This window comes from Heterocephalus glaber, unplaced genomic scaffold, assembly GCF_053883595.1.
Source record: "Heterocephalus glaber isolate CG9 unplaced genomic scaffold, H.glaber_assembly_v1.0 deba00001724, whole genome shotgun sequence".
NCBI lineage: Eukaryota > Metazoa > Chordata > Mammalia > Rodentia > Bathyergidae > Heterocephalus > Heterocephalus glaber.
Window position 1 is genome coordinate 10,301,360 of NW_028258435.1, and position 286,479 is coordinate 10,587,838.

At 39.5% G+C, this 286,479-nt stretch overlaps 4 protein-coding genes and 3 pseudogenes across 7 annotated transcripts; 3 read left to right on the forward strand and 4 right to left on the reverse strand.

The window, feature by feature from the left end:
- Positions 1-7,103: 7,103 nt before the first annotated feature.
- On the reverse strand, positions 7,104-27,678 carry LOC101700904 (uncharacterized). Its single transcript, XM_087199609.1, has 4 exons — positions 27,528-27,678; positions 14,076-14,202; positions 13,817-13,877; positions 7,104-12,066 (listed from the first exon to the last, which is right to left on the reverse strand). Exons 1-4 carry the CDS (start codon positions 27,528-27,530, stop codon positions 10,350-10,352), a joined length of 1,908 nt encoding a protein of 635 aa, XP_087055735.1. The 5' UTR covers positions 27,531-27,678; the 3' UTR covers positions 7,104-10,349.
- On the forward strand, positions 18,794-19,786 carry LOC101700541 (diphosphoinositol polyphosphate phosphohydrolase NUDT4B pseudogene; annotated as a pseudogene).
- A 37,961-nt stretch (positions 27,679-65,639) lies between the features above and the next one.
- Positions 65,640-80,245, reverse strand: LOC101701000 (ribonucleoside-diphosphate reductase subunit M2 pseudogene; annotated as a pseudogene).
- Positions 80,246-88,540: 8,295 nt separating this feature from the next.
- On the forward strand, positions 88,541-168,550 carry LOC101699555 (uncharacterized). 3 transcript variants are annotated; one of them, XM_087199611.1, is made up of 4 exons: positions 88,541-88,663; positions 163,088-163,214; positions 163,540-163,600; positions 165,622-168,550. In XM_087199611.1, the coding sequence occupies exons 1-4, from the start codon at positions 88,661-88,663 to the stop codon at positions 167,162-167,164; spliced, it is 1,734 nt and encodes a 577-aa protein (XP_087055737.1). In that variant the 5' UTR covers positions 88,541-88,660; the 3' UTR covers positions 167,165-168,550. The 3 variants fall into 3 exon arrangements, with proteins under 3 accessions (XP_087055737.1, XP_021102909.2, XP_021102907.2); XM_021247248.2 differs by lacking the exon at positions 88,541-88,663 and adding an exon at positions 153,181-153,336; XM_021247250.2 differs by lacking the exons at positions 88,541-88,663; positions 163,088-163,214 and adding an exon at positions 153,180-153,336.
- On the reverse strand, positions 100,154-101,486 carry LOC101700168 (telomeric repeat-binding factor 2-interacting protein 1 pseudogene; annotated as a pseudogene).
- A 1,984-nt stretch (positions 168,551-170,534) lies between the features above and the next one.
- Positions 170,535-235,652, reverse strand: LOC101697846 (zinc finger protein 124-like). Of its 2 annotated transcripts, XM_087199608.1 has the most exons (5): positions 225,444-228,641; positions 221,814-221,894; positions 190,751-190,877; positions 190,493-190,553; positions 170,535-178,874 (listed from the first exon to the last, which is right to left on the reverse strand). In XM_087199608.1, the coding sequence occupies exons 1-5, from the start codon at positions 225,498-225,500 to the stop codon at positions 178,871-178,873; spliced, it is 330 nt and encodes a 109-aa protein (XP_087055734.1). In that variant the 5' UTR covers positions 225,501-228,641; the 3' UTR covers positions 170,535-178,870. The 2 variants fall into 2 exon arrangements, with proteins under 2 accessions (XP_087055734.1, XP_021102904.2); XM_021247245.2 differs by lacking the exons at positions 170,535-178,874; positions 221,814-221,894; positions 225,444-228,641 and adding exons at positions 178,889-189,121; positions 235,466-235,652.
- Positions 235,653-260,078: 24,426 nt separating this feature from the next.
- LOC101698220 (uncharacterized) lies at positions 260,079-276,912 on the forward strand. The gene is made up of 4 exons (XM_087199610.1): positions 260,079-260,210; positions 271,021-271,147; positions 271,339-271,399; positions 273,271-276,912. The coding sequence occupies exons 1-4, from the start codon at positions 260,208-260,210 to the stop codon at positions 274,832-274,834; spliced, it is 1,755 nt and encodes a 584-aa protein (XP_087055736.1). The 5' UTR covers positions 260,079-260,207; the 3' UTR covers positions 274,835-276,912.
- The last annotated feature ends 9,567 nt before the right edge of the window (positions 276,913-286,479 follow it).

Sequence of the window (286,479 nt, forward strand, 5' to 3'; positions counted from 1 at the left end):
AGCTCAAATAAATAACCTATTGTTGGGCCAGGGATTTAGCTCAGTAGTTTCGCTGTCTGGTGTGCAAGCGCAAGGACCTGAGTTCAATCCCCAGTACCAAAAAGTAAATAAATAAATAAATAGCCTATTGTCAAACCTCAAGCTTCTAGAAAAACAGTACCAAGTTAAACCCAAAGTGCATACAAGGAAAGATCAGAAAGATCAGAGCAGAAATTAATGCAACTGAGATGAAGACAACAATATAAAGAATCAACAAACTGAAGAGGTAGTTCTTTGAAAAATTAAATAAAATACACAAACCCTTACCCAATCTCATTAGAAAAAGGAAAGAATACAACCAAATCCATTCAATTAAGAAGAAAAAGTGTGAAATCACAGTGGATCCTGCAGAAATTCAGATCTTCAACATCTACTTTGAGAACCTGTACTCAAATAAGATTGGAAAAAACTCAGAAAAAATGGATAGATTCCTAGATACACATGAATTACCAAAGCTGAACCAAGAAGATATAAAAAATTTGGGGCCAGGGATTTAGCTCTTGGCACCGCACCTGGTTGGCAAGCACAAGTTCCTGAGTTCGATCCCCACTACCAAAAAAAAAAAAAAATTAAACAGCCTACTAATCAATGAAACTGAAGAAGTAATTTAAAAACTACCACCATAAACAGCAAAAAAGTCAAGGTCATGATGAATTCACTGCTGAATTCTGCAAGAGCTATAGAGAAGATCTAATGCCACTAGTCCTCAAACTGTTTAATGTAATTGAAAAGGGAAGCAATACTTTCAAATTCTTTCTTGGAAGTCAGCATTACCCTGATACCAAAACCAGAGAAGGGTCCAATCAAAACACAGAACTACAGGCCAATCTTCTTAATGAACAGAGATGCAAAAATCCTCAATAAGATGCTCACAAACAGAATGCACCAAATCATCAAGAAGACTATACAACATAAGCAAGTTGGTTTACCCCAGGGGTGCAGGGATGGTTCAACCTATGCAAATCAATAAATGTAATTCACCACATCAACAGAACCAAGGACCAAAACCACATTATCATCTGAATAGATGCAGAAAAAGAATTTGACAAAGTCCAGCACCCATTCATGATAAAAAAAAATCCTACAGAAAACTGTAATAGAAGGTGTTCATGTCAATTTGATAAAAGGCATCGATGACAAGCCAACTGCCAACATCATATTAAATGATCAAAAACTAAAAGCTTTAACTCTACAATCAGGAACAGGACAAGAATACCCACTATCACAACTCCTATTCAATATAGTTATGGAAACATTAGCCAGACCAATAAGACGAGAAAAAAACAAAAGTAATATGGATAGGACAGAAGTTAAATTATCATTATTTGCTGATGACATGATACTGTACATAGAAGACCTTCAAAACTCCACCAGATTCTAGAATTAATAACCAAATTCATGAGCGTAGCAAGATACAAATTCAACACTTGAAAAAAATCAATAGCATTCCTATACATGCATAACAAAGTCACACAGAGAGAAATTGGGGAAACCACCACACCTTTCACAATAGCATCAAAGAAAAAAAATGGGGGGGGATTATACTACAAAGCTACCATGATAAAAACAACATGGTACCGGGGGGAAAAATAAGAAAAAACAAAACAGATTTGATGATCAATGGAACAGAATAGAAGATGCAGAAACAATTCCAAGCATGATCAGCTACCTTATCTTTGAAAAAGAGGCCAAACACCTTCCCTGGAAGAAAGATAGCTTCTTTAATAAATAGTGTTGGTAAAACTGACTTCCCACATGTCAAAGATTAAACCTACACCCACATCTCTCAGCATGTATTAAACTATAATTGAAATGGATCAAACATCTAAATATCAGAACAGAAACACTAAATCTATTGGAAGGTAAAATAGATAAAACTCTTGAATCCATAGAGGTAGACAAAGACTTTATGAACACAACCCCAATTGCACAGGAAATACTACAAAAATCAATAACTGGGATCTCATTATATTAAAAAGCTTTTGCACAGCAAAAGAAACTACCAACAGAGGGAAGAGACAACCCGCAAAATGGGAAAAAATTTGACTAGCTATTCCTCAGACAGATTCTTCATATCTAGAATATATAAAAAAGTAAAAAAAAAAATCACACCCCCAAAGTTAAAGACCCAATCCAAAAATAGGCATCTGAAAAGAATAGATACTTGTCAGATGATGAAGTAGAAACAGCAAGTAAATACATGAAAAATGCGCAACAACACTGGTCATTTGAGAACTGCTAATTAAAACACTGAGATTTCAGGTCACTCCAGAAAAAACAGCTATCATGAAGAAATCAACTGATAACAAATGTTGGTGATGCTGTGGGAAGAAAGAACACTTCTCCACTGTTGGTGGGAGTGTAAATTGCTACAACCAATATGGAAATCAGTATGGAGCTTTCTCAAAAAACTAAAACTAGAAGTTCCATTTGACCCAGCTATTCCCCTTCTTGGTATCTTCTGAAAAGACTTAAAAGCATCATACCACAGTGATATATGTACATTCATGTTTATAGCACCACAATTTGTAATAGCCAAATCTTGAGAACAGTACAGATGTCTATCAAAAGATGAATAGATAAAGAAAATATAGCTTTTATATACAAAGCAATACTTTTCTCCTATAAAGAGGGATAAACTTCAGACATTTTTAGGTAAATGGATGCACCATAAGACCATACTTCTACGTGAAATAACTCAGACACATATGTTTGAATATTGCATTGTTTATCTTGTGTAGGAAACCAAAAACAAATACAGACCAAAAGAGATGATAGATATTGAGAAGAAAAAAAATGTTCAAATGGGAAGGGGAACAAGGGGAAGTGGGGAGGGAAGGAAGGGAAAAGGAAAAAAAAGATAATGGAAAAAATAGAAACAAAAGTTTTGTAAATGGGTCAGGGAGGAGAAGTTGAAGGTTGGGGAGGGGAAAGCAGAAAAAAGAAATAAGATATGTTATGTACAGGTATAGATTCCCTATGAGGAATAAGATCAATATATATGATAAATATGTACTAATGAAAAGAAAATTTTAAAAAACTTTTTAAAAAGTTGAATAAGTAATAGAGGAAGGCCAAAGCCATCCTTGCTGTGATCAACTATGCCCATGGCATGAAGAGAAACTAAAGAGTGATAGAGCTAAGTTAGAGTACTTCAAATGCAAGTGACTGTGAGACTGGGTGAAGGAGTGCCTTCCAAAGCCATCTAGTCTTTTTGTGCCCAGTGTTCCTGTGAGAACAACATCTTCTTAGTCTTTGGCACTGGAAGTACTTCCTTATTCTGGGAGAAGGAAGAGGCCATCCATCACCATGGTGGCCAGAGAAGAAAGCTCAGGCAACAAACGATGGTGCCCGAGGTGGTCTATGTGACTGCCATAGAAGCATATTCCCAGCACCTTACTGGAGTCACAGGTGACACTAAAAGAATGGGGTGAAACAAAGTATATTTCTCTGCAATACTGAGGTGACTTATCACATTATTTCTTACTGAGGTGACCTTCATCCTGTTTTAAATTTGTTCTGCTCCTTAAAGCAGTAAACTGGGCAGCTATTCCTGTCCATGCCTGGTTCCTCAAATTGAGGCACCTGGCACAATTCTGGGTGATATTTTTTCAAACTCATGGTCTATCTGCTGGTTATTTGGGAGAAGGGTGAGTGGGCATCAAACAGTACAAGACTGAAGAAAGACATCTGGGTTCTCAATAGAATAGCTTGATATTTAGTAACACTTTCTCCAGTCATCCATAAATGTCCCTTGAGTTCTAACAGAGCCTTAAACTTGTGTGAGTTCAGAACTAAGAGCATTTGTCCCTAGCTTATTATAGAACCTTCCCTAAGAGTCCCAAAGTGGCTGTTGCTCACAAGCAGCTACGCCAGCCTCATGTAATCGCTTGGAAAAGTAGACCACTGATCAGTTTTCCAGGCCCAGACGCTGAGTCACACTCCCAAAACTACTCCCTAGAAACTACTCAGCCAGAGAGAAAAAAGTTCAGTCAAGTCTTCAAATCCTAATGCTGGGGCCTGAGGCTTTTTGAGTAGCTTCTGTCCATTTTAAGGGTTTAGGTTCCAGGCCTTGAGTTGCCTCGTATAGAGGTTTATTACGCCAAAATAAGGTATCCATATGTGGCAGAAGACTGCCAGTCCTAAGAAAGCCCTCATCTGCTGTTTAGATTCTAGAGGACTCTGATAGCAAACCTGGCTCTTTTTCTTTGGGACACTTGTATTCGTCCTGGAGTTAAAATATATCCCAGATATGTCCCTTTTTGTTGAGAAATCTGTACCTTATTTTGGGATACCTTGTAACCTCTTTTTTGCTAGGAAAGTGAATTTTAATTTTGTCAGATAATACCTTAGTGGGATTACAAATGAGTTTAACTATGTACCATAATAGGCCTCCCTTTTAGAACTTGAAATTTCTCAGGTCTTGATCTAAAGCCTGTGCAGACAAGTGGTGCCAGTTTTTATGTCCACTCACCCTTCTCCCAAATAACCAACAGATGGACTATAAGATTGCAAAAACATCACCCAGAATTGTGCCAGGTGCCTCAATTTGAGGGACTGGACTTGGACAGGAATAGCTGGCACATGATTCATGGTGACAGCTTTTTCATAAAGGATGGCATTAGCCAGGCAAGATAAACCATGGTCATCCCTACCCAGGTCACTGAAGCAAGAAGATCCCCCCCTAGGACGTCTGCCTGAAAGACAGGACATATCACCCCCACTTGGGCTCTCCAACTTGCCCAGGGCAAGACAGTAAATATATACATTGACTCCAAATTTTCCTTTCTGGTCATAATGTACATGCAGCCATGTGGAAAAAAGAAAGATTTTAACTAGTCACCAGTCTCTAAAATACATGGACTAGAGATGTTCAATCTCCTTTACACAGTAAATATTCCAAGTGAGGTAGCAGTTGTCCATTGGTGGGGATATTAAACCTCCTTGGGCCCATTATCCCATAAAACTTCTAAGGCACATTTCATTGCTAAATTGCTACTTTCTGAAATAATTCTGTCCCATCAATACCTTTCCCCCTGGTCTCATTCCAGGTCTTAGGTTAGAGACAAGATATTCTATAGAAAAGCTTCAAGCTATTCATAATGAGGGAGTAGTTCAAAAAGTCAATGTTGGTATGTGGGACCTTGACTGTTGTCTTGACAAGTGCAGTGTGAAATCATCAAGTGCCTACATGATGCCTTCCTCTATTGGCTGAATTCTATAACATTGTAAACTAGGTCTTAAAGACATATCCTGTCTGTGCCCTCTGTAATAGCCAGACTTATCCTTCCCCATTGCCTGAACCAGTACAAAGGCATGAGTTTCCCTGGGAAAGACTGCAAATAGACTTCACCCATATGCCTACATGTAAAGGGTATACCAACTTCCTGGAATTCATTGACACCTTTATTGGGTGTACAGAAGCCTTTCCTACCAGGTCACAATGGGCCTTGGGAGTGATAAAAATTCTCCTTAAAAAAGGAATACCTAGTTTCAGACTGCCTAGGCCTTTCCAGAGTGATGATGGACCCTACTTCACATCTCAAGTCACCCAAGGGGTCACCAAAGCACCAGGGATTGTGTACCATCACCACACTGTGTGGAAACCCTGGTCATCAACATCTTCAATATTTTCATTACAAGAGACAATAAAAATTTGTGATGATTTCAGTAGAAAATAAATGAGGGCAAGATGCCATAGAAATATAAAAGGGATATGAAAAAGGGATCATGGTACAATGCTAGGCCCTAGGGCACTAGGATTAAGGGTGTGAGTGCTACCCATGCTAAATAGTCTGAATAAGATAAACAGGGCAGAAAGGTACTGTTAAGGTCTCTCGTTGCTTTGCTACTATCTGCCATGAACTGTTGCTCCTCTGCCACCTGACCTTGAAGCCACTCAATTATGGACTGAAATCTCTGCCAAATGTAAGTCAAATAAATCTTTCCTCCTTTAACTTTGGGTGTTGGGTATTTTACCTCTGCAATGAGAGAAAATTAACTAGCTTATAGACTGCTGGAAGATACACGAAGCCTCATGCAGCCCATTGCACTGCTCAACATACAATATAACCTCTTATAATGGTTTCTGTGTTCTGAATGTCATTAACCCAAAATACATGTTTTAGATCCTAATTCCGAAGGTGATGGTATGAGATGGGGTCTCTGGAAATTATTTGTGTCATCAGTTAAGAACCGTCAATAATGACATAATAAATGTAAAAAAGCCAGACACCCACCTCATCTTTGACATAGGAGCCAACCACCCTCGTTGGAGGAAAGATAGCCTATTTAATAAATGGTGTTGGAAAACTGGATTTCAACCTGTCAGAGATTAAAACTAGACCCATATCTATTACCATGCACTAAATTAAGATCGAAGTGGATTAAAGATCTAAATATTAAGACAGAAACACTAAACTTGCTGGAAGGTAAGTTAGGTAGAACTCTTGAAGATATTGGCATAGGAAAAGACTTTATGAACAAAACCTCAGTAGCACAAGAACTAGCAGAAAGAATCAACAACTGGGATTTCATCTTATTAAAAAGCTTCTGCACTGCAAGAGAAACTACCAACAGAGCTAACAGACATCCTACAACGTGGGAAAAAAATTTTAGCAGCTGTAACTCAGACAAAGGGCTACTATCTAGACTATGTAAAGAACTGAAAAAAATCAGACCCCCCAAATTCAAAGACCCAATTCAAAAATGGGCATCTGAAATGAACAGACATTTCTCAAAGAAGTAAAAGCAGCAAGTAAACATATGAAAAAATGTTCAACATCTCTGGTCATTCGAGAGATGCAGATGAAAACAACACTGAGATTCCACCTCACCCCAGAAAGAATGGCTGCTATCAAGAAATCAACCAATAACAAATGCTGGCGGGGGTGTGGAGAGAAAGGAACCCTTCTCCATTGTTGGTGGGAGTGTAGACTGGTGCAGCCACTGGGGAAATCAGTATGGAGATACCTCAAAGAACTAGGGCTAGAGGTCCCATTTGACCCAGCTATTCCCCTGATGGGTATCTTCCCCAAAGAATTAAAAGAATCATACCACAGAGATATATGTGTACCCATGTTTATTGCAGCACTGTTTGTAATAGCTAAAGCTTGGAAACAGCCCAAGTCCCCATCAACTGGAAACTGGATAAAGATGTGGGCTTTTTGGTAAAATGGAGTACTACTCAGCCATAAAGAATGAGAAACTAGAGTCATTTATAGCTAAATGGATGCATATTGAGGCCATACTCTTAAGTGAAATAAATAAGACACACATGTAAATACCAAAGTTTCTCTAGTGTGAGAAATTGAGAGTGTAAATAAGGATTAAAAGGATTAATAACTAATAATTGATACTTTGAAATAGGAAAAGGTCCAAAGGGGTAGGGGTAGTGGAAGAAGATGGGGAGAGAATGGAAAGGAAAAATTATGAGAAAAGAAAAAAAAATGGAAATGAAGTATGTAAATAGGGAAGGGTTTAGGGGTGAAGGGCACATAGGTAATGGGGAAAAAATAAGAACCAAGATACATCATGTACAGGTATGAGGACCCAGTGATAAATGTAAATGTACTGTATAACTAAAATGTACCAATAAAAGAATTTAAACAAACAAACAAAAAAGCTGGACACCTTGGACACCTTCCTGCCTTGTGAGAACTTGGTTAAAAGTCGCATGTAAACAATGTTTCATTAGGATGCTGGATTTCCTAGGCTTCACAACTCTAAATAAATAAATATTTCATAAAGTGAATGACCCTAAGGTATTTTAATTAGGCCCACTACAATGCACTAAGACAGGATCTATAAATATATTTTGGTGAATGGTATGGTATACCAACAACCATGGTGGGATCCAGATACCCAAAAATACGTATTTCCATTTCCTAATGTAACCTGACAGATGCACATGTGCTGCTGCATGTGTATGCCTACTTCCTCTCACTCAAAATCACATAATCACTGTCATGGCTAACCAGTGGGAGCAGATGCAATGGATTCCTCCTTAAATGAGTTAGTGTCGATATTTATTCGGAGATTATGACAAAGATGAATGTTTTTGTGGAATTCAAAACTAAAGAAACATGCAACATGAAAGTTGGTTCCCAGAGACCCAAAGGCATTTTTACATACTATTTTCAATACATCTACTGATAAATCCTTAGGAAGCAGAAAAATGTATGAAATATCTCTAAATATTCAAGTATTTAAACATTAAGCTTTTTAATTAATACATACCTGAAGTATATGTTCATATTAATCTTAGGGAGCAGGAATATGTGTTTAACATTTTGATTCTTATGATTTCCCTTCTCTTTCTCACTCTCTACCCTCCCTCTGGCTCTAGTTCCCCTTTCCCTTTTTCATCATCATCATTGGTATTATTATCACTATTTAGGTCATGTTTGCGACATACACATTGCATTCATTGTGGGGAGTGGTATGTGCTATCGAATCTTTTTACATCTCCTTCTTCCCATCCTTGGTCTCCTGATCCCCTGTCATTTGCCAAAGAGCTATCTGTTTGTGTCCTCAAATATGTTCACTAACAGATGAAGAAAATATTGTATCTCTACTTAATGGTATATTACTATAAAGGATAAATTCAAGACCTTTATAGGAAAATGGAAATACCTTGAAAACATGTTAAGTGAATTAAATCAAACAAGCTTAAGTGCTTTTAAAATGGAGAAATTTTCTGAAAACATATATAACAACTTTGTCAAAATGGGATGAAATGAGCTTGTGACAATGTCAATTGATTCCAAATTATATCAAACATTTTACATTTCCAAAGAAACAAGTATATATTTCAATAAATACTGAATACTTCTAGTTTAACAATATCCTACAACCTTTGGACCAAGTAATACTGAATATTTTAAGAAATAAATATAGTACCAATTAAATTACATTTGTAAAAATTGAAGGAGAGATTCTGGGCATTTATCACGAAACCACAGTGATGTTAATTTTGCTAAATTTGCATTCATTAAACAGAAAAAATAACAAAATCATGTACTGAGAGTATAGAGCACAATTTGGTGCTTTTTATATTGTGAAATTACATTTTTCCTTGGTAGCATTTGCATCATCTAACATAATTACCTTTTGGTTATATGGAGAAAACACTAAAAGCAACTTTTAGCAAACTGTTTTCCTATGTAGCACTGTATTAATTACTGTAGTCACCAAGGAATCTACACCATTTTGTACTCTTACAAAGAAATTGTGCTTTCTCATTAACATCTCTCAGCTTCCCCACCCACACACGTTAGAACCATCACTAAATTCTCTGCTTCTGCAAAACTGTCAATTTAAGATGTTAATAACAAATATGAAGCCAGACATGGTGGCACATGTCTATAATCCCAACACTCAGGAAGCTGAGCCAGGAGGTTTGGCACAAGTTCTGGGCCAGCCTGGGCTATACAGTGAGTTCATGGTCAGCCTGAACTACAGAGCAAAACTCTATCTCAAAAACAAAACAAAAAAATCAGGTTTTAATTTGTCTATGTGTGGCATATTTCACATAATGACCTCTTGGTTAATCTACATTGTCACAAATGAAGTGTTTTAAGACTCAATAAAATCTGATTATACGAACTTCACTTTACCCATACAAATAAGGTGATGGTTTGCAGGTAAAATGTCCCTTAAAGGCCATGTATTAAAAACTTAGATGCAAGATGACTGGTTATTCTGAATTAACATTATTATGCATTTTCCAACCACGTCGGCGATTCAGTCTATAGATATACTGGAGGGAGACGGTCTCTGCTCCAGTGGTTTGAAACAGTGTATCTCATTCCTAACATATCTGTCACTCTGATTCTTATATTTGGTATTTACACTAAATGTAATTTTGAATTTGTGCATGTTTTCTCATGCTATGCGAGACATAAAAATTTCACATATTATTTACATAGGCTTTCATTTCAATGGGAGTTCTTTTATGTTTTTCAAGCTACCTAGAAAAACGGAAGTTTCCCACATTTATTGCACACACATATGGCTTCCCTTTCATGTGGGAATTCTTTCCTGAAGTTGAGTGCACTGAGAAAAATAAAACATTTCCCACATAGTTCAGATTCTCTGTTCTATGAATTCTTTCAGGTATGTAATAATACATGTATACTGAATGATTTTTTATATTACATACAAAGAAAGGGCTTCTCTGCACTGTATTTCCATGTCAGTAAAGCCACGTTATATATTCAAAGTTAATTTCCTCTCAAATTTTTTAATGTCTATGTTGAGTACTGGAGTAACTGAAAGGCTTTTCCATGTTGCTTACACACATAGGGTTTCTACACTGTGTGATACCTTCCATGCCTTTGACAATTCCTGTGCGTGCTGAAAGTTTTGCCACATTGCTTGCATGCATAGAGTTTCTCCACAGTGTGAGTCCTTTCGTGATTTTGACAATTATCGCGTGTGGTAAAAGCTTTCCCACATTGCTTACATACATAGGGTTTCTCCCCAGTGTGAGTCCTTTCATGTTTTTGACAATTATTGCGTGCACTAAAAGCTTTCCCACATTGCTTACATACATAGGGTTTCTCCCCAGTGTGAGTCTTCTCATGTACTTTACAATAACTCAGTGCTGTGAAAGCTTTCCCACATTGCTTACATACATAAGGTTTCTCCCCAGTGTGAATCCTTTCATGTATTTTGCAAGATATGTGTGTCCTGAAAGATTTCCCACATTGCTTACAAACATAGGGTTTTTCCACAGTGTGAGTCCTTTCATGTATCTTACAATAACCCTGAGTCTTGAAAGCTTTTCCACATTGGTTACATACATAGGGTTTCTCCCCACTGTGTGTTCTTTCATGTATTTTACACTGACTGTGCCTGATGAAAGCTTTCCCACAATGCTTACATACATATGGTTTCTCCCCAGTGTGGGTCCTTTCATGTCTTTGATAATCACTCTGTGTTGTGAAAGCTTTCCCACATTGCTTACATACATAGGGTCTCTCCCCAGTGTGTGTCCTTTCATGTATTTTACACTGACTGTGCCTGATGAAAGCTTTCACACAATACTTACATACATAGGGTTTCTCCCCAGTGTGAGTCCTTTCATGCATTTTACATTGACTCTGCCTGATGAAAGCTTTGCCACATTGGTTACATACATAGGGTTTCTCCCCAGTGTGAGTCCTTTCATGTATTTTACACTGACTCTGCCTGATGAAAGCTTTCCCACATTGCTTACATACATAGGGTTTCTCCCCAGTGTGAGTCCTTTCATGTATTTTACATTGATTGTGCCTAGTGAAAGCTTTCCCACATTGCTTACATACATAGGGTTTCTCCCCAGTGTGGGTCCTTTCATGCATTTTACAATAATTCTGTGCCCTGAAAGCCTTCCCACACTGCTTACATACATAAGGTTTCTCCCCAGTGTGAGTCCTTTCATGTATTTTATAATTATTCTGTGCCGTGAAAGCTTTCCCACATTGCTTACATACATAGAGTTTTCTCCCAGTGTGAAGTCTTTCAGGATTAGTAAGTGAAGTGTCATTATTTAAGGATTTCAAACAGTGTTTATTTGCATAGGATTCTGTCCCATTGTGAGTTCTTTTATGTTTCTGAGTATCACGGTGAGAATTCAAACCTTTTCCACGTTGTATACATATATAGGTATTCATCCTTCTGTGATTTCTTTTTAGGGTTTGTACATAGTTGGGTGTACTCAAGGGCCTCACATCTTGCTTATATCCAGTGGGTTTTTCTTCAGGATTTGTCTTTGCGTGTTTCTCCAAATACTGAAAGTGAGTGGAGGTTTTCCCATGTCTGTCACAGTTAGACAGCTTCTGTTCCAATCCATGGAGCTCATATGATTGGAGTCTAGTGTTATTTATGATGGGCACAGTTGGTGATGAATGACCAATCAGAGGCTTTCCACATGCAGGGCTTTCACTTGGTTTTATACCAGGAAGTTTCATGTGCACATCTGTATCAGGAGTCACAAAAACCATTTTTCCATGTTGATACCATAAGTTAACTACCTCTGCATTTCTGTCAAAGAAAAAAACAAGAAAAGAACCAGTCACATTTAAGGTGTTTTTATATTAATGGTTGACCAAGAGGATATCTAATTTGATGCCCCATAAGCATATTTGATCATAAATTTACTGTACACTCTGGATGACGTCTTGGAAACAGTTTTACCAAAATAGCATTCACTTGGGAGTTTGGAATTGATATGTTTGCAATATATACTCGTTGCTTTCATTTTAAATAATTTGTACATATGTATACCATGTTGATTATTTTTCATACACTTTTCATGCATCACTCTACCCCTTCCCCTTAGCATCTTCACCCTCTCCAAAATGTCTGCTTTTCTCTTTTCTGTCATCTCTCCTTTATTTTATTTAATTCATATTATTCATTTCTCCTGCAAAATACAACACATGACATTGAACTTTCTGTGTTTTTCTTATTTAAGATAATGTAGGTCCAAGAACCATCCATGTTTTGGCAAATGGTATCATTTCATTCTCATTTATGGCTGAATACCACTCCATTATATATACACACACATTATTTTCAGTGCTGGAGAGTGAACCCAGGGTTTTACTACTGAGTTGCATTCTCAGAGTTCTTTATCTTTATTACGAGACTGAGTCTCATCAATCATTAAGTTGCCCAGGCTGATCATGAATGTGACTCAGCTTCCCAGTATGCTGCATCCTGCCCAGGCTATCCCAGTTTTCCCTTCTACTCATCTTTGAGTGTATATCTAGGCTGTTTCCAAAGCTTCACTTTTGTAAGTTTTACTGCTACAACATGTATATGCATGTATCAGTGTAATATGATTACTTTAACTTTGGGGGAGCACACCCAGTAGAATACCTGGAAAAAATGGAAATTCTATTTTATATTTTTGAAGAACTTCTATACACATTTCCACAGATGTCATACTACAATGACATTCCCACCAACATTTTGGGAAGGTGCATTCTAATAGCTGTATTTCGGAACATAAATAGACCGATTGCTTGAAAAGACCTATTATGAAAACAGGATTATGGATTTTTAATAGTTCCTCAAGGTTAGCAATGTTGCAAATATTGCATCACATTTAAATAAATACAGCATTACTTATATAACTTGTTCGATAAGCAAGCAGTCTTTGGAAAACATGCCTATATGTAATTGGATACGCTGCACTTGGCTTAAAAAAACACAAAAATTTCATATAAACTTATAATCAATGCTTAAATATAATTTCAGACAACAGTTCTCTTTTTTTTTGGTACTGAGAATCGAACTTGGGTCCTTGTGCTTGTGAGGCAGACAGCGGAACCACTAAGCTAAATCTTTGGCCCTCAGACAATAGTTCTATAATCTTGAATATAGACAATAATTTCTTTATTATTATGCTTTAGATAATGTCACTTGTGGCATAATGCCAATAATCCTTACATTTCAGATATTGAGATATTTCAAATAATCATTTGTCAGATTCTAGATACTAAACACATATGCATCTTTGGAGAAATTTTGTGCAATTAAAAAAATTTGAACATGGCCTGGCCTCATTTTGATTGTTTGTTTCATTTTTGAGAGGACTCCCTACATAGTTCATGCTGGCCTCAAACTTCTGGCAATCCTCCTGCCTCATTCGCCCAAGTGTTGGGATTACAGGCACATGTCACCATACCTGGCTCTTTGTATTTTTTTTAACATGACCTCCTATGTGTAGTTTGCTTGGTTTCAATATTTCTGACCTTCAAGGAACATTCTTTTAAGTGTATATTACCTTAGATTCTCCCAGTAATTTTTGTACTCATCTTCAATTTGCTGGTTATCCCAATTTCTTCCTAATGTGTAGAAAAAGTAATATAATGAGTTACCATATTATACACAAAATTATTAGCTTCCAGTTAGACTCATAGTATAATGTGGCCATGCCTGGAAAATTCATGAAAATATTTCCATATTCCAATAAATTAAATCGTGCTGATGAGGAATAACCAATGCCCCCTGATTGCATAAATGAGAACAGACATCTTCCTTACCTATAGAGGCCACATTCCTAAAGTTTTCCCACATCACATCTCTGTAGAGCTTTTTCTGGGATGGATCCAACAAAGCCCACTCCTCCATGGTGAAGTTCACAGCCACATCCTCAAAGGTCACTGCCTTCTAAATCATCAGAAATATATTTCCAGGAAGAAGAATAAGACTCACAACATGAAGTATCTCAAATCTACCCATAAAAAGCTGAAATAAGGCTAAGCCCCCCAAATGGTTACTTCATGCCTTGGTCATCAAGCACTTACTCTTTATCTACATGCACTTGACATGGGGGAATTTTGATACTAGATGGGAATTCACTGCTAAAGAAACAGAAGAACAGGAATACTGGTTCTCTTGTTGATTAATCACACTTTTATTTCTACACTGTCTGTAAAGCATGGTTCATTGAGAGCCTATTAGATCAGATGTGGGGTAAAAAGAACTGGGGCAGATGAATATCTAATGACTTGCTCTGACAGAAAACTGAAAATGTATCTATTTTCATATTATTTTCTAGGAAATAGACCATCTCCTCCTCTGATTGTATTACACAGCATTGTGAAACTTGAAACTGGTTTCATAGACAAAACTGTAAATAAACACAAAGTAAAATTCTGAATGGTAATTTAAAACTCGAATAAAAAGTATTATAGTATTCACTGAAGAATATCTAACAATGAAATTATATTAAGGAAGACATATTATATTATAGCTCAATGTCATGAAATGCTTACCTGTCACAGAGATACAAAAATTTCTAAGGTGTAATAGAAAGGGAAATGTGGGGATGGACCAATCAACTGAAGGCCAGGCCCCTAGTCACATGCTAGGGCTATGCACCCATTTCAGGGAGCATGACGAGGATGTGTGTCCCTTCCCACTCATGCACTGTGGCCCATATGCCCTGCCTGGGGAGAGTCCCAGGAGTCACCAGTCAGTGTGGAATTGAGGACAAACGGTAAATTATGCAGAAGTACTCAAAGAGACCACAGGAAAAGAGGACCATCCAGCAGCTAATAACACTAGGCTAATTGGAATAGAGAAAACCAGAAGGTAACACAGATGGAATTATTAATATGTTCACAGAAATCATAAAGAATATCCTTGTTATACTGCCATATATCCAAAAAGAACAACAAAAATTAATGCAGAGAAAAAAATTTTAAAATCACCTATAAAGGTAAACCAATTATAATTACAACAACCTTTTTTGTGTGTGTGACAGGGTCTCACTATACAGTTCAGGTTGGCCTGGAATTCACTATGCAGGCCACGCTAGCCTTGAACTCAGGGGATCCTCCTGCTTCAGCTTCCAGAGTGCTATAGAAGAGACTTCTTAATACAAACCTAAAAACGACAAGGGCTTGCAAAAATGTATTTCAAGCCCTAAGAGTGAATAACTTCCAACCTAGTTTAACTTACCCAGTAACCTCACTTTCAAAATAGAGGGAGAATTAAGGACATTTCATGAAAAAGACCACCTCAAGAGGCATATGAATGCTAAACCAGCACTTCAGAAAATACTCAAGAATATCCTAGACAGAAACACTGTAGCCAATATATTCTTCACTGTAGTGATTGTTTGCACTTAAAACTGAGGCAAGTTGTTTCAGACTTATGACCCACCACTCAGACTTGTGCCTCATATTTTTTTCCGTACAGTGCTGCCCATATTGATAGAGCTGCAGTGTCTTTCTGTGTATAGTACACCTTGCTTATGGAGTACTCTAATTTTTACTGATTGTACTGTATTTTTATGTGGTTATGTATTACAGTACTGCATGTAAGGGTTATGCAAATAAAAGCAAAGACACCAAGTTGGAGTTTCCTTATTGTAATGTACATACTGTACAGAATTCCTCATTTGGCACCCCATTCATTTAGTGACTGAATCACAGGAACAGGCATCAGGCATGAAATGAAGAATGCATGTAGCCTACTGTATTTTAGGCACATTCACTAAGCATGCTGTGCAAATAAGCACAGTATTCATGAGAAGATGAATGTCTTCAAACTATGTATTATTTCTATAATGTCTAATACTGTTGGTGAATAAAGTACCTTATATATTCTGTATATTGAGACAACAAAGTAACCTCAAAAAATATGTAGTTTCCCTATTTTGATCCAGAAGGGAGTGATTTGGACCATGGTTTTCTGACACCTGTCGATCACATAAAATACAGGCAGAACAGCTATGTCAAAGGACCAGAAACATTTCTCAGTGCACTCTTTCTGTTGGGCTCACTTCCAAGGACTATGTGCTTCCAACAGTTCTTGAAGGGATAACAAAACTGATTCCTTTGGAGTTAAATTCTCAGATACAGACATACTCTTTAGAAGTGATGTCATGTTTCAAATTTTTGGTACGTAGAAATGTCTCATATCAGATGGGTGCACATATTTTCTCAAGGGTTATATATACACTTGTACACCACAGGAAACAACTGAACAATTAATTATCATGGTTATTCTTGGCTCTACAATGGTTTTGCATGTTTAGTTTTTGTCTTATACCCCTGACTAGTAAAATCTTTTACTACATACTTTCTATCCTCCAAGGTGTCTACTGCAGGGGTGGACAGAGCAGTAATGTAATTTACAAGATATCACAGAATTATAAACCTGCTTGACTCTGTAAAACTCACCATAAAAGGCAAATATCCTTGCCAGTGAAACTGGCACTAATGGAGCTACTTGTTTAATGGCTGTTTAGACTTATGACTGAGACACACAGTTAAGACTTACAACTCACTGCTCAAACTTATGACCTGTCTTTTCTTTTGTACAGTTCTATACATTTTTTGATGGAACCTTGATGTCTTTATTTTGTATAGTATGACTTATAAAACATTGTAATTTTTGCTGATTGTACTTTACAGTACAGTTCTATAGTTTTATGTTCTGTGATACATTACAGTATTGCAAATAAAAGCAAAGTCAAGTTACAGTTTCCTTTGACCAGTTCTTTGTTCTGAATATTGTAAGGTACATAGTCTATATAATTCCTCATGTAGCATTGGTCCCTAGCATATGTGATGCTACAGGTGCAATGTGAAGTACTACATACACACCAGCACACACACACTCACAAACTCAGAGAGACACAAAATTATAACTAAGTGATGTTTGTATATTTTATCAAGAATTAGGATAGTTTAGCATCAAAAATGCAAATCAACAAAGAAAAACTTCATGTGATTATTTGAATCTTGGCATAAACATGTTTTCTAAATCTTAATTTCTATTAGTTATTTATTAAAGGTTTCTACGAAAAAGCCAAAAGTTATTAACAACTAGATAAACCACATATACCAGAAAACTAACACATGGAACTCTTAATGGAGACACTCTACATGAACTCTTTTAGGATTAGAAATGAATCAAGGACATTCACTATCTCCACTATTCTGTCACATGACACCAAAATTCATGTATCATGTTATAATGCACAGAAATCAGTGACATAAAGATTGAAATGGAAGAGGCAAAATCATTATTCACAGATGATGAAAACTATCAAGATGTAACATCTGAGAACAACAAGAGATCTATCTTCTCAGCGATCAACTGAAAAATATTATGACGATCCTCTTTCTCATAGTTTCAATACTCACTAAAACTATATGAATACAAAAAGCCAAGGGATTCCCAATCAGAAAATATAGTATAAAGGAACAACTCTCAAGAAAATATTTGAATCATGGTCAGTATCACATAATAACTAGAGAGAAAGAAATGGCCTTTGGATTAGGTTTGTTTAAGGATGGGTTTCTGACATGCTACAAGTTTAAAAAAATGATTTGTTATAATAGAATCCAAAGTGCAAGAAGTGCACTTTTTGTTCATGTGAATATCATGAACATCGTAGGGAAGAAACTATATATATACTTTTTTTTTTTTGGTACCCAGGATCGAACCCAGGTCCTTGAGCTTGTGGGATAGGCAGTGGAACCACTGAGCTAAATCTCTGGCCCAGAAACTATATTTTTATTTTTTATTTTTTTTAATTTTTTAAATTTTTTTATTTTTGGTACCGGGGATAGAACTCAGGTCCTTGCGCTTGCGCAGCAGGCAGCGAAACCACTGATCTAAATCCCCAGCCTCAGAAACTATATTTTCAAAAACACATTTTATTAGAAGATTGAACTTTTATCAATTTTTGTGTAAATTTCTAACATCCGCCTTAAAAGGAGTTACGAGACGGACCATTCTGCTACTTGTCTCAATTTGTGCCAATATTTTTTTATACAAGAAAATCTTCCTCATAAATCGCTATAAAGGAAAGACTTTATCAACAATGAGAAATAGTCACACACCTCCAAGCATTTATGGATCCAACTTTATAAAACCTTACCAACAAATTCTTTAAAAATCTGCAACACAGTCACAGAGAGCAATACTATGCACAGATAAAATGTGACAGCCAGGCATGGTGGACATGCCTCTAATCCCAGCAGGTGGGAGGGATGAGGCAGAAGAAAACCACAAATTCTTTTTCAGGGTTTTGTTTTGAGACAGGGTCTCACTATGTAGTTCAGGCTGGTGTTGAACTCACTACGTAGCCCAGCCTGGCCTCCAACTTCTGGCGATCCTCCCACCTGGCCTCCCAAGTGTTGGCATTTCAGCAGGCACCACCACGTCCAGCTACAACACAAGTTCTTGTTTGGCTTGGCCTAGAGTTCAAGGTCATCTGAACAACAGAGGGAATCCAGATCTCAACAAACCAAAAGAAGGTCGTTGTGCCCCCGCTCAAGTTGGCCTGGTGTCATGCAAGTGTAGCCTCCCCGCGAAGGCTTGGGGGAGGCCAGGAGCCTTGCTCTTTCTCTGGCACTGAGGTGGCAGCAAAATCAGGGAGATGAGGCAAGTGGCGGGGGATCCATGACAGCTGCAGTCCCAGGAGCAGCAGTGCGCTTCCCTCCAGGCACCCAGGCTCCAGTGCCCCGTCCTGCACCGAGTCAGAGGGGCCATGGCCCGGGCTGACCAGTCACCCCGCCCGCCCCTCGCTGCCTGGTAGGGTGACAGTGGCCACAGGCGCCCACCTCTATGAAGAAGTTCAAGCACAACCAGACCTGGACCTTCAACCCAGAAAATCAAGAAGTGGGTGGGGTGCCTGAGCTTCCGCAGTGAGCACGAGGTGCTACCCTGAGGAGCAGTAGGTGTCCAGACCAGGGGGTCCTCCCAGGAGGAGGATGGAGACTGAGGCGGAGCCAGGAGGGACAGCCCCAAGGGAAGTTCGTGAGGAGGCAGGAGGCAGAGGAAAATCGGGCTGGCTCCTGGGAATACGTGAGCAGAACCAAGACCGAAAGCACAGAACACAGATACATGCTCCTACAGTACTGGCTATTAGAAGTCTGGGAAGATTCTGTTCATATCAAAAGGAAGAGACCATGGTTCAAAGTACAAGATGCAATCGAAGTTCTCCAGTGTCATAGCCCGCACACGCAGAGGATCTGGAAAAACTAACGCTGGTTGTTCCCCAACCAGTGGAAATTCCATGGTCCCCTCCCTTCCAGATAACGAAGCCTCGTTCCTGACCTCCGCACAGAGCCCTGGGCTGCCTCAGTGTGAGACAGGCAGAATCGAGAGGACCTCCCCTACCATGCCCCTTCTGCACTCCATCTTTGTCTGGGTGAGAGGCATCTGCACTGGCCTTGGCAAACACCTGAAAGATGCTCACAACTCTGAATTTGCCACACAGGGATTTTAAACAATCTGCATGTTTTTCAATGCTTTCAAATCTTTTTTTAAAATAGTAGTGTAAAGGCTGGGGATTTAGCTCAGTGGTTTTGCTGCCTGCTGCTCAAGTGCAAGGACCCAAGTTCCATTCCCGGATCCAAAAAATAAAAATAAAAAATAAAATAAAATAGTAGTGTAAAATATTTTAATAAGCCACAGCCACGTGGAATTTTTTTAGATGCCTTAACTGTGCCCCCCTCTCCCACTATTATTTTGGTTGTCAATTTTTTTCCACAGCATTTTCAGGGTTTTTTGTCCATATAAAGTGTTGCTTATTTTGTCAGAGATAAAATAACCTAATGGGCATACTCCCCCTACATTGTTTTCTCACTTACAGCATTAACTTAGTAACAAATCTATGGTTGGAATTATTTAAAATATTTTTGATATTGAAACCTATCCATCCCAGAACTTATTTCATGGGGTCAGGATTTTAATTCATTAATTGCAGATTCATTCAGGCTATTTCATTATACTCTGCTGCTTTGACAAAGAACTTTTCATTTGCTATTCTAGGAATTTGTCAGCTCACTTTGTCAACATCAGGTAAGTTTAGTTCCCCTAAAACTCAATAGCAGTTTAAAAATGTAATACAAAAATGCAATGTTTAGGGAAATATTGTTAGCAAAATGCATGTAGTACATTGTCATGAACTTATATTTCAAGGAATTTATTTAGCATGCTCAGCTGCCAATTCTTTTATCTATATATGGCGAAGCCCAACCGACCTCCAAGGCTGCTTGACAAAGTTCCAGCTTGGGGAAAAGAAGGGTGGAACACATCCTACCCTCATGTTTTATTTTTTTTCTTGCCATAATGTTTATAATTGTTACTCTGGTCACAGGAGTCATTGTGTTTGTGACTAACAACAAACTCTCCATAAGGCAAATTGGCAATGATGTATTGAAATCTGATCTGGCTCAAAAGTCCCAAAATTCCAGTTTCTCTTAGTTCTACTGCCACATCCACTTCTAAAGAAACCTCTCCTGAAACCCCCTCTGTTTCCCACTACTATAACTCCCCCCTCTTATTGCTGACCTTCTTATTACTAAAGGGGTCTTATGAAGAGATTGAAAGGACAGACTTTAGATGTAAGAAAGAGTGGAAAATGGGAAAAAGAAAGTTAAGACAGGTAAATGCATTAAGGAGGCAAGTTATTCAATATTTTTCACAGTGCTGAAAATATCTCCTGCTCATGAACTATGAACCCGAATGACAGTTATTTAAGATAAATAGAGGTATAGAGAGGTAGAGAGCTAATAGCAAACTATATTAACTGTTGTGCAGTTTCTCAAGGGCTAGCTGGTGACCACAAGTTTGACATTTAATTAATTAAATCTTGCTTGTACCCCCGCTGCTATAGAGATTTTAATTAAGTTACCCTCTGGAGATTTTGATTAAGTTACATTTTGTTCTACTTAGGTTTGGGAAAATAAGGGGACAATTGTGATTTTTAAGAAATGTATTTGTGATGTTCAATGAAATGAATCAGTTTAGAAAAATATACTGTTTAGTAAAAATAACCTTTACCTCACTAGATGTTGCTAAGGCAACCTAAAATGTAAACATGTTCTGCCCAATGCTCCCTAGCTAGTGCTTAGAGATATAAAAATAAATCAGACCCTGAGACTTCTCAGAGGGAACCTGCACATTGCTTGCGACGGTTCTTTTCTCACTCGCCGGCCCGAGACCTCTCCCCTTCCTACCCTGCATCGACTGCAGCTGGTCTGCGGCATATATATCTGCTCACATAGAATACCTTAGAATCTTATTACCTACAGTTTAAATTGCTCTTAAAACAGTTTCGGTTTAACTTAGTGACACCGCTTCAGTTAAACTTCTTGTTTACCAAAAACCACACAGGACTAGTGTCTAACCTTCAGTGCAGGTCAGTGATGGCTGTGTCCCAGTCGAGGCCAATGGCCTTCTGACTATTCAGCTGTTACAGGCTAAGGGTGTTAGACACCTTTAAATGTCTCATCTTTCCTAGGCTGTCAGTACTCTGTCACATAGCCTTTGGGCCACTAGAACATGATTAAGAATTATCTTGTCTTGCATTTGTCTTGGTACTTAGAATCAGGCATCCCACCTAAAGTGTGTACATACATACCCCATCTGAAACTCCCACACTTCCCCACTGAAGTCAGAGACTAGGGAGGAGGAAAAGCCTTTAAAATGTGGGGTTGGGAGAGTGAAGGAATTTTTTTATATAGACATTAGTCTTCTGTAACTAGTACAGCTGATGGGTACAATGTAAAATTTAAAACATTTGCTCTGTAAATTGTTGATATTTAGAGATACAATTGCTGCTAAAAATAGGGTCCTTACACTTAAGGAAAATTGGTGCTATTTTGAAAATGGGATCTTGTGTCATAAAGGCAGCTGAATTAAATATAAATGCTAGTGCAAAATTAATGCTGTCAAAGGAATGAGTAGAGAAACTCAACCAGTGACATTCTATTCTAAATTATGTAGTCTGATCAAACATGGCCACCCAAAATTTTTATGTTTCTTTGGACAGAGTTTATGTATTCTGGGTGTTTGTTTGTTTCTTTTTAAGGAAATATTTTAAATTCCCCAAAGCAACATTTTCTAACAATCACAAATGGACTGTTTTTTTCAGTAACCTCTGAAATTTCCTTAAATCATATATTTAACAGAGAAACTCAATTGTTTTTGTATATAAGGCTGCTTTCACCTGAAATGCTATCACAAGAACTTAATTTTAGCAGTTGGGTGGGTTGAGGCAGAAGAAAAACAAGTTCTTGCCAAGCCTGGGCTACATAACGAGTTCCAGGTCACTTGAACTACACAGGAAATCCCTGTCTCAAAAAACCAAAGGAAGAATAAATTGGAGATGATGATCTGAATATACAGAAAATAATGTAGACTTAGCTTTGATCATGTGATACGCTAAAAAATGTTCAAATTATATTACTAATACAAGTATATTTATAATACCACTGAACTATAATACCACTGCAACTATGAATGTGACAAAAATCTTCCACAATCCCTTCAGAAAAACAAAGGACAGCACTCTATTTTTCAAATCTCAAAAAAGTAGAGAAATTTCCCTTCCCATTTTTTAGTACATACTGTAGAGTTATATTCATTTAAGTCTGAATATGAGATAACATTTAGACACACTAAATTTGTAAGAGATATTAAATACTTTTGCTTTATTCTAAAGTGAGATTAGATATAGTTGGGAGCACAAATCAAGAGGAACAAGTGATTGATCATACATTTACGGTGGTAAATTGTATATTTTGTGGGCCAAGTAAACCTAATTTTTTTCATTACAAACATTCAAAGGGATACTCCATGCAGATATAAGGCAAAGATGTGAATTATTTTTAGAAACTGTAAAACACAGAAGAAGTTATCAGAAAATCACTTATTCATGTGGTAGGACTGGAAAGATATTCAGATATAAGTTTGTAAAGGCACAAATGTTAAGGTGACCATAAAAAGACAAAAAAAGAGTATCATGATTTCTGTTCAGTAAAGAATATTCTTGATAAGGGCCAGGGATTTAGCTTAGTGGTTCCACCGCCTGCCTCACAAGTGCAAGGTCCCGAGTTCGATCCCCAGTACCAAAAAAAAAAAAAAAAAAAGAAAGAATATCTTGATAAAATTAACATGCAGATTAAAAATTATTCAAAGTATTTTCATTCTCTACAAGTGATGTCACTAGAAGATAAAATAATTTAAAAATTATCCAACACAAATATGAGGGGTTTTTTTGTTTTTTTTTTTTTTTTTTGGGTCCTTGAGCTTGTGAGGCAGGCGATAGAACCACTGAGCTAAATTCCTGGCCCTATCCAACACAAGTATGAACTCATAAGCAAATAGATTACAGAAGAGCTTACTTAGGAAAAGGAAAAAAGGGAATAAAAGACAAGAAAAATGGAAAGGAATATCAATTCAAATCAGTAAAATTAATTACATTTGAAAACATCTGGAGTTTGTCAGGAAGACAAATAGGAATTATTGCCCCCTGGTGGTGGTAGTGTGGATGGTGTGTATTAGACTTTAAATTGCTACACACTTTGTGCACTAGCAAGTGTGCTCCTGCGCATCAATGACATTTCCTCTACTCTGTTTCTAGGGCAGCAAGAAAGCAAAAAAAGTAGCCAGGCTGGCCTTGAACTCACAACAATCTTTTGGACTCAGTCTCCCCTGTGCTGGGATTACAGGCATGCGCCACCATGACAGGTGCTTTTTCACTTTTCTACCCCCTCACTGCCTTTCAGGTTCTACTGGCGCTAAAACCCACAAAGGTCACTACAGCCTTTTTTTTTTTTTTTTGGTTCCAGGGATCGAACTCGGGACCTTGGGCTTGCAGTGCAGGCAGCGGAACCACTGAGCTAAATCCCTGGCCCTACAGCTTGTGCTATGACAACACAAACTGGGGGTGTAGACGCCAGACTAAGGGGTGAGTGAACTGAAGCTCTGCTTTATCTCAGTTGTGCCTTTCTCCAGAGGATATTCCCATGGACTTCTGCAGGATACCAACATAAGAGAGTTGTCCAAAGACTGTGGGGAATTCAGCACTCAGGTGGGGGGGTTCAAGGACTGCAGACCTCAGCCACATATGAAACACAGAAGAAATGCTCATAGTCATCTCTTTCCCTACAGTGATATAAATCACTGCAAAGCAAAAAGAGCCCAAGTCTGAAGGTGACAATTCTAGGCAGATATGAGTTCAGGCCATTATGGCAAGGAAGAAGCAGAGGGAAAACAGAAAAGGGTAGAGTAGAAAGCCAAATACTTTCTAAAGGACTGAGGCAGAAAGAATGGTTCCCATAATCAGCACAAAATTGAACCAGGAATGGAAGTGTTCTCAATTCAGTATTGTCCATGCTTGGTGTGGAGGTCAAAATGATCGGCTCTGTGTCTGACCACTGACAATTTCTATCCCCTTTCCTCATGAAACAAGTATGACCGGAGTGCTCTACCTCTCTATAGTAATAAAAAAAGCAAATTAACATATAAATCAAACCAAACCAAACCAATCAAAAACCAGAAAACAAAAAGCACAGCACTGCTTTTTTTTTTTAATCAAAACACTATTTGTAATGTATCCCAGTTCAGTTCCCTGAAAGAACTTGATTAATACAGAACTCAACACAGGATGTTATCTGATAAATTTCATATTCTACAGAGAATGAATCTACACATTTTGCTTGAGTTACAAAATATCTTGATCAACCCATAGGCAGTTCAAAATGTAATGTATTGAAAATGCACTGACTATATATAATCTAGCAAACACTGCTAAGCCCTGGCTCCTTTAAAACTGATACACACATACATTAACCTGTATCTGAGAAAATGTATGTGACACACAGCTTATTTCATGATAAAATACTAAATATCCCATGTAATTTATTGGATGTGCTGCATTGTAAATCACGAAATTTGTTTCCTTGGTGAGCAGGGACTCACTGCTGCTGCCTAGCATCTGGAGCAAGTATTATAGCACAGACCACAGCATAAAATTCCAAATCAAAGTAAATTTTCCACTGAATACTTATCACTTTTTCCTTTATGGTTCAGTACTGGACTGAATTCAGGGCCTTGCACATGTTACACAAGTTACTTTAGATTGGAGACACTACCCACTGATTTTTACTTTATGTTGATCTAGGTCTTGCTCCATTGTCCAGCCTGGACTTGCTATTGCAATAATCCTGCCTCAAAGCCCCAAGTGGCTGAGATGAAGGGTGGGCAGCACCATGCCCCACTGAAGTTTCATTAACCAAACACAGTGACCCTGGATAATAGTGGTGGTAGAAAACTCCCATCTTAGCCAGGCATGTGGCACATGCCTGTCATTGCAGCACTCCAAGATGCTGAAACAAGATAAAAAAAGATCATTTACTGCAGCCTGGGCAACACAGTGAGATCTGGTCTCAAAATATTAAAAATATTAAAAGGTGGAGAATGTATTCCAGACAAAAAGTCCCAGGTTCAATCATCTGTACAATAAAAACAACAACCACACCTAAAATTCGTTGTTTCCTGGAGAAATCCCTTTCCAGCACACTTAGATGATAGCCACCAATTTTTAAGACAGACAAGGTGGGCAGTTTCCTAATTTCTGTTTCTTCCTGAAAAACAATTAGGGACAAGTATGCTGGCAGACACCACTAGTCTCAGTACTCAGGAGGCTGAGTCAAAAGAATAGCCACAAGTTGGAGGAAAACCTAGGCTAAATAGCAAGTTGAAGGCCAGTTTGAAATAGGTAGCAGAACTCTTTCTCAAAAAACAAAGAAATTTATTCATTTACCTGATTAATAGCAACAGAAGACAAATTTATTTAAATTTTACTAAGTCTTCTCCTTTCTTAATGCCTGTGATGTTTGACCACTCTCAGATTGAGCTAGCATACAACTCCTTTACCGTCATAGTAGAAAAATATTTGACCTCAAGGGAAGTGCCCCTCTGTTGTAGATGTGGATTTTACCATCCTCTTCCCATTCTCTTCCACTTTTTCCTATTGCCTCCTCCCTGCACAGAAAATTCCTTTATCACTAACCACTCATATGGCTGCAGAGTTCACATTTCAGGCTTTACTCCTACTAGAATGTTCCTTTGATATAAAGTCCACCTCAATCAGCATTTCAATTCTTTAGACAGTGTCTACAGTTCAAGGTCTACAGCAATTATCTGAGGTGCTGCCCCTTTGCTTTTTAATCCTACCAAATCAAACGTGCGTGTAGATGCTGGAGTTTAATGGCTCTCACACTGAATATTTAACTAGCAGTTCCTTCTGGATCTTTCTCCTGCCCTTGCTAACACATTAACATTCCCTTTATTTCTCTCAGTATTCTAAACACTATGGGAAGGCCTCACATACATAGTCTCTCTCTTTGTAGAAGCTCCACGTCAATCATTAAGATGATAATTGTTTTTGTATTGCTGCGTATGTAACACAGGAGTTCATTGCATGCTTAGCAAGCACTCTACCACTGACTCACATAGCCAGCAATTTTTTTTCTTCTGTATTTTTGGATTTTGTTTCTTTTGTCTTATTTATTTACTGAAAGTCTATGTAGTTCAGGCTGGACATGCTCTCACTTGGTAGCCCAGGGTACACTCAAACTCGCAGAGAACTTGCTGCCTCAGCCTCCTGAATGCTGGGGCTACAAGCGTGAACCACCAAGCCTGCTGATCCTTTCTTTCAATTTTCATGGCATTACTCATCACTTATCCTGAGTGTGGTAATGTGCGCACATACTGGAATTTTGACAATTTACTCTCATCACAGAGCAGCGTTGGCCTGAGGAGCTCAGTTGTGGCTTTCAGATCTTTTATCACAGATATTTATTAAATTCAAGTCCACCAGGTCAGCTGGAGGGACGAATGAGACCAGGTATCCCAAACACCACAGCTCCCCCAGCTTGACTCCCCACCGGAAGCAAGATCTTCCCACAATTCCCTCTCTGCGCACAGGTGGAGACGCAGCTGCGGCTGCCCAACACTGCACTCCAGGCTGTGGACAGACAGGGTGCTGGGCACACAGTGTAGACCTGCCTGAGGCCTGGCGGGAGGAACATTGTCCAAGGCGCGGAGACCAGGAGGAGCTCTGATCCGAGCAGCAGCGAAGAGGCGCCGGCGCCATTGCTGTTCCCACCGCTTACACCCAGGGCTCACCCCTTCCCGTCCCGTCCTGAGTCAGGGCACCCGTCCCACAACCTCACCATTGTCGCTGGAGGGTCTCCCCAGGTGCTTCCCGCCGCCTGCAGCCAGAAGAAATCCTAAAGCAGGACGGCCTAGCCAGCTGGGGCGGCTCTCAGCGCTGTGATCTGGATCTGAGCATTGATGTCAGGAAACAGAGCCCGCCTTCCTTGCCACCTGATTGGACAGTTCATACGGCCCGCCCCTCAACACTGATTGGCTTCTGCTCCACTGCCTGCCCTCTGAGCTAAGAGTGACAACAGAAGCCAATCCTTACCAGTGTGAGTGCGACTCAGATGGAAGGTTGTGTAACCCAGACACTTCGTGACCTGTTTGTCTCCCAGGATGCTGACCTGTCCTAGCCTGCATTTCAGAAGAGTCTACTCCTGGCTTCGCAGAGCTGTTTCTGTCCTTTTTTGTTTTGTTTTGTTTTTATGACACGTCTTGCTGTGTAATTTAGTCTGTTCTTGAACTCACTGTGTAGCTCAGGCTGGTTTTGAGCTTGCTGTGATCCTCCCGCTCCAGTCTCTCCAGTGCTGATTTTATGGTGATGCAGCACCATGCCAGGTTGCTCCAGTCTTCTTACTGGACTCAGTGGGATCTTCCTGCGTGTTGCTCTTCCGAATGGAGTCACCAGTCTGTTAAGCCAGTTCCAGAGTTAATTCACCATGGAGAAATCACTGAGAGAGCGTCTCTAGTCCAGGGAAGACCAGGACACAACGCTGTTGTGAGAGGAGTGAGATTAGAAATAAGGTTTATGGCTTCATAGACAAGATTTCTCATGCGGTATCTCTTGATTTACTCATTCTAAGCAAATAAATTAATATATATACATACACACACACACACACACACACACACACACACACACATATATATGCCAAAGAAAGGGATATGATTGCTGAATAAACACACTCTCTGGTGTTGAGTCAGGGAAACCTAAGGACTTCAGACTGTAAGCTCCCTGTGCCCTGCAGTTCCCTCCTCAAAAGTTGCAACTCTGTCTTTCTGCAAAGTAATATTGCTAGAAGGAAAATATTACCCGGAGTCATGTGACACTCACCCAAATAACTCACCAGCCACTGCAGTCCATAGTGTTCACTGCTTCATTCCATTGGCATGTTTCTCCATGCAGGCCTTGGGTCACCAGTAGTCAGGGTGCATCTGCAGGTTCGAGCTGCTCCTTCTACACAGTGAGTCAGGGCTCAGGGGGAAAGTGCCGCTTGCCACCTCCTTCTTCACTGAAGTCTCTCTTTGCTCTCCCCAAGTGCTTCAATTCTCAATTCAGATCCTTCCTGGGTCCCAGGGACTCATGTCCCTCCTTATTTTCTTCCTCACCTTGCTATATTCCAGAGTCTGGACATCAAATCTTGAGAGGCTGTTTCTCTGCTGTTCACCACTTTCCCATACTTCCCAGAAGTCTCTCATGGTTTACTACTTATGAGGGAATCCAGAGGCTTAGGGAAATGTGAGTGGTGGAATGAACTTTTCAAGTCAATCCTAATCTGCTACATCATTGTGGCCCTACAGTAGGAGGAGGGGCCTATGAATTTCATGTGATCAATGGAGTTTTAGCAGAGGTCCAACTCGCTCTTTGTTGGTCCACTAAGTCCTCAAATTCATCCTATAGTTATATCCATGGTTCCAGAATGGGCAGTTGGGATAGATATAATTAGTACTTGGTAGAACACTTACTTTGGCTCAGAAATCTGTAGCACGAGGGCTATTATAAATGAAAAAGCCAAATGGAAGCCATTAGAGTTGCCTTTGTTGGGCAAATTATTAAATAAAAACAGTATCACTCTTGGAGAGATTACAGAGACTGTTGCCGTTATCAAGGACTTGAAGGATACAGGGTTAGTTGTTCCCAATGCATCTCCATTTAATTCTTTGATTTGGCTTGTGCAGAAGATGGATGGACCTGGAGAATGGTGGTACATGACCACAAAGTGAATCAAGTTGTTACTCCAATTGAAGCTGCTTTACTAGATATGATATCCTTGCTTGAGAAGATTAACACATCTCCTGTTACTTGGCATGCAGCTATTGACTTGGCAAATGCCTTCCTTCTCTATACCTATCCATAAGACTCATCAGAAACAATTTATTTTCAGCGAGCAAGGCCAGCAATACACTTTCATTGTCCTACCTCAAAGTTATATTAGCTCTCCAGCCCTGTGTCACAACTTAGTTTGCAGGGATCTTGATCACCTTTCTCTTCCACAAGGCCTAACACTGGTCCATTACATTGATAATGTTAGGCTGACAAGACCAAGTCAGCAGGAGGTACCAACCACTCTGGTCTTGTTAGTAAAGAATTTGAAGGGCTGAGGATTTAGTTTAGTGGCACCACAGCTGTCTTGCAAGCACAAAGTCCTGAGTTTGAACCCCAGTACCACAAAAAAAAAATTTGAGAAGCAGAGGACGGGAAATAACTTCCACTAAAATTACAGGTCCTTCTTCCTCAATGAAATTTCTAGGAGTCAAGTAGTGTAGGCCATGTAGCAATTTTGCTTCTAAGATAAAAGATAAGTTGTTGATCAGGCTTCTCCTACAACAAAAAAAAGAGGGACAATGCCTCATGGGCCTATTTGAATATTGGAGGCAACACATTCCTTATTTAGGTATTTAACTCCAGCCCGTGTACTCAGTGACTCAGAAAGCTGCTAGGTTTTTTGGTTTTGTTTTGTTTTGTTGGTACTGGGGATCGAACTCAGGACCTTGTGCTTGCGAGACAGGCAGCGGAATCACTGAGCTAAATCCGCAGCCCAAAAAGTTGCTAGTTTTGAGTGTGACCCTGAACAAGAAAAGGCTCTAACAGGTCCAGGCTTCCATGCAAGCTTCTCTGATAATGGGGTCATATGATCCAGCAGATCCAGTGGTATTTCAAGTGTTGGTGGCAGGTAAGGAAGTTGTTTGTAGTCTCTGGCAGGTCCTTCTAGGTAAATTGCTACAGAGATCATCAGGATTTTGGAGCAAGACTCTGCCATCATCCGCAGACAACTACTCTCCTTTTGAAAAATAGACCTTGGCCTACTACTGAGCCTTAGTGGAACTGAATGCTTGACCATGGGCCAGAAGGTAACCATCCAACCTGAGCTGCCTGTCATGAGCTTGATATTATCTGATCGACTGAGTCAATAGTTGGACATGCACAGCAACAGCCTATCACTAAATGGAAATTGTATATACATGATTGAGACAGAGCAGGTCCAGAGGATACAAGTAAGTTACAGGAGGAAGTTCCTCAGATGCCCATGGCTCCTACTACTGACATATCACCTTCTGTTTCCCAACATGCACCTATAGCCTCATGGGGTCTAGCATATGATCAGGTGTTAGAGGGGAAAAAAAAGGTTAGCCACTGTTTAGGGATGGTTCTGCATGTTATGCAAGCACCACCAGCAAGTGGACAGGTGCGGTATTACAACCCCTTTCTAGGACATCCCCAGTGGTGAAGGAAAATCTTAACAGTGGGCAGAACTTTGGGCAGTGCACGTGGTAGTACATTTTCCCTGGGAGGAAAAATGACCAGATATACAACCGTATACTGATTCATGGGCTGTAGCCAATGGCCTGGTTGGGTGTTCAGGAACTTGGAGGAACATAACTGGAAAATTGGTGATAAAGTTGTTTGGGGAGGAGGTACGTGGATAGACCTATCTATATGCAAAAGATGTAAAACTATTTGAAATTTTCTTTTGTTTGTTTTGTTTGTTTGCTTTGGTACTGGGGATTGAACTCAGGACCTTGCACTTGCAAGGCAGGCGCAACACCACTGACCTAAATCCCTGGCCCTGTAAATATATTTGTATCCCCTGTAAATGCTCACCAAAAAGTGACCTCAGCAGAAGAAGACTTTAACAATCAAGTAGATAAGATGACCCATTCTGTAGACAGTCGTCAACTTCTCTCTTCAGCCACCCCTGTCATTGCTCAATAGGCTCATGAACAGAGTGGCCATGTTGGCAGGGATGGCTTTTATGCAAACTCATAAACATGGACTCCCACACACCAAGGCTTATCTAGCTATAGCCACTGCTGAATGCCCAATATGCCAGTAGCAGATACCAGCACTGATTTCCCAATATGGCACCATTCCCTGGGGTGATCAGCCTTTGACCTGGTGGCAGGTTGATTATATTGGACCACTTTCATCATGGAAAGGAGTGTGCATTATCCTTACAGGCAAAAATACCTATTCTGTAAATGGATTTGCCTTTCCTGCATGTAATGCTTCTACCAAACTCCCATCCATGGAATCATATAATGCCTTATCCAATATCGTGGAATTCCACACAGCATTGGCTCTGACTCCAAGGAACACATACGATGTCCAAAGAAATGAGGCAATGGGCTCCTGGTCATGGAATTCACTGGTCTTACCACGTTCCTCACTATCTGGAAGCATGTAGATTGACAGAAAAGTGGAATGGTCTTTTGAAGACATAGTTACAGCACCAGTTAGGTGACAATAGCTTGCAGGGCTGAGGCAAGGTTCTTCTAAAGGCTGTATATGCTTTGAGTTAGCATCTACTATGTAGTACTGTGTCTCCCTAGCCAGGATTCATGGGTGCAGCAATAAAGGGGTGGAGGTAAGAGTGATACCAGTCACTGTTAGCTATAGTGATCTACTAGCAAAATTTTTGTACCCTGTTATCATGACTTTATGCTTTGCTGGCTTAGAAAGAAGTCTTAATTCCAGAGGGTGAAGACCTGTAACAGGAAGCGCAACAATGACACCATTGAACTGGAACCAAAGACTTCCCCCTGGTGATTTTGGCCTCCTTATGACTCTGAGGAAACTAGCTAAAAAGGGTGTTACTAGTTTAAAAGGGTGATGAGAGGGGTGACTGACACAGACTGTTAAGGGAATATTGGAATATTACTCCACAATGGAGAAAAGAAAGAATATACTTCTCATGCAGGTGATTCCTTAGGGGACCTACTGGTATTAACCTGCCATATTATAAAAGTCAAAGGGAAACTATAACAATCCAATCCAAACACAATGTCATATGGCCCAGATCCTTCAGGAATGAAAGTATGGGTCACCATCTCAGGGAAAGAACCAATACTTGCTGATGTACTTACTGAAGGCCAAGGAAATACAGAATGAGTAGTACAAGGTAGTTCTAAATATCAGCTATGCCCCCATGATCTGCTACAGAAATGAGGATTGTAACTGTAATACTTCTTTCCTAATATGCTTCCAATGTAATATAATGTTGATAGACTTAATATTGGTTAAGGTTTGTTAAACCTATGTTTGAGTGAAATGTAAGTAAGCATCACCCAAAGAAATGTGAGTAAGCATCACTCAAAGAAATCTTCCCTTCTATTCTGGGGAAGGAATTAGTGTGTTTCCATTTGTGTGCAGGACACTTATAACACGTTAGGTATATTTATAAACTTGTGTTTGGATCTGGAGACTATGTTTTAAAGAAATGTGTCTGGTTTTGAAGTTGTCAAGGGTGGATTGTGATAATTAACTCATTGTGTTAACTTGAGTGCTACATGTCCAACTAAATTTGCACAGCAAAGTTATGGGTATGGAAGACCCACCCTAGATTCTTGCCAGAATGTTATAAAAGAGAAACAAAACTGTTAGCATTCTACCATGACTGTATGGCTCTTCCCTCCTTTCTTTTAGGACAGGAAGCAACCCTGGGACTGTTCTGTTGTTCTGCTGTCAGAGTTAAAGCCAGAACCTCTCTAAACAAAATGGTGCCCCCGGTTACCCATTGCTGATCCATGTAGGCTGTTCAACCTCACTCACCAACTGTTGTCGCTTGGAGACGTTCCAGGAACATTGTCTTGCACTCTCACCACTTCCTTCAACTGTACAAGACTCTCAGCTCAGGTCTGGTCTCTGTTTCACAGTGAGCAGCAAAGTTGTTTATGCTGCCTCTCCACCAGGGAGCACAGCCCTTCTCCTGAACCGTGTGTTTTCCTGTCTGCAGCAGTGAGCTATTTTTTCTGTAGCAATGGATCCTATTTTCTTTTCTATCGGGCCCCTCTGGTTCTTGTGTGCCCTCTACACTCTGTTTTGGTTTCTGGGCTGTTGATTTCCAGACTTTGGGCACTTTGTCTTGGGGAAACTGTGCCGCTGGAGTTCACTGCTCTGGTGGGAGTGTAAATTGGTAAAACCACTATGGAGATCAGTATGGAAATTCCTCAAAAACTAAAAATGGAAATTCCATTTGATCCAGCTATTCCTTTTCTAGATATCTTCCTGAAAGTTAAAGACATCATATCATAGTGCCATTCTGGGGCCAATTACCACAGAGGTTGTAGTTTAGCTTCCTGGATTGATTGCTACAGATATTGCAGCTAAGAGTTACCTTTACAGATGGTTTGGCCATTGTCTGCTTGTATATTCAGTATCTCACTAGAATGTTCCCATCAGCTTTTCACCAATAACTTCAAGCTAGGAACTACCCAAATGCTCATCATTATTGTGATGCATAAATAAATGGAATATATGAAATGCATAATGAAATATTATATAGCAATGTGAATAACTATAATTATTCTCAACAATGTGGTTGAATCTCACAAAAAAAGATTGCATACAATAGGATTGTGTTTATATGAGGCACACAGAGCCAGCCTAATCCATAACACTAAAAGTCAGGATGGTGATGCCCTTATGAGAAGTAGTATAAGTACTTGATAGGAGTAAAAGGGAGTGTTCTGTGAAGCAGGTCATAACTGTTTCTTTTCTTTCTTTTTTTTTCTTTTTTTTGGTACCGGGGATAGAACTCAGGACCTTGAGCTTGCAAGGCGGGCGGCAGCACCACTGAGCTAAATCCCCAGCCCTAATAACTGTTTCTTGATCTGCAATGTTGGTTACATGGTGTGTGTAGTGAAAATTTATTTGGATTTGCAACTATGATATGAAAACCTGTATGTATATTGGTTTCCAATAAAAAGTTTAAAATAAACAAATAAAAAAACCAAAGAAACAAAAAAAGAAGGCTTGCTTCTGTTTCTGTGAAGGAGCTCCAGTATTCATCATCATCTTTGAAGTCATCTCCTGGCTTCCAGCACAGACTCTTCGACCTTCCAGTGTAGACTCTTTAGCCTCAGGCTCAGGCCATTCAGTCTTCTGGCACAGATCCTATATCCTTATATAGAATCACACAAGACACTACAGTGGCTCCAGGCCTTCAACTGGATCCTTTGGATCTCTGGTGCACAGACAGACCTTTTGCACTCCTCCACATGTGATTGTGTGGGCAGGCACCGTAAGCCAATCTTGTAAGTTATTATATATTTATATATCTCACATTAAAACTGTTTCTCTAGTAAGTATTGACTGATACACTACTATAATTCCTGATATCACTTTACAGACAAGGCATGATCCGTCTGACCTGTCACAATCAGAAACTCACAGCAGTATGATTTAATTTTTTATACAAGTGATGGTAAAATTACCACAAATTTAAAAGTTATAAAAATATAAGCATGAAAAGTAAAATTTTGATAGGAAAAAATTTTATATAAATCATAATATTGACACCAACATGAAAGCGAAATATCCAAAATTATGTACTTGATATAATTATGTTGGGATATATGCAGGTATCTTGTTAGAATATGAAAAACAAAACATTTGCTAATCTACAAGTTGTGTGAGAACAAGCTTTGTCAAAACACATGTTCATAAGTCACTAAATATACATATATATATAAAACATCAAATTTAAAATTATCTTTTACACAGAATATGAAGTATATACACTAAGAAAATTAAAATCAAAGTTAGTGAGAAGTCCCATCAATTAAAAAGCAATTAATAAAATTTATTTTAGTGGCCTATACTCCTAATAGTAAAAACAAAACAAAATCAAACTATGTAAATATTAAACTTACTTTGAAGTGAGAAATTCAGTTCAATTCACTTTTAATTGGAAGATATAATAAGTTCAAAGACTATGACATACACAAAAATATATTATGTCAATATTTTTTATAATAAATACATGTTCTTTTTTTTTTTTTTTTGGTACCGGGGATCGAACTCAGACTTTGCGCTTGCGAGGCAGGCGGGGGAACCACTGAGCTAAATTCCCAGCCCAGTGTTTTTTATAATAAAGACTACAGATACACAGTTTAGGTATTTATAAGTGATTTATTGAAAAACACAGAAGGAATACATTCTAGGATATCTCCATTTGGGAGTGTATTTTCTGGAAACTTTATGAAGAAATATTGACATTAAATTTTTGTTTAATTTGTCTCCACCACATAATGAATTTTCATAGGTTTTTCAAAACAGGCATATATATATATATATATATATATATATATATATATATATATATATATATATATATATATATAGTTTCTCCCTAGTGTGACTTTCATGTAGTTGATAAAAACTGTGTTCACTGAATGCTTTCCCTACATTACTTATATAGGGTTCATCCCCAGTGTGAGATCTTCTGTGTCTGTAAAATGAACTCATTAGCAGATCTTTCTCCACATGGCTTACAGGCATAGTTTCTCACCTGTGTTTTTCATGTGCTTGACAATATTTGTGTGCAGTGAATGCCTTCCCACGTTGCTTGCACACATAAGGTTTCTCTCCTGTGTGACTTTTATCATGTCTCTTGTAAGAACTCTTTGTAGTGAATGCTTTTCTACACTGCTTGCACACATAATGTTTCTCCCCAGTGTGAGTTCTTTCACGTCTGTGACAAGATTTGTGTATAGTAAATGTCTTCCCACAGTGCTTACGTATGTACAGTTTCTCCCCAGTGTGAATTCTTTCAGGGCTTTGACAGGAACTGTGTGTGGTGAATGCTTTCCCACTTTGCTTACATACATAGGGTTTCTCACCCATGTGGGTTTGTTTATGTCTACAAAATGTAGTTACCAGAAAATCCTTTTCCACATTGATTACACACACAGGGCTTCTCACCTGTGTGAATTCTTTTTTGATATTTGATAATAAATGTGTTTTGTGAATGCTTTCCCACATTGCTTGCACATGTTTCTCATGTGACTTCTTTCATGTATTTGAAAATAACTGTGCCTACTGAATGCTCTTCCACATTGTTTACATAAATATGGTTTCTTCACAATGTGAATTCATTCATGGCTTTGACAGTTACTGTGTGTACTAAATGCTTTCCTACATTGCTTATATAGATAGGGTTTCTCTCCAGTGTGAATTATTTCATGTATTTGACAGTGACTGTGTCTCTTGAATGCTTTCCCACATTGCTTACATGCATAGGGTTTCTCATTAGAGTGGGTTTGTATATGTCTACAAAATGCAGATTTATCAGCAAATCCTTTTCCAAATTGCTTACATACATATGGTTTCTGCCCCGTGTGACTTCTTTCACGAACTGTACAAGAACTGTGTCTACTGAATGCTTTCCCACATTGCCTACATGCATAGGGTTTCTCCCCGTTGTGAATTCTTTCATGTATTTGACACTGTGTCTGCTAAATGCTTTCCCACAATGCTTACATACATATGGTTTCTCCTCCAGGTGAAAGCTTTCATGAATTTTACAACTTTGAGTATTGAAGATTATCCCACATTGCTTGCATACATATGGTTTATTCCCAGTGTGAATACTTTCATGAATTTGAACACCAATAGGGGTGCTGGAGACTTTCACACTTTTCTTTCCTACAAAGGTCCTCTATCCAGGGTGAGGTCTTTCACTAAGTTCAGAGTAGGTTTTCCCATATTGGTCATAATGATAGAGTTTCTCTCCAGTCTTTGTCCTTCCATGTTTCTGAAAGGACTGGAAATCACTGCAAGTTTTTCCATGTTCATTACAATTTTTCAGCTTGTCATCAAATCCCAAATACTCATGTGGCTTCAGTCCAGTATGAGGTAAAATGAGCACATTTAGTGATAAATGTTCAATCGGGCTTTCTACAAGCATGGCTTTCAGCTGGCATTAAAGCAGCTTGTCTGTCCATATTACCATCTGGAATCCAAAGGAATATTTTTTCATGTTGATTCCAGCTTTATATTGATAACATTTTCCTACCTCTTCACTTTGGTAAAGAAAAAAAGAACAAAAATATCAGTCACAATAAAAAGATCTCCATTTCAGTAATTTACTAGGATAAGTTCTGTCTTGATGCCCATTAAGAAATTTTGAGAATGAATACGCTGAATGACCTGGAGGAGGCCTCCAAAACAGCCATTCCCCAAAGGATGGTATTCATTTGAGCATTTCAAATGGTATACATTCGCAATACATAAGGTCTAGTTTCATTTAGGTCATTGATACATATGTATATCATATATTCATCATTTTGACACCTCTTCCCTCAGCACTCTCCCCTTCTCTCCTTACCCTGGTCATCTTTCCCATCTCCAACAAGTCAGCTTTTATGTTTTCTCTATCACGTCTCCTTAATTTGACTCCCTAATTTATGTTTTGGTTTCTCATATAAAAGAAAACACCAGTAATTTCTTTTCTATGTCTGACTTTTTTTCAGTTAACATGAAATGGAGTCCCATCTATTTTGGTGTTCGCTTGTTTTGTTTTGTTTTTGGCAAAAGATATGATGTTATTCTTCTTTAAGGCTGAATATATAGTATTTTTTCAGTGCCGAGAATTAAACAAAGGTCTTGGCACTAAATTACACCTCTAGTTTTTTAATTTCTTATTTTGACAGTTTCTCATTGATCATTAATTTGCTTAGGCTGAACTTCAGGTTGTCCTCCTTCTAACTCAGCTTCCCAGAGTGCTAGGATTATAAGAAGGCACCACCATGTTAAGCATACCCCACATTGTCCTTATCCATGCATACAATGAGGGGCATCGAGGCTGTTACAGAGCATGGGTATTGGGAATTATTTCCAGAACTTAGTTATTGTGAATATCCATGCATATTGTGCTTTGAGCACGGGTATGCTTGTATCCGTAAGATATGATAATTTTAAATCCTTTCAGAAAATACATAGGGAGATTTGCCTGGCTCAAATGCAAACTACTATTTTTATTTTTGAGACATTTATATGTTATCAAAATGGTTCTACTTTATATTCCTACTAACAATGTATGAACGTGCCTTCCAAGAATTTTAAAACATGAATGCACCCAATTCTCTGGAGGATGCTTTCAAAATATCTATTATGATACTAGCATTCATTTGCATTTTGAATATTGCTTCCAGGTTAGCAATATTTTAGATAATGTATAACTCATATTTATATATACTTGAAGATGAGTTCCAGTCAAAGTTCAAAATGTATTCTTTTCATATATGCCTTTACACAATACATAAATGCAATTACATACATTTTCATGATGTTGATCATGGAAAACTTCTTTTATACAGACATATGAGATGGTGTCTCTTGTTACATAATATTATTACTAACTTGGTTTTCTATAAGGGAATATTTTTGTACTCAATTGTCAGTTTATACAAAATCAAACTCTTTGCATATCTGGGGAATTTTTGTGAGATTAAATAAGTTTGAACATGGCCTCATTTGTAGAATTTCCTTGGTTGTCATATTTCTGGTCACACAGAAACTCTTGGGGAGTATTCCTTTTTCTTGTGAATGCAAATTACCTTAGATTTCTTGAGCAATTTTTACATTCTCTTTCAATTTGTGGTTTGTCTCAGGTCCTTCCTGAATTGTACCCTTAAAATATAAAAAGTCACCATATCATTACATAAAAATTAGCAGACAGCAGTTAGATTCATGGTATAATATAAACAGGCCTGAGATATTCTTCAAAATGTTTTCACATTCTATTTAATGACTCTGTACCAATGAGCAAGAACCAATGCTCTGTCATTGTACAAATGAGAAAATGATGTCATCCTTACCTATAGCATTCATATTCATAAGTGTTTCCCACATCACATCTCTGTAGAGCTTCCTTTGGAATGGATTCAGCACAGCCCACTCCTCCATGGTGAAGTTCACAGCTATATCCTCCAAAGTCACTGCCTCCTAAAAAATCACATATATACTCCCTGAAAGAAGGTTAGATTCACACCATGAGGTCTCTGAATTTCTCTTATGAAAGCTGAAATGGGCCAAGGGTTTAGCTCAGTGGTTCTGCTGCTTGCCTTGCAAGTGCAAGCTCCCGAGTTCAATCCCTGGTACCAAAAGAAAAAAAAAAGAAAAAATTCCAAAGCTGAAGTGAGGTTGATTCCTTAAAATATTAACTCCACGTCTTGGTCACCAAACCAATGTGTATGCATATATTTTCACACAGCAATTCTGATACTAGATTGCAACTCACTGCTACAGCAAAAGCAGAATAGTAGCACTGGTTTCCCAGCAAGGTCATAGGGATTGTACTTGTGCACTGTTTCAAAAGCAGACCTCATAGAGGGAGCCTGAAAATAAATCACCATGTACAAAACACAGGGGCAGATAAATATATAATGAATGGTTCTGATAGACATAGATTATACCTCTTTTCAAATCTGATTATTCATAGAATTAAGTCATTCTTTCTTTGATTGTATTCAGGCAACATTTTGAAATTTGAATCTGGTTTAATAGAAAGAAAAAGAATAGAAGGAAAAAATGGAAACATTTTTTGTAAATAGAGAGAAGAGCAGCAGAAGGAAGGGAGGGGAATGGGAAAGAAAGAAGCAAGATATCCCATGTGCAAGTACAAATACACTATGATGAATGTTATCCCTATGTATATCTAAAATGTACCAATTAAAAAAAGAAAATTAGGCCAGGGATTTAGCTCAGTGGTTCTGGTGCCTGCCTCGAAAATGCAAGGTCCAGGGTTTGATCCCTGGGTCCAATAAATAAATAAGTAAATAAGTAAATAAATAAAATGTTAATTAAAAAACACTATTATTTGAGCAAGGCCATGGACAATGAAAAGAGGGGAATGGTGGCATATTATCTTATAGCTCAGAGACACCAAATGTTCACCCTGCACTCAGATATAAGAAATTCTAGGATTGTGTAAGGGAGATTAATGGGGGGAAGTATACGAACAAAATACATTAAATGCATTAAAAATGAAGATATCACAAAGAAATTAGACACTAATTAGAAAAGGAAAACTTCAGCCAGGTATGGTGGTTCATGGCTGTAATCTCAGCACTTGGGAAGCTGATGTGGGAGGATGGCTATGAGTAATGCCCGAAGTCCAAAGTCCACCCCAGCTATGTAATAACTTCAAAGCCCATCAAGATTACAAAGTGAGACCCCGTGTAAAACTACACCCCAAAAGGAAAACTTAAACAAAATATTGTGTCACTTACAAATCACTCCTTCAATTTGTTAAAAAAAATTATAGCTGTGCAGTATAATAAAAGACAGATTACATTCAACATCTTGTGAGCAAGGTGATAGCTTGCATCATTTACACAAAACACGTTCATATTCCACCTTTCATGACAATGTATGCTTAGTAGAGAGAATGACAAATCAATCTCCGGAAAAAAAGACACATGTAAATAGAATACTGATTCATGATGCACCTGATGTTAAACATTTCTGGAAGATATCACGGTATGTTTCATTTATGCTCAGGGAGAAACAGGTATGTACTTGGCAATCTGGATTGTATTCTCTTCCCTTCTATGTAGATAAATTACACAATGAAATGGGAAAGATAAACTTAAATGCCTTGGGATTTTATAGTGGAATATTGTTTAGATATGAAAAAAGTTTCCTCAGAAGAAAATCAAGTAGCCATCAGCATTAGAAGGTGGAATTGAAGTCTATCAAAACCATGGGAAAGAAATAAGACAAAAATAAGATAATTGGGCCGGGGATTTAGCTCAGTGGTTCTGGCACCTGCCTCGCAAGTGCAAGGTCCCAAGTTCGATCCCTGGTACCAAATAATAATAATAATAATAATAATTGTCATTTACACAACAGATTTTGCATAGAGAATAAAGATCAAAGAACACAAATCCAAAAAGTAACTACAACATATCTGACATAAGAGGAACACTGACTATAAAACAAGATTCAAATCTTGTTTAAGAAAATCACCAAAGAAAATTGAGGTGCGGAAGAACACAATAAGATTTAGGCAAGGATGGAGAACTGATGCACTCCACACTCATCTCCTTTCCTTTGGAGTTTACCAAAATTGACAGACCAGTGACTTTTCCTAGGTCCAGAGACTACATGGTGCTATCATTCTTTTTTTTTTTTTTTTTTGGTGCTATTATTCTTGTAGACGTGATTCTTGCCAAGTAAACTTGAAAAGTCTTGAACTTGATTACCAATGGAATCGATGAGAAAGTACTTTTCCTTTGATTAAGATATCAGCATTTGTAAAGAATAATGAGACCTATGGGTCAGGCGTTTAGCTCAGTGGTTCTGCCACCTGCCTCACAAGCACAAGGTTCCAAATTCGATCCCCAGTACCAAAAAAAAAAAAAAAAAAACCAAAAACTTCACCAAATATTTCTCTGTGCAATTTCTATAATACCTATTGAAAACTCCAAGGAGAAAAATAAAAAGAACACAACTCATGGAAAATCACACCTGGCAAACTTTGGAAAAGTTGCCAAAGGAGTAGAGTGGTCATCAATAAGGCAAGAAAAGTTTGAGTCAGGTAGGGTGTTTATCACCTGTGTACTCTTATCTTGATAGGGAAAAGTTTTAGATAACTTAATAGATTGAATATTAAGGTAGTTGTAGAAGCAAAATAAGTAATATGTTCTTTTAAGATTTGCTTTTCCCATAACTCCTTGTTTAAGGTGACAATTATCTGACTCTAACAGGTAACTTCATTAACCTAACAAAGTTACCATGCCAGGGTGAATTTACAATGTATTCGTGCCTATCTTGTGTCTGTGACTTGTAAATGGGAATTGGAATTGTGTTGACATATCAGAGACCACTAGGGATGAGATAATGGCTAAAAAGAATATAAAAAGAGAAACGCTGAACAAAGGGGGCGGATATTGACCAGACCGGTTTTTGGCGTTCCCTCCCGCTCGCAAGAAGAAATTTTATTATTTTATCCAAATTCTGTGTCTCCATGTATTTCTTTCTGAGATTTCTGCAACAATCCATTGCCCAAGACTCAGCGATGAAATGTTCTGAATATACCCAGGACAGTTATATTGTTAGTATCATTAAATGTCACTGAAAATTTTTGAGAATAAAATTTGTTATAAAATATTTAAATAGCAAGTTATGAAAAACAAAGTTCAGATTCATTACGTCTATTTGTCTGCCTTCAAACATAAAAAGATGAGGCAAAACTGACAAATGAAGCAGCAAGTGGCATGTATAGTTGCAAATGTGAGCTCTACAGATTCTCTGTAAGCAGTTCAAACTCTATGCTGGCCACCAGGAGAACAGGTCAGACTATCAGAAAAAGAGGTATCACAGCTGACCTATGTCTAGACACCTAGGTTGTGCAGCAAATCCTATGACTACCTGGACAGGAGTGGTTATTATGTGGTGACTGACAAAGATACATTCAACAGGAAGCATTGCAAAAAGACACTAGTCTAGGCAATAATTCAATAAAATCTGCTGAAAGTATATTAATTTGACAGTATTCAATTTGTACCTCAAATAAAGTAATGCTTACAGTGATCAGATGATAAAAAAGGCAATTCTCTAAAAATAGCTAACAATTTTTAATACACATTTCAACTAAACACTATGTCAAACCACATAAAGCAAAAACATGGATGTGAAGGCAAAAATCATTTATTTATAATTATGTCTCAAGACTTCAAAACAACTCCATCAGTAACTGACAGCTGAAAAAGGCAGAAAAATCTGTAATGTAACAATTAAAATCACCACATTTTTCAAAGAGATTTACAGGATATTAAATAATGTTTTATCACAATAACTGCAAGGTACACAATCTTCTCAAAACAAGAACTATTTGCCCTCATAGACCATTTTCACAGCAACAACAAAGAATATAACATCTTGAAAGGAATAGAATTCATACAAATCAAGGTCATACACAATATTTGAATAAAATTACAAAGGAATCACAAAAACAAATTTAGAATACTCCTAAGAACTAGATATTAAATTACAAATTTTTAAATGACATCCTTCAAATAAAAAGCTTGATTAGATATTAAGGATTTCATAACATATGAAAGTGAATGTATATCTTATAATTGATTTGGAGACCCACAAATAAGTGCTTCAAACACATTAAGAACAATGAATGTACACATTAGTAAAAAACAAAGACATCAAATTCAGAAAATTAGATAAAACAGCAGAAACACATAAGTAAAGATAACTCCACAGATAATAGGTCATGTCTGAAAGGGTCGCTGAAGAAGGGGGGCACACACGGACGTTCAAGCAAGCTTTATTGGGGCGGCAGTCTGCAGCCTGCCGGGCTGACTCACAGAATGGAAACCAGCAACTGCATGGGCTGAGCTGGAAGCGTATATAGGGATCTTGCAGGTGGGAGAGGACTAGTCCATTGGTGGGGGTGGGGGATTGGGGCTGGGGTATGTAGCAACAGGTTTCGGTCAGGGGGGATTGAGTCACCGCTTTCGGGAAGCCCCTATCTCACTGGAACATCTGACCATGAAACCGGTGGGGCAGAAAGACCTTAACTAGGCAGGGAATCACTAACAAAGGGAGGTCAGGCCTTAGCTATGCAGAAGTGCCCTGTTCCCTGTGGCCTTAGTGGGGCAAAGGGAAAGGAGAGGAAGGGGCTTGCTCTGTGGGGGCTCTGAAATACCTAACAATGTCATTGCTCAATATTCATGGAGATAATGACTGACAATACAGAAGAAACTATTACAAGTATCAAAGGCATTATTGAAAAATTAATCTAATCTATTGCAATAAAATCTAGAGGATAAAAACACTAAAATTATATCAGTGGATAGGCAAAACACAAGAAAGAAGAAAAAACAATAGGCAGAGATTAAGATGGAATACACAAAATGATCTTCACTTGTATATAACATCAAAAAGTATATGTTGGAAAAATTAAAGTGCCAACAAGGAATTAATAAGAAACTGTACCACAGAGTACATTTGCAGCAAAAAAAATACAGAAAATTTCCATGTAAATATGCACCGGGTATAAACAAGGGAATTGGAAACTGTAAACATTGCATCATATGAAACCCACACTGATATATTTTCAAAAAATTTTAAATCACATATGAAAGAATTGCAATAAGCACAATATAAAACCATAAAAATATATTAAATTGACAACTATAAATAAATTAAACTATTCCACATATTGGCAAAACACAATAAAGCACACATATTTAAAGGATTATATGAAAAATTCATATTTAAACATTTGTATAAATTTTCTATTTTTTATCATCTGCAGATGAATATTTTTTCTTATACAATTAAAAATTTTAATTCATTATCATTTGCAGAAAATATCAATGGTAACATCTTTAATCACATGAAAGATAAAAAATAAAAACCAACTTGAAATAACATAAGCCCAGAGGTAATGGAGGAGTGAAGTGGCTGAAATATGAACTTCCCCACAATGCTATGGCCACTGGGTTGTCCAACAGAAACCTCAAATAATCTTTTCATCATAAGCATAATGATATATTAACTCACTCCAATTCCTAAGAGTTGAAACCAAATAACATTTTGCTTGATGAGATTGTTAAGGGCCAAAGAGTTTCCCAAGATCCATCCTGTGGCCACACTGTGGATAGTTATTTTAAATTGGGAAATGTAGTAGAGGTAATCACAGCTGATTTCCTCACCTCCTTCATCATTTTATGGATCTTTACACATATTTATGATAAATACAAAAAATAGTACTGCATCGAAATATTTCTTTGCTTCTTCAGATGTAATCAATTGTCCACTGTTTAAAAGTAAGAAATTCACACTCTTATGATGAAATCTTGAAAAGCAATTCTGAAGTTCTTGAGGTAACTTGTATTTTATACAAGTAACTTGCTGCAGAAAAGCAAAAAAAAAAAAAAAAGCTGGTTAGAAAAAACCCTAGTTCACTGGAGTTCACAAGGGAACCCACACTCAAAAGGTTAAACATATTCCCAAGGTTACACAAAATTCCCGGTGCAGGCCACCATAGCTCAATCACAGATAAGACAGGGAGATATGACAAGCCAAGAAATATAAATCTGGGGCTTCTTGAGAATCACAGCCATCATCAGAGTGAAATTGCTGTTTTTTAAAACATTAATTTTATTGGTACAGTTTAGGTATACAATATAATGACATTCATCATTAGAGATTTGTACCTTTATATAATATATCTTGGTTCTTATTTTTTCCCCCATTCCCCTCCCCTCCCTTCAACCCCTCCACCCCTCACTATTTACAAACACATTATTTCCATTTTTTCCTTTTCTAGTATTAATTTCATTCCCTTCTTTCCTTTTCCCTAACCCTCTCACTTCCCCTTCCCTTTTGCATCTTTTCTGCCTATTTCACATTATCTATTATACCTTTTAATCCTTATTTACACTTTCAATTTCTGACATTAGAGAAATTATTCAGTATTTACACGTGTGTCCTATTTATTTCATTAAGAGTATCACCTTAATGTGCATCCATTTAGCTATGTCTCTAATTTCTCATTCTTTATGGCTGAGTAGTACTCCATTTTATTAAAACAAAAAACAAAAACATTTTCTTAATCCAGTCTCCAGTTGATAGGCACTTGGGCTGTTTCCAAGTTTTAGCTATTACAAACTGTGCTGCTATGAACATGGGTGCACATATATCACTGTGGTATGACTCTTTTAATTCTTTTGGGAAGATAACCAGCAGGGGAATAGCTGGGTCAAATGGGACTTCCAATCCTAGTTCTTTGAGGTATCTCCATACTGATTTCCACAGTGGTTGCACCAGTCTACATTCCCACCAGCAGTGGAGCAGTGTTCCTCTTTCCCCACAGCCCTGCCAGCATTTGTTATTGGTTGACTTCATGATAGCAGCCATTCTTTCTGGGGTGAGGTGGAATCTCAGCATTGTTTTCATCTGCATCTCTCAAATGACCAGTGATGTGGCACATTTTTTCAAATGTTTATTTGCTATTTTTACTTCTTTGTCTGAGAAATATCTGTTGGTTTCAGATATATTTCTTGCTCATGTTGTATGTTATGATTTCAACAAAAAAAGTTGAAACACATTCATGTGTTTTCTGATGTGCACAATCAGCAGTGCCCAAAACCCACTTACTTAGCAGGTGCAGTGGACAAATAAACTGCTAAATAACAAGGTACCCAGTATGAGCAACCAAAACCCACAAGAGCTGGCAAATCTCTAGCTCTGTACCCCAAACCCAAGGTCAGTGACTCTCCCCAGAGTACTCTCTCTGTGTATTTGCATACTCCCTCTCTGTCCTTACTACTTGTACTACAATTCAGATATCACTAGTGTGAAGAGACAGTACAACCTCCAAAACTTTATGCTCTATGATGATATCCACAGAGACATGTAGAGGCCAGGCTGAAAGGTGCCATGAAAAAAAGCTCTGTGCTTTATCTGAATTGTGCCCTTCACCATAGGCCATTCCCATTGGCTTCTCCAGGATATCAACATGGAAGGTCTGTCCTCAGAGAGTGGGGAACCCAAGGGACACAGGGATTTCAGGAAATGCAGTTCCTTGTCATATACAGAATACAGAACAAAGGCTCAAGGTCATCTCTTTCCTCAGAGAGATATCAATCATTGCAAAGGGGAGTTTTAGAAGTTACAGTGTGCACACACCTGCCTTTACCCCACTAAGTTCATGGAAGAGGAAGTGAGGTTACGGGTATGAGAAACCAAGTGTAGAAAGGCAAATGATGAACTAAGGTTACAACAGTGAGAAGGGTTACCATAATAAGCATAAATTAAAACTGGGAATGGAAATGCCTTCTCTTCAGCCTTGCACATGCTTGTATCTTCTGTTCAAAATATTCAGCCCTATCTCTGTCAATTGAAAATTTCCATCCTATCTCCTTGTTCTGGTAATGTAAACCAAACAGTATGGCTGAAGTAGTGCACCTCTGCATAAAACACACGTGCGCACCCGCACACTCCCAAAGTAGTGTTCCTTTTCCAAACAGTAAAAGACTGTTCTCCTGATTAGTTTGTTCATGAAAACCTAGTTAATACAGCATTGGAAACAGGAAATATGCTGGTCATGGTGACACACACCTGCATTTGGGAGCCTGAGGCAGGAGGATCTCTTGAGTTCATTCCTCAGTGTGGATTCAGCCTCAGCCATTCAGGAAGCTGTCCTTAGCAGGAACACTTTGCCCTCCCTTGCTAATACATTAACATCCCCTCCATCTTTCTCAGCATTCTAAACTCTAGGGAAACCCTCAATTAAAGTCTAAATCTAAAGAATAACTTATTTAGTTAGCTTACAAATGAAGCACCTAGCTAGGGAAGGGCCTGAGATAGGGTTGGGAAGGTAGCCATTTTGAGAAGAATTAAAATGAAAATAAAAAATTGCCAGGAACTTCAGACCAAGAGTGAACTTTCTGCACAAGGACTACAGCCCCCTCCCTACCAGAAGGTGATGCACTCACTCCCTACTGAACTCTTGAGTGCCCAGGAATTTAAAATACAAAATAACCAGTTTTTCTCTAAAATCTCAGTTTCTGTGAAACCCTGCATGCTGACAAAATACCTTAGAGAGCCCAAGTTCAAAGTGGTTATTTTAAATCCAAAGAGACATCTGTGATAGGTGACCACTAAAAAACTGAGCATTTATTGTGCTCTGCTTATCTATAATTGGCTCTGGATTGAGGGGCCACATGGTAGCCACTCAGGACTACCTGGAAATCTGGTAGCTCTTATTATTTCCAATAAAATGTCTCCTAACATCCTCCTTTTGGTTCAGGACCTCATTTCTCAATATCATGAAATCATGAGCACTATTCCTGCAGTAACACCACGTAAATAAGTAAAGGGATAATTGTCTTCGTTGCTGAGTACAGAACCCAGGATTTCTCCAAAGCACCTGCTCTCAGACTGTTGGAGGTACAGCTCTGCCTGCAGCAGCCTAAGAAGGACTTTTGGCCTGACAGTGTCACAGTGGGGACAGGATGCTGGGGAACCAGACTCTCCCTACCTGAGCAAAGTGCAAAAGGGACAAAGGAAGATCCAAAACCAAAGACTAGGAAGACCTCACATTCTGGAGCTAAGGAGAAGCTATTTACTCCCATAACTTTTTCTGGCCACTTCCAGAACTAACCCAATTACATCCCATCCCCCAGGGCCCATCCCACAACGTCACCATTGTGTGGATTAAGCATCTCCCAGATTCCTTCGAATGCAAATTGCAGCCGGCAGAAGTTACACAAAAGGGTGGACTACACAAAAGGGTGATCTATTTGGCTAGGCGCTCTCAGCAACACACTCAGGCTGTGCGTTGCAGTACCATGATACAGGAAGAGCCCACCTCCCTCGGCCCACATGATCGGGTAATTCAGACTGCCTGCGCCTTCATCTCTGGCTCCTGCTCTATTGCCTGCCAGCTGAGCCTGGAGAGACAAACCTCTTCCAGAAGGGGTGCAGCCAAAATAAGTAATTGTAACTCAGGAACTTCTGGACCAGTCTTTCTCCCACGATATCAATCTCACCCTCACCTGAGGAATTCTTGCATTTATAGGCTTTACTCCTGGCTTTTCACAGCTGCCCTGTTTTCTTAATGAACTCAGGGGATTCTTCTGAAAATGGATCACAAATGTGCTCAGAAGATTTCAAAGTCAATGTCCTATAGAAGAATCAATCCTCTGATGTCAGAAAATGTCACGAGTCCAGGTCAGGCCAGGAAAAAAATGGGATAGAGGGAGGGCCTGCTGCTGGGAATGAGGCAGTAGGTTTATTGCCATGATTTTCACATTCTCACTGTAAGACCGTGGGCCTCACCAACCGCTCCGAGGAGCTGACTACAGTGAGGCCCATGGTCTTACATTTGGAGGACCCAGCGAGATCCCCGGGTAGGAACCCCCGATTCGGCCGAGACTCCGTGGCGGGATCCAGCAGGAGACCCTCGGGCACAGACCTCAGAAAACCTCCGGAGGTAAGCTTTTGGCTGGTTGCAACCGTTTATTAAGTCAGGAGTGAGGTGGCTGACGAGCCGGGGAGCCTCCCCTGACCCCAAGGTTCCTGACGAGGAACAAGGGAAGATTTAGTTTCATTTTGTCATGGCACCCGTTCGTCTTGTCTTTTGTATGTTAGTGTTCTGTCTGTTGTGTGTCTGATTTTACATTTTTTTCAGTCCTCATCAGGAGCAGAGTAATGGGAGGATCCTGTTCTACTGGGTCCACTCCGCTTGACTGTTTTCTCACTAATTTTAAATTGGCTTTTTCTCCAGAACAAGAAGATGAATACGGGGTAAAATTTTCTCACGGAAGACTCCGCTCCCTGTGTCAACTGGAATGGCCAGCCTTCGGGGTGGGATGGCCAGCCGAAGGGACTTTTGACCCCAATATTTGCCAGGCTGTTTGGGGCAAGGTCACCAGTCACCCTGGCCACCCAGACCAATTTCTCTACATAGACATCTGGGTTCAGGCTTGTGAGGAACCTCCGGCTTGGCTGCAGCGCTGTTCACTTCGAACAGACACTCACATTTTAGTCGCTGCCCCGAAAGGACCCTGGGGACTTAAGACCCAGGCTCCCAAGCCGGTACTCTTGCTGGAACCTGACCCCCTAGACCCCTTGGGAGGGCCTCCGCCCTATGTGGAATCTTCCACCTCCTCAGATGGATCCCGCTCTAGACCCCGAAATCCTTTCCTTCCTCCGTCTGTTCAACCTTCGGCTCCTACTCCTCTCTATCCTCCTCTCCCTGAGGGGCCACAGTCCCCGGACTCTGTGACTTCTCCCTCACACATGCAAGCTGGGGCTGCATATGGACCTAGTGAGGTCCCCGCTGGGGGAACTAGTTGGGCCCCTCTCTTGCCCCTTTGGGACACAGAGCAAGGTCACTATGTTTATATCCCTTTTACTACCATTGACTTATATAATTGGAAACATCAGAATCCTCCTTTTTCAGAGAAACCCCAAGCTCTAATCTCTCTCCTGGAGTCTATCTTTCATACCCATGATCCTACTTGGGATGATTGCCAACAACTCCTCCAGGCCCTTTTTACCTCAGAGGAGAGGGAAAGAATCCGGGGACAAGCTGTAAGGTTGGTACTAGGTGGAGCAGAGGGCCCCCTAGATGAGCAGCAGTGGGCCCATACTGAAGCACAACTCCCATCCACCTGACCCCGCTGGCAAGCTAATACCTTGGGCGGGAGAGAGGCTCTCCAGAACTAATGTCAGCATCTCCTGGCCAGACTGAGGGGAGCCGCTCGGAAGCCTACCAATTTGAGCAAGGTAAGTGAGGTCCTTCAAGGACCAGAGGAATCCCCTTCTGCCTTTTTGGAGCATCTGTTGGAAGCATACTGTACATATACTCCAATCAATCCAGACACCCCTGCAAATCTGCAGGCAATAAATTTGGAATTTGTTACCCAGTCAGCCCCAGACATTAGAAAGAAGCTGCAAAGGCTAGAAGGATTTGAGGGAGAGAATAGAGAAAAGTTGATGAGTGTAGCCATGAAGGCGTTTAACAACAGGGATCCTCCAGAAGAGAGAATGGCCAAGAGACTGGGAAAAGTGACCATAGCCACGTTGGCCAATGGAGGATTTATCCAGAAAGAAAGACCTGAAAACAAAGGAGGGAACAAGGGAAAGATCCGACCCTTATTAGAAAAAGATCGGTGTGCCTATTGCAAGGAAAAGGGCCATTTTTAAAAGGATTGTGAAAAGCTAAAAAGGAAAAGAGAGAAGGAGGCTCAAAAGGAAAAAGGTGGAATCCTCTTAGTAGATGAAGAAGATTGACGGGGCCAAGACTCATGGCCGCTTAACCCTAGTGAGCCTATGGTGACTTTGGAGATGGGGGAACAGATGTCCAGTTCCTTGTGGACACTGGTGCATCCCTCTCTGTCCTGAAGACCCCCCTTGGACCCCTCACTTCCTTAAAAACCTCCATTACTGGAGCCACAGGGAAGTCAGCCTCCTACCCTTGGACCACTAGACTAACTGTGAATCTAGGAAAAGGCACCGTCACCCACTCCTTCTTAGTTATCCCTGAGTGCCCGTACCCATTTCTGGGAAGAGACTTGCTACAAAAGCTGGGTGCTATTATTTCCTCTGAGTCTGAAGGAGGGACTTTTGAACTCAAGCCACCCTCTGCCATTATGGTAATGGTTCCCCTAGAAGATGAATTTAGATTGCTAAAGGAGGGCGCAGAGCCCCCTGAACAAAAATGGAACTACCTTCAGAAAAAGTTTCCCAGGGTATGGGCTGAAACCAATCCACCTGGACTGGCCAACCACCATGCCCCAGTGGTGGTCCAATTGTTGGCCTCTGCTACCCCCATCTGCGTGTGACAATACCCCCTCCAGCTGGAAGCCAAGGTGGGGATCTCTAAGCACATCCACCAACTCCAGGAAGCTGGCATCTTGGTCCCTTGCCAGTCTGGAATACACCCCTGCTTCCTGTGAGGAAGCCTGGCACCTCAGACTTCAGACCAGTACAGGATTTGTGGGAGGTAAACAGCTGGGTGGAGACCATCCACCCAATGGTACCAAACCCCTATACTCTGTTGAGTCTCATCCTTCCTGCTCATGTGTGATATTTGGTATTAGACCTCAAAGATGCATTTTTCAGCCTACCCCCTAGTACCAGTGAGCCAGCCCCTCTTTGCCTTCGAATGCACTGACCCAGACATCGGGACTACTGGACAGCTGACATGGACCTGGCTGCCACAGGGATTCAAGAACACCCCCATTCTGTTTGGAGAAGCTCTCAGCAAAGATTTATGAGAGGTAAGGAGAGCTGTTCCCCAAGTAACTATTCTTCAGTATGTAGACGACCTCCTAGTGGCAACTTCAACCGATGAAGAGTGTCTTGTGGCCATTGAGGGCCTCCTGGAAGTCCTCCAAGACCTGGAATATTGGGTGTCCTGGGAGAAAGCTCACCTCTGCCAGACCAAGCTAACCTACTTGGGCTATATTCTTGAGGAAGGGAAGAGGAGGCTGGCAGAATTGAGGGTATCAGCAATTCTCCAGATTCCAGAACCAAGCTCAAAGAAATAGGTGCATGAATTCCTAGGGCCAGTTGGGTATTGCAGAATTTGGATCCCCGGCAAAAAATTGCCAAACCCCTGCACAAAGCCACCACAGGGGGAAATACGCCCCTCGAATGGACTGAGACTTGCCAGCAGGCATTTCAATTGCTTAAGACTGTGCTTGCATTGGCAGCAGCCCTGGCATTACCAGATTTAAACAAGCCCTTCACTCTGTATGTAGCGGAGAAAAATGGGATAGCCAAGGGAGTGATTACTCAGCCTTTGGGACTGTGGAAGCAGCCAGTGGCATACCTCTCAAAGAAGCTAGACTCAGTGGCCCAAGGGTGGCCTACCTGTCTGAGGACAGGAGCAGCAGCAGCTGCTCTAACCTGAGAGGCTGACAAACTGACATTTGGACAGGATTTGACTTTGATCACTCCCCATGCCATTGAGCCCTTGTTGAATAGCTCACCTAGCAAGTGACTGTCTAATGCCAGACTGTTGCAATACCAATGACTCCTATTGGAACAGCCGTGTATCTGGTTTTCCACCACCGCCCATCTCAACCCTGCTACTCTGCTCCCGGAGTCCATGGAGGATGTGCCCATACATGACTGCCTCAAGATTCTCGAGAACTTGTGGGGAAGGCATCCAGATCTAACAGACCAAGCCCTTCCCCAGGCTGAGGCCATGTTCTATACTGATGGGTGCAGCATTGTGCAAGATGGGGTTTGATACTCTGGAGCAGCAGTGGTCAACCAAAGTTGCCAAGTAGAATGGGAGACAGGGCTACCCCCAGGGACCTCCGCCCAAAAGGCTGAATTGATTACTTTAACAAAGGCTTTGGAATTGGGTAAAGAGAAAAGAATCAATATTTATACTGACAGCTGATATGCTTTTGCCACGGCCCATGTACATGGGGAAATTTACCAAAATCGAGGTCTCTTAACCTCTGAGGGAAAGACTATTAAAAATAAGACTGAGATCTTGGCATTATTGCAAGCCATTTGGCTGCCCCAGAAACTGGCCATCATACACTGCAGGGGCCATCAAAAAGGGTCCAGCCCTGAGATAATTGGAAACAATGCCACCAAGCAGCAAAACAGGCCACTCAAAAATCAGTGGGGAAGCAGTTGGTCCTGCACCCCACCCCGGTATTGCCAGATAAACCAGAGTATACCAAGGAAGAAGTAGAATACATGAAAAGAAAACAATGGAAAAAGGGGGATCATGGGTGGTGGACCACCGAAGGGGGAAAAGTAGTTTTGCTGGGAGCCCTGGCAGACACTGTGCTCCGAGAACTACATGAGTCTACTCACCTTGGAGAAAGACGTATGCTGGTGGCCCTGTGGCCCCACTTCTTCAGCTGAGGACTGACCCAAAAAGCCAAAGATCTGGTAAGACAATGCCCCACCTGTCTTCAGGTAAATGCCAGCCGAATCATGGGACCCCCCCCCCAGGGATTCGATATTGGGGAGTAATGCCAGGAGAACACTGGGAAATAGACTTCACTGAAATGAAACCTGGCCTGTGTGGATTTAAGTATCTGTTAGTCTTTGTGTATACCTTTTCAGGTTGGATAGAGGCCTTCCCCACCAAAAAGGAAATGGCTGAAGTAACTGTAAAAAAACTTTTGACAGAAATAATTCCCCGATTTGGATTGCCATTAGCCATAGGGTCTGACAATGGCCCGGCCTTCACGGCCAAGATATCCAGGTTGATTAGCAGTGCCTTAGGAGTAAAATGGAACTTGCATTGTGCATATAGGCCTCAGAGCTCAGGGCAAGTGGAAAGGGCAAATAGAACCTTGAAGGAGACATTAACCAAATTATGCATGAAGACTGAACAGGGATGGGTTGAGCTTCTCCCCTTTGCCCTCTACTGTACCCAGTGTACTCCAAGTTTGCCTTTGAATGTATCCCCCTTCCAGATAATCTATGGGCGAGTGGCCCCTCTTGTCCCTAGAATTGATTTAGAATTGACAGAAAAACTCTCTCACCTCCAACTCCTTAAATCACTGAAAGCTGTTCACCAGCTTTGTCAGATTTGCAAGAAAAAATAAGAAAATCTAGAGCTCACCCTTCAGAAAAACCCTTATCACCCCTACCTTATAAGCTGGGAGATTTGGTTTTCATTCGCAGGTTTGATTCCAAAAATTTGGAACCCTGCTGGGAAGGACCATTTCCCGTCATCCTGACGACCCCTACGGCAGTAAAGGTAGCTAGACACTGCCTGGATCCACCGCAGCCATTTGAAAATGTAATCCCATCAAGTTAACCTTAAAACAATGGCAGAATCCGTATAAAGATTGGGAAAAAGGAAAATCCTGGACGGTGGCACTCAATGCGGGTGGAAAGGACCCTATGACTGACCTCATCATCCAGCGTAGCCCAGTAATAGTACTGCCTAAACCAGTGGGCAACATCTATAGGGTCTCTGGCCCTCAGGAAAAGAAGGCCAAAAGAACTCATAATGTGACATTAGCTGCTCCTGAATCTCTGATCCAGCCATACCTAAAAACCCTTAATGCCATGTATACCTTGTTAAATAGATCTGACTACAGTGTTACCCAAGGATGTTGGATGTGTTTGAGTCCCTGTCCACCATATTATGTAGGGGTGGCAGTAAATGGCACCTACTCAGAAGCTAACCAAGATGAGTGTGATTGGAAACAACAGAGGTTGTCCATAGGGGATATAACAGGAAAAGGGTTATGTGTTAAAAATCCAAGTGTTACATCTTCTTATCTGGACAGTATATGCTCTTATCAGGCACCCACCGCCAGTAATGAAAAATATCTAAAAGCTGGAAACAATGCATGGTGGGCATGCACAAATGGTATAACTCCTTGTTTGTCCATGACAGTCCTTAATTAGGAACTTGAGGTATGCGTAATGGTCCACATTTTACCCCAAGTAACTATATATGGAGAAGACCAGGATTGGGAATACCTAGCTAAGAAGGCACACACCCAAGAAAAGCGCCACTCAGCTTTGATTCTCATATTAACTGCAGCAGGCATTGTGGGATCAACAGCTCTGGGCGTGACAGCAACAGGACTGCAAGACTCCAACTTCAAGACCCTTGCCCAACAGGTAAAAATAGACTTAGGCCTGCTTACCAAGTCAGTGTCTCATTTGGAAAAACAGGTTGATTCTCTGGCTGAGATGGTCCTTCAAAACTGCCAAGGACTCGACCTTGGGTTTATGAAAGAGAGAGGGCTATGTGCAGCCCTACGAGAGCAATGTTGCTATTATGCTAATAAATCTGGAATAATAAGAGAAACCCTGGCCACTGTAAATAAACACCTACGAGAGAAATATGATAGATTAGAAAAACAGGAGGGATGGTTCCAGTCAATGTTTAACTGGTCTCCCTGGTTGACTACCCTTGTTTCTGCCCTTGCTGGACCCCTGTTAATCTTGCTACTAGCTTTGACTTTCAGCCCATGCATTATTAATAAACTTATGGCCTATGTAAGGTCCCGGGTGGGATCTGTTCGCCTAATGGTTTTAAACCAACAGGCTAGATACAACCCAGTGCCACTAGAAGAAGAAAGCTGCACATAGGATTACTTACTGTGCTAAAATCAGTGGGGAATGTGAGACTGAACAGAAGTTACTCCATTTTGTAATAAGGCTCCATCTTGTCTGCTTCTGTTATGGGTCACCATGGGGATGTCGAGTTCCCGGAATGTACTTGTTGTTGTTCCAAGAAAAACCACAAGATAGTCTTATGCCTGCTATGTAAAGATTAGTTGCAACACTCCCCTAACTGCCAATGTCTCACTTCTGTACTGCTGCTTGCCAAGTTCCCTCTTGCGACCCCTATAAAAGGATCTCAGACTCTGAGCTGGGTGCCTCTCTAAGCTTGGTGCTTGGAGGGTGCCATCTGGCCAGACTAATAAAGGTCTGTTTTACTCTCTCAATTTGTCCGGTGTGTTCCCTCCTGGGTGATCATCACTGTAGTCAGCTCCTCAGAGTGCTTGGTGAGGCCCACGGTCTTACATCACAATCTACACTTTTTCATCCATGAAAATGACAATATGGCCCCTAAAATAAATACAATTATTGTTTAAATGAAGAAATTAGAGTTGCATGATAGCGATATTTTGCAAAAGAGTAAAAATTAAAGAAAACAAGCTATCCAACTCCCTCAGACAGGCTTCACACTTTATGTAGGGTCATTTAAAAAATCTGAATTCTGAAGACAAATGTATTTCTAAGTATGAAGGGCAGAATGCTTGCTGAACCTGAGCCCCACATTTGATCCACCTGATCACATCCTCATGATGAGGCTGGGTTACAAAAGTACTTTAGACTGTGAGCCCCTTGTGCCCTTTCATGGCTTGTCACAGGTTAAAATTCTCCACCTTTCAACATTAATATTCCTAGAAAAAAAATTAGGTGATGCACTTGTGTTAGTAATGTGATTTGCTTGAGAGATTTACACTATACAATTCTCTTGTCTATTTGAGTCATGATAATGTAACTTGAGGGACCTAATCTGGGCTCCAGCCCACTCTTCTCAGCCTCTTTTCCTCCTCTCTGGATCCTGGCTCTCAGAAGGTAGGTATCCTTGTTCTTTATTTCTATTTGCCATGGTATTTCTATATTACAAGCAGTCAAATCAAGACTGCAATATCTGAAATAATGACACAAAATAAAACCTTCCTTCTTAAGCTTTGTGTGTCAGGTATGTTTCCCTGTGACAAAAACAATAACAACAATAAAACACTTAATACCAAAGGTGGAGGGGTGGTGGGAGGGTAAGGGGAAAGGGAAGAAGGGAAAGGAAAAATTATGAGAAAGAAAAAAAATGGAAACAAAGTCTATGTAAATAGGGAAGGGTGGTGGGGATGGAGGGCGCATAGGTAATGGGGGAAAAATAAGAACTAAGATGCATCTTGTTCAGGTACAAACACCCAGTGATAAATGCAAATGTATTGTATACCTAAAATGTACCAATTAATATACAAATTTAAAAATTATTAATGAAATTTTTGAAATGGGTAATAATTCACAATCTGAATAACTTTTTGGAAAGCTATCTTGGTTACTATTTTTGTTGCTGAGACAAAACATGTGACACAAATGTTAAAGGAGGAATGGTTCATTTAGCTCAGTTTATAGAGCTAAATTTTCAGCTGGCTCCAAAGCAGGATTGCATGGCAGAGGGGCATCACAGAGGTGAAACCATCCATGGCAGGGCAGGCAGAAGGCAGCAAGCAGCAGCAGCAACAGCAACAGCAAGTCTGCCTCTCCCTTTTATCCCATCCAGGCTACCAGCCTTTTGGGTGGTCCCTACCACACTCAGGGTGTGCCTTTCCTTATCCATCCCCTTAATACAAGCATCACACCCTTAACCCGAGTATCATACACTAATCTAGCCACCTTTGAAACTCCCCATCTGTGAGAACATGAGGGTTTGGTGTGGGAGACACATCTAGATACAAGCCATAAAAAAGCCCTTTCCCTGTGTGTCTGTAGAAAGCTCTAGGTGCATTTCTGTTATCAGTCCTCCCTTCCCCTTGTCAGAAACTTAAGGGTCTGTTTGGATCCTCACCTTGAGATCCTGGAGGGCTCTGGGGGGAACCTGTGGGTTTTGTGACCCAAGAAGCTCTCACTTGGTCCTCTGCTGTCCTCCAGGCATCCATCATCACCATGTCAGTATTGCCTCCACTGTGTGCCTCTAGTGACTTTTGTACTAGGGAAGTAGCAGCAATGCTGGATCTTCCTGTACTCCATTTTTCTAGATGATTGATCTCCCTGCAATATAACAACTCTTTTGGGTCCAATATAATATGATGATGTTCAGTTTTCATAGATTTTCTTAATGTTTTTGGCTCCTTATTAGATTGGAATAGGACCTATATGTAACTTAACAGGTCAACTTTAACCTGTTACTAGAGTCAAGGGTCTGATCCAACAAAGTTAAAAATACATCTCAACATTCATCCCTAAAACTGAAAAGACATAGAAAAAAAGCCACGACAGGATGCATGTGAAGAATTATCCGTGATAGGGCTGGGGATTTAGCTCAGTGGCTCTGTTCTAGAAATCGTGGAAAGAAATACATGGAGACAGAATTTGGGTAAAATAATAGAAGTTTACTTGCAAGCAAGCGGGACCACCAGAAACCCATCTGGTCAGTGTCCCCCCATGTTCTTTGTTCTGCTTCCTCTTTTATACCTTTGTTAGTCATTGTCTCATCCCTAGTGGTCTTTGTTAAGTAAATAAAGTTCCAATTCCTGTTTAATGGTTAGACACAGGTGGTTTCTGTTAATGATTACAGTCCTAAACACATGACAGTTAAGGCACATATATCACAAGTTTACCCAAGCATTGAAACTTGATTCTTCAGAGTTAAGATGTTATCTATAGTAGAGCTACAGATCAAAGGAGCTGTATAACCTTCACTTTAAACAACAAAAGCAATGGGCTAAGGCAAGTTTTAAAGGGATACACTACCTATTTTGCTTCTACAACTACTTTAATATTCAACCTACTAAGCTGCCTCAAACTTTTTCCCTATCAGTTCTGCTGCCTGCATTGCAAGCTCAAGGTCCTGAGTTCAATGAAATTATCAGTAATTTCCCAGAAACCAGAAATTAAAAGGACAATAAAGAAGCACTGGCTACATTCCAAGTGATGGTCTGTTCTGGGAGGTATGCCCAACCTTGCTGGATGGGGCAAGTGGGCACAAGACATCGCACTAAAGACAGGAACTCTCAGTCCTTAAACATAAGACAGGCCAGTGATTATGCTGGAGCAGAGAAGGATGAAGAGATGGAGGATTTCTTAGCTCCACAAGATGAGCTGGATCATCACTTCAGAGAGGCAGTGATTTCTCATCACCTCAGCTCTGCCTTCAAACCATGAATATGAAGGAATTAAGAGTGTGAGTCATTTCTTTCCGATCAGTATGCACCTGATTCACAGGAAACTGTGACCAGGAGAGGGACATTATTTAGTTTGCAGAAGTCATATTATATTTTATGGGAAATCATACACAGATGAATGATCAATAATTACAGAGGTAATGAAACTAAATAAATTGAAAGCTCTGGCAAAGAAAAATGAATTTTGTGAAACTATGGGTATTCAAATTTAAATGTATTTTTCTTAAATGAAATGGATATGTGTATAAAAACCTTTGTGCATGTGTGTGAGAGAGATGAGAGAGAGAGAGAGAAACTGTGCATAATAGAAATAAACCTAATTGTTAAGTTCTTTGGTGAAAGTAGAGGCCTTTAGTCCTGCTCAGCTACCATGGACAGAAAGAGCACACCAAGGGCCCCTGGATGCTGTCCAAGGGCCCCTGGATGCTGTCCAAGGGCCCCTGGATGCTGTCCAAGTCCAGTCAGGCTACCCCTCTCCCCTCCTCCCCTGCACTCAGGGCACCACATGGTGCTGGGGCTGAGCCTGGGAGCCAAGTCCCCTGAGGTGGCCCAGCAGAGGAGGGAGCTGTGTTATCTCAGACCACATGGAGAGGGATGTGAAGGCTTTAATTCCCTAAGCTGAAAGATTTATTTCTTCATTAGATAATTCCCTTTCATGGTGATAAAATTAGCACATTGTTTTTCATATATTTATATTATTATTGTTATAATAATAATAAAATAATTACTATTATTATTCTCTGTAGCTTAACCCTGACAACTGTAGACACTGCCCTGTGTTCCTGTACAAGAGATGAAGAGAGGACCTCAGTATGAGCTCAGATACAAAGCACCCTGCAGGGACACCCAGGACCTCCAGGGGACAATGGGTGATTATTATTAATAGTATATATTGTTTAGTGACAGGGCCTAAGTATGGATTCCAGGTTGGCCTTAAACTCACTGTGTAGACCAGACCAGCTTTGAAGCCACAGCAATTCTCCTGCCTCTGCCTCCCAAGTGCTTGAATTACAAGGGTGCCCCACAACACCTGGCTAAATTAATTTTTAGATGATGATGACTTGATATTCCAAAATCACCTGACTTATGAAAATTCAATCTCCTTTTGGGTAATGCAAGATGTGTTTGGTTTTCAAAAACATTCAAATGAGAAAGCATGGACAGAAATAAATAACTAAACCCAGGTATGAATTAAAGTTTAACAAATAAAATACCCTTTATTTTCTTTGGCAGTGATTCTTCACAAGTCAACTATAGTAAACGTACTCCAAGTTTGCTGCAGGTCATATGATGTTCAAACAGAGAGGCAACCCAGAGGCCAACAGGAAGCCCTCACTCCCCAGCTTCCTTCTCTGCACCAGCTTCTGAAGCCCTGCGAGGTGCTCGATGTATCCCCATCGCCCCCTGCTGGTCCGGTGCGCTTCTGCATGGAGGTTTGTGGCTGGGCTCACACTGATGTCCTCTCACTGTGTCTCTTGTACAGTAACACATGGTTGTGTCCTCAGTTGACACAGAGTTAAGCTGCAGAAAGAACTGGTTCTTGAACGTGTCTCTGGAGATGCTGATTTTGGCTCTTCAGGGATGGATTATAAGCTGTTCTTCCACCACTACCAATCCACCACATCCACTGCAGCCCCTTCCCTTGGGGTGGGCAAATCCAGCTCCAGTAGTAACCACTGGCAATGGAGTAACCAGAGACTGAGCAGGTGAGGGACAAGTGCTGTGAGGGCTTCACCAGGCCAGGCCCTAACTTCTGCAGCTGCACCTGAGACAAGACACCTGGAACAGAAAACTACAGTGAATCCTGTGTCAGATGCAGCTTCTCCATGTCTTCCTGTCTGAATCCCTGAAGCTTTCACCTCTAGGAACCACCCCTAGAAAGAGGAAGAACAGGATTGTTCCATGTTCTTGCAGATTATGTCCACTAATTCCAGAAGATATCTTCAAGAATGACAGAAAGCCTGAATTTATGGAAAGACCTGCTGTGTTTTAATCTGATTGTATAATTAGGTATTTGCATAAATAATGTACACTTGTATATGAAAGCAGGAGTGAGAGAGGAGAGGTCCTTGTTGCTCCCCTCAATGGATGATATTGGTTGTGCCCTTGGAGTTTGGAGAGAGCTTGGAGTTTGTCCTGGGGTCCACTGCACCAGGACCAGGGTCCTCTTAGTCCAGGATGGGACATGAGGCAGACAATCTTTCATGGAGCTGGATATATTCACAGAGGAAGAAAAATTTGGGGGTTATAATAACCACTCCTCAGGCCCCAGGGATTAGCAGGACAGTACATGTTTAGTATCGGACATTTGTTTATGTACGTATAGATACATTCACACAATGATAGACACTACTGGTAAAGACATATATATATATATATATATATATATATATATATATATATATATATATATACATATTTTCTCAAGTGAAGGATTCCAACTCAAATCCATTTCCATTTTCCTAAACTCATTTTTAAAACATGGATATTCCAAAATAGTGTGGCAGGAACAAAATGTTGCAATCCCATTTAGTTCAAACTAAACTGACTCTGACACAAGATTTGTTTTAAGTTAAAAGGGCTTGAGTGAGCTCACGTGACTTGGGTTTACATTTCCCCATGTGAAGTGCATTCAGGAGTACACATATGATGAAGGTGAAATATGTTCACTAGTAGAAGCACGTACTTTATATTTAGCATGGTGTAGATACTTTTGCTCACATGATGTCAGTTTCTCGCCTTGTTGAAATAGAACTCTACACCAAAGCCTTGATTTTCCCATAGAAATCCAAGTTTTTGCATGGACACCCTGGGCCTGTAGACTCCCATCTTGCTGGAGTACTTTTATGAGCATGAAACTCTTCAGAACTGGAAAAGGAAAGCTGGTTTAAAAAAAAAAACACTCTGGTCACTGATTCACATGTGGTGGCCAGTGACTGATTTTCAAGGACTCAGTCACAGATTTCTGAAGTGTCCATTTTTTGTTCAGTATTGGTAGATTGTAGTTTAAGTGAAATATTTTCTACCTCACTAGCGCAACAATATTCATAACTCCTGGCAATCAATCTGCACTCAATGATTGACAGAAGGAGAAACCTCCCCAGTGATGGAGACATTATCCGTCTTAGAAAGGAAGTCCCCTTGACAATCCACCCAACAGCTTCCATTCTGAGGTCTGGGCCTGTGCATGAGATGGCAGGAATAAGTGGTGGAAGAGATCAGAGGCCAGCTCCATTCTTCTCCACTATGAGATCCCATAGTATGGACTCCATAATGTGACCTCCAGTCTCAAAAGGCACAAATTAAGGAATGCAGTAGTAAGATGAAATCATTTTTCAAGCTATATCAATTATATACATTAACAGAGTTAATTGTGATGCTTCAACACATGCAGTGTGCACTGATCAAAGTAGCTAATTAGCACTCCACATCCTTATCATTCCCCGGCATTTGGAGTCAGCAAGCTCCTTCCTTCTAGATCTTCCCAAAACATAACAGGTAACTTTATGTGTGAACTGTATAGCAGGGTGTCCGTGATAAGCACAATTTGCATGTATGAGTTAAGCTTGTATTGATAATAAATATTATATACATGTACAGATAGATGAAAAGACAAGTAGATAGTTATATAGATACACATAGAGGAAACAATAATTACTATTTGCCTGTAGGATCTTGGTCATACACACTGTCATTTGTTTATTCAATTCTGATTCACATTTTTATGCATTCATGTATATTTACTTGGGAATAGAATCCAATACTCCGCATTTATTTTACTGCTTCAATTGTTCCAGGTTTGTCCTGTGGGTGCCCTTCCTCGCTGTCCCTGTGTCCTTTTGATGCCCCTGCAGTCTAACTATTGAACACGGTGGTGTGCCCATGACTCAGTGTTGGGCACTGTGATTCATCCACAATCACACTGCTGAGTACTTTCACACACCCACAGTCTGTGTACTTTGATCATTCTCTCACTTTTTGGCACTTCCAGATGCTCCCGAATCAAATCCAGACCCAATGCCAGCCACACCTCCAGAGTGAGCCATTTTGATTTACTGAGGAAGCATACTGATAAATAAAAAGAGGCGGGTGTTGGACTCGTGCATTAACATTGGGTGACACCACTTCTGTTCTTTGTCACAGACAGAAATGGGGCATATGCAAGCACACATGTTTGAAGTCAAAAAAGTATACATGAAATCAGCCACAATAAATGCAAGAATCACACACAAACAAAAATAAGACTAGCTGTTCTTTCCTGGTAAATGAGTCTTCTGGTGTGTGCTGATCACATCTGAGATTTCATGATGCTGTGGTTTGGTCATGGCCTGACTGTGTTTCCCAAACTCAATGTGTAGGCTGCTTGGTTTTCACTGTGGTTGGGAGCTCTCATCTGGCTGCCACCCTCTTAGGGGATGGGTGTATTTTTCATGGGGCACCAGGTAGCTCCCATGAGAGCGACTTGGTATAACAGTGAACCTGACCCATAATCTCTCTTTGGCTTCTTGTCTGGTTCCTTCCATGATGTGATGCTACCTTCCAGGAGGCCTCATCATGTGCCAGAGAAATGGGGTGACCTGATCTTGGACTTTTGCCCTCCACAGCTGTGAGATTAGCTCACTGCTCTGACTCATAATGTTCCCAGATTTAGACTATGTATTAATAACTGGAATAATAAAAGATGGACAACTTCATGGAGATTTAATAATTATCTTTAATAAGATAACACACCAGTTCAAATATTAAGTACAGAAAATTATAATTCCTCCCTCATCTATTTTAAGCTAATAATTTTAATACTTATGGTGTCTAGAAGTTAGTCATTTTTCATCTCTTCCATAGCTTCTTCACTCAGTTGGTGATAATTTAAGACTTTCTAGAGTAGTCTTATGTATAGTTCAGCTGAATCTCTCTTCCTGTTAAAGGTGCATCAAATTGTTTATTCATTAATAATGAGCCCATGGTCAACATAAGATAGACCCGAATGAAACTTCTCTAACTGACATATGTTCCCTGTCAAAAACCCCTCTGCCTTTTTGCACATAGGAACAGTACTGTATGACAACAATGATTTCAAAGGTCATTGTAAAAATCAAAATGACCACCAAATAATCATAAAACTGAAAAAATGTAGAAATGTATTTGCCATGAAATGGATCTGCTAAGTGTGGAGACAAGAAGAGTGTTGTGTACCTCAGCTGGGAACGTGCACAATGTGTGTCTCAAAAATTTTCCTGGCTATGCATGTCCAAGGACAACTGCAAAGGCATCATCAGTTTGGATTTTCCAACATGAATTAATTTTTACCAATTATCCAATTTTTGAAATGTGGAATTTGTGAGTAGTGACAGTCCATGGTACCCAATGTTGGGACTCTATTGTATTAGAAGTATGGAACAGCAGATGTATAAGATCTCAACTTGTGATTGCAAAGTTACATTAACCGAAGGAAGATAGGACTCCTTCTTCCACATGTGGAAGAAATAAGAAGGAATATTTAGACACTGAGCAGAAAAGTATTATGTTCGAAAAGTAAGGTAAAACCTAAATTAAGAGACTTTTACATAACAAAAAACCTCTAGAAGAGTTTCAGTTCAGGAAAAGGAAACCAGACATTCTAATTAATTGCTCCTCAGGCCCCCTCTGTAACTGCTCCCGTAGCTCAGTTCTGCATGCTCCCAGCTGGTAACCAGCTCCCTGCAAGGACGTTTGAGTCTGGGCTCACACTGATGTCCCCTCAATGTGACTCTTACACAATAATACATGGCTGTGTCCTTGGCTATTAGGCTGCTCAATATTAATGAAACTGAGCTCTTGGAACCCTGCTGAAGCACTCTCAGGATTTAAGAGCGGACTTATACCCTGTGTTTCCATGACTTGATATCACACTAATCACCTTCAGCCCCTTTCCTGAATCCTGAATGATCCAGCTGACACCATGCTTGGATAAAGAGAATCCAGAGACAGTGCAGGTGAGGGACAGGGTCTGCGAGGTCTTCGCCAGTTCATATCCTGATTCCTGCAGCTGTGTCTGAGACAGGACACCTAGGAACAAGGTGCATTACCATCAGTCAAACACACCAAAGGTTTCACTTGAAGGTCCCTCTCTTGAAATCCTGAAACACTCACAGCAGGGAGCTGCCACCAGGCAGAGAAGCAGCCTCAGGACATCCATGCTCTGATGCAGGCTCCTGTGAGAGGAGACTGGGGCATGATCAAGAAGATCAAGACAAAGGATGGACGATTACCTCCTTCACTCTCTGCTCCCACTCAAAAGAACCAAGAAGAAAGAAGATTCTTTCCATGGTGGCAAAGACCACCACATGTTCTCCATAGGTGGCTTCTTTGTCCCCAGTCCAGCACAAAGCCCAATCTGCCTTCTTCATGTGGGGCATGGTCTTGATGGCATTGAAGAGAAACTCCCTTTCTTTGAAATCTTTAGTGTTAGTGTCGATAAGGAGACTGTACATTTCAGAATGTATGTTTTCCAGGGCCATTTGGTAACCATAGAAACAATGGGCTTCTGTCATTTGAACATCTTGGCTAAATTGCTCCACCAAATTCTCATTGACTTTGCAATCGCTGGCAAGGAGAAAGCCAGAATATGTGAAATAAAATGTCTCCTCAGGCTTTAGGGCTTCCCAGTGCTGGGTGTCTTTCAATTAATCCACCTCCTCAGCTGTCCAAAAGGAAGCCCCTGGTTTCTTATACATCTGCCAAACATCATGGTGCTCCATACAGAAGATGATGAAACACCAAGAGTTCTCTCTCAGCAGTGGTTCCTCCTCCACTTTTGGGGCAAGTCCCTTACTCTTCGACTGCTGGGCTCCTGGAAGATCCTCCTCAAGGTCTTGCTGGCTAGTACTTGGGTCCTGCTGAGGGACTGGGCTGTGTTCTCCTTGTAGACCAGGCTGAGTCCCTTCAGAGGCGACAGCAGCAGTTGCTGCTGGTCCACAATGGTGGCAAGCAGAGTGCAGAAGGAGAGCACCGTGCGTGGTGGAGGAGCTGAGCAGCAGGAACCTGGGACACTGACCCTAGATGCAAAGCTCGTGTAGAGCTCCTTGAAGATATATATTTATACAACCATGAGATACACATCATTTAGAAAGGCTAAGAGCCAAACATTGACCAAACAAATTCCAGAGGAGGGTAAGAGCAGCAAAGACACTTATTCCTTGCTGATGGGAGTGTAAAATGGTTCTTGTAATTTCTTATGGAATTTCCTGTGGAGGTGAAGCTAGTGATGGAGCAGAAGGATATGAGGTGTTTGTTCACCAAAGCTGACCATGAAGTTATCATACACCTCACAAAGAGGCTTCCTTCAGCTTTATCCCTTGCAGCTCTCCCCACTGGATGAAAATTGCTCATGTGGCTTTAGGTGGGGCTTTTTCAGATTTCTGAATCTAGAGTGTATCACTGATTCATTGTACAATGCTAGGCCTGAGGGCACTAGGATTAAGGGTGTGAGTGTTACTCTAAGTAGTCTCAATAAGATAAAAGGGGCAAAAAGATCCTGTTACAGTCCCTTGTTGCTTTGCTACTTTCAGTCCTCCATGAACTGTTGAGTTCATCTAAAGGGCAGGCAGGTGGGTCAAGCAGCAATATGGAGTCTGTCTTGCTAACTAGGGTCCTTCAGTAACTAAGACACTGTCTTATGTGGCTCTCCTTGCATGATTAAATAAATCCACCCAATCAAAGGGGATAATTATCATACATGTGCAGTCCTTATAGCTTTTCAATTTTAGATTGGTATTTAAATGGAAAGGGCTCAGGCCCTAGTGGAACCTGCCCCAGGTCCTGATCTTGGTCCTTGGTTGCATCTGTTCAGTATGATCCTGAGCCCTTCACTGTCCCCACCCACAGGAGGATCCCTGTCTGGGTCCCAGGGCCTTTCTGACAGCATATCTAGCCACAGGAAAGGGCTAAACTTGCTTCAGAGGCTCTTTCAGGAAGACTGAGCTTCTGACATGTGTCCTGGAGCAGGGAACACTTTTACTAAACCTGTTAGTCTGCAGGAAGACCTGAGCATGGAGAGGGCAACCCACCCAGGGCTTTGTGAGGGACAGTGGAGGCTGGACAGCAACATTTGCAGGAGTATATATTTTCTGGGTGGGGAGGCCCATGTCCTTTAGGTCCCTTTGGTGAAGCCAAGCCAGGAGACAGCTGCAGGGACCTGGGGTGGCTCAAGTCATCTCCCCATCACCCCACTTAGGTGGCTGCAGCACAGATGTTAGCTTGAACTGGAGGATGCCCCCTTTATCCCTGCCCTGCACCTACACTCAGGAGCCTGCCCTGACTCCGATCTCAGACTCACTTTCTTCTGTGCATAAGGCAGGATCAATGCGAGGACACAGGCAGGGTCTACACTGTGTGTCCCTTGTTCTGGCAGTTCCTGGCTCCTGCAGGTGTTGAGGAGGGAACGGCTGGGGATTTGGCTCAATGGTGCTGCCACCTGCCTCGAAAGCACAAGGTCCTGAGTTCGATCCCTGGTACCAAAAAAAAAGGAAGGGACGACTTGTGGAAGGTCATCCTGTTAAGCATGCAGGTCAGTGCATAACCTTGCACCCCAAATGAGGGAAGGTCACTGGACCCATTGCAAGCATCACTATTTTCAGGGTAACAGCCATCCAATTACATAGGGACAGGGACCCTGCAGTTGGACTTCATAAGCAGAAGCAGACTGATCTAGGATGAAGGCCAGGATAAGAGACACTGGGGACATGTCTGTGTGGCCTATGCCTGGACTCTCAGGTGGATGCTACCCTATGCACCTGGCCCAGCTCACTTGGGTAGGTTTGCTCCATGGGGACTCATTCTTCATGTGAATTATTGAGATTCCAGTGTGGAGGAGCTTCCTACCTGGGTCAGCACAGCTCCAGCCTTCTTAGTGTTACCTGTGGTAAGGATCCACGGGTCTCCTAAGCCCACCCAGCACAGGTTACACATGAACTGAGGAGGATGTGAGGACGCCCCCCAGGCCTGGTTCCTGCACCTCAGAGGTGGGCATTTTGTAATACTGCTTTCAGCACCTTTGGGACTATGTGTCCCATACACTGTGGCTGAGTCCCCATGCTTCCATCCCCTCCCTACTCTTAGTAACCATGACCTAGTGCTGCAGATGCCACCAGGGATGTGAGTTTTGGGCTGTAGCTGAGGACAGTCACAGGGGTCTATGTGTCTCCAGATACTTTATCTGCATAATAGAGACCCCAGAGAAGACAAATGGGGAGGCAGCATTATTGTGCACTGACCCTGGTAATGTGGTATCAGGATCACCTGGTTGGGATGGCAGTTGCCTGTTGAGGTGGCTGATCTCCATGCTATGCATACAACTTCAGCAGGATATCTCATCAGTAGGAAGGATACAGGGCTGTCTTGGTGGACTTTAGCTGCTGGCTTCTTCCCCTCCTGACATCAGACCCCCAGAACAGAAATGGACAAAGACTCTCACCTGAGTCTCCCCAAGTGTAATGCCAGTTCCCTGCAGAAATGTGTGTATCTTTCTGAGTGTGCAACTCTAGTGCACTCCATGGACACCTGGAGGTCCCCAAAACTCCAGGAAGAGAAAAACCTTGCAAAGACACCAAAGGGAGAAGGAGAAATGAGCCTGAGGCCCGCAGGTCCCTGAACAGGGTCTGGCAGGTGGTGGAGGTAAAGGATGCACTGTGCTGTCCTGTCCTCTCCTCATCTCCTCTGCTGTCTATGGCTCCACCAAGTTCTCCTCTCAGATGAACCTGGTTCCTGCAGCTCCTTCAGCTCTAATCCACTCTCATCACACTGCTGTGCATGACCATGGGGGATTCTGTGTTTTCATGGTGAAGTCTCTACGATTTTCTGAATCCTTGATATTGACAAGGGATGTCCAGGGGTTTGGTTCATTTTTGCCTAAACTCCACTCCCTTCTGGGGGACAGTATGTTCCCTTTCTTTCTGAACTACTGTGTTCCCTTTATGTCATAGAAGAAGGCTGAATAGTTAGTGTGTAGTGAGGAGAATTCTTTTCCTCCAGGTAAGACAAAGTTCTGGAGAAGTCTTTCCCTGAATTCTGTCTGAAGAAAGCTCTGAATGTATTTATTAGTCTCTCTTTACCCCTGTCAAAGCCTTGAGAGATATATATGGATCCTCACCTTGAGATCCTGGAGGGCTCTGGAGGGAACATATGTTCCCCAGGAGTGACCCCTCCCCTGGTCCTCTCCTGTCCTCCAGCCACCAATCATCTCCCCCTCAGTATTGCTTCCACTGTGTGTCTCCAGCTCCTTCTGTGACTGGGAAATGGGGCTTGTCTCTGATTCTGGACCATCTGGGCTTTATAGTTTTCTGAGTGATTGTTGTCCCTGTAAATTGAGTTTTCAGATAAGTCCAAGAAAAGCTAATTATGCTTACTTATCCCAGAGTTTTGTAGTTTTGAAAATGTAATTATTTCCAATGTCTTAGAAAGACTAAGGTGAAGGAAAAACAGGACTCTCAAGAGAAGTTTTCAGAGATTTCAAGGATCTTCGTAAAGCTGGGATTCAGAAGGTCCAACAGTGAAGAGCTGGCTACCTCTCAGTTGATGGCATGTTCTGAAAAACGTCCAACACAGGCTCAGTCCAGCAGATACACCTGGAACATCACATCACAAAAGGAACCCTCAGTCCTTAAGCGCAGGACACAACAATGATGATGTTGGTCCCAGGTGATGTGCAGAGGAGGGTGGAAAGGTAGAAGTGGCCTTGACTTCCCAGGATGTATAGGAATGCCAGGTTCAACCTCAGTTCTGAGGAGACAGTGATCTGTGGCTGGGAATGTTACCTCAGCTCTGCCTCCAGGAGCCCATGTGGGTGGGGGTGAGGGGTACAAATCATTTCTGTCTCCTCGCAGTACACTTGCTTCACAGAAAAATGTAACAGAAGCTTGATAGTATTATGCATAGTAACATAATTGATTATTGTAAGAAAAATACACAGATACAGGGTTTACAAAAATAAAATTAAGTTAAGGCACTCAGTGAGGACAGAATTATGAGAAATTCCATTTCTTTAGAAAGAAAATAAAACTTCAATATTCTTTTAAAATACATATTCTACCCAATTACACTGAATATATATTTGAAATGTGTGTCTGTGTGTATCAGAGAAACAGAGACCGAGATCAGGGCAGAGAGAGACAGAGATATACAGACATAAAATGGTAACTTCACTCTTAATAGACTCTTAATTTTTGAGTTCCACGGTGAAAGTCTACACCCTATTCCTGCTCAGCCTCCTTGGACAGAAAGAACAGCGAGGCTCCTGGATGCTGCCCTGAGCCCAGCCCAGCTGCACCTCCTCACTTCTCCCCTGAGCACAGGGCTCCGCATGGTGCTGGGGCTGAGCCTGAGGACCAGGGCTCCTGAGGTGGCCAAGGAGCAGGGAGAGCTGCATGGTCTCAGAACATGTGGAGAGGGATGTGAAGGATTTAATTTCCCAGTCAGAAATCTTTATTCTTAAATGAGGCAATTTCTCTGAATGGTGTCTTAATTATCACATTAGTGTTAGAGAATCCCATGATACTGACTGGACACTCCAAAGAACTTAGTTTCTGAAAATTTACAGTCTTTTTCAGGTGTATGTTGGCCATGTTTGCCCTTCTACTGAAAATTATAAAGTGAAGAAATAAATATATATACGCATTAAATTTAACCAAAGTTTACTTTGCTTGGAACTTTTATATCTGTACATATGTGGCAGATGTTTTTCAGGTTCTCTGAAGGTTGTACGACATTAAAAGAAGAGGAAACCCCAGACGCTGACAGGAAACCCTCACTCCCCAGCTTCCTCCTCTGCTCCTGTTTCTGAGGACCCAACTGGTGCTCAGAGGATTCTCATGGAGCCCTGCTGATCCTGATAACTTCAACCCTTGTGCACACAGGGACATGAGAAATAATTATAGCAATGTGTTTTGGTGACAGTGTAAAAATCAGCTAAAAAATTCAAAAAAATGTAAGCATAAATTTTTTATGAAAATAATCTGATGATAATTGAAACCAGAATGTTGGGATCTCAGTGGGGAACGTACACAGTGTTTCACTTATTTTGCTTTATAGTTTGTGTGTCCAAGGATGACTGTAGAAGCACCTTCAGGTTACATTTTGATGTATGAAGTAATTTTATAAATTATGCAAAATTGTACCTGTGAAATCTGTGAGCAATGAGGATCCATTGTAGACAGTGTTGGACCCTCTTGCACTTGGAAGTCTGGAGCATCAGATGTTTTGGTTATGATCTTACCTTTGCAACCTTACATTAAGCCAAAGAAGCTGTGGTTTTCCCTTCAACATGAGCAACAAATGAACAGAAAGTTTTACACATGAGTGGAAATCTGCTGAGCCTTCTTCCATAGTCACTAAAGTTCAGAATTAGAATCATCTTGAAAAAGATGACCAGGCTTTGGATTGGGTAACACTGCAATAGAAGAAAACAGTAGATAGCTGAAATTATTTGCAGAGGGAAAATGATCATTTTCAGTAACTAATGAAAAAACAAAACTAAGAGACTATGACATAGCAGGAGGTCAAGAGGAGTTTCCAGGCAGGAAGACAAAACTATAGATTTTCAAACTAAGTCCCTCCCTGGGTCCCTCTGTAACTGCTCCTGGGGTTGATGCTGAGCTCAGTGAGTCCTGCACTTCCCCACTGCTCCTGAGTACACCTGCAAAGAAGTTTGTGTTGGCTCACACTGATATCACCTCACGGTGTGTCTCACACAGTAATACAGACTATGTCCTCAGATCTCAGGTTGCTCCTTGTTGATGAAAGCTGGGTCTTGGAAGTATCCCTGCTGATGCTGATTGGATTTTCGAACAAGATTTTACTCTGTGACTCCATTATGCCATATCACACCAACCCACCCCAGCCTTTTTCTTGGAGACTCACAGACTCTGTGAACACCATAGCTGGTTAAAGAGAATCCAGAGATCATGCAGGTGAGGGACAAGCCCTTGAAGGCTTTACCAGGCTGGGTCTTGACTCCTGAAGCTGCATCTAGAACAGGACACTGGGGACAAGGAGCATCACTGTTAAGTCACAAACACCAGATAGCACATGCCCAGGTCCCTGGGACAGCCCCAGGATGCCCATGCTCTGATAAATGCTCCTGTAAGAGGAAACTCAGCCTGCTCAGCCAGGGGTGGGCTGTCAGTCTGGGATGGGTTTGCTTTGGGAAGACCCTAAGGGTATTAGTGGAGATCGACAGATGGCAGGATCTCCCTGTCTTTCACAAGGACCACGTGTTGCTTACAGAAACTTGAGACATAACCCATCAGAGTTTCTTTCCTGCTTCCTGTCTGCTGTTCATGTTTCCAGAAAACACACAGGGATTGAGGTGGTACAGAAGGTACAGGGCTTGGAGCAAAGACTATGTGGTCATATTTTGCACTGCTTCCTCAGTGACAGTAATTGTGGAAGAGATTAGCTTTTGAGTTCCTGGACTGGGTAAAGCCAAAGGCAGGGCACTCCCCTACCTATGTGAGCATCATAATCTATCTTTTGTGCCATTCTGTTCCCAGGGAAAACTGACTGACTCAAATCCACAGTATAGTAGCAGCATCTTGACAAAAAGAGCAGAAGTCTTCACCACAGTCAGGAGAGTGGAGCACTGAACACTCTCCTGTCAGTCTATACAGTGTTCACAGAAGCAACTGAACTCCAACAACTTGGGTGAAAATAGCAGGATGTGTCATGATGATTGTAGCATGTGCCAATTCTCCTAATGGCAATTGCTGGGCCCTGACATCATCAATCTTCCTTGTATCATGGAAGAAATAGCAAGCCACCACCATCTTTACCCTTCACTGTTAAGTTGACCACTGATTAGTTTCACTGCAAAAACAGTGTTTTCTTCCACAGTATAAATCAGGTCACTCCACCCAGCACTGGGAAAGTTGGTGACTGGGAAGACCTGTGTCTGAAAATGCAATATGGGGACAGAATGCATTTTTCCATCATCCATGGGACACACAGCAGCTAACTTTCCTCCCATGGGTTAATTCTCCCTGGTCCCTGTGACCATGGGGGATCCTGTGTTCTCATGGTGAAGCTTGTATGATCCTGTCTCTGTGACATTCACAAGCATGTCCCGGGGTTTGGCTCATTTTCCCCTGATCTCTGCTCCCTTCCCAGGGACAGTGTATTCCTTCTAAGCTCTTTCCTCTATGGGTTATTGTGACTCCTTAAAGTTATATTGGAAGGCTAAATTTTTGGTCTATAATAGAGAGTTCTTTCCCTCCAAGTAGAGCAAGTGTTGGGAAAAGTCTCTCCCCGAGTATCTGTCTGGAGAAGCCTCTGGGTGCATTGCTCAGGGATCAGTCCTCCCTTCCTCCTCTCAGAGCCTTGAGGGATACTTGGGTTCTCACCTTGAGACCCTGGAGGGATTTGGGGTGCAGTGTGTGGCCCCAGGACCTCTCACCTCACCCTAGTCCAGTCCTGTCCTCCAGGCATCCATTATCTCCCCCTCAGTGCTCCCTCCAACATGGGCCTCCAGGACCTTCTGTGCCAGGGAAGCAGCTGCCATCTGTGCTTCTTGATCTTCTTGTCTCTTCAGATTTCTGGGTGCAAATTTAGTTCTATGATGGATCCAAGGAAACTCGGGACTCTTCAGTGATGATGCTGATCGTAGGTGAGGTGCGGAAGAGGATGAGGTGAGAACCTGCTCAGAGGTCATTGTGAGGGATAATGGTCTCTGTCTGAGGACATCACCTTAGCTCTGGCTTCAGGAGCCCGTGCATGTGTGGGGGTCAGGTGTGCAAGTCATTTCCTTCTACTTAGTATATACTTGCTTCAAGCAAACTGTGAGAAGGATAAATGCAATAAAAAGATTAAAATAAGCAGATGCACATGGAGGCCATACTCTTGAGTGAAATAAATGGGACACACATGTGTAAATACCGAATAGTTTCTCTAGTGTGAGAAACTAAAAGTGTAAATAAGGACTAAAAGGTATAACAGATAATGTGAAATAGGAAGAAAGGGGGCAAAAGGGAAGGGGAAGTGGGAGGGGTAGGGGAAAGGAAAGAAGGAAATGGAATCAATATGAGAAAATGTCAAAATGGAAGCAAAGTCTTTGTAAATAGTGAGGGGTGGATGGGTTGAAGGGAGGGCAGGGGAAGGGGGAAAAATAAGAACCAAGACAGATTACGTAAAGGTGCAAATTTCCAAAAAATAAAATAAAATAAAATAAGCAGTGTAAAACTTAAATATTTTACCTTCAATATATGTTTTCTACAATTACACTGATATATACATCAAAATCTGTGCATATGTGGGTGTCAGGGAGATTTACAAACACAGAGTTAGGGAGACAGAAAGCGTGCGAAAATTGTAGCAATGTATTTCACAAACCCAAAATTTATAAATTCCATGGTGGAAGTTCAGACCCAAGTCTCACAAACCCACTTGGACTGAAAGAGCCCTGGACATGGCTCTGAGTCCAGCCAGGCTGCCCCTCTTTCTTCCTCCCTTTATTGCAGGGCTCCACATGGTGCCAGGGGAGAGACTGGGAGCCAGATCTCCTGTATTGGCCCAGCAGAGTGAGCTGCGTATTCGCACACTCTGTGGAGATGAACAGGAAGGACTTCATTTTCTGAACACAAACATTTATTTCTGCATGAGACAACTCCTCCTAATGGTGATAAAATTAGTTTATTTATCAGATGATGTTGATGACAATTTGACATTTGAGTTATAGGGAAGGGAGTTGCCAGAGACTCCTGCAGTGGTCTTGCCCTCCTGCAAGCCAGCAAGATGTCCTGAGATAGGAAAGTGGGAAATAAAAGAAACATAGAGAGAGAGACTTGAGAGAAACTGAGTCTTGAGCTGATGTAAGCTGCTCTGGGCAGCAGAGATAAAGGACTCCTAGGACATCCAGTGTTTATTCATAACAAGTGTAGGAAGAGGGGAAACTGGGAAGTGCTTGGGACACCTGCTGATAACAAGTATCAAGCAGGCAGGACTGTAGAATGAGGGCACAAGCATATCTTTGTAGAAGAGAACAAATGGTTAATTCAGAGGGAAAGAATTTAGCTGGAATCAGTTGACCTTGGCTGGGAGTGAACTCAGCCAAGCTCTGCTACTTCCAATGTAACACAGCGAATTATGGAGGGGGAAGAAGCTTGTGCCACTACAGCCTGCTAATACTGGGCAGAGGTGTCTGCTACAGGAGACACTTGTCTGAAAATTTGTAAGTTACTTTGAGATGCATCCAGGTCATGTATGTGCTTCTAATAAGATTCACATTGATTAAAATAATGCCAATAAATAATGTCTTTATGTAGTTAAATTTAGCAAACAATATCCCCTTCTGTCAGGAGCAATTCTACATAAATTTGGGGAAGAATTATTTCACAATTAAAATTGTGATTAGGCCTAGTTCTCCTGCCTACAGCCCAGCTATGGCATGTTGAGACATAACTCCATTTTGGCCTCTGGTCACAGCTAAGACCTCAATGATCCGGTGATGCTGTGATGCTCCAGGACAAGATTACACCGGCTGAAGACATCCTGGGAGGAACAAAACCTTCATCTGCATAGTTCCTCGTTGTTCTAGGATCTTCACTGCTGCCCTCTGAGTCACCCTTTATATTTGTTACTCTCCCGATGTACTGAACTCTCTGCCCTGAGTCATCTGTTGCATTTGTTTCCCCTGATGTACTGAATAAAGGTATGGCAAGCTGTGGGGCGGGGGGGGGGGCCTGTTTCATCTTTGCCTCCCAGAGCAGCATTGATCAAGTCCAAAGCTCAGCTTTGGGAAAAACAGAAAAAGAAAAATGGGAGAGAGAAAAAGAGGGGAAAAATTTTTTAAAGACCAAAACAAAGAAGAATAAAGAAAAACATCTAAAATAATAAAAAAGAATCAAGAACCAAAACAAACAGAAAACTACTCACGCAGTTCCAATATCACAAAACCATTGTGTTCTCCCAGCTCCTTGTATGCTGCAGTCTGGACCTGGCTGATGCCTCCAAGCAGCCCACACTCCCTGCCTTGATCCTTTCCTGCCCACCTGGAGCAGGAAGTCCTGCAATTCAGACGGGTCTCTGGGCCCCCATTATGGCTGCAAGCCATGCTTTCCCATGGCTACTGAAGGTCTCTGTATCCATTCCAACATCCTTCCACATCGGTTAATTTGGGGAGGGGAAGATTCAGAACTATTTGCCTAACACCAGGTTCTCTGTTGATTTCCACCAGGACACACTCCAGCTCCCTTCACTGCAGGGCAGATCCTGCAGTCAACTCCATGTTTTTCCTCCCTTGTGCTTAGCACATTGCCAGACAATCTATGACCTGTGCACCACTCTGTACTTCTACCTGTGGTCCAATTTTGGTCACTTGCCCAGGAGCACCACTCTCTAACCTGCAGACTTGGTGCAGGCCCAGGGCTCTGCACTGTCTGAAGTCCCCAGGAGGGGTGCTGTTGGCTTCCCCAGGCACACCCAGCAGTGGGTGTGGGCAGTGCACTAGATGTCCCTCAAGCACAGCACTCCCAGTGTATGGGGAAGGATTGGTGAGTAATTGCTTCTGGGTCTGTCTAACTCAGCTGTTCCCAAAATCCTGCTGCTCTCAGGTATTGCTCACTCACCCGCCCCTCAGGCCTCAGTCATTCAGTGCCCTCAGATTCATGTTCTTAATAGAAGGAAGGTGCTTGTGTTCAAATTCCAGAGTGCCCACCCATGTCCTCACATGCACCACTCTCAGGCTGTCAATTTCTCTGAAGCCCTGGTCTGTGACTATGTCACTCACAGTGACCCTCTTCCTGGCGGGGAGCTTAGCGTGACTGTGGACACTTTCCACATGCTGGATCACCTATGAGGTTTCAGGTGGGAGTCTAATCCTCTCCAAGATGGCCTGGACTCGGGACCTGGGGAGTAAGTGTTGCCATCATCCTGGAGCTGTCTGGATCGCCCTTCCAGATGGCCTGACACTTTGAGTTTCCTTTATCATTTGCCCTCTGGTATCTGGCTTTCTCTGTGATTGCACCCAAGGTACCTGGTTTTGTCGTATGTATGGTTTACAGTGTACCACCCTTGTTGCCAGCCCCTAGCCAGCCATGATGATCTCTCGTTTTTGTATGTGTTTTATGTTTTGTATGTTTCTCATGTCTGATCTCCATGGAGTTTGGATCATGTCTATACTGATTTATGTTCCTTTCAACAGTCTATTGGGCTTGCTTTTCCCCAGGTATTTGAGAACACTTGCTATTTTTTTGTCTTGTTCCTAATAGTCATTGTAACATATGGAGGAGATTCTCATGTGACAACAGTTTGAAGTAAATACAACATAATTATTTAAAATGAATATTCTTTACCTTTTTTGAGTAGAATGTATTGATTGTATTCTGAATTCAAGTTTGTAAGAAAAAAATTATGTCATGCACATTTATAGGTTATTTCTTGGCCTTTGATAATGTTTATCTACTTACTTCTGCAGCATTTCAATATAAATGGATTACTGTAAATTTACAGTAAGTTTTTAATCCTCCCTTTTTTCTGTGCTTTTATTTTATTTTATTTTTGGATTTTTGAGACAGAGTCTTACTATGTAATTTAGAATGGCCTTGAAATCACTATGAAGCCAAGGGTGATCTCAAACTCTTAGTAATCATCCTTCTCAGCCTCCTGAGTGCTAGGATTGGAGGCATGCACTACCATGCCTGGCTTGAACTGTTAATTATAGTCATTTGTCTTTGCTGGTTTTTTCCAGAAAAGTGATGTCTGTTTTAGCTTTTGGTTTATCACGTTTTAGTGACACTTTGCATGAAAGTTAAGTGAAATATAATGTTTGATATTTTAAGTATGAAATTGAATGGGATTGTGTATATCAAACCATGTGTGACTCTACCATAATTTTAGTAATCTGCATGTTCATTAAACATTAAAAAAACCTATGCCCATTTCCAGTTATTCACCATCCAATCTCTCTTCCCACAGTCTCTAGAACCTGCAGCTCTATTTTCTGTGGGTATATATATGGATAATGTAGACATAACGTGTCATCAGAGTAATACAGCATGGACTTTTTGTACCTATTTGTGTATTGTCAATACTTACCCATGTAATAACATGGATATTAATGCCATCCTGTTTATGAGCAAAAAAATCCCACTGTACAGGTATAATTCATGTTAACTGCCCTTCATGAATTGACAGACTTTTGTATAATTTTTTTTACTTAGTCTACTCTGAAGAACAGTTTTTTATGAATATGTTTGCAAGGATTTGTGCAAATGAGCAATTTCAATTTTCTTTGGTATATGGCTAATGATAGAAATCATATGAGGAATTTAATTGTATAATATTAGAAGCTGTTAAACTTTTTCACAATGTGGCTATGAAATTTCACAATCTCATCATCATTCTAAGAGGGCTCCAATTTCAACACAACCTCATCAGTTACTGCTATTTCATGCAATTTTTACTTCTATCCACACCACATGGTGCAAAATTTATAAAACTGAAATTGTTTTGGTAAGCAGCTGAACCTAGATACAAGCACTAAATTTTATTTGATAAGACAAGAAAATTTCCAGAATTGGAAAAAATCATTAACAATAAAAATAGATTTGTTATTTCTTTGACTGGAACAGGGAGAAGGATAAGCAAAACTGGAAATCAATAACCAATAAGTGAAGTCTTTCTTTAGGAGTTTATAAATGGTTTATAATGACATTGAACAGATGATTGCAGGGCTATTTTTAGTGGAATATAATGACAAAGATTAAACTTTACTTTTGTATGGTGAGCTTATCGGTACCTAAATTTTTCAATATAATTGTTAAAACAATCATTATGTTTACAGTTATAAAAGGTTGGGTGGTATAAACTTGTCTGAAAAAGATATAATGAAAGAGACACAGAGGCCATTGTTATTCCATTAAAATAAAGGGAGAGAGGGCCGGGGATTTAGCTCAGTGGTTTCGCAACCTGCTGCGCAAGCGCAAGGACCCAAGTTCGATCCCCCATACTAAAAAATAAAAAATAAAAGAAGAGAGACGACTTGCAGGATGATGAAGAGCAAGGAGAACCCAGGGTCTCAGCAAGTAAAGTCTCCTCAGGTCTTCGGTACACCTGCTCCTGTGTTAGGACCCAGGAAGGGCTAGCTCCTGAGCATCCAAACCACAGTTGGTGCTTCCTGGTAGTAGCACCCTTTGGGGGCACTCCATGTCTTCTTGTGTAACCAAGCATATCACGTTAGTCGTGATCACCCCAGAACTTAGGTTTGTGTCTGGGCTCACACTGACTTCTCACTGTGGATTCCAACTTCCATGTAGACTTTACCAGGTTCTCCTGAGCTTTCTCATGATCTGGTCCTCATGGCCATAGCAGAGTCATCTTTACCATCATACATGATAAATTGAGTTTGTGTATGTGAAAATGTACTCTATTAAAATAAGCTTTTCTGACTCAGAGACTCCAGAGTTAAGGACAGAATGATGAATGCAGTCTCTAAGGATAAGCTATTATATATGGAGGAGGTCACTGACCCTGAAAGGAAGCCCAAGCTTAACCTTCCTCTGCCTCTGGGTTACACACTGTGCTCTCCGTATGTTCTGGTTGTCCCCTGATGTTTCTAGGCATCTCTAGAGGAAGGTTTGTGTCTGGGCTCACACTGAGGTGCCCTCACTGTATCTCTTGCACAGTAAAACATGGCCATGTCCTCGGTTCTCAGGCTGCTCATTTGCAGGTACACCATGTTCCTGGCATTGTCTCTGGAGATGGTGAATTGGCCCTTCACAGAATCTGTGTAGTATGTGTAACTACTACTAGCACTGATGGATGAGATCCACTCCAGCCCCTTCCTTGGAGGTTGGCAGACCCAGTGCATGTAGTAATCACTTAAGGTAAATACTGTGGCTGCACAGGAGCCTCAGGGACCACCTCCCCTTCCCCCCCACCCCACCCCCAGGGTGCACTAAGTACCCTCCAGTCTCCCCCAGCTGCACTTCACAATGGGCACCTACAAACAAGGAAGCATTTTGCTTAGGACACTGTCAAACATGTCCACTGTTTATCCCACTCATTTCCACTCACACACCCAGAATTTCTTATTCTCCATAAATCACTTTTTAAAAGAGCAACAAGGAAAACCCAGCTCAGCCCAAGCTGAGCCATCTGTGAGCCATCTGTATTTAGTCCTGATCACAGAGTGGGAACACCTGGGCATCCAGGGCTGGGCTCTCTCCAGAGCTGCAAGGTCAGGGCTGGGCTGGTTTTCATCAACAGAGGGAGGCCCTATTTGTATGGCCTCCTGCCATAATGTAGGTTCAGGGCTTGTTGTCTCAGAAACTGTAATGACCACAGCAGATGTGAAAATGTTGAGAGACACTTGTAGGCATTGACAGCATTAAGAAGATAATGCCTTACTGTTTGTGTTGTAATGAACACTTGACACTCAGTTTATCTAAGGTTTGCATGTGCTAATAAGTGACAGATTTAGTTAATGTCCTACATTAATCTGATGACCAGGAATAGGCAGAGGCATAGAATCTCTATGTGATATTTTTAAGAGCTTACATCTGATTTAAAATCTCATGCATTCAGGCCTGCAGTCTTTACAACACTTCTCAAAAACTCCCTGAACTATTCCAAGTCACAGTCCAAATACTTAGTGATGTTTACCACATCACTTCTTTTAATGAGAGTACATGACATGAATTTTCTGCATTCTAATTCTTCTGTCAGTATATGTAGAGATGGAGCAGGATTCTTTGAAGTATATTCCCATGATTCTGTAATACTTTATGTTAATCATCTTGGTATTACCATTTTAAAAATTCTTTCTTTTTGAGTTACTATTCTTTCTATGATGTGTAATTGAAATCTGTTTGAATCAAAATGCACAATTTGTTAAACATTCTCTTAACCTTCACAACTGTCATGCTATACAAGGAACCATTTCTTCAAATCCTCTTCTAGTTTTCTGAAATTTTCTTTTCCTATAATTTCCCTCATTTCACCCTATCTATAGGCAGATATTATTGTATTTGTTATTTTATATCAGTCTTGATTATTTAAAGTTTATAAAAGTGGAAGCACATAATACATAATTTCTTTCCTTACTGAACAAGGAATGAGTATTTGTAAATTTATGCATGTTTGACATATTATACATGCATTGAATTTTAAAAGAATTTTGTACAATCAATGTATTTTTCAGGATTTAGTTGTTTATTATCTTGCTTCACAAAGACATAGGCACCTGAGAAACCTGTTCATCTTCATCCAACAGCAATATCACATGTGTCAGAGACTCTGCCAATTATTATATTTTCTTCTCTAAGGTAATTTAACTCTATATCAAATAATATGCCTGAGTCAAAATTACCACAAATTTTCCATTAGATAAGAGTGTTGGGTAAAAGGCCAAAGACCAAGACCAGACCAGACCACAACAAGCCTTTATTAGGGGAACAGATCTGCCAGGCTGTCTCTGAACAAAGGAGAGACAAAAGCAATATGGCCGGGGCAGGGAGAGTCTTTTATAGGGACTGGGGTGGGGCTTGTTGGGGCTGAGGCAGAGTTGAGTGAGGTAGTGACTGGGGAATGGAGGAGCCGGTGATGTCACTAGGTGGTAGGAGGTGAGCGAGTATTAGGTTACTTTCTAGGCGGGAACAGGGGCATGCTGGGAAGAAGGGTTTATTCTTTGGTGGGAGCAACCATCCTGGCATGACTTCACACAGAGGAGGGGGCAAGGCATGTTAGGAAGAGGGCAGCTACTATGCATAATAGCTGCTGAGGTAGTGGGAGACCTATCAAAGAGTTGAATGTTAGTCCTATTTCATGAATTGAGGCATCCTCCAATTTACAAATTACCAGGCCATGGCAGAGTAGTGTTTTGAAAGTTGGAGCTAAGAAAGCAGGGAAAGATTGACAGGAGACCAGAATGGCTAATGACAGGTAACTTCATTTTACTTTATTTGTAAAAATTAAAAATAGAGTCTTCCTTCTTACTTCCTTTCAAGAACACTAAAATCTCATGTTTTATGAAAAATCTGGTCTGTTTTGGCGTCCATTTGTCCTGTAAAGTTTAAATCTGTTTAGCTTACATTTAGCATAATTATTGTATTTTTGGTTTGTCTTATTCTTTGGGGGTGCAGGGCTCAGCTGAAAATAATGGTCTTCTATAAGTTTTGATTAATCCTTCCACCTTTGGTCAGCATCTCATCTAGATAAGAGCATGAACAACATGAGGGTACTAGTACTACTCCTATTTACCATACTTTGGTTGTGATAGGTCTCCCACTACCTCAGCAGCTATTATGTATAGTAGCTGCCCTCTTCCTATGGTGCCTTGCCCCCTCCCCTATGTGACATCATGCCAAGATGGTTGCTCCCACCAAAGAACAAACCCTTCTTCCCAGCATGCCCCTGGTCCCACCTAGAGAGTAACCTAATACTCGCTCACCTCCTACTACTAGTGATGTGACCTGCTCCTCCACTCCCTGATCACTACCTCACTCAACCCTGCCTCAGCCCCTACAAACCCGACCCCAGTCTCTATAAAAGACTCTCCCTGCCCCGGCCATATTGCTTTTGTCTCTCCTTTGTTCAGAGACAGCCCGGCAGATCTATTCCCCTAATAAAGGCTTGTTGTGGCCTGGTCTGGTCTTGGTTTTCGGCCCTTTTACCTGACATTTCTGGTGCCATGACTCGGATGGTAGATGGTCCATTAACGGATGATCCCCCACAGGATGGGGTTGATTGGCCTTTTTGGCCATCTCCATCGGACCAACCCTATCTGCCATTGCCAGGACCCACTGGGGCTTTCTACTTTTGCCATTGCTGACACTACACATCCACACCAGTCACCAATCTCTGGGTGAGTAGGCAGTTCAGCCTCCCTCTCGTCGGGTTCTCTGTCTTGTTCTCTCTCCCTCTGGGGACTTCTCAGAAATCCAAGTGCTTGGTCAGAGAAACCCCCATGGCCACTGGGCCCAGGACCATGCCCCTGGGAGACATCCCATTGGCCCGGCTCCTCTCATTCTCTCCCTCTGGGAGACTCACTCAGAGATTGTCAAAGGAGACAAGGACACTTCTCCCCTTTGTCCTTCTCCCAGGGGGCTGCCTCCTCCTCACCCATTCTTACATGGGAGCCCAACAATCCAAACCCCTTCCCTCAATGCCTCTGGGCTGCCTCCTGGCACAGCTTAAACCCCTCAGATTGTTGGGACCAGACTTTAAGCCAAAAAGACTTGTTTTCTATTGTAATCAGGTTTGGCCTCAGTATAAATTAGATAATGGGTTTCAGTGGCCTGAAAATGGCACTTTTGATTTTAATATACTGTGCAATTTACACAACTTCTGTCAGCGCAATGGCAAATGGTCAGAAATCCCCTACATACAAGCCTTTTTCTACCTACGCTCTCGACCCTCCCTCTGTCAATCCTGTTCTCCTTCTCAAGTACTCCTAGCCCAAGCTTCACAATCCATCCTTCCCAATTCCATTCTTTCTGATTCTGACTCATTTGATCCAGCTGATCACTCACCACTAGCACTTCCCCCACCTTATAACCCCCAAATTCTTCTTCTGCCTTGTCCCATGCTTCTTCTCCTCTGCCATCTTGTACCTCTCCTTTGTCTCCTTCCTCTCCCTCACCATCTTGTGACCCTACTCCGCCATCTTGTGACCCTCCTTTACCTCCTCCTACCCCATCCCCACCACCTCACATCTCCCCACCCCGGGCCTGTTCTCGCTATCCCACCCTTCCACCATCAGCCCTGGCCACACAGATGCCCCTCTGAAAGGTAGCCGGGACTGAGGGCATTGTTAGAGTACATGTTCCCTTCTCTTTCTCTGACCTTTCTCAAATTGAAAAATGCCTAGGCTCCTTTTTCTCTGATCCCGATGTTTATATCAAAGAATTTTGCTACCTTACTCAGTCTTATGATATGACCTGGTGAGATATTTATACAATTCTTTCAACTACTCTCTCCCCAGAGGAATGCCAGAGGGTCTAGAGGGCAGCCCAGGCAGTAGCAGATGATTTTCATGCCACAGATCCAACTAAACTAGTGGGCACCCAGGCAGTGCCAGATACTCAACCTGATTGGACTTACCGGGATGGAGACCCAGGCAGAGATCTCCAAGACTACATGACTTTTTGTCTCGGCGAAGGCTTAAAGAGAATTTCACAAAAGACAGTTAATTTTGATAAAATTAGGGAAATAACTCAGGGGCCCCAAGAAAATCCAGCACAGTTTCTTTCTAGGTTGGCTGATGCTCTTCAAAAATATATCAAAATTGATCCCTCCTCTCAGGCAGGCATGATTGTTATTAACACCCATTTTATTTCACAGTCTGCCTCTGACATCAGGAGAAAACTAAAAAGGGTTGAGGAGGGCCCCCAGACCACACAAACTGAGCTCCTCAATGTTGCTTTTAAGGTGTTCAATCACCATGAGGAACAAGCAAAACAACAAAAAGTGGCCAATTACCAGATGCTGGCAGCAGCCCTACAGGGTAAACCACCATCCTGCAAAAGGATGTTTACTCATGATGGGCCTCCTGGGGCCTGTTTTAAGTGTAATCAGACTGGACAATGGGCTAGAGAACGTCCCAATCCCAAGCCACCGCCTGGCCCTTGTCCCGACTGCAAGCAGACGGGTCACTGGCAGGTTGACTGTCCCCTTCGCCAAAGAGGTAAGAGGCCATCCCCTCCTCAAACCCAGTCAGCAGGTGTGGAGATGTCTCTGTCAGAGCTCATTGGCCTGGTGACGGAGGATTGACGGTGCCCAGGGTCATCTACAGCCCCCATGGCCATCACTCTCAATGAGCCCAGGGTAACTGTCAGTGTCTCAGGTAGGCCTATTTCATTTTTACTTGATATGGGGGCTACCTATTCGGCCTTACCACAGTACTCAGGCCCTCCACGTCCCTCCACGGTAACTATTGTGGGAGTTCAGGGAATACTCTCAAGCCCACTAAGTACACCACCCCTAGCTTGTTCTCTGCTGGGCAGTACATTTTCACATAGTTTCTTGGTTATTCCTAGCTGCCCTACCCCCATCTTGGGGAGAGATATTTTAACTAAATTTAGGGCTTCACTTACCCTTCACTCAGCCAATTCAGACCCTACCAGTATTCTGCTGCTCCTGGCTGCCCCCCTGACAGATTCAACTCTTAATCTAACTTCACCCTCTCCTAGGGAGCTTTATATTAACCCCTCAGTCTGGGACACCTCCACCCCTTCTGTGGCTAAACATCACCCTCCCATTCAGATCTCTCTCAAAGATATCACTCAATTTCCAAATGTTCCCCAATACCCTTTAGCCTTAAAACATTTAAAAGGATTAAAGTCTGTAATTACCAGTCTACTCAACAAGGGACTTCTCAGACCAACTCACTCCCCCAACAACACTCCTATCCTTCTAGTTTTAAAAATAAATCGTTCCTACAGGATGCTGATCTTAACATTGCTCAGAAGAGATTCAAATGGCCAGTAAGTACATGAAAATATATTCAACATAGTGGTCATTAGAGAAATTTAAATTAAAACAATATTAAGACTCTATATTACTCCAGAAGGAATGCATTGTCTAAGCCTTTGCTCTCCTAATTTGTGAAAACAGTGCTTCCTCATCCAGTTCCTGGACATTCCTGTTGAGGTTTGCAGATCCTTCTTCCTGTAGTGAGAATGTGTGTGACTTTGCTGTGTTCTTTTCTTTTCTGAAAGAAAACAGCACTTGTGTTCATGTGGATACCTGTTAGTGACTTTCTCAGTTCCATCTGTCATTATCTATCTCTCTGCCAATCTTTTCCTATTCTCACCTTTTTATTTTTTTAGTTATTGATTTTTATCAATTGAATGGAACATTTATCATGGTGCTTCATACATGTACATAAAACACCTTAATTCTTTTTTTATTTGCTTCCCTCCCACATCCCTCCATCTCCAATTTCCCTTTCTTTACTTTTTTTTTGATACAAGGGATCAAACTCAGGATTTTGCTCTTGCGAGGCAGGCGGTGAAACCACTGAGCTATATCCCTGGCCCTTAACTTTTGCAAAATATTTGTTTCTTATTATTTGTCTTTTATTTTGCCTTTTAATTTATTTATATATTTGGTTTTTTATATAAAGTAAACCATGCAGCATTTAAGCTTTTGTGTCTGATTTATTTCAATTACAGAATGGGAAAAGTTTTGCAAGCTATTCCTTAGTCAGCGAACTCATATCAATAATATACTAAATAGAGAAATGAAAAAATTAGAGCCTCTCAAAATAAAAATGGGCAATTGAAATGATACGGAAAAGTTTTAGATAACTCAATAGATTGAACATTAAGGTAGTTGTAGAAGCAAAATAAGTAACGTGTTCTTTTAAGATTTGCTTTTCCCATAACTCCTTGTTTAAACTGACAGTTATCTGACTCTAACAGGTAACTTCATTAACCTAACAAAGTTACCATGCCAGAGTGAATTTACAATGTATATGGCCTCTCTCATGTCTGAGACTTGTAAATAGGAACTGGAATTGTATTTACGTATCAAAGACCACTAGGGATGAGATAATGGCTAAAAAAGGATATAAAAAGGGAAACGCTGAACAAAGGGCCCGCGGATACTGACCAGATCGGTTTCTGGCATTCCCGCCCACTCGCGAGAAGAAATTTTATTATTTTATCCGAATTCTGTGTCTCCGTGTATTTCTTTCCGAGATTTCTGCAACAGAAGTTAATAGACACTTCTCATAGACAGAAGTAGAAATGCCCTAGCATTGCCTGGATTTGAGACACTCTCTCACAGTGATTTCTCCATGGTGAATTAACTAGAACTGTCTTAGCAGACTGGTGACCCCATTCGGAAAAGCAACACACAAAGATCTCACTGAGTCCAGTAAGAAGACTGGAGTAGCCAGGCATGGTGGTGTATCACTGTAAACCTCTCACTGGGTGTCAGGTCTCGAACCTAGGCAGAACAGGAAAACATCTCACAGCACCTTTGCCCCAAGCTCTTCACACCTACCAGAAATGTACAATAGGAAGCCAAAACATGAGTTGGAGAGGAACATGTGCCCACTGCACCCAGCAATGCCTGCAAGCTGGATGCCCAGCAACCACGAGAGACATCCTGCACCCCAACAGATCAGCCCCAGGTCTCAAAATTTTCTGCTCTCCCTGAGAACTCCCACCTCTCCTACCCAACTCTCCCTACAAAAGTTTCCTTTCGCCTCACCCTTGGGGCCAGTGGTCCTCTCGCCTTTGGCCCGCTTACACCTACCCTCAAAGTGAACTCTGCTTGTGGCTTCAACTTCGTCTGACTCAGTGGTCTAGTTTGCTCCTCAGTTTACCCTAGCACTGGGAGACTGGAGCAGGAGGTTCACAGCCAGCTCTAGAGCAGCCTGAGCTATGTAGTGAGTTCAAGAACAAACTAAATTACATAGCAAGACTCTCTTAAAAACAAAAAGAGAGAAGCAGCTCTGCAAAGCCAGGAGTAAACTCTTCCGAAATGTGGGCTGTTGTAAAGAATCCACTTGTCAACAAAAGGCAGGCTCTCCGTTGTGAGAAAAAGAAAAGTTTATTTGAGTGAACAGGGACAGGGACTAAGGTCAGGGGATTCTAAGGGCTAGCAGGGGGAGGGAGAGATAGTGGTGGCTAGCTGGGAGTGATTTCATCCCTGAGAGGATGGGCTAACACCAGGGGAGAGAGATATTAGCAATTAACTGGGAAAAGAATTAGTCTTATATAGGTATTGAAGGGGCTAAGGAATCTGGGGTGACATAGTTATGGCTTAGCTGCCCAAGGATGGTCTGGACAGATATGTATACAATTACTGCACTTTTGGGCTCCAGGGGGTTGTAAGCCATATTTTTTAGTCCATTTATCTCACTGACTGGGCAGCTGCTGGTATTTGTTAAAAGCAGCCTATTTATTTTCCCTGTTAATTTAGGGCAGGCCTGACACAGGCTAGGACAGGTCAGCATCCTGGGAGACAAACAGGTCACGAAGTGTCCGGGTTACACAATCTCCCATCTGAGTCGCACTCACACTGGTAAGGATTGGCTTCTGTCGTCAATCTTAGCTCAGAGGGCGGGCAATGGAGCAGGAGCCAATCAGAGTTGAGGGGCGGGCTGTATGAATTATCCAATCAGGTGGCCTGGAGGTGGGTTCTGTTTCCTGGCGCCAAAGCCCAGATCCTGAGCACAGTGCTGAGAGCCGCCCCAGCTGGCTAGGCTGTCCTGCTTTAGGATTTCTACTGGCTGCAGGCTGCGGGAAGCACCCGGGGAGACCCTCCAGCGACAATGGTGAGTTTGTGAGACGAGTGCCCTGACTCAGGACGGGACGGGAGGGGGCGAGGCCTGGGCGGAAGCCGTGGGAACAGCAATGGCGCCGGCGCCTCCGCGCTGCTGCGATCAGAGCTCCTCCTGGTCTCCGCGCCATGGATACTCTCTCCTTCCCGCCGTGCCTCAGGCAGGTCTACCCTGTGTGCCCAGCACCCCGTCTGTCCACAGCCACCCCGCCAGCCTGGAGTGCACTGTTGGGCAACGCAGCTGCGTCTCTACCTGTGCGCGAAGAGTGGAAATTGTGGGGAGACCCTGCTTCCAGTGGGGAGTTAGCCTGGGGGACCTGTGCTGTGCTGGTTCCCTAGTCTCATTCGTCCCTCCGGCTGACCTGCAGGACCTCAGTTTTATAAATGTCTGTGATATAGGGTCTCAGCCACACCTTATTTCCTCAGACCACGGTCCTCTGTGATGATAGTAAATTGCCAAAATTCCAATATATGCCCCCATTGCCACACTCAGAATCAGTGAATATTAATGCCATGAGAATTAAAAGAAGGGATGGCCAGGCGTGCTGGTCACACCTGTTAATCCCAGCACTCCAAAGACTGACGCAAGAAGTTCGTTGTGAGTTGGAGTCCACCCTGGGCTACCAAAGACCAGCCTAAACTACTTAGACCCTGAGTCAAAGAACAACAACATGACCCCCCCACAAAAAAGCCCCAAAGGAAGAAGACTTAGTAAAATTTAGATAAATATGTCTTACTTTACTATTGATCAGGTAACCTAATCAGTTTTCTTGAGACAAAGTGCTTCTATGTAGTTCAGGCTGGCCTTGAACTTACTGTGTAGGTCAAGTTTGCCTCCAACGTGTCTATCCTGACACTGCTTCCTGAGTATTGAATCAATACTCCAAGTATTGAATCAAAACCCAAGACACGTGAGCACCTGCTAATGAAAAGCAGTAAACAGCCACTTGGGCTATAGCATTTTCAACTCCACTCTGAGATGAAGATTCCAATTACAATCGAGACTTAAATTCTCTCAATTTTGTCCCAACGAAAGTTCCTGAGTCCAGTATTTACAATATTACAGCGCTTGCAAATCAGTGTCTACAACTCATCTTTTTCTGCTGTGTCCTCCTCACCAGTGTGTCTCAGTACCCTTGTCCCTAATTGTTTTGATGTAAACCTGAAAATTAGGAAACCATTTGACTTGCCTGGCTTAAAAATTAGATAGCATCCTCTAAGTATGCTAAAAAGGGATTTCTCTCGGGTATAATAGATTTGAGATCTGGTTGATATTTCTATTGTACAAAAAATTGAACTTGGGCCTTTTTCTCTGAACTACATTCTCCACCTTTTAATATTTTTAAAATTTTGAGAGCAGATCTCACTATGTGGCCCAGGCTGCAGCAAACTTCATCCTGTTTTCTCAGCCTCCTGGAGTGCTGAGGTGACAGGCATATGACACCTTAATCACCACTATTATCCAGGATCACTGTGCTTGGTTAAATGAACTTCAGTGGGGCATGGTGCTGCCCAGCCTTCATCTCAGCCGCTTGGGGCACTGAGGCAGGATTATTGCAATAGCAAGTCCAGGCTGGACAATGGAGCAAGACCTAGATCAACATAAAATCACTGGGGCTGTGTCTCTAATCTAAAGTAACTTGTTAACATGTGCAAGACCCTGAATTCAGTCCAGCACTGAAGCATAAAGGAAAAAGTGATAAGTACTCAATGGAAAATTTACTTTTATTTTGAATTATATGCTGTTTGCACATTAGTGGTCTCTGCTATAATACTTGCTCGAGATGCCGGGCAATAGCAGAGTCCCTGTCAGCGACAGGACACCAAGTGAAAACATCCAGTGATTTACAGTGCAGCACATTCAATAAATTACGTGAGATATTTAGTATTTTATTATGAAATAAGCTATGTGTTACATACATTTTCTCAAATACAGGACAATATAAGTGTGTTTATCAGTTTTAAGAAGGCAAGGCTTAAAAATGTTTGCTAAATTATGTATATTCGGTGCATTTCCCATACATTATATTTTGAACAGCCTGTGGGTTGATCAAGATAGTTTCCTTTGGTAACTCAGGCAGAATGTGTATGTAGACTCATTCCTTCAACTCTTTGTACAGTGCATCTTTGTAGAATATGAAACTTATCAGGCAGTGTACTGTGTTGAGTGTTGTATTAATCACATTCTCCCCAGCAACTGAACTGGGATACAGTGCAAGTAGTTTTTTGATTAAAAAAAAAATAGCAGTGCTGTGGCTTTTGTTTCCTGGTTTTGGTTTGATTTGGTTATTTATTGTTTTAGTGTTATAGAGAGGTGCACCACACTGGTCATACTGTCTGACTTGTTTCACGAGGACAATGGAATAGGTTAGAAATTGTCAGTTGTCAGACACAGGGCTGAGCAGTTTGACCACAAGACACCAAGCATGGACAATGATAAAGAGAAAACACTTCCGTTTCTACTTCTATTTTATGCTGATTATGCGAACAATTCTTTTTATTTTTTTGGTACCGGGAATTGAACTCTGGACCTTGCAACTATGAGGCGGGCAGTAGAACCACTGAGCTAACAGGCCCAGTGGGAATAATTCTTACTGCCTCCATTTTGGAGAAAGTATATGGCTTTCTACTCTACTATCTTCTCTTTTCTGACTACCTCTTCCTTTTTTTAATGGCCTGAACTCATGTCTGCCTAGAACTGTCACCTTCCAAACTCAATGGGGCACCTTCCAGGCTTTTTTCCTTTGAAGTGATTTTTATCACTCCAGGGTAAGAGATGACCATGGGCATTTCTTCTGTGTTGCATATGGGGCTGGAGTCTGCAGTCCATGAAATTCCCCCTGAGTTTTGCTGAATTCCCCACGCTCTGTGGGCAACTCTCTCCTGTTGGCATCCTGGAGAAGCCTGAGGGAATGGCCTTCCCACAGCTGAGATAAAGCACAGCTTCAGTTCACTCACCCCCATGCTCTGGCCTCTACACCCCCAGTGTATGTCATCATAGCACAGCAAGCTGTGGAGACCTTTGTGGGTTTTTGCTCCAGTAGAATCTGAAAGGTAGTGGGTCAGGGGGAGAAGAGGAAAAAGCTCCTGGCATGGTGGCACCTGCCTGTAATCCGAGCACTCAGGAGGCTGAATCAAAAGGATTGTCATGAGTTTCAGCCAGTTTTTCAGTTTTTCAGCCTGGGCTACTTAGCGAGACCCTGTCTTTAAAAAAAAAAGGAGAAAACGTGTTCAAGTACAGATTGAGATTTTTGTGTCACTGAGCTTGTATTTGTAATGCAGTTAAAGTTAGAAAAATGTCATCTTGTGGGGTCTTTTTCATCTCACAAGGGTGCCATATCATCCAGGAGTTTATGTGTCCACTACAGCTGCTAAGTGAGTGGTTTTCAGTCACTGGTGATTCCATACTTGAGAAAACATGTGTATGGAACATAACACCTCATTTGCCTTTTCCACAATTGTTGGGAAAGCAGGCTTTTCAAGTTCTATTGGTGATATAAATGCACTGGAAGCATTCTCTTTCTTGTTGACCTCAAAACAGATTAGAGGAAATGCCACTGATGCTCAGAAGCACGCTTGCTAGTGCACAGTGTGTGTAGCAATTTAAAATCTAATACACACCATCCACACTACCACCACCAGTAGCAGAATGGTCCATCTGTTAACTTCTTTTAAGGCTGACATTAGAAGTTTATGCAAAAATTGATAAAAGTCCAACCTTCTAATAAAATGTGTTCTTAAAAATATACTTTCTTCCTTACAGTGTTCATGATCCACATCATAAGTACCTTCTTGCACTTTTGCTTCTATTAATAGCAAATCATTTTTTTAACTTGTAAGTCAAAAACCCCATCCTTAAACAAGCCTAAATTAAAGACTATTTCTCTGTAGTTATTATGTGTATACAGACCTTGATAAAAAACAATTCTAGAGCTATTCCTTTATACTATATTTTCTGATTGGGAATCCTTTGGATATACTGTATTCATGTAGTTTTACTGAATATTAAAACTATGAGGAGTGTAATATTTTTTAGTTGGTCTCTGAAAAGACATCTTGTCATTGTTCTAAGATGTTACATCTTGATAACTTCATCTGTGGATAATGATTTTGCCTCTTCCATTTCAATCCTTATGTCACTTATTTCTCTTCCTTGCATTATAACATGACACATGAATTTTGGTCTCGTGTGACAGAAGAGTAGAGATAGTGAATGTTCTTGACTCATTTCTGATCCTAAAATAATTCATGTAGAGTTTCTTCATTTAGAGTCCCATATGTTAGTTTTGGTATATCTGCTGAATCTGGTTGTTAATCCATTTTGGCTTTTTATTAGAGACCTTTAATAAAGAATAAATAGAAATATTTAGAAAACATGTTTATGCCAAGATTCAAATAATCACATGAGGTTTTTCTTTTTTGATTTATATTTTTGATCCTGAACTATTCTAATCTTTGATAAAATATACAAGCATCACTTAGTTATAATATTGTTGCTGTGTGAGGATGTATGTGTGTATGTGTTTTTGTGTGTTGGTGTGTATGTAGTACTTCATATTGCACCTAGGGCATCACATATGCTAGGGACCCATGCTACCACTTAGCTTTCTGCCAAGATGAGAAGCTATTTTCTAATCATCCTTGTAATTTACTATAATGTTTTATCCTGGCTTTGAAAATCTGCATTCATAGGCGTTACGCCCTTTTCTTGTAAACATGCTGCTTGGTGTCAAGTAAAAATTACACTAACTTGATGGAGTATTACACTACCTTTTTTTAGTATAATGGTTGCATTAGTATATATTTTATGTACTTAAGTATATTAAATATACATTCCATGGGGAATTGGTGTATATACATATGTTGGTCTATGTCTCAAAGTTTCATAGAAGCACCTGTAATCCCATTGGGAGATGAAGTTATGAAGAAATATTTTGTTTGCCCCTTGAGTTGCTTGCCAACTTGTTGGATGCCACACAAGGCCTCTCATTCATATACCGTATTTTAAAATTTACATGTTACTAAGAATTTATATCTGCACTCTAAAGTTCATTAATTGATATTTTAGTTATACTTTTAATCTTAAAATATCCTCAATCTGCCAGGTACAGAGGTATGGACGTTTAATCCCAGCATTCCAGATTCTTATCAATAGGATCAAAATGGGTCACTCTTTGTCAGAAATTAAAATATCAATGGTCTTTGCAAATATTTCTCATTTTCAAAGTGAGATTTGCTGTTACACTTGCTTTGTTGTTACTCCCTATGTTATTCATATTTTTCATATTATTGATTTCAGTTGTATTAATGGTTGTGTTTTTCTCTTGAACTGTTTTGCTAAACGTATTTCTGAAAACTATATTTAACTGAATGTTTTCTTATTTCAAACTTTGAAAATATTTTTAAATTGTCACTTGATTCTAAATATATCAAACTTAGTTTTCTGACTTATATTTGAAACGAGATAATCAAAAAAGGAGTTTTGCATCGGGAATACATGAGTGAACTAAATATAGTTCAGTTGTAGAGCACATGCTTACGAACACTGAGGCCCTGGAGTCCCTTCCCCTACCTGGCACTGAGAAATGAAATCAAATGGGATTTGTAAACCTATTCACTCTCTACAACTTCTAATTTTTCTGTATTACAATTGAGACTGTATTTAAAGGTAGTAATGATGATTACATATGTTCTAACAAAAGTTTTGTAAAACTTGTCTGTTTGGAAACACTTTTTTGGTATGGTCTAAATATATCTAACACCTAGTGCATGAATATTATTAAGTGACTTAGAATCAATCATCTACTCTTTGCATTTCTGAAGTTAGTTAAAATTTGGAACTACAATATCTACCTGTGTATTATCGATTTAACTATTTCTACTTCTCAGTGAAGTTCTGCGACTTACTACGTGAAATCCAGGGACATTTCACATATGTGTTTGTTTTATGCTGGTTGCCTAACAATACAAAGTCCTGCTGAATTGCTCATTTTGACCTTGAAATTGTAATCCCCTTGCTATATATTTCCAATATGCTGTTTCCATGTGTGTAGCACTATCCTTGCTGCATTCATTTTTTAAAATTTCATTTATTTTCAGTTTTTTGAGAAGGGCTCACTATATGTAGTTCAGACTGCCCTTTAGCACACAATGGAATTTGAGGCAATGCACTTCCTTTAATTTCCCAAGTGCTGGGATTACAGGCATGCCGAATGCCTGATCTCATTTTATAAAGAACATGAAATAAGATGTCTAGAGTAAAAACCAGTATTACAAATGTGAAGCAGTATATAGTGGTACCTTGTTTTATGAACTTAATTTTTCAAATTTGGGAAAGATGGATGCATTTGTGTTTGTATGGGGAAGATGGCTGTGATAGCCAACCTGACTCCATTTGTGTAAAGTTATGTGATTCTGGGTGGTGCCCCCCCCCCCGCCTTTGGGATCCCCTGCATATATGTTATCTTTGTGACCTTTTGGTAGAGCATTCTGCAGTTGTGTCATCTTTACTGCCTTGTAAACAGAAGACCCCCAACCTGTGCGATACTTTGGGTTTTTTTTTTTGATACCAGGGATCGAACTCGGGTCCTTGCGCTTGCAAGGCAAGCGACGGAACCACTGAGCTAAATCCCTGGCCCTGATACTTTGTTTTGATTAAACTGTGTGAAACTGCCCCTGAACCCTAATGACTTTGCAAAGTTTTGCTCCTGTGAAATTCTGCTTGTGCTCCCTGACTCCCTGAGCCCTCCCCAAATAGAAGAGCCCTTAAAAGGACCCTGCAAATTGCCTTTCCTTTGTTGAGAACTTTTCTGGTGTGAACCATTCTCCGTCAGCTGGCTTATAATAAAGGACTCCATTCAATCCAGAGTGTGGCTCATCTCTATAGTTCCAGCTCATCCAGCCCTATCGTGTTTGTCATGGGATGTGCAATTTGCTAATGGATCCAGATTTTTGTCACATGCTTTTGTGTATGAACCAAATTGTTTGCAAAGAGAAGCATTTGTAACACAAGGTATTACTGTAGTTTTCAATAATCAATTGAGAAATACTATCAAAACAAATGTTTTATATAACAACTCAATTCAGATATTTCCTAGAACATGCACACTATGAGAAGCTTGATCATTTGTGCCTGACTGTAACTGCACCAAATGCATTTTCACTTTCCTGTAATCAGTGCTAAACAAACAACTATTAGTGACTAAATTCTGGCTTAAGGACTTAATACATTGGTCTCATTTTACTGTATCACCATAGTGAATGCTGAGACAATAATTGCTAAATAGGTGAAAGAGTAATTCACAAAAAGTTTTTTATTAACATAGAATTATTAAGAAACAGTTACTGATCTCTTAAGCGCATATGTTCATTTTTCACCTGCTGGCCAGTGAACAGATCAAAGGAGTCCATATTTGGTTAAGAATAAAAAATGATTTGCTGAAAGCTAGCAGTGAGGAGGTGGAGTGGCCGCTCTTGCTCAAATCACCATCTCTCCATTTAAGTGTGGGCAAAGGTAGTTTAGTTTAAGGAACAGTGTGCAGGGAGTACGGAGAGGTAATGCAAATCTGCACACTGGCTTCATCCCTTCCAGCTGTCCTTAGCTCATCCTCTTGGGAAAGGAAACCAGGCCCCAGGCGTCCTGGTGTAATCATCTGCATGTTTTCTTTTTCATCTGGGCTGAGGAGAGATGGGGAAGCTGTGTATGTCCTAGGTCTTAGGAAATCACTGTCTCTAAGGGGAAAAAAACCTTTTAATGACCTATTTCAGGCCGGACATGGTGGTGCACATCTGCAATCCCAGGAGTATGGAGACAAGCCGGAGGATTACTTCGAGTTGGAGGCCAAGCTAGGCTATATAACAAGACCCTGTCAAAAAAACCAAAAGGAAATAATAAAGTTCCATTTTTCAGTGCTTGTTACAATACTATTTCTTCTGTGTACAGTCTAAAATTTCTCCATTGGGGCCAGGGATTTAGCTCAGTGGTTCCAGTGCCTGCCTCACAAGTGCAAGGTCCTGAGTTTGATCCCTGGTACCAAAAAAAAAATCTAAAATTTCACCATTGTATCTTTTTTTGTTTTTAATATGTCTTTGCAATTCATGTAGTTTACAATATTATGGGGAGTGATTGTGTACCACACCATATTTCTTTTTTTTTTAATTTCCTCCCCCATTTCTTCCAATTCCACTATGCCAATTTTCATTCTTACAAGTATTATTAATCTTAGCTCATGTAATGTCATATTATCTATACATTAATTGATATTATTAGATTCTTGTACATGGAACATCTTTATTCTGCTTATTTCCCTTTTCCCTGTTCCTCACCCCTCAAACATTTCTCCCTTGGACTACTTCCCTATTGCAAGAGATCTATCATCTAATACCCTTCTGTCCATCATTATTATTCTCATTGTTTGTACTTTGCCTCCCTCAACTGAGAGACAGCATATAGTATTTAAGCTTCTGGGTCTGGTTTATTTCACTCAATAGAATATTTTCTAGGTGCATCTATTTTCCTACAAATGTCTCAGATCTGTCATTCTTTACAGCAGAATTGTATGCAGTTAAATACAGATACAACATTCTCTTTATCCAATAATTTGTTAGTTGGTATACAGGCTGTTTCTAGGATTTAGCTATTATGAGTTATGCTGCAGTAAATATTGGTGTGCATGTATCACTGTAGTATGATGTTTTAAGCTCTTTGGGGGAAGATATGTAAAAGGGAGAGAGCTAAGTCATATGAAATTTCTAATTTTAGTTCTTTGAGAAATGTCCATACTGACTTCTATAATGATTGTAGTAGTTTACATTTGCCTTAAAAATGAAGGAGGGTTCATTTTCACCACAGCCTCACCGGCATTTCTTATTGTTTGATTTCTTAACGATTGTCATTCTTTCTGGAGTAAGTTGGAATCTTAGCTTTGTTTTATTTTGCATTTTTCTAATGGCCAGAGATATTGAGCATTTTTAAAATACATTTGTTGACCATTTGTGTTTTGTCCTCTGTGAAGCATCTGTTCTTTTCTGTTGCCCATTTCTTGACTAGATCATTAAATTTAAGTGGGGTTTTTTTCCTATTCTATGTATGTTCCTAATATTATTCCTCTATTTGAGGAGTAACTAGGAAAAATTTTTTTCCCCATTCTGTATGCTCTCTTTTCACTCTCCCTATAGATTCTTTTGCTGTATAGAGGCCTTTTAGTCTTTGTTAATTCTTCTCATTCTTTCCTGTGCAATTGAGGTTCTGTTTAGAAAATCCTTTCCTACATCTATGTCTTCCAGTGTTTTCTCTATTCCTTATCTTCCAGTAGATTTAATGTTTGTTTTAATATTTAGATCTTTGATTTATTTAGATTTCAATTTAGTGTATGGTGAGAGATAATGATCCAGTTACAATCTTCTGCACACAGATAACCAGTTTTGCAAACACCACATGTTGAATAGGCTGTCTTTCCTCCAACATATGCTTTTGGTCCCTTGGTTGAAGATCAATTAGCTGAATGTGTCTAGAGAAGTTTCTGTATCCTTGATTCTGTTCCATTGATCCACATATCTATTTTTGTGCCAGTACCATGCCATTTTTTTTCAATCACTATTGCTTTGTAATATAGCTTTAAGTCAGGTATTGCCATGCCTCCTACTTTACTCTTGTTTCCCAAAACTGCTTTGCCTCTTCTGGGTCTCTTCTGTTTCCATATGAACCTTAGGGTTGTTTCTTCAAGATCTGTAAAGTATGTTGTTGGTATTTTGCCATATACTGTATTGAATCTGTGTAAGAGTTTTGGGAGTATGTCCATTTTGATAATGTTGAATCTGCCTATCAAGGCACAGGAAACACCTTTCCATTTTCTGATGTGTCCTCAATCTCCTTCCTGAGAGTACCATAGTTTTGTATGTAGAAGTCTTTCACTTCCTTAGGTTAATTCTTAGGTATTTCATTCTTCTTGAATCTACTGTGGATAGCATTTTTGTTCATAATTTCCTTTTCATCCTGTTTATTATTGGTGTACACAAATGCTGATGATTTTTGTATGTTGATCTTGTATCTTGCTCCATTGCTGAACTTTGTTATTCTAAGAATTTGTTTCTTGGTGGGGTTCTATGGGTTTTCTATATAGAGTATCATATCATCTGTAAATAATGATAATTTGAGTTCTTCTTTGCCTATGTGTATCCCTTTTCTTTCTTTTTCTTGGTTGATTGCTCTGGCTAATGTTTTGAGTATTATGTTGAATAGAAGAAGTGATAGTGGATGTCCTTGTCTTGTTCCTAATTTTAGTGAGAATCCTTTTAGTTTTTCCCGTTTAGTTTGAGTCTGGCTATTGGTGTGTCATAAATAACTTTTAATCATACTCCAGTATGGTTTATCTCTTTTCAAGGTTTTTATAATGAAGAGGTGTTGAAGTTTGTCAAAGGACTTTTCTGCACCTATTGATATTGATCATATGGTTTTTGACCTTGTGTTTATGTGATGAATTACATTTATTGACTTACATATGTTGAGCCATCCTTGCAACTCTGGGATAAAACCTCCTTGATTAGAATCTATGATCTTTTTGATAACGAGCTGCATTCTGTTTGCTAATATCCCATTGAGGATTTTTTTTTTATATTCAAAGTTCTGTTTATTTTCAATAGTGAAAACAACACAACAAAGAACCAATCCATGAATAAGTCTAACACAATTTTTAGCACAAAGCTGTGGTCAATAAATTTTTTAAAACGACATTACTATTAATAGAGAAAGTTTTTGAGACTCCAGAGTTTTGTCTGTGTTTGAAACAAAACTGAGTGTTAGGTAAAGAAACACATACTAGGAGCCAGGGATTTAGCTCAGCGAGCGATTCCATTGCCTGCCTCATAAGCACAAGGACCTGAGTTTGATACCCAGTACCAAAAAAAAAAAAAAGAAAAAGAAGCACATGCTAGAGACTTGACTGAGAAAGGCTCCAAGAAAACAATAGCTAAAGAACAGGGTCCCCAAATACTAAGTTAGCAAAGCAAATATGAGATTTTCAAAGCACTCTAGAAATCCAGAGCTCACTGGGAAATGGGATGGTTTGGGACAGGCCATGTTCAAGGCCTTATAATTACAAATTAACATACTTCTAGATTCTTGGTTTTGAATCTACCATAAACTAGACAAACTTCTGGCAAAGGACAAGAGGTTCTTTACTCATGCTGTGTGAAAAGACCTATACCTCCTAATTTTCCTCCTTTTACTCTGTCATTAAGCTCCTGCCTCTAAATCAGCAGGGCTTCCATTCCAGCAAAGGATTACTATCTAGTAGATCAATTTCTCTGGTTCAGATTTTTCTTTCATAAACACAATGATTGCCCAGGGATTTAGCTCAGTGGTGCCACCGCCTGACTCGAAAGCGCAAGGTCCTGAGTTTAATCCCCAGTACCAAAGGGGAAAATCCCCCTAGAAACAGAATGATACTTGTTAAGGACAACTCTAAATATATCCAACTTCTTTGACTTTTATTCTCCTACATAACTCTGTTTGGCTACAAAATCTGAGACTCACAGAATGATAACGCATTGGTCAGAAGATAAGTGTCAATTTCAATGTAAGAGCTTTCTAAAGATCAGTGGTCACAACTGTTTATCTGCCAGGATTTTTCCTTTTCTCATTATCTTGTTAATTATTTCTTTCGGAATTCAATCCTCCGAGCTACATTCTGAGCACCAAATTTTTTGACTAATGCATCTCTGGTAGCTTCATCATCTTTTTGCAAATCTAAGCCATCTTGCCCGGACCAAATGGGGTATCCATCTGCTCTCCGACCACACTCTAAAAAGGAGGAAGTAGCTTCCAACTCACCACTATTTTTTAGGAAGGCCTGTGTAACTGTTGATAGATCCAAGTTAAAGTTTTCCATTAATTACTGGATAATCTTAATGGCAGCTCCCACCTCTGGTGACGAAAGTTTTTCTTCTTCCTCCTCATCAGGCTGTTTCTGAGTCTTCTGGTGTGGGAGGATCATCATCACACATAGTTATATGTATTTCAAAATCAGAGCTCTCATTCACCACAACTTCCTCAAAGTCCTGGGTGCTTTCTACAAGTATTTTTTTTGATAGTTTCATTTTCCCCCCTCTCTTCCTTCCCACATTCTTCTTCAGGCAAGTCTGGAGTTCTCTTATTTTGTGGTTCCCCACTGTCCGCAGCCTCCGGGTCCTGCTCCACCTTCCTCTTGAGCTTCTGCGAAGAGGGGCTCACGGGCGCGTCCCCCAGCAGGTACTTGTGCTCCTGGCCCGGCAGGTGCTTGAGGTAGCGGTCTTTCATGGACTGCTATGAGTGCTGTGTGAGCCCGCCCTTTTCCATCGCTTTCCACAGAGCGTTGCCCGGGACCGAGCTGGGTGAGCGGGCATGTTCCTTCACGTAGGTCAGGATGGCCACGTCGTCTGCGTCCGTGAAGGCGGGACTGAGGCTGGGACTCTCTGCGGCGCCCTCGCCTGAGGCCCCGGGCTTGGTCTCCAGAGCCTGTTCCCCCACCGAGGCCGCCCCCAGCCAATAGTCTTCCAGCTCCAGCCTCTCCTTGCGCTCCACGCAGTCCAGGATGTACCGTGTGGAGATGAAGTCTCCCGAGGTCTCGGCCAGCACTTCCCCGGGCTGGGCCAGCAGCACTGCCCCGGGCTCCTGCACCCAGCACACGGTGCCACCGCCATGGAGGATCACCGTCGACAGCCAGCGCTTGATCGGGCTGGGCTGCACGTAGAAGGACAGAGGGCTCCGGTCTGCCCTCACGAACAGTGGAGGAATGAGTGGGCCCTTTGGGGTCTTTGCCCACATCCAACGCCTCCGCCATCCTGACGCCCGGCACCACAACAGCCGCCCTCTGCCGAGCGCTTCCTAGCGGAGCCCCTGTTGAGGATTTTTAAATCTATGTTCATTAATGAGATTGGCCTATGGATTTGTTTTTCAGTTAGGTCTTTATTTTGTTTTGGAAACAGGGTGATACTGGCTTCCATAAATGTTTGGGAGCACTTTATCCCTTTCAGTTTCTTTGAAGACCTTGGGGAGTATTGGTAATATGACATCCTTAAAAGTTTTGTAGAATTCAGCAGTGATTCCATCAGGTCCTGTGGTTTTTGTAGTTAGTTAATTTTTTATTACTTTGTCAATTTCATTGCTTGATTTTGGATTGTTAGGCATTTTTATGTCTTCATACGTTTGTTTTGGTTGTTTGTGTATGTCTAGAAATCTGTCCCATTTCTTCAAATTTTCTTAATTTGTTGGAATATAATTTTTTGAAGTAGTTATCTTCTTGATTTCCAGTGTCTGTTGTGATTTTACACTTTTAATTTCTTTTTTGAGTTGTTTTACTTTTTCTTTTGAGACAAGGTCTCACTATGTAGTTCAATTGGGCCTTGAACTTACTATACAGCCCAGGCTAGCCTCGAACTTGAGGTAAGCCTCCTGTCTCAGCCTCCTGAGTGCTGAAATTACAGGCTGCACACTCGGCTCATATTTTTTATTTCTTTTTCTTTTTTTTTTTGTACTGGGGATCAAACTGAGGACCTTGCACTTGCAAGGCAGGTGCAGTGCCACTGAGCTAAATCCCCGGCCCCAAATTTTTTATTTCCATTTGCACTGATGTGAGTTTTCTCACATTCTCTTGTTAAGTCTGGTGAAGGGCTTTTTTATTTTTTCTTTCAAAGAATCAACTCCGGTTCATTCTTTTTAAATTTTTTTTTCTTTAGTATCAATTTCATTGATTTCTACTCTCATCTTTATAATCTCTCCTTAATTTCTGTTTGTGCCTGGTTTTTTTTTCCTCAGGTATCTTAAGATTTCTCATAAGGTTGTCTATTTGAGCTTGCTCTGTTTTCCTAATATGAGCATGGATTGCAATGAATTTTGCTTAAAACTATTTTCATGGTGTTCCAGTTTTTTGATGAGTTTTGCCATCATTGTCGTTACCTTTCAGAAAACTTTAACTTTCTTCTTTGAGTTCTTCTGTGACCCAGGTATTTATGAGTATATTGTTAATTTTGCTGGAGCTTTCACCTCCAACATTTATTCTGTTGTTCTTTTCTATTTTCATTGCACAATGGTCTGTGTATGCATAGGGTCATTTCTATTTCTTATATTAAGCAGGCTTTGTGGACAAGTATTTGGTCTATTTTGTAAAAAATACCATTGTTTTGTTGAAAAGAATATATACTCTGTTGTAGAGGGGTGGAATACTCTGTATTTATCCATTAAGTCCATATATTCAAAGATGTTCGGCTTTGAAATGTTTTATTGGTTTTTTTTGGTCTAGTTGATCTACCTCTTTGCAAACATGGGATGTTAAAATCCTCTACTATAAGTGTATTTATTAGTGTTTACTTGATATTCTACTTTCAGCAGTTTTTGTTTTACGAAAGTAGGTGCTCCAGTATTCTGTGCATATATGTTTATCAATGTTGTCTCTTTTTGTTGGATTGTTCCTTTAATTAGTATGTAGTGATCTTCTTTGTTTTTTCTAATCAGCTTTAAATTTACCATGTCTGATGTTAGCATTGATACCCCTACTGTTTTGGTGGGTCCTGGTGCATGAAATGTTTTCCATCCCTTAACTTTTAGTCTATAAATATTTTGGGGGTAAGATGAGTTTTTTGAATGCCACAGATTGTTGGATTCTGTTTTTTGATCCAGTCTGCCAGTCTATGTCTTTTACTTGGAGACTTGAGGCCGTTAACAGTGACAGATATTACTGAAATGTGTTCATTATTATCATTGCCTTCTTTATCTTTTGTTGTAGCCTTTGTTTTTTTTTTCTGATATTTGTTGTTGCTGCGTATCCATTGACCTTGCTAGTTTTCTGTGTTTTGAGCTGTGTGCATTTCATTTTTTCCTGTCAAGAATATTAAGTATTTTCTCTGGAGCTTGTTTAGGATTCATATAGCTTCCCAGCTGACCTTGGAAATATCTTAATTCTCCATCTATTTTGAAGGATACCTTTGCTGGGAAAGGTAGATCCTACAGGCATCATGGAAAATTTTTTGAAAGGCACATTATTTGGGGTGTATAATGCCCACTTTTTAAGAGGTATTTGTATTGATGAATTATTAATTTCAGTTTTTTGCGTTTTATTAAACACTGTGTCCTTAGGAAAATAAAATATCAATAAGATGAAATATTAAATGTTTAATATCTAATGAGTATTTAGAACAAACATCAACATTTTCAACATCAATTGATTTTCTTACCTGATATAAAAATATAACAGCAAAAATAAATTTCAGTGTGTACTACAATGAGAATACAAACAATACCACAGAAATAATCTTTGCTTCAATTATCACACCTAAGGCAGTCTTCTCACATGAGAGCAGCATGTTCCATATACAGGTCTCACTTACACTGACAGCACGTGTGCTTAGCTTTCCTTTCCTATTTGGTGCCATAATTGTTACCTCTCTTGTCTTCTTTCTCTTTTGTCAGGAGCTTTTTATTATATTATATAATGTATAGCAGGAAAATAAATTATCAGTAAAATAAAAGAAGTATTTAGAATAAATAGCAACATTTTCCACATCCACTATTTACATGCTCACAAGATCTGAAAAACTAATAGCAGAAATAAATTCCTATGTGAACTATAATGAAAATACAAATAAAACTCTACCACAGAACAGTCTTTACTTCAATTATCACACCTAAGGCAGTTTCCACACATGAGAACAGCATGTTGCGTACATACTTATCACTTACACTGATAGCATATGTGTTTTGTTTTCCTGTCTTCTTTGGCAGGACATACTTGACATCTTGCTGATCTTCTTAGGAGGTTCTTGTGATGTTTCACCAGTCTATTCACCTGTCTGCCCCAAAATTCTTTTGTGGAGCTCTTTGAACAGATACATAATTGTCCTTCTTCTGTTGTAATTAATCCTTTGTCAATTCCAGTCCCAATCCTGTAAAAAAATTTCTCTGATATTTTATGTTCGTTATCTTCTTTGTAAACTATGAAACTATTGATGCCTGACATGTTTAGAATCAGGTAAAACATAATTATTGTTCAATGCTTTGTGTTTTGAGTGACATCATAGTTACTGCATAACTCACCAACAATATCTACTCAACCTTTCATTTTGTTGTATATGAAGTCAGTATTTATGGGGAACAGCTAAAAGCATACTTGAAAGACTACTGATTATCTTGAATATTTAAGAAAGGTTTATAAGAGGCTGGGGATTTAGCTCAGTGGTTCTGCCACCTGCCTCGCAAGCTCAAGGACCCGAGTTTGATCCCCGGTACCAAAAAAAAAAGAAAAAAGAAAGGTTTATAAGCTAAATATATTTAACTCAAGAAGTTGAAAATAGAACAAGAAACTAAACTCAATGAAGGTAGGAAATAAATATGAGGGCCAAAAAGATGAAGTACATAAAGAATGAATAGGAAGTTAATAATTTCACATCACATTTCTTAAAAAGATTAAGATAGGTGACTAGAAATTTGATTAAAAGAGTAAAAGAGTGAGGGGATAAAAATAAAAGATGAGGATGAGGGATGTAGCTCAGCAGCACCGCACCTGCCTGGAAAGTGAAAGGTCCTTGTCAGGTAAAAGAGCTGAAAACCAAAACCAGACCAGAACCACAACAAGCCTTTATTGCAGGGACAGTCTGCTGGGCTGTCTCTGAACAAAGGAGTGTAGCCTCATTTTATTGTAAAATGTGACCATTTCTGGATTAATTTGTATTAAGATTTACTATCAATATTTGTTTACTTGTTGTTTGTTTTGAGACAGAATCTCCTTACATAGTCCAGGGTAGCTATTACTCACTATGTAGCACAGGCTGACCTTGAACTCACAAGTTCCTCCTCCTGCAGCCTCCCAAGTACTAGGATTACAGGCATGCACCACCATGCCAGGCTTCACTATCAATCTTATCATCATGGTGTAGTGTTGACACTATCAACACTACTTTATTTTTCTTTGCCATGTAGGAGGCCAATTTCTTTCTGAAATCCCCAAATTGTACTATACATTTCTCTATTGTGAACTTGAAACACTTTTTCAGCTTTCTTCTTGGGGACAGTTCCTGTGCTAGTCAACTGGTGTTTTTTTTTTTTTTAGCAAATGTAACATCAATGAGTAACATCAATGAGTTTCTTCTTGGGAACAGTTCCTGTGCTAGTCAACTGATGTTTTTTTTAGCAAATGTAACATCAATGAGTAACTAGGAAACCATTAGTCAAATGTGACATTTGGATTACTTTTTGAAATGAGTGCAAAAAGTCTGTTCACAACGTCATACAGTTTATTACTACACGAGTAAAGACCTGGTGGCTGAGTTCCAGAATAAATTTCTAAATTCAAGGTGTAAAATGTCTTCCCATCTACCAGGGCATATATTTTCATACCATATTTGGGAGATTTATTTGACATGTATTGTGAAAACCTTCAGTAATCATGAAATAATGCAAGTTGTTCATGAATTGCCAGATAGTCAAACCATGTATAAATTGCTTGACAATTTGTTTTTGGGGTTTTTTTTTGGTACCGGGGATCGAACTCTGGTCCTTGGGCTTGCGCAACAGGCCGCAAAACCACTGAACTAAATCCCCAGCCCTTGCTTGACAGTTTAAAACAAAGCTTTGCAATAATGAGTGAATAGCAGCCAAATTGTCAAATATTTTTTTCTTTCATGGTGGGTCTTTCTGTTATCAAAATGTAGGCAATTTTGAAAGAAACCAGATGTTTTGAGTGTCATTATTCTAAAAATCTCAACCTCATCTTTCACTTCTCCATGATTACTTTAGATTCTGAATATTAGAATGATAAAGTCCTTATCATTTTGAAGGCTTTTAGTTCAGATAATGAGGTGTCATGATAAATGTATTTTTGAGTATTACTATTGATGGTTATAGAATGTTTTACTTGTATTTCATTGTTAGTGTATCTCAGAACATCTTGTAGTGTATCATCCATTACAAACAATTTCTAATATTGAATCTCAGTGTTGGCATTTCATCCAGTAGGTTTCACCCCTGGCAAGAACCTAATAACATTTTCTGACCTACTTCTAACATTGGATCATTCAGGTATACATAACCATTTTGTAGCATTTTGATTAGTCAAATATTTATTTGCATTATGGTTTTCTTCCTCATCTGAATCAAGGTCTTAATTCTGTACCTTTTTGTCATGTCTTGCTAACTTCTTTGGCTTACATGATCCAAGTCATCATAGGTAGCAGAGTCACCTGAAGACTCACTTCCAGTCTCCTCCCAAAGTTGTAAAAGCAGATTTTTATGGGAAATTGTACTTGTATTGGGCTAATTTATAAGAAAAGCCTAAAGAAAGCATTTAATTTAAAAAGTTGTAAATACACAAAAATGCAACCGTGACACATAACATGGTAAAACTTACCTGTTTACACATTGAAACATGTGGATACACTTTATTCTTTGTCCCACTGAGTGGATTGTTTCCTTTATTCCTCCAGCACAGATACTGAGATGCACAGTCAACTACTATTATGCTAAAGTATATATTTTCATTAGAAAACTATGGTATGTGCATCTACGACCCTGAATGAGAAAACAAGGGATCTAGGTTGGAAGTTACTTGCTCATAGGGCTTGAAACACTTCATTGTAAGCTCTTTTGGTCTCAGAGTTTGGCTGAGAAGTCTGCTGAATTCTAATTGGTTTACCTTTTTCTTTTGGTACCAGGGATTGAACTCGGGTCCTTGCTCTTGCAGAGCAGGTGGTGGAACCACTGAGGTAAATCCCCATCCCCTTGGTTTACCTTTATATGTAATTTTTTCTTGTTGGTTTTCTCTGGCTACCTTTACATTTTTTTTTCTGCATATTTGGAAACTTAGCAAGGATATCCCTTGGTGAGATTCCCCTTTTGTAATTGTTTGGTGTTCTGTTAGCATCGCTTATTTGTATGTTAAACTCTTTTCTCATATTTAGGAAATTTTCTCCCATGATTTCTCTAAGCATGTTAGTGAATCCATCTGTGCTGTATTCCAGTCTTTCTCTAACCCTTATTTTCCTTATTTTGGTCTTGTTACCTCTAGTAGCTGCTGGATAGTCTTTTTTTGTTCTTTGGTTTTCTTTTTGGCTTCTTTGAGCTCTTTATCATAATTCACAATTTCTTCCTCAATATCAGACACTGTGTTCACTCACATTGGTCATTTCTGCAATGTATGAATTCTATACAGTTGTTTTTTAATCTTAAGTATTTCTGTCTGACATCTTTTTTGAGAATTCCACATTCTTATTGAACTATCATTCAAATTTTGAACAAAGTTTTAGGTAGCTCATTCATTTTTTTTAACTTACTTCCCAAAAAATCATTGTGAGTATTGTGAGACCAAAGTGAACCTAAGAAACGCCATCTTGGCCTATGAATGAACTCCCCTCATACCTCTCCCCTTACAGAGTGCTGGAATTCCCCACAAGATAGCCATTTTTCTAACCGCTCGCTCTGCTTCTATAAACATGCTTTATCTCTCCCTGGGAACAGATGGTGCCTAGTGCCTCCCTGTAACTACCGAACCCTGTAGCCACAGAATGTCCTTTCTTGACAAGATAGGAGGGTTGAAAAATCTGGGTTGTGAAAGATATTTTGCAGCTGGTTGAAGAACATGTTGACCTCTCCCTGAACTTCTTTGTCTGAGTTACCTATAAAAGCTGTGCTGTCCCCTGCTTCTGGACTTCACTCCTTTTAGAGGGTGGAGTCCACGCGTGTGAATAAACTCCTTTTAGTTTTAACTCTGTCTTTGTCCCAGTGTTTGATGATTTCCTGGCTCGCTTGGCATAACAGGTATATTGAATTAAATTGCTGTGAATTTTGGTTCATTTCATCTTTGAACTCATCTATTTTCTTCACCTCTTCTAAGGACTTTTTTTTTTTTTTTTTTGTGCTGGGGATCGAACTCAGGACCTTATGCTTGCGAGGCTGGTGCCAGAACCACTGAGCTAAATCCCTGGGCCAACTAAGGACTTTTTATAGATTTCTGCTACCTGGTATTTGTTTTCTTCTCCCTTTGTGATGAATTATTTCCCCAAAAATCATTATGGGTATATTGAATTAAATTGCCCCATCATCAGAAGAGTGTTTTAGTCTTTAATCTTACAAATCACATTTCTCTTTGCCCCTCTTTATAATCCATGATTTTTTATAGAGGTTACTCAGTCCAAGAGAATCTCTCCATAATCCCATTTGTGGCAGCTGTTCAAGCTGGGGTATCACAACAGGAAATGTGGGGCCTTGGTTCTGAGGCTTCTGTCGTAGATTCCTGCTGTTAAGGTGTTCAGGAAAATGTAGAATAACTGCTTGCTTTGTTCTGCTTCTGTTACTTGCTTCGTTTCTCAGAATAGTGATACCAGATGTTTCGCCATCAACCATAAGTTTGTAGGCATGTAGCACTAGCTCAAGACTGTAGGGAACAGGGAAAGGGGACGTTACTAGAACCTCTGCAGTAAGTCCTAGTCTCCTGCGAGCCACGGCAGCACATGGCAAATTACAGGAAAGGTAGACAAATGAGACTGAGAAGAAGCTGAGCTTTGGGTCTGATCAGTGCTGCTCCCGGCAAAGATGAAAGCCCTTAGTTTACCGCACCTTTTATTCAGTACATCAGGAGAAACAAATGTAACAAATGACTTGCAGAGAGTTCAGTACATCCTGCGTAAATAAGATGTAACCATCCAAGAACAAGGAGGAACTGAGTAGATGTTTGTTCCTCCCAGGATGTTTCTCATTCTGGAGAATCACAGGCAGCACCATTGGATCATTGAGGTCTCAGTTGTGACCGGAGGCCAAAATGCAATTACGTCTTGGAATTCCATAGCTGGGCTGTAGGCAGGAGAACTAGGCTAACCAAATGATTTTTCCCTAAAATTATGTAGCATTGCTCCTGACACAAGACGTTTTAGATAAGCAAATGCTTTGGGGATCAAGGTGATGCTTGCTTCCAGGAATGACTTTGGGAGTATTGCTTCCCTTTCAGTTTCATTGAGGAGTTTAAACAGTAGTGGCAGTAGTTCCTCTCTAAATGTCTTGTAGAATTCAGCAGTGAAGCCATCAGGACCCGGGCTTTTCTTAGTTGTTAAGTTTTTAATTACAGTTTCAATTTCATTGGTTGATATTGGGTTGTTTAGAATTTTTAGGTCTTCTTCGTTCAACTTTGTTAATTCATATGTATCTAGGAATCTGTCCATTTCTTCTGTGTTTTCCATCTTATTGGCATATAGGTTCTGGAAGTAGGTATTGATGATCCTCTGGATTTCTGCTGGGTCCGTTGTAATTTCACCCTTTTCATTCCTAATTGCATGGATTTGGGCCTTTTCTTTCCTTTTTCTGATAAGGTTGGTTAAGGGTTTGTCAATTTTGTTGATTCTTTCGAAGAACCAACTCTTGGCTTCATTGATTTTTTTGTATCATTCTCTTAGTCTCCATTGCATTGATTTCTCCTCTGATCTTTATAATTTCCTCCCTTGTATGAGCTTTGGGTTTGTCCTGCTCTTTCTAGAAGCTTGAGGTTCAGCATCAGGTTATTTAATTGGGCTCGTTCTATTTTCCTAATATGCATATTCACTGCTGTGAATTTCCCTCGTAAGACTGCTTTCATTGTGTCCCATAGATTCTGATATGTTGCATTGTCATTGTCATTTAATTGAAGGAACTGTCTGATTTCTTCTTTAATTTCCTCTATGACCCATTGGTTATTCAGAAGTGTGTTGTTCAATTTCCACGTGTGTATGAAATTTTTTGAGTTTCTTTTGCTGTGGATCTCCAATTTCATCGCACTATGGTCTGATAATATACAGGGGATAACTTCAATTCCTTTGCACTTACTTAAACATGTTCTATGTGTGAGTATGTGGTCTATTTTGGAGAATGACCCATGTGCAGCTGAGAAGAATATGTATTCTGATTTTGTGGGGTGGAAGACTAAACATCTGTTAAGTTCATTTGTTCAAGAGTTCTGTTGAGTTCTAGTATTTCCTTACTTATTTTCAGTCTAGTTGATCTATCTATTTGTGACAGTGGGGTGTTGAGGTCCCTCACTACAGTTGTATTAGTGCATATATGACTTTTAATGTCTGTTAGTATTTGTTTTATATAGTTGGGTGCACTAGTGTTTGGTGCATAGATATTTATGATTGTCATCTCTTCCTCTTGGATTTTTCCCTTTACAGGGATGTAGTGTCCTTCTTCTTCTCTCTTAATCAGTGTTGGTTTGAAATCTACTTGATCTGCAAAGAGGATAGCTACTCCTGCTTTTTTTCCGGTTCCTGTCCCATGGAGTATTGTTTTCCACCCTTTAACTTTCAGTCAATGAGTTTCATTTTGAATTAAGTGTGTTTCTTGTATGCAGCATATTGTTGGATTTTGCTTCTTGACCCATTCTGCCAGTCTGTTTCTTTTGATTTGTGAATTGAGACCATTAACGTTGATGGGTATAACTGAAACATATTGACTTGTCATTGCCATGACTTTTTCTTTTTGTTGGGTTCTCCCCCTTTCCATTTAATTTCTTGTCATGCCAGATGGGTTCCTTCTGCTTTGCTTCCTGGGGTTGTGATCCTCAATGTCTGTTCCTAGGATATTGTGTAAAATTCTTTGGAGTGTTGGTTTGGTATTCATGAAGTTCCTAAGGTGCTCTTTGTCATGAAAGTATCTTATTTCTCCATCCATTTTGAAAGATAGTTTTGCAGGGTACATCAGTCTTGGTTGGAGGTTGTTTTCTTTTAGGGCTTGGAATATGTCACTCCAAGCTCTTCTTGCCTTGATGGTTTGTGTTGAGAAGTCTGCTGTGATTCTGATGGGCTTTCCTTTGTAAGTGATTTGTTTCTTTTCTCTAGCCACTTGTAGAACTTTGTTCTTTTGTTGATTTTCTGGAATCTTAACATATGACTATGTGTAGATTTCTTTTGACCAAGGCTCTTTGGAGTCCTGTATGCCTCACTTATCTGTATGTCAAGTTCTTTTTCCCTGCTTGGGAAGTTTTCTGCCATTACTTCTGTGAAGAGTTTTTTTTATGTCATCTGCACTCTCTCCTGTTTCTTCATTGACTCCAGTCAGTCTTATGTTATTCTTCTTTGCATCATCTAGCAGCTGCTGGATTGATTTCTCATGTTCCCTTATAATTTTGAAACAATTTTTCTTTTTCTGGTCATTAATTGCAATCTTATCTTCTATATTTGAAATTCTCTCCTCACATTGGCTCATTCTGCTGTGTAGACTTTTAATGGAGTTTTTCATGTCCTGGAAATCTATTTGCATCTGTTTTATTGATTCCATTTGTTTCCTATGTTGGGATTCCATCATGTTCCTCAGCTCCTCTCTAGATTTATTGATCATGTCTTGCACTAGGAGCAAAATCTGCTGTTATCTGAGAAATTATTTCTGATTTGATTTTTTCCAGATCCCCTTTTGTTGCCAGTTCAGTGGGTCCAGGTGGTTGAGTATCAGAGTGTTCCATCTCGTTTCCCTTTGGGGTTGCTGTAGGTGGTCTGGAAGTCTCGTTTTGAGATTTATTTCCTTTTTTTCTCATTTCAACTGGGGGGGGGGCGGGGGGTGCTGTTGGTGATGGCACGGATCACCTTCTCTGAGCTGGGAGAGGTGGGCCAGGGGCTGGGAGCCACAGTAGGGATGGTGGCCCAAAAGCCCCTTCCTCTGGGCCGGGAGCGGTGGGACGTTTGGTGGCCCAAAAGCCCTTTCCTCTGGGTTGGGAGTAGCAGTGGGATGGACAGCAGCCCAAAAGCCCTTTCCTCTGGGCTGGAAGTGGCGGGAGGGATGGTGCCTGGGCAGCCCCTTCCTCTGGACCAGGTGCAGTGGGATGGCAGCTCAGAAGCCCCTACTTCTGGGCAGGAATTCTTTAAATGCTGAGAACTTGATTAGCTCCAGTACAGCGGTCTGGTGGTCTGGTGTCCTCTGCGTCTTTGTAGTATGGAACCAGGTGGCTGTACAGAGAAGAGGCCAAAGGAGCTCTTTCTGTTGGTCACTATCTTGTTTTTCTTTTCCAGTCATTTTTGTTGTTTACCAATTGACCTTGCTTGCTCTTTTCATTTCATCTGGGCTTCTGGCCACACAGACTTTAGTCATTTAATGACCAAGTTCTTGTCCTGTGAGTAGCTCATTATATAAATTCGTCACTAAATGAGGAATTATATAGAGTATGTATGTTCCAATATTCAGAACAGAAAAATAGTCAAAGGAAATTCAAACTTGGCTTTGCTTTTATTCCCATAACACTTACATACAGTACTGTAAATGTATAACAGCGCATAAAACTATAGTAGTATACTGGACAGTACAATCAGCAAAAATTACAGTGCTTTATAAAAGGTGTACTGTACAAAATAAAGACATTGAGGCTCCCCCAACAAGATATACAGAACTTTACAAAAACAAAAGCAGTGGGTTGAAAATGTAAACTGTGTCTCATTCATAAGTCGGAACAGTCAGTAAACAGGTAGCTTGTTAAATGAGCTATATATATATATATATATATATATATATATATATATATGACATTTTCAAATTATTTAGAGGGAAATGATTTATTTTTCTTAAGAACTCACACTCTCCAGTAGCTTTTAAAATACAACACAGCACCAACCAACAAATAATTGCATTAGCTGACTTCAGGCAATAATGACCATACACATATCAGAAAAAGCAGGAGAACAAATTAATCAGAAAACTCAGGCTATCTCATGAGACAGCAATCATATTGAAAGTGCTCATCAAAAATCATGACTGCAAAGTAGATGCAATCCAATCCTATATTTCCTTACATGCTCTCTCCTGACATCTTAGCAGTTTCCATGAGTTCTTCAAGGTTATAGTGATCACTCAGTTGGTATTGCTAGAAGCTATAGTTTAAAATGCAATTTTGGCTCATTAATAAAAGAACTTCTCCAGGTCATTTCAAGGAACCAATGCAACTAAAATATTACTGTGAAGATATCACAGAACCATGAACCTGCTTAACTCTGTAAAACTCATTGGAAATGGCAAATATCCTTGACAGTGAAACTGGTGTTAATGGAACCACTGCTCTGTCCACTACAATAAACACTTGGAGGATAGAAAGACATATAATGTAAGTAGTAAAGGACCTTACTAGCCAGTGGTATAAGACAAAAATTAAAATCATCATAGAGGCAAGAATAGCAGTGGTAGTTAATTCTTCAATTGTTTCTTGTGGTTCAGAAGTGTTTATACAGTCTTTGAGAAATTGTGTTTAGCTCAGTGGCACCATGCCTGCCTTGCAAGCACAAGATCCTGAGTTTGATCCCTGATACCAAAAAAAAAAAAAAGAAATTATGTGCTCCCATATGATATGAGACATTTCTACATATCAAAAATTTTCAACGTTAACATCACTTCTAAAGAGTTTGTTTATATCTGAGAATTTATTTAACTCCAAATGACTCAGGTTTATTATACCTTAAGGAACTGCTGGAAGCAGATAGTCCTTAGATGTGAGCCCAATAGCAAGAGTGCAGATAAATTTTTCTGGCTCTTTGTTACAACTGTTTGGTCTGTGATCAAGGGGTCTCATAAAACCATAGTCCAAATCACCGCCTTCTTCATCAAAATAAGGAAACTATATATTTTTTGAGGTTGCTTTTTATGTCTCAATATCTAAAATATATGATAGCTTATGTGTCCCTAATATTAGGCATTATAGATAATACATATTTTGAAGACATTTGTTTTTTCATGAATTCTGTGCTCATTTGCCCAGTATGCTTAGTAAATGTGCCTTAAATACAATAGGCTATATGCATTTTTCATTTCATGACTGAGTCCTGTTCCTGTGATTAGGTTGCTAATGAATGAGGTGCTAATTGAGGAATTGTATGCAGTATGTACTTAACAATATCCAGGACCATGAACCATGAGACATGCTTTACAGAGAATATAGAAATAAAACTGCATTAACTAGCAGGAGAACCAGTATTCCATTCTACTCTTTTGGGGGTTTTTTTGGTACTGGGGATCGAACTTGGGTCCTTGTGCTTGCAAGGCAGGCGGCAGAACCACTGAGCTAAATCCCCAGCCCTCTGCTGTTTCTTTAGAAGTGAATTCCCACCTAGCATAAAAAATCCTGTCCGACAAGCACACGTGGATATAAATAGGTCGATGACCAAAGCATGAAGTAACCATTTGTGGGACTCAGCCTCATTTCAGCTTTTTATGAGTAGATTTAAAATAATAATATTGTTTTGTGAGTCTTACTCTTCTTCCTGGAAATATATTTCTGATGATTTAGAAGGCACTGACCTTTGAGGATGTGGCTGTGGACTTCACCATGGAGGAGTGGGCTTTGCTGGATCCATCCCAGAAGAAGCTCCACAGAGATGTGATGTGGGAAAACTTTAGGAATGTGGCTTCTATAGGTAAGAAAGACATCAGTTCTTATTTATACAGAGAGCATTGATTATTGCTCATCAGTGCAGTTTATTATAATATGGAAATATTTTTGATAAATTTTCCAGGCATGATCATATTATACCAAGAATTTAACTGGAAGCTAATTATTTTTATGTCATAGAGTAACTGATCATTACATTTCTTTTTCTACACTTTAGGAAGAAAGTGGGATGACCAGCAAATTGAAGATGAGTACAAAACTTACAGGAATAATCTAAGGTAATTTGTACTCACAACAAACCAAGAAAACTACATGAACAAGGCCATGTTTAAGAAAAAAAGAAAAGGAAGCCTGACATGGTGGCATTGCTTATAATCCCAACCCCTTGGCAGTTGAGGCAGGAGGATTGCCAGGAGTTCCAGGCCAGCTTGTGTTTGAGCCCAGCCTGAACTGCATAGAGAGAACTTGTCTCCAGAATCAAACAAACAAACAAAATGAAGCCATGTTCAAATTTCTTTTATCACACAAAATTTCTCCAAAGATGCATACATGTTTAGTATCTAGAATCTGACAGTTGAATATTTGAAATATACATATAGATATATTTTCAAGACTACTTATCAAACAAGTTATGTAAGCAATGCTATATATATTTAAATGTGGTATGCATATTCAGTATTTGGAACACTGGTAACCTTGAGGAACTATTGAAAATCCAAATGAATACTCTTGTTTTCATAATAGCTGTTTTCAAGCAATCCTCAAAAGTCTTTAGTCTGTTTATGTTCCAAAATACAGTATTACCAGGCATCTTCCTATAATGTTGGTGGGAAGGTCATTGTAGCCTAACATCTATGGAAATATGTATAGAAGTTCCTCAAAAAAGTAAATATAGAGGGCCGGGGATTTAGCTCAGTGGTTTCGGCTGCCTGCTGCGCAAGTGCAAGGACCCGAGTTCGATCTCCGGTACCAAAAAAAACACACACAAAAAAGTAGATATAGAAATTCCATTTTGTCCAGCTATACTTCTATGGGGTGTATTCCCCTAAAGTTGATCATATTACACTGATATATACATATCCATATTTGCAGCAGTAAAACTTAGAAAAGTGAAGTTCTGGAAACAGCCTAGATGCACATTCCAAGATGAGTAGAAATGAAAAATTAGATAGCTTGGGCAGGATGGAGCATGCTGGGAAACACATTCATGCTTAGTCTGGGCAACTTAATAATTGATAAGACTCAGTCTCATAAAAAAAGATAAATAGCCCTTGAGAATGTAGCTAGCTCAGTGCTAAAACCCTAGGTTCACTGTTCAGCACTGAAAAGAATGTGTTGTCTATCTATAATGGCATGGTAATCAGCCATAACGGACAATGAAATTATCTCATTTGCTAACAAGTGCATGGATCTGGAATCCATATTATTATAAATAAGAGAAACACTGAACATTCAATATCATATTTATTTTGTATGAGAAATGCAAAATTTGATTTAAGAAAAAGAAAGGGGATGGTAGAAAAGAGAGTCAGACATATAGGGGAAGGTGAAGAGGCTCAGTGGAAGGGAAAGAGGTAGAGTTGTGGAGGAGAAGAATATGAAAAATAATTAACATATGGTATACATATGTACCAATTGCTTAAAATGAAAGCAACCAGTATGTATTGCAGACATATCACTTCCAAACTCCCAAATGAATACTGCTTTGGTAAACACTATTTCCAACCCATCATCCAGAGTATACAGTAAATTCATGTTTGAATATGCTTAGGGGATATCAAATCAGAACTGCTCCAGGTAAACCATTAATTTAAAGACATTTTTTAATGTGACTTTTTTTCTTTGACAGAAGTTCAGAGATAGATAAATGCTGTAAATACAACACTGATCTCAAATCATGTGAGCTTCATGAGTTTGAACAGAACCTCTCTAATTGTAACAGACATGGAGAAACCTCCACTCCTTTTCAGTCCGTGCAGAAACATGCAAAGACAAATCCTAAGGAAAAACCCTATGGATATAAGCAATGTGGAAAATCCTACTCTGATTGCACTAAAGGAAGTAACACTGAAGAGGAATCCTCTGTATATAAGCAAGATGTGAGAAACTTCAGTACATCCAACTATGTTCAAATCCAAGAAAGAAATCACAGTAGGGTGAATACCTATGTATGTATACAATGTGGAAAAAATTTGAATTCTCTCCATGATATTCAGAAACATGAAAGAACTCACACTGGGACAAAATCTTACATATATAAACACTGTTCAAAATCCTTAAATAATAACACTTCATTTGGTAATCCAAAAAGAACTTTCATTGGAGGAAAATCCTACCTATGTAAGCATTGTGGGACAGCTTTCAGCACACAGAGTTGTTGTAAAAAACATGAACAAACTCACAGTGCAGGTAAATCCTATGTATGCAGTCAGTGTGGGAAAGCTTTCAGCAAACGGAGTCATTATCAGAGACATGAACGAACTCACACTGGGGAGAAACCCTATGTATGTAAGCAGTGTGGGAAAGCTTTCAGCACACAGAGTTACTGTCAAATGCATGAAAGGACCCACACTGGAGAGAACCCCTATGTATGTAAGCAATGTGGGAAAGCTTTCACAACACACAGTTATTGTCAAATACATGAAAGGATCCACACTGGGGAGAAACCTTATGTGTGTAAGCAATGTGGGAAAGCTTTCAGGAGACAGAGTTACTGTAAGAGACATGAAAGGACCCACACTGGGGAGAAACCCTATATATGTAAGCATTGTGGCAAAGCTTTCAGTAGGCATAGCCAATGTAAGATACATGAAAGAATTCACACAGGGGAAAAACCCTATGTATGTAACCAATGTGGGAAAGCTTTCAGCCACCACACTACATTTAAGATACATGAAAGGAACCACACGGGGGAGAGACCCTATGTATGTAAGCAATGTGGGAAAGCTTTCACCACACACAGTTCTTGTCAAATACATGAAAGGAACCACACAGGGGAGAAACCTTATGTATGTAAGCAATGTGGAAAAGCTTTCAGCACACACAGTGAATGTAAAAAACATGAAAGGACACACACTGGGGAAAAACCGTATGTATGCAAACAGTGTGGGAAAGCTTTCCGTACAAACAGTTATTGTCAAAGCCATGAGCGAACTCACACTGGGGAGACACCCTATGTATGTAAGCACTGTGGGAAAGCTTTTATCGGGCAGAGTCAATGTAAAATACATGAAAGGACTCACACTGGGGAAAAGCCCTATATATGTAAGCAGTGTGGGAAAGCTTTCAGCACACAGAGTTATTGTCAAATTCATGAACAAACTCACAGTGGGGAGACACCCCATGTGTGTAAGCAATGTGGGAAAGCTTTTGTCTCATACAGGAATTGTCAGATACATGAAAGGATTCACACTGAGGGAAAACCCTTTGTATGTAAACAATGTGGGAAAACTTTCACCAAACACAGTTCTTGTCTAATACATGAAAAGAACCATGCTGGGGAGAAACCCTATGTATGTAACCAATGTGGGAAAGCTTTCAGCACACACATTTATCTTAAAAAACATGAAAGAAACCACACTAGGGAGAAACTTTTTATATGTAAGTATTGTGGGAAAGCTTTCAGGACACACAGTAACTGTCAAATACATGAAAGGACCCACACTGGAGAAAAACCCTATGTGTGTAAGCAATGTGGGAAAGCATTCAGCACACACAGTTACTGTCTAATACATGAACAAACTCACACTACAGAGAAACCCTATATATGTAAGCAATGTGGGAAAGCTTTCAAGACACAGGGTTATTGTAAAATGCATGAAAAGACTCACACTGGGGAGAAACCCTATGTATGTAAACAATGTGGGAAAGCTTTTACCACAAACAGTAACTGTCAAATACATGAAAGAACCCATACTGGGGAGAAACCCTATGCATGTAAACAGTGTGGGAAAGCTTTTACCACACATGGTTCTTGTCAAATACATGAAAGGACCCATACTGGGGAGAAACCCTATGCATGTAAACAGTGTGGGAAAGCTTTCACCACACATGGTTCTTGTCAAATACATGAAAGGACCCACACTGGGGAGAAACCCTATGTGTGTAAGCAGTGTGGGAAAGCTTTCAGCAGACAAAGTTCATGTGTAATGCATGAAAAGACCCACACTGGGGAGAAACCCTTTGCATGTAACCAATGTGGGAAAGCTTTTGGCACACATAGTGAATGTAAAAAACATGAAAGGATTCACACTGGGGAAAAACCATATGTGTGTAAGCAATGTGGGAAAGGTTTCACCACACACAGGTATTGTCAAAGTCATGAACAAGGTCACACAGGGGAGAAACCCTTTGAATGTAAGCAGTGTGGGAAAGCTTTCAGCACATACAAGAGTTGTCAAAGGCATGAAAGTAATCACACAGTATAGGAACCCTATATATGTAAGCAATGTGGAAAAGCATTTCAGTTACTCTACTAATCATAGACTTTGAGTATATAATGTGGCTTGCACTGACATAACAGGGCAGTGCAGAGAAGCCCTTTCTTTGTATGCAATATAAGAAAAATTTTCAATACACATGTATTATTACATACCTAAAAGAATTCATAGAACAGAGAATCTGAACATATATGAACAGTGTAAAAAATTTTATTTTCCTCAGTGCATTCAAGTTAATTAAAAATTCAACAAGAGGGAAGCCATATCTATGCAATAAATCTGGGAAACCTTTTTAATTTTCCACTTACATTAAAAATCATGAAAGAACTGCCACTGAATAGAAAGCCTGTGTAAATGAATGAAAGCTCTTTATGAGTCTCACAACAGAAAACATGCACAGACTCAATGAGATTTAGTGTAAATACCAAATGTGAGATGTGAGAAAGCTAAGTATCAGAATGACAGAGACAGGTGTGTTAGGGATGAGATAAACTTTCAAAGCACACATGCAAAGACATCTTCCTCCAATACATCTATAGATTAATGAACTGATAAGGCTGAAAAGTGCATTATAATGTTAAATTCAGAATAACAAAGTAGCTTGCATCCAAGTCTTCAGTACATGGCCTTTAAGGATATCCATGCAAAGCATCACCTTAGTTGTATGGGTGAAGTTTATTCATACAGTGAAATTTTATTGAGTCTTGAAAAAAATCCCCCATTTGTGACAGATTAAACAAGTCATTATGTGAAATATGTCATGGATAGACAAAGCTTGATCATCTTTGCTGTTAGCATCTAAAATTGACAACTTTAAAGAAGCAGAGAGTTTAGTGATGGTTGCCACATGTGCGGGTGGTGAAGCAGAGAGATTTTAATGAAAAAAATAGTATTTTTCTTTAAAGTACACGATGTCATCGATCCCATAATGACTACAGTACAGGGTTTGATGCAGTGCCACTTAGCTAAAATTTTAGCTAATTTGCTAAAAGTTGTTTTTAGTGCTTTCTCCATGTACCCAAAATGTAATTGTGTTAGGTGATGCAAATGCTGCCAAGGAAGAATGTAATTTTACAATGTAAACCAGATCAAATATATGATTTTGTTATTTTTCCTTTTTAATGAAATGAATACAATTAAATATAGCAAAAATAACTGGACTATGGTTTCATGGTGTGTATGCAGAAGCTTTAATTTTTCCAAATGTAATTTAGTTTGTACTGTATTTATTTCTGAAAGTATTATTAGTTGGCCCAAAGGTTGTGGGATATTGTTAAAGTGAAAGTTTTCAGTACTGTAGTGAACTTTATACTTGGTTCACTGGAAATGTAAACCAGTTTTTGAGGATATAATTTGGAAACAATTGACATCACAAGTTTATTTTATCCCATTTTGACAGAAAGTTGTTATATATGTGTTCAGAAAACTTTCTACATTTTAAAACGACTTAAGCTTGTTTGATTTAATTCACATTTTCAAGTTATATCAATTTTCTTTCTAATGTCTTGAATTTATCCTTTATAGTCTAGTATACCATTATGTGTAGATACTGTATTTTCTTCATCTGTTAATGGACATATATGAGGAAACATAACTCATTGGCAAATGGGAGGGGATCAGGAGAACAAGGATAGGAGAAAGGGGACATAAAAAGATTTAATGTCATCTACTAACTACCCACAATGAATGCAATCTATATATCACAATCATGAACTAAATAATAATAATAATTACGATGATGAAATGGGGAAAGGGGATCTGCAACTGCAAGGAGGTTGGTGGGTGAAGAGGGAAAGTTAAATCATAAGAATCAAAATGTTAAACACGTGTGCCTACTCTGTAAGGTGAATGTGGACATATAATACAAACAGGTATTAAGTAAAAAGCTTAATACTTAACTATTCAGAGATATTTCATACTTTTTCTGCTTCCTAATAATTTATCAGCAGATGCTTTGAAAATATTATATAAAGATGCCTTTAGGTCTCTGGGAACCAACCTTCATGTTGCAGGTTTCTTTAGTTTTGAATTCCACATGAACATTTATCTTTGTCATAGGCACCAAATGTATTGACTCAGACTAAGCAATCCTTTGCATGCACTTCCATTGGTTACACATGGCAGTGATTATGTGATTTTGTGATGTAGGGGAAGTAGGTATACACATGCACCAGGACATGTGCATCTATTATGTTGCATTAGCAAATGGAAACATGTATTTTATTTTTTTTGCTTTTTGCATCCTAACATGGCTGTAGGTATACCATACCATTCACCAAAATACATTTATTGACCCTGGCTTAGTGAATTGTATCAAAGCTAACCAAAACACCATAAGGTTGTTCACTTTATGAAATAATTTTCACAGTTGTGTACCCTAGGAAATTGACATCAAAGCACTGGCAACTTCAATATTTAATGGTACACCATTTACATATAGTGACTTCTAGCTAAGTTCTTCCAAGTCAGAGAGGTTCGAGGTGTCTTTCACCTCTCTTTTACGTGTATATGTGTCATTATTGAGGGTTGTTAATTCATGAGACAAATTCCAGAGACCCCACCGCCTCATACTATCACCTTGGGAATTAAGTTCTAAAACATGTATTTTGGGATAACTACACATTCAGAACACAGAACCCATTATATGAGGTTAAATTATGTGTTGAGCAGTGTAGCAGATTTCGTGAAGCTTCTTGTGTCCTACAGCAGTTTTTATGCTGATATTCAATACACACTTAGAAGTGTTTTGAAGACAGAAATTTAAGCAATCTTTTCCAATTAGAGTTTAGAAGAAATAATGCAGTTGTATATGTCATGAACTGAATTAGGCACAAAGTATTCCTGAAGGAAAGACAAGTTTGACTACCATTTATTTTGAGATCTTCAAAGTAAATAGTAAAAGTAAATGACAGGGATTTCTGCCAGGCTTATAAAATAATGTCCCATGTTAGTGCCGCCTACTTCCCGAGAAGGAACAGGGCAATTGATGTATATCCCTTCTTCACTGCTACAATCTGGATTTAATTTACATGGTGGTAAAACCTTTTATGTGGGCCTTTACAGGCACCAAAATGGTACTTCTCTCAGACCCTTCATGGTCTACAGGCAGACACATTTTAAGGATGCCATCTCTCCATGCTCAGCATGTCCATGTGTCTTTGCTTCAAAATAGTCTGTTGTTATTTCCATTCCATTATTTCCTGCTAAACTATTTCTGTAGTTCAAACAATTGCAGGTAAAATGTCACTTCTTCCATGATCCTAGTTAGTTTCACACTCTATTTTCATAGTATCTTGCCCTCATTATTTTCTACTAGAATCATCCCAGCAATTTTTATTCGCATTTATTATGAAAATATTGAAGATGCTGATGATGGGATCATCACAGTGTGGTGATGGTACTTAATTCCCAGTGCTTTGATGACTCTTTGGGTGACTTGGGATGTGAAGAGGAATTCATTATCACTCTGGATAGACCTAGGCAGTCCAAACCTAACAATCACTTCTTTAAGGAGGATTTTTACCACATCCAAGTCCTCTTCTGTTGGGCAAGGCTTCTGTCTTCCCCCCAGGAAAAGTGTCAGTGCATGCCAGCAGGTGGGCGTACCCCTTACATGTAGGAATATGGGTGAAGTCTGTTTGCCAATCTTCTCCAGGGGAGGACCCATGTCTTTGTACTGGTTCAAGCAATGGGGAAGGATGAGTGGGAATTGCAGAGGGCACAGACAGGAAATGTCTTCATGGCCTGGGTTACAGTGTTATAGAATCCATGCAGTAGAAAGAATATGCGCTATAGAGGGGGTTGATGTAGCACTGTAGGTGGAAGGCAGCATGTAGGAACTTAATGATTTTCCACTGCACTTATCACAAGAACAGTCAGGGTCCCACATACATTACTGGCCCTTTTGGACTACTCCCTCATTATAAATAGTTTGAAGCTCTTCTTTTGTAGAGTATCCTGTCTGTAAACCCAAGACCTGCTATAGGACCGTGGGTAGAGCTGCGGATGGGCCAGAAATATTGTGGAAAGTGGCAATTTAGCAGTGAAATCTGTCTTAGAATTTCTCTGGGAGAAAGTGCCTAGGGAGGCTTAATATCCTTAGCAATGGACAACTACTACCTCATTTGTAATATTTACTGCCTCTATGAGATTGAGGCTCTCTTGTAGATGTGTTTTGGCAGCAAGTGTCTAGTCAAAATTTCTTTTTTCCACATGGCTACATGCACATTATGACCAGAAAGGGGGATTTGGAGACAATGTATATATTGACTGACTTGCTGGGCAAGTTGGAGAGCGGGATTGAGGGCAGTGTGTTCTGCCTTGTAAGTGGAAGTCCCATGGGGAATTCTTGCTTCAATGGCCTTGGTAGGGGTGACCATGGTTTATCCTGCCCTCCTAATGCCATCCTTTATGGAACTGCTGCCACCATGAGTCATGTGCCAGCCATCCCTATCAAACCTTGGTCCCTCAAATTGAGACACCTGGCACAATTTTGGGTGATTTCTTTTGTCAGACTCATGATCTATCTGTTGTTTATTTGGGAGTAAGGTGGCTGGGCATAAAACAGTATAGGACTGAAGAGGGACATCTGGGTTTTCTATGAGACTGGCCTGGTATTTAGTGAGCTTTTCTCCAGTGATCCATAAATGTCTCGAACTCAACAGAGCCTTAACCTTGTGTGGGGTTAGAACTAAGAGCATTTGTCCCTAGGTTATCTTAGAAGTTTCCTTGACTAAAAATGCCAAAGTAGCTATTGCTTACAAACAGTGAGGTCAGCTCCGTGTCACTCCATCTAGTCACTTGAAAAAGTAGGCAACTGGGGGCCGGGGATTTAGCTCAGTGGTTTCACCACCTGCTGCACAAGTGCAAGGACCCAAGTTCGATCCCTGGTACCAAAAAAAAAGTAGGCAACTGGTCACTTCTCCAGGTGTAGATGCTGAGTCCCACTCTCCAAACTACTTCCTATTTCTCATCCATGAGGAGAAAAATAGGCTTAGTTAAGACTTGGACTCCTAATGCCAGCACTTATATCTGTTCCAATTTGAAGGCCTTAAAGACTTCTTGAGTAGCTACTGTTCATAAGGCTTTAGGTTCTGGCCCCTGAGTTGCCTCTTATAGGGGTTTGTCTATTATTCTGAAGTGGAGTATCCATATGTGGCAAAGACTACCACTCCCAAGATAGCTCTCAGCTGCTGTTTAGACACTGACAGCAAATTGCCTCTTTCCTTCTTGGGGACACTTGTCTTTGTCCTGGAGTTAAAATACATCCTAGATATGTCACCTTTTGTTGAGAAATCAGTATCTTATTTTGAGATAAATTGCAACCCCTTTTTGCTAGAAAATTGAGTTTTAATTGTTTTTTATCAACCACCACCTTAGTGGGGCAATAAACGCAGTTATCTATGTCTTATAATAGGCCTCCCTTTTAGAACTTGAAATCTCTCAGGTCTTGAGCTAAAGCCTGTGCTCACAAGTGGGGGTAACTAAACCCTGAGGGAAGACATTCCAAGTGTATTATTGTGAAAAACCTATTTAGGTATATTTCCATTCAAAGGCAAAAAAGTAATTTGGCATTAGAATCCACAGGTATAGAAAAGAAGTCATCTTTGAGATCAAGGACAGGGAACTATTTAGTGTCTCCTGGGATCTATGACAAAAGTGTATATTATCCACTGATGGGGGAATAGGTACAAATGGTCACTGATTCTATTGTTAAAATGAGTGTATTGCACTGGAACTGGCAAGGCACTAGTAACCCTGTAGCCAAAAACATATATAATGAGATTTATCCCTATTTTAGTTTCTTAAGGTAATGCTGTCTTGTGAGGATACAGAGTAGGGTCTTATAGCTGCATTATGACTACTGTGGCATTGACAGCCCTTCCTGGGGTGCCATTGTATCATGCTTGGTGATCAACTCCTGACAAGAGACATTGAGCCCCATGGAGATAGGCTGCCTAAGTCCCTAGTACCTAGGACATGGGTTGCCACAGTGTAAGACCAAGGGCCTTACCAAACACTCTGAGGAGCTGACTATAGTGAAGCACACCCAGGGATCCCAGCGGTGCCTCCAGAATGTAAGACCAAGGCCTTACCAAATGTTCCAAGGAGCTGACTACAGCGAAGACCACCCGGGAAGGAACACACCGGCCATGTTGGGAAAACAGACCTTTATTAGTCTGGCCAGACGGCACTCCCGAAGCAAAATAGCTCAGAGAGGCAACTGGCTCAGAATCTGAGGCTGTTTTTATAGGGGGTTGAGGGGGAAGTTAACATATCAAAGAAAAGGGGACAAAGGTTAGTGGTCGACTGTCACATATTGATGGTTAGCAGACATCTGTAGCTTGTTCTAACAATTGTAATGCCTGGAATATCAGTTCTGGATAAACAAAGAGTTGAGTAGTTTACTCTGGGACCCTAGGGCAGTTACAGATCCCTATCTAGCATCTCTAGACTAACAAACATCTCCATCCATTAACTCACATTTTAATCACAATGGGGCTAGAGAAAAAGGGGCAAAGGTTATGCAGTCCCACAACAGTTTCTAATGTCAAAGTGGCCCTGAGTAGGAACAGTATATCTCTTCCTATTACCAGTATGGGAAATGTTGATGTCACCATAGTGTTAACCTGCCTGTTTATAACAGTGGGATATTGAGGTCCCCCAGTATAACTATTAGTGCTTATCTGATTTTTCATATCCATTAGTCTTTGTTTAATATAGTTGGTTTCACTAGTATTTGGTTCATATATATTTATGATTGCTATTCCTCATGGATTGTTCTTTAACAAGTATGTAGTGGCCTTCTTCCTCTCTCTTGATCAGTCTTGGCATGAAATACACTTTGACTGCAAATAGAATAGCTAGCCCTGTTTTTATCCAGGTTCATGTCACATGAAATACTGTTTTCCATCCTTTAACTTTCAGTCTGGATTTCTTTTTGAGTTAAATGTGTTTCTTTCTTTCTTTTTCTTTTTTTCTTTTTTGTATCCAGGATCAAACTTAGAACCTTGTGCTTGTGAGGCAGGCAGTGGAACCACTGAGCTAAATCCCCAGCCCTAATGTGTTTCTTATATGCGGCTTATTGTTGGGTCTTGTTTCTTGATCAACTCTGCCACTCTGTTTCTTTTGATTGCTGAACTGAGACCATTCACATTGATGGTTAAAACTGATATGTATTGACTTATCCTTGTCATTTTATTGTTGTTGATTCCCTTTCTTTCTCCTCTGTTTAATTGCTTGTCTTGCTTGGTGGATTCATTCTTTTGGATTTTTAAAATTGGTGTATTTATTGTCTTTTTCTGAAATATCCGCCAGAACTTTTTGGAGTGCTGGTTTGGTGGTACTAAATTTCTTCAGGTATTCTTTCTCATGGAAGGATCTTATTTCTCCATCAATTTTGAAAGACAGTTTTACAGGATACAACAATCTGAGTTGGAGGTTTTTTTCTTTTATTCTTTGAAATACTTTATTCCAAGCTCTCCTTGACTTAATGGTTTGTGTTGAGTATTATGTTGTGATCCTGATGGATTTTCCTTTTTTAGTGATTTGTTTCTGTTCTTGTGTTCAATTTCTGGAATCTTGACTATTATGTTTCTCAGTGTGGTTTTGTTCTCACGGCTAATTGGGGTTCTATATGCCTCAATTATCTGTATGTCAAATTCTTTTCCTATGCTTGGGAAGTTTTCTGCTATTTTTCTATGAACAGGTTTTTTATGTCATTTGTTGTCTTCTGATTTTTCATTGGTTTGAATTCATCTTTATTATTCTTCTTTGCATTGCTTAGCAGCTGTTGGATGGATTTTTTAATGGTCCCTTGCTGTTTTCAAGATGTCTTTCATTTGATGATCACCAACCACAACCCTTCTAGACCTGATATTCTATCTTTACATTGGGTGATTCTGTGCATATGATTTTAATAGAATTTTTTAAATCTCCTGGATATGTTTTTATCTGTTTCATGGTATCTAGTACTTTCCTGTGTTGGGCATTCGTGGTTTCTCTAAGCTCCTGTATTTTTTTCATCTCTATGTACTCTAGGTTCACTGATCATTTCTTTCATTATGGTCATCATCTCTTTAGCAACCTGTGTGATTATTTCTGATTTGTTTTCTTCTAGGTATTGATTCATGTGCTTTGTTGCTGCTGCTGTTTCCATTTCATAAAATTAATGTGGGAGGCTCTTGATTTCTTCCACCTCAATGTCCTATGGACTTCTTTGGGTGAATTGGGTGTTTTAGATTGCAACTTGCTGTTGTGTTTTCTTTTTTTGTATTTTTATTTGTTTCCCACATTGAGACTGGTAAATTGCTTAAGGTAGGTAGTTTTGTTACTAATATCAAGATCTCTTTAGGTATGGCTACTTTTTAGAACTGTCCTCTAGGCTTATCTGGCATTTGGCCTTTTAGCCTGCCCCATGATCCTAGCTGTTCTGTTTATTGGAGGTGAGAGGTTACATCCTGTTTGGCCTAGCACCTAAGCTGCATTATTGTTTATGGCCCCCAGACAATTGAGGTATTGGCATACAAGGAGAATCAATTGATGACATCAGCTATGTCACCTTGGCTAACTGAGTACAATCAGTAGGAAGTATAGTATCAAACACGGACTGTAAAATGACAAACTGTAATAACTAATACTTGGTCACCTTTAAACTTGGTACAAGATTTATAGTTATATAACAAAATGTAGTGACAAATCAGAAAATTACATACAGTATATATCCTCTTAATAGAGCAATTTATCCCTTTGCACCATATAGCAGTATTCAGCTGTAGTAAGATATATTTAACTACCCATTGATTCATAAGTATAAGTGATATGGTGTCAGAGCCAGCCTATTAGATTGTCCTGATTGAGGGAGTCAATGAGGATTAAAGACACAGATAATTTGAAAGAGGTGGCCAGGGGACTCCTTCATCTAGTGGACAAAGAGCCCTGAACTGGCAGTACTCCTCACTTTCATTAGGTTTACCCAAAGAAGTGATCCAGAGTTTGGGGTAAGGTCGTCACTTTCTCATAATTTGCTGACTGCACTCAAATGTGTATTTACTTTAATCAGACTTCAACTGTAGTTGACTTTATCCCTAGAACTGGCTGGCACCAGCATGCAGACACATAGTGTAAAGGAAGAATAGCTTGCTATTCCCTCATTTCTCAAGGAGAGGTCAACCCAGGCCTCAGTCCTCACACTTAGTTTCCCACATCCCTTTTTGTTTTTGTAATTGCAGAAGCTGCGTCAGCATTAATTGAGATTAATCTTCTCTCAAACAGAACAATCAAGCAAAGGCTTAGAAATCTCAGTAATCCTATATATGTCCCAAGGTGGAACTTCATGTAAGTCCAAGGGTTCAAGTTATCTAAAGCTTGTGCAACATAATACTGCTCCTGGACTCAGTTATCAATGTTAGCAATCTGTTGTGTAATAGAAAGCACTTGTTTTGTAGCATATCCTTACCAAAGGTAAGATTGCTGCTAAAGGCACCTTGCAGGTATCTTTTTACTGTCTCCCAAGGGTGAGCAGGTTTATCAAATTTAAGGGGGTAATGCAAGAATGTGTAACACTGAAATGATAATGGAGTCCCTGTTGTAATTGTAGATTCTTTAATTGATCATTAACCACATGACAGTAGATGCCAAAATGCTGACCTCAGACTGCAATTTACCATCAGTGGCATGCTATAATCCTATGCTTTATCTGCAGTATGGGTCCAATTATTAACAAAATGGGCCATTTGAGTATTGCTTTTTAATGGTATTGAAGAAACAGTTATAGAGGTAAAGTAAAGCACTAAGGGCGCTAGTTCCACCAATCATTCTTTTGCTTCTATGGATCATATGATGGAAGAGTGATTGTAAAATATACATCGTTGTATCTGCCCAGAGCTCTGTCAAATTTACAAGCAGCCATACTCCAGGCATTCTCCCCAGAATAAGCACCATTTGATTAGTGGAAGCAGAGGAAATGCAATGCATTAATATGCAATTTTGGGATGTAAAATTAGAGGTGTGATATTCATCATTTCCATTAAAAAATACATAGGGTTGTAGACTCATACTGTAAAGGTAGTAGAACTATTAAGGGTTAGTGAGACAGTTTGAATGCACCAGGCCAAATTGTCATTTTTGTCCATGATGAAAGATGAAAGAAAGATAATCCTAATTTCCATAAAGATCTTTGAATCAGGCTGCATTGGTCTTCTCTTACAAATCTGGGACCAGGGGTCCTGAACTTGGTACCATGCCAAACAAGGTGTGGTTCAGCATCTGAATATATAGCTGAATGATTCCGGTTGCCATTAAAGGAATGATACCAGTGCCATCACAATTTGGGTCACTCTGAATGATTTTGATGGTGACCATTGAGGAGATCATGTGGGCTCCAGTCTATGACTTGAGCATCCCCAAGTGTCTTTTGGCACCCAAGATCTCCTCAGCCCTCAATCCAAGGTGGTGAAGCATGTTCATCAATATCTGCCAAAGGTGTATATACAGGACAGGGTGGGACACAGGCATAGATTTATTAGTTTGGCCTTCAGATATACTGATGGATCTCAGTCATATGAGAATGAGCTGGGATCCATGATAAGCCATCCAGAACTGAGGCATTAATCTTGGGCACTGAGCGATGTTCATATTATTATGTTCCACACATAGTGGGGGTGCATCAAATTTGGCAGTATAATTTATACTTGCATTAGTATTTGTGAAATAAGGCACCACAAAAAGCCTGGAACCCATTCTAGTTGATTATGATATATATCAGGAGGAAAATCCTACCATGTAACAGGCTTCAACAAAGAAGGATTAAGTATATATGCCCAGTAGAATTTCCCTCTCCCCATGCATATACATACAGTACAGGCAATGACAGTGACCATAATGTGAACAGATTGCCTGGAGTCTTTGGTTGCCCTTGTCTTTGCAGTATATTCTGCATTTTTGGAATAGTCTTCTTTGACCCCATGTAATAGGTTTGGCAGCTTGGGTAGAGTTTAATGCTTGATGCTCTTTTCAGTCTTCCAGGTTTAAAGCTGTGAATGCCTTAACTGGGTGAATGAGGAGTAATGGACTCCAACACAGGTCATATCCATTGTACCTCTCCATGACCATACATTCTTGGAGGGCACCCAAACCACTTTTCCATCTCCTGAAACAATATAAGCATAACCTCATCCCCATGTTAATAATGAGACTGGACCTTCCCATTTCCCCATTTCTGGAGAACTCCACATAACTCATGCTTTTTCTTCAGAACACTTTTCCTTTACAGTGTAACTTAGCCAGGGTTAATCCTTCTGCATTTGAATTTTAAAAATTAAAAGTAAAGTTGGCAAGGTCAAGAGAGAATTGTGTTTTGTATGTCTAGGGTACTCTCTCTTTTTGTTTTTGTAATTGCCATTTAAGGTTCAGAAGTGCTTGCTCAACAATGGCTTGTCCTTGTGGATTATAAGGGACGCGGGTAGAGAGTTTGATATTCTACACGTTTAAGAAGTGTTGGGAAGAGGTACTGAGGTAAGTGGGGCCATTATCAGTTTTTATTTTTTGGAAGGACTCCCATTTTTGCAAATGCAGATAAGCAGTATTGTACATGTTCAGCAGACTCTGCTGCGTGGCATGTAACATGCTTGAAATGTCAAAAGGTGTCAATGCTAAAGTGAACATATTGGAGTTTTCCTAATAATGTGAGTGATGTCTATTTGCCATAAGTTATTGGCTTGGAGACTGTGAAGGTTACATCCTTTGGAAGGAATAGATGGTGCTGTTTGACATGTGGGGCAAGACTGTACAGTAGAGTGAGGCTGAGTTCTAGAGAATTTAAAGGTCATGTTAAATGCATGGGTGTTTTGATGAAAGTACTAGTGCAATACCTTTGCTTGTTGGAATATGGAGGTGATGAGTACATTGGCCTTTTGATTTCCTTCAAATAAGGGTCCTGGTAACCCTGAATGTCCATGAATATGGTAATGCAAAAGGGACACGTTCAATTTCAAATAGCCTACTGTAAGTGAACAAAAAGGTTAAGAAGCAGGGGATATAAAGTGCTTTTAATTGTGGCAGCTTCAAGTTAAGAGATAACATTGACAACATATGTGGAGTCACATATGCTATTAGTGGGGATATCTTGAATTTTTTCAAGGACCCTTATAACAGCCATCAGTTCTGAATGTTGAGCTGAGAGATTATGATTTACTATTTTCTCCTGACTTTGGTGTGTGTAATAGGTGGAAGACCCATCAGTGAAATATGTCTAGGCAGAGGGTATAGGAGTAGTGCTTATTAATTTGGGTAACACAAAAAGATGTTGCTGATAAAGTTGCAGAAATTTATCTGAGGGGAAGTGATTATCAGTTTCTTCCAAATGGTCTGCAGAAGTGATTTGCCAGGGGAGAGAATTCTGTAAGAGTGAAGCATGCTGAATCGTGCCTATGGGTATTATAATCCTATGGAGATTATGTTCTAAAAGCTGTATGACTGGGCTTCAAGACTGATGTTTGAGTTTGGCCATATGATTCATATACATTTAGAGGCTCTTGGTAATTTAGTTAAATTGCCATTCAATAGGAGCAAGCTCAGAATCAATTATTTGCCCAGTCAATCCTGTGGGAGTGTTACAGGACCAGGTGAGTTGGAACTATAGAGATGTGCCACACTCTGAATTGAATAGAGTCCTTTGTTAAAAGCCAGCTAAAGAATGGCTCATGCCAAAAATTCTCAACAAAGGAAAGGAAGTTTGCAGGGTACTTTTAAGGGCTCTTCTATTGGGGAGGGCTCAGGAGAGGTGGAGCACGAGCAGAATTTTACAGGTGCAGAGCTTTGCTAAGTCAGTGGGGGTCGGGGCAGTTTCACAGTTTAATTAAAACAATGTCACGCAGGGCGGCGGGGCGGCGGGGCGGCGGGGCGGCGGGGGCGTATTCTGTTTACAAGGTAGTAAAGATAACATAGTTCCAGACTTAAACAGGCATCCTGTTTACAAGGCAGTAAAGATAAAGTATTTGCAGATTCACACAGCATGCGGCAGTCTGTCATGCATTAACTGAGAGGACTCCCAAGGGGGAAGGGGAAGGCAACCACCCAGAATTACTCTTTACAGTCAGGCTGGCTATCACGAGAGGAGGGTATCACAGGTATAGTGGTCTCTATCCTAGCAACGTGTCCCTATGATAATCTTGGGCCTTCTGGCTGCATGGTTTTGTTGAGTTTGATCAGCAGCAAGTTCTTGATAATTAACATTAAAATTTAGATATTGTCTGGCTGAGAGGCACAAGTGAGCCAAATGTTTAATATCAAGGGGTGCCAGTTGCATGGCTCCAAGTGTAGATTCTAGCAGCCCTAGGGTGAAGGGCCCTTTTACCTCATTATTCATTATACTAGCTTTTAGCTCTCTTGACAACTTGTATCCTAGGGGACTGTGCTTGTGGATCATCTAGTGGGAGTTATTAGGATCAGGACAAAGCATGATTGGGAATGCACAGATTCTGAAGTGTTCTCCATTTAGTGCAGCTTGTCTAACCATTTTTTGATAAAGGGTGCAGACATCTTTATTAAAGGACAGTGAAGAAGGAGGGGAGACAGGCCTATGGTCCTCCTCTTCATCTTTATTTTCTTTCTCCAGGATGCTGGATTGAGCCTTTTCCCTTGTTGCAAGGGACCAGAGCACTGTGCAGACCTTAGGAAGAGAAAGTCTCTGGGGACATGGTTGATCCCTGAGAATGTGCTCTTTTTAAATTATCCTCATCTTATCTCAGTTATCTAAATCTAAGGTCCTGGTCTGAGGGAACCAAGGTTTGTACTTTATTATTTCTTGTAACATTCTTGAAAGTAATTGAACACTAAATTGCGCTCCAGACTGTCATAACATTTTAAGTAATTGAACATAAAGTTGTCCCTCAACAGATAAATTCTGTCCATTACCTGGTTAGAAAATTTTTCTAGTAGACTTACTTTTCAGCAGCAGACTTTTTTTCCTCCCTGCTGTAGAGTTGCTTATCACTGTCCTCTAAATCTTCCACTCAGGTAGTCCTTCCTCTTTCAGGTCCCTGTTGTGGTACTACTTGTAGGACCCAGCCTATGAGTTTGTCCTGATTAAGGGGCAAACAGAATTAAAGACACAAGATACTAAGATAATTTGAAAGAGAGGGCCAGGGAACGCCTGCTTCTAGTAGACAAAGAGCCCTTAAATAAATAGCATTGCTTCTCAGTTTTATTAGGCTCATACAAAGAGCAAGCAAATATGCAACCCAGGGTTCAGGGAGATATTTCAGGTTCTCATTATTTGTAGACTGCACCTGAATGTGTATTTTCTTTAATCAGAGTCCAGCAGCAGTTGACTTTCTCCCTGGCACTGGCTGGAACCAGTGTTCTTTGATGTATCCTGAGGGAGGAGCATCTTGCTATTTCTTCCTATGTCCCAAAGAGAGATTACCCAGGCCTTAGTCCTCACACCTAGTTTGCCACAGTATAGGCATAAAAATATGAAGAAAAAAGAGTAATAGAAATAGAGTATGAATAAAAAATTGTGATACATCGGAGGATTGCAGTAAATTGATGTAGGAAGTTCATTTAAGAAGTAAAGGGAAGTGAGTGGTATTAGATAAGAGTAACAGATATGACTACCAAGGAGAAAGTTAAGTAATCAGGAGTGGAGATGAAACTAGGGAAAAAGAAAATAAGAAAAAATACTAAGGGAACTAGTTATGAGAGAAAGCGTGAAAAGAAAGTGGAGAGAGAGTAAAAGGAAGGCCAGTTCAAGTATATAAATCAAAGTAATGTTAAAATGGGAGAGAGATGAAAGTAGGTGTTTAAACTGTAACCTCTACAAAAAGCAAAAAAAGGTGAAAAATAAAAAATATACCAATAATATAGAAAAAGTAAAAGAAAAGGAGAGAGAGAACAAAGTTTCTATGTATTGGCAAATCAGTGTTTCCATCCCAGGCCAGTAGTCTTTAATCTTGTTTTGTTTTGTTTTGTTTTGTACCAGGCATCATACTCAGGACCTTGCGCTTGTGAGGCAGGCGCCAGAGAAGTCTTTAATCTTACAAGTCACATTCCTATTGGTCCTCCTTATTATCTGTTAATTTGTATGGAGGTCACTCAATTCAAGGAGGCCTCTAACCATCGTCCCATTTCTTGCAGCTGTTCAAGCTGGACAAGGGAAGGTGTGGTGCCTTTTTGCTTCTAAAAATCCTGTTGTGGATGCCTTCTTATTAAGGATCAATGCTGGTTACCTAATGAATTTTTGTGTCTGTAGGACAGGCTCCTGGTATATGGAGGGTGCTGTGGGCTCCCAGAACTCACACTCAGTCTTGTTGATGCTCAGAGGAGAGAAAAGGGCAGTGAGAGCTCACTGTAGGCTCAAGAGAGCCCAGGGTGCTGAGTACAGACTCAAAGCAGACCACTGTGCTGTGTGCCAAATGATTGTCCCAGTTTTCTTGTGATAAACTGCAGGCTTTCAGTAGTGACTCAGATATGCTCAGAGTCTAATATTGAAGAGTCAAAACACAGGCAATAATTGCTTGTTTATCTGCTCAGCATCTAAGAATGAATGAGTGGGTCAGAGGAGGGACTAGCTCCCTGGTCATTCACACCTGGTGTTTGATGGCCAAAAATATTGCCAGGTTGTGATTTCCTCTATTTGGAGAGAGGACAATGAACTGAGGGGCCATGTATCCCAAGTCTATCCTGTGTGGCTTGACTCACTGAAAAATCCAATGATCAGTTGGAGAGGTGGAAAAAAAATCTTTATTACACTGGTGAGCCCCAGTGGGCTCAGAGGAGTCTGAGTACTCTACCAGAAATGAGAGCCTCCTTATGTAGGGATCTACAGGGCAGATGAGCAGCTCACTGAAGCAGGGGGTGGAGTTACAGAACATTCCTGAAAGCGGGCAGAGTTTAACAGAACATTCCTGAAAGGACACACAGTTCAAACAGTCACAAACCATTTTGATACATTGGGCAGGAACCCAGCAGCACAAACTTACATTTCCAAAACAAAACATTCTGTGGGGAAAAAATGGAAGCAAGACAAGGGCCTGTCTTATTGTATAGCACTTCTCTACCATTTCCTCCCTTTGATGGCCCTATTTAGACATAGCCTCATAGGGCATCACTAGTAGCTACAGGGTCAAAGTTTAGGTGAGGTCTCACCAGTAATTGTCATACTGACTGTCTTGTGAGAGCCTGAACTTGCTCTTGTAGGAACTCTATGAGGCACCTGAACAGATAAAGGCCAATCATTAGCAACAGAAAGATGAGGACCAGAGTTCCAAGTAGAGGGGCAAACCATGTTGTCTAGTTATCCCAGGAGAAACTCCAAAACCCACTGGTTTGGGATTGTTCCTGGAGCTGGCAGCTACCTTGGAGACCATTTACAGCTTGATGAATGACCCCTATTTTCTTAACATAGAAACAGCACTCTTCCCCAAGAAAAATGCAAGTTCCCCCTTTTTTTCTGGTGTTAAGAAGTCCAAGGCATGGCAGTTTTAGTAGAGTGACTCCAGCTATTTCCCATGAATGGTGTCCTCGGGCTTCAGCCATGCATAGACTACTCAGCTCCTGGTGTGACTAGAGCAGGGCTGTTGTCTGCTGGTGTTGTCTCTGAGGCAAAGTTGAGTCCTGAGGTCTTCCATCTAAGTCAGGTCCTGAGGGGATTCTTGGGGTCTGGGTGTGTAGTCCAGGTATCCGGGACCTCTGTGCAGTGGGTCTTTTTATTCAACTATGATGTACCCCACAGGATAATACCTGTAACGTTGACAGCTGTGAGGGTTGCAAGCACAACAGTATATGGCTCTAGTCAAATAGGGTGCAGGGGTATCGTTTTCCAATCTTTAACTCAAACTGAATCTCCTGGTCAAAAGGGATATGTTGGGTTCCCCATAGGGATGGGGGTTCATTCTAAGACAGTTTCATTAATTTATGAAAAGATTTTACCTAATGTTTGCAACTCTAAGGCTATATAAATATCTCCTAGTTGTCTAACATCTCCCCTAAAATATCTAATGATTGGGGGAGGTCTCCCAAACATTATCTCATATGGGGAATAACCTGAGGGTCTGGGTGTGCACCTGACTCTGAGCAGGACCAGAGGTAACATGTCTGGCTCATGTCCTGTGACTTTTTTTTTTTTGGTACTGGGGATTGAACTTGGGTCCTTGCACTTGCACAGCAGGTGGCCAAACCACTGAGCTAAATCCCTGGCCCCCCATGACTTTAATCTGTCCTCTGAGGTAAGTTTTTCTCTCTGCCTCTATTTCTCATAGGAAATCATTCACCATTTGATATTATCTTGTCCACAATGTACTCATACTATTGTCATGATCCCTATTATGAGTTGCCTTGGTCTATGTTCATCTGCTTTCAGTTTGAAATATTAAAATATAATGAAAGTATCTGTCTCGCCTCTGTCACCCTTGAAAGCATGCTAAGGTCTTAGCACAGTGGGTATTGTAGAATAAATAGCTGAATGTTGAATCAAGTGTGATAGGAATAGACAATCCAGGAAAAGAATTGTTTCATTTGACAGAGAATAGATATGCTACATGCTACATGATCTGTGTACACTTGCCTCGATGTGTTCATATACTGAATATTTCACAATGTGAAAACTGATGTGAGACCTAACTAACTCCATTTTAAAGTTTGACTCCATCTTAAATATAAGACAGTAAAGTGGCCTTGACATAAATTCCACTTCACTGAAGTCAACTATTCCCCTAGTCTCCTTTGTGCCCATAAACTAATGATAAAATGTCCTTGCTGTGGGACAACAGATAAAAAAAGAGACACAGCTCCTAACTCAATCCTCTGTCTGCCCAGAAAACAGATGCTCCCGGGCCCATTATCTATAGAACATTCTGTCAATGTGCTGATTGTTCCTTTTTCCCATAAACTCTACATGTAGCCACCCCTCAACCCCCCATGCTTGCTAAATATCAACCAATCATGTAACTGCTAAATGGAACATCCCCAAACCTTGCAGTAGCCACAATAAAAACCCTGCTGATTTGGAATTCGGGGCTCTCAATCCTGATCTGCTGCGTCGGTGACAGTTGAGTGCCCCTGCTCTAGCTTGAATAAACAACCCTCGTGTGTTTACATCGGAATCGGCTCCTTGGTGGTCTTTGGGGACTTCGTGATCTGGGCACAACACTGACACACAGCAAAACATCACTGTTGAAATGGACAAAGCTGTCTCCAAATTCATGCTGATTCCCACAATTAAGGACCGTAGCACATGCACAGGAAAAAAGACCACAGTGTACTGCCACAGCCAATAGAAGTTACAGAAAAGGGTGGTCTAGTCAGGTAGGTGCTCTCAGCAATGCCCTCAGAGTGTTCACTTTGGTGCCGAGATACAGGAAGAGCCCTCCTCCCTCAGCCCACCTGATTGGGTAGTTCAGACAGCCTGCACCTTCATCGATTATTGGGTCATGATCCATTGTGGGCCCACTGAGCTAAGCTTGACAAGAGAAATAAAGCTCTTCCAGCAGGGATGGAGCTGAAATGATAAAATTATAACTCAGGAACTTCTGGATCAGTCTCTGCCCCATGATGTCAATCTCACCTCGAAGGAGGTATACTTGTATTTAAGGACTTTACTCCTGGCTTTTCAAAGCTTCTATGGTTTTCTTAATGGACTCAGTAGACTCTTCCTGAAAGTGGATCACAAATGTGCTTTCAAGTGGGAGGTAATACTGGAGGCCAATTAATCCTCTGATCTGCCTAGAAAAGGGGGTGGCGAGGGCTAAGGAAAGAAAGAAAGACAAACTTTCATAATACACAAGGGCCTGGGAGGTCAGTACCTCAGAGTAGGCAAAGACAAAAGATACTCAGAGCTAGTAATTATTTATTGTGTGCACACAATAATTGGAGGGAGTGTTGGATGACTTAAGTAACTCAGAGGGTGGCGGTAATCTTATATTGATGAAGGCAGTGAAGAAAACAAAGCATTCGTTTTTTTTGTTTGTTTTTTTTTGGTACCGGGGATCAAACTCAGGACCTTTTGCTTTCGAGGCAGGCAGCGGAACCACTGAGCTAAATCCCAGGCCCTAGCAAAACACTCTTACAATAGTAGGTGCACCTTTCCTCAGGTGAAACCTTTCTCATTTTTTATTACTACTCGTCGGTTCTCAAAGAACCAGGATGTCTTCATCTGAAGTAATCTTGCCCTTGAGTGTCACAACATCACAGGACCATTGAGGCCTCAGCTATGATCAGAAGCCAATGGAGTTACATTTCCACAGGAAACCTGGCCCACAGGCAAGATTAAGCCTTAGACAATCTTAATCATAATTTAATTATGAAATGATTTTCCAAAAAAATTATGTAGAATGGCTCTCCACAAGGCAAGAACTGCACTTTTCCATGAGAGCCCATATGTCAGATAATTGCCTCCTAATCCACCTCACTTTCTCTTACTGCTGGTTAAGTGAGGTTGGCCAGATTACTACTCTGAGATATGAGATGATATTAGATCTCTTTTGGGATTTGAAATTGTGCAAAACTGTCATTCCTGGCCTAAACAAATGTCCTATCAATCCTAGCAATCAGGGTGCTTTCAGCAAACAATAGCAACCTCTCAGTAAATAGGACAAATGGATACAAAATGAAGTATACAATCCCTCTGGAGCCAAGAAATCCAGTGATTGTCTACACAGCTGAGCAGACTGTCCTTGAGCATCCAAGAAATAACATTTCTTATGATTATAACCCCTTCCCCAAAATCTATATAAGCATGGTTTTCTTTCCCTGCTAGCTGCTAGAATCTTATTCTGATTTTTGCCCCTGATTTTAGTCTCTGTTCACTGGAATAAACTTTTCTTTTCACAACAAAAGAGCCTGTTTAAACAAGTGGATTCATGTGCATCATCTATAACAAGAACCACATTCTTGATTTGGTGGAAAATGATAACATTTCTCTACACTGAGACATTGTCTTAGTTAATTTCTTGTTGGTGTAACACAGTACCTGACACCCACAACCCAAAGTTTTGCTTTGGCTCACAGTTTCTAGAAGTTTCAGTCCATGGCTCCAAGGCAGGGTAGCATGGCAGAGGACAACGACCTCATAGCATGGAAAGAAAGGAATCAGAGAGGATCAAGGGAGGAGAAGTGTTACGCCAAGTGAGCCAGGAAATCACCAAACACCAGGACAAAGACAGAGTTAAAACTAAAAGGAGTTTATTCACGAGCATGTACTCCACCCTCTGGGAGAAGTGAAGCCCAGAAGCAGGGGACAGCACAGCTTTTATAGATAACTCAAACGAAGAAGTTCAGGGAGAGGTCAATATGTCCTTCAGCTAGCTGCCAAGTATCTTTCACAACCCAGTTCTTTTTCAACCCATCTATCTTGTCAAGATAGGACATGCTGTGGCTACAGGGCTCGGTGGTTACAGGGAGGCACCAGGCACCATCTGTTCCGAGGGAGTGATAAAGCATGTTTACAGAAGCAGAGCGAGTGGCTATCTTGTGGGGAATTCCAGCACTCTGTAAGGGGAGGGGTATGAGGAGAGTTCACTCACAGGCCAAGATGGCGTTTCTTAGGTTCACTTTGGTCTCACAAGAAGTATATACCCTTCCCAGGCACACCTACAGTAACCTACCTCTTCTCTTGAAGCTTCACCTCCAAATATCACATCAGTGGTAAAACACATCAGTGTACTAATTCAGAGATAAGTATCAAACCTGTGATCAAGTTGCCTCCCAAAACTCCTACTTATGAGCATATGAGGCTTTGGGGAACATCTAGAAATAAACTATAATAGACAATGAAAAGTTCTTTAGTTGCCCTATATTACCTGTACTTTTCACAGAAAAGAAAGCTTAGGGAAAACAAAAATAGTTGAATTTTAAGATTGTATACAGATTCTCCATCAATATCAAATCATTAAATATTGTACTGCATGAACAAGAAGAATTAGGTGTGTTAGGAAACTGCATGATGCTTCCTGTAACCCACCTCCTATCTGTGGAGAGAGCTGAACCTGAGCCCTTGTGTACTTGAATTATCAATAAAGAGACACTCAGGGATAGTAATTTTTTTTATTGACCAGAAACCTGCCACTCTCTCAGTCCTTTTACAGATTTCTTCTGGTGAGAGAAAATATACATGATGTTCTGTTTTCTAAAACATCCATTGGCAGGGCTGCCTAAACCTATCTGAAACTTAAGGGGAATTGAAGCAAAAGGCCCCCTTATTCCACCTAAAATCTCCCTTCAACCTGAATGATGCCAAAACATTTTCCTGGGCCTCTGCAAATATGAGAGGAATTATTTTGTTAGAGCCTTCATGTTCCTTCATGGTTGTCTTAGTTACTTTTCTCTTGTTGCTGAGACAAAATACCCAACACCCAAAGTTAAAGGGGGAAAGGTTTATTTGGCTTACGGTTGATAGAGGTTTCAGTCCATAATTGTCGAGCTCCAAGGCAGGGTGGGAGAGGGGCAACAGTTCATGGTGGTGGAAGACAGTAAAAGCAACAAGAGAATCTTGACAGTGTCTTCTTGCCCCTTTTATCTTATTCAGACTACTTCGGGTGTTAGCACTCGCACCTTTAGTCCTAGTGCCCACAGGCCTAGCATTGCACCACGAATCAGTCACACACTCTAGATTCAGCCATCTCCAAAAAAAGCCCCACCTCTGACCACATCAGGTTTTGAGGGTCCATCTAAACCCAAACCATAACTTTCAGCAAAAATGCACTTAGTCCATCTCCAAGAGTTGTCAAAGTCCTAACAGTTTCAGCATTGCTGTAAAGTCAAAGTCCAAAGTCTCCTCTCGGATTTAAGGCAAATTCTTAGCTGAAAGCCCCTATACAAATAAAAAGAAAGTTAAACATTTCCAATATGCAATGGCTCAAGATAGATATTTCCATTCTAAAAGTTACAAGCAGGGAGAAGAAATGGGAACAAAGTAAGTCTAAAATCCATCAGGGCAAACATTAAATCCGATAGTTCCACTTTCAGGATCCTTGGAAATTGTGGCAAGTTGTGAACTCCAAAGGGCAGGTAGCACTCAAACCCTTAATCATAGTGCCTGCGGGCCAAGCATTTCACCATGAATCAAGCACACACTCTTGATTCAGCAACCTTGGAAAAAGCCCCACCAAGACCACATGAAGCTTTAGGGGGACATCTAAAGACAAGCCATAACAATGATCTACATTCAGAAAATGTTTAATGTTGTCCTCTCTCCATAGTCAGCATACTCACATGCCATTTCTTCAAACTACTTTGTCTTACATCAAGGTTATTTCAACATTGCCTGGAAAATTCCTTTGTGTCATTCAAACTACTCCAAGTAAAATGCCACCCCATTTACTAACCTAGTGAGGTTCACATTCCCTTCTTTTATGTTCTCACAGCACCTTGCCCTTTATAAAAATTTTCTCATATTGCCACCACTATGAGCTTCATGCTCATTTGATTTGGAAACATACATGCTGAGAGACAGGAATGACTGTGAACATTGTTCTTCTGTGCCATCAGCTTCTCGTGGTTCAAACTGAGAAATTCTCTCACACTGAGCATGAGAGATTGAATAAAGTGTGAGAAGGTAAGCTAGGTGTCCATAAATGTTTAGCAATGTTGAAATATCATGCTGGGGATTGAGAGAGACATCTATCTGGAAGTGGTAATATTTAAATGAGACCTGAATCATGTGTATTTATGATTTGGGTAAAATGGAGACATGGAGAATCAATTTGCAGATAGAAGAGCCAGCATGTCCATTTTGGGGTATGTTCTGATCAAAGTGTCATGTTACATTGTGTCCCCCTATTCAGAGTTATTAGTGTTTTCCCAGAAAACATTGTCATACACAACTTCACATCATTGTGGATATTCTTCATGGGTTGTTCTGAGTTACCAACTACAAGTATAAATAATAGCTAAGAAGGACTTCATCAGCTTGCCAAATACTGTGTAGCAAGATTCCAGGTGTCTGTAGCCACGGGTTTGTTTTAAGCATGAGTTCATGGCCAGATGCTTGTATGTATTGGGTTATTTCTGCCTGTATAGATTGTAGAGGGAAAAGGTCATTATGATATGCAAAGAGTTGCTGGGGTTAGACTGAAATATGTGCACATTAAAGAAATCGGTTTGGAGTATTCATAGAGAAAACTCATTTGTATAGTTTTCTGAAGAAAGAATCGATGTATTTGAAGGTTTATTGAGAACAGATACCACCACACCTCGCTAAAGTTTTCCTTTTGTAATTAGTGCCTACTTTGAGATATCTTTGTTTTTAATGTGTTTAATATATTTTATTCATATTCTTCCCCTCATTAATCCCTTGTAACGATCCTAGAATTTCTTGTACTTGACTGCAGGATGGTCATTTGGTGTCACCAACCTGTAAGATAAAATGCCACCCTTCCTCTATTTTCATTGTCCATGGGCTTGCTCCAATACAGTTTTTCCATTATCATTTTAATTGTTATTAATAAACCTTAATGTTCAATTTATTTTTTTTTCTATGAAATCCGATTCAAATTTCAAACTGCTGCCTAAGCACAATCAGATAGAATGATTTGGAACTAGGGGAAAGAGGACGTCTTCTTTCTTGGTCAGGGAATCAGGGCTTTCAAACTGGAAGGGCAACAGTCGCGCTGCTCCCTAAACTCCGAGGCGGAGGGCGCTTCCCGACCGCGCGGCCCTGGTTCCGCGACGTTGCCCACGGGAACTCGGCCGGCGTCTCCGCCAGAGACCAGGGTCTCTAACAGGGCCGCCAACTCGCAGAAAACTCGCGCGTTGGGAAGCGAGAGGGAGCCAGAAATAAAAAGCAGCGTTTGAGTCACCACCTGCTCCGTCCTCTCCGCGGCAGCCGAATTCAATCAATAAACCCAGAATCCGAATCCAGGGCGGAGCGATTAGGCCTTTGAAGGCTCAAACAGCTCCGCCTGACTCTCGACCCCTCCAGCACCCGGAGGGATCTGCGCCCCTGTGGACGAGCGGCAGCAGCTCCAGCGAATCGCCTCTGAGAGTGTCCGCACACCAGCCAACGGTGGTGGACAGGTGGGGTCCAGTGGGCGGGCTGCACAGCCGTCCTGGAAGGCTCAGCCCTTCGGGTATGGTGCCAGAAGCAGCCCTGTAGATTTCGGGATGGCTGAGGAGCGAGGCGGTGGCCACGGAGGCTCCCCGGGTTGAGCGCAGAGGGTGGATGGAAGAGCGGGGGAAGGGAAGGTGACGGTACCTCCAGGGCCGAGCAGCCCGGCCTCGTAGTTTGTCCGGGGGTAGGGAGGAGGCGTGGCCGGACAGGTGGGGTCGGTCCCCAGCCTGGCTAGGGTCGGGGGCCGCGGGCCGGGCTGCGGAAGACGAGGGCGCCAGCGGCTTGAGATCGGGGCCCGCGGCGGCGGGGTAGGGCCTGGAAGGGGACGCGAAGTAGATGGTGGGGGTCCACCCTAGGAGAGTGCGGCCGTCCCCCACTTCCGCCGCGACCACCACCACCACCATCCCAGCCGGGTCCAAGCCCGGCCTCCGCCATAGCCGCCTCCAGAATAAATAAGTAAAAGCGAGGTGCTTCCCACCTTTGGGTGACTTAGAGCAGCCTCACCCCTCGCTCCACTGAGGGGCATTTGCAAGATCTCCCAGAGGCACCCAGGATCTTGTTTAGGCCGTACGGGAAGCCGCTGGACTAAGAACTCTTGCTGAATGTGTAGAATATTAAAGTGGAAAAGGAAGGTGCGTATACTAATAACTCCTATTTTTTTTCTGGACCAAACATAATTTGTGGGCTCATTAGACCTAGTGAAAGAACGGCGCAGAGTTTATTCTAATCCTCCACCTGCGTCTCGGTTCCATCTGAGCTGTCAAGGAGACTAGTGGCACACTTTCTTCGGGCTTTTCGGTTTGCTTGCTTTGGTTTTTTAAAAGATCACAATATGTTCTTTTTAAAAACCCGTAGAATCCTGTTTACCAATTTATGGCCAGCCGTAGGACTTTGTCGCGTCTTCAGTTGGCTGCCTTTGGCTGTTAATCAATCACTGGGATTTGTCAAACAAGACATCTTTACTTTCTTGTGCCACACAATTTTTTTTTTTTTTTTTACCGGAGATTGAACTCAGGACCTTGCGCCTGCAAGGCAGGCTGCAGAACCACTGAGCTAACTCCCCGGCGCCACACAATTCTATTCTAACGTCTTGTTTCTAGACATCTATACTTTCTCCACACACCCCCAAGATAGTTTTTCTTTTTTGATACACTATTTGTTTTTCAGGTAGACACTTCTCTCCCTGAGATCTCAGAGAGTGAGTCTTTGGTGACCAGCTATTGAGCGATACATGAAGGCTTATGAGCTGTGTATTGGAAAGCAGGAGAAGGAGATCAGGACAACACATAATGTGGAGTCTTCCTTTTTTTTTTTTCTGTCATACTTCTGACCCAATGTCATGTGCTGAGAAAGGCCCAAGAGTTTGAGCCTCCCTTGCTGTGTGACTTCTGCAGACGGCAGGAATTGTATAGACACAGAAATGCTACAGAAGCTGGAAATGTATGTAAGTGTGGGGTCAGATGCTCTGAGATGGATACAGCTGGACTACCTGGTATCTGCAGAATCTAGGGCCTCTCCATGAAATCTGTGAAGCTGGAGACCTGTCCTCTGTACTGCTTTACCCTTGGTCCCTTCTGGTCTGTGGCATGGGGCTTAAGTGGCATCAGGGACCCCAGTGACCTGTCCTGTTCCTGCTTCAACTTCAGCCTCAAGCTGAATTGCTTTTCAGCAATTCTCCTGCAGCCCTGTGTCTTGCCATGCTCTCTGGTGACTTCATGACCTCATGTGGACTCCATAGGCTCATGTGCAGGGTTTGTGCATAGAGAAAGATATGGTTCCTGCATTCTCAGTCTGTCGTTTGTCTCAAAGGTAGTCCTGATTGCCCTGAACTTTCTAAATGTTTGGGAAGCAAAGTGTCAAGCCCATAACCTGTGTTCAGAGCCAAAGGCTTCTGAAGGCTGGCATTAAATCCGTTTTCCAAATTGTTCCCACACTGACATACATAGGTATATGTGACGGGTTCCAGAGGATGTGGAGCCTGTTGCTGTCTCTGATATAATTAGTCATCCTTGGAGTGTTCGTTAACATTGTTTTTAAAAAAAAATCAATGCTGGCTGAGGTAGGGCATGATTTCAGTTAAAAGGAAACATCAGGTGTATGCTCTGCAAGCATCTCAATCATCAGGCAAAAATAAGAAACTGAAGAGCAGAAGAGTGTAGGACCCAGGGGATGATGGAGAGTGACAAAATCAGCTCCTGGAGCAGAGAAGCTCTTCCTCTGAGATCAGCCTGGTCGTAGGGTGAAAATAAGGCTGGCCTCTCGAGCTGACTCAGGATGAGAGTGGGTCAAAGACCATAGACCTGAAGAAACAACAGGAATTTAAGAGAACTTTGTTGCTAACTATGTAGTTCTATGTAGTTGCTAACCACTTTAGTTGAAGCCAAATAGTGGAAATTTAGGAAGTGAGAGTCTGGCCTTCTCTTGGTGAAATAGTGTGTGTGTGTGTGTGTGTGTGTGTGTGTTCATCTAAATCTAATGGAGAAAGTTTTCTTTTTCCCTGGCTGTTTCTCCAGAGCAAATATGACTGGACTTTTTAATCCTTGCTATTTAAATGGTTGAATGATAATATTAAGCTAATTAACATATTTCCAGATACATAGAATTTCAAATGTTTTTCTTAGGTCATATAAACAGAATAGTGGGTTTCATGTCAGCATATTGAAGCTTGCATGTAATATACTTTTGGTTATATTCATCATCCCATTACCCCTCTCTCCTGTTCCCCTGGTCTTTTTTCTCCTCTCTAATTGTCTTATTACTGGACTTGGTCTGATAAGAACTTAACTTGCCATAACCAAAAGTAGGTTTTGTTTGTTGACCCATACTCCTTTGCTAGTCTGGAAATTGTCCAAATACATTTGCAAGTTATTGATTCTTAAGCTTCATTTTATACACATTTAAGAAGTGTGAGTCAAGTTAAAATTAGAATATTGATGAATAGTACTTTTAAAAAATCGTCAAAGGTAGCATTTGGAAGAAGCTTTTGTCCTTAACAGGCATACACATGAACACTCATTGTGTTTTATTTCTGCAAACAGCAGAATGCAGGTATGTCACAGGAAGGTAAGTTTGCCAACTTCACCAGTTGTGTTCATTTCTCTCCAGGAGCTGGATCAGGGAGGAATTGGATTAGCATGGAGGAGCACAGGGCCGGTCACTGGGGATAACATGTACAAGACATTAGCTCCTGTATGCAAAACTCAACTTTAGGACTCTCATATTTTTATGTGTATCCAAAGCAGACAATTTCCATACAACCCCCCACCCCACATAATGTGTATAATAAAAAGAGATAAGAAGCTGGGTGTGATGGTGCATGCCTGTAACCCCAGCACTGAGGAGGCTGAGGCAGGAGGATTGCCAGGAGTTCAAAGCCAGCCTGGACTGCACCCCCTGCCCCCGAAAAAAGATGAAGCTAAAAGTACATAACAAGACATTATCCCATAATGAGGAATTATATTCATTTGAACACAGTCATTCCTAACAAATTTGCCCGGTGATGCCCACTCTGAGGTATCCAACCACAGAATTTGTTATATAGCAAGAGGCCATACAAATAGGGCCTCCGACTGCTAATGAAAACCAGCCCAGCCCTGAGGCTGTAGCTTTTCGGAGGAGCCCAGCCCTGGACGTCCAGCTGTTCCCACTTGGTGATCAGCACTGAGTCCAGATGGCTTACCATGGAGTTTGGGCTGAGCTGGGTTTTCTTTGTTTCTGTTTTAAAAGGTAATGAGGAACAAAAGATATTGAATGTGTGAATGGACATTAGTAGAATAAACCATGGACATATGTGACAGTTTCCTGAGCAAGATGTCTCTGTATATGCAAGTGTCCATTGTGAAAAGCAGCTGGTGGAGCCGGCAGACTCCCTGAGACTCTCCTGTGCAGTCTCTGGATTCACCTTCAGTAGTAACTCTGCCATGAGTTGGACCTGCCAGGCTCCGGGGAAGGGGCTGGAGTGGGTCTCCTGGATAATAAGACTGGTTGTAGCACAAACTATGCAAAGTCTTTGAAAGGTTGATTCACCATCACCAGAGACAATGCCAAAAACATGATGTACCTCCAAATGAACAGCCTCAGAACCGAGCACACGGCCGTGCCTTACTGTTCAAGAGACACAGTCAGAGGACATCAGTGTAGCTACAGGAGAATCTCCCTGAAGGGGCGCTCCGGACCAGCAGGGGGCGCTGAGGATTCACTGAGCACCAGGCGGGGCCCAAGGCACACGTGTAGAGAAGGAAGCTGAAGGCTTCCATTTGGCTTCTGGCGTTTCCGGTCTTAGCATCATATGATTTAACGAGATCCTGCAATATATAAACTGCAGAGAACTTATGAAATATTCAAGTTCTAAATGAAGATTGTTTAATTTAATTGCTTATTATATATTTAATGATTGACTTCTCCATATGAATTATTACTAGAAGGGCAAACATACTTGCATATATTTCAAACTAACCTATAAATTTGGAGATTTTAGCAACACGAATAGCCCTTCCATTGTGTAATTTAGAAATTAGGGCTTTATGAAACACAATGGTACTATTCTACTATTCTCCCTTTCTCTCTGTCTCTGGTTTCATTCTATACATAGGTAAAATAATAGGGGATATTTATAAGAATATTCTACAGTTTCTTCATATTCATATTTTCCTTTTCTTAACAGATTTTTCATAAGTCAGTCCTTGGTAATTGTCTGTGTTTTATTGCCATTAATTCTTCATTTATCCTTCATCTCCTTCAGGTGGCACAGGTAGTTACAGTCTTCAGGGAGGTAGGGCCCATTTATCCGCAAGCCTCGTAGGTTTTCCTGAGGCATCACCAGCAGTTGCTGGGCCAGAGAAGTTGCTTTGTCCACAGATGGATGATGAGTCTCTAGTTCCCGGAATGCAGGCTGTAGGAAATCCAGCCTAGTGTCTAAAGCCCTTTCCCACTGTGCATCTCCCTTTTTGTAATTCTCACCTTGAATGGGCTGTAGTACCATGAAGGAAGGCCTTGAGAATCCTGGGCTTGAGCTAGGAGTGCTCAGAGCCCAAACAGCAATAGGGACCCATGAAGGTGACTTTTCTTAGTCTCATGTTCCAGCTCAGGGGCACATGTCCAGGGAAAATGGATACAGGGAGAATGTCAGCAAAGCCAGGTTTGAACCTTCTTCAGTAGCCACTTCCTTGTCAAGGAGATGCTGACAGAGGACAGAGGGCACCCCAACGCTGGTGGTTACCTGGGGAATATGGGGGCTAGGTGACAGAGGACATAGCAGGGTGGGGCTGGATGTAGTGTCATCTGAGCCGGAATTAGGACAGGCCATGTGTGCCATCAATGAGTGCTCAACTTTGATGGGAAGGCAGAGAAACAGAATGTCTCCAATCAACAAGAAGCACCTTTCTATTTGCTTTTTCATATCCTGTTGAAAATTATAACATTTTCAGTTATCTTCATGCATTGTTTTCTACTTGTTACTCTTGGTCAGTTTACAGAGTTGGAATGATTTGGCCACACAGGTTCTGAATTAAAAGGCTGTAGTGCTTACTACAGCCTTTTAATTCAGTGCAACAAATTCATCTCCAGAGACCAGTCCAAGAACCAGTTCTGCTAGAGCTGCACACTATGACTCTGAGGACCCTCCTATGTATTACTGCATGAGAGACACAGGGAGTAAAATCAGTTTTCACCAAGGCCAGGACAACCACATGGAGACAGAATGGAACTGAGCTTCAGGAGCACTGAGGATCCAACCTGCACTATGGTGCAGGCCAGGATCTGTATACAGAGGGAATGGGGAAGGGACTCCTGGTGGGATTGGGGAATCCCTATACATATACATATGTACACGTATATGCATGTATGTGTATATGTAATGACTTTCTAATCATTGGACATCATGAATTTTGGCTTCCTTGGAGAGCCTTGAATCCCTGAGACTTTCTTATAAGAATCCCTTCGTGTCTTGTTTTTATGTCTTTTGCATTTCATGATGAATACCCAGATTTGTTTTCAACTTAGTGGGATTAGATCCTTGACTCTAGGGACAGAATAAGTTATTTGTTGTTTCTGTTCCAAGACAGAAAGAAACCATAAAACTATTACCAATATCCCAACACCTACGAAAATCTAGAAAAACTCAACATCATCACACTTTATTAGACCCACCAGATGTTTGAAATTATAGGGAGACCCACCACCCAGAAAATTGCAAAGACAGGAATGTAAAGAATCATGGGTGAGTCTTGCAACCCTCACACAGAAGAAGCTGTAAGCACAAAGTGGAGGGAACACTGATGTGGAGATGATGGAGAACAGGAGAGGACCAGGGTGGGAGTGAGAGATCTTGAAGGTCACACATCCCACATATTCTCTCCAGAACCCTTCAACATCTCAAGGTGTGGATCCAAATAGACCCCTCAGGCCTTTACAGGGGTAAGGGAGGATTGATGACTAAGAAATGCACCCAGAGCCTTCTCCAGACAGAACCTCCGGGGAAGGGCTTTTCCATAACCTTGTTAGAGATGGAGAAGGAAATCTTACCAATTTCAAACCTCCCATCAATGAAATTTCAAAATTTATATAATCTCACATATCTTTATCTATAGCACTTTAATCAAGTATAGGTGAGAAACTTGGCATGACACTATCTGCAGCCAAATTCCTCTATAGCCATGAGCCTGTGACCTGGAACAGAAGTTCTTTCCGTCCAAATTACAATTGTAGAAGAGATATAACTGTCTAGCCTGTAGCCCTGTTCTTAGAGACACCTTTCCGGTTATTTTGGTACCAGGGATTGAACTCGGGTCCTTGTGCTTTCGCAGCAGGTGGTGGAACCACTGAGCTAAATCCCCGGCCCCCACCTTTCCTTTTTATTGAGGGGGGTCACAGGGATGAAACTCACCATTTCATTACCCACTTCCTTTCCAGTTGAATTTAATAGTCCAGTAGCCTCTGGCGTTTTGCAACTTTGAATTTTAACGTCAAACCTGGAACAGACCATTGTATTGCACCCTGCTAAATCACATGTTTGTCTCTGGGGTCTGTAATGCTCTCCATAATCCCAATCAAAATCCTAACCCCCTCTGTATCTCAGGAAGGTCTGGAGTGCGTCCTTCCCATGGGTCTCTGGAGAGCCTATCCACCCCATAGCCTTGGGGCCCCATCTTCCTGTACTTCATAAATTTGGCATTAAAATCCCTCCCTGGTTGTTTATGAAAGGGAGACACTTTATTTTCTGTTTATACAGGCTCATCATGAAGAGTGCCTAGCACTTGAACCAGATTGGTCACTGCTACGACAACCCTGTTCCACAGGACCGTGTTATACAGTAGCTCAATGCAAATCACCAAAACACAGGCCTTTATTGAACGGTTCAGTATAAAGGTGGACAAGCATTAGGGAACACAAAGCATGGTGTTACTCTTTGGATGTCAAATGCTCCCTAAAGAGCATGTATGTAAATCTTGACCTGCAGTGCAGCAGTATTAAGAGATGGGACCTACAGAGGTGACTAGGGCACATTTTTTTTAGTGGTTTAAACTACTAATTTAATGAGATCAGAGCTGAATGGACTTTTGGGGAGTGGAGCCTTATTTGAGGAAGTAGGTCTTGGGGGTGTGACCTTGTGGATTCTATCTTGTCCTTGGCCTCTTCCTCCTCGGATCCCTCTACTCTACTTCTTGACCAATATGAGGTGAGCAGCTTTCCTCTGCCTCACATTCCCACCATGGTCTGAACTTCAGAAAGTATGAGCCAAAATATATCTCCAACAAAATTTCAAATCCAATTTTTCAGATATTTTGTCATAGTGACAGAAAGCTCAGTAACAGAAACGCAGAATTACTGAAATTCAGTTACCATCTGTTCTTGTCAGTATGAAAATACTTGGGAATCCAATGTGCATTAATAACAGAATCTATGTAGTAATAAGATGAATTAAATGTCTCTGCATCGTGGAGGGTTTCCAGAGACAGTGTACAAATTAACCTTCAGGGATTTCATACGGAACCTGCTACTGCAAAAGCTTTTGTCAGCAGTGAACTAGGTACTCAGATAAGTCAGAACCTTTACCCTTGGAAAGAGAAATTTGTGAACTTCCTTTCTGATACACCCATCTCGTTAAATCTGATTAGAAATATAAGAAATTAAAAACCCTAGGGCTGGGGATTTAGCTCAGTGGTTCTGCTGCTTGACTTGCAAGAGCAAGGTTCCAAGTTCGATCCCCACTACCAAAAACAAAAAACAACAACAAAAATCTCTAGCAGCACATTTCTAAGGAAATCTCTTAATTCAAGAGTCCAAGTTATTAGGTAGTTTGCAAAGCATTATTAATAGTCAACCAATAATCATTACAGAGAAAATGGATTGTAATTCTGTACAAACTGAGCTCAAGGTCTCAGAATGTCATGGAATAAAGTTGTCAGCCAAAAAGAGGAAGTTGGAGGGGTTTGTTTGTTTTTGATTGGAAATAAAGAGAAAAAGAAAAAAAGGTTCTTGGCTTCTCCAGGAGGAGAATCCAAAGGAAGAGAAAAAAGGTGGAATTTTCACAGGACCCTGTCAAGTTTGCAGGTGCACACCCCATCACTGCACTGCAGCCAACCAGGAATCATAAACTTCATAACAATAAGGAGTTAGAGATACAAAGTTTAGAAGGTAAAATGAAAGCACTTTATTTGAAAGAAAAAAGAAAGGAGGGACAGACAGTTACCTTGTGAGGAGGGAGTGGGTCCAGACCCAGATACCTGATGGCCCTGTATTTCTGGCTGCTTTTACTAAGTGGCAAAAAGACACCCCCTGCCCGGAGCTTGTCCCAGGCCCCAGGATCCCACCAGGTACTGCTGCCTGTGTGCACATTCCCAAGTGAGCTTCATTTGGTTTTCTTTCTTCCTTTCAGTGTCTTATCTCTAAAGGTGATGGGTTGGTTAAAAGGGACCTTACATATGAAGTGGAGTTAATAAGTAATGGGCTAATGCACTAATATAGTGACCTTATAGTCGATGAGAGAGACAGAGAGACCTTATGCTTGGCAATATGTTTGTATTTGGAATTCAGGTCTTTTTTTTGACCCTGGATAGAGTATGAAGCTTGTTTGAGGGAGTTGGAATGTTTTGGGTTTTTTTTTCATCTTTACTCTAATTTCTTCATTTACACAATAATTGTATTCCTCTTGGGGAACATACACTAATTTACTTGAATGAAATTAGTAGACTGAGACAGTGTGAAAATCTTGGCAATGAAGCCGACTGCCTCATTCACAGCAGGTCCCCTCCCCCCATCCCATTTCGTCCTGGCCTGGACTCGGGATGTTTTCCGTCGTCATCAAGGGATTGATTCTTCCCTGGGACATTCACCCTGGAACCTTCTGAGCGCCTGACCCATTTTCAGGAAAACTCCATTGAGTCCATTAAGAAAACCAGGTCAGCTCTGAAAAGTTAGAAGTAAATCCTTTAAACGCAAGTATTTGTCATACGAAGTGAGACTACTGACATCGAAGGGGGGGCGGGGAGAGACAGAGAGACAGAGAGAGAGGGAGGGAGGGAAAGAGGGGGACGAAGTTCCTGGGTTACAGGCTACCATTTGAGCCATTTGAGCCCCACCCCTGCTGGAAGAGGTTTGTTTCTCCTGTCACTCTCAGCTCTGCGGGTTGAAAACCGAAGGGGAGCCAATCAGATCAGCGATAAAGGCGCTGTCTGAACTGCCCAATCAGGTGGGCTGAGGGAGGAGTGGACTTCCTGTGTCATGGCGCTGGTGCTTTACTGAGAGTCCCCCGCTGATAGACCATCTTTTTTTGTGTGTGACCCCTACACACTGCAGGCTGCATTCACAGGATCCTCGGAGACCCTCAAGCCACGCAATGGTGACGTTATGGAGTGGGAGCTGGGAATGGGATGGAATTGTCAGTTCTGGAAGGAAGTGGCCAGAACTAGCTATGGCAATCTACTGCCACCCTGCTTAGTTCCACACCCTGAGGTCTTCTAAGTTTTTGGTCCCGCATTATCATCTGTCCCCTTTTCCGCCTTGCTGAGGCAGGGACAGTTCTGCGCCCCCCGCATCCAGTCCCCACTGTGACACTGCCAGCCCAGAATGCCTTCTTGGGCGGTTCGAGGCACAGCTGTATCTTCACCAATCGGAGGAGAGCAGGGGTTTGGGGGCAAACCTAGGTTCCGTACTCAGCAATGAGAAAATTATCATTTTAATAAATTATGTGAGACCTCTACCCACAGTGATGTTACTGCATAAACAGAGCTCGTCATGTCACAATATTGAGGAATGAGGTCTCCAACCAAACAAGGATGTTAGGAGAGATTTTATTGGCAGTAAGAATAGCTCCCTGATTTCCAGTACGCATCCCAAGTGAGTGGCCATGTGAGCTCTCAATATAGAGAGAATTTTAAGCAAGCAGAGCACACTAATTGCTCAATTGTTTAGTGGCCACTGGTCAAACATCTGTCTCTGCAAATTTAAACAACCACTGTTGTGGGGTTTTTTTTTTAGAAAGAGTGTGGCTGTGTAGCCCGGGCTGTCCTTGAACTCTTGGCAATCCCCCTTCTTCAGACTCCAGAGTGCTAGGATTACAGCCAAGAGCCACCACACCCAGCCAAAAGAGCCACTTTGAACCACACCTAGCCAAAAGAGCCACTTTGAACTCAGGATCTCCAACTCATTTCCTCATCATACAGGGTTTAAAGGAAATGAATTTTTTTTAAAAAATGGTTATTTTGTATTTTAAATTCCTTGAAACTCAGGAGCTTAGTAGGGATTGGCTGTAATATACTCCCTTTAATAGGGAGAAATCTACATTCCTTGTTGGGCAGAAAGTTAACTATTGGTTCAGAGTCGTAAGAAATTGTCTATTCTCGTTTTAATTCTTATCAAAACCACTAATTTGCCAATGCTCTCACAGGCCCTTTCCCTAGCTAAGTGCTTTATGTATAAGCTAACTAAATAAAATATTCTTTACAATTGGACTGTTTAAGTGAAGCTTTCCATAGAGTTTAAAATGCTGAGAAAGATGGAGGGGACGATAATGTGTTAGAAAGTGTTCTTGCTAAGGACAACTTCCTGAAGGGGCTGCCAGTTAAACCCACACTGAGAAACACACTGAACTGGGGTAGATACAGGGATGGATACATGTGATAATCGTGTGAGTGGAAAGAGAAATGGGTGTCATCTCTGAAATAATTGCTGTAGTCCTTGGACTGTTTCTAGACATTGTTTTAAAAACTGAAACAGTGAGGCCACGGATCTAGCTCAGTGGTGCCATCGCCTGCTTCGCAAGCGCAAGCACAAGGTCCCGAGTTTGATCCCTGGTACCAAAAAAAAAAAAACCAAACCTGAAACAATGATTGAGATGACTTTGTATAAAACAAGTACTAAAAGGAGGGCAAATTCCCATAGTTAAGATCTGCAGGCATATGAAATAATATGAACAAAAGGTTTTTTTTGAATGGGAAGAAGAAAGGGAAGTAGAAAGGAAATAGGAGAGCTGGGGATTTTGGAGGGTGGCCATATCAGCAACCGGAACAGTAAATTTTTGAGGTCAGATCGATTTAATGGGACAGTGAATGAAGGATTGTCTGCTGGCTTGGTCTAAGAGTAGGATAGTGGTTGCAGGCCTACAGAAAGAAAGGAGACTTAGTCATAGATAAATACTTCTTTTGTATCTACTGATCAGCTCGTCTAATCATTTTTGAGGCAACATGGGAAATTAGGACACTGGTCTTGTAGCTTTAAAAGTATTTTGGACAGGGCCAGGAATTTAGCTCAGTGGTTCTGCCACCTGCTTCAGAAGCGCAAGGACCTGAGTTCAATCCCCAGTACCAAACGAACAAACAAAATTATGTTGGACATCATGGCTGATGTAGAATGGGAAGGAGTTTCCATTGGATACAAAAGATTTCAAGGAATATTTGATGTTTTTTATTGTACAAGGACCGAACCCAGGAATTTTGCTCTTAATTTAAATTATTTTAGAATTTAGAGATCAATCTAATAAGGGTGGTGGGCCCAGGGTGGGGAGAACTTTTGATACTGTTTCTGTCTCCTTGACTGTTGAGATGACAGACATGTACTGTCTTGCCATTTAAGGTTGGGATTCTTAAATCACCATGGTTTACCAAGATTTCAGTGGTTGGGTAAAGTAAACATCACTGAGGCTTGCTGGTGCACACCTTTAATGCCAAAACACTTGGGAGACAGAGAGAGGAGTATTAAATCACCAAGCCCAGCCTAGATAACTGAGCAAGACCTTGTTTCAGTATGAAATAAATATTTTGGGTGTACCTCACTCTATTCTAACTTGTCTAATGTGCCTGAGGCCCTGAATTAATTCTCTAGTAATGAAGAGAAAATCTATTTAGTGCAAATCTTTTAGTTTTGAAATTTACTCATTTTTCACACTTTTTATACATGGTACAATACTTCCTCATGATGGTGGATAGCAGCAACAAGTCACTGCTCTCTCAGAAACAGGACAAGGGTGAAAAATCAGTGATTTACAGGGTACCATTTCCAGTAAAGTACATGAGATATTTAGTGTTTTATTATGAATTTAGCTTTGTGTTACATAGATTTTCAAATGCAGATCAAGGAATGAGTGGTGAGCAGGTTTAGAGGATCCAAGGCTTAGCAATCATGTTTGCTTGATCAGGTATATTTTATGCATTTTGAATACATTTTATGTTCAACTTACTTTGGGTTGATGAAGATATTTTCCTTTTCAAACTCAAGTGACATTTGTAGACTCATTCTTTCAACTCTTCATGTAGTCCTTTGTAGAACATGACACTCATCATATTGTTTCCTGTTTTGAATGCTGTATTAACCAGGTTTCCCAGAGCAACCAAATCAGGAGAACAGTATATTTCTGTAACTCTGAGATACAGTATGCATATTACCCCTTGTGACAGTGTCTACCTTGTGGCTTTATCCTTGGATTGTTCAGTTATATCAACTACAGTGACAATAGTAGTTTTCTACTTTACCTTGTGTGAGTCTAAAGTAATCCAAGATTTCCCCTGCCACATTTTCCCTCATGAGGAGGAACTTTACAGAGAAGAAATCCTACAAAGCATGGGTGTGGTCTCATATGCTGTTTAGTCCTCATTGTTTGTGTCTTCGTTATATCAGGCATCTTTAGTGTTGCTTGCTGATGAACAGCAGATTGCCTTTTCCATGGATATAATCTACCTCACTGTCCAGCATGGACATGTACCTAAAAGTGTACGTGATTTAGTATAGTTTTCTTATGAATTCTTATATGAATTTTCTCGTTAGCTTTGGTGTTAATTGATATACATGATAATTACCTTTGTGAGAACTTCAATGATAAATAAATCTAATGCTAGCAAAGGAAAAGAGCTTGAAAGGAGACATAAAAGAACTGAGATTTGTTATGCACATATGCTGCACATATGTACTAATAATTATAATTTTAAAAATCTAAGGAAACAAGGGCTAGGGATTTAGCTCAGTGGTTCTGCCACCTGCCTTGCAAGCGCAAGGTCCCAAGTTCAATCCCTGGTAGCAAAAAAAACAAAAAACAAAAAAAATTAGGGAAACAAGAAAGAGTCTTTGAAACTCTTGGGTCATAGTCTCTAGAATATAGCCCACTAATATAATAAGTGTGTTCTTTTATTTCCTATGTTGTCACAGGCTATTGAACCCAGCCACATCAAGTATCTCTGTAGTATACATCTAAAATGTTACCATATGTGCTGTAACACAGCTTCAAATTTATAATTTCAGTTGAATGTTGTGACTCTGCCTCAGAAGGATTCAAATGTAGGGCAGTTACACTTTCTGAAAGGAAGAGGAACATGATGCTTAGGATTTATTATAGAACTGACTACATGCATTAGTTGTGTGGGTATACAGCAGTACTTTTAAAGAGATGAACAGAACAGGTAAATCACTAAGAACAGAACAGCTGGGGCCTATACTCAACTGAATGGTGAGGGAACCAATGCACAGGAAAAAATGAACAATTCACATTTGATTTTTCTACACATTTTGTCATTTTACAATGAGTTTTTGGCATCTTTGATTTATTATGACAAAAATTCCTTTATTGCTTTAAATCTCTGCAGCATAAGGTACTCTTGAATATGACAAGCTGCAGTGTGTTGGAAAGCAGGTATCCCACATACAGATTATTTTGTGAGTTTTTTCTTTATGAGGATGTGACTGATTACCATAGGGCTCTTACTGGAAAATGTTTGCTTTTTCACTTGCAAAGATTTGATGGAATTGGAAAGTAGCATCTAGCAAGAATATCTGTGAAGAACATGTTTAGCAAAATAAAATCTTACTTGGTTTTTGTTATTGAGGACCCCCCAGTTACTGACAACCCTTGTGAAAGGTTCAGTCTCCTACACAATGATGTGGTGCACAGCTGAAAAATGAAACCAAGAGAAAACTGCAGTTGTAAAGGGGTCTGGGATGACCAAACACTCCAAGGAACATAGAACATTTATCCACTGCAGCCTTCAGCTTTTATTGAATGTACAAGGAATGAGTGGAGTATGAACAGAGGGTCGTGGTTGAGTGAATGGGAACAGTCACTTCTGCAGAGTTGCTAGTAATAAAAGGAACAAGGCATTAGTGTCTCAAGCACAAAACTATCAAATTTCCATAATAGCTTCATGGTAACTTAGTAAGTTGCTATAAGCAACTTTTTACTACTGAGAAAAAGACTTTGTTCTGAGTCTTAATACTTCAGTGATGACATGACCCATATCTCAGCCCCATCCTGTCTTTGGCTGCTTATCTGGCCTCAGGGGCTGCCGTTAATGGGGAGGTGATGCTGGCCCACACATTACTGCTTTGCCTCCATGGGACACGTCAGCACCGTAGAAGAAAGTATCTCTGTGTAGCTAGCACTGCCTGTACTTCTATAATTATGCCAGGGTTTAGTAAAGAAAAGGAAAAAGACTATAGCAGGGGGCTGCAGTCAGAGGTTTCAACACAGTGGTTCTCCACATTTTGATCATTAATTGTGTTATGTCCCCTTGATGAGTAAGAATCACTTAGCCCATTTGTAAATCTTAGTGTTTCTCTGTGTATGACTGATTTGTAGGACACAAACTCAGGAGGGATGGCTCACTCTATATGTCACTGACAACAACCAATAAGCTTGTACCTTAGATGGAATACAAAGGAAAAAAGAAATCTCATTTTTCTGTGGATCACTTCCGATCTTTGCCATTGCATTTGGATATCTGTCTCAAGTTACTTCAGGCTTCCAGTATCAACTCCTCATCCTTCCAGTGGAGGTTTGTCAGCAGGTCAAGAGCCTGAGAGGAAGATGCCGTGCATCAGATGTGATCTCATAGCTCATGCCTTCTTGCCTCACTCAGACACACAGACATGAGCTTCACTAATATCCTAGGCATCTCTCAGATCAACCAGTATGACAATAGACTATCCATCAAGGTGAGAACATTATTTTGGAGAAATTAATATGCCAAAGGAGAGAAATTTTCAAACCGAGGAAGAAAGAAGATATTATGGAAATATTACTGTGTTAAGTTCTTAGCTGTCCCTGCCCTATGACAAGGAAGTGATTGAAGGTGGGGCTACATTGCAGCTATCCTTCTGGCCTTCCTGCTATGACTAGTTTTTAGAATTCTGGATTGCTTCGTGACCTTGGATGAAGAAAGTTAACAATTTGAGGCATTTGAAAATCTTAATTTTTCAACTTGATGACTATCATACTGCTAACATATAGCAATATGTTCATTTATTAAATACTTATATTCCTCATTGGCATGTTTTTATTTTCTTTATGGAAAATGATTAGCTTGAGAGATAATGGGTGAGAAAGTGTGGACGATAAAGCTAACTGTCTGAATTTTCTGCCCTTTGACTATCTTAGTACTTTCCTTCTATTCCACTATGTTCTGCCACGGCTTGGATCCAGATTCTTTATTGGGTTTGTTAGTTTCCTCAATGTGTCATTGAATCTGGAAGTGTAGTGGCAGAGCTGTGATCCCATTGTCAGGGAGAACAAATACAAAAAGAGCCTACAGAGTACAGTAAGGAGACACAAGCAGCTCTGCAAAGCTTGCAGAAAATCCTGCTTCAAATCACTGATTCAACAGGCTGGGTCAAGTCAGGATTTGGGGAGGAAGGTTGGGCAGGGAAGGGTTTTTACAGTCTGGCTTTTGGGCCTTACTTAAACAGATAGTGTATTGTCTTTGTTTCCCCCCGGCTCAGTGGGGAGAACATGGAGCAGCCTTGCATCGGTGAACAAGAGTTTGGGTTGCATGAGCTGTCACATGAGACTTGCTGGCCAGAGAATAGAATCCTCCTTTTCAAGAACCTGAGAGAAGTTCCCAGTGTGTTGCTGAGAGACTCCCAAGCTGGTTCAACCGGAGTTGCTCTGTGGGTTCTACTGACTGCTTGCATGGAAAGGACCTGGGAAACCTCAATCCCCAAGAAGATGATTGTGCTGGACCAAATGATCAAGGACAGGAGTAGGATTTTTGTTTAAAATGAACAGAACCAACTTTGGCAGGATATGGGCCTATCTGTATCAGCTGAGAAATCTTTGTTCCTGTATGTCAACCGTCAATGGTACACATGTGATCCATTTTGGCCCTCTGGCAGGACCTAACTATCCTGTCCTCGATAAGGAAGGTGATTTTATTATGGTCAGAGCCCTGACTTTTCCAGCTCAGGTCCTACAGCCTCACTTCCTATTATGCTGTGGATTGAGCAGGACCATTGAGGGGAGACTTGACTTATGTGAGGTTTTTGGGGATGAGCCTGGGTTGTGCTCTGTGCCATCTTTGTTTCCAGAAGCAAAACAGGTTTTATAGTTTATATCTACAACATCCACTAAATGTCTCATAAGTGTAATAGTTGAATGGTTTTTGCTTATGTAGATTGATGCTCTGGTAGGATATGCATTATGGACTGTTAGTTGTTTTTAGAGAACTGCTTTTTAAAAAATCACCTGATCACTAATCCATAGTTACTTTGAGGTACAAATTGAATATTGTCAAATTAATAACAGCTTCAGCAGATTTTGTTGAATCAATGCTAGACTAGTATGTCTTTTTGTGTAGCTTTCTATTTAATCTGTCCTCATCAGTGTCTACATAATCATTCCTATCCAGGTGGCCATAAGATTTACTCCATAACCCATGAGTCTAGACATTGGTCAGCTATGATACCTGTTCTTTCTTTCTCTGACAGTCTGACCTGTTCTCTTGATGGCCAACAGAGATGCTGACCACTCTTTACTGAGAATATGTAGGCCTCACATTTGCAACTATGCTTTACTTATTGCTGCCTCATCTGTGAATTATGTCTTTATCTTTTCATTATGTCTTTTGAAGGCAGACAGACAAATTAATATGTACACCGCATTGGTAATTTACAGTTTAAATATTTTATAACAACTTTTATTCTCAAATACTTTTGTTGAGTTTTAATAATAATAACAATGTAAATGTCCTGGTTGTATTCAGAAAGTTTCATCACTGAGACTTGGGCATTCGATGAGCATATACAGGTGATTAACACCTACTTGATGGAAACCTTTCTTGCCTTACTGATGACCATTTTCTTTCTTAGGCAACTTTTTAAAGTTTACCATGTGTGATTTTTCATGAACTGTGCTCTTTTAGTTTCCTTCCTTGGAATTTTCAGTCAGATTATAGAAATTGAACAGAAATATTTTGGGAAGGTGGTTTGTTTTTTGGTCTCACTATTCTCAAGTACTGATATGTGAATCAAGGGCACAGTGCTTTCTCATCCATTCCATTGGTATGTGGTTCAGGATTTTTCAAGTTTACTTGAAAAGAATCACATCTATCTCCAGGAATAATAGCACAATGTTTTCTGTGGTCATTGGCAAGAAGTCACTGGTCTGTAGATTTTGATAAACTTCAAAGTAAAGGAGATGCTCTCCATCCTTGTGTAAGTTTTCTTATTGTGTTCTTCCACACTTCAATTTTTTGGTGATTTTCTTGAATTAGATTTGGATTTTATTTTATATTACATTTTTCTCTTCAGTTGGATATGTTGTAGTAATTTTTTAGATTTGTGTTCATTCATCTTTTTGTTGTTGTTGTTGTTACCAGGGTTGAACTCAGGACCTTGTGCTTGCGAGGCAGGCGGCAGAACCACTGAGCTAAATCCCCAGCCCTGTGTTCATTGATCTTTACTCTCTAAACAAAATCTTTGTATTGGGTACACACCAAATATTTTCTTAATTATTTCCCATGATTTTCATAGATTTCAATTTCTCCTTCTAATTCTCCTGACTACTTGATTTCCTTCAGAGGAAACACTTTTTTATTTGAATGTTTTTTCACTATAAATTCCCAAGATATTCAAGTTTATCTTTCCCCTTTCAATATGTAACCTATGTACATAGAATAGAAGAGTATACAATCCATATTTCCAAGTACATACCTGTTTCTCCCTGAACATAAATGAAACATTGCAATTTCTTCCAGAGATGTTTAACACCAGCTGCATAAAAAAGTCTATATTCTATTTACATGTGGATTTATTGAAGACTGTTTTCCATTCCTGAGATCCATTTGTCATTCTCTACTAATCATACACTGACATGAAAGGTGGAATTTGAATGTCTTTCATATATATTATGCAAGCGATCACCTTGCTCACAAGGTATTGAATGTTAGTCTTCTATTATATATACAGCTAGAATTCTTTAACAAATCAAAGGTGTGATTTGTAAGTGACACAATATACTTTTGAGTTTTCCTTGTGGGAGCAGGAGTTTGAGGCAGGGTCTCACTTTGTAATTCAAATTGGCCTTGAAATTTCTAAATAGCCCAGGCTAGACATTGACCTCATGGAAATCTGCCTTCTTAAGTCTCTGAAGTGCTGGGAAAACAGGCTTGTACCACCACACCTGGCTAAAGATTCCCTTTTGTAATCAAGGCCTAATTACTTTTTAATATCTTGGTTTTCAACACATTAAATAAATTGTATTCATATTCTCCCACTCATTACTCTTCCCTCACACCATCCTAGAATTTCTCATATCTGAGTGCAAGGTGATCATTTGGTGTCTCTAAGCTATAATATGCCATCATTCCACTATTTTCATTGTCCATAGACTTGCTCCCATAAAACTTTCCATTAGCATCTGAATTATTATTCATAAAATTTATTTAATGCTTGAGTATTTTTTCTATGAAATCAGATTCAAGTCTCAAAATGCTGCCTATGTAGAAAGAAAGAAGGACTCAGTTCTATGAATAATCAGATTTGAAAAGAGATATAATCTATGGTGTATCAAAACCATGCATTATCTGCCCCTGTGTTTTGTGGATAGTGATTTGCAGGCTCCCTCTATGAGCTCTGCTTTAAAGACAGTCCACAAATACAATTTGGGTGACTGTGCAGGGCAACCAGTGCTACCATTGAGCTGTTGCTGTGACAGTGAGTTGCAACCTAGCATCAAAATTGCTGTGTGAAAATACATGCATACACATGGGCTTGTTGACCAAGATATGGGGTTAGTATTTGAAGAAATTAACCTTAATTCAGCTTCTTAAGGGACAAATTGAGATCTCAAGCTGTGAGTCACAACCTTCCTTCAGGAAACATGTGTGATTATTTAGGACCCAGTGACCTTTGAGGATGTAGATGTGAACTTCACGATAGAGGAGTGGGCTTTGCTGAATCCATCCCAAAAGAAGCTCTACAGAGATGTGATGTGGGAAACATTTGAGAATATGACTGTTATAGGTAAGGATGACATCATTTTCTCATTTATACAATTAGCATTGGTTCTTGCTCATTGGTGCAGTTTAATTAAATAGAATATGAAAATATTTTGGAGAATATCTCAGTCTTATTATACTGTGAATCTAACTGGAGTCTATTAATCTTTATATAATGTTATAGTGACTGTGTGCGTGCATGTGTGCATGTGCGTGTGTGTGTGTGTGTGTGTGTGTGTGTTACCAGGGATTGAACTCAGGACCTTGCCTTTGTGAGGCAAGCACGGTGCCACTGAGCTAAATTCCAGGCCCTTATAGTGACTTTTTTTATTTGTCTATCTACAATTCAGGAAGAACCTGGGATAACCAGCAAATTGAACGAATGTACAAAAATTGCTCAAGGAATCTAAGGTAATTTGTACTCACAAGAAGAAGGAATATTCCTTAAGAGTCAGTGCGTGAGCAGAAATACTCAAATCAGGCCATGTTTAAATTTATTTGATCTCACAGATATTCTCCAGAGATGCACAAGGTTGATTTTGTATAATTCAACAATTGGATACAGAAGTATTCCAATATAGGAAACTGAGTTAGTATTGATGTAGTTGTTGTTGTTTATTTGTTTTTGGTACCAGGGATCGAACTCGGGACCTTGTGCTTGCGTGGTAGGCGTCGGAACCACTGAGCTAAATCCTCGGCCATGAGTTAGTATTGATATTATACAATAAGTGTCAGTAACTGATATATTGATATAAGAAAATTATTTCATGATAAACATCATTGAAATGTATAAAATAGCATTTTGGTATTGTGTAAACATATATGAAAAGAATAAATTTTGAATTTTGACAGGAACTAATCTTCAAGATATCTAATTATACATATGAATATGAGATATTAATTGTCTAAAAATTAGGTAACCTAGGGCCAGGGATTTAGCTCAGTGGTTCTGCCGCCTGCCTCCCAAGTGCAAGGTCCTGAGTTCAATCTCCAGTGCCAAAAAAAAAGCTAACCTTGAAGCAGTATTCAAAATAGAAATGAATGCTTGCTAGTATTGTAATTATTGATATTTTCAAAACATCCTCCAGAGAATTGAATTCATTCATATTTTTAAATTCTTAGAAAGCACCCTCATACATTGTCGGGGAGAATGTGAAATAGAACCATTATGATAATCAGTATACAGATGTCTCAAAATAAAAATCAAAGTTTTTGGGCTGGGGATTTAGCTCAGTGGTACCACACCTGCCTTGCAAGCACAAGTCCTGAGTTCTATCACCAGTACCCCCCGCCAAAGTTTTTATTTGATTAAGGCATACCTCCCTGGCTATATTCTGAAAAGAGTTAAAATCATATTTTAGTGATACATGCATACTATTGCTCAAAGCAGGGTATGCATGGGTATTCACAATAGCTAAGCTCTGGAAAGAATTCACAATAAATGAGCTCTAGAAAGAGCCTAGACACCCATCATTGTATGCCTGAATAAAGAAAATATGGGATAGGCTCAGCATTGTGGTGTATTCTTGTAATCACAGCACTCTGGAAAGCTGAATCAGCAGCATGACAACTTGATGTTCCGCCTGAGGAAATTAATTATCAATGAGAATCTCTCTCAAAACAAGAAATAAAAAAGCTGGAAATGTAATTCAGTGCTAATTTCTGTGTTTAATTTTCAGCACTGAAAAAAATACATTGTATATTCAGCCATAAAGAATGATATCACATCATTGGCCAAAACCCAAAAATAGATGGGACTCCATTCCATAATGATAAGTGAAATAAGTCAGATACAGAAAGTGAAATATTACATGTTTTCTATTAAATGAGAGACTAAAAATATATTTAGGGAGTAAAATAAAAGAGAGGTGATAGAAAACAAAAGGCTAACTTTTTGGAGATGGGAAAAATGATCAGGTAAAGAGAGAAGGGGAGAGTGATGGGTGAAAAGGTACAAAAAATCATCAATATATGAGAGACATAGGTATCTGTCCCCTAAAATGAAACTACACCATATGTATTGCAGATACATATACCAATTAAAGTTTTCCAAATAAATACCATCCTTTGGAAATGGGTGTTGTGAAGGCCTCCTCCAGGGTATTAGGTGAATTCATTGTTAAAATATTTTAGCCAGGGCCACAGATTTAGCTCAGTGGTGCTGCTGCCTGCCTCTCAAGTGCAGGGTCCTGAGTTCAATCCCTGGTATCAAAAAAAAATTTTTTTTCCCAGCATCAAACCAGAACTTGTCCTGTTAAATTATTAATATAAACCCCCCTTTTTTTTTTGTTCTTTTTTTTTTGTTTTTTTTGGTACCAGGGATCGAATTCGGGACTTTGTGCTTATGAGGCAGGCAGCAGAACCACTGAGCTAAATTCCCAGCCCTAAAAACCCTTTTCAAATTGTGTTTGATTTTTTTTTTTTCTTTGCAGAAATGAAGAGGTAGAAAATTACTATCAACGTAAAGGTTGGAAACAACAGGAAGAAATATCCCTTTGGACACCAGATGCTAATGGGGACAGGCAACAAGCTCCTTTACCTGACAGCCTTGCTTGTAAAACGCCCCTGATTGGGCATTTGACCCTAAATGTGCCCATTATAGCTCACACTGGACTGAAGTCAGATGACTATTTGGGATTTGAGGAGAAACTATATAAATGTAATGATCATGGAAAAACCTGCAGTGATTTCCAGTCCTTTCAGAAGCATACAAGGACAAAGACTGGAGAGAAACCCTATCAATTTGAGCAATGTGCAAAAGCTTACTCTGACCTTAGTGAAAGACCTCAACCTGGAGAGAAAACCTCTGTAGGTAAGAAAAGTGTGAAAGCCTCCAGCATACCCAGTGGTGTTCAAATCCATAACAGAAAGCACAGTGAGGGGAATCCATTTGTACGCAAACAATGTGGGAAAGCTTTTTTTTCTTCATACCATATTCAAATACATGAAAGAAAACATGCTGGGGAGAAGGCCTATGTATCTAAGGAATGTGTGAAAGCATTAGCTCATAGTAATTCCTTTCATAGACTTAAAAGTATTCACACTGTGGTGAAACCTTATGTACGTAAACAGTCTGGAAAAGCATTTATTGTACAAAGTAATCTTCCATGTGAGAAATGCTATGTGTGTAAGCAATGTGGAAAAGAATTCACTGATAAATCCACATATCATAGACATACGAGATCACACACTGGTGAGAAACCCTATGTATGTAAGCAATGTGGGAAAGCATTCCGCACACACAGTCATTGTCAAAGACATGAAAGTAGTCACACTGGGAAGAAACCCTATGTATGTAAACATTGTGGAAAAGCATTCACTACACAGAGTTGTTATGAAATACATGAAAGAAGTCACACTGGTGACAAACCTTATGTATGTAAGCAATGTGGAAAAGGATTTACTAATAAATCCACATATCAAAGACATACAAGATCCCACACTGGTGAGAAACCCTATATATGTAAGAAATGTGGGAAAGCATTCAACAGACAAAGTCACTGTCAAAGACATGAAAGAATTCACACTGGGGAGAGACCCTATGTATGCAAACAATGTGGGAAAGCATTCACTACACACAGTTATTTTCAAATACATGAAAGAACTCACACTGGGGAGAAACCCTATGTATGTAAGCAGTGTGGGAAATCTTTCAGCCAACAGACTAACTGTCATGTACATGAAAGAATTCACACTGGGGAGAAACCATATGTATGTAAGCAGTGTGGAAAAGGATTTGCTGATAAGTCCACATTTCGTAGACATAGAAGATCCCACACTGGTGAGAAACCTTATGTATGTAAGCAGTGTGGGAAAGCATTCAGCACACTCAGTCATTGTCGAAGACATGAAAGTATTCACAATGGAGAAAAACCCTATATATGTAAACAGTGTGGGAAAACATACACTACACAACATTATTTTCAAAAACATGAAAGAGGTCATACTGAGGAGAAACTTTATGTGTATCAGTAATATGAGAAATCTTCAACCAGCAGAGTACTGGTCAAACGTGAAGGAATTCACACTGGGAAGAAGCTCTATGTATGTAAGCAATGTGGGAAAGTATTTTGTATACAAAAGTGCCATCAAATACGAAAGAAAGCACACTGGGGCAAACTATCTAAGCAGTGTGGGAAAAGATTTGATGTAGGCTCTTCATTTATTAGACAGAATTCACTGGGGAGTAACTATGTATGTAAGGAATATGGGAAAAAATTCAGCTGATACAGTATCAAATACATGAATGAGGTCACACTGAGGAGAAAGTGTATGTAAGCAATGTGGGAAAGCATTTGGCATAGACGGGTATTGTCAAATGCATGAAAGAAGTCACATTGAGAAGAAAACCTGTATATGTAAACCTATTTTGAAAATCCTGTGAGAATTACTCATGTAGTGGAAACTGTAGAAATAATATGAACATTTTGATATCGATATTTCTTCATTAATTTTCTAGAAAATACACTCCCAGATGGAGATATCCTAAAGTGCATTCATTCTGTGTTTTTCAGTAAATCACTTGTAAATATTTGAACTATGTATCTGTGGTCTTTAGTATAAAAAAAATTGAGCTGACATAATCATATATTTTGGTGTATGCCAGTGTCTTTGAGCATAACATAGTGTCTCCTAATTAAACAAGGTTAATTGAAGTGTATTTTTCAGTTCCAAGTAGGGTTAGTATTTATGTAGTATTTATTTTGTTTTGTTTTTACAATTGGGAGGAATAGATCACTAAAAAGTAAATTGTGTTAATTGTGGGTTTTTTGTGTTTGGGGGTTTTTTTTGGTACCTGAGATTGAACTCAGGTCCTTGTGCTTTCAAGGCAGGCAGGCAGTGGAACCACTGAGCTAAATCCCCGCCCCCCAGTTGTGTTTTAATTGTTAGGATTTCCCACTAGCTTTAATTTAAATTTTGTTGGTGTATACACTCCATATCCTGTGTAATAATAAATTTTTAAATTTGATATATTTTATAGAGAGAGGCTTGTGAACGTGTTTTTGACAAATGTTGTTTTCACACAACTTGTATATTAGCAATATTGTATTTTTCATATCCTGACAAAACACTTGCATATATCTCAAAATAATTGTATATTATATCAAGTACATTATTTTGCCTGGTTGCCTTCATGTTGGAGTCAATATTATGATTTTCATAAAACTTTTACTTACCATCAAAATCTTATTTTTATGCCTAAATGATGATGACTTTTAATTTTGTGGTAATTTTCCAACACCTGATCTAAAAATAAACCATACTGTTGTGAATGTCTGATTGCCACAGGTCAGCAAGAACATAACTTGTTTGAAAATGGATATCGTGAATTGTAGTAATAAATCTCTCCAAAAGGTATAAGTGATGGAATGATTTATCAGTAACAACATTATCAAAGAAATTTTTGTTCACAGTGAAGTTGTTTTGGGAAGGATAATTATTGGTTGTGGTGAGGCAAATGCCTTTACTCTATTCCTTGATGCTGGGATTGACATTCTCTTTGGTAATCAATAACTAAGAAGATGAAAAAAGGCCATGAAGGAAAAGAAACAGTAAGTTTAATAAAAAGGAAATTTACCACTTTCTGATTCAGATTGCGTTCTGTTTTACCAGTTTTAGAGATAAATTTATACAATGTCCTTTTTCATTATCCATAAGGAGCACTGTCTGCTGTTTGAGGTATGTGCAAACATGTTAAAACACATAGACTTACCCAATATGTGAGCATGAGGCCCTGTTGGTCTCCTTTATTTGTATTTTGCCTTTCTTTTAACAATGAAATTTTTTATTTTTTGGTACCGGGGATCAAACTCGGGACCTTGTGCTTTCGAGGCAGGCAGCAGAACCACTGAGCTAAGTCCCCAGCCCTACAATGAAGTATCTTTTACAGTGTTTTTGAATACAACTGGTGCTTAATTTCTGATGGGGTTACATTGTGATAAATCTGAGGTAACATGAAATTATAACTGAACAATGAATTAAATTCCAAAAAACACAGTAAACATTATATAGCTTGCTCCAGGCTTAACCATGCTTAGACACATAAATTACCAGTGTGGTAGTATCATCTACAATTATGTCTACTTTATATCTGAAATATATGATGTAATTTATCGATTGCACTACAATCTGTAAATTATATATATATGTATGTACACTGCAGAATACAATGTCAATTTTTTGACCTAGAACATGTGGCTAAGTTTCCTGCTCACTTCTGCTTCTTCCCACCACAGGAAGATCTATAGTGTGTACTGCTGTCACTATTCCAGCCAGTGATGGAATGATGAAAAGATAAGACATTTTATCCTGAGCACATTTACTATCCCATCATTTTACCATGAACAGAAATTCTTGCTGTTCCTGGTGATGCAGGCCTGTAATCCCACCAAGTCAGGAGGAAGACTTGGGCGGAAAATAAAATGAAGGCCAGCACAGGCAACTCAGTGACAACTTGTTTCATATATGAAAGTTCTGGAGATGTAGCTCAGTGCTTTAGTACGTCTAGGTTTACTCCGCAGTATCAAAATTATTTTAATGTAAAACCATTACACATCAGTGTTTGTCTTTTAGTCACTTAACCTATAAAAACCTAAGACAGATGTGATGGTGCATTCCTTCAGTCCTAGCATCAGGAGAGGCTGAGACAGGATGATCATGACTTTGAAGTCAGTGGGGGAAACTTGGCTAGTTGTCTTATCAAACTATGTAAGAGTTCTCTATATCAGCATTTTAAGTTTAAATAAGATATAAGTTTAAGTTAAAACAAACCTGTGATAGGATAGAAAAAATTGCTATGGGAAATCATGATTTTGTTCCTCAGGAAATATTTTCACAATAAATATTTGTACACCAGACATTTAAATGCCTGATTTATAGATTAAAATATAAATAATGAAACATGAGTAAGCCAGGCATTCCATCTTCTGAACATAGAGACATGAAAAATTAGTTTTGTCAATACTTGTACTGGGAAAAGAGTTTTATCAGCTATTCCTCAGATGACTAATTTCTAGACTATGTAAAGAACACAAAAAATTATGCACCCTAAATAAAAGACCCAAATGAAAAAACTGGCAATGGAAATGAGTACACACTTGTGTGATAATTTTCAGCACTTGTGGCCATTAGAAAAATGCATATTTAAACATTGTGTTCCAGAAAGAACGTCTATCATGAAGAACTAAAAAAAGCCAAAAAGTATTCTTCAGTGTATTCTATTTAATACATTAAAAAATTATACATGACATATATTTTGTTATGAAAGAGATCTATGTTAGATTATTTTTCTTGACTACAGGTTAACATAAAAATGATAAGCATGTTAATGTACCAAGGGCTTATCTATAATGTTCATTAGATTGAGTATATTAAATACATATTTATATATTTTTATTTCAAATTTTTGGTGTAGTTCAAATATTTCCACTGTGTAGCTCAAGGAACATCTGTAAGCACTTCAACTTTATTGAAATTGTGGTGCACATAACACCAGTCTCATAATATTCCCTTATAGGTTCAGTGCTGTGTTATGTTGTCAGTGTACAGCAGTAGAACACACGTAAATATATGTATATAGGAGTTTCTTTTTCTTTTCTCATGTTATGAAGGGATATTTATTTATTTTTTTATTGGTACCGGGGATTGAACTCGGGTCCTTGAGCTTGTGCAGCAGGCAGTGAAACTATGAAGGGATTTTTGATGTCGTTGTATAATGAGAGACTGGGTTCCTACAGTGGATGCCTAAATGCTTAAACTGAGGGACAAACTCAACCATAGTTCAAGGGGGAAGGATCTGAAGCCCTATAAGTAACCACTAATAAAGGTCAGAGTTTAGACTGAACACCCTGGATTCTAATGTTCTTGGATGATGATAGCACCAGAAATCACACCTTTCTAAGAAAATTCAAGTATATTGAAGCTTCTTTTTTCCATGTTTTTGACCCACTAATGCACAGTCCTCTTGGATGACACCACTTTTTCTCTGACAGTTGTTTTCTACTCAGATCAGTGATCCACTATCAATTTCTCTAGAAGGATCCACACAGACACACCCAGAAATGTGCTTTACCAGGCTCATGGCGTGTCTCCAGCAAGTCATGCTGATGACAAGATAAACAATCACAAAAGCAAAAAAGAAAAGTTTAAAAGTTTTAGAATTTTTATTAGTATATTTGCAGTATACTTTGTTTACATTCATCTTTCAAAGCAGGATTATGTTTATAAGTCATCTGAATTCTTTTTATTTTCCCTTCCCAAATGCTACCATTTCCATTCAATTCTTGCTCTTTGGATTTTTCACAGATGTATTTCCTTATCTCCTCTTACATGTCATTTATTTTTCTCATAATTGCAAAAGTTAAACAGGATTATTTTGTACAGTAAAGTCAATCATCTGCAAATAGCATCTTGAATATGTAAGTATACCCAGATTTCACCACACTTCCTAGGATTTTAAAGTCTACACAATGTGATTCCCAGAAATAGAATTTTGAGTAGTTGAAATGAGGTCACGTTGTGACCCCAGAAATGTAGAGCCATCAGTGTGCAGTTCAAGCATGTGATGATCTGAATTGTATGAGTTAAATGCAGGAAAACTGAACCACTGGATACACCTAGCAAAAGCTGTCATGTAGGGATGCGTGGGTTTGGGGGCACAACCACTGCCTCAGTTCAGTAGTTGGGGTGTGGCACCAACTAGGGCAATTATAGTCCTTCTTTACTCCCATGTTCAAATTCTATTTAAATGGAGCCTAACAATATTAAGGAGTCCAGAAATGAAGATTGACAGTTTAAATCATATGCCATTCTCAGTAGCCTGATTAAATTGATGCCATTTTTATCCACCATTTATCTGTTTGTCTTATCACAAAGCTGTCATGTGATGTCACACAAAGACAAAGTGAGTGCAATAAGAGGAGATGCAGAGAAAGACAACACATTCACGTGGCACCAACTACACCATGTTATAACTATTTCAGTTTTAAGTACTATTGTCAATGTATATAATTTATCAAATTTTTTTTCATAGAATGCTATATTTATGTGTGTGATTTATTATAGCCACTGTTGTAAACTCACTGGGGACATGGAATTATATACCATTCAGATAAGGAGACAGAACTCTTTATTTTGTATTACAGTAGAGGGGTACAAAACACCTATTTGCCTGATTTGTCACTAAAGAAAAAAGACACGGCAGAAGTTGTCTGAGGAGAGACACATGACTGAACAACTTGCCAAAAGACAAGTAGTGTGTGTCTATAGTGCACAAGAACAACCATGCTTCAACTCCCCTGTCTAAATCACACAGCTTTTTTAGAAAGCATTCTTGGGCCCGGGATTTAGCTCAGTGGTGCCTCCGCCTGCCTTGCAAGCACAAGGTCCTGAGCTTGATCGCTGGTACCAAAACAAAACAAAACATTCTCTCTTTGCCTCAGCACAGTGCTTTTGTACCACATGAGTTGTGGTTAACCCTCAGACAGATTAAATCTGAATCAGGGATGAATTCTTGAAAGGAAAATGCATTTTAAAAATATTTATGATTTACTATAGAAGAGAATGAACGGGTCAGTGGTCACGACTTGCTGTCCTTGGTGCCAACCTCGAGATCTGGGTCCCTATACTTTCTTAAGTAGTGCTGATGCCTCCATTTCTCAAATGTATGTAATTTTTCTAGAAAAGCTCTCCCCTTTCTGGGCCTTAATAGGGCCATCATAGCCAAATCATAGAGGCTGTCTCTAGGAAGTTTAAGGAGGGCCACAGTGGCCAATGGCTGGAGAGTTAAGATTTTCTCTCTATTGGAAAGCTACAGTTAACTCGGAGTGTTGAAATCCAAGGCCACGTAGTATCAACAGTAATCCAAAAAGAAGGGAGAGTAAAGGGGCTCTCATCTGGGCCATTTAAATATCCATACATATATATTTAAATATACATACATACATATACTCTAAGGGGAACAGGAACCAGTTCATCTTGCCAGAGCTTTATATTTTTGATTAATATTTCTCCTTTATGGCAGAAGAGGTAAATCACAGAGGAATATAATTTGGGGTTGTCACCAAAAAGTGTACAGGGTTCTTATGATATCAATCAAGGCTCTTGTTTTTATTATGTTTGTAAAAGTGACAATCTTGAGGCAGGCAGCCTGCTTTCGAAATTATCTGTATATTTTTCTTCTGTGAGATATAAAGCATCAACAGCCAGAAAGAAGCCCTAGTCTACGATTTCTGGGCAAAGAGAATGTCTGGAGATGCACCAGGACTCCTGATTCCCCCTGTCCATATCCATGGGCACTGACTCTAACCAGGCCTGAAAGATCCCCTCTTAGTATGGTGGCAAATGCAGAAGAGGCCCAAGAAGGGCTATCTTAACAGAGCAGTGCTGCAACACCTTGAGTATAAGATGGGGCAAACTGTTTTGTTGATTGGTGTGGGCTAGGCCAATCAGGGTCTTAGCCTGTGTTTCTAGGAAGGGGACAAGTTCAGTTGGGTATTTCTTAGGCATGCTGTGTGAGTAACATTTTTATAAGGGACAGAGTAGGGTAGTTTTTTTTGTTTTTTGCACATAGTACATAATAAGCATGTGATGATCTTAAAATCATCAGCCACAGATAAGCATTACAATCTTCAGCCACACATAAGCATGTGATGATTTTAAAGTGTTAGTCATCCATATTTTGCCCTATATTTTTGTGTCTTTCTAATCTGCTCCTACAGTGGTAATGCAGGTGAGGTAGAGAGACACTTTCAAAGGTTAAATGGAACGTGTGTTAGTTACTTTCCTCATTGCTGAGACAAAATATCCAACACTCAAAGTTAAAAGAGGAAAGGTTTATTTTGGCTTACAGTTTGTAGAGGTTTTAGTCCATAGTTGGCTGGCTCCAAGGCAGGTTGGCATGGCATAGGGGTATCACGAGAAACAATTCTGGTCAGACAGAAGGCAGTAAAGGAGTGAAGCAGCAATAGCAGCAATCAAGCCTACCTGCTGTTTGGGTGGTGCCATTCACATCTATGATGGGAGACCCTTCATCCCAGCATCACATGCTCTAGATCCAGCCACCTCTGAAAAACCTGACCTATGACCCTATGAGGCTTTGGGGGAACATCTAGACACAAGCAATAACAATGTGCATTCACAGGCAGACAGCACTAGGAGACAAGTATCACCTTGGAAGTAGAGAGAAGTCCTGAGGCTGAGAGAACAGAGGAGCATTCATGTTTGATTAGTTGTTTTACAGCCCAGTTAGATCATACATGAGTAATTGTTTGTAGACTTCTTATTCTCAGATATATTTATTTGTCAGTTTTTAAATACATACAAAGTATCTTAGAATTTTCCTTTTCTACTTTATCAGTTAACTGTATGAATCAAGGACACTGAAAAAGTCATTTTCAGGGCTGGGGATTTAGCTCATTGGTGCCTCACCTGCCTTGAAAGCGCAAGGTCCTGTGTTCGATCCTGGATACAAAAAAAGTCATTTTCAAAGATTTGGATTCAATGTTCTTATCTTAACTCATCAATGTTGTGATGTACATCAATCATACTTTCAAGATGAGGACAATCTCCCCAGCTATTCCCTTGATGGGTATCTTCCCCAAAGAATTAAAAGAATCATACCACAGCAATATATGTGCACCCATGTTTATAGCGGCACAGTTCGTAATAGGTAAAGCTTGAAAACAGCCCAAGTGCCCATCAACTGGAAACTGGATAAAGAAGATGCAGGGTTTTTTTTTTTATAAAATGTACTACTACTCAGCCATAAAGAATGAGAAACTAGAGTCATTTATAGCTAAATGGATGCATATTGAGGCGATACTCTTAAGTGAAATAAATAGGACACACGTGTATAAATACCAAATAGTTTTTCTAGTGTGAGAAACTGAAAGTGTAAATAAGGATTAAAATGAATAATTGATTTTTTGAAATAGGAAGAAAAGGTCCAAAGGGGTAGGGGAAGTGGGGGGGGGAAGGAAAGAAGGGAAAGGAAAAATTATGAGAAAAGAAAAAAATGGAAACAAAGTCTATGTAAATAGGGAAGGGTGGAGCGGGAAGAGTGCACAGGTAATGGGGAAAAAAATAAGAACCATTTTACATCATGTACAGGTACAAGCACCCAATGGTAAATGTAAATGTATACCTAAAATGTACCAATAAAAGAATTTAAGAAAAAAAAAAGGCCAATCTGGAGCCTGCAGAAGAAGAGAAATAAATTTCCCTTTGAAGCTTGGCCTGCTACACTGCAAACATGTTTAATTGACTGACTGTGATTATTTTTATGACCTTGGGAGAAGCAGATGGCTTTTTTCACTCAATTATTTTGTATAATATTACTGCCAGATAACTGCAGTATATGTACATATGTAATAACTATATTTCCTTGTTTTCAGTTTTTAGTTTATTATTTTTCCAAAATGAGTCAACTCCAGACACGGTGGTGAATTCCTGTAACCTCAGCACTCTGAGTAGCTTAGGCAAGAGGATGGCATGTTTACAGTTTGAGTCCAGCCTGGGCAACATAGCATCATAGCAGAACTCTATCTCAAAACAAACAAACAAACAAAAAACAAAAAAAGAGGCTAGGGATGTAGCTCAGTATAAATGCCCTGGATTCAATTCTCATCTTGAAAAGGCCTTCTTTCCTGATAAAGAAATGAAAGCAACTGGCTCTTCCCACACTGCTCAAGGGGGACATCACACACTGTCGTGTATGAGGGGCCCTGACCTGCTCTCAGCAGCCCTCCTCTGAGGTCAGTTGTTTCCTCAGGACAGTCTGAAATCACCTGAGTACAACTGTGGCCCTATTCACAGTAGGAAGAAGCAGGAAACATCCACCAAATACAGTTACAAATCAGACCTCTTCTCGGGAAAGACAGGACCAAGCTCTGCTTACATGCAGTAATCCCCAGGTGGACCACTTCAGCATTCCAGGAGTAACTCAGAGATGGGATCTGTCACTTTGTTCATCAGAACCAGAAATGGGTCATTTCTTCTGTCTTTCAGATCTCAGAGGATAGGTCTTTGATCACCAACCACTGAGAGATGCAGGAAGGCTGTATGATTCGTGCATTGGAGAATAGGATAGAGAAATCAAGACAACACATCATACGGAATCTTCCTTTATATTTTTGCTGCCATACTTTAGACCCAATGTCATCTCATGACAAAGAGCCCAAGACTTTCAGCCTGCTTTGCTGTGTGACTTCCTCAGACTGCAGGAATTGTACAGACACAGAAACACCCAAAGTTTGGGGCAAGGTCCTCTGAGATGGCACAGATGGACTGGTTGGTATCTGCTGAATCTCGGGCCTCCCCATGAAATCTGTGGTCTGTGACCTGTCCTCTCTACTGCTTTACCCTTGGTCCCCTCTTGTCTGTGGCATGGGGCTTGCTGGCTGTGGCAACCCCTGTGAACTTTATCCTCATTCAAAGCACTGTCTAGCAATTCCTCTGTACCCCTGTGTCTTGCCACGCTCTCTGTTAACTTAAGGAGCTCATGCAGAGTCTGTAGGGTCATGTGCAGAGTTTGTGCATCTGAAAGGATATGGCCCCCAGTCCGACCTTTGTTTCAAGGGTATTGTTTAGATTTCCTGTTGTCAGGCAGTTAGTAGGTCTCCATTTTGGGGAGAGGGTCACTTGAGCTTGTTTTCTTCTTAGTGGTATCACATTTCCCTGATTCTCCAGGATTATTGGAATCTACACATTTAAAGCAGTCACGATTTCAGTACAGTCATTCCTCATTTAATGACCAAATTAACTTCCTGCTAGTAGATTGCTAACTGCGGAATTGTGTATGTATGTACATTACAATATTTAGAACAAAGAAATGGACAAAGAAAATTCCAACTTGATGACTTTTCTTTTCTCTGCATGCATCTTACATGTAGTCCTGTAATGTATGAGAAAATAAAACTATATAACTCTCCTATACAGTACAATCAGAAAAATTACAGTACTGTATAAACAAGGTTTACTGTACAAAAAAAGACATTGAAGCTCTGTAAAGAAGATGTACAGAATTGTACCAAAAAAAGATGGGTTAGAAGTTCAAGTAGCATGTGGTAAGTCTGAACAGCCCACCTTGGTTTTAAGTCTGAACACCTGTTAAGCAGGTACTTGATGAAACAAGGAATATCAGACTTCCACACTGAATTTTAGACATACACCTGTTTACCCTCCCTGCAGAGGTGCTGGGGACCAGCAGGGGACACTCAGGGCCAGCAGAGTGCACAGGTCACCAGGAGGTCACAGTGGGGACCAGCAGGGAACTGAGGACCAGGAGGGAGCACAGGGAAATAGAGTTGCTCAGGGGATACCAACAGCTGGTCTCAGAACCAGTTGCAAAAGCAACAGTTGTATCTTTCCTTTAGGTACTGAAATTGATCTCCTGCTTCTATTTGTAGACAAAGAAGACTATTGACATTGGAATTAAGAAATCTAAGGTATAAATAATGAGCAAAATGAAAGATAGATACAGTAATAGAAAATAGGGAGATAGATCTTTTGCAAATGGGAAGGGGGCTAAGGGATCGAGGGAACAGAAAGGGAAAGAAAGGAAAGGAATTTAAAAAGAATTAAGATGTGTTATGTACATGTACTAACTCCCTGGGAGGACTGTAATTATTACATACTACAAACATGTATTAATAAAAAATTAAATTAAAAAAACCAATAAATTATACATTGAGTATTAAAAAAGACTCTGTGGTCCTGGTGGATGGACAGACACATAGAACAATGGATCAGAAGTTAAATGACCTTCAAATAGCTCAGTATTTCTTAGCTGTGACATAGAAAGCATATTTATTAAAAATGAGGAAACATAGTCAAAACAACATGCTACATATAAAAGCAGATGCATTGTTCAGTGGAATGGGATAGAGAGCCCAGATATAAATGCATAAATTTCCCATGGGACAATTTTTTCCAAAGAGGACAAGAGCAGACTGGAGAAATAGCACTCTGATCAATAAGTGGAGTTGGAGAAGCTGAAGGCTTGTTTCATAGTTTGTCATAGTCAACTCAGAGTAAAGACTTGAACCTATGACTGGGAAGTGTAAATTTACAACACACACACACACACACGCACACACACACAGTCAAGTTCTAAGATGTCAGTATGGGCAAGATGTTTTAGATATGACACCAAAGTAGAGGAAACAAAGAGAAAACAGACAAAACTGACAGAACTAAACCATAGGCTTCTTGAAACCAAACAAAATAATTAACAGAGTAATGAGTCTTGGGATCTCAAAACCTCAACAGGAGAACACCTCAACAGGAAACAGGAAAAAGGGACCTTACTAGAAGCTCTGCATCAGGTCCTAGTCTCCTGTGAGCTATGACAGCACAAGGCGAATTAACTTATTATACAGGAAAAAATAGAAAAAATGAGACTGTGAGAAGAAGCTGAGCTTTGGCCTGATCAATGCTGCTCTGGCTGGCAAAGACGAAAAACCTAGAACCTGCCACGCCTTTATTCAATACATCGGGAGAAACAAATGTCTCAGGACAGAGAGTTCAGTTTGGGAGAAACAAATGTAACAGATGACTCAGGGGGCAGCAGAAATCCTAGAATAATGAGAAATTATGCAGATGAAGATTTTGTTCCTCCCAGGATGTCTTCAGCTGGTGTAATCTTGTCCTGGAGCATCACAGCATCACTGGATCATTGAGGTCTTAGCTGTGACCAGAGGCCAAAATGGAGTTATGTCTCAACATGCCATAGCTGGCCTAATCAAATGATTTTTCCCCAAAATTATGTAGAATTGCTACTGACAAAATACCCTTTCCACCTTCACATAAAGAGATTGCCAAACTGTGGGACAAGATCAGACCAACATATATTTAAAACAGTGAGTGGGTGCATTATTCCTGGTCTTACCCGTGTACTTTTTCTCTACCCGAATCTCCCTACTTTTTCACCCTGAGGGTAATCATCCCTAAAAGGTTCCCAGTAAGCAGTGTTTCCAAGCTTCTTGCCCTTGTGGTCATCAATCACCTCCACCTCAGCAACACAGAACCAGCCTTCAGCAGGAGGATGTGCTGGGACTCACACTGTGTGGACAAACAGCCTGCATCGATGCATGGTACAGAGACAAGAAATTCCATATGATTAATAACAAAACTCAATGAGTTTATAGTTGAGTGAGCTCTCAGGAAACCCTCAGTGCTATCTACCCTACTATACATCACTTAGGTCTAAAAAATTCTCTGTTAATATGTTACAACATATTAATGTCTGCCAAAGTTGTGTGGCTATACATTTACAATTACTATATATTTTTAAAATTAAGTTTATTGGTACATTTTAGGTATACGATACAGTTACATTCATCATTGGGAATTGTACCTTTACATGATGCATCTTGGTTCTTATTTTTTCCCCATTCCTCTGCCCTCCCTTCACTCTCTCCACCCTTCCCTATTTACAAAGACTTTGTTTCCATTTTTTCCTTTTTTCATATTTTCTTTTCCCTTCTTTTCTTTTCCTTACCCCTCACACTTCTCCTACCCCTTTTCTTCCTATTTTACATTATCAATTATACATTTTGATCCATATTTACACTTTTGGTTTTTCACACCAGAGAAACTATGTGGTATTAACACATTTGTGTCCTATTTATTTCACTTAAGAGTATGGCCTCAATGTGCATCCATTTAGCTATAAATGTCTCTAGTTTCTCATCCTTTATGGCTGAGTAGTACTCCATCTTATAAAAAAACCACATCTTTATCCAGTCTCCAGTTGATGGGCAATTGGGCTGTTTCCAAGTTTTACCTATTTAAAAACTGTGGCACTATAAACATGGGTGTGCATATATCACTGTGGTATGATTCCTTTAATTCTTTTGGGAAGATACCCAGCAGAGGAATATCTGGGTCAATGTGACCTCTAATCCTAGTTTTTTTTTGGCATCTCCATATTGATTTTCACAGTGGTTGCACCAGTCTGCACTCCCACCAACAATGGAGAAGGGTTCCTTTTTCCCCAAGCCCCGCCTTCATGTTATTGGTTGATTTCTTGATAGCAGCCATTCTTTATGGAGTGAGATGGAATCTCAGTGTTGTTTTCATCTGCATCTTTTTTGGGGAGGGTGCTGGGGGTCGAAATCAGGACCCTGCGCTTGCAAGGCAGGCACCAGAACCACTGAGCTAAATCCACGGCCCTTCATCTTCATCTCTTGAATGACCAGTGGTGTTGATCATTTTTTCATGTTTATTTGCTGCTTTTACTTATTTGTCTGAGAAGCATCTGTTCATTTCAGATGCCCATTTTTGAATTGGGTCTTTAAATTTGGGGGTCTGATTTTTTAAAGTTCTTTATATATTCTAGATAGTAGTCCTTTGTCTGAGGAACAGCTGGTAAATTTTTTTTCTCACATTGTAGGTTGTCTCTTAGCTCTGTTGGTTTTTCTTGCAGTGAAGAAGCTTTTTAATGAGATCCCATTTGTTGATTCTTTGTGCTAGCTCCCATGCTACTGAGGTTTTGTTCATAAAGTCTTTTCCTTTACCAATGTCATCAAGAGTTCTACCTAACCTATCTTCCAGAAAGTTTAGTATTTCTGCTTTAATATTTAGATATTTGATCCACTTCAATTTTAGTTTAGTGCATAGTGAAAGGTATGGTTCTGGTTTTAATCTTCGGCAGGTTGAAATCCAGTTTTTCCAGTACCATTTATTAAAGAGGCTATCTTTCCTCTGGTCAGGGTGGTTGGCTCCTTTGTCAAAGATGTGGCTGAGTATGTCTGGAGTTCTTTCTGCATCTTCTAATCTGTTCCATTGATCCTTGAGTCTGTTTCTTTGCCAGTACCATGCTATTTTTATCACAGTGGCTTTGTAGTATAGTTTCAAGTTGGGGATTGTGATCTCCCGTCATGTCTTTGTTGCCTAGAATTACTTTTGCTATTCTAGGTCTCTTCTGGTTCCAAATAAATTTTTGGATTGTTTTCTCTAGTTCTGTGAAGTATATTGTTGGAACTTCAATCAGCATTGCATTAAATCTATACAGTAGTTTTGGAAGTATGGCCATTTTCACTATATTAGTTCTTCCTACCCAGGAGCAAGGGATGTCTTCCCATTTTCTTATATCCTCTTCAATCTCTTTTTTTACAGTGCTGTAGTTTTCAATGTAGAGGTCTTTTGTTTCCTTTGTTAGATTGATTCCTAGATATTTCTTTTTCTTTTGGATGCTATTGTGAAAGGAATTGTTTTCCCAATTTCTCTCAGTGTGTCTGTTATTTGTGTAACAGAAAGCTATTAAGTTTTCAGTGTTGACCCTGTATCCAGCTACTCTGCTGAATCTGTCAATTAAGTCTAGAAGTCTTTTAGAAGTTTTTTTGGTCATCTATGTAGAGTATCATTCTTCCTTTCCTGTCTTTATTCCTTTTCTTTCTCTTGTCTAATTGCTGTGGCCAATGTTTCCAGAACTATATTGAGCAGGAGTGGTGATGGTGGACATCCTTTCCTTGTTGCTGATTTTAGTGTGAAAGATTTTAGTGTGAAAGATTTTAGTTTTTGACCATTTAGTATGATGTTGGCTGTTCATAGATAGCTTTTATCATCTTGAGATAATGTTGATATCATGTTGAGATAAAGACCAGCTATTTCAATTTTCTTTATGGTTTTTATCACAAATGGGTGTCAGATTTTGTTGAACGAAAAGTAGTCATTACCATCACCCAGACACCACCTCTGACTGGGCACTTTTGTTTTATTTTTTCCTGTCTATGTATCACAATCTCCGTAACTGTGGCCATCAGTATGACCCCAGACACAGCTTTGTGGATATGGAAATTGACATTTTTTCTATCCCTCAATTTTCACTTCATTAAACCTACAGTATATAAAGGTATCAAGGCATTTGTGTGTAGGACAGGTAACATGTTGCTTATTTTTGTTTTGTCGGTGAAGTCATTTCCCATGACTGTATTCTCCAGTCCTACTGCCTTTTCTACAAGAGTTAAACATTCACTCTGCAAGGCTCCCTGGCCAGAGAGCTTAGAAAGTTTTCACAGGAGATAGAGATGAGCCAGAACTTTTCCTTTAATTTTAAATATTTCAGTTCAACCAGAAGATGGGCATATACCAAGGCATTTCATAATAGGATCCATAATAACACGAGTACACTCTGGACATGACAAAATCAAGTCACAAAAGATTCTCCTTTGGAGAATAAATGGAGACTGAGGGAAAGACCAGATGACAGAACAATTCATGAGTCATGGCACATGGGCCAGAGAAAGACAAAATAGAGGTAGAAGAGAGTAGAATTACACTTCAATATTTCAGTGAAAAGAGTATTGAGGAATACATTAAGGTGCATAGAACACACTCCACCCACTTTCTCTCCAATTCTGCTCTCCATGATATTTCCCTTCCTGTAATATTCTTCTACAAAGAGTACTTTCATTTATCAAGGGCTTTATAAAGATGCCTTAGTAATCAATGCATGTATTCCATTGCATTTACTTCCCATGCAGATGCACATCATTCTATGGAAGGCTTTGAAGAGTCACTCATTAGACAAACTCTTTGAATACTCCCAAGCTAATTGATTCTTTTCACTCAACCGTGTTGTTACTGTTTTGAATATTGGATATATTTGTGTGATATGAGAAATTTATTTTAAGGAAATGAATGTAATGTATACCGAAAGACTGGATCACACTGTCATGCAATCTCATGACAATACAGCAATAAATAGACACTGACCAACACCGTGGTTTCAGTCTCTACAAATGTGGAAATTGAAGGGTAACTGTAAACATTTTTGTCCTCTGGATTTCTAACTGGCTCATCTCAGATTTCAAACCATTAACCCATTATGAGATTTAGTACATTCCCCAAAATTCCTGCATTGCAAACTGAATATCTAATGATGACAGTTGAGCTATGGGCCCAGTAAAATGTGAAGAGCATGAGTGCTTTTCCCTGATGAGAACAGTGATGTTATCAACATGAGAATGGCTTACAGTTAGCATCAGCACAGCTTTCCCTTGCTTTTTATCTCACATATGCTTATCTGCCCTTCATGTACTGTGTAGAACAGAAGACTTGACTACATTTTTGTGCCATGCTCTTGGAATTTCCAACCTGAAAATGTGTAGTGGATGTGTTTAGGTTCTTTTTAGTTCCTTATATTTGACACTATGATATAAGAACAGAAAATATATAAAAGCACTCATATTCTTGACTGAATAAGAAAGCCATTATTATTCCCATTCCAGGATAAGACAGCAGCATCCTGGAAGTATGAATATGAGAGCATGTTGAAGTTGATTGGACAGAACCCCCCCCCTTTGGGGGGATATATTAAAAAATTAAATGTATTAAAATATATATTAAAATTATATATTAAAAAATTAAATCTTCCTGGTGGTGTAGAGCCCACTATAGGGATAAGTATATTCATAACATACACATACATTTTCACTTCTCCAGAGTAACTTATGAGAACTTGAGATATTTTCATATTTCTCGGGCTTCAGGTGCCTCATCAGTAAAAGCAGTCAAAACTGCACCTGAAAAAGGTCCTTTAGAAGATTCCAAATATAATGCATGGACAAAGACCTGCATACTGGATGTACACACTTTCTAAATACATGTTTACAGGGCATTGAATGCAGACTTGAACTTTTGATATGCTTGCTAAAGAAATAATTCTGGCCTTCACTACACATTCTACAAATTAGGTCTGAAAGATGGAAAAAGGCCACAGATGTGAAATGTGCCCCTTAAAAACCTAGTGGGGTGTTTTCATTTTGAAAGAAGCCAATAAAGACATTACTACACTAAGCTGTGAGGTGGTAGAGGAAGGTGGAAAATGCCGAGTAGGGTTATATTACTCAGAGCATGTAGAACTCACTGGTGTAGAAGTTAATGGAGTGGGTTTGATAGAAGTCAGGTATTTTAGTTAAGAGAGAGGTGTGACCATGCTGAAATTCCTTTGGAAAAGAATTGGCAAGTGGGGAAATGAAATGCATTTGGAAATATACTGTACTAGCCTGAAATAATAGTGAAATTAAAACTTACATCACACTGCAGATTCTATGCTGATCCTCTGATGACCTCAGAAACTGCACCTTGAACATTCTTTTTCTGCCTTCTGTAACAATTTTTGGCTATGCTAAGAGCTCAATTTCAGGCAGCAGGCACTGATAACATGGGAAATTATTTTATGAGCCTGGCAAAAACCTCTGTCATTTACTTTTACTATTTGAGGACCTCAAAATAAATGGTGATCAAAGTTGTCTTTTCAAGAATAATTTGTGCCTAATTCAGTTCATGACATCTACAATTGCATTATTTCTAAATTCTAATTGAAAAAGATTGCTTAAATTTTTGTCTTCAAAATACTTTTAAGTGTGTACTGTATATCAGCATAAAAACTGCTGGAGGACACACACAGTCTCATGCAATCCACTACACTGCTCAACACAATAAAACCTCATATAATGGTTTCTGTGTTCTGAATGTTTAGTTACCCCAAAATGCATTTTTTAGAACCTCATTCCCAAGGTGATGGTACGAGGAGGTGAGGTCTCTGGAATTTGTCATGAGTGAAGAAACCTCAACAATGACACATATACGTGTAAAAGAGGCCAATGACACCTTGTACACCTCCCTGTCTTGTGAGAACTCGGCTAAAAGTCACCATATGGAAACAATGTCTCACTAGATATTGAAGTTGTCAGTGCTTTGTTACAGAATTTCCTAGGTTTCACTACTGGGAGAAAATTAATTCATAAAGTAAACAATCCTATGGTATTTTGGTTAGGTTTGGTACCATGTACTAAGACAGGGTCTATATATTTTGTTGAATGGTATGGCATACAAATAGCCATGGTCGAATCCAGATAGTAAAAACATTACATGTTCCGGTTTGCTAATGCAACCTGATAGACGCACATGACCTGGTGCATGTGTATACCTACTTCATCCCCCTCACAAAATCACATAATCACTGCCATGGGTAACCAATTGAAGTGCACGCAATGGACTGCTGCTTAATCGGTGTCAATACATTTAGTTGGAGCCTATGACAAAGATAGATGTTTATAAGGAATTCAGTACTAAAGAAACCTGCAACAGAGGTCCAAAGGCATTTTACATATTTTCAACACATCTTCTGATAAATCTTTAGGAAGCAGAAAAAAGTATGAAATGTCTTTAAATATTTAAGTATTATGCTTCTTAATTAATACACGTTTGGAGTACATGTCCACATTTATCTTAGAGACCAGGCCTATGTATTTGATTCTTACAATTTCTCCTCCCCTCCTCACCTACCACCCTCCCTCTGGCTTGAGATCACCTTTCCTCATTTCATCATCATTATTAAATTTATTATCATTATTATGTTTTTGACATATAAAGACTGCATTCATTGTCAACACTTGGTACATGACATGAAATCTTACATCTCCTTCTTCCCATCCTTGGCCTCCTAATCCCTTACATTTGCCAATGAGCTGTTTCCTTGTATATGTCCATTAACAGATGAATGAATAAAATATGGTCTCTATACATAATGGAATACTACTTGGCTATAAAGAAGGGTATATTCAGGCCATTCATAGGAAAATGGATACACTTTGAAAACATGTTAAGTGAATTAAATCAGACAAACAAGCTTAAGTGCTTTTAAAATGTAGAAAGTTTTCTGAACACATATATAACAATTTTCTGTCAAAATGGGATGAAATGAACTCAGGAAAATGTCAATTGTTTCCAAATTATATCTTCAAAAAACTATTTTACATTTCCAATGAACCAAGTATAAATCTCACCAAAATAATCAACACTTTTAAGAATATCCAACAACCTTTGGACCAACTAATACTGAATACTTTCAGAAATAAATATAGTATAAACTAAATTACATTTGTAAAAACTGAAGAGATTCTGTGGACACATCATGAAACCATAGATGTTATTTTTGCTAACTTAATTTTATTCATTTCATTTAACAAAAAATAATAAAATCATGTATTGAATGTTTACAGTGTGATGTGTTGCTGTTTATATTGCAAAATTATCACATTCTTCTTTGATAGCATTTCCATCACCTAACACAATTACCTTTTGGGTATATGGAGAAAACACTAAAAACAACTTCTAGCAAATTATAATTCTGTGTGGCACTGCATCAATCCCTGTAGTAACTACAGGATTTATGCCATTTTGTACTCTAGAAGAAAAACATTGTGCTTTCTCATTAACATCAACTTACCCACCTACACACATGGCAACCATCACTAAACTCTCTCTTTAAAGTTGTCAATTTTAGATGCTAAAAACAAAGATGATCAAGTTTTCTCTATGCATGGCACATTTCACATAATGACGTTTTGGTTAATCTACATTGTCACAAATGGAGGATTTCATTTGAGACAATAAAATTTCACTGTGTGAATAAACTTCACTTTACCTTATAACTAAGGCAATGGTTTGCATGTAAAATGTCCCTTAAAGGCCATGTATTGAAGACTTGGATACAAGGTGCTTTGTTACTCTGAATTTAACATTATAATGCACTTTCCAAACTCATCAGTCCATTAATCCATAAATATATTGGAGAAAGACATTCTCTGCATGTGTGCTTTGAAAGTGTTATCTCATCCCTAACACACCTATCTTGGTCATTCTGACTCTTAGCTCTCTCATGTTTGGTATTTATACTAAATCTCATTTTAAGTTTGTGCATGTTTTCTGATGTTATGAGGATCACAAAAAGCATTCACACATTATTTACATAGGCTTTCTCTTCAGTGGGAGTTCTTTCACTATTTTCAAGGTATGTGGAAAATGGAAGGGTTCCTATATTTATTGCATACACATGGCTTTCCTCTCTTGTGAATTTTCATTAACTTGAATGCATTGAGAAAAAAAAACATTTCCCATACTGTTCATTCTCTGTTCTATGAATTATTTCAGGGATGTAATAATACACGTGTACTGAAAGATTTTTTATATGCATACAAAGAAAGGGCTTCTCTGCACTGTCATTTCAGTTCATTGCAAGTCACTTTATATATTCAAAGTTAATTTCCTCTTTTTTTTAAAGCATATGATGATTATACTAGAGTAACTGAAAAGTTTTTCTATATTACTTGCATACGTAGGGTTTCTACACTGTGATTCCTTTCATGCCTTTGACAATCCTTGTGAGTAGTGAAAGCTTTCCCACACTGCTTACATACATAGGGTTTCTCCCCAGTGTGAATCCTTTCATGATTTTGACAATGACTATGTCTGGTAAAAGCTTTCCCACACTGCTTACATACATATGGTTTCTCCCCAGTGTGAGTCTTTTCATGTTTTTGACAATTACCTTGTGTCCCAAAAGCTTTCCCACATTGCTTACATACATAGGGTTTCTCCCCAGTGTGAATTCTTTCATGTATCTTACATTCACTACGCCTGCTGAAAGCTTTCCCACATTGGTGACATACATAGGGCTTCTCCCCAGTGTGAGTGCTTTTATGTTTTTGACAAGAACTGTGTGTGGTGAAAGCTCTCCCACATTGCTTACATACATAGGGTTTCTCCCCAGTGTGAGTCCTTTCATGTGTTTTACGATGACTCTGTGTCCTGAAAGTTTTTCTACATTGCTTACATACATAGGGTTTCTCCCCAGTGTGAGTCCTTTCATGTATTTTACAATGACTCTGTGTCCTGAAAGCTTTCCCACATTGCTTACATATATGGGGCTTCTCCCCAGTGTGATTTCGTTCATGTCTTTGACAATAACGGTGTGTGCTGAAAGCTTTCCCACATTGCTTACATATATAGCATTTCTCCTCAGTGTGAGTTTGTTCATGTATTTGACAAGAACCATGTGTGCTAAAAGCTTTCCCACATTGCTTACATACAAACAGTTTCTCCCCAATGTGAGTTCGTTCATGTCTTTGACAATAACTGCGTGTGGTGAAAGCTTTCCCACACTGCTTACATACATAGGGTTTCTCCCCAGTGTGAGTCCTTTCATGTGTTTGACAATTACTGTGCATGCTGAAAGCTTTTCCACATTGCTTACATATATAGTGTTTATTCTCACTGTGAGTTTGTTCATGTTTCTGACAAGAAGAATGTGAGATGAAGTTCTTCCCACATTGCTTACATACGTAACGTTTCTCTCCAGTGTGAGCTCTTTCATGTATTTTACAATAACTTTGTGTGCTGAAAGCTTTCCCACATTGCTTACAAACATATGGCTTCTCCCCAGTGTGAGTTCGTTCATGTCTTTGACAACGACTCTGTTTGTTAAAAGCCTTCCCACATTGCTTACATACATAGGGTTTTCCTTCAATGTGAGTTCTTTCATGATGAATAAATGGAGTATTGCTATTTAAGGATTCCCAACAGTGTTTATATACAGGGGATTTTGTTCCAGTGTGAGCTCTTTCATGTTCCTGAATATTATGGTGAGAATTCAAACCTTTTCCATGTTGTATATATATATAGGTATTCACCCTAATGTCATTTCTTTCCTGAACTTGAACATAGTTGGGTGTACTGAAGGTTCTCACATCTTGCTTATATTCAAAGGATTTTTCTTCAGTGTTACTTCCTTCAATATAATCAGAGTAGGATTTTCCACATAGCTTATATCCATAGCGTTTTTCTTCAGGATCTGACTCTGCATGTTTCTGAATGGACTGAAAGTCAGTGGAGGTATTCTCATGTCTGTTACAGTTAGACAGCTTCTGTTCAAATCCATGGAGTTCATATGATTTGAGTCCAGCATTATGTATGATAGGCATGGTTGGTGATGAATGACCAATCACAGGCTTTCCATATGCAAGGTTTTCACCTGCTTTTATACCAAGAAGTTTCATGTGCACATTTGTATCAGGAATCATAAAAACCATTTTTCCATGTTGATACCATAATTTATATTGAGAGCACTTATCTACATCTGCACTTCTGTCAAAGAAAAAATAACAAAACAACCAGTCACATTTAAAAATGTCTTTATATTAATGGTTCACCAGGAAGAGATCTGATTTGATGCCCTGTAAGCATATTTGATCACGAACTTACTGTACACTCTGGATGATGCCTCGGAAACAGCTTTTACCAAAACAATATTCATTTGGGAGTTTGGAAGTGATATGTTTGCAATATATACTGGTTACTTTCATTTTGCGTAGTTGGGATATATGTATATTTTTCCTTCATGACTCTACCCCTGAGCATTTTCACCCTCTCCAAAATGTCTGCCTCTCTTTTTTCTACCATTTCTTCTTTATTTTATTTAATTCATATTTTGCATTTGTCATACAAAATGCAACACATGATATTGAATTTTCTGTGCTTATCTTATTTAACATAAAATGGGTTCCAGATCCATGCATTTCTTGGCAAATGACATCATTTAATTCTCCTTTACGGCTGAATGCCATTCCATTATATGTACACAACACATGATTTTCAGTGCTGGAGACTGATCCAATGGTTGTGGCACTGAGCTACATTCTCACAGTTATTTATCTTTTATTACGAGACTGAGTCTCACAAGCACTACAATGGCCAGGCTGAGCATGAATCTGCCTCAGCTTCTCAGTATGCTCCTTCCCGCCCATTTTCCTTTCTACTCATCTGTGAATGGGCATCTAGGCTGTTTAATCAGAACAGAGGTATTCTTTTAGGTTTTGAATAGCTCATCAAGGTTGCAATTACTGAATGTGCATACCACATTTAAATACATACAGCATTAATTACTTAATTTGTTTGATAAGAAAGTGGTCTTTTCAAAATATATATATATGTAATTAGATATCCTGCACTTGGCTCTCAACTAAACACAAATTTTTCACATATTCCTTTAATCAATGCCTACATACAATTTCATATAACAGTTTTATAATCTTGAGCATGGGAACTACTTTGTTATTACACATTAATGTCACTTATGGCATAATTTCAATATTCTCTACATTTCAGATATTGAAATATTTCAAATATTCCATTGTCAGATTCTAGGCCCTAAGCATGCACACATTTTTGGAGAACTTTGGTGCAATTAAAGAAATTTGAACATGGCTTCATTTTGTTCATTTGATTTTTGAGACAAGGTCTTCCTATTTAGTTTAGGCCAGCCTTGAACTCACTATGTAGCACAGCCCGGCCTCAAAGTCCTAACAATCCTCCTGCCTCAGTCACCCAAGTGCTGTGATTACAGGCATGTGCCAACATGTCTGGCTCTCTGTATTTTTTAACATGGCCTTGTTTGTTTAGTTTGCTTGGTTTTAATATTTCTGACTTTTGAGGAACATTCTTGGGAGCACAAATCACCTTAATTTTTTCCTGAAATTTTTGTACTCATCTTCAATTTGCTGGTCATCCCAGTTTCCTCCTAAAGTATAGAAAAAAAATACATAATGATGAGTTACTACATTACATAAAAATTATTACCATCTGTTTATATTCATGGTATAATGTGACCATGCCCAGAAGATTCATGAAAATATTTCCATATTCCAATGAAGTGAACTGTACTGATGAGCAATAACCAATGCTCTCTGCATAAATGAGAACTGATTTCTTCCTTACCTATAGCAGCCAGATTCCTAAAGTTTTCCCACATCACATCTCTGTGGAGCTTCTTCTGGGATGGATCCAGCAAAGCCCACTCCTCCATGGTGAAGTTCACAGCCACATCCTCAAAGGTCACTTCCTTCTAAATCATCAGAAATATATTTCCAGGAAGAAGAATAAGACTCACAACATGAAATACCTCAAATCTACTCATAAAAGCCAAAACAAGGCTGAGTCCCACAGATGGTTACTTCATACCTTGGTCATCAGATACTTAATTTTTATTTACATACACTTGTCACACCAGAATTTTTATGCTAGATGGGATTCCCTGCTAAAGAAACAGCAGAATGAGAATACTGATTCTCCTGCTGGTTAACCCCAGTTTTATTTCTACACTGTCTGTAAAGCATGGTTCATGGAGAGAGTGGGGTAAAAAGAACTGGGCTAGATGAATATCTAATAGACTTTGATAAAACAGAAAATATATCTATTTTCAAATTATTCTTTAGGAAATATCCCTCCCTCTTATTCTTCTTTTTCTTTTTGGTACCAGGGATCGAACTCAGGACCTTGCGCTTGCAAGGCAGGTGACGATGTCCCTGAGCTAAATCCCCAGCCCCTCCCTTCCTCTTCTGATTGTATTTAGACAGCATTGGGAAACTTGAAACTGTAGACAAAACCGTAGTTAAACACAAAGTAAAATTCATGAATGGCAATTTTTTTTTTAATGTACCGGGGATTGAACTCAGGACCTTGCGCTTGCAAGGCAGGCGCAGTGCCACTGAGCTAAATCCCTGGCCCCATGAATGGTAATTTAAAATATTAATGAAAAGTATTACACTATTCATTGGAGAATGTCTAACAATGAAATTAGATTAAGGAAGATATTATTTTGTAGCTCAATGACATGAAATGCTTACCTGTCACAGAGATAAAAATTTCAAAGATGTAATAGAAAGGGAAATGTGGGGATGGACCAACTAACTGAATGCCAGGCCCCTAGGGCTAGGGCTATGCACCTGGCCTACAGAGGGTCATGGGACTGAGTGTCCCCTCCCAGCCATACACTGTGGCCCATATGCCCAGGCCAGGGTGAGCCCTAGGATTGACCATCCTGTCTGAAATTGAGAACAAATGGCAAATTATGCTGAAGTGCTCAAAGAGACCACAAGAAAAAAGAAGAAAAGACCATCCAGCAACTACTGGACAACATTAAAAAAGACCAACTCAAGGCTAACTGGAGTTACAGAAAAGCTAGATAACATAGATGGATTTATTAATATGGTTACAAAAATCACAGTAGAAAAATCCCCAAAGATGAGAAGAGTTAAAAATAGAAGTGAGGCTTAAAGAATACCAAAAAATTATGACGGAAAAAGAAGCTCAACAAGGCATATCCTTATTAAACTGCCAGATATCCAAAAACAACAACAAAAGGGCCAGGGATTTAGCTCAGTGGTTCCACAGCCTGCCTTGCAAGCGCAAGGACTTGAGTTCAATCCCCAGTACCAAAAAACAACAACAACAACATGAAGAAATAAGGACATTTCATGAAAAAGTCCAGCTCAAGAGACATATGAATGACAAAGTAGCATTTTGGAAAATACTCAAGAATATCCTAGAAACACTGCAGCCATACAGATACTCCTTGCTTAATGACCTACATGTTTTAATGATTGGGTTTACAACTGAGGCATGTTGTTTCTGATTTATGACCTACCTACTGTTTTGTACAGTCCTGGTCATATTGATAGAGCCTTGATGTCTTTCTCTGTATAGTATACCTTGTTTATACAGTACTCTAATTTTTGCTGATTGTACTGTACAATAAGTACTTAAATTTTATGTTCTGTTATATATTACAGTACTGCATGTAAGAGTTATGCAAATAAAAGTAAAGTCCACAAGTTGGCATTTCCTTTGACCATTTCTTTGTCCTGAATACTGTAAAGTACATACTGTATACAATTCCTCATTTAGCACCTCATTCATTTAGTGATCTAATCACAGGGATAGGACTCAGGCATTAAATGAAGAATGCATTTAGCATATCAGATTTTAGGCACATTCACTAAGCATGTTGTGCAGGTAAGCACAGCATTCATGAAAAGACAAATGTCTTCAAACAATGTATTATTTCTATAATGTCTAATGCTTGGGACAAATCAGCTACCTAATATATTCTGGGTACTGAGACAAAAAAAGCAACTTCAAGAAATACATGGTTTCCTTGTTTAGTTGCAGAAGGCAGTGATTTGGAGCATGGCTATGAGACCCACTGATCACACATGATACAGGCAAAACAGCTGTGACAAAGGGCCAGAAAAATTCATCAGTGCACTCTTTCTATTGGGCTTAATGCTAAAGAGTATTTGCTTCCAACAGTTTCTCAGTGGACAATAAAGCTGATTTATTTGGAGTTAAATTCTCAGATATGAACAAACTCTTTAAAAGTAGTGCTACCTTTGAAACTTTTTGGTATGTAGAAATGCCTCATATCATATGTTTGCACATATTTTCTCAAAGGTTATATATATATATACTTCCAGACCACAGGAAATAATTAAAAAGTTAATTATCACAGCTATTCTTGTTCTATGATGTGATTATGTGTGGGTTTTTTTTGAGACATGGTCTCTTTTGTAATTGAGGCTGGCCTTAAACTCATGTAGTCCAGGCTGGCCTTGTACTCTTGGTAATCCTCCTGCCCCAGACTCTCAAGTGCTGCAATTATAGGTATGTGCGACAGCACCTGGTGGTTTTATGTGTATAATTTTTTGTACCAGGGATCAAACTCAGGACCTTGAGCTTGGAAGGGAGTTAAATCCCTGGCCCTTATATGATAATTTTTGTCTTACATCTCTGGCTAGTAAGTTCCTTTACTACATACTTTATGTCTATCCAGCATGTTCACTGCAGAGGTGGTTAGAGGAGTGGCTCCATTAATGTCAGTTTCACTGTTAAGGATACTTGCCATTTACAGTAAGTTTTACAGAGCCAAGCAGGTTCATGTTTGTGATATCTTATTAGTAATATTTTAATTTCATTGATCTCTTGCAATGATCTGAAGAAGCTCCTTTATTAATGAGTCAAAATGCATCTTAAGACACAGGTTCTAACAATATAAACCATTTGATTAATGTGACCTTGAAGAATTCACAGAAACTATTAAGATGCCAGGAGAAGGCTTATAAGGAAATATGATTAGTTGATTTGGTAAAGATCATATCTGGATTGCATGTGTTTTGCAATCATGATGATTGATGAGCACTTTCCATATTATGCTATACCATAAGATATCCTGGGTTTTCTGAATAATTTGTATCCCTGCCTTTTCTGACATGTATGGGATTGTTTGAACCCAGCTAATGTACTGATTTGTTGGTGGTTGCTGTATTGTACTTTAAAGGTATTGGAGTGTGTTCTTAAGAAAAACAAACCATTTTCATCTAACTAATTTGATAATATGATGTCTAGTACATAAATTAATCATTTAACAAGCTACCTGTTTAATGACTGATCAGAATTATGACTGAACCACACAGTTAAGACTTAAAACCCACTGCTCAGATTTACGAATCTGCTGTCTTTTCATTTTCTATAGTTCTGTACATCTTGTTGGTGGAGCCTCAATGTATTTATTTTGTACAGTACACCTTTTATAAAGCACTGCAATTTTTGCTTATGGTACTGCATAGTACAATACTTTAGTTTTATGTTCTTATACATTACAGTACTACATGTAAGAGTTATGTAAATAAAAGCAAAGTCAAGTTCAAGTTTCCTTTGACTATTTCTCTGTTCTGAATATTGTAATGTACAATGTGTTTACAATTCCTTAGTGACCAATTCATTTAACAAACTCCTCAGAGGACCAGAACTTGTCATGATGTGACTAGTGTCTGCACAGCTAAAAGCTCCGATGAAAAGAAAACAAGAAGCAAGGTCAATTGGTAAACCACAACAAAAAATGAGAGGTAAAGAAAAACAAAGAAGACACCAACAGAGAAAGAATGCAATAAGAGTAACTAATCACATCTCAGGAATACTTACATCTCAGGAATACTTCTCAATAGTAATGGCCTCAGTTCTCCCCTTAAAAGACACAGATTGGAAAACTGCCAAATTGCCAAAAAAAAAACCCCCCTCAAATCCAGCAGTATGTTGCATTAAAAAACTCATGTAATGCAAAGAAATATGCACAGACTAAAAATTAAAGAATGTAAGACAGTATTTCATGCACTGGGTTCCCTAAAACAATCAGGGGTAGCAATTTTAATCTCAGACAATGTGAACTTCAAGCTAAAGCTGATTAGAAGAAACAAAGGTCACTACATACTAGTTAAGACAACAGTCCAATAAGAACCATAATGTTTATAAATATTTATACATTGAATACTGGTGCACCTACCTTCATAAAACAATGCTGAACACAAAAGATCCAATAAATATACAATCATAAAGAAATATCAGTGATAAACCACACCCTTGGATATATGGGCTTAGTATTTACAGTGTATTCCATCCCAGTAAAGCAGAGTAGACATTCTATTCTGTAGCACATAGTACTTTTTCCAAAAAAGATCACACACTGGTCCATAAAGCCTCCTCAAATAAATAAAAGAATCAAAATCATCCTATGTGTACTATCAGACCACTACTGAATAAAAAGAGAAGTAAATGACAGAAGAAATCACAGAAAAGGTAGAAGAATATGGAAAATTAATCACATACTCCTATACAACCAATGGGTCATAGAAGAAATCAAGGTAGAAATGTAAACATTCCTGGAAGTTAATGGCAATGGCAGAACAAATCACTATAAACTTTGGGCCAGTCTGAAAGAGTCCTGAGTGGGAAGTTCACTCAATCAACATTCACATTAGGAAAATAGTGCAAGTTCAAATACATAACCTTATGGGAAATCTTAAGACACTTGAGAAACAACAATCCAGGGCAAGAGCAAAATTAAGGAGGGAAATTATAAAGATTAAAGCACAAATCAGTGAAATTGGGACAAGAAAATTCAAAATATCATCAGTTGAAGAGCTGATTCTTAGGATAAACAAAATAGATAAGTGCTTAGCCACACTTACCAAGAGAAAAAGAAAAAAGAAAAATGCTGTTGAAATCAAGAAGCCACCGATTACTTTGAAAAATATTTCAACTGGCAAATTTTCAAAAAATGGACAGATTCTTCAACTCATACAAACTGTTAAAGCTAATCCAAAACTGCACAAAAAATACTGAACAACTGAATAATAAGCAATGAAATAGAGACAGTAAGAAAGAATACACCAACCAAATGAAGCTCAGCACCCAATGTATTCACTGTTGAATTCTACAAAACCTTTAAGAATGTTGCATCACCTATACTCCTCAAGTCCTGCAAAGAAATGGAAAGGATGGAATGCTCCTACATTTACATATGGAAGCTAGCATCCCTCTGATTTCAAAATCTGATAAAGTCTCTAAAAACAATAATGTTTATAAATATTTATGTGGCCCTACAGAGGTCCTGAGTCATGCGGAACATGCCGAATCAGCCCGGGACCTGGCAACAATCCACTGGACACCCCCACCCCCACCCCGCTCCTCTGTACAGACACCTGGTTCCACACTATGAAGATGCAGAGGACACCGGACCATCAGATCACGGTACTGAGTCCTGCTGCTCCCGGCCCAGAGGTAGGGGCTTCTGAGCCACCGTCCCACTGGTCCTGGTCCAGAGGAAGGGGCTTCCCAGCCACCATCCTTCCCGCTGCTCCCAGCCCAGAGGAAAGGGCTTTTGGGCCACCTTCTGTCCCGCCAATCCTGGCCCAGAGGAAGGAGCTTCCAGGCCACCATCCCTCCCACCGCTCCCGGCCCAGAGGTAGGGGCTTCTGAGCTGCCATCCCACTGCTCCTGGACCAGAGGAAGGGGCTTCCCGCCCACCATCCCTACTGCTGCTCCTGGTCCCTGTCCCACCTCTCCCAGCTCAGAGGAGGTAATCCGTGCAGGCACCAACAGCCCCCCACCCAGTCAAAATGAGAAAACACTTAAATAAGTCTCAAAACCAGACTTCCAGATCACCTACAGCAACCCCAAAGGGAAATGAGGTGGAACACTCTGATACTCAACCACCTGGACCCACTGAACTGGCAACAAAAGGGGATCTGGAAAAAATTAAATCAGAAATAATTTCTCAGATAACAGGAGAAATTGTGTCCCTAGTGCAACACATGATTAATAAATCTAGAGAGCAGCTGAGGAACATGATGGAATCCCAACGTAAGAAACAAATGGAATCCATAAAACAGATGCAAATAGATTTCCAGGACATGAAAAACTCCATTGAAAGTCTACACAGCAGAATGAGCCAGTGTGAGGACAGAATTTCAGATATAGAAGATAAGATTGCAATTAGTGACCAGGAAAAGAAAAATTGCTTCAAAATTATAAGGGAACATGAGAAATCAATCCAGCAGCTGCTAGATGATGCAAAGAAGAATAACATAAGACTGATTGGAGTCAATGAAGAAAGAGGAGAGAGTGCAGATGACATAAATAAATCTCTTCACAGAAATAAAGGCAGAAAACTCCCCAAGCAGGGGAAAAGAGCTTGACATACAGATAAGTGAGGCATACAGGACTCCAAAGAGCCTTAATCAAAAAAAATCTACACATAGGCATATAATTGTTAAGATTCCAGAAACTCAACAGAAGAGCAAAGTTCTCCAAGCAGTCAGAGAAAAGAAACAAATCACATACAAAGGAAAGGCCATCAGAATCATAGCCGACTTCTCAACACAAACCATCAAGGCAAGAAGAGCTAGGAGTGACATATTCCAAGCCCTAAAAGAAAACAGCCTCCAACCCAGATTGATGTACCCTGCAAAACTATCTTTCAAAACTGATGGAGAAATAAGATACTTTCATGACAAAGAGCACCTTAGGAACTTCATGAATACCAAACCAACACTCCAAAGAATTTTACACAATATCCTAGGAACAGACATTGAGGATCACAACCCCAGGAAGCAAAGCAGAAGGAACCCATCTGGCATGACAAGAAATTAAATGGAAAGGGGGAGAACCCAACAAAAAGAAAAAGTCATGGCAATGACAAGTCAATATGTTCCAGTTATAACCATCAACGTTAATGGTCTCAATTCACCAATGAAAAGAAACAGACTGGCAGAATGGGTCAAGAAGAAAAATCCAACAATATGCTGCATACAAGAAACACACTTAATTCAAAAGGAAACTCATAGACTGAAAGTTAAAGGGTGGAAAACAATACTCCATGTGACAGGAACCTGAAAAAAAGCAGAAGTAGCTATCCTCTTTGCAGATCAAGTAGATTTCAAACCAACACTGATTAAGAGAGATGAAGAAGGACACTACATCCTTGTAAAGGGAAGAATCCAAGAGGAAGAGATGACAATCATAAATATCTATGCAGCAAACACTAATGCGCCCAACTATATAAAACAAATACTAACGGACATGAAAAACCATATATGCACTAATACAATTGTAGTGGGGGACCTCAACACCCCACTGTCACAAATAGATAGAACAACTAGACTAAAAATAAGTAATGAAATACTAGAAGTCAATCGAACTCTTGAACAAATGAACTTAACAGATGTTTACAGAGTCTTCCACCCCACAAAATCAGAATACACATTCTTCTCAGCTGCACATGGGTGATTCTCAAAAATAGACCACATACTCACACATAGAACATGTTTAAGTAAGTGCAAAGGAATTGAAGTTATCCCCTGTATATTATCAGACCATAGTGTGATAAAATTGGAGATCCATAGCAAAAGAAACTCAAAAAAATTTCATAAACACGTGGAAATTGAACAACACACTTCTGAATAACCAATGGGTCACAGAGGAAATTAAAGAAGAAATCAGACAGTTCCTTCAATTAAATGACAATGACAATAGAACATATCAGAATCTATGGGACACAATGAAAGCAGTCTTATGAGGGAAATTCATAGCAGTGAATACGCATATTAGGAAAACAGAACGAGCCCAATTAAACAACCTGATGCTGCACCTCAAGCTTCTAGAAAAAGAAGAATAGGACAACCCCAGAGCTCATACAAGGGAGGAAATTATAAAGATCAGAGGAGAAATCAATGCAATGGAGACTAAGAGAATGATACAAAAAATCAATGAAGCCAAGAGTTGGTTCTTCACAAGAATCAACAAAATTGACAAACCCTTAGCCAACCTTGTCAGAAAAAGGAAAGAAAAGGCCCAAATCCATGCAATTAGGAATGAAAAGGGTGAAATTACAACAGACCCAGCAGAAATCCAGAGGATTATCAATACCTACTTCCAGAACCTATACTCCAATAAGATGGACAACACAGAAGAAATGGACAGATTCCTAGATACATATGAATTACCAAAGTTGAACGAAGAAGACCTAAAAATTCTGAACAACCCAATATCAATCAATGAAACTGAAAATGTAATGAAAAACTTATCAACTAAGAAAAGCCCGGGCCCTGATGGCTTCACTGCTGAATTCTACAAGACATTTAGAGAGGAACTGCTGCCACTACTGTTTAAACTCTTCAATGAAACTGAAAGGGAAGCAATACTCCCAAATTCATTCCTAGAAGCAAGCATCACCTTGATTACCAAAGCAGAGAAAGACCCAATCAAAAAGGAGAACTATAGGCCAATCTCACTAATGAACATAGAGGCAAAAATCCTTAATAAGATAATGGCAAACAGAATGCAGAAGATCATCAAGAAGATCCTACACCTTGATAAAGTGGGATTCATCCCAGAGATGCAGGGATGCTTCAATATATGAAAATTAATCAATGTAATACACTATATAAATAGGGCCAAGGACAAAAACCATATGATTATCTCCATAGATGCAGAAAAAGCATTTGACAAAATCCAACATGCATTTATGATAAAACCCTACAAAAAATTGGAATAGATGGTCTCTACCTCAAACTGATAGAAGCCATCTATGAAAAACCAACAGCCAATATCATACTAAATGGTCAAAAACTGAAATCCTTCACACTAAAATCAGGAACAAGACAAGGATATCCACTATCATCACTCTTGTTCAATATAGTTCTGGAAACATTAGTCACGACAATTAGACAAGAGAAAGAAATAAAAGGAATAAAGACAGGAAATGAAAAAGTCAAATTGTCATTATTTGCAGATGACATGATACTCTATATAGAAGACCCCAAGAACTCTACCACAAGTCTTCTAGACTTAATAACCAAATTCAGTCAAGTAGCTGGTTATAAGGTCAACACACAAAAATCAATAGCTTTCCTCTACACAAATGACAGACTCACTGAGAGAGAAACAGGGCAAATAATTCCTTTCACAATAGCATCCAAAAAACTGAAATACCTAGGAATCAACCTAACAAAAGAAATCAAAGACCTCTTCTCTGAAAACTATGGTACTCTGAAAAGAGAGATTGAAGATGACATCAGAAAATGGACAGACATCCCCTGCTCCTGGGTAGGAAGGATTAATATAGTCAAAATAAAAGGCTTCTGCACAGCAAGAGAAACCACCAGCAGTGTGAAGAGACAACCCACAATGTGGGAAAAAATCTTCACCTGCTCTTCCTCAGACAAAGGTCTACTATCTCGAATCTATAAAGAACTTAAAAAGATCAGACCTCCCAAATTTAAAGACCCAATCTGAAAATGGGCATCTGAAATGAACAGACATTTCTCAGACAAAGAAGTAGAAATAGCAAATAAATCCATGAAAAAATGTTCAACATCACTGGTCATTTGAGAGATGCAAATGAAAACTGCTGAGATTCCACTTCACTCCAGAAAGAATGGCTGCTATCATGAAATCAACCAATAACAAATGCTGGTGGGGCTGTGGGGAAAGAGGAACCTGCTCCACTGCTGGTGGGAGTGTAGACTGGTGCAACCACTGTGGAAATCAGTGTGGAGATACCTCAAAGAACTAGGACTGGAAGTCCCACTTGACCCTGCTATTCCACTGCTGGGGATCTTCCCCAAAGAATTAAAAGAATCATACCACAGTGATATATGTGCACCCATGTTCATAGCAGCACAGTTTGTGATCGCTAAAACTTGGCAACAGCCCAAATGCCCATCAACTGGAGACTGGATAAAGAAAATGTGGGTTTTTTTTTTTAATAAAATGGAGTACTACTCAGCCATAAAAAATGAGAAATTAGAGACATTTATAGCTAAGTGGATATGCACATTGAGGCGATACTCTTAAGTGAAATAAATAGGACACACATGTATAAATACCAAATAGTTTCTCTGGTGTGAGAAACTGAAAGTGTAAATAAGGACTAAATGTATAATAGGTAATGTGAAATAGGAAGAAAAGGGGCAAAAGGGAAGGAAGTGGGAGGGCTAGGGGAAAGGATAGAAGGGAATGGGATTAATATGAGAAAATGGAAAAATAGGAACAAAATCTTTGTAAATAGGGAGGAATGGAGGGGTTGAAGGGAGGGCTGGGCAAGGGTGAAAAATAAGAACCAAGAGAGACTATGTAAAGGTGCAAATTTCCAATGATGAATGTCATTATATTGTATACCTAAAATGTACCAATGATTAGAATGAATAATCAATAATGCAAAATAGGAAGAAAAGGTCCAAAGGGGTAGGGGTAGTGGGAGGGGCAGGGGAAAGGAAAGAAGGGAAAGGAAAAATGATGAGAAATGGAAAAAATGGAAATAAAGTCTTTGTAAATAGGGAAGGGTGGAGGGGGTGAAGGGAGGGCTAGGAATGGGGGAAAAAAATAAGAACCCAGATGCATTATGTAAAGGTACAATTCCCAATGAGAAATGTAATGGTGTTGTATACCTACAATGTACTAATAAAAGAATTTAATAAAGGGCAAACAAAAATTTATGCATTGAATACTGGTGCACCTATCTTCATAAAACAATGCTGAACACAAAAGATCCAATAAATACACAATCATAAAGAAATATCAGAGCTGAATCACACCCTTGGACATATGGACTTAATATTTACAGTGTACTCCACCCCAGTAAAGCAGAGTAGACATTCTTTTCTGTAGCACACAGTACTTTTTCCAAAAAAGATCACACACTAGTCCACAAAGCCTGATCAAATAAACAAAAGAATCAGAATCATCCCACATGTACTATAAGAACACTATGGATTGAAAATAGAAGTCAATTTTTGTTACCCACAAGAAGGACAGATAGAATTTTCTAATTTCCAATCTTCCCTAACAAAAAATGAGTGAACTTATCAATAGAAAGACAAGATTTATTAGTGTAACATTTTCTAAATTTTTTTTCCTTCTTTCAGGCATGTGATTATTTTAACCCACATTCAACCCAAGCCAGCCTACAATCCAGCTTTTAATGTCACACTAAGAACATTTTGACCTCAAGGGAAAAATCTCTGGTTCAGGAGCTGAATTTGCCATTTTCTATCATTCCCTCCTTTCTCACATTGTATCCACTCCCCTAGTCTCTTCACAGTACAGATGGCCTTTCTTAGCCTACTGGTGTGCTTGCAGACAGACATTTGGGTTTTTAACCCTACTGCAGAGCTACATTAATACAAAGCCTCACTTCATTAGCATTTCATTTTCTAAATCAATATCTAAAAACCATCCAGGGACAAGAGCAGTTATGTAAAAAATTGCATGTTTCTACTGGTATCCAAACTGCATATATATGGGAATGTCTAACTTCAAAGAGATTTTCAGCATGGGTTTAAAAGACTGCTTTGTGAAAGCTGTCATTTGTAGGATCACATTCATATTTCTTTTCTAAATCAATACTATCCCCTCTGACATTCTAGGCAGAGCTATTTATTTATTCACATATTTTGTTGATTGTTTGACTGACTGCATTGCTGTAAATATAGCACAAAAGATTAAGCAAAAATTGCAACTGTTCTACTGCCAAGGATCATCTCTAGCAACATTAAATCTTTCTTCATATTTTCATCACCTTCCTAAACATCCTACAATGATTTTACCCAAGTGGCATAGTTTTTGGAAATCTAGCAAATAGCATCATCACAATAAGGCCTAGGTTTGAGCAGACATGTTGTGAGACACCGTTTCCTAAGCATTTACCAAATTTGGCATCACCAGGAGGATTAGCCACTTTCACATCCCTCAGACAAAATACCCAGCACCCACAAAACAAAGGAGAAGATGATTTTGGCTCAAAGTTTCAGTCTATGGTTCACTGGTTCCAAGGAAAAAACAGGATAGCAAAGAAAAGGTGCTCAACTCTTCCAGCAAGGAAGCAGAAAATGATGGAAGGGGCCACAGATGACAATGCATTTTTTCCAGCTCACTCCACCATAGACCTACCTCTCAATCATAAGCAGATGAAAACACCGATACAGAGAGGGTCTATAAAACCTAATCAACTTCTAAACACATGGGGCATTTGGGATATATTTTAGATACAAATTATAATACCAAGTCTGCTGCTGAGTAAAAGTCAGGACACCGATCACACCACAGTGCCACCCACACACAAACCTTCCACATGTCAGCAGTCTCCCAACCATCCTGCCACCGTCACTGCACAATATGAGAAGTGGAGCTTCAGGCAAAGTTGCCTAACATAGAGCTCTGGACATGCTGCAGCCACTTCACTTGGACAAAAACAGGATGCCTAAATCTTGGCAGCTGTCTCCACCCCAACCTCAGATGATACACAGAAAGACTCTTCAGCTGATGCAGGAGACCCAGCTCCTGCTAATTCTGATTCTGTCTACTTCCAACCAGATGTTATGCCTCCTACAAACCTCAATATTGCCTTGGCTGCACATTAATTATTTCCAGGATTGAGGGTCTCCCAGGGTCCTTCCTATGCAGCCTGCAGTCAGCAGAACCCACACAGCAAGTGAGTCTCAGCTGGCTGGCATGGCTGTCAGCAACACACTGGGAGCTTCTGACTTGGGTGTTTGACAGAGCAAGGTTCCCTTTTCTGTCCAGTGTGGCTGACTAGACAGATCACAGGAACCCAACACTTCTTTACTGATGCACTGCTGCCTCATTTCCTGGATTGTGAGCCAAACAAGAGGAACAAGGCAGAAAAATATACTACCAGTTGGAGTGGAACCCATCTGACAAACTCTAACCAAAACCCTTCTCAGTCCAGACTTTCTCCCAGGATATTGGCTTGACTTACAATAAGGAAATCATATAATTGGAACAGATTTTCCACTAGCATTTAACAGCTGCCACTATCTTCTCTCTGTATTCACTGTGCTCTTCCTATGTTTTTTTGGTAAAAATAGGGTCACTAGTGTGTGCTCCTGCACTTGCAGATTCAAGTCATGTGGAGAAAACACCTAAGCCCAAAGAACATGTGTGTAGGCAATGACAGGACACAGTAAAATTTAAGGGAAGGCTGAGGTTTTAGAGGGTAGAAATTTGGATGAGGCACTTTGCTTCATAGCATAGACACTCATACTTTATCAATTTACATATTTTCAGCAAAGAAAATAAAGATGTGCTGTGAAGGGAATAATTATTTCATAAAGAAACTAGAGTAATATGACAGTAGTATGCAAATGAATCTGCCGCAGACCAGCTGCAGTTGAGGTAGGGTAGGAAGGGGAGATGTCCTGGGCCGGCAATGAGAAAAGAACCTTCACAAGCAATGTTCAGGTTCCCTCTGAGAAGTCTCAGGGTCTGATTTATTTTTACATCTTTAAGCAATAGCTAAGAGGCATTGGGCAGAACATGTTTACATTTTATGTTGCCTTAGCAATATCTGATGAGGTAAAGGTTATTTTTGCTAAACAGTATATTTTTTCTAAGCTGATTCATATCATTGAACATCATGAATACATTTCTTAAAAATTACAATTGTTCCCTCATTGTCCCATACCTAAGCAGAACAGTTCCCTCATTGTCCCATACTCAAGCAGAACAGAAAGTAACTTAATCAAATTAAATGTCAAACTTGTGGTCACCAGCTGGCCCTTGAGAAACTGCACAATGGTTAATATAGTTTGCTATTACCTCTATTTATCTTAACAAAATGTCATTTGGGTTCATAGTCCATGAGCAGGAGATATTTACAGCACTTTGTGAGATAATGAGTAACTTGCCTCCTTAATGCATTTACCTGTCTTAATGTTCTTTTTATTTCCCATTTCCCACTATTTCTTACATCTAAAGTCTGACCTTTCAATTTCTTTATAAGACCCCTTTAGTAAAAAGAATGTCAGCAGTAAGAGAGGAAGTTATAGTACTGGGAAAACAGAGGGGGTTTTAGGAGAAGTTTCTTTAGGAGTGGATGTGGCAATAGAACTAAGAGAAACTGGAATTTGAGATTTTTGAGAAGATCAAATTTCAACATATCATTGCCAATTTGCCTCATGGAGAGTTTGTTGTTAGTCACAAACACAATGACTCCTGTGACCAGAGTAACAATTATAAACATTATGGCAAGAAAAAAAGGTACGATGTGTTCCACCCTTTCTTTCCCCCAGCTGGAACTTTGTCAAGTAGCATTGGAGGTCTGTTGGGCTTTGCCGTGAATCAATAAAAAAGGGAAGGAAATATTGAAATGTCTCAGAAAGGCAACTTACTTTATTCAAGGTCACAAAGGAAATCTAAATTATGAAGACTAGTAACATTTCTAAAAAGTGTCAGAATAATGCATCGTCAACCATCTCCTTGTGATGAAGCAAGAACATGTAAGGATTTAACACTGCAAACTTTGTGTAGTACACAGTCCTCTCCTCACATGCTCAAAATTTGTCTCCTTCAGGACATTAATTACACCAGAGGCAAGATTAGACCTGGAGTCATCTGATGGTTAGCCTCAATGGTCAACCTGATTGCTTTCAGAGATGCCTGTCATATTTGTAAAGCATATGTCTGTGTGGCTCTGAATCATGCATAAAGGCAGGGCTTTACTATCTGTTCTGTGGCTTCTTCCACTCAAGACTTTTTTGGCCCTGTTTCATGCCCATCAAGAAGTGGGCAAGACACAGGTAGCTGTGCCCTGCTCCTTCTGGCTTGCGCTGCCCGCTTGCATACAGGAGACCATGAGGACAACACCTTGGGCAGACACACCGGCTGCCAGTTTGGCCATGTGGTCAGACGTGGGCAGCTGCACCCTGCTCCTTCTGGCTTGGCCCGCCTGCTTGCATCCAGGAGACCATGAATGCCCCCCCCCCGCACAGGCCCACAGGCCACCGGCTCCTCCCTTCCCCCGCCCCGCCCCCCAGCCTCTTGGCTGTGCAGCTACCCTGTTCCACACTACAGAGCCACAGGGGACATAAAGACCATTTTCCTGAGTTGCAGAGGTGAATAGCAGAGAGAGGGCCTCTTTCAGGCTCCCTGATGAAAACTGAAGCCCACTGGAAAAGTGAAGAGAATTTCTGCAATATAGGCACACCAGACCACTGTGCTTGATAAGCAGGAGGGATCATCACCTCCCATTTGATCCTGGACTATTTTCAGGGGAAAGACAGCTGAAACCTGTAGTAGAGCCTTACAGACATGAAAAACCAAATAAGCACTAATACAATTGTAGTGGGGGATCTTAATACCCCTTTATTACAATTAGATCATCTACACAAAAAATTAACAAAGAAATTCTAGAATTAAACCATGCTATTGAACAAATGGACTTAATAGATGTTTACAGAGTGTTCCACCCCACAAAATCAGAATACAGATTCTTTTCAGCTGCACATGGGTCATTCTCTAAAATAGACCAAATGCTAGCTCATAGGACATGTCTAAGTAAATGTGAAAGAATTGAAGTTACCCCTGTATATTTTCAGACCATAGTGCAATAGAATTGGAGATCAATGACATAGGAAACTGCAAAACTTCCACAAATACATGGAAATTAAATAACACCCTCTTGAACAACCAATGGGTCATAGAGGAAATTAAAGAAGAAATTAGACAGTTTCTACAAGTAAATGATAATACCAATACAACATACAGGAATCTATGGGACACAATGAAAGCAGTTCTACGCGGGAAATTCATAACAGTTAATGGCCATATTAGGAAAACAGAGAGAACCCAAATAAATAACCTAATGCAGAACCTCAAACTCCTAGAAAAAGAAGAGCATAACAAACCCAAAGCTCGTACAAGAGAGGAAATTATAAAGATCAGAGCAGAAATCAAATACCATAGAGACTAAGGATACAAAAAATTAATGAATCAAAGAGTTGGTTTTTCAAAAGAATAAATAAAATAGATAAACCCTCAGCCAACCTCATCAAAAAAAGGAAAGAAAAGGCTCAAATCTATGCAATCAAGAATGAAAAAGGTGAAGTCACAACAGATCCAGGAGAAATCCAAAGCATCATCAATTCTTACTTTGAGAACCTGTACTCTAATAAAATGGAAAACACAGAAGAAATGGACAGATTCCTAGATACATACCTATTGACAAAGTTAAATGAAGGTGATATAGAAATTCTAAACACTCCAATTACAATGAGTGAAATTGAAAATGTAATAAAAAATTTACCAACTAAGAAAAGCCCAGGTCCTGACGGCTTCACTGCTGAATTCTACAAGACATGTAAAGAAGAACTATCACCATTATTCTTTAAACTCATCAAGGAAATTGAAAGGGAAGCGAGGTTTCCAAATTCATTCCTGGAAGCAAGTGTTACTTTGATTTCAAAACCAGGGGAAGACCCAACCCCAAAAGAGAACTACAGGCCAATCTCCCTAATGAACATAGATGTAAAAGTTCTCAACAAGATACTGGCAAACAGAATACAAAGGGTCATCACGAAGATCATACACCCTGACCAAGATGGATTTATCCCAGGGATGCAAGGATGGTTCAACATTCGTAAATCAATAAATGTAATACACTATATGTATATATAATTCCCCCATTAACTGTATTGGTACATTTCAGGTATACAATGCAGTTACATTCATCATTGGGATCTTGTACCATTACATGAGTCTCTTGGTTCTTATTTTTTTCCCCCTTCCTTTGCCCTCCCTTCACCCCTCCACCCTTCTCTATTTGCAAAAACCTTGTTTCCATTTTTTTCCTCTTCTCATATTTTTTCCTTTCCCTTTTTTTCCCTTCCTCTACCCCTCCCAATTCCCCTGCTCTTTTAGATCTTTTCTTCCTGCTACACAATATCAGTTATACATTTTTTAAATTACAATATTAAGATCTAGGAGGCATTACCACAGATTTTACAGAATTTAAAAGGATATAGAAAGCATATTACAAAAATCTTTTTTGAAATAAATTTGACAACTTCTAAGAAGTAACTTAGAAGACAAATTAATGAAACTAACTCTGGAGGAAATACAAAATTTGAATAGCACTTATTAAAGTATATTCCTAGCTTGAAAACCTACCTATATGACAACAGCAGGCTCATAAACATTTTAACTGATAAGTTATATCAAACAATTAAAGCACAAAAAAGAAGGAACACTTCCCTTCTCATTTTAGGAACTCAACATTGTGCTAATCCTAAAATTGGATAAAAATAATAGAAGAAAAAAGTATGAACATAGATGGAAATTTGTTTAACAAAACAAACTATTAGAAGTCAGATCTGGCAGGATGTAGAAAGTGGTTTTGTTATAGGGATGGCAGTGTTGCTTCAGCATTGGAAGATCCACCCCCAAAAGTCATCATTTTAACAGAAGAAAGGAAAAAGCCACATGATCCTGTCACTAGTTGGAGAAAAAGTATTGGACCAAATTCTATAGCTGTTCATGGTAAAAGCTATCAGGAGACTAGAAGTAGAACAGAAACTTCTCAACAAATTAAAGACATGTACTCCACACTTCCAGTGAGAATGCCTTGTATGAATGAAGATACAATGCTTTCTCCTCAAGGTGTGGAACAAGGGCAGATATGCTTACTCTTTATCTGTCCATTAAACTTTGAAACCTAATCCCCACCAAAATAGTCTGGCAATAAAATGATGCAACTAGGATAGGATAGGCAAGGGAGAAGCAAAATCTTGATATGTAGATGAAATGATCATCCACAGAGAAAATACTAAGAAATCTCTAGGAGCCCCTAGAACTTGTACTTGAATTTAGCAGGATTAGAAAACACAAGGTATATATAAAAATTCATGTCTGTGTATACTTGCTGTAAATGAAGAACCAGATTTTGAAATTTAAAAGTTATGTAGGAGTACAAAGGACCCAGAAAAGCCTAAAACAAAAACAAAAACAGTGTTGGAAGACATTTAGCACCCAATTTTAAGACTTCTTCTAAAGCTACAGTAATCACGGCAGTGTTGGTGTAAGGAAAGACATATAGATCATTGGAATAAAACAGAGAATCTAGAAATAGAACCACACATATGTGGTACACTGAGTTTTGAAAGATTATTTAACATTAGCATTTTATAGAATATAAACTCGATTCAAGAGCCGAGGAACAGAGAGTGTCTTCAGCAAATGGCACTAGAACACCTGGTATCAGTATATAGAAAATTAACCTCAACCCTTTTTTTCCATACATGAAAATAACTTGAAGGGATCTATGAACCTAAATAAGAAAGCCTAAAAGTATAAAACTTTAAGAAGAAATTATAAGGGAAAATATTTATGAATTCAGGGTAGGCAAGAACTACCTAGGATACAAAAAACATGATGTATAAAAGAAAAAAATTGATAAATGAGATTCCATCAAAATTTAGAACTTTAAATAGCATCATTAAAATGAAAAGTAGCCCTTAAACAGACCATATTTACAATGCATATAACCTATGAGCAGAATATATAAAGAATTCTTAGAGCTCATTAATAGACAACCCAATTAAAATGTAGACATAAGAAGATGATAAATAGCCAGTATAGCACAAGGAATGGTGTGCAACTCTAGAATCAGAAAAATACTCAGTACAATAATAAGACTGAATTATACACTCATTAGGGAGATGAAGTCAAAAGTTTTAAAAGCCTTGTCATGACTTTTTCTTTTTGTTGGATTCTCCCCCTTTGTGTTTAATTTGTCACGCCCAATGGATTCACTCTGCTGGGCTTCCTGGGGTTGTGATCCTCATTGTCTTTTCCTAGGGTAGTGTCTAAAATTTTTTGGAGTGTTGGTTTGGTATTCATGAAGTTCCTGAGGTGCTCTTTATCATGAAATTATCTTATTTCTCCATCAATTTTGAAAGATAGTTTTGCAGGGTACATCAGTCTGGGTTGGAGGCTGTTTTCCTTTAGGGCTTGAAATACATCACTCCAAGCTCTTCTTGCCTTGAGGGTTTGCATTGAGAAGTCTGTTGTGATTCTGATGGGCTTTCCTTTGTATGTGATTTGTTTCTTTTCTCTCACTGCTTGTAGAATTTTATTCTTCTCTTGGATTTCTGGAATCCTAACTATTATATGCCTATGTGTAGATTTTTTTTGATTAAGGCTAGCTGGAGTCCTATATGGGTCACTTATCTGTATGTCAAGTTCTTTCCCCCTCCTTGGGAAGTTTTCTGCCATCACTTCTGTGAACAGTTTTTTTATGTCATCTGCACTCTCTCCTGTTTCTTCATTGACTCCAATCAGTCTTATGCCATTCTTCTTTGCATCGTCTAGCAGCTGCTGGATTGATTGCTCATGTTCCCTTACAATTTTAAAGCAATTTTTCTTTTCCTGGTCACTAATTGCAATCTTATCTTCTATATGTGAAATTCTATCCTCACATTGGTTCATTCTGCTGTGCAGACTTTTGATGGAGCTTTTAATCTCTTGGAAATCTGTCTGTATCTGTTTTATGGATTCCATTTATTTCCTATGTTGTAATTCCATCATATTCCTCAGATCCTCTATTTTTTTATGTGTCCTCTCTAGATTTATTAATCATGTTTTGCACCATGAGCAAAATCTCTGCTGTTATCTGAGTAATTATTTCTGATTTCATTTTTCCCAGATCCTCTTTTGTTGCCAGTTCAGAGAGTCCAGGTGGTTGAATATCAGAGTGTTCCATCTTGTTTCCCTTTGGGTTTGCTGTAGGTGATCTGAAAGTCTGTTTTTGAGGCTTGTTTATGTGTCTTCTCATTTCCACGGGGGAGGGGTGTGTGCTTCTGGCCTTCACCTGGGTCACCTTCTCTGCCCTAGGAGCTTGGGATGGTAGCGGGGGAGCTTCCTTCTGGGTGCTGGGACCGGCTGAGCTTCACTGCTCTAGGAGCCTGAGATGGAGGCAGGGAGCTTCCTTCTGGGTGCTGGGACCAGCTCACCCTCTCTGCCCTAGGAGCCTGGGATGGAGGCAGGGAGCTTCCTTCTGGGTGCTGGGACCAGCTCACCCTCTCTGCCCTAGGAGCCTGGGATGGAGGTGGGGAGCTTCCTTCTGGGTGCTGGGACTGGCTCAGCTTCACTCCTCATAATACACTAAATTAACAGACTCAAGGACAAAAACCATATGATTATCTCAATAGATGCCAAAAAGGCATTTGACAAAATCCAACACCTATTTATGATAAAAACCCTAGAGAAAAATTGAAATAGGTCTTATCTCAACTTGATTAAGGCTATGCATGAAAAACCAACAGCCAATATCATGCTAAATGGTCAAAAACTTAAAAGTTTCACTCTAAAATCAGGAACAATACAAGGATGCCCACTATCACCACTCCTGTTTAATAATGTTCTTGAAACATTAGCCACGGCAATTAGAAAAGAGAAAGAAATAAAAGGAATAAAGATAGGAAAGGAAGAAGTTAAACTGTCATTATTTGCTGATGATATGATACTTTACATTGAAGATCCAAAATACTCTACCAAAAGATTTCTAGAGTTAATTGACAGATTCAGTAGAGTATCTGGATATAAAAGGTCAACACTCAAAAAACAATAGCCTTTTTATATACAAATAATAGACTCACTGAGAGAAAAATTAGGGAAACAATTCCTTTTACAATAGCATAAAAAATGAAATATCTAGGAGTCAGTCTAACAAAGGAAGCAAAAGACCTCTACACTGAAAACTATAGCACTTTGAAAAAGGAGATTGAGCAGGATATAAGAAAATGGAAAGACATCCCTTGTTCCTGAATAGTGAGAACCAATATAGTGAAAATGGCCATACTTCCTAAACTATTATACAGGTTCAATGCAATCCCGATTGAAATTCCAACAATATATTTTACAGAACTAGAGAAAATAATCCAAAAAATCATCTGGAACCAGAAGAGACCTAGAATAGCAAAAGAAACTTTAGGCAACAAAGGTATGGCTGTGGGTATTACAATCCTCAACACTACAAAGCTATTGGGATAAAAAGAGCACTGTATTGGCAAAGAAATAGACCTGAGGATCAGTGGAATAGATTAGAATATGCAGAAACAACTACAGATATTCTCAGCCACCTCATCTTTGACAAAGGAGCCAACCATCCTCATTGGAGGAAAGATAGCCTATTTAATAAATGGTGTTGGGAAAACTGGATTTCAATCTGCCAAAGATTAAAACTTGACCCATGCCTATCACCATGCACTAAATTAAGACAGAAGTGGATTAAAGATTTAAATATTAGGAGAGAAACACTAAATTTTCTGGAAGATAAGTTAGGTAGAACTCTTGAAGATATTGGTATAGGTAAAGGTTTTATGAATAAAACCTCAGTGGCATGGACACTTGCACAAAGAATCAACAACTGGGATCTTATCTTATTAAAAAGCTTCTGCACTGCAAGAGAAACCACCAACAGAGCTGACAACCTACAATGTGGGAAAAAATTTTCAGCAGCTGTACCTCAGACAAAGGACTACTATCTAGAACATATAAAGGACTGAAAAAAATCAGATCCCCCAAATTCAAAGACCCAATTCAAAAATGGGCATCTGAAATGAACAGACATTTCTCAGACAAAGAAGTAAAAGCAGCACATAAATATATGAAAAAATGTTCAACATCACTGGTTATTCGAGAGATGCAGATGAAAACAACACTGAGATTCCACCTCATCCCAGCAAGAATGGCTGCTATTAAGAAATCACCTAATAACAAGTACTGGTGGGGTTGTGGGGAGAAAGGAACCCTTCTCCATTGTTGGTGGGAGTGCAGATTGGTACAACCACTGTCGAAATCAGTATGGACATACCTCAAAGAATTAGGCTTAGAGGTCCCATTCTACCCAGCTATCCCCCTGCTGGGTAGCTTCACAAAAGAATTAAAAGAATCTTACCACAGCGATATATGTACACCCATGTTTATAGCTGCACAGTTCGTAATAGCAAAAGCTTGAAAACAGCCCAAGTGCCATCAACTGGAGACTGGATAAAGAAAATGTGGGGATTTTTTATAAACTGGAGTACTACTCAGCTATAAAGAATGAGAAACTAGAGACATTTATAGCTAAATAGATGCACATTGAGGCCATCCCCTTAAGTGAAATAAATAGGACACATATGTGTAAATACTGAATAGTTTCTCTAGTGTGAGAAACTGAAAGTGTAATTAAGGATACACATGGATGAAATAGCCTAATAACATATATCTTGAATTGTGTTTCCATCGAGTGTCATATGATTGTATTGAAATTTAAATTAGGGAGAAGTTTGGTGTATGTGGAGTCTGCTAACTAACTGAGGTTTTATTTCCAGATCATTATTTGTTCACTGTTGGTTTTGGAGAACTTTCTGAAATAAATCACATCCTCTGGTGTCTTGTTGGTGCTTGAGATGCTTTTTTAAGTTATATGGAAAAGTATTTAAGTGCTTTTCAGTTCTGTTTTGGTTGAGTTCTACTGTATTTGAATATTATTGTACGTTTTTTCCCCCTTGCACTGTTCTTCTTTGAGTGGTTTTAATTTTTTGTATGTGTGTGTGTTTGATAATAAAGTTATTTAATAATAAAGAAAAAGAAGTGTGCAGCTTTCATTTCCCATTTTATTCTACTGTGATACTTGTTTTGAGCCTGGAGAAATTGGACTAATACACTTACTATAATGAGCTAATATAATGCTTTTCCTCTTCAGTTGTGCACATGATACATATTGTCCAATCAAAAAACATAACACAATTAATATGCTTCATTGTCTGACCTAAAAAATCTACCAAAATGAGTCTCAAACATTCCCTTGTCACATATTCTTTGTATGTACAAATTCTTGTCTAATAACACCAATATTTTTATATAAAAACCATGCATTCTCAGAAAAAGCCTCATGGAAACCAGCTGAACTTCAGAAAGCAGATCCTACCAAAACCATGTGCACATGAAATACCTTCTTTCCAGACCTAGAATAGCAAAAGCAATTCTAGGAAACAGAGACATGACAGGGAGTATCACAAGTCCCACTGCGAAACTGTACTACAAAGCCATTGTGATAAAAACAGCATGATACTGTCAAAGAAACAGACCCGAGGACCAGTGGAATGATCAGCTACCTCTTCTTCGACAAAGGAGCCAACCATCCTCACTAGAGGAAAGATAGCCTCTTTCACAAATGGTGTTGGAAAAACTGGATTTCAACTTGCCAAAGATTAAAAGCAGACTTTCACCTTGCACTAAATTAAATTGAAGTGGATTAAAGATGTAAATATTAAAACAGAAACACTAAACTTTTAAAAATTTTACTGGCACACTTTAGGTAAACAATATAATGACATTCATCATTGGAAATTTGCATCTTTACATAATTTCTCAGCACTTATTTTTTCCCCATTCCCCTGCCCTCCCTTCAACCCCTCCATCCCTATTTACAAAAACTTTGTTTCCATTTTTTCATTTTCTCATATTAATTCCATTCCCTACTTTCCTTTCCCTTAAGCCTCCCACTTCCCCTTTGCCCCTTTTCTTCTGATTTCATATTATCTATTATAACTTTTAGTCTTTATTTCCACTTTCAGTTTCTCACACTAGAGAAACTATTCAGTATTTACACGTGTGTCCCATTTATTTCACTTAAGAGGATGGCCTCAATATGCATCCATTTAGCTCTAAATATCTCTAGTTTCTCATTTTTTATGGTTGAGTTGTACTCCATTTTATAAAAAACACCACATTTTCTTTATCCAGTCTCCAGTTGATGGCCAATTGGGCTGTTTTGAAGTTTTAGCTATTACAAACTGTGCTGCTATGAACATGGGTGCACATATATCATTATAGTATGATTCTTTTAATTCATTGGGGAAGATATCCAGCAGGGGAAAAGCTGGGTCAAATTTTGAGGTATTTCCATACTGATTTCCACAGTGGTTGCAACAGTGTACACTCCCACCAGCAGTGGAGCAGGGTTCCTCTTTCCCCACAGACCAACCACCATTTGTTGTTTCTTGATTTCGGATAGCAGCCATTCTTTCTGGAGTGAGGTGGAATCTCAGGATTGTTTTCATTTGCATCTCTTGAATGACCAGTGGTGTTGAAAATTTTTCATATGTTTATTTGCTATTTCCACTTCTTTGTCTGAGAAATGTCTGTCCATTTCACTTGCCCATTTTTGGATTGGGTCTTTAAATTTGGGAGGTCTGATTTTTAAAAGTTCTTTACAGGTTCTGGAGAGTAGACCTTTGTCTGAGGAACAACAGGTGAAACTTTTTGGCCACATTGCGGTTTCACACTGTTGATGGTTTCTCTTGCTGTGCAGAAGCTAATAAGAAGAGATCCCACTTGTTGATTCTTTCTGCTAGTTCCCATGCTACTGAGGTTTTGTTCATAAAATCTTTTCCTACACCAATGTCTTGAAGAGTTCTACCTAACCTCTGCTCCAGCCGGTGCAGCATTTGTTTTAATATTTAGATCTTTAATTCATTTTCATTTTAGTTTAGTGCATGGTGAGAGATATATGTCTAGTTTTAATCTTTGGAAAGTTAAAACACAATTTTTCCAGCACCATTTATTAAAGAGGCTATCTTTTCTCCAGTAAGGGTGTTTGGCTCCTTTGCCAAAGATTAGGTGGCTGAGTGTGTCTGTAGTTGTTTCTGCATCTTCCAATCTGTTCCACTGGTCCTCAGGTCTGTTTCTTTGCTGGTACCATGCTGTTTTTTATCACAGCAGTTTTGTAGTATAGTTTCAAGTTGGGGATTGTGATACTCCCTATATTGTCTTTATTGCTTAGTATTGCTTTTGCTATTCTAGGTCTCTTGTTCTAAATGAATTTTTCGATTGTTTTCTCCAGGTCTGTGAAGTATGCTGCTGGGATTTCAAATGGGATTGCATTGAATCTATATAGCAGTTTTGGAAGTTTGGCCATTTTCACTATGTTGATTCTTCCTATCCAGGAGCAAGGGATGTCTTTCCATTTTCTGATACTGTCTTCAATCTCTTTTTTCAGAGTTCTATAGTTTTCAGAGAAGTCTTTGATTTCTTTTGTTAGGTTGATTCCTAGGTATTTCAGTTTCTTGCATGCTATTGTGAAAAGAATTGTTTGTCCTATTTCTCAGTGAGTCTGTTGTTCGTGTAGAGGAAAGCTATTGATTTCTGTGTGTTGATCTTGTATCCAGCTACTTTACTGAATTTCGTTATTAAGTCTAGAAGACTTTTGGTGGAGTTCTTGGGGTCTTCTATACAGAGTATCATGTCATCTGCAAATAATGACAATTTGACTTTTTGTTTCCTATCTTTATTCCTTTTAATTCTTTCTCTTATCTAATTGCTGTGGCTAATGTTTCCAAAACTGTGTTGAACAGGACAGGTGATAGTGGACATCCTTATGTTGTTCCTGATTTTAGTGTGATGGATTTCAGTGTTTGACCATGTAGTATGATGTTGGCTGTTGGTTTTTCATAGATGACTTATATCAGATTGAGATAGAGACCGTCTATTCCAATTTTCTCTATGTTTTTATCATAAATGCATGTTGGATTTTGTCAAATGCTTCTTCTGCATCTATTGAGATGTTCATATGGTTTTTGTCCTTGGCTCTATTGATAGAGTGTATTACATTTATTGATTTGCATATGTTGAACCATCCCTGCATCCCTGGGATGAATTCCACTAGGTCAGGGTGTATGATCTTCTTGATGATGTTCTGCATTCTATTTGCCAGTATCTTATTAAGGATTTTTATATCTATGTTCATTAGTAACATTGGCCAATAGTTCTCTTTTTTGATTGTGTCTTTCTCTGCTTTGGGGATCAAGGTGATGCTTGCTTCCAGGAATGAATTTGGGAGTATTGCTTCCCCTTCAATTTCACTGAAGAGTTTAAACAATAGTGGCAGCAGCTCCTCTCTAAATGTCATGCAGAATTCAGCAGTGAAGCCATCAGGACCTGGGCTTTTCTTAGTTGGTAAGTTTTTAATTACATTTTCAATTTCATTGATTGATCTTGGGTTGTTTAGAATTTTTTGGTCTTCTTCATTCAACTTTGGTAATTCATATGTATCTACGAATCTGTCTATTTCTTCTGTGTTTTCCATCTTATTGGGGTATAGGTTCTCAAAGTAGGTATTGATGATCCTCTGTACTTCTGGTGGGTCCATTGTAATGTCATCCTTTTCATTCCTAATTGCATAGATTTGGGCCTTTTCTTTCCTTTTTCTGATAAGGTTGACTAAGGGTTTGTCAATTTTATTTATTCTTTCAAAGAACCAACTCTTGACTTCATTGGTTTTTTTGTATCATCTCCTTTGAATTGATTTCTGCTCTGATCTTTACAGTTTCCTCCCTCATATGAGCTTTGGGTTTGTCCTGCTCTTTTTCTAGAAGCTTGAGGTTCAGCATCAGGTTAATTGGGCTCCCTCTGTTTTCCTAATATGAGTATTCATTGTTATGAATTGCCCTTCAAAGACTTTCATTGTGTTCCATAGATTCCAATATGTTGTACTGTCATTGTCATTTAATTGTAGCAACTGACTTCTTGTTTAATTTCCTCTGTGACCCATTGGTTATTCAGAAGTGTGTTGTTCAATTTCCATATGTTTATGAAATTCTTGCAGTTTCTTTTGCTATAGATCTCCAATTTCATTACACTATGGTCTGATAACATACAGGGGATAACTTCAATTCCTTTGCACTTAAACATGTTCTATGTCTTATGAGCGAGTATGTGGTGTATTTTGCAGAATGACTCATGTGCAGCTGAAAAGAATGTGTAATCAGATTCTGAAAAGAATCTGATTTTGTGGGGTGGAACACTCAGTAAACCTCTGTTAAGCTCATGTTTTCAAGAGTTTGATTGACTTCTAGTATTTCATTGCTTATTTTTTGTCTAGTTGATCTATTTGTGACAGGGAGCACTGAGGTCCCCCACTACTATTGTACTAGTGCTTATTTTATTTTTCATGTCTGTTAATATTTGTTTTATTTAGTTGGGGGCACTACTGTTTGGTGCATATGTTTATGATTGTCATCTCTTCCTCTTCGATGGTTCCCTTTACCAGAATGTAGTGTTCTCCTCTGTCTTAATCAGTGTTGCTTTGAAATCCACTTGATCTCCAAAGAGGATAGTTATTCCTGCTTTTTGGGGGGATTCCTGTCCCATGGAGTATTGTTTTCCACCCTTTAACTTTCAGTCTATGAGTTTCTTTTTTAATTGCGTTTCTTGTATGCGGCATATTGTTGGATCTTGCTTCTTGACCTATTCTGTCAGTTTATTTCCTTTGACTGGTGAACTGAGACCATTAACACTGATGTTATAACTGATATGTATTGACTTATCGTTATGACTTTTTGTTTTTGTTGTGTTCTCTCCCTTTGCGTTTAATTTCTTATCATGTCCAATGGATTCATTCTGCTGGGCTTCCTGGGCTGTGATCATTGTTGTCTTTTCCTAGGACACTCTCTAAAATTTTTTTGAGTGCTGGTTTGGTATTTGTGAAGTTCCTAAGGTGCTCTTTGTCATGAAAGTATCTTATTTCTCCATCAATTTTGAAAGATAGTTTTGTAGGGTACATCAATTTGGGTTGGAGGCTGTTTTCCTTTAGGGCTTGAAATATGTCACTCCAAGCTCTTATTGCATTGAGGGCTTGCACTGAAAAGTCTGCTGTGATTCTGATGGGCTTTCAGTCAGAAACACTAAACTTGCTGGAAGACAAGTTAGGTAAACTCTCTTGGCATAGGAATGGACTTTATGAACAAATCCTCAGTAGCATGGGAACTACCATAAAGAATCAACAACTGGGATCTCACCTTATTAAAAAGCTTCTGCAGTGCAAGAGAAACCACCAATAGAGCTAACAGACAACCTCCAATGTGGGAAAAAATTTACCAGCTGTTCCTCAAAGGTGTACTATCTAGGATATATAAAGAACTCAAAAAAATCAGACCCCCAAATATAAAGGCCCAATTCAAAAATGGGCATCTGAAATGAACAGACATTTCTGAGACAAAGTAGATATAGCAAATAAACATATGAAAAAATGTTCAATGTCACTGTTCATTCAAGAGATGCAAATGTGAACAACACTGAGATTCCACCTCACCCCAGAAAGAATGGCTGCTATCATGAACTCAACCAATAACAAATGCTGGTGGGGCTGTAGGGAAAGAGGAACACTGCTCCACTGCTGGTGGAAGTGCAGACTAGTGCAACCACTGTGGAAATCCCTGTATGGAGATACCTCAAAGAACTAGGACTGGAAGTCCCATTTGATCCAGCTATTACCCTGCTGGGTATTTTCCCAAAAGAAAAGAATCATATCACAGTGACATACGCACCTGTTTCCAGCAGCATAGTTTGTAATAGCTAAAACTTTGAAGCAGCCCAATTGCCCATCAACTGGAGACTGGATAAAGAAGATGTGTTTTTTAAATTAAATGAAGTACTACTCAGCCATAAAGAATGAAAAACTTGAGACATTTACAGCTAAGTGGATACACTTTGAGGCCATGCTCTTAAGTGAAATAAATAGGACACACATGTGTAAATACTGAATAGTTTTTCTGGTGTGAAAAACTAAAAGTGTAGAGTTTGATCTCTGGCACCAAAAAACCCCAAAAAACAAAAAACACTAAAAGTGTAAATAAGAATCAAAATGTGTAATTAACATAGTGAAATAGGAAGGAAATGTTTAAAGGAACAGGGGAAGTGGGAGGGGAAGCGGAATGGAAAGAAAGGAAAAGAAAAAATATGAGAGAAGGAAAAACAGGGAAACAAAGTCTTTGTAAATAGGGAAGGGGGGAAGGGGTGAAGGGAGGGCAGGGGAATGTTGAAAAATGAAGAACCAAGATACATCATGTAAAGGTACAAGATCCCAATGATGAATGTAACTGTATTGTATACTTAAATTGTACCAATAAACTAAATGAAAAAAAAAAAAGAAATACCTTCTTTCCAGCAGTCTGCAGGTTGTCATATTTAACAGATCTTCTAGTGTTTACAATGCACATAGATGTAGGGGTTGGGGGGTTGCAAGGTAAGGGTCTTCAGGACAAAGTGTACCAAGGAGAAGTACAGTGACATTTGCTTTTATTTTTTGGTATGGGGCTCGAACTCGGCACCTTGCACTTGAGAGGCAGGTGCTGTGCTGCTGAGCTAAATCCCAAGCTGCCATTTGCTTTTTAACATGGGTCTCAGCATACAGTCACTGACCTTTAAATTCCTGCTGGCAAGTTCATGTTATTTGTCTACTTCTCAGCAACACTGATAAGTTAAGCGAGACAAAGGTGCTCAATACAAATCTTTCAGCACTAACCATCAACCTTAGCCCTAACCCTGATTTTCATGACAAAAAATGTGCAGATCAAATAATCAAATCAGAATTATCCTTTTTTCCTTGTGCATTGGAGGTTACCTCACCATTGTAGTTGAATATTGTTCTGTGCCTAAAATTTACATGTTTTGTTTACCTTTTGAAAACCATCTCTTCATACAGTTTCATTGAGTAGGTTGTCCTTTCTATATCAGCAGAGGATAACATTAATTTTGTCATAAAGGGCAATAAACATGGGAGTATTACACTGACATTTATTCTTTAGAATATTTCTGTTGATGAAATATCAATTTTAATTTTGAGTTTTATTATATTAAACAATGAGTACTTAACAGGAAAATATTAGTAAAAGAAAGTATTGAATTTTTCATATTTGTTTATAGAAAAGCAGCAAAATTTTCATCAACCGTTCTTTGGTTTACAAAGTCTAAAAAATAACAACAGAAATAAATTCCTATATGAGCTACAATGAAAATACCAATAGAACTCTATAAAAAAATCTTTCCTTCAATTATCATACCTATGGCAGTCTTCATACATAACAACAGCATGTTCCACACACACATGTAATGCTGATATTGACTGCACATGTGCTTAGCTTTCATTTCCTATGTAGCAGGCAAATCCTGTCACCTCTCTTCCTGTTTTGTCAAGGGCTTCCCACTGTATTGTACAACATGTACTTAGGAGGGAAATAAGATATAAATAAAATAAAATATCAAATGTATAATGAGTACTTAGAATAGGCAGTAACATTTTTACATCAGCTGTGTACTTGCTTACAAAACCTGAGAACATCAGAAATCAAAAACTATATGAATTAAAATGAAACTATCAATAGAACTCTATAATAAAAATAATCTTTGCTTCAACTGTCACAACCAAGACAGTCTTCATACATGACAACTGCATGTTCCAAGCACACATCTCGCTTACACTGACAGCAGATGTGCTTAGTTTTCCTATGTGGCAGGGCATTCTTGTCACTTCTCTTCTCTTCCTGTTTTGTCAGGAGCTTCCTCTGTCATAAATGATCTCTGTTATTCCTCTGTTGTAAATGATTTTTTTTTTTTTTTTTGGCACCAGGGATCAAACTCGGGTCCTTGCGCTTGTGCAGCAGGTGGCGAAATCACTGAGCTACATCCCTAGCCCTGTAAATGATTTCTTATGAGTTCCAGTCACAATACTCTAAGAAAATTTCTCCATGGTATTTTGTACTTGTTATTTTCTTTGAAAACTGTCAAACTATTTATGGCACACATACAAAAACCTTCCCTTTATAAATTCATCTCCCAATGGGATTACAGGTGTTTCCATGAAACTTTAAGATACAGATCAACATGAGATTTGTATGCACCAATTCCTCATCATATGTTATGTATATAAAATATATACAAATGCAACCATTTTACTAAAAAAAAAAAACATATGCTCAGCTAGACAAGGTCTCCCATGTCTAATTAAAAAAAAAGAGGGGGTAGGAGAGCCAGGCATGGTTGTAAATACCTGTAATGTCAGCATTTGGGAGACTGAGGCAGGAGAATTCATGAGTTCATGGTCAGCCTGGGCAACAGAGTAAGACCCTGTCTAGAAATAAATACATACATACATATATAAATAGGATATCTCTACAGAAATTTCATCAAGTTACTATGATCTTTACCTGAAAATGGGCAACATGGTTACAAAAATGACTGTAACACCTATGCATACAGATTTTCATAGCCAGGATAAAACATGAACTAGCATATTACAAGAGTTTGGTCGAAAATAGCTTCTCATCTTGGCAAGAAGCTAAGTGGTAGCATCAGTCACTAGTATATGTGATGTCCTAGTCCTAATCTGAAGTAACATATACACAAACACACAATCACATTTTCACACATATACATACACACCCACACAGTCAAAATATCACAATTAAGTGGTTTGTATATTTTATCAAAGATTAAGACAGTTCAGCAAAAGGAATGTAAATCAACAAAGAAAAACCTCACGTGATTATTTGAATCTTGGCATAAACATGTTTTCTAAATCTCAATTTCTATTAATTATTCATTAAATGTCTGTAATAAAAAACTGAAAGGGATTAGTAAATAGACAAAGTACATATACCATGAAACTAATATATGGGACTCTAAATAGAGACACGCTACATGAATTCTTTTAGGATCAGAAATGAGTCAAAGACATTCACTGTCCCCACTGTTCTGTCACATGAGACCAAAATTCACATCATGAGGATTGAAATGGAAGAGGCCAAATCATTATCCATAGATGATGAAAGGATCAAGATGTAACATGACGAGAAGATCTATCTTGTCAGAGAATAACTGAAAAATATTATAGTCTTTCCCATAGTTTTAATACTAAAACTATATGAATACAAAAAAGCCAAAGGATTTGGAATAAAAAAACATAGTATAAGGAATAGCTCTCAAATCTTTTTGTCAATCAAGGTCAGTATTCACATAGTAACTACAGAGAAACAAACAGTCTTTGGTTTGTTTAAGGATGAGACATACTAGAAGTTTAAAGAATGATTTGTTATTTTTTCTCCTTTGTTTTTTTTTTGGTACTGGGAATCAAATTCAGGGCCTTATGCTTGCCAGGCAGGTGCTGTGCTGCTGAGCTACATCCCAGGCCATTTTCTTAATAGAATCAAAAGTGAAAGAATGAAAAAAAAAAAAAGTGAAAGAATATACTTATGTGAACATCATGAACATTTTAGGGAAGAAACTATGTTTTTAAAAACATTTTATTAGAAGAATGAACTTTTATCAATTTTTGCATAAACTTCTAACATCAGCTTTAAAAGGAATTATCAGATGGACCACTCTGCTACTTGCCTCAATCTATGCCAATATTTTGCATTATATAAGAAAATCCTCACATATCAATGTAAAGACTTAATCAGCAATGAGAAATACTCATACACTTCCAAGCATTTATATATCTACCTTTATAAAGCCTTATCAACAAATTCTTTAAAAATCAGCCACATGCACAGAAAAAATCTGACAGCCAGGCAGTTAAGGTGGGTTGAGGCAGAAGAAAACCACAAGTTCTTTATTCTTTTGGGGGTTTTTTTTGGAGACAGTGTCTTGCTATGTAGTTCAGGCTGGTATTGGACTCACTATGTACCCCAGGATGGCCTCCAACTCAAGGCAATCCTTTTGCCTCAGCCTCCCAAGTGCTGGGATTTCAAGGATGCACCATGTCCAGCTATAACACAAGTTCTTGTTCACCCTGGGCTACATAATGAATTCAAGGTCACCTGAACACATAGGGAATCCCCATTTTAAAAAATCAAAAGACAAATAAATTGGAGAAGGTAATCTGAGCATGTAGAAAATAATGTACAGACTTAGAGTTGATGTGATATTCTATAAAATTTTCAAATTTTATTCTTAATACAATTAAGATTAACATATAGTAATAATATAATTATATTCTTAATACAATACAATTTCAAATTATATTTTAATACCACTGAAGCAACTATATGTGTGACAAAAATTTTCTACAATCCCTTCTCAAAAACAAAGAACAGCACTATATTCTTCAAATCTCTCAAAAAAAAAAAAAAAAAAAAAAAAAAGAACAACAAAAAAAAACCAAGCAAAGAGAAGTTTACCTTTCCAACTTTTGGGACACAATCTAGAGGTATAGTCATTTAAGTCTGAAAATGAGACAATATTTAGACACACTAAATTTATAAGAAATATCAATAAATACTTCTGCTTTATTCTAAAGTGAGATTTGATATGGTTGGCAGTATAAAGCAAGAGAAACAAGTGATGGATTACACATTTATGGTGGTAAATTATACATTTTGTGGCCCAAGTAAACCTGACTTTTTCATCACAAACTTTGCAAGGTGTACCCCAGGCAGATATAAGGCAAAAACACAAAATAAGAAACTGTAAAATATGGAAGAAGGTATAAGAAATTCACTTTTTCATCTGATAAGGCTGGGAAAATCTTCAGATTTAAATTTGTAAAGGCACAAATGTTGAGGTGACTGTAAAAAAATACAAAAAAGAGTAACAAGGTTTCTGTTCAGCAAAGAATATTCCTCATTAATCTGCAGATTAAAAATTATAGAAAGTATTTTCATTCTCTACCAGTGATAAATAACTAGAAAATAGCTTATTAAAAAACTAGCCTCAGGGCTGGGGGTTTGGCTCAGTGGTTTTGCCACCTGCTGCGCAAGTGCTAGGACCTGAATTCGATCTCCAGTACCAAAAAAAAAAAAAAAAAAAACCTAGCCCCAACACTAATATAAACATATAAGCAAATAAATTACAGAAGGTCTTACACAGGAAAGGGGGAAAAAGGACATAAAAGACAGGGAAAATAGAAATGAATATCAATTAAAATTAGTAAAATTCATCAAATTTGAAAAAAATGTGCTGGTTTGGGGGAAGAGAAATAAGAAATATTGCCCCCTGGTGGCAGTGTGTGGAGAGCGTGTATGAGATTTAAATTGCTATACACTCTGGGCACTAGCAAAAGCGGACCTGAGCATCAGTGATACTTTCTCTAATCTGTTTCTAGGGCAGCAAGAAAGAGAATGCTTCCGGCATATTTATAGCAGTGACAGAACTTGAAAAGTCTGCTTTCTCATAACTGTGGAAATTTAAAAGATGTTGTATTACATCCACATGTTTTGTGAAGTATGGACTCAGCAGTGGCTGAAAAATGTGACTTAGCAAGTGTAGTGGACACGTAAGCTTCTGAATGACATGGCACCATGAGAGGCCAAAAAGACCTCAGGAGTTGCCATCTATCTCTGCACCCCAACCCCAAGCTGAGTGACCCAAAATACTCCTAGTTGGTACTTGCACACTTTTTCTTTCCTCTCTTTTTTTTGGAGACAGGGTCACCCTATGCAGCTCAGGCTGTCTTGGAACTCACGGCAATCCTTTTGCTTCAGCCTCATGAATTCTGGGTTTACAGGCATGTGTCATCAATCCAATGCTTATTCTCTTCTTCTTCCATCTCTACTGACTTTCTGATTCTACTAGAGCCAAATTTCAAAAATATTTCTATTGCTTACTGTGCCATGATTACACAAATTGGGGGTGCAGAGGCCAGACTAAGGGGTGAAGGAACTGAAGCTCTGTGCTTTACCTCAGCTGTGCCCTTCTGCAGAGGCCGTTCCCACAGGCTTCTCCAGGATGCCAACATGAGAGAGTTGCTCACAGAGTGTGTGGAATTCAGGAGAACTTATGGGAAACTCAGGGACTGCAGACTCCAGCCACATAAGGAACACAGAACAAATGCTTGTGGTCACCTCTTTCCACAGACAGATGTTAAGTCACTGAAAAGGAAAAAAAGGTCCCAAGTCTGGGAGGTGATAGTTCTAGGCTGACATGAGTTCAGCCCATTAAGGCAAGAAAGAGGCAGTGGAAAAACAGAAAAGGGTAGAATAGAAAGTCATATACTTTTTCCAAGATTGAGGGAGTAAGAATGGTTCCTACAATCAGCATAAAATAGAACTAGGAATGGAAGTGTTTTCTCTTCAGCATTGTACATGCTTCGTGTCTTGTGGTCCAACTGCTCAGCCCTGTGTCTGATCACTGACAATTTCTATCTTAGACTCATTTCCTAATGAAACAAGACAGACAGTATGACTGGAGTGGCACACCTCTCTATAATACTAAAACTAATAAGTAAACAATGACATCAAACCAAAGTGAGAAAATAAAAGCCACAGGATTTTTTTAAAAAATTAAAACTCTACCCCCAATATATCTGAGTTTAGTTGCTTGGGAGAACCTAATTAATACAGCACTTAACACAGCATACTTATCACAGTGTGATAAGTTTCATATTCTACAGAGAAGCACTTACAAAGAGTTGAAGGAATGGGTCTACATATTCTGCTTGAATTACCAAGTAAAAATATCTTGGTCAACCCACAGGCAATTCAAAATACAATGTATTGAAAATGCACTGAATGTACATGATCTAGCAAACATTGCTAACCCTTGCCTTCTTTAAAATTGATAAACACACTTATATTGACCTGTATTTGATAAAATGCATGTAGCATGGCTTCTGTCAGACAAGGTCAGACAGTTTCCTAATTTCCATTTTTTTCTTCAAAAACAATTAGGGCCAAGTGTATAGGCAGACACTTCTATTCTCAGTACTCAAAGTCAGAAGGATTGCCACAAGTTGGAGGCAAACTTGGTCCACATAATAAGTTCAAGGACAGCCTGAACTACATGGAATCATTCTGTCTCAACAAACAAAAAATCCACTAGGTTATCTGATCAGTAATAAGAGAAAAAATATTTATCTAATTTATCTAATATTTAGTCTTTTCCTTCCTTATTGCCTGTAATATTGGACTCATTCTCAGATTGCTTCAGCACACAACAATTCTTTAATGTCACACTAACAAGCTATCCTCAGGGAAAGGCCCTCTCTGTTGGAGGTGTGGATTTTACCATTATCACCATCCCCTCCTCTCTCATTTTCTTTCTCCTCCCATTTCCTCCTCCCTGCACAGAAAACTCCTTTATCAGTAACCATTCATATGGCGGCAGAGCTCATGTCTATAGGTCCAAGGACTATAGCAATTATTTGAGGAGCTGCCTTTATGCTTTTCCACTCCTATCATCTTTGCAGATGCCAGAGTTTAATGACTCTCACACTGTGTGTGTAACAGTCAGTTCCTTCTGGAAGTAGACTTTAGCAGGAACATTTTCTCCTGCACTTGCTCACACATTAACATCCCCTCCATTTCTCTCAGCATTCAAACTCTATGGGAAGGCCTCACTTAAGTGGCCTCTCTGTTAGTAGAGGTGCCACCTAACTCATTAAGATGACAATTGCTTTTGCATTGCTGTGTATATAACACAGGAGTTCACTGCCTGCTTGGCAATGGCCCCATCACCGACTCACATCACCAGCCATGTTAAACCTCTCTTTCTGTCTTGTCTTGTTGTTTGACTCAGGGTCATGTGGAACTGCATAACTTTGTAATCATAAAACTCCCCTAGCCCCAATTGTGATTGAATGTGAGTTAATGGTTAAAGATGCTTGTTAGTTCTGGGACACAAGATAAAGTCTGTAACAAACATAGAGTTCCTAAGTGAATTACCCATCTCCTTGTTTGTCCGAAACCGATGTTCTGGACACAGCTATCTATAAGACAATCTGCAAACATCTTTTGACCATCAACATTTTTTTCTCTTTTCTGTAAGTTCTGCTTGCTAACTTCCCCTGCAACCCCCTATAAAAACAGCCTCAGACTCTGAGCCAGTTGCCTACTTTGCTTTGGGAGTGCCCTCTGGCCAGACTAATAAAGGTCTGTTTTACTTTCCAACTTGTCCGGTGTGTTCCTTCCTGGGTGTTCTTCGCTGCAGTCAGCTCCTCAGAGCGTTTGGTAAGGCCCTCGGTCTTACATTTTGGTGGCCCCAGCAAGATCCCCAGGTAAGGAACCCCGGTTCAGCCGAGACTCTGAGGCAGGATCCAGCAGGAGACTCTCAGGCACAGACCTCAGAAAACCTCTGGAGGTTAAGTTTTTTGGCCGGTTGCAACTGTTTGTTAAGTCAGGAGTGAGGTGGCTGACGAGCCGGGGAGCCTCCCCTGACCCCAAGGTTCCTGACGAGGAACAAGGGAAGATTTGGTTTCATTTCTGTTGTGGTGCCTGTTTGTCTTGTCGTTCATACGTTAGTGTCCTCTCCGTTGTGTTTAATTTTGCATTTCTTTCCAAACCATCAAGGGCAGAGATGGGAGGATCCTGCTCCAAGAATACTCCGTTGGACTGTTTTCTCACTAATTTTAAATTGGCTTTTTCTCCCAAACAGGAGGATGAATATGGGGTTAAATTCTCTCATGCAAAACTTCACTCCCTGTGTCAATTGGAATGGCCAGCCTTTGGAGTTGGATGGCCAGCTGAGGGCTCTTTTGACCCAAGCCTCTGTCGGGCTGTATGGAAAAAGGTCACCGGTCACCCTAGTCACCCTGATCAGTTTCCATATATAAATATCTGGGTCTGGGCTTGTCAAGAGCCTCCGGCATGGTTGCAGAGTTTGTTCCCTGAGAACAAACTCTCGAATTCTGGTTATGGCCCCAAGGGAACCCCAAGAGGCCAAAGCCGGGCTCCCAAGCTGGTGCTCTCACAAGATCCTGACCCCTTAGATCTTGTTATAAGACCTCCACCCTATGTGGAGCCATCCTCCTCCTCTGATAAAGTCGGCCCCAGAGCTCGAAACTCTCTCTCCCCTCCTCTTCCCGAAGAAGGAAAATCTCCAGATTCTATAACCTCCCCCTCCCACACGAGAACAGGGGCAGCTTATGGTCCCTGAGGAGCTCTCACTGAAGGGACTAGTTCAGTTCCTCTTCTGTCTCTTAGGGAAATAGAACAGGGTCATTATGTCTATATCCCTTATTCTACCAGTGACTTGTACAATTGGAAACATCAAAATCCCCCTTTTTCAGAAAAGCCCCAGGCTTTGATCTCCCTCCTAGAATCTGTTTTTCATACCCATGACCCAACCTGGGATGACTGTCAGCAACTCCTCCAAGCCCTTTTTACCTCCAAGGAAAGAGAGAGGATCCGAGGGCAAGCCATAAAGTCAGTGTTGGGAGGAACAGAGGGCCCACTCGATGAGCAACAACGGGCCCGTGTTGAGGCACAACTTCCATCCACCCATCCCCCGTGGCAAGCTAATTCCTCGGGCGGGAGAGAAGCTCTCCAAAACTACCGTCAGCATCTCCTAGCAGGCTTGAGGGGAGCCACTCGAAAGTCTACCAATTTGAACAAGGTAAGCAAGGTCCTCCAAGGACCTGAGGAATTCCCTTCTGGCTTTCTGGAGCATCTGTTGGAAGCATGCCGTACGTATACTCCAATTGACCCAGATGCCCCTGCAAACCGACAGGCAATTAATTTGGCTTTTGTCACTCAGTCAGCCCCAGATATTAGAAAGAAATTGCAGCAGATGGAGGGATTTGAGGGGGAAAATAGGGAAAAATTGATCAGTGTGGCAATGAAGGTGTTTAATAACAGGGATCCTTTTGATGACAGAATGGCTAAAAAGATAGGAAAAGCAAATATTGCAGCCTTAGCAGATGGAGGGTTCATCCAAAAGGAATGCAGAGAAAATAAAAAAGAGGATAAAGGTAAAGTACGGCCCTTGTTAGAGAAGGATCAATGCACATATTGCAAGGAGAAGGGCCATTATAAAAGGGAGTGTGAAAAGTTAAAAAGAAAGAGAGAGAAAGAGACTAAGAAAGAAGGAGATGGAGTTCTCCTGGTAGATGAAGAAGATTGACAAGGCCAAGGCTCATGGCCACTTGACCCTAATGAGCCTATGGTGACTTTGGAAATAGGGGGAACAGATGTCCAATTCCTTGTGGACACTGGTGTGGCCCACTCTGTCCTGAAGATCCCCCTTGGAACCCTTTCTTCCCTAAAGTCCTCCATTACCAGGGCCACAGGAAAGTCGGCCTCTTATCCTTGGACCACTAAACGAACTGTAAATCTGGGAAAAGGTACTGTTACCCATTCCTTCTTAGTTATCCCACAGTGCCCATATCTGTTGCTGGGAAGAGATTTGTTACAAAAATTGGGGGCTGTTATTTCCTTTGAGCCTGAAGGAGGGACTTTTGAACTCAAGTCACCCTCTGCCATTATGGTAACAGTTCCCCTTGAAGATGAATTTAAGCTGCTAAAGGAGGGCGCAGAACCTCCTGAACAAAAATGGGACTACCTTCAGAAAAAGTTTCCCCGGGTGTGGGCTGAGACCAACCCACCTGGGCTGGCCAAACACCATGCCCCAATGGTGGTTCAATTGTTGGCCTCTGCCACCCCCGCCCGTGTGTGACAGTACCCCCTCCAGCTGGAGGCCAAAGTAGGGATATCCAAGCACATCCACCAACTCCATCCAGGAAGCTGGCATCTTGATCCCTTGCCAGTCAGCCTGGAATACACCCCTGCTTCCTGTGAGGAAGGCTGGCACTTCAGACTTCAGACCAGTACAGGATTTACAGGAAGTAAACAGCCAGGTGGAGACAGTTCACCCAAAGGTACCAAACCCCTATACCCTGTTGAGTCTCATCCCTTCCTGCTCATGTGTGGTACTCAGTGTTAGACCTCAAAGATACCTCAAAGATGAGTTTTTTCAGCCTATCTCTAGCACCTGCGAGCCAGCCCCTCTTTGCCTTCGAATGGACTGACCCAGACACCGGGACTATCGGACAGCTGACATGGACCTGGCTGGCACAGGGATTCAAAAACTCCCCCACTCTGTTCGGGGAAGCTCTTGGCAAAGATTTACAAGAGGTAAGAAAAATGTTTCCTCAGGCGACTATTCTTCAGTACGTCAATGACCTCCTGGTGGCAACTTCAACCAATAAAGAATGCATTGCAGCCACCAAGGGCCTCCTGAAAGCCCTCCAAGAACTGGGATATCGGGTGTCTTGGAAGAAAGCTCAGCTCTGTCGGACCAAGGTAACCTACTTGGGCTACATTCTTGAAAAGGGAAAGAGGAGGCTGGCAGAATTAAGGGTATCTGCAATTCTCCAGATCCTGGAGGCGAGCTCAAAGAAACAGGTGGGAGAATTCCTAGGGGCGATTGGGTATTGTAGAATTTGGATTCCTGCCTTTGCTGAAATTGCAAAACCCCTGCATGAAGTCACTGGGGGGGGGGATATGCTCTTTGAATGGACTGAGGCTTGTCAACAGGCATTTCAATTGCTTAAGACTGCACTTACATCAGCACCAGCCCTGGCATTGCCAGACTTAAACAAGCCCTTCACCCTGTATGTGGCAGAGAAAAACGGGGTGGCTAAGGGAGTGATTACTCAGCTTTTGGGGTCATGGAAGTGACCTGTGGCATACCTCTTAAAGAAGCTTGACCCAGTGGCCTGAGGGTGGCCCACTTGTCTGAGGACAGTAGCAGGAGCAGCTGCTTTAACCTGAGAGGCTGACAAATTGACCTTTGGACAGGATTTGACTCTGATCACTCCCCATGCCATTGAGCCCTTGTTGAATAGCTTGCCTAGCAAGTGGCTGTCTAATGCTAGGCTGTTACAATATCAAGGACTCTTGTTGGAACAGCCACACATTAAGTTGCCACCACCGCTAGCCTCAATCCGGCTACTCTACTCCCAGAATCTGACAAACAAATGCCCATCCATGATTGCCTCGAGACTCTTGAAAACTCGAGGGGAGGGCATCCAGACTTGACGGACTAGGCCCTCCCCTTCGCACAGACCACGTTCTACACTGATGGGTGCAGTTTCATTCATAATGGTGTATGGTATGCTGGAGCGGCGGTGGTCAACCAGGACCAACAGGTAGAATGGGAGTAGGGGCTACCTCAAGGGACATCAGCACAGAGGGCTGAGCTGATTGCTCTGACTAAGGCTCTGGAACTGGGGAAAGGAAAAAGGATAAATATATTCACTGACAGCCGTTATGCTTTTGCCACCGCCCATGTACATGGGGAGATTTATCAAAATAGAGGGCTGCTGACCTCCGAAGGGAAAGAAATTAAAAACAAGACTGAAATATTGGCCTTACTACAAGCTATCTGGTTGCCACAAGAGGTTGCCATCATCCATTGCCATGAGCACCAAAAGGGGTCTAGCCCCGAGGTGATTGCCAACAATGCTGCTGATCAGGCAGCAAAACAAGCTGCCCAAAAATCAGTGGGGAAGCAAATGGTTTTGCTACCCATGCCAGTACTCCCAGAAAAACCTGAATACACAGATAAAGAAGTGGCTAAAACGAGCGGGAAGCACTGGACTCAAGGAAAACATGGATGGTGGACGACTAACGATGAAAAGGTGATGCTCCCCGCTGCTGTAGCAGACACATTGTTATGTAAACTACATGAGTCCACCCACCTCAGTGAGAAAAGGATGATGGCTGCCCTACAACCCCATTACATCAGTGAGGGATTGGCCCAAAAGGCCCAGGACATGGTGAGACGATGCCCCCACCTGCCTCAAGGTAAACGCAAACAGGATAACCAGGCCCCCTGGGGTCCGGCACAGAGGGCTAACTCCAGGAGAACATTGGGAATTGGACTTTACTGAGATAAAGCCTGGCATGTATGGGTACAAATACTTGCTAGTTTTTGTGGATACCTTTTCAGGATGGGTAAAAGCATACCCCATTAAGAGGGAGACAGCTGAGGTAACAGTCAAAAAGCTCTTGACAGAAATAGTTCCCTGTTTTGGTCTGCCCTTAGCCCTGGGGTCCGACAATGGTCCAGCCTTTACGGCCAAGATATCTAAATTAATTAGTAATATCCTTGGAATAAGGTGAAATCTACACTGTGCCTATAGGCCTCAAAGTTCAGGACACGTAGAAAAAAAAAAAAAAGCAAATCGAACTTTAAAGGAGATTCTGACTAAATTATGCTTGGAGACTGAACTAGGTTGGGTAGAGCTTCTCCCTTTTGCCCTCCTCTGAACAAGGTGTACTCCCAAGCCTCCCCTGAATGTGTCTCCCTTCCAGATTGTTTATGGATGAACTCCCCCAATCATCCCATTAGTAGATGTAGAATTAAAGGAAAAGTTTTCCCACCTTTGCCTCCTAAAATCCTTAAAAGCAGTTCACCAGCTTCAATCAGAGCTACATGGTAAGTTATGAAAGAAAATGCCTAGTCCCAATAAAAAACTTTTACAACCTTTACCCTATAAGGCGGGAGATTTGGTTTTTATTCACAGGTTTGATTCCAAGACCCTGGAACCATGTTGGAAGGGACCGGTTACTGTTTTCCTGTCAACTCCCTTGGCAGTGAAGGTAGCTGGACATTCTGCCTGGATACATCGCAACCATCTAAAAGCAGGACCCCCTGTGGATGTCACAAAGGACAAATGGAAGGTTATCAGCCAACCAGGTGACCAAAAGCCAAGATTGGAGCGGGTTGGAGATGTTTCACCTTCATGATAATATTCTCTGGGACACTGGCAGTACTGCCCCCAAGAGGTCTAGCTCACACAAAAATTGTATGGATTCAATTGGCAAACTCACTTAATCTGTCTGAATTCTGTCTAAATGTTGATGTAAATTTCCATTATGTACTGGGAAGCTGTCTCATTCTGGTGTGCACCTCTTTAGAATTAATATGACCCTATACCCTGTTCAAAGACATGCCAGAAAAAATCTCACTTATATAGATAATTATAATTGGGGACATGCCTCATGTCGTAAAGCTAAAAATGCTGTCAAATTATATACACCCAGGGTAATTATGTCAAATAATACCCCATGTGCTATGTATGAAAATTGTACAACCAAATGTCTGAGAATAAAACGGTCAGAAGAGATGCCCTGCCATATAAAACAAAAAAATTGTATACAACAATTGCCATATCTCCCTGCCAACAAGATGGTTTTATACCTGTGAAGGAATAACTTTCAATTATATTCCAGCCAATCTGACCAAGACCCATTGCTGCTTGAGTCATCTAGCTGTAGTTTTACCAGATAGAACTGATTTGATTGTGCCAATAGGACTAAACGTTGGTCACCTTATACAGCACCAGGATGTGATGATGATATAGGTCTGTTGATAGATGCTGAAGTGATAACTATGATAGCATCTTTTGTTGCTCTGCCTTCCATAGGAGTACATACTGAAAAGACAGTGCGAAAACTAGCATGAAAAGTGGTCAAAGGGTTAAATGCTACCTCATTAGCCTTGGCATTAATTAACCAAGAGTTACAGGAACAAAGACAGGCAATCTTAGATAATAGGGCAGCAATAGACTATTTGTTGCTCTTCCACCACCAAGGTTGTGAGAAAATAAAAAATAGGTGTTGTTTCAATCTGACTGACAATAGTCCAAAAATCAAAAAAAAAGGTAAAACAATTAGAAGACCTGGCTCAAAGGGTACATGATGAAGACGGCTGGGACTTGTTCCAATGGCTAACTAAATGGCTGCCCAACCTACAATGGTTAAAACAACTTTTTCTTCTCATTATAGTTGTGTGTATATGCTTACTATTGTCATGCTGTTGTATACGATGGATGCCTGCATTTATACGTAAGATTACTTAAGCTGTAAAACCAGTGGAGAATGTGGGACTGCATAACTTTGTAATCATAAAACTCCCCTAGCCCCAAATGTAACTGAATGTGAGTTAATGGTTAAAGATGCTTGTCAGTTCTGGGACATAAGATAAAGTCTGTAACAAACATAGAGTCCCTAAGTGAATTACCCATCTCCTTGTTTGTCCGAAACCGATGTTCCGGACACAGCTATCTATAAGACAATCTGCAAACATCTTTTGACCATCAACATTTTTTTCTCTTTTCTATAAGTTCTGCTTGCTAACTTCCCCTGCAACCCCCTATAAAAACAGCCTCGGACTCTGAGGCAGTTGCCTCCCTAAGCTACTTTGCTTTGGGAGTGCCCTCTGGCCAGACTAATAAAGGTCTGTTTTACTTTCCAACTTGTCCGGTGTGTTCCTTCCTGGGTGTTCTTCGCTGCAGTCAGCTCCTCGGAGCGTTTGGTTAAGGCCCTCGGTCTTACAGTCAGACTATGTAATTCTCACTAGATAGCCCAGGATGGACTCCAACTCAGAGCGAACTTCCTGCCTCAGCCTCTTAAATTCTGGAAATATAGATGTGCACCACCATGCCTGGCGATCCTTTCTTTCAATTCTCATGGCACTAATCATCACTTCTCCTAAGTTTGGCAATTGGAACTTTGGCAATTTACTCTCATCACAGGGCAGCACTGGCCTAAGGAACTAACGTGTGGCTCTGAGACACTGCATCGCGGACATTTATAAAACTGAGGTCCTGCAGGTCAGCCAAAGGGACGAATGAGACCAGGGAACCAGCACAGCACAGGTCCCCCAGGCTAACTCCCCACGGGAAGCAGGGTCTCCCCACAATTCCCACTCTCTGCGCACAGGTGGAGACGCAGCCGCGGCTGCCCGGAACTGCACTCCAGGCTGGCGGGGGTGGCTGTGGAGAGACAGGGTGCTGGGCACACAGTGTAGACCTGCCTCAGGCAGGGCGGGAGGACAGAGTGTCCACGGCGCGGAGACCAGGAGGAGCTCTGATCCCAGCAGCGAAGAGGCGCCGGCGCCATTGCTGTTCCCACCGCTTCCGCCCAGGCCTCGCCCCGTCCTGTCCTGTCCTGAGTCAGGGCACTCGTCCCACAACCTCACCATTGTCGTTGGAGGGTCTCCCCGGGTGCTTCCCGCAGTCTGCAGCCAGTAGAAATCCTAAAGCAGGACGGCCTAGCCAGCTGGGGCGGCTCTCAGCGCTGTGCATAGGATCTGGGCTTTGATGCCAGAAAATAGAGCCCACCGTCCTCGCCACCTGATTGGACAGTTCATAAGGCCCGCCCCTCAACGCTGATTGGGTCCTGCTCCGTTGCCCGCCCTCTCAACCGCGAGTGACTGCAGAAAGGAATCCTTAAGGGGTGTGGCTTGGACCTGAAGTGGGAGATTATGACCCAGACAGACACTGCTTGACCGTTTTGTCTCCCGGGCTGCTAACCTGTCCTAGCCTGCATTAAAGAAGAGTGTACTCACAACTTTTTTTTTTTTTTTTTTTTTTTACTTTTTTGCTAGGTAATTAAGTCCGCTCTTGAACTCACTATTTACCTCACTTGGTCTTGAGCCTGCTGTGATCCTCCTGCTTCATATTAATGCACCACCATGCCTGGCTACTCCAATCTTACTGGAGTCAGTGGAATCTTCCCGTGTGTTTCTCTTCCAAGTGGGGTCACTAGTCTGCTAAGACAGTTCGAGTCAATTCACCGTGGAGAAAGCACCGTGAGACAGCGTCACTAGTCCAGGCAAGGCCAGGACACAACAGAAGAGAGGGCAGCCCTGCTGTTTTGAGAAGTGAGAAATTAAGAATAAGGTTGTTGGCTTCATGGACAAGAGGTTCTCATGCTGTATCTCTTGATTTACTCATTCTAAGCCAAGAATATACGTGCTAAACAAAAGCATATGAGTGCTGAATAAACTTACTTTCTGGTGTTGAGGCAGGGAAAGCTTCCCGCGCCTTGTAGTTCCTTCCTCAAAAGTTGCAACTCTCTGTCTTTCAACACATTCATATTTCTAGAAGGAAAATATTACCCGGAGTCATGTGACACTCTTGATTAATATCTTGTTTGGCATGAGAGGGTGTGGGGTATTAGTAAAGCACGCTGCTGGTGTGTCTGGTTGAGGCGTGGAGGTGTGACATTAGGGACCTTATCTTCTCCCTCTCCCTTCCTGCCTTGCACCTGGTCTGCTCTGTGCTTCCTGGTTCTCATGTAGCAGTTATCTTTCTTCATTTCCTTCCACTATGATATTTCTCCGTTGGGGTTAAATAACAACCAGCTTCAGTCTCTGAAACCATGAGCTAAAATAATCCTTTTATTTCTAAGTCCTGAATGTCAGGAATTTTGTACCTACAAAAACAACAAAAAAAGTAAAATTAACAGTATGTGTCTGAACAAAATAAACTACCAAATATAAATGAGTTATCTCTATGAATTCTCTTCATAGCTTTTGTTCATAAGAACATATTTCAGTGAGACCCCAGCAACTCTTCATATCAAAACCACTTCCCAGGGAAAGCAGCACGGTAACGAGTAAGCATCTCTCAAAGGACAAACCCTCCAATACAATTGACACATGTGTCACGTGCTTTCCATTGCTGTTCTGAGCAGTTGGAGGCAACACGCCAAAAGATCTGTAGCCCGGAAGGACCCATGAGGACTGTCATGATCCTCTTTAGGTTCAGCGTACTTCTCATCTTGGTCACTGGATTTAAGGCTGTGCTGCCATCTACAGTTTATTCATCTGCTTTACACCAATATTGATCAGTTGTGATGTAAATATATACGAATGACGTCTGTATGTTTAAACCAGGAATGTTCTTGTCTTCTCTCTGTGCTTATTAATGAAGAAAAAGACAACTCTAAGATACTGTGTGTGGATTCAAAACATTGAAGAATTATTACTTATTGAAAAACATAGGGGCCAGGGATTTAGCTCAGTGGTTATGCTGTCTACCTTACTAGCACAAGGACCCAAGTTCAATCCCCAGTACCAAAAAAATAAAAGAAAGAAAAACATAGATACCGTGAGACTTATACCCATGTGACAAATGTATAGAAAACAGTTAATTGAATTGTTCACTTTTTCCTGTGTAGTGTTGGCTCCTTCACCATTCCAGTTTGATATCTCATGAGATGCTCTGTGCCTAGGGATTTACATATTCTGTTTACCTTTCTAGAACAATCCCTCCATCCTCACTCTCACAGAAGTATAGACCCATCTAACTATTTCTGTAGTCAAATCCAATCATTTATAAGTACATCTCCCTTTCAAATAGTATCCCTACCTTAAAGTTTAATCTTCTGGAGGCTCAACCATATTCCTCTATTTTAATTGTTTCTTGGAAATTGTATGTTTATATTTTGGGTGAACTCTAAAAACAAATTTACTGTGGCTATTCTGCACAGCCTGTCACACCACAGGAACTATGAAAACATTCATAGAATATTACATCACTGGATCACAGTTCAGGAATTCTGATACAAGAAGTTCAAAGCTTCTTGAAAGGTCTAATATGAAACCTCTGTGCTTTGTATAATAGTAAGATTACTAGTGGAAATTATTAGCTTCTTTATGGAGAATAATCTGAAATTCAGAAAAACCAAATCATGTTTAAAATATATAACTTGTAAAACTAGTTTACATTTGTAAATAACAAGTGAAATGAATAGATAAGACCCGTCCACCAGACCTGTACAGAGGGAAAAGGGTTTGAGATTGAGTTCATAAAACCAAAAAACCTAACCCAACATTTCAATACACCATAAAATTATTCACTTGTAATGAAAGTTCTCTTGTACGTTGTATGATATTTAGCATATCTGTGGCCCAAAGTCACAAGATGCCAGAAAAATCTATTTCCCCTCAATCTTGAGAAAAAAATCTCTGGGCATATCCATATATTGAAAGCCATTGACCTAACAGCTACATCAGCACCTGAGCTACTAGGATAACAAGATACAGAATGGAAAAGTCTAGGCTCCTAACAGACCTGGAGGTTCTTTTCATTTCTCCACATCTACAACCCAAATCAGGGTGGATAATTCTTCCCCAATTTTTTGAACTCTGTCATTGCACCTCAACTCTTTGTGACTCCTTCCATATGGTCTCCATACTCTAATGTGATTATATTATGCTGCTTGTCTGGAAGCAAGGTGTTCATCCATGAGTCTGCTCAGACAATGTCAATTGTGCCCCTTCTCTGTTTCCATGAAAAATAAACTGAGTAATATATCTTTATTTGAAGAGGCTATGTTTCAGTGTCTTCCTTGTATGTTTCAAACCCAACAATGGATATTAATAACCATATAAACCACACAGATATTGTTTTTTCTATACATAAAAAACTGATAAAATTTAATTGATAAATTTTGCACAGGTAGAGATTAGCAAGACTACCTAATGCTGAACTACATATACAATATCAAGCAATATAGTGTAATCAATGTCATGTAAATGACAGTTAATGTGGAGTGTCACTCTGATTGGATTTCAGATCTACCCAGGGAATTGGTGGTGTACACTTGTGGGTGTGTCTGCATGAAACGTGGAGATATGACCTTGCAGTCTCTCTCTGGTCAGTTACCCCTTCCTCTGTGGTACTGTCCTCCTGCTCTGCTTCTAGGCCACAATAAACAAATAAGCCTTGCTTTGCCATAGTTCCTCCATGATGTTGCTGTCTTGGGGCCAGCCAACCATGACTGAATCCCTCAGAGTCATGAGCCAGAGCGCCCCCCTCCCTTTAGTTGTGGAAGTCAGGTCGTGTGTCTCCACAATAAGAAAGCTCACTAGTCACTTAGCCAGTAGAATGAAGATTGATGTTTCTTTTTTCTAGCATGATATTGACATGGATATTGTAAAAAAAAATTTTTACTTCTCAATAATTTCAAACTTATCAGACACCTGCAATTGTGTTAGGAAGTACCCTTCATTTATTCATTCACCTTCTCCAGGAGTTACTGCTTTTCCGTATTTGCAAGTCCACATGAAACACTACCATGTATTTTATCCAAGTAGAGACATCCTAGCTGACCATCATAGAGCCGCCCTGTCAGGAAATGAAAGGGTTTCATCTTGCACAGCCACTCCTTAGGTCAATTTCACTTCTACCATCTCTTGGCTGACACAAAAATTCTTTCTTCCATTTGTATCCAGTTTTCTTTTCTCAAACTCATGCTGGGACTCTTTCATTGCCATGACTTTGACAGATGTGAAGAGCACATCCATTTTAATTTGAATACATGATTTCTGTTTTTTGGAACATCTACCTAGAAATGGAGGGGTTGACTAGTATAGTAAATCTATATTCAACTTTTCCAGGAAATGCCAAAATACTTGACACAAAAGCTGCACCATGTGTAAGATTTCCAGTTTCTCTTCATCCTTACCAATGTTTGCAACCTTACATTATGAAGAGGAACCTCTCTGTAGTTGAGTTTGTATTTCATTTATGGCTGGGATGTTAAGCATGCTCATGTTTTCATGTGGGAAGTGGTGGGGTATTCATTTGGCATTCTGACTTTCTGGTATTTGCCTCAGTTGTCAGTTTGCAGTGTCAACGCTCACTAAGAGGATGGCCCACAGGACCATGGTCATTCAGTTAAGGGCTTTGATGTCTCTTTTTTACTGTACTCCTTGTTTGTACAGTATGGTCCCAGAATTTATTAAAAAACAAATGTCTACAAAATACATATTATTTCTGTAATGTATGATACTGGTGAAAAATAAGCTACCTGACATTTTTTTTAGATATTGAAACAAAAAACCCCACCTCATATGAGGTGGCTCATATGAGCCTTTTTTCCTTCAAAATCCAAATATATGATTTGACATATATGATTTGCTTATTTTGGTGTGGAAGGAGTGATTTGAAACATAATCTTATGAGACCTATTGATCAAATACAGTGCAGGCAGAACAGCTGTGCTAAAGGGCCAGAAAAATCTGTCAATTCGCTCTTTCTATTGGGCTCACTTCCAAGAATTATTTGTTTACAACAGTCCCACAGGTTACAATTAAATTAACTCATTTGGAGTTAAATAAATTTTTAGATAGAAACAAACTCTTTTTAAGTGATGATACCTTTGAAATATTTTGCTGTGTAGAAGTGTCTCATATCATATGAGGGCACCTCTTTTTCTATATACAATTCCTACAAGCACTATTCTTTTTACAACTGAGTTATATTTATGTCATTATATGAGTTGGTCACTAAATTGGGAATTGTATATATACTGTGGTATGGACATTACAATATTCAGAACAAAGAAATGATCAAAGGAAACTCCAACCTGATGACTTTGTTTTATTTGCATAACACTTCCATGCAGTGCTGTACTGTATAACACAGTATCAAACTATAGCACCATACTGTATGGTACAATCAGCAGAAATTACTCTATGGTAGTAATAGAGTTTACAGTGGCACAAAAAAGAAAAGATATCAAGGCTCTATCAACAAGATGTACAGAGCTGTACTGAAAAAACAAAAAAAGAAAGAAATGACAGGTTGTAAGTCCCAGAGGTAGGTCCTAAGTCCAAATAGCATGCTTCTGCCATAAATGCAAACCACTGTTAAACAAATAGGTTGTTAAATGAGGAATGTCCGGTTAGACATCATATTATCAAAATAGTTCAATGAAAATGGCTTATTTTTCTTAAGAACAAATGCTTTTCTATAACCTTCAAAATAAAATACAGCAGCCACCAATAAATCATCACATTAGCTGGGTTTAGGCAATATTGATCCCTCATGTGTCAGAAAAGGCAGAGATGAAAATCATTCAGAAAATCCAAGAGATCTTATGGTACAGCAATGATATAAAAAGTGCTCATCAATAATGATTGCAAAACAAATGCAATCCAGATACAATCTTTAGCAAATCAATAAAGCATCTATTTCTATATTTCCTCACATACTCTTTCCTGGCATCTTAGCAGCTTCCATGAATTCTTCATGGTTACATCAATCATACAGTTGATATATCTGGAAGCTATGTTTCTAATATGTAGTTCTGGCTCAATAATGAAGGAGCTTCTGCAGGTCATTCCAAGAGACCAGTGAAACTACAAAACTATTAATAAGATGTCACAGAGTCATGAACCGCTTGACTCTGTAAAACTCACTGGAAATGGCAAATATCCTTCACAGTGAAACTGGCATTAATGGAGCCAGTGCTCCTTCTACTTATGCTGTAAATACTTTGGAGGACACAAAGACATATAAAGTATGCAGTAAAGGAGCTTACTATCCAGGAATGTAAGTCAAAAATTAAACACATAAAACATAGCTGAGAATAACTGTGATAATTGTTTCCTGTGGTTCAGAAGTGTACATATAACCCTTGAGAAAAGATGTGCACCCACATGATATAAGACATTGTTACCTGCCAAAAAGTTTCAAGGGTAACATCACTTACAAAGAGTTTGTTTATATCTGAGAACTTATTTCACTCCAAATGAATCAGGTTTATTTCCCAAAGGGACTGTTTGGAAACAAATAGTTCTTAGAAGTGGAGTGTGATACTTAACTGATTTTGTCAACTTGAGTAAGAAATGTTGAACTAAATTGACCCAGCATTGTTCTGGGTGTGGAAGACCCACCCTAGGGAGAATTGTCTTCAAAGTGCTATAAAAGGGAAATGAAGAAAGATTTGCTTCTGTTTCTTTAGAGGTGCTTCATCCTCCACCTTCACCTTGGATGGCATCTTCAGCCTTCCAGTGCAGACTCTTCAGCCTCCAACACAGACCCTTCGGGCTTCTAGAACAGACGCTTTGGCCTCCTGATATGGACTTGCACAGGACACTACAGTGGGCTCCAGGCCTTATATTGGACCGTTCAGATCTCCAGCACACAGACAGTCCTTTTTCACTCTTCCACATCTGACTCTCTGGGTGGCCACTGTAAGCCAATCTTGTAAATTCTTATATATTTGTATATCTTGCATTAAATCTGTTTCACTAGTAAGGACTGACTAATACAGATTTTGGCACTGGCAGTGGTTCTAGAGAAAGAAAATTGTAAAGATGAAATTCTTTATTGGCTTATGGGTTCCTGGAGTCGGCCCTGTAATTTGATGAGATCTAAAACCTCCATGGTCTCTCTATCTGGTACTGTGGGGAATATTGATAGTCCTTGATGTGAACTCTTCAGATTAATATATGATATATATCCTTTTGATTATCTTAATTCACCACTTATGAAATATTAGGAATTTAGTGACTCCCATCTATGAAACTTTTGAATATTTTTGGCAGAGTGGGAAATATAATAATGTTGGCTAGTTTCTCTTAGCAACTCTGGATAAACTAGTGAAGGAAAACAATGAGCTCAAAACATCCATATGTAGTCTTAAATTTTCTCATTGGGAGGACAAATTAATAAAGGAAAACAATAATCTCAAAGATTCAAATTCTCAGCTTTAGACACACATAAAATAATTTTAAAGTTTCTAAGTGTGTCTTGAAAGAGAATGTCCTTTCCTTTAGCTTATGGGCTGAGATTGCAAAAACCCAAACACAAGTTCTTCAAATACAGTGTAAGTTTAATGATTAACCTCAAAGGGTATCTGAAGTAAAGGTGAGGGCTCTGATCAGAAAGTAAATTGGTATGGAAATGTTTGGGAGTGTTCTGATGAAGTTGAGGATGTTGAGCTCTTAGATTCTAATGCGATTATTTTGCCAGAGGAAGAAATATTCCCACCCATAGTGGTGGAGGCATCCCCACCCTCACCCCCTATGGTGTTGGCCTCTTCTAGCTATACCTGGGGAATCGATCCTGTGTTATCTGAGCATGATAGTGCTGACACTCCTCAGGAACCACCTTCACCACCCACATTTGCCTGTAGACCTATAAACAGGCTCAAATCACAGAAAGCTCCTAGGGGTGAGGTACATAGTATGACCCATGAGAAGGTCCACTATTCTCCCAAAGAACTTCCTGAGTTTTCTAACTCATAAGGAGAGGCCTGATAAGCAAGTGTGGGAGTGGATTTCACAGGTGTGGCAAAAACATACACATGGATCAGGCTGAGTTTGTTGACATGGGGCCATTAACCAGAGATTCTGAATTTAATGTTGCAGCTGGTGGAGCAAAGGAAGGTATTAGCAGTTTATGTGGATGGTTGGCAGAAGTATGAATCAAGATGGTTCACTGTGAATGAATTAGGCATGCCTGACATTCCATGGTTTACTTTTTTAAATTAAGTGTCATCTTTAATTGAAAATCTAACAAACTGTCTAGTTACATTTCTCCTCAAAACCACAAACTTGGTAGTTACTGACTCTCTAGGCAACATACTCAAAGCTGAGAAGAGTAAAAAGTTAAAAACAAATAAAATAAGATCTCAGGTCCAAGTAAGGGAGCCCTGCTACATACAGGCCTATCTATACCAGTGATACTGCTTGACTCTGGAGGCTGGAAGACATCCTCAATAACCCCACTTGAAAGCTATTTCAAGGAGCCTTTTTCCAGTTTCCAACTTCTGAATAAAGATAATATTTTCTTAATTCTATTTCAGGAAACTTTTTGCAAGTTGTCTTATTTACAATGCCAACTTTTAAAAGTTCACTAAAGTCAACTGGACAATACACTAGGCAGAAATCACTTAAGAAAAAGAGGGGCAATGCTGGGTGTAATGGTGCATTCCTGTAATTCTAGCACTTGGGAGGCTGAGGCAGAAGGATCACTGCAAGTTCGAGGCCAGCCTCAACTCCATAGTGAGTTCAAGTTCAGCCTGAACTGCATAGAGAGACCCTGTCTCATAAAAAAAAGAGAGAGAAAAGAAAAAGAGGGAAAGCTCGGGTTGCAGATTTAGCTCAGTGGCACTGTGCCTGACTCAAAAGTGCAAGGTCCTGAGTTTGGTCCCTGCTACCAGGGAAAAAAAAAGAGATGAAGCTCAATATGAGAAAATACTGGATACAGGTACAATACAAAATCATTGGGAAAGAAAACTTACAGATTTTGAAAATTGTCAGCCTGCCCATGTTGTTAATAATGCAAAAATTTGGAAAAAACCCGAAAGGTATTGCTATGGGTACATCGGATAGGGGATTAGCACGGGCAGAAGGAAGCCAGTTGCTGTCTATTGGGTACATGGGAAAATGACCAAGAAGTTAAATCAGAGGCTGCCACTCCAACCAGAGTTCCAGAGTGAAGGCCTGTAACAGCAGGACAGTGTCATGGATGGGTGAGGGCGCCTCTGTAACCTCAAGTCTCAGTTCTGGGGCTACCTAAACTTTATGCCTCATACCTCTAATGGTGGCAATCACCAATCATCCACAGGTGGCTGCTCTATTCCCAGGTGGACTTTGAGCCTTGGGGTTGTCCCCCTTGAGGGTACAGACCACCAAATCCAATGGTGTCCATGTGTTGCTCAATCTGCAGGTACAGAGTCCAGGAACTAGGTTCATGTCCACCTCCATCATGCTTCCAAAGAATGCTGAGGGAGGAGAGAGAGAGAGAGAGAGAGAGAGAGAGAGAGAGAGAGAGAGAGAGAGAGAGAGAGAGAACAAGGACTGGTAGAGAGAACACTTGCAGTGCTCCAGAAGATGACATTGAGATAACCTTCATTAGGGCAATGCCAATGCAACTGTGGGTGAGAGTCCCCAAAAGCACAATGCATAACAGACCTGTGCAGTGGGTCTGTCTTAGTACTTTAGGCTCATAGAGCCACCGGCATAGGAAGTCAGCCAGGGATATCTGAAGGACCTATTTCACATGCATGAGGGCACTTGTTTCACTTCCTCAGGCAAAACAAGAGGATAGGGGTACCAAGGTCACTTGTGTCCAATCTACACCCTAAAATGGAAGGGAGAACATTATCTTAAAGAAGGATATTCTGGATTCTCAAATGTAAGAGCTGTCCAGGTGGATTTTGGATTTGATTGGGACTTATTCTTTTCTGTGTTTCCGTTATCACTTTTGGAATGGGAATGTCCACCAAATGCCAGGCCCACCACTGTATTTTAGAAACAATTAACTTCATTAATTTTATCAGATCAAACTGGGGAGAATCATACCCAAAGACTCTCCCATAACTTATTTGGAAGTTATTTATATCAGACTTTGAATTTAGATCTAAAATTGACACTAGAGATATTGAGAACTTTGGTGCAATTTTGGTGGTATAAGTGATAGAAGGAATGAATGTGGGAGGACAAGATGGAAAGCTATAATTTCAATGCATAGGTGCCTCGATGTTCATATTTTGGAGCTCACCCCCAATGTGATATCATTTGAAGCAAGTATTACCCTGCTACCAAATCTGAAGAAGTATCCAACCAAAAAGAGAATTATAAGCCAATATCCCTAAATGAATGTAGATGCAAAAATCCTCAACCAGATACTGGCAAACAGAATGCAGCAAATCATCATAAGATTATTCACCACAACCAAGTAGGATGCATCCCAGGGAAGTAAAGATTGTTCAACACATGCAATCAGTAAATGTAATGCAGCACACCAACAGAGGCAAAGAAAAACCACACAATCATCTCAATAGATGCAGAAAAAGCATTTGCAAAGTTCAACGCAGATTCATGATAAAAAATCCTACAGAAAATTGGAATAGATAGACTTTATCTCAATCTGATAAAAGCCATCTATGATAAACCAAGAGACAACATCCTACTAAATGGTCAAAAACTGAAACCTTTCATTCTAAAATCAGGAACAAGACAAAGATGTCCACTATCACCACTCTTATTCAATATAGTTCTGGAAACATTAGCCAGAGCAATTAGACAAGAAAAAGAAATAAAGATAGGAAAGGAAGAAGTTAAATTTACACTATTGGCAGATGACATGATACTCTACATAGAAGACCCCATAACCCTACCAAAAGACTTCTAGATTTAATAATTAAATATAGTTGCATAGCTGGATACAAAATGAACACTCAAAAATTAATAACATTTTTCGTACACAAATAACTTAAAATTAGGGAAACAACATCTTTCACAATCACATGCAAAAAAAGTGAAATACTTGTGAATCTATCTACTAAAGGGAAGTAAAGGATCTTTACACTGAAAATTACAGTACTCTGTGAAAGGAGATCAAAGGGAATATCAGAAAATGGAAAGATTTCCCTTGCTTGTGGGTAGGAAGAACCAACATAGTGAAAATGGCCATACTCCCAAAAAATTGTTATACAGATTTAATCCAATCCCAATAAAAATACTATTAGCATACGTTACAGAACTAGAAAAATAATCCCTACGATTCATTTGGTATCAGAAGAGACCTAAAATAGCAATTCTGAGTAACAAAGGCAAGGCAAGGGCCATCACAATCCCTGAATTGAAATTCTATAGCACTACTGTGACAAAACAGCATGATACTGGCAAAACAAAAACAAAAACAAAAACAAACCAAGGATCAATGGAACAGATTAGAAGATGCAGAAACAACCCCAAACACACTTAGTCACCTTATCTTTGACAAAGGGGTCAAAAGTGTTCACTGGAAGAAAGGTAGCCTCTTTAATAAATGGTGCTGGAAAAACTGGCTTTCTACATGCTAAAGACCCTTGTCTTTCACCATGCAGTGAAGTAAAATCAAAATGGCTCAAAGATCTAAATATTAAAACAGAAACACTAAATCTGCTGGAAGACAGAATAGGTAAAATGCTTGAGAACATAGGTGTAGGCAAAGAACAAAACCCAGACTGCATGGGAAATATTTCAAAGAATCAACAACTAGGATCTCATCTTATTAAAAAGCTTTTGCACAGCAATAAAAATCACAAACAGTGTGAAAAGACAACACACAGATTGGGAAAAAAATTTAGCTAGTTGTTCCTCAGACAAAGAACTAATATCTAGAACATATAGAGAACTCAAAAAAAATTAGACCACCCAAATTTAAAGATGCAATCCGAAAATGGGCATCAGAGATGAACACACACTTCTCAGATGAAGAAGTAGAAATGACAAATACATACATGAAAAGATATTCAACATCACTGGTCATTCGAGAGATGGAAGTTGATATAACACTGAGATTCCATCTCACTCCAAAAAGAATGGGTATTATTAAGAAATCCACTAGGAATAAATGCTGGCAGCGTTATGGAGAAAAAAGGAACACTTTCCCACCGTTGGTGGGAGTGCAAACTGGTGCAACCATTGTGGAAATCAGTGTGGTGATTCCTCAAAAAAACTAGGATTAGAGGTCCCATTTGACCCAGCTATTCCTCTGCTGGGTATCTTCTTAAAATAATTAAAAGCATCATACCCCAGTGATATAGACACAACCATGTTTATAGCAACACAATTTGTAACAGATAAATCTTGGAAACACCCCAAATGCCCATCAACTGAGGAATGGATAAAAAGATGTGTTTTTTTTTTCTGTTGGGTTTCTTGAATCTTGACTATTATATGCCTAGGTGTAGATTTTTTTTGATCATGGCTAGTTCAAGTCCTATATGCTTCACTTATCTGTATGTTAAATTTCTTTTCCCCTGCTTGGGAAGTTTTCTGCCATTGCTTCTGTGAATAGTTTTTTGTGTCATTTGCACTACCTCCTGTATTTTCATTTGACTCTGATCAGTCTTATGTTACTCTTCTTAGCATCATCGAACACCTGCTAGATTGAGTTCTCCTGGTCCCTTGCTATTTTAAGAAATCTTTCTTTTCCTGGTCACTAACTGCAATCCTGTCTTCTATATCTGATATACTGTCCTCACATTGGCTCATTCTGCTGCATAAACTTTCAATGGAATTTTTAAACTCCTGAATATCTGTTTGAGTCTGTTTTATGGATTCTGTCTCTTTCCTATTCTGGGATTCCATCATGTTCCTGAGCTCCTCTATTTTTTTTAAATCTATGTCTGCTCTAGAGTTATTAATTATGTCTTTCATTATGGTCACCATCTCTGCTGTTATCTGAGAAGTTATTTCAGATTTCATTTTTTCCACATCCTCTTTCATTGCCAATTCAGGGAGTCCAGGTGGTTGAGTGTTGGATTGTTCCATCTCACCCCCTGAATTTCCCTTTGGTGATCTGGAAGTCTGGGTTTGTGTCTTGTTTAGGTGTCTTCTCATTTCTATTTTTTTATTATTGTTGAAGTTTTTGGTTTAATTTGCTGCTTGTAAATTGCTTATTGCTAGTATTTTTATTGTTAGTATTTAGATCCCTTAGAGAATGGCTACTTTTTGAATTATCTTCCTGGTATAGTTGGCCTTTGGGTTTTGAGTCTGTAATGGCTTTTAAGCAATCTCAGTCTTGGTATATCAGTAAAGACAACTGACTAGAACAATCACATCACCTTGGCCAAAGTAATACAATCAGCAACAACAATAGCATCAAACACAGCTTAGGTAAATGACAAATTGTGGTAGCTATTATTCTGACACCTTTAACTACATAAACTAGACTTGTGGTTATATACCAAACTCAATATGTTTACAATTAATAAGCCCTTCAAAATAGTGGCTTTACCCTCGAGGAAAAAGACTTAGAAGGAGTTGAGAGAGAAGGAGAGGTTAGAAATAGGGCTAGAGCACACAGGAGAATCATGCAAACTTTGGGAAACTGGTGAAGACAGGAGGAAAAGAGGGAAGGAACAGAAACAAGAACAGAACAAACTAACAGCAACAGGAAAATTAGAAACTGTATTTACACTCCTTTAACAATAAAAACAAGAAAAAAACAAAATAGGACAAAAACAGGAAGAAGAAAGGAGAGAAATGGAGAAGTAAGAGAAAGAAAGAAGGTTCCCTTCGAGGTGTAACTCTGTTATTGCTGTTATACAACCTGGGCAGCAGTGTGCAGCACCAAGTGGATTAATCTCAGTGAACCAGCTGTAGTCCAGTGAGATTCAGGCTGATTTCTGGCTGTGAGGCCAGAATTGAGCTTCCTGACCTTCTGCAGGTTAGAACTCTACAATTTTCTCCTGCAGACTTGAGACATCCCTCCCTCACAGCAGGTATAGGTTCTGTAGGAGGTGCTGGTCCCAGCAACTCACCAATTGCTATAGTCCACTCTGTCTTCACCCTCCCAGTAGGCTTCAATTTGCAACAACAACAAGCCTCAGAGAGGCCTTCTCTCTGGTGCTTACCACTGTGCCTTCTTACCAAGCTCATAGCAATGGCTGTCTGGACCCAGGGGCCTCTGCCACATGGATCTGGACCTGCGGGACACCCACACAGGCACGGGGACACCCTCCTGGCACATGTTTCGCAGGATTCAGAAACAGGTGGGGTACTGCTGATATGCATCCTGTTGTATCTTTTTCCTATGTCTTTTCAGTTTTAGGGATGAATATATATATATATATATATATATATATATATATATTTTTTTTTTTTTTTTTTTTTTTTTTTTTTGGTTCCAGGGATTGAACTCAGGACCTTGTGCTTGTGAGGCAGGTGGTAGAACCACTGAGCTAAATTCCCCCTTGAGATGTATCTTTAACTTTATTGGATCAAACCCTTGACACTTGTAACAGGTTAACATTGATCTCTGAAGTTATATACAGTTGCTGCTTGAATCTGAAAAGAAGCCAAAAAAATTAGGAAAATCTATAAAAACTCAACGTCATCATATTATATTGGACCCGCAAGAGTTGTTATATTACAGGGAGATCAATCACCTAGAAAAATGGAGGACAGGAGGATCCAGCATCACTAGTGACACCTACTTCCCTGGTAGGAAAGTCACTGGAGGCACACAGTGAAGGGAACATTAACATGGTGACAATGGATGGCTGGAGGACAGAAGAGAACTAGGATGAGGGTGAGAGCTCCTTGGGTCACAAAATCCACAGGTTAACCCCAGAGCTCTTCAGGACCTCACAGTGAGGATCCAAACAGACTCTCAAGTCTCTGACAGGGAAGGAATGAATGACTAATCACTGAGAAATGCACCTAGAGCCTTCTACGCAGAGAAAGGGCTTCTGTTATGGCTTGTATCTAGGTGTCCCCCAAAGCCTCATGTTTTCACAGATGGAGAGTTTTGAAGGTGGCTGGATTAGGGTATCATACTTGGGTTAAGGGTGTGATGCTTGGGTTAAAGGGAAGGATAAGGAAAGGTACCCCCGGTTGTGGTTGGCACCACCGAAAAGGCTGGTGGCCTGAATGGAATAAAAGAGAGAAGCAGACTTGCCACTGCCGCTGCGGCTTGGTGCTTGCTGGTGCTGCTTGCTACCTTCTGCCTGCCCTGCCAAAAGCCATGAGCTGTTTCAGCTCTGTGATGCCTGTCTGCCATGCTATCCTGCTTTGGAGCCAGATGACGATGGACTGACATCTCTACAAACCATGAGCTAAATAAACCTTTCATCCTTTATCTTTTGTGTCAGATGTTTTATCTCAACAACAAGAATAGTAACCAAGATAGCATTCCAAAAAATTATTCATGATAGTGAATTATTACCCATTTCAAAAATTTCATTAACTAATTAAAAAATCCATTGGAATGCCTCCTCTTCCAATACCCATGTATCCTTATATTAAATTATATAAATAATTTAAATCAAGTATAGGGTACAAATTGTCAGGACGCCATCTTCTGCCAAAATCCTCTTTGTCTTTGTGCCTACAGTACAAGAATACAAGTTTTCTCCTACCCAAATGCAGTGGTGTAACAGTAGTATCAGTTTTGTACACTTACATTTAATAATAGATAAGATGGAAGTTATGAAAGTTTCAGAAACATGAACAAATCAAAATGCCAGTGAGTAGATCTATTTAGGTTAGCATTTGGCTCAAGACTGCAGTGCCTAGGTTTCCGACTCTGTCCTCAAAGCCACCATGTTTGAAACTCACCATTTTATTATCCACTTTTCCCATTGGATATTAACATCCTCAAATCTTCTGTTATTTTTCCCACTCTGTCTGAAATTGTTAAGAATTCCACTGTTGGCACACTACGTTAACAAAGTTTTTCTTTTGGGTCTTTTTGAGGATTTTTTTGGTGGTGTCTGTTTTGCTTTTTGTATCAGAACCACTCTTTAGGGTAGATCTGTCATCATTTATCTCTGCCTCTGTCCACATAATAAGCCATGAGATTTTATGGGACCAGTTTCACTTCTGTTGCCCTTCTACATGTGTATGTCCTGATTTAAAATATGTGTGCTGCAGTTTGTAATAGCTAAAGCTTGGAAACAGCCCAAGTTGTGCATTAACTGGAAACTGGATAAAGAAGATGTGATTTGTTTTTTTCTAATAAAATGGAGTACTACTCAGGCATAAAGAATCAGAAACTAGAGACATTTATAGCTAAATAGATGCATATTGAGGACATACTCAAGTGAAATAAATAGGAAACACGTGTCAATACCGAATAGTTTCTCTAGTGTGAGAAACTGAAAGTGCAAATAAGGACTAAAATGATTAAAATGAATAAGTGATGATTTGAAATAGGAAGAAAAAGTCCAAAGGGGTAGGGGAAGTGGGAGGCAAAAGGGAAAGGAAAGAAAGGAAAGGAAAAATTATGAGAAAAGAAAAAAATGGAAACAAAGTATTTGTAAATAGGGAAGGGTGGAGGGGATGAAGAGAGCAGGGAATGGGGAAAAAATAAGAAATAAAATACATCATGTACAGGTACAAGCACCCAATGATAAATGTAAATGTATTGTGTACCTAAAATGTACCAATAAAAGAATTTAAGCAAAAAAATATGTGTGCTGAAGGCCAAAATTATTCCTCTAGTATCAGTGTGAAAGGTTTGTGCCTTTATTCAATGCCCTGTAATCATAGACTCAGAAAGTAAATTCTTCCAACATGCGGGGCCTTGTTTGTACATTAGATTCTTGAGTCATCATAAACTTCTGAGATATATTTTAATTGTCCATGGCTTTCCTGATGAAAGCTGAAGCTAGAGAAATTTAATAATTTAATAATGTCCCAAGTTCACATAGCTGAGCGTAGACTGAAATGCATGTCGTTATCCAGATAGGGTATTTAGTCTCTGTCCTATGGACTATCTACCCAACCTGGGAGACTTCATTCTCTAGTATATTTTCCCTCCCCAAAGGGTTTCTGTGCACTCAACCTCAACCTGCTGCCATATTACCACTCCCAACACAGTTGCTTTCTCAGACATATTGAATTGTTTTCTTATTCCAATCAAGAATATCAGTGTTCCAGTCTATTATTCATTCCTATGTCAGGATGTCACAGATAATAGAAATCACAAGTGCTTTTAAAGATGCCCAGATGAGTCATAAATCCCCTATTTTCATATTTATATCATTCCATTCAAGAAAGGAAAGCACTCAAGTGACCATCAAGTATTAAGGGTCCCATATCTCAACACTGTCTCATTAGGTATTCTGTTCCCAAAATATAAACTGTAGAGGGCATATTGAATTTCACACTGGGTTATTGATTCAAATTCTATGACATAAGCCATGAAGTGATCCACAGTGCATGGATGTCTACACTTACCCACGAGTCTCCGTGCCCTAGACACAGAGACCTCAGTTCCAATCAGTCTCCATTTATTACTTTATTGTTGGTGACCTGATCAGGATCCAATTTTTGCTATGCATCATTTTTATTCGTGTAAAATAAATGTTTCTCACCACATCACACACACAATAAAACAACATTTATAACAATGACAAACGTTGAAAGACTAAGGCTGCACTGGGAATCAGTGTTTTTACTCATTATCATAAAGTTTTCTCTAGTAAATGATTGTGCAAAGATTTAAATACTCTAAAGCACCCTTTCCTGGTAAGTCAATAGAATGCAATATGAGCTTTGTTTATTGTGGCATCTTGATTCGTGGCATCTTTGATAGACTTCAGGACATTTTGTAGAAGAATAATTTAGGAAGTGTAACATCACATGGAGCATACTGGGAGAAAACTGGAGTCAATTCTGTTAACCCTTAAAATGTCTTTCAGTATTCTTTACTGAAGCATTTGTCTGCAATTCTACTCTCTTCTGCTTCTGTTTGACCTTTCTCAGGCTCATGTCCCATGACTCTAATCTCTTTTCTGAGGTCAGTTTTTCTCTCTGCCTCCATTTATTTCTCATAGGAAATCATTCACCATTTGATATTATCTTGTCCACAATCTCCTCATACTATTGTCAACAACCCTATTATGAGTTGCCTTGGTCTATGTTCATCTGCTTTTGGATTGAAATATTAAAATATAAGGAACGAATCCACCTCATCTCCACCACCCCTGTAGGCATTCTAATGTCTTAGTACAGTGAGTATTGTAGAATAAATGGTTGAGTGTTGTATCAAATATGATAGGAATGGACAATCCAGGGAAAAATTTGTTTCATTTGACACAGCAAAGGTATGCTACATGATCTGTATACACTTGCCTTGATGTATTCATATCCTGAATATTTCACAATGTGAAACCTGAGACACAGCAAAACATCACTATTGAAATGGACAAAGCTGTCTCTAAATTCATGCTGATTCCCACAATTAAAGACTGTTGCACATGGACCCAAAAAGACACCAATATACTGTCAAATCAGAGGTGCTTTCAAGTGAGAGGCAATACCAGAGGCCAATCAATCCTCTAATCTTCCTAGAAAGGGGGGAGGTGAAGGCTAAAGAAAGAAAGACAATAAAGACATAATTTCATAGTAAATGGGGGTGGGGCTGGGAGGTCAGTGCCTCAGAGTGGGCAAAGACAAAAGACACTCCGAGCTAGTCATTATTTATTGAGTGCTCACAATAATTGGAGGGAGTATCAGATGACTTATGGTGGTGATAATTTTATGTTGATAAGGGCAGTGAGGAGAGCAAAGTATTCTTACAATAGCATGTGGGACTTCCCTCAGGTGAAATCCTTCTCATTTTTTATTACTACTCAGTTCTCAAAGGACCAGGATGTCTTCTGCTGAAGTAATCTTGCCCTTGAGTGTCACAGCATCACAGGACCATTGAACCCTCAGCTATGACCAAAGGCACATGGAGTTATGTTCCCACAGGACATAGCCACCCTGCAGGCTCGAAGATTAGGGGTTAGATAGATAGTCCTAATCATAATTTAATTGTGAAATGATTTCCCCCTAAAATTATGTAGAATGATTCTTTTTTTTGGTACCGGGGATCGAACTCAGGACCTTGCACTTGTGAGGCAGGCGCTGGAACCACTGAGCTAAATCCCCACCTCAGTAGAATGATTCTTGACAAGGCAAGATCCTCACTTTTCCACGAGAGCTGATATGTTAGATAAATTCTTCCAAATGTACCTCAGTTTTTCTTACTGTTGCTTAAGTGAGGTTGAGCAAATGACTACTCTGAGATATGAGATGATATTAGGTCCTTTTTGGAATATGAAAGTGTACATAGAAACAAACTCCTAAGTTGGTGGAAAAATGACATCATTTATCTCCATTGAGACATTGTCTTAGTTAATTTATTGTTGCTGTATCACAATACCTGGCACTCAACTTAAGGAAAGTTTTGCTTTGGCTCACAGTTTCTAGAAGTTTCAGTCCATGGCTCTAAGGCAGGGTGGCATGGCAGAGGGTCATCACAAAGGACAAAGAGCTCATAGCATGGAAAGAAAGGAACTAGAGAGGACCAAGGGAGGAGAAGTATATACCCTTCCCAGGAACACCTACAGTAACCCACCTCTTCTCTTGAGGATTCACCTCCAAAGATCACATAAGTGGTAAAACACATCAGTGGACTAATTTAGTGATAAGTATGGCACACCTATGATCAAGTTGCCTCCCAAAAGGCCTACCTACGAGCATATGAGGCTTTGGGGAACATCCAGAAATCAACTAAAAGTCACTGAAAAGCTCTTTCTTTGGGCTATATTATCTGTACTTTTCACAGAAGAGAAAGCCCAAGGAAAATAACAGTAGTTTGATTTTTAACATTGTGTACAGATTCTCCATCAATATCAAACCATTAAATATTGTACTGCATGAACAAGAAGAATTAGGTGTATTAGGAGCCTGCATGATGCTTCCTGTAACCCACCACCATTGCATAACTGAACCCGAGCCCTTGCTGTTTATGCCATCTGGCCTCTGCGTACCTGAATTATCAATAAAGGATGCAGTCATAGGCATTAATTTTTTTATTGACCAGAAGCTTGCAGCTCTCTCAGTCCTTCTACAGATTTTTGCTGGTATGAGAAAATATACATGAAGAATGTTCTGTTTCCCCCCAAATTCATTGACAGGGAAGCATAGACCCATCTGAACTTATGGAAATTGAAGGAAAAGTCCCCCTTATTCCACCATTCTTCCTTCAATATTTTCCTGGGCTTCTACAGGTCCAAGAATTATTTTCTCAGAAACTTCATGTTCCTTTATGGTTTTCTTAGTTACTTTTCTCTTGTTGCTGTGACAAAATACCCAACACCCACAGTGAAGGGGGGAAAAGTTTATTTGGTTTACAGTGTGTAGAGGTTTCAGTCCATAACTGGCAGGCTCCAAGGCAGGGTGGGAGAGGGGCAGCTGTTCATGGTGGCAGAAGACAGCAAAAGCAACAACAGAACCTTGACAGCATCTTCATGACCCTTCATTTTATTCAGACTACTTAGGGCAGGTAGCACTCACATCCTTAATCCTAGTTCCCCAGGGTCTAGCATTGCACCATGAATCAGTCACATACTCTGGATTTGGTCCCCTCTGAAAAAGCCCTAGCTGAGACAGCATGAGGCATGGAGCGGGGTGGGTGGGGCATCTAAACACAAGCCATAATGTTCAGACCTTGGTCCTCAAAAGACTCATGCATATTCCTTTTTGCAAAAAAGTATTTAGACCATATCCAAATCCTAACAGTTTCAGCATTGCTGAAAAGTCCAAGTCCAAATTCTCTTCTGAGGTTTAAGGGAAATTCTTTGCTGAAAACCTGTATATAAATGAAAAGAAAGTTAAAATCTTCCAACATTCAGTGGCACAAGATAGACATTTCCATTCCAAAAGTTACAAACAGGGTGATAGCAAGAAATGGGAACAAAGCAAGTCCAATAAACCATCAGGGCAAACATTAAATTCCACAGTTCCACTTGTAGCATCCTGGGCAATCTGTAGCATGCTGTGAACTCCAAAGGGCTTGGGTGGCTCCACCCCTAAGGCACTTTTGGTGATGGTAGCTCCCATGGCTTCTCTTTTGGGCCAGATTTCCTCACTGTTCAGTTTTCCTTGGATGATCCATGTTCCTGGATTCTGCAAACTTCTGGGGTCTCCACTGCACCTTTGGTTTCACACTCATAGCTTTCCACACAGCCCTCAGGGGCATACTGCCTGGCCTCCCAGTCCTTCTTCTGAAATCTGGGTGGAAGACTTCCTGACCCCACAACTCTTGTATTCTGCATGCTCCTAAAACCAGCATCACATGGATAATGTCAAGGTCTGCTGCCAGCTGGATCAGTAGGCAGGCTTCCTCCTCTCTTGGCTGTAGAGGTTGAGTGGCCTGAACCAAATCCTGAGGAACAAGTTCCCTAGGCTGTTGCTATTCTGGAACATGGTGCTCTGGGGCTATCTTCTCAAAGCAAAGTATTTCACTTTTGCAATTTTGAGGCTGCAAAGGTGGAGTCCTGGTGTTTCTTGTAATGCTCTGAGACCATCTTTTCTATTGTCCTGTTCTTCTCAGCAATCAACATTTCCTCTGCTCTTTTTTTGCAGTCCATAGCTTTACTGGAGATTCCTTTATAGACAAACTGAAAAATGTTTTAAGTGATTCTGGGCTCTTTGCTCTTTATTCTCAACATAAATTTGACTAAAAGCCTCCAACAATAGCCAAGCCACTGCCTCAACATTAGACAGCTTTGAGATTTTCTTTGCCAGATTAATTAGTCTGCAACCTTAATCTCAGTCTCAGACAAAGTCTCTGGACCCAAGCAAAATTCATTTCTGCCAAGGTATAACACATATTGGCTGGAGTTCAGCAGCCAGTGCAGCCCTTCTTCCCAGCAGAAACCTCCTGTGCCTGGTCTTTACTGGCTTTTTGGTCTTTTGTGCTCTGATCAGAATCTCCCATACAATACCGCCTAAGGTGTTGTAGCTCTACTTTTTCAGCGGGCATCTCCAAATCTTTCCTAGCTCTTCCTCCTTCCCATTAGCTAGTTCCAAAGTCTCTTGAGCCACATGGCCAGGTAATGTCACAGCAATGACCTCACTTCTCTGATGCCAAATTCTGTTCTATTTACTTTTCTCTCATTGCTGAGACAAAATATCCAAGACCCAATGTGTAAGGGGGAAAAGTTTATTTGGTTTACAGTTCATAGAAGTTTCAGTCCATAATCAGCTGGCTCCAAGGTAGAGTGAGAGAGGCACCAGTTCATGGTGCTAGAAGACAGCAAATCAACAAGAGAACCTTGACAGTGTCTTCCTGCCCCTTTTATTTTATTCAAACTACTTAGAACAGGTAGCACTCACACCCTTAATCTGAGTGTCCATGGTCCTAGCATTGCACCATGAATCAGTCACACACTCTGGATTCAGTCAACTCTGAAAAAGCCCCACTTAAGACATGAGCCACTGGGGGGACATCTAAACACAAACCATAATAATGGTCTACATTCAGAAAATATTTGATGATGTCCTCTCTCGATAGTCAGCATACTCATATGCAATTTCTTCAACCTAGTTTCTCTGCCATCAGTGTTATTTCAACATTGCCCAGAAAATTCCTTTGTGTCATTCAAACTACTCCAAGTAAAATGCCACCCCATTTACTAAACTAGTGAGATTTACATTAACTTCTTTTATGTTCTCACAGCATCTTATCCTTTTAAAAAATTTTCTCATATTGCCACCACTGTGAGATTCATGGTCATTTGATTTGGAAACATTACACATGCTGAGAGACAGGAATGACTATGAACAAAGCTTTTCTGTGCCCTCAGCATCTCAGGGTTCAGATTGAGAAATTCTCTTACATTGAGCATGACAGATTGCACTAAAATTTGAGAAGGTAAGCCAGATGTCCACAAATGTTTAGTAAGGTTGACATACCATGCTGGGATTGAGAGAGACATCTGGAAGTGGCAATATGTAAATGAATTTAAATGAATCATGTGTATTTCTAATTTGGGTAAAATGGAGACATGGAGAATCACTTTGCAGATAGAAGAGCCACCATGTGCATCTCGGGGTTCCTTCAGATCAAAGTGTTGTGATGTTACATTGTGTCTCACTAGTCAGGATTATTAGGGTGTTTTCCCAGAAAACATTGACACAACTTCACATCTTTGTGGATATTCTTCATGGATTCTTCTGAGTTACCACCTACAAGTATAAATAGTAGCTAAGAAGGAGGACTTCATTAGCTTGCCAAATACTGTGTAACAGGATTCCAGGTGTCGATAGCCATGGGTTTGTTTTAAGCATGGGTTCATGGCCAGATGGCTGTATGTATTGTTAGTTCTGCCTTTATAAATTTTGGAAGGAAAAAGTCATTATGATATGCAAAGAGTTGCTGGGGTCAGACTGAGATATGTACACATTAAAGGAATCAGTTTGGACTATTCATAGAGCAAAGCTTATTTGTATAGTTTTGTGAAGAAAGAATTGATGTATTTGAAAGTTTACTGAGAACAGATACCTAAGAGATATTGTATTAAGTGTTTTGTTGTTGTTCTTGTCACAGGGAAACATACCTGACATAGAAAGTATAAGAAGAAAAGGTTTGTTTCAGTATTTGAGAGATTGCAGTCTGGATTTGACTGATTCTAATACAGAAATATCATGGTAAATAGAAATAAAGGATACCTGCTTTATGAGAACCAGGATCCAGAGAGAAGAGAAAGAGGGTGAAAGGAATGAGCCAGACTCCAGATTTGGTCCCTCAGGTCATGCTATCATGACTCAACTGGACACACTAAGAACTGTGCTATACTAATATCCTGTACTGCTCTCAATCCAAACAAGTTATTAACACGAATGTATCACCTGACTCCAGATAATTTTTTTCTAGAAATGTTAATGTTGAAATGTGCATAATTTCAACCTGTGACAGCCACAACAGGACATGGGGAGCTCATAGTCTAAAGTACTTAAAGTATCCCAGCCTCATCACCTGGATGTGATCAGGTGGATCAAATGTGGGGCTCAGTTTCAGCAATCATTCTAGCTTTCATACTTGGAATTGTGTTTATCTTCAGAACTCAGGTATTTTTTTACGACCTAGCATAAAATGTGAAGCTTGTCTGAGGGAGTTGAAATGCTTGCTTTTCTTTCATCTTTACTATTTTGTAGAATCCTATCATGCAACTCTAATTTCTTTATTAACCCAATATTTGTATTCCTATTAGGGGCCATATATTAATTTTCAGGGATGAAAATAAGTAGATTGAGAGACAGTGTGAAAATCTTGGGAATTGAGCCCACGGCCTCATTCCTAACAACAGGCCTTCCCTCTATTCCATTATGTCCTGATCAGGCCTGGAGTCATGATATTTTATCACATTAAGGATTGATTCTTCTATAGATATTGACCCTGGAACCTTCTGAGCACATTTATGACCCACTTTCAGAAAAAGTCCACTGAGTCCATTAAGAAGACCACGGAAGCTTTGAAAAGACAGGAGTAAAGTCCTTAAAGGCAAGTATTCCTCAGACGAGGTGAGACTGACATCGTGAGAGACAGGCTGATCCAGAAGTTCCTGAGTTATAATTTTATCATTTCAGCTCCACCTCTGCTGGAAGAGCTTTATTTCTCTTGTCGGGCTTAGCTCAGGGGGCCCGCAATGGAGCAGGAGCCAATCAGCGATGAAGGCGCGGGCTGTCTGAACTACCCAATCAGGTGGGATGAGGGAGGCGGGCTCTTCCTGTATCTCGGCAGCGAAGTGCACAGCCTGAGGGCATTGCTGAGAGCACCCACCTGACTAGACCACCCCTTTCTGTAACTTCTATTGGCTGGAACCTGCAATCGAAGGATCTTTGGAGACCCTCAAGCCACACAATGGTGACGTTGTGGGATGGGCGCTGGGAATAGGGGTGGAATCGGGTGAGTTCTGGAAGGAAGTGGCCAGAATGAGCTATGGCAATAAACAGCCTCTGCTGAACTCCAGAATCTGAGGTCGTTCTATTGTTTGGTTCTGCATCATCTTCTGTGCTTGTTCCGCTTTGCTCAGGCAGGGAGAGTTCTGGGTCTCCAGCATACTGTCCCCTCTGTGACACTGCTTAACCCAGAATGTGTTTGTGCAGCTGCAGGCAGAACTGTATCTCTGACCATCTGAGAAGAGCAGGAGCTTTGGGGGCAAATGTTGGGATCTATACTCAGCAATGAAAAACAATTACCACTTTAATTATTTACTTGACACTTCTACTCATAATGGCGTTACTGCATGAACTGTTGTAACCTAGAGAGGTGAAACTGTAGAGACGTGCCAGACTTTGAGTCAGATTCGAGTTCATTTATTTATTTACTTAGTACCAGGGATTGAACTCATGACCTTGCTCTTGCGAGGCAGGTGCGGTGCCGCTGAACTAAATCCTGGCCCTTTTATTTAAAGCTGGAGACCGAGAAGGGTTAGTTCCCAGAAAGAACTCTCCAGAGGGGAGAAGGGGTTTGGTTTTTTCTTTTAAACTATGCTTTCTATTGGGGAGGGCTCAAGGGGAGAGCAAGCAGAATTTTACAGAAGCAGAACCATGCCAGGTTAGTGGGGGGCAAGAGGAAGTTTCGCATACTGGGTGAGCTATGAAAAAAACATGTAGCTGCAGCAAGTTTTCTGCCAAACAGGATGTGGGTTTTGGGTGCTTTGTCCAGCACAAAATGGTACCGAGTTGGGTTGGCTATCACAGAACAGTGTTCGTGGTGTCACAACATTCAGAAATGAGGTCGTTAACCAAAAGAGAATGTTAGGAGAGATTTTATTGGAGATAATAATAAAAAGAGCTCCCTGATTTCCAAGAAGCAACCGAAGTAAGTGGCCCTGTGACCACTCAATACAGACCTAATTACCGATCAGCAGAGCACAGTAATTGCTCAGTTGTTTAGTGGCTACATGTCATAGATATCTCTGTGAATTTAAAACAGACACTTTGAACTCAGGCTCTAACCTGTTTCCTCAGCATGCAGGGTCAAAGGGAAACTGAAGTTTTGGAGAAAAACTGGTTATTTAACATTTTGACTTTCTGGAAACTCATGAGCTTAGGAGAGAGTCCCTGAAAATCCTTTTTTTGGGAGGGGGCTGCATTCATTGTTGCGCAGAAAGTCCACTCTTGGTCCAAAGTTCCAAGTAATTGTCTATTCTCATTTTAATTCTTATCAAAGTGGCTAATTTCCCAACTCCTCTATCTCAGGCTATTAGCTAGGTGCCTTACGTATAAGCTAAGTAAATTCTTTACATTTAGATTATTAATGTGACCCTTTCCGTAGAGTTTATGCTGAGAAAGATGGAGGGGATGTTAATGTATTAGCAAGGGAGGGCAAAGTGTTCCTGCTAAGGACACTTCCTGGAGAGGCTGTCTGTTCCACCCACACTAAGAAATGCATTCAACTGAGGCATCTACAGGGATGGGTACACGTGTTACTGGTATGATTTGAAAGGAAAAGTGGTGTCATCTCTGAAATAATTGCTTTGTAGTCTGTGGACTGTTTCTAGACATTTTTTAAAAAATTGAAATACTAATTGAGATGAACTTTGTATAATACAAGTACTAAAGTAGGGGTAAGTTCCTAAAGTTAAGGTCTGTGGGCATATGAATGAATAGAATACGAGGGTGTTTTGAATAGATAAGACCAAAGGGGAGTGAAAAGGAAATGGGACAGCAAGGATTTTGGAAGTCGGCAAAAATCAGCAACAACAGTAAACTTCTGACATCAGATTTTTCTTAATGTGATAATAAATGAAGGATTGTCTCCTGGCTTAGTTTGAGAATGAGTCATTGGTCACAGGCTTAAAGAAAGGAAGGAAATTTAGGAATGGGCAAGTACTTTTCCTCAGACTACTTACCCATTCACCTAATCATTTTTGAGGCAAAATTGGAAATTAGAAAGCTGATCTTTTTGTAGGTTTAAAAATAGGTTGGGCATCAACTTTGAAGTAGAATGGGGAGGGGTTTCTCCTGTATACAAAAGATTTCAAAATTGATGTTTTTTACTGTACAGGGATTGAACTCATGAAATTTGCCTTGAGCTACATCCCTTCAAAGTTTTATTTTAATTGCTTTTAAAAATTTGAGATCAGGTCTTACTAAGTTGCCCAGGCTATGGAAAACTTTTGATACTTTATCCACCTCTTTGCCTGTTGGGATGATGGACATGTGCCACTTTGCTAGATTAAGTTTGGGGTTCTTAAATCACCAGGATTTCCCAAGATTTCAGTGCTTGGGTAAAGTATCACTGAGGCGTGGTGGTGCATACCTAATGACATCCACATAGGAGACTGAGACAGGAGTATTAAATCACCAAGCCCAGCCTGGATAACCGAGCAAGACCCTTTTTCAGTATGAAGTAAACATTTTATGGTGTACCTCCACTCTATTCTGATTTTTCTAATGTACATGAAGCCCTGATTAAAGTCTATAGTAATGAAGAGAAAAAGAAATTATTTAGTGCAAATCTTACTTTTAATTTTGGATTTTACTCATTTTTCACACTAGAGGTACATGCTATAAGACTTGCTCATGATGAAGGATAGCAGTAATGAGTCACTGCTCTGTCAGAAACAGGAAACAATGGGTGAACACCCAGTGTACTATATTCAATAAATTACATGAAATAGTGTTTTATTATGAGCTTGGCTTTGTGTTACATAAATTTCCACAAATATAGTTTGTGTCATGAGCAGGTTGAAAGAATGCAAGGATAGCAAGGATGTTTGCTTGATTGGGTATATTTTGTGTAATTTCAACAAATTTTATTTTCAACTTTCAGACTCAAATAGAACTGGTAGACTCATTCTTCCAGCTCTTCATATAGTCCTCTGTAGAACATGACCCTCACTAGATTGTTTCCTGGTTTTCCTTTGTGTTTCTATTTATTTTAAAAATTAATTTTATTGATACATTTTAGGTATACAATATAATGACATTCATCATTGGAAATTTGCACCTGTACATAATCTCTCTTGGTTCTTATTTTTTCCCCATTCCCCTGCCATCCCTTCAACCCCTCCATCCCTCCCTATTTACAAAGACTTTGTTTCCATTTTTTCATTTTCTCATATTAATTCCATTCCCTTCTTTCCTTTCCCCCACCCCTCCCACTTCCCCTTCCCCTTTGCCCCTTTTCTTCCTATTTCACATTATCTATTATACCTTTAGTCCTTATTTACACTTTCAGTTTCTCAAACTAGAGAAACTATTTGGTATATACACATGTGTGTCCTATTTATTTCACTTAAGAATATTGCCTCAATGTGCATCTATTTAGCTATAAATGTCTCTAATTTCTCATTTTTTATGGATTAGTAGTACTCCATTTTATAAAAAACACCACATTTCCTTTATCCAGTCTCCAGTTGATGGCTAATTGGGCTGCTTCCAAGTTTTAGCTATTACAAACTGTGCTGCTATGAACATGGGTGCACATATATCATTGTGGTATGATTCTTTTAATTCTTTGGGGAAGATACCCAGCAGGGGAATAGCTGGGTCTAATGGAACTTTCGGTCCTAGTTCTTTGAGGTATCACCATACGGGGATTTCCACAGTGGTTGCACCAGTCTACACTCCCACCAGCAGTGGAGCAGAGTTCCTCTTTCCCCACAGCCCCACCAGCATTTGTTATTGGTTGATTTCATGATACCAGCCATTCTTTCTGGGGTGAGGTGGAATTTCAGTGTTGTTTTCATTTGCATCTCTCAAATGACCAGTGATGTTGAACATTTTTTCATATGTTTATTTGCTATTTCTACTTCTTTGTCTGAGAAGTATCTGTTCATTTCACTTGCCCATTTTTGGATTGGGTCTTTAAATTTGGGAGGTCTGACTTTTTAAAGTTCTTTATAGATTCTAGATAGTAGACCTTTGTCTGAGGAACAGCAGGTGAAAATATTTTTGCACATTGTGGGTTGTCTTTTCACACTGTTTGTTGTTTCTCTTGCTGTGTAGAAGCTTTTTAATAAGGAGAGATCCTACTTGTTGAGTGTTTGTGCTAATTCACAGGTAACTGAGGTTTTGTTCATAAAATATTTTCCTATACCAGTGTCTTCAAGAGTTTTACCTAACCTCTATTCCAGCCAGTTCAGCGTTTCTGTTTTAATATTTAGATGTTTAATCCATTTTGATTTTAGTTTAGTGCATGGTGAGAGATATAGGTCTAGTTTTAATCTTTGGAAAGTTGAAACCCAGTTTTTCCAGCATCATTTATTAAAGAGGCTATCTTTCCTCCAGTGAGGGTGTTTGGCTCCTTTGTCAAAGATGAGGTGGCTGAGTGTGTCTGGAGTTGTTTCTACATCTTCTAATTTGTTCCACTGGTCCTCAGGTCTGTTTCTTTGCCAGTACCTTGCTGTTTTTATCACAGTAGCTTTGCAGTATAGTTTCAAGTTGGTGCTTGTGATACCCCCTATCTTGTCTTTATTGCCTTGTATTGCTTTTGCTATTCTAGGTCTCTTGTTCTAAATGAATTTTTGGATTGCTTTCTCCACGTCTGTGAAGTATGCTGCTGGGATCTCAATTGGAATTGCATTGAATCTATATAGCAGTTTTGGAAGTATGGCCATTTTCACTATGTTGATCCTTCCTACTCAGGAAGAGGGGATGTCTTTCCATTTTGTATTGTCTTCAATCTCTCTTTTCAGAGTGCCATAGTTTTCAGAGAAGAGGTCTTTGATTTCTTTCGTTAGGTTGATTCCTAGGTATTTCAGTTTCTTGAATGCTATTGTGAAAGGAATTGTTTGCCCTATTTCTCTCTCAGTGAGTCTCTTGTTTATGTACAGGAAAGCTATTGATTTTTGTGCATTGACCTTGTATCCAGCTACTTTACTGAATTTGGTTATTAAGTCTAGAAGACTTTTGGTGGAGTTCTTGGGGTCTTCTATATAGAGTATCATGTCATCTGTAAATAATGACAATTTGACTTCTTCATTTCCTATCTTTATTCCTTTTTTTTTCTCTTGTCTAATTGCTGTGGTTAATGTTTCCAAGACTATATTGAGCAGGAGTGGTGATAGTGGACATCCTTGTCTTGTTCCTGATTTTAGTGTGAAGGATTTCCGTGTTTGACCATTTAGTATGATATTGGTTGTTGGTTTTCCATAGATGGCTTTTACCAGATTGAGTTAGAGGCTGTTGATTCCAATTTTTTTGTTGGGTTTTTATCGTTAATGTGTGTTGGATTTTGTTGAATGCTTTTTCTGCATGTATTGAGATGATCATATGGTTTTTGTCCTTGGCTCTATTGAGAGAGTGTATTACACTCATTGATTTGCCTATGGTGAACCATCCCTGCATCCCTGGGATGAATCCCACTTGGTCAGGGTGTATGATCTTCTTGATAATCTTCTGCATTCTATTTGCCAATATCTTATCAAGGATTTTTGCATCTATGTTCATTTGTGAAATTGGCCTATAGTTATATTTTTTTGGTTGTGTCTTTCTCTGCTTTGGGGATCAAGGTGATGCTTGCTTCCAGGAATGAATTTGGGAGTATTGCTCCCCTTTCAATTTCATAGAAGAGTTTAAACAGTAGTGGCAGTAGTTCCTTTCTAAATGTCTTCTAAAATTCAACAGTGAAGCCATCAGGACCAGGCTTTTCTTTTGGTAAGTTTTAAATTACATTTTAAATTTCATTGATTGATACTGGGTCATTTACAATTTTTAGGTCATTTTCGTTCAACTTTGTTAATTTATACATATCTAGGAATCTGTCCATTCTGTGTTTTCATTCTTATTGCCGTATAGGTTCTCCAAGTAGATACTGATGATTCTCTGGATATCTTCTGGGTCCATTGTAATGTCACCCTTTTCATTCCTAATTGCATGGATTTGGGTCTTTTCTTTCCTTCTTCTGATAAAGTTAGCTAAGGGTTTGTCAATTTTGTTTATTCTTTTGAAGAACCAACTCTTGCCTTCATTGATTTTTTGTATCATTCTCTTAGTCTCCATTGCACTGATTTCTGCTCTGATCTTTATAATTTCCTCCCTTGTATGAGCTTTGGGTTTGTCCTGCTCTTCTTTTTCTAGAAGCTTGATGTTCAGCATCAGGTTATTTAATTGGGGTTGCTCTGTTTTCCTAATATGAGTATTCACTGCTTTGAATTTCCCTTATAAGATTGCTTTCATTGTGTCCCATAGATTTTGATATGTTGTATTGTCATTTAATTGAAGGAACTGTCTGATTTCTTCTTTAATTTCCTCTGTGACCCACTGGTTATTCAGAAGTGTGTTGTTCAGTTTTCATGTGTTTATGAAATTCTTGCAGTTTCTTTTGCTATTGATCTCAAATTTCATCGCACTATGGTCTGTTATTATACAGGGGATAAGTTTAATTCCTTTGCACTTACTTAAACATGTTCTATGAGCGAGTATGTGGTTTATTTTGGAGAATGACCTATGTGCAGCTGAAAAGAATGTGTATTCTGATTTTGTGGGGTGAAACACTCGGTAAACATCTGTTAAGTGCATTTGTTCAAGAGTTTCATTGAGTTCTAATGTTTCCTTGCTTATTTTTTGTCTAGTTGGTCTATCTATTTGTGGCAGTGGAGTATTTAGGTACACCACTACTATTGTATTAGTGCTTTATGATTTTTCATGTCTGTTAGTATTTGTTTTATATAGTTGGGTGCACTAGTGTTTGGTGCATAGATATTTATGATTGTCATCTCTTCCTCTTGGATTGTTCCTTTTACAAGGATGTAGTCTCCTTCTTTACCTCTCTTAATTAGTGTGGGTTTGAAATCCACTTGATCTCCAAAGAGGATAGCTACTCCTGCTTTTTTTCAGGTTCCTGTCCCATGGAGTATTGTATTCCACCCTTTAGTTTTCAGTCTATGAGGTTGTTTTTGAATTAGGTGTTTCTTGTATGGAGCATATTGTTGGATCTTGCTTCTTGACCCATTCTGCTAGTCTATTTCCTTTGATTGGTGAATTGAGACCATTAACATTGATGGTTATAACGGATATGTGTTGACTCATCCTTGTCATGACTTTTTCTTTTTGTTGAATTCTCCCCCTTTGCATTTAATTTCTTGTTGTGCTTGGTAGATTCATTCTGCTGGGCTTCCTGTGGTTGTGATCCTCATTGTCTTTTCCTAGGATATTGTCTAAAATTTTTTTGAGTGCTGGTTTGGTATTCATGAAGTTCTTAAGGTGCCCTTTGTCATGAAAGTATCTTATTTCTCCATCAATTTTGTAAGATAGTTTTGGAAGGTACATCAATCTGGCTTGAAGGCTGTTTTCCTTTAGGGCTTGCAATAAGTCACTCCAAGGTCTTCTTGCCTTGAGGGTTTGTGTTGAGAAGTGTGCTGTGATTCTGATAGGCTTTCCTTTGTATGTGACTTGTTTCTTTTCTCTAACTGCTTGTAGGACTTTTATCTTCTGTTGGGTTTCTGGAATCTTAACAATTATATGCCTATGTGTAGATTTTTTTTGATCAAGGCTATTTGGAGTCCTATATGCCTCATTTATGTGTGTGTCAAGTTCTTTTCCCCTCCTTGTGAAGTTTTCTGCCATCACTTCTGTGAACAGTTTTTTTATGTCATCTGCACTCTCTCCTGTTTCTTCATTGACTCCAATCAGTCTTATGTTATTCTTTTTTATTTTTTATATTAAATTCTTTTATTGGTACATTGCAGGACTTATGTTATTCTTCTTTGCATCATCTAGTAGCTGCTGGATTGCTTTCTCGTTGTCCCTTACAATTTTAAAGCAATTTTTCTTTTCCTGGTCACTAATTGGAATCCTATCTTCTGTATCTGAAATTCTGTCCTCACATTGGCTCATTCTGCTGCATAGAATTTCAATGGAGTTTTAATCTCCTGGAAATCTGTTTGCATCTGTTTTATGTATTCCATTTGTTTCCTATGTTTGGATTCCATCATGTTCCTCACCCCTCTCTAGATTTATTAATCATGTCTTGCACTATGGGCACAATCTCTGCTGTTATCTGAGAAATTACTTCTGATTTCATTGTTTCTGGATCCTCTTTTGTTGCCAGTTCAGAGAGTCCAGGTGGTTGAGTATCAGATTGTTCCATCTCGTTTTCCTTTGGGCTTACTGTACATGATCTGGAAGTCTGGTTTTGAGGCTTGTTTTTGTTTCTTCTCATTTCCTTGGGGTGGGGGTGTGTGCTGCTGGCACCTGCGTGGCTCACCTCCTCTGTGCTGAAAGCGGGTGGTACATTGGCCCAGAAGCCTCCTCCTCTGTACTGGGAGTAGTGGCATGTTGACCCGGAAGCCTCCTCCTCTGAGACCGGTTCTCTTTCTCTGACAGTCTGAGCTGTTCTCCAATAGATACCCTGACCACTGCTTGCTGAGAATATGTAGGCCTCACATTTGCAACTATGCTTTACTTATTGCTGCCTCATCTGTGAATTATGTCTTTTCATGTTTGAAGGCAGACAAACAGACATAAATTAGTATGTACACTGCATTGGTAACTTACTGTTTAAATATTTGACAAAAAATTATATTCTCCAATACTTTTGCTGAGTTTTAATCATTATAACAATGTAAATGTCCTGGGTATATTTAGAAAGTTTCACCATTGAGCCATGGGCATTCCATAGCATATACAGGTGATTAACACCTACTTGATGCAAACCTTTCTTGCCTTACTGATGACCATTTTCCTCCTTTGGCAACTTTTAAGTTTACCATGTGTGATTTTCCATGAACTTAATTCTCTTAATTTCCTTCTTTGAATTTTCAGTATTATATAAAAATTGCACAGAGAAATATTTTGAGAAGTTTTATTGTCTCACTATTCTCAAGTGCTGATATGTGAATCAAGGGCAAAGTACTTTCTAATCCATTCCATTTGTATGTGGTTCAGGATTTTTCAAGTTTACTTGAAAAGGATCACATCCTTCTCCAGGGATAATAGCACAATGTTTTCTGCAGTCGTTGGAAAGAAGTCACTGGTCTGTATGTTTTGGTAAACTCCAAAGTAAAGGAGATGAATGTGGAGTGTATAAGCTGGTTCTCCATTCTTGCTTATTGTGTTCTCCCACACTTCAATTTTTTTGGTGATTTTCTCCACTTAGATGTGGATCTTATTTTATATTAAATCTTTCTCTTCTGTCAGTTATGTTGTAGTTAATTTTTAGATTTGTGTTCATTGGCCTTTACACAAAATCTTTATATTGTGTACACAGCAAATATTTTATTTCCCATGATTTTCATAGATTTTAATTTCTCCTTCTGATTCTGATGAATACTTGATTTTGTTCTGAGGAAACATTTTTTTCTTATCTGAATGTTTTTAAACTATAAGTTCCCAAGACATTCTAGTTTATATTTCCCCTTTTAATATGTAACCTATGTACATAGACGAGTATACAATCCATATTTCCAAGTACATACCTGTTTCTCCCTGAACATGAAGGAAACATTGCGATTTCTTTCAGAGATGTTTAGCATCAGCTGCATAAAATATCTATATTCTATTTACATGTGGATACATTGAAGACTGTCTTCCTTTCCTGAGATCCATTTGTCGTTCTCTACTAATCATACACTGACATGAAAGGTGGAATTTGAATGTCTTTCATATAAATTATGCAAACTATCACCTCGCTCACAAGGTATTGAATGTTGTTAGTCTTCTTTATAGTCTAGAGCTATATATATATATATTTTTGGGGGGGTACTGGGGATCGAACTCAGGTCCTTGCGCTTGCGCAGCAGGCGGTGAAACCACTGAGCTAAATCCTTGGCCATAGAGCTATAATTTTTTAACAAATCAAAGGTGTGATTTGTAAGTGACACAATGTATTTTTAAGTTTTCCTTTTGGGGGCAGGAGTTTGAGGCAAGGTCTCACTTTTTAATTCAAATTGGCCTTGGAATTTCTACATACCCCAGGCTGTACTTTGAACTCATGGAAATCTGCCTACCTAAGTCTCTGAAGTTCTGGGAAAACTGGCTTGTACCACGATACCTGGCTAAAGATTCCCTTTTGTAATCAGGGCCTAAATACTTTTTTTTAAGGGCCTAATTACTTTTTGATATCTTGGTTTTCAACACATTAAATAAATTGCATTCATATTCTCCCATTCATTACTATTCCTCACACCATCCTAGAATTTCTCTTATCTGAGTGCAAGGTGATCATTTGGTGTCTCTGAGGTATAAGATAATATGCCACCATTCTGCTATTCTCATTGTCCATAAACTTGCTCCCATAAAACTTTTCATTAGCATCTGAATTATTATTCAGAAAACATTTTAATGTTTAATTAAGTTTTTTCTATGAAACCAGATCCTAGTTTCAAAATGCTACCTATGTAGAAGAAACAAGGGCTCAATTCTGTGAATAATCAGATTTGAAAAGAGATGTAATCCATGGTGTATCAAAACCTCTCATTAAATATTTACTTGCCCCTGTGTTTTGTGGATAGTGATTTTCAGCCTCCCTCTATGAGCTCTGCTTTAAAGACAGTCCACAAATACAATTTGGGTGACACTGAAGGGCAACCAGTGCTAATATTGTGCTGTTGCTTTAGCAATGAGTTCCAACCCAGCATTAAAATTGCTGTGTGAAAATATGTGCAAATGCATAGGTTTGTTGACCAAGACATGGAGGTAATATAATTCAGCTTTTTAAGGGAAGAATTGAGATCTCAAGCCATGAGTCACAACCTTCCTTCAGGAAACGTGTGATTATTCAGGACCCAGTGACCTTTGAGGATGTAGCTGTGAACTTCACGATAGAGGAGTGGGCTTTGCTGAAACCATCCCAAAAGAAGCTCTACAGAGATGTGATGTGGGAAACATTCAAGAATATGACTGTTATAGGTAAGGATGACATTTTCTCATTTATACAATTAGCAATGGTTCTTGTTCATTGGTGCAGTTTAATTAAATAGAATGTGAAAGTATTTTGAAGAATATATCAGTCTGGTTATATTATACCATGAAGTTAACAGGAGTCTATTAATCTTTATTTAACGATATAGTAATTTTTTATTTGTCTATTTACAATTCAGGAAGAACCTGGGATAACCAGCAAATTGAACAAACATACAAAAATTGCTCAAGGAATCTAAGGTAATTTGTGCTCTCAAGAAAACAGAATATTCCTCAAGAATTAGTGTGTCAGCAGAAATATTACAAATGAGGCTATGTTCAAATTTATTTAATTTCATAAAAATTCTCCAGAGATGCACAAGGTTGATTTTATATAATCGAACAATTGAATACAGAAATATTCCAATATAGGAAATTGAGTAGGTACTGACGCTTCTCGGCCTTTTGGCTAAGATCAAGTGGAGTAGGTACTGATATTATGCACCAAGTGTCACTGTCTGCTACATTGGTATAAGAAGATTCTTTCATAACCAACATCATTGAAATGTATAAACTTGTATTTTGGTATTGTGTAAGCATATATGAAAGGAATAAATTTTGATTTGATCCCCGGTACCAAAAAAAAAAGAATAAATTTTGAATTTTGACAGGAACTTATCTTCAAGATATCTAATTATTTATACACATGAGACATTCATTATCTAAAAAATATCTAACCTGGAAGCAGTATTCAAAATAGAAATGAATGGGGCTGGGGATTTAGCTCAGTGGTTCCGGAGGCTGCCACAAAAGCGCACGGTCCCGAGTTCCATCCCCGGTACCAAAAAACAAAACAAAACAAAAAATATAAATGAATGTTATTATTGTAATAATAGATGTTTTCAAAACATTCTTCAGAGAATTGTGTCCATTCATGTTTTAAAATTCTTAGAAGGCACGCTCATACATTGTTGGTGGGAATGTAAAGTAGAACCATTATGATAATCAATATACAGATGTCTCAGAGTAAAAGTAGAAGTTTTTATTTGGTCATAGTATACCTCCCTGGGTATATTCTGAAATGAGTTAAAATCATCATATTTAGTAATACATATATACCCTTGCTCAAAGCAGAGTATGCACTGCTTTTCACAATACCTAAGCTTTGGAAGCAATTCACAATATTTGAATTCTGGAAAGAGCCTAGACACCCATCATTGTTTGGCTAGTAAAGAAAATATGGGATAGGCTCAGCATGGTGGTGCATTCTTGTTATCACGGCACTCTGGGAAGCTGAATCAGCAGCATAACAACTTGATGTTCAGCCTGAGGAAATTAATTATCAATGAGGATCTTTCTTCAAATAAGACCTAAAAAAGCTGAGAATGTAATTCAGTGGTAAGAGCTGTGTTTAATTCTCAGCACTGACAAAAATGCATTGCATATTCAGTCACAAAGAATGATATCACATCATTGTCCAAAACCCAAAAATAGATGGGACTTCATCCCATAATGTTAAGTGAAATAAGCCAGATACAGAAAGTGAAATATTGCATATTTTCTCTTAAATGAGAAACTAAAAATATATTTTGAGAGTAAAACAAAAGAGAGGTGATAGAAAACAAAAGGCTAACTTTTTGGAGATGGGAAAATTGACCAGGGTAAAGAGAGAAGGGGAGAGTGATGGGTGAAAAGGTACAAAAAATCATCAATATATGAGAGACATAGGTATCTGTCCCCTAAAATGAAACTACACCATATGTATTGCAGATACATACCAATTAAAAATTTCCAAATAAATACCATCCTTTTGTTAATGGGTGTTTGGAAGGCATCTCCAAGGTATTAGGTAAATTCATTGTCAAAATAAAGTCTTTGTAAATAGGGAAGGGTGGAAGGGGTGAAGGAAGGGCTAGGAATGGGGAAAAAATAAGAACCAAGACGAATTATGTAAAGGTACAATTCGCAATGAGAAATGTAATTGTGTTGTATACCTTCAATGTACCAATGAAGAATTTAATTTTAAAAAAAATTTCTTTGCAGGCATCAAACCAGAACTTCTCCTGATAAATTATTAATATGAAAACCCTTTTTTATTGTGATTGATATTTTTTGTTCTTTTTTCTTTACAGAAATGAAGAAGTAGTAAAATGCCATCAATATAAAGCTTGGAAACAACAGGAAGAAATATTCCTTTGGACTCCAGATGCTAATAGGGACAGGCAACAAGCTCCTTTACCTGAAAGCCTTGCTTGTAAAGAGCCCCTGATTGGGCATTTGACCCTAAATGTGCCCATTATAGCTCACACTGGACTGAAGTCAGATGACTATTTGGGATTTGAGGAGAAGCTATATAAATGTAATGATCATGGAAAAACCTGCAGTGATTTCCAGTCCTTTCAGAAGCATACAAGGACAAAGACTGGAGAGAAACCCTATCAATATGAGCAATGTGCAAAAGCTTACTCTGATCTTAGTGAAAGACCTCAACCTGGAGAGAAAACCTCTGTAGGTAAGAAAAATGTGAAAGCCTCCAGCACACCCAGTGGTGTTCAAATCCATGAAGGAAAGCACAGTGGGGAGAACCCATATGTATGCAAACAATGTGGGAAAGCTTTTTTTTCTTCATACCATATTCAAGTACATGAAAGAAAACATACTGGAGAGAAGACCTATGTATCTAAGGAATGTGTGAAAGCATTAGCTCATAATAATTCCTTTCATAGACCTAAAAGTATTCAGACTGGGGTGAAACCCTATGTATGCAAGCAGTCTGGGAGAGCATTCACTGCACATAGTTACTGTAAAATACATGAAAGAAGTCACATTGGGGAAAAACCTTATGTATGTAAGCAATGTGGAAAAGCATTCATTACACAGAGAGCTTATAAAACACATGAACGTAATCATACAAGTGAGATATGCTATGTGTGTAAGCAATGTGGAAAAGAATTCACTCATAAGTCCACATATCATAGACATACAAGGTCACACACTGGTGAGAAACCCTATGTATGTAAGCATTGTGGAAAAGCATTCCGCACACACAGTCACTGTCAAAGACATGAAAGAATTCACACTGGGGAGAGACCCTATGTATGCAAACAATGTGGGAAAGCATTCATTACACACAATCATTTTCAAATACATGAAAGAACTCACACTGGGGAGAAACCCTATGTATGTAAGCAGTGTGGGAAATCTTTCAGTCAACGGACTAATTGTCATATACATGAAAGAATTCACACTGGGGAGAAACCATATGTATGTCAGCAATGTGGAAAAGGATTTGCTGTTAAGTCCACATTTCGTAGACATGGAAGGTCCCACACTGGTGAGAAGCCTTATGTATGTCAGCAGTGTGGGAAAGCATTCAGCACACTCAGTCAGTGTCGAATACATGAAAGTATTCACACTGGAGAGAAACCCTATGTATGTAAACAATGTGGGAAAGCATTCAGCACACTCAGTCACTGTCAAAGACATGAAAGTATTCACACGGGAGAGAAACCCTATGTATGTAAGCAATGTGGGAAAGCATTTAGCACTCTTAGTCACTGTGGAAGACATGAAAGTATTCACATGGGAGAAAAACCTTATGTATGTAAACAATGTGGAAAAGCATACACTACACAAAAATATTTTAAAAAACATGAACGAAGTCATACTGAGGAGAAACTTCATGTGTATCAGTAATGTGGGAAATCTTCAGCCAACAGGGTACTGGTCAAATGTGAAGGAATTCACACTTGGAAGAAACTGTATGCAAGTAATGTGGGCATTCTGTATACAAAAGTGCCATTAAATATGAAAGCAAGCAAGCACATTGGGGCAAACTGTAGGCATTGTGGGAAAACATTTGATGTAAGCTCTTCATTTTTTAGACATGATAGGACTCACTAGGGAGTAACTATGCAAGGAATGTGTGAAAAAATTTAGCTGATACAGCATCAAATAAATGAAGGAGGTCATACTGAGGAGAAAGCCTATGTAAGCAGTGTGAGAAACCATTCAGTATACATGGTTATTGTCAACTGCATGGAAGAAGTCTGGGGAGAAAGGCTGTATATGTAAACCTATTTTGAAAATCCTGTGAAAATTGCTCACGTAGTGGAGACCTGTAGAAATTATTAATATGAAAATTTTGATGTCAATGTTTCTTCATTAATTTTCTAGAAAATACATTCTCAAATGGAGATGTCCTAAAGTGTATTCATTCTGTGTTTTTCAATAAAGCACTTGTAAATATCTGATCTATGTATCTGTGGTCTTTAGAATAAAAAAATATTGAATTGACATAATTATATAATTTTGTGTATGCCAGTATCTTTGAGTATAACATAGTGTCTTCTAATTAAACAAGGTGTATTGAAGTATATTTTTCACCTCCAAGTATGGTTAGTATTATGTAGTATTTGTTTTGTTTTGTTTATACAGTTGGGAGAAGAGACCACTAAAAAGTAAATTTTGTTAATTGTTTTTTAATTGCTGGACTTGCCCACTAGATTTGATTTGAAATTTTTGTATATACACTCCATATTCTGTGTAACAGGGTATTTTTGAATTTCATGTTTATATTATATTTGATGGAGAGAGAGGCTTGTAAATGTGTTTTGACAAAGGTCAATTGTTTTCACACACCTTGTACATTAGCAATATTGTGTTTTTCATCCCCTAACAAAACACCTGCATGTATCCCAACGGAATTGTGTATCAAGTACATATTTTTGCCTACTTGCTTTCACGTTGGAGTCAATATTATGATTCACATGAAATTTTATGTCTTCTTGCCATCAAAATTTTACTTTTCATGCTTATACTATGATGATTCTTAATTTTGTGGTAATTTTTCCAACACCTCTACCAAAAAATAAACCATACTGCTGTGAGTTTCTGATTGCCACAGGTCAGCAAGAACATAACTTGTCTCTCAATAGAGATCATGAATTGTAGTACTAAATCTCTCCAAAAGGTATAAATGATGGAATGATTTATCACTAACAAAGTTATCAAAGGAATTTTTATTCACAGTGAAGTTGTTTAGGGAAGAATAATTATTGGACGTGATGAGCCAAATCCTTTATTCTGTGCCCTGATGCTGGCATTGACATTCTCTTTGGTAATCAATACTGCTTTAACTAAGAAGATGAAATAATGTCATGAAGGAAAAAAAACAGTTTAATAAAAAGGAAATTTATTACTTTCTGATTCAGATTGTGTTCTGTTTTACCAATTTTAGCGATAAATTTATACAATGTCTTTTTTCATTATCCATAAGGAGCACTGTCTGCTGTTTGACGTATGTGCAAACATGTTAAAACACATAGATTTACCCAAGCTGTGAGCATGAGGCTCTGTTGGTCTCCTTGACCTGTATTTTGTCTTTCTTTTCAACAATGAAATATTTTGTAAAATATTTTATACAGTGTTTTAAAATACAAATGGTGCTCCATTTCTGATGGGGTTACATTGTGATAAACCTGTGGTAACATGAAAATATAAATGAGCAGAGGTTCCCATGACTATTAAAGGGGGGGAGTTCTTATACATCATTACTTATGAAGCAGAAAATTTATTTGCTTAAAGTGTCATTTGAAGGTACTTAAAACTGCATTGAAACTTTATTTACTGTACAGAGTTCTGGATGTATTTATCAAATAGAGAAACCACCCTCAAAAAAAAAAGAAAAAGAAAAAGAAAATATAACTGAGCAATGAATTAAATTCCCATAATGCAGTAAACATTATATAGCTTGCTCCAGGCTTAATCATGCTTAGACACATAAATTACCAGTGTGGTAGTATCATCTACAATTATGTCTACTTTATATCTGAAATATATGATGTAATTTATCGATTGCACTACAATCTATAAATTATATATATATGTATGTACACTGCAGAATACAGTGTCAATTTTTTGACCTAGAACATGTGGCTAAGTTTCCTGCTCACTTCTGCTTCTTCCCACCACAGGAAGATCTATAGTGTATACTGCTGTCACTATTCCAGCCAGTGATGGAATGATGAAAAGATAAGACATTTTATCCTGAGCACATTTACTATCCCATCATTTTACCATGAACAGAAATTCTTGCTGTTCCTGGCGATGCAGGCCTGTAATCCCACCAAGTCAGGAGGAAGACTTGGGCAGAAAATAAAATGGAGGCCAGCACAGGCAACTCAGTGACAACTTGTTTCATATATGAAAGTTCTGGAGATGTAGCTCAGTGCTTTAGTACGTCTAGGTTTACTCCACAGTATCAAAATTATTTTAATGTAAAACCATTACACATCAGTGTTTGTCTTTTAGTCACTTAACCTATAAAAGTCTAAGCCAGATATGATGGTGCATTCCTTCAGTCCCAGCATCAGGAGAGGCTGAGACAGGATGATCATGACTTTGAAGTCAGTGGGGGAAACTTGGCTAGTTGTCTTAGCAAACTGTAGCTATGTCTTTATATTAGCATTTTAAGTTTAAATAAGATATAAGTATAAGTTAAAACATAAACCTGTGATAGGTTAGAAAAAATTGCTATGGCAAATCATGATTTTGTTCCTCAGGAGATATTATTTTCATGGTAAATATTTGTACAGCAGTCATTTTTATGTTTGCATCATAGATTAAAATGTAAATAATGAAACCTGAGTAATCCAGGCATTCTATGTTCTGAACATAAAGACATGAAAAATTAGTTTTGTGAATACTTGTACTGGCAAAAGTTTTACCAGCTATTCCTCAGAGAAATAATATCTGGACTATATAAAGAACACAAAAATTATGAACCCCAAATAAAAGACCCAATTGAAAAACTGGCAAGGGTAATGAGTACACACTTCTCAGAAACTTTTCAGCATGAGCAGCCATTAGAAAAATGCAAATTTAAATATTATATTCCAGAAAGAACATCTATCATGAAGAACTGAAAACAGAACAAAAACCAAAACAGTCAAAAAAGACTCTTCAGTATATTCTATTTAATGTTAATAAATTAAACATGATATATATCTTGTTATGAAAGAGGGTTTATGTTAGATTATTTTTCTTGACTACAGGTTAACATAAAGATGATAAGCATGTTAATGTACTAAGGCCTTACCTATAATGATCATTAGATTGAGTATATTAAATGCATATTTATATATTTTATTGTATTTCAAATTTTTGGTGTAGTTCAAATATTTCACTTTGTAGCTCAAGGAACATCTGTAAGCACTTCAACTTCATTGAAATTGTGATGTGCATAACACCAGTCTCATAATATTCCCTTGTAGGTTCAGTGCTGTGTTATGTGGTCAGTGTAGTGCAGTGGAACACACGTAAATAGATGTATATAGGAGATTCTTTTTCTTTTCTCATTTTATGAAGGGATTTTTGATGTCCTTGTATAATCAGAGACTGGGTACTCACTCCTACCATGGATGCCTAAATGCTTAAACCTGGGAACAACTGTCTGCTCAAATGAAGAAGACAGAAGCCTCAGAACAAGAGGAGCCAATAATTCAACCATAGTTCAAGGGAGAAGGATTTGAAGCCCTATAAGTAACCATTAATAACAGTCAGAAGTCAAATAATGAACACTCTGGAGTCTGATGTTCTTGGATGATGACAGCACCAGAAATCACACCTTTTTAAGAAAATTCAAGTGTTCCAAAGTTTTTTTTTTTTTCATGTTTTTGACCCACTACTGTGCAGTCCTCTTGGATGTCACTACTTTTTCTCTGACAGTTGTTTTCCACTCAGATCAGTGACCCACATATCAATTTCTCTAGAAGGATCCACACAGACACACCCAGAAATGTGCTTTACCAGGCTCATGGCATGTCTCCATCAAGTCATGCTGATGACAAGATAAGCAATCACAAAAGCAAACAAAAAAAAAAGAAAAAGAAAAGTTTAAAGATTTAAAAATTTTATTAGTACATGTTTGCAGTATACACTGTTTACATTCATCTTTGGAAGGTGGTTTATGTATATAACTCATCTGAATTCTTTTTACTTGCCTTTCTCAAACACTCTCTACCTTTTCCATCCAATTCTTGCTCTTTCCATTTTTGAAAGATGCATCTCCCTATTTCCTGTTACATATCATTTATTTTTCTCATAAAAGCAAAAGTTAAACAATACCTCCTACAGTAAAGGAAATCATCTGCCAGTAGCAGCATCCTGAATATGTAAGTATACCCAGATTTCACCATACTTCCTAGGATTTTAAACAAAATCCACACAATATAATTCCCAGAAATAGAATCCTGAGTATTTGAAATGAGGTCACGTTGTGACTCCAGAAATGTAGAGCCATCAGTGTGCAGTTCAAGCATGTGATGATCTGAATTGTATGAGTTAAATGCAGGAAAACTGAACCACTGGATACACCTAACAAAAACTTTCATGAGGGATGCATGGGTTTGGGGGCACAACCACTGCTCCTGCTTGGTAGTTGGGGTGTGGCACCAGCTAAGACAATCATAGTCTTTCTTTACCCACATGTTCAAATTCTACCATTTTAATAGGGTCTAATGATATTAAAGAGTTCAGCAATGAAGACTGACAAAGTTTAAATCATATGCCATTCTCAGTAGCATGATAAAATCTAATGCCATTTTGCCCATCATTTATCTTTCTCTCATCACAAAGCTGTCATGTGATGTCACACAATGACAAGAAGTATGAGTGCAATAAAAGATGAAGAAGAGCTGGGTAGATTTAGCTCAGTGGTGCCACCGCTTGCCTCACAAGCACAAGGTCCTGAGTTCAATCCCCTGTACCAAGAAAAAAAAAAATAAAAAAATAAAAGATGCAGAGAAAGACAACACATTCACATGACAGTGACTACACCATGTTTTATTATAACTTTCAGTTGTAAGTACTCTTGTCAATCTTTGTATATAATTTTTGAAATTTTTTCATTAAAAAAATCATATTAGAAAAAATTTTCATATTATGTGTGAGATTTATTACTAGCCACTGTTGGAAACATACTGGGGACATGGAATTATATCCCTCTCAGATAAGGAGACAGTATATTTTAAAAATTAAAATAGGTACACAACACCTATTTGTCTGGCTTGTCACTAAAGAAAAAAGACAAGGCAGAAGTTGTCTGTGAAGAGACACATGATTGAACAACTTGCCAAAAGACAAGTAGTGTCTACAGTACCCAACATTTCTCTTGCACTCCCACACTTAAATGACACAGCTTTTCAAAAATGTTCTCTCTTTGCTTCAGCACAGTGCTTTTGAATCTGAATCACAGATGAATTTTTGAAAGGAAAATGCATTTTAAAAATATTTATGTTTTACTATAGAAGAGAATGAATGGGTAAGTGGTTATGACTTGCTGACTTGGTACCAACCTTGAGAAGGTCTGGGTCCCTATACTTTCTTTTTTAAAATTAATTTTATTGATACATTTTAGGTATACAATTTAATGACATTCATCATTGGAAAATTGTACCTTTATGTAATCTATCTTGGTTCTTATTTTTCTCCCCATTCCCCTGCCCTCTCTTTGTAATTTTTTTCATTTTCTCATATTAACTCCATTCTCTTCTTTCATTTCCCCTACCCCTCTGACTTCCCTTTCCCCTTTTCCCCATTTCTTCCTATTTCACCTTATCTATTATACCATTTAGTCTTTACTTACAGTTTCAGTTTCTCACACTAGAGAAACTACTATTTACATGTGTGTCTTGTTTATTTCACTTAAGAGTATCACCTCAATGTGCATCCATTTAGCTATAATTGTCTCTAATTTCTCATTCTTTATGGCTGAGTAGTACTCCATTTTATTAAAAACCCACATTTTCTTTATCCAGTCTCCAGTTGATGGACAATTGGGATGTTTCCAAGTGTTAGCTATTACAAACTGTGCTTCTATGAACATCAGTGCACATATATCACCGTGGTGTGATTCTTTTAATTCTTTCAGGAGGATACCCAGCAGGGGGATAGCTGGGACAAATGGGACTTCCAGTCCTAGTTCTTTGAGGTATCTCCATACTGATTTCCATAGTGGTTGCACCAGTCTACACTCCCACTCTTTCCCGACAGCCCCACCAGCATTTATTATTGGTTGATTTCATGATAGCAGCCATTCTTTCTGGAGTGAGGTGGAATCTCAGCATTGTTTTCATTTGCATCTCTCGAATGATCAGTGATGTTAAACATTTTTTCATATGTTTATTTGCTATTTCTACTTTTTTTTTGGTACTGGGGATCAAACTTGGGGCTTTGTGCTTGCGAGGTAGGTGGTGGAAGCACTGAGCTAAATCCCCAGCTGTTTCTACATCTTTGTCTGAGAAATGTCTGTTCATTTCAGATGCCCATTTTTGGATTGGGTCTTTAAATTTGGGAGGTCTGATTTTTTTTAAGTTCTCTATATATTCTAGATAGTAGACCTTTGTCTGAGGAACAGCAGGTGAAAATATTTTCCACATTGTGGGTTGTCTCTTCACACTGTTGGTGACTTCTCTTGCTGTGCAGAAGCTTTTTAATAAGAAGAGATCCCACTTATTGTTTGTGCTAGTTCACAGGCAACTGAGTTTTTGTTCATCAAATCTTTTCCTATGCCAATATCTTTAAGAGTTCTACTAACCTCTCTTCCAGCTGGTTTAGTGTTTCTGTTTTTTGGTTTTTTTTAAACCGGGGATCGAACTCGGGTCCTTGTGCTTGTGCAGCAGGCGGGGAAACCACTGAGCTAAATCCCTGGCTCTGTTTTAATATTTAGATCTTTAATCTATTTTGATTTTAGTTTAGTGCATGGTGAGAGATATATGGCTAGGTTTAATCTTTGGCAATTTGAAACCCAATTTTTCCAGCACTATTTATTAAAGAGGCTATCTTTCTTCCAGTGAGGGTGTTTGGCTCCTTTGTCAAAGATGAGGTGTCTGAATGTGTCTGAAGTTGTTTCTGCATCTTCCAATCTGTTCCACTGGTCCTCAGGTCTATTTCTTTGACAGCACCATACTATTTTGATCACAGTAGCTTTGTAGTATAGTTTCAAGTTGGGGATTGTGATACCCCCTACCTTGTCTTTATTGCCTAGAATTGCTTTTGCTATTCTAGGTCTCTTCTTGTTCCAAATGAATTTTTCGATTGTTTTCTGAAGGTCTGTGAAGTATGCTGCTGGAATTTCAATTGGGATTGCATTGAATCTATATAACAGTTTTGGAAGTATGGCCATTATCACTATGTTGATTCTTCCTACCCAGGAGCAAGGGATTTCTTTCCATTTTCTAATATCCTCTTCAACCTCTTTTTTCAGAGTGCTATAGTTTCCAGAGTAGAGGTTTTTGATTTCTTTTGTTAGGTTGATTCCTAGGTATTTGATTTTTATGGATGCTATTGTGAAAGGAATTGTGTGCCCCATTTTTCTTTCAGTGAGTCTGTTGTTCATGTACAGGAAGTCTATTGATTTTTTTGTGTGTTGACCTTGAATCCAGGTACTCTACTGAATTTGGTTATTAAGTCTACAGGACTTTTGGTCAAGTTCTTGGGATCTTCTATATAGAGTATTATGTCATCTGCAAATAAAGACAATTTGACTTCTTCATTTCCTATCCTAATTCCTTTTATTTCTTTCTCTTGTCTAATTGCCATGGCTAATGTTTCCAAGACTATATTGAACAGGAGTGGTGATAGTGGATATCCTTGTCTTGTTCGTAATTTTAGTGTGAAGGATTTCAGTATTTGACCATTTAGTATGATATTGGCTGTTGGTTTTTCATAGATGGCTTTTATCAGATTGAGGTAGATACTATCAATTCCAATTTTTTATCATTGTGTGTTGGATTTTGTTGAATGTTTTTCCTGCATCTATTGAGATGATCATATGTTTTTTGTCCTTGGCTCTATTAATAAAATATTTTACATTTATTGATTTGCATATGTTGAGCCATCCTTGCATCCCTGGGATAAAGGCCTCTTGGTCAGGGTGTATGATCTTCTTGATGATTTTCTGATCCTTGCATCCCTGGGATAAAGCCTACTTGGTCAGGGTGTATGAACTTCTTGATGATCTTCTGCATTCAATTTGCCAGTATTTTATTAAGGATTTTTGCATCTATATTCAGTAGTAAGATTGGCCTATAGCTCTCTTTTTCGGTTGGGTCTTTTTCTGCTTTGGGGATCAAAGTGATGCTTGTTTCCAGGAATGAATTCAGGATTACTGCCTCCCTTTCAATTTCATTGAAGAGTTTAAAGAGTAGTGGCAATAGTTCTTCTCTAAATGTCTTGTAGAATTCAGCAGTGAAGCCATAAGGGCTCAGGCTTTTCTTACTTTTTAAATTATATTTTCAATTTCATTGATTGATATTGGGTCATTTAGAATTTTTAGGTCTTCATTCAACTTTGGTAATTCATACATATCTAGGAATCTGTCCATTTCTTCTGTGTTTTCTGTCTTATTGGCATATAGGTTCTTGAAGTAAGTATTGATGACCCTCTGGATTTCTGCTGGGTCCATTGTAATTTCACCCTTTTCATTCCTAATTGCAAGGATTTAGGCCTTTTCTTTCCTTTTATTTTTGATAAGGTTGGCTAAGTGCTTTTCAGTTTTGTTTATTTTTTCAAAGAACCAACTCTTTGCTTCATTGATTTTTTGTATCATTCTCTTAGCCTCCATTGCATTGATTTCTGCTCTGATCTTTATAATTTCCTCCCTTGTATGAGCTTTGAGTTTGTCCTGCTCTTCTTTTTCTAGAAGCTTGAGGTTTAGCATCAGGTTGTGTAATTGAGCTCACTCTGTTTTTCTGATGTGAGTATTCATTGCTATAAATTTACCTTGTAAGACTGCTTTCATTGTGTCCCATAGATTCCGATATGGTGTATTGTCATTGTCATTTAATTGAAGGAACTTTCTGATTTCTTTAATTTCCTCTGTGACCCATTGGTTATTCAGAAGTGTGTTGTTCAATTTCCATGTGTTTATGAAATTCTTGTGGTTCCATTTGCTATTGATCTCAAATTTCATCACACTATGGTCTGCTAATTAACAGGGGATAAGTTTAATTCCTTTGCACTTACTTAAACATGTTCTATGAGTGAGTATGTGATCTATTTTGGAGAATGACCTGTGTGCAGCTGAAAAGAATGTGGATTCTAATTTTGTGGGGTGGAACACTCTGTAAACATCTATTAAGTTCATTTGTTCATGAATTTGATTGAGTTCTAGTATTTCATTGTTTATTTTTTGCCTAGTTGATTTATCTATTTGTGATAGTGGAGTATTGATGTCCCCCACTACTATTATATTAGTGCTTATATGATTTCTCATGTCTGCTAGTATTTGTTTTATATAGTTGGGTGCACAGGCTTTAGAGAGATTTTAAGGTCTAAATCCCCTCTATGAGGCAACACAAGGACCAGAAACTAAACCCTTAAAATGGAATTTGTGGCATAATAGTGGTGCTTTATGTGTATGAACTGAACATGAATTAGTTACTATAATGGACATAAACACAAAGAATAATATTGTATAAGCAGGATTTAACATTTTCCAAATTTAAAGTTTAAATTTTAAAATAGAAAACTCATTTAGATCTCAAGAGTTAGGAAAATTTATGCTAAATTGCTTTTAATTAAAACCTCCCCATTTAAAAACTAATTTATATTGTGCTTGAACTAAATATCAATTGTATTTCATAGTTAATGTATAACATGTAATATCTGAAATGTGACCTTGCATAACCCTTTTGAAAAGTTACAGTAATTTTTCTCTCAAAAAAAAAAAAAATGGACAGCAGCCACACAAGAACCCTTTAAGGCCTTAAAATGGGCCCTGATAAAGGCTGCAGCATTAGAAATCCAGTGCCTAACTAAGCCTTTTCCTCTCTCCAAGGCTGAGAAATAGGAGTTGCTTTTGATGTGGGACTCAGCATCTGGACCAGGAAAACTGACCAGTTGCCTACTTTTCCAAGAGACTAGGTGGGATGACACAGGGCTGGGCTAGCTGCCTATGAGCAATAGCCATTGTGAGACTCTTAGTCAAGGAAGCTTCTAAGACAACCTAGGGACAAATACTCTTAGTTCTAACACTACATGAGTTTAAGGCTCTGTTAGAACTCAGGGGACATTTATGGATGACTGGAGAAAGACTCACTAAATTATCAGGCTACTGTTACTGAAAATCCAGATGTCTCTCCTTAGGCTTGTACTGTTTTATATCCAGTCACCCTCCTCCCAAATAACCAACACCATGAGTTTGATGAAAACATCACCCAGAACTGTGCCAGCTGCCTCAATTTGAGAGACCAGGCTTTGACAGGGATGGCTAGCACATGGGTAGCAGTTTCATTAAAGATGGGATTAGGAGGGCAGGATATGCCATGGCCAGGCCTCCCAGGTCACTGAAGCACCACTACCCCCTGGGACTTCTGCTTCCAAGGCAGAACTTATTGCCCTCCTTCAGGCTCTCCAACTTGCCCTGGGCAAGAGAGTCAATATATATACTGACTCCAAATTTCCTTTTCTGGTCCTAAGGCACATGCAGTCATGTGGAAAAAAGGGGAATTTTGAGTAGTCACCATTCTCCAACATACATGGACTAGAGATGCTCAATCTCTCAGAGGCAGTAAATGTCCCAAGTGAAGTAGCAGTTGTCCATTGCTGGGGATATTAAGGCTCCTTGGGTCCTTTCTCCCAGAGAATGTCTAAGGGAGACTTCACTGCTAAATTGCCACTTTCCAAAATAATTCTGGCCCATCAATAGCTCTATCATGGTCCCATTCCAGGCCTTAGGTTAGAGACAGGATACTCTATAGAAGAGCTTCAAACTACTCACAAGTAGTTGAAAAGGGCCAATGTTGGTATGTAGGACCCTGACTATTCTTGTGACAAGAGCAGTAGAAAATTATTAAGTTCCTACATGATGCTTTCCACCTATAGTTCCATGTCACCTCACCACCTCTATGGCACAGTCTTTGTATTGCCTGGATTCTATAACATTGTAACACATGTCTCAAGAATATGTCCTGTCTGTGTCCCTCATAATACCCAGACTCATCTATCCCATTTTCTGAACCAGTAGAAAGGCATGGGTCCTCTCTTGGAGAAAACTGGCAAACAGACTTCACCCATTTTCCTACATGTGTAACGGGTACATTCACCTCCTGGTATGCACTGACACATTTACTAGGTGGACAGAAGCCTTGCCCACCAGGTCAGGATGGGCCTTGGAGGTGGTAAGCCCTCCTTGAAGTGATTCCCCAGGTTTGGACTGACTAGGTCTACCCAGAGCAATAATGGACCCTCCTTCACATTCCAAGTCACTCATGGAGTCACCATAGCACTGGGAATGAAGTACAATCAACACACTGTTTGCAGACGCTGATCATCAGCAT

What these genes read in the sequence shown, in the direction of transcription:
- LOC101697846 (XM_021247245.2), bottom strand. An exon ending in TAGGAATCTGGCTGCTATAG is followed by an intron (nt 190,554 to 190,750) that starts GTAAGGAAGAAA and finishes TCTATACTTTAG; the next exon opens with GAGGAAACTGGGATGACCAG. An exon ending in AATTTCAGGAAAAAATTAAG is followed by an intron (nt 189,122 to 190,492) that starts GTGATTTGTGCT and finishes TTTCTTTGACAG; the next exon opens with AAGTGCAGATGTAGATAAGT.
- LOC101700904 (XM_087199609.1), bottom strand. An exon ending in TAGGAATGTGGCCTCTATAG is followed by an intron (nt 13,878 to 14,075) that starts GTAAGGAAGATG and finishes TCTACACATTAG; the next exon opens with GAAGAAATTGGGATAACCAG. An exon ending in AATTACTGGGAGAATCTAAG is followed by an intron (nt 12,067 to 13,816) that starts GTAATATACACT and finishes TTTCTTTGACAG; the next exon opens with AAATGCAGAGGTAGTTAACT.
- LOC101699555 (XM_087199611.1), top strand. An exon ending in TGAGAATATGACTGTTATAG is followed by an intron (nt 163,215 to 163,539) that starts GTAAGGATGACA and finishes TCTACAATTCAG; the next exon opens with GAAGAACCTGGGATAACCAG. An exon ending in AATTGCTCAAGGAATCTAAG is followed by an intron (nt 163,601 to 165,621) that starts GTAATTTGTACT and finishes TTTTCTTTGCAG; the next exon opens with AAATGAAGAGGTAGAAAATT.
- LOC101698220 (XM_087199610.1), top strand. An exon ending in CAAGAATATGACTGTTATAG is followed by an intron (nt 271,148 to 271,338) that starts GTAAGGATGACA and finishes TTTACAATTCAG; the next exon opens with GAAGAACCTGGGATAACCAG. An exon ending in AATTGCTCAAGGAATCTAAG is followed by an intron (nt 271,400 to 273,270) that starts GTAATTTGTGCT and finishes TTTTCTTTACAG; the next exon opens with AAATGAAGAAGTAGTAAAAT.